The sequence below is a fragment of the Gambusia affinis genome, linkage group LG06 (genome assembly GCF_019740435.1).
Source record: "Gambusia affinis linkage group LG06, SWU_Gaff_1.0, whole genome shotgun sequence".
Lineage (NCBI taxonomy): Eukaryota > Metazoa > Chordata > Actinopteri > Cyprinodontiformes > Poeciliidae > Gambusia > Gambusia affinis.
Genome location: NC_057873.1, coordinates 3,327,636 through 3,589,045, shown reverse-complemented (window position 1 = coordinate 3,589,045; position 261,410 = coordinate 3,327,636). Strand labels below are relative to the sequence as shown.

The 261,410-nt window shown below is 38.0% G+C and overlaps 5 protein-coding genes, 4 long non-coding RNA genes and 1 pseudogene across 15 annotated transcripts; 5 read left to right on the top strand and 5 right to left on the bottom strand.

Moving 5' to 3' along the window:
- Window positions 1–6,736: 6,736 nt before the first annotated feature.
- On the top strand, window positions 6,737–43,925 carry gpr4 (G protein-coupled receptor 4). Of its 3 annotated transcripts, none has more exons than XM_044120103.1 (4): window positions 6,737–6,845; window positions 36,305–36,925; window positions 39,541–39,805; window positions 42,293–43,925. In XM_044120103.1, exons 2-4 carry the CDS (start codon window positions 36,764–36,766, stop codon window positions 43,012–43,014), a joined length of 1,149 nt encoding a protein of 382 aa, XP_043976038.1. In that variant the 5' UTR covers window positions 6,737–6,845; window positions 36,305–36,763; the 3' UTR covers window positions 43,015–43,925. The 3 variants fall into 3 exon arrangements, with proteins under 3 accessions (XP_043976038.1, XP_043976037.1, XP_043976039.1); XM_044120102.1 differs by lacking the exon at window positions 6,737–6,845 and adding an exon at window positions 9,931–10,243; XM_044120104.1 differs by lacking the exon at window positions 6,737–6,845 and adding an exon at window positions 13,569–13,859.
- Window positions 43,926–62,144: 18,219 nt separating this feature from the next.
- nova2 (NOVA alternative splicing regulator 2) lies at window positions 62,145–158,572 on the top strand. 3 transcript variants are annotated; one of them, XM_044120087.1, is made up of 6 exons: window positions 62,145–62,406; window positions 65,255–65,597; window positions 69,437–69,505; window positions 88,068–88,211; window positions 132,522–132,688; window positions 149,292–158,572. In XM_044120087.1, the coding sequence occupies exons 2-6, from the start codon at window positions 65,441–65,443 to the stop codon at window positions 150,312–150,314; spliced, it is 1,560 nt and encodes a 519-aa protein (XP_043976022.1). In that variant the 5' UTR covers window positions 62,145–62,406; window positions 65,255–65,440; the 3' UTR covers window positions 150,315–158,572. The 3 variants fall into 3 exon arrangements, with proteins under 3 accessions (XP_043976022.1, XP_043976024.1, XP_043976025.1); XM_044120089.1 differs by lacking the exons at window positions 62,145–62,406; window positions 69,437–69,505 and having other exon boundaries at window positions 63,467–65,597; XM_044120090.1 differs by lacking the exons at window positions 62,145–62,406; window positions 65,255–65,597; window positions 69,437–69,505 and adding an exon at window positions 82,630–82,733.
- Window positions 138,378–143,794, bottom strand: LOC122832931. Its single transcript, XR_006370900.1, has 2 exons — window positions 143,693–143,794; window positions 138,378–139,040 (listed from the first exon to the last, which is right to left on the bottom strand). It is a non-coding gene; the product is annotated as an uncharacterized LOC122832931 (long non-coding RNA).
- Window positions 158,573–167,144: 8,572 nt separating the features above from the next.
- Window positions 167,145–183,233, bottom strand: LOC122832920. 3 transcript variants are annotated; one of them, XR_006370889.1, is made up of 5 exons: window positions 179,001–179,108; window positions 176,565–176,666; window positions 171,897–172,004; window positions 171,703–171,811; window positions 167,145–167,359 (listed from the first exon to the last, which is right to left on the bottom strand). It is a non-coding gene; the product is annotated as an uncharacterized LOC122832920 (long non-coding RNA). The 3 variants fall into 3 exon arrangements; XR_006370888.1 differs by lacking the exons at window positions 171,897–172,004; window positions 179,001–179,108 and adding an exon at window positions 183,087–183,233; XR_006370887.1 differs by lacking the exon at window positions 171,897–172,004.
- Window positions 183,234–190,212: 6,979 nt separating this feature from the next.
- On the bottom strand, window positions 190,213–194,594 carry polr1g (RNA polymerase I subunit G). The gene is made up of 3 exons (XM_044120119.1): window positions 194,269–194,594; window positions 193,359–193,503; window positions 190,213–191,300 (listed from the first exon to the last, which is right to left on the bottom strand). The coding sequence occupies exons 1-3, from the start codon at window positions 194,351–194,353 to the stop codon at window positions 190,520–190,522; spliced, it is 1,011 nt and encodes a 336-aa protein (XP_043976054.1). The 5' UTR covers window positions 194,354–194,594; the 3' UTR covers window positions 190,213–190,519.
- On the top strand, window positions 194,595–201,310 carry irf2bp1 (interferon regulatory factor 2 binding protein 1). The gene is made up of 3 exons (XM_044120100.1): window positions 194,595–195,878; window positions 197,306–197,647; window positions 198,166–201,310. The coding sequence occupies exons 1-2, from the start codon at window positions 194,896–194,898 to the stop codon at window positions 197,616–197,618; spliced, it is 1,296 nt and encodes a 431-aa protein (XP_043976035.1). The 5' UTR covers window positions 194,595–194,895; the 3' UTR covers window positions 197,619–197,647; window positions 198,166–201,310.
- On the bottom strand, window positions 196,654–205,049 carry LOC122832924. Its single transcript, XR_006370893.1, has 2 exons — window positions 203,772–205,049; window positions 196,654–197,592 (listed from the first exon to the last, which is right to left on the bottom strand). It is a non-coding gene; the product is annotated as an uncharacterized LOC122832924 (long non-coding RNA).
- On the bottom strand, window positions 203,440–203,601 carry LOC122833345 (annotated as a pseudogene).
- Window positions 205,050–208,262: 3,213 nt separating the features above from the next.
- On the top strand, window positions 208,263–214,022 carry foxa3 (forkhead box A3). The gene is made up of 2 exons (XM_044120098.1): window positions 208,263–208,691; window positions 210,843–214,022. Exons 1-2 carry the CDS (start codon window positions 208,620–208,622, stop codon window positions 212,121–212,123), a joined length of 1,353 nt encoding a protein of 450 aa, XP_043976033.1. The 5' UTR covers window positions 208,263–208,619; the 3' UTR covers window positions 212,124–214,022.
- A 15,968-nt stretch (window positions 214,023–229,990) lies between these two features.
- Window positions 229,991–246,867, top strand: LOC122832930. The gene is made up of 3 exons (XR_006370899.1): window positions 229,991–230,073; window positions 230,426–230,467; window positions 246,791–246,867. It is a non-coding gene; the product is annotated as an uncharacterized LOC122832930 (long non-coding RNA).
- The last annotated feature ends 14,543 nt before the right edge of the window (window positions 246,868–261,410 follow it).

Sequence of the window (261,410 nt, the reverse complement as noted above, 5' to 3'; positions counted from 1 at the left end):
CTAAATATAAAGGTAAAAATTTAATGAAAAAGGAACTAAAGTTCGAGTCATGAGAAAAGAAAAAGGACAGAGTGGTTCTCATGTTCCCTAAGACATTTAATCCAATAAATCCGAACGGATGGACCCCGACAGTCTGAGGTCTTTTCCGTTGGAGTACAACCCCGAGGCTGACACACACACACACACACACACACACACACACACACACATTAAAAATAAAACTCAGAGACATTTAAACTGATTCCTGTTGATCTTCCCTGAGTCTCAATCCAAGGAAAACTTCTTATTCTGAAGATTATTTCACTTAAAAGTGAAGCAAACATTAATGAACTTTCAACGTTTTAGGCGTCGCTAAAAACATTTATCCTCTACGTTTATTTGACATATTGGAAAAATGTGACTATTACCAAAAACACTTTTTTCTTTAATGACTTTCAGATTTAAGTTTGAAATATAACGCCTGACCAATAAATAAATGCGCTAACCGTTTTCAAACTGAGGAAAATTGCTAAACTAAAAATTAACTTATCTATTAGCGCATTAGCCGTCCAGCATACCTACTACATAATGTTCCATTGTGCTGAATTCTGTTGTGTAATTACATTTTTTATTAATTGTGTACAAAATTTATTTGATTTTTGTCTCCATGTGTACGGGACAAAAGTGATCTAAACTTTTACAAACCTAGGAAAGTTGCTAGTGAAAAATTAGCTCCCATATTAGCAGAAGTGAGCGCAGCTCTGCTAAAACCGAAAGAAACTGGCTTGGATGTTCAGGCAACAATCCCCAGAAATTCACCCTGCCATCAATCTCTCTATCTACAGATTCACATCGTTATTGACTGAGAAAGAAGGAAGTCGCTGCTCCGACATCCAGACCTTCAAATTAAAATTTAATTAACAGAGAAAACACAAATGTCAAATAAGACTAAAAGATTTTGGACAGAAAGTGTGTTTGAAAGAGTGAAGCTTTTAAATCTGGGAAAACAGCAACGACTGACAGTGGCAGCATCATGCTGTGGGCTTGTTTTACAGCAACATTGATGGAAATATAAAACATTTTACATTTTTCAAATCTGCAGCTTTAAAATGTAATTTGTGTCTCATTTTATCAGCAAATGTGACTTTTTTTAGCAAAACTTCTTAATACGTACAAAAAAAAAAAAAAAAAAATCCCTTCTCACCCACCGCGGGTGGTGATTCTTCTTCCTCTTAGCTCGGGTCCTCTACCAGAGGCCTGGGAGCTTGAGGGTTCTGCGCAGTATCTTGGCTGTGCCTAGGACTGCACATTTCTGGACTGAGATGTCTGATGTTGTTCCTGGGATCTGTTGTAGCCACTGTTCCAGTTTGGGGGTGACTGCCCCGAGGGTCCCGATGACCACAGGCACCACTGTGGTCTTCACCTTCCAGGCCCTCTCCAGTTCCTCCCTTAGGCCCTGGTATTTCTCTAGTTTCTCATGCTCCTTTTTCCTGATGTTGCAGTCACTTGGTATTGCCACATCCACCACAACGGCTTTCCTCTGTTGTTTATCCACCACGACTATGTCTGGTTGGTTCGCCCTCACCATTTTGTCTGTCTGGATCTGGAAGTCCCACAGGATCTTAGCTCGGTCATTCTCCACTACCTTCGGGGGTGTTTCCCACTTTGATCTTGGGGGTTCCAGTCCATATTCTGCACAGATGTTTCTGTACACTATGCCTGCCACTTGGTTGTGTCGTTCCATGTATTCTTTCCCTGCCAGTATCTTGCACCCTGCTGTTATGTGTTGGACTGTCTCAGGGGCCTCCTTGCACAACCTACACCTTGGGTCTTGTCTGGTGTGGTAGATCTGGGCCTCAATTGCTCTGGTGTTTAGGGCCTGTTCCTGGGCGGCCATGATGAGGGCCTCTGTGCTGTCCTTCAGTCCAGCTTTTTCCAGCCATTGGTAGGATTTTCTGATGTCAGCCACTTCGGTTATTTGCCGGTGGTACATCCCATGCAGGGGCTTGTCCTCCCATGATGGTTCCTCCGGCACCTCAGCTTCTGTTCCCCATTGTTTGAGACATTCACTGAGCACATTGTCTGTTGAGGCTTTGTCCCTGATGTATCTATGGATCTTGGATGTCTCGTCTTGGATAGTTGTTCTCACGCTCACTAGTCCTCTGCCTCCTTCTTTGCGGTTCGTGTAGAGTCTCAGGGTGCTGGATTTGGGGTGGAACCCTCCATGCATTGTTAGTAGTTTCCGGGTCTTAACATCTGTGGCCTGTATCTCCTCCTTTGGCCAGCTAATTATTCCTGCAGGGTATCGGATTACTGGTAGGGCATAGCTGTTTATTGCACGGATCTTGTTCTTGCCATTGAGCTGGCTTCTCAGGACTTGTCTTATTCGTTGGAGGTATTTGGTTGTGGCTCTTTTTCTTGTGATCTCATCAAGGTTGCCATTTGCTTGTGATATTCCCAGATATTTGTAACCATCCTCTATGTCTGCTATTGTTCCTTCTGGGAGTGAGACCCCTTCTGTGCGGATGACCTTCCCTCTCTTTGTAACCATCCGACCACACTTCTCTAGTCCGAATGACATCCCAATGTCCGTGCTGTATATCCTGGTGGTGTGGATCAGTGAGTCGATGTCTCGCTCGCTCTTGGCATACAGCTTGATGTCATCCATGTAGAGGAGGTGGCTGATGTTGGCTCCATTCTTGAGTCGGTATCCGTAGCCAGTCTTGTTGATGATTTGGCTGAGGGGGTTCAGGCCTATGCAGAACAGTAGCGGGGAACATATATATGTATATATATATACATATATATATATATATATAAATATCAACACCTGACTTTTATTTATTTATTGTTTGGTTTATCAGGCAAGTATTAAATCTGGATAATTAATTTAGCTGCAGGAAAACGTCACAACGAGCCGCAGCTTAGTGAAAACGTCTCTGTCTGTCAAGACGCTGCTTGAAATAAAGCAAACAGCGATTAATACTTCCAACATGAATTCATAACAAAGACGATAAAAAGTAAATAACAAACATTAAAAATGGGCTAAAATCCAGACAGTTTCATACAATAAACCTACATGTTTCATAGAAGCTGTTTAATTATTAAAAGCCAAAAATAAATAAACATTTTATAGTGTAAATAAAATACTGAAATAAATATATTTTGCTTGCAGTATTCACTGAAACTAAAATGTTCTCTATCAATGTTAGAAAACATTTTATTTTTTCTCATCTCACAAAAAAACATAAACTTGGAAAAACAGCAACTTATTTATTGATAGTTTGACCTGAAAAAAAAAATCTAAAATTATATACAGCATCTGTAAAAAGTATCCAAGTCACTCCATGGATGTTTTACCCAAATGAATCACAATCAACAGCTTTTTATTAAATTAAGTATCTAATTAATTCAACAATTTATTATTGCATTAATTAAATAATATTAATTTAATAATAATAACTCTATAATGATTTAATTAATCAGAGAAGAGCTCCACATAAACTGTTTACTTGCAACTTTATAGATTGTTTGGAGTCACAAAGCCAAAGGTCAAGGAGCGCTGACCTCTAGGAGGCGCTAGACAACAAAACTAACTTTATTCTGGATAATTAATCAGAGAATCTGTCCTGAATATTTAGCTGACCTCTGACCCTATCTTCAGCTTAAAATAAAACAAAACACTTAGTAGAATATGAATTTGTGTTGACAGACCAAACATGGATTTTATTTTTCGCGTCAAATTAAAATTTATTCCTTTTCCTGCACAAACAAGCTGAGAGGAAACAGATCGTGATGCGAGACGTTTTGATTCATTTTAAAAACGGTCGCAGCAGGACGAGCGAGCGCCGCCCCGAACATCAACACGCCGCTCCGCAGGCAGAACACACACACACGCACACACACACACACACACGCACGCACGCACACACACACACACACACACACACACACCTCGCTGGCGCAGAGACGCCATGTTTCACACACTTCCTCACACACTGCTGATTCTGTTGCAGGGGGAAAAGTTTGCTCCATTTTCTCACCATCACTCAAGTTTTCTCTGTTGGACTTAATCTCAGAATTTAACCACAAACTATAATAACACATTTCTGGGTTTCAAAAGTTAAAAGTTTTCGACTTTTAAAACCCAGAAATTTCCTTGTTTTTTCAAGACGATATCTAAGATTCTTCTCAACGTTTCTGAGGGTTTTTCACGCAAATTTTTGACTTTTATAGCTCAGAAATTCAAAAAATAATTTAGAAAAATTTTCTGAGATCCATCTCAAAGTTTCAGTTTTTTGTTTTTTATTTTACTTCTGTTGGTTGTCAGAAATTTTCTTTCTTTCAACGAAATTTCTGAACGCAATCTAAAAATTTCAGAATTTTCTTTTCGCACTATTTGCAGCCTTTGGAGATCAAAAGTGTTCTTGTCTTTTCTGGAGAAACATCTTTATTATTTTTTCTCAGAAATTTCCTGATCTTTTCTTGAAAATTTTGAGATTAAGTTCAATTATTTCTGAGGTTTTCTTTTTGTTTTGTTTTTTTCTAATTTTTGCTTTTGGAGCTGAGAAATGTCTGGTTTGTTTTTTTTAATATCTGAATTAATCTCAAAATTTCAGAGTTATTTTTATCATGTGGAGCTCAGATATTTTTCAGTCTTTTCTAGAATATTTTCTTAAATTATAATAAAAGTTTTTAAGATTTTCTTTTGAGTTTTGAAGATTTGAAATTTCCTTCATTTTTCTCGAAAATCTGTGCGATTAATCTCAACGTTTCTTGAAATTTTTCAAACTTTTGGAGCTCAGAAAAAAAAATTGGCATAAACATACTCCTCTTTTTCTTTTACATCTGTAATTTTCACAATTCTGACATGATTCCTTCAGCAAATCACTTCCATTTGCTGAATTTACCTCATTTAGTGCAATTTGTCGAGTGAATCCAGGACAAAAAGGCAGATAGCCAAACAAAAACAGTAAAAACAAAAATAAAAGCAATCTCTTCTTCTCTGGTTTGGTAACAGATCCATGCTAAAGTTGCTCTGAGTGGCCATCAGGCCGCCTGGATGCATTTCTGACATTCCAGCTCCTTGCAGCTCTGCGTTGTTGTTCCTGCTCCCTCTCCTCCCATCGGAGCTGCAGAAAAGCCCGGCTGCAGGTTCTTTCATCTCTGCGTGGTTCTGACTCCGTGAGCGTTTCACACTGGCCTGGAGCCGCTCCGGCGTTCAGGAGGCTCCATCTGTCTCAACAGACTTGTCCTGAGATCCAGGCTCATGTGAGACCAGCGGAGAATGAAAACACACAGAATTAAATTCAACCTGAGGAAAAAACGCTGACGGTCGATTCAGAAACCGGCAGATTACTGGGAGCTGGGAAGGGATCCAAGTCCGATGTTTCAGTCAAATTAGATTTTTTTTTTTTTTTGGGTGTGGTCATCCACAGAAGTATGAAAATGACTCTCTCTCTACTGAAGTAGAGATACTTGTAAATATTCTAGTCAAACTCCTTTACATTTTGGGCCACATGAAGATCATGAACGACCTCAGAGGTCCACTGATGGCAGAATGTTTCGATACGACCCGGCAGCAAACTGATACAATATGAACAAGTAGTTCTTTCTATTTTCAGTAAATACGTCTTCAAGTTGAACATCTTTTCACATCCGTGTCATTTTGCAATGTGATTTTCGAACTGACAGAGGAAACAAGCGTTCAGCTCCTTCAGCCTGGAATCAGGTCCAGTCTGAACTCAAGACTTCAGAACCGGTGCTTAAAAACAGGCAGCGAGATTCTATTAAACAGTGTCACTGCTTTTAAATTGTTTTCTATTGTTTTACACGTGTGCATATGTATTAATTAGTTTTATTTTGTAACCGGGTTGCCGTGTGTTGCAGATTTCTGCCCAGGTCCCTCTTGAAGATGAGATCCAGATCTCAACGGGGTTTATTAAAAAAAATAAAAAAATAAAAAAAACTGATTCAATTTGAACAAAATGACTTTGGTTAATAAAATACTGAAAATGATTTGATGATTTTACCTCACAAGTAACTTTCCAGCAAGATATAGCAGCTTGTTTTAAGTCAATACTTCCTTAATATTGATGAAAAAGGTAACAGCACTGTTACCTAGCAACCCTGGCCAAGCCCAACCCGTTACTTAGCAACCGAGTTCTAGATCCTCTGGCAGACTATTTCACTAATAACAAAATATTTTTACCACGCTGCAAGTAAAATAATAGAATCTAAAACTCTCAAGTAAGAGCAGTGATACTATAATAATAAAATTACTATAGTAAAAGTTTAAAGTATTTGGTAAAAAGTTTACTGAAATACTGAGTAACTGATGAAATTATCAATCATTTAATATTTAAAAATGACATCATCAGACAGAACAAAATGTAAAGTTAAATGGAAAATGTAGTATTTTAAGAAATTGACAATAATTTATGTATGCAACAAAAAAACAACAAAATCAGGCAAAATAAAATGTTTCCAAATCAGTTTCTATAAATAAAAAAAAAATGTATGAAACTTTAACAGAAACTGCAGGTTTGTTTCTGTCCGGTGGATTTTTGGTTAAAACATTTTTGTTTTTCATTCAGGGTGAAGAAAATCCAGAGATTTTACTCAAGTAAGAGCAGAAATACTTCATGATAAAATTACTCAGAGAGAGAGAGAGAGAAAGAGAGAGAGAGAGAGAGAGAGAGAGAGAGAGAGAGAGAGACTGAACTCCTCCTCCTGACTCTGAGCGGAGAGCTGGAGGCTCAGTGCGCCGGTGGAGCCGCTGCGCTGCGCACCGAGGGGCGTTTTTACGACACTTTTATCTGGATACGCGCCGAAATAAGAGACATAAGAATTTAAAGCAGCAAAAAGTGAGTAGAAACATCTATCTATCTATCTATCTATCTATCTATCTATCTATCTATCTATCTATCTATCTATCTATCTATCTATCTATCTATCTATCTATCTATCTATCTATCTATCTATCTATCTATCTATCTATCTATCTATCTATCTATCTATCTATCTATCTATCTATCTATCTATCTATCTATCTATCTATCTATCTATCATTTTTACTCCTTTAACTTGTAAAAACTCAAACTGGCCGCAGCCTTGTATGTTCAGCAACTTTTGCCGTTATTGACTGCAGATAATTAATAATTGATAAGTGACTCCCGCGGTTCGCTGTGGCTTCGGACCGGTTCCGAACCGTTTGGACTCCAACGGCTCAGATTGAAGGAACCTGACACAGTTGAAGTCGAGGCGGCTGAAGTTGTTTCAAAGTTTTCAGCGTTTTTAGATTCGAGTTTTTGGTCCAGAAGAGGAAATTTAGAATAGTTTGTGCTTTAATGTGCCTTAAAATAATGAGGAAATTAAAGCTTTAAATGCGGGATGTTTTGTTTTAACCTCAGTTTTTACCGTAATGTCCTGTAAACTCGGCTGTAGGTGAAATCAGATGATAATTTGATTTAATCTGATGGATTATTCCGCATGTGCAAATTGTCAGGATCTTAAATTGGCTTTGTAAAATTATTTCTGATGGATCAGGAAAAATCTGTAATTAATTCAGATTCAAACATTTCTGGGAACTCTTACACTCACCTGGTTAAAAAGGAAAATAAAAATATAAACAGACATGAGTCAGAAGTTTACGTTTGTTTTATTATTAGAATCTTTAAATTCTAATAATAAATAAATAAATAAAAATAAAATTTATTTTCTTTAAAATTCATTGCAGCTGTATTACTTAATCAAAAAAAAAAGTTCGGACTTTTCATCAAAAGCCCCAAATTCATGTGAGGGTATGTAAACGTTTATAGCCACAGATAGCCACAATGGTTAACTGTGGCTATCTGTGGCTAGCAATGGTCAGCTGTGGCTATCTGTGGCTAGCAATGGTTAACTGTGGCTATCTGTGGCTAGCAATGGTCAGCTGTGGCTATCTGTGGCTAGCAATGGTTAACTGTGGCTATCTGTGGCTAGCTATGGTTAGCTCTGCTTAGCTATGGTTAGCTGTGGCTAGCTATGGTTAGCTGTGGCTAGCTATGGTTAGCTGTGGATATCTGTGGCTAGCAATGGTCAGCTGTGGCTATCTGTGGCTAGCAATGGTTAACTGTGGCTAGCTGTGGCTAGCTATGGTTAACTGTGGCTATCTGTGGCTAGCAATGGTCAGCTGTGGCTATCTGTGGCTAGCAATGGTTAACTGTGGCTATCTGTGACTAGCTATGGTTAGCTCTGCTTAGCTATGGTTAGCTGTGGCTAGCTATGGTTAACTGTGGCTATCTGTGGCTAGCAATGGTTAGCTGTGGTTATCTGTGGCCAGCTATGGTTAACTGTGGCTATCTGTGGCTAGCAATGGTCAGCTGTGGCTATCTGTGGCTAGCAATGGTTAGCTGTGGCTATCTGTGACTAGCTATGGTTAGCTCTGCTTAGCTATGGTTAGCTGTGGCTAGCTATGGTTAGCTGTGGATATCTGTGGCTAGCAATGGTCAGCTGTGGCTATCTGTGGCTAGCAATGGTTAACTGTGGCTATCTGTGACTAGCTATGGTTAGCTCTGCTTAGCTATGGTTAGCTGTGGCTTGCTATGGTTAACTGTGGCTATCTGTGGCTAGCAATGGTTATCTGTGGTTATCTGTGGATAGCTATGGTTAACTGTGGCTATCTGTGGCTAGCAATGGTCAGCTGTGGCTATCTGTGGCTAGCAATGGTTAGCTGTGGCTATTTGTGGCTAGCAATGGTTAGCTGTGGTTATCTGTGGCTAGCAATGGTTAGCTGTGGTTATCTGTGGCTAGCTATGGTTAGCTGTGGCTATCTGTGGTTAGCGATGGTTAGCTGTGGCTATCTGTGGCTAGCAATGGTTAGCTGTGGCTATCTGTGGCCAGCAATGGTTAGCTGTGGCTATCTGTGGTTAGCGATGGTTAGCTGTGGCTGACGATCTTTAGCTTGACTTACTTTTTGTCTACAAACCAGCAGACCAGGGTGTCCAAACCTTTTGGGATGGGGGGCAAAAATGTGTAGTTGAAAAAACTCCGAGGGTCACAAAACTTTAATAGCAAAAACTATTTTTACTTTATTTTTACCTACTAAATAAAAAATAAACCAAACACAAAGTAGTCGGATTTCTGTAGATGAGAGATGTCTAAATTGTAGATTTAAAATTAAAAAGATTTGCCAGATTAAAACAATAAAATAGACTGCAAAGTTTTCAACTTCTAGATTTTTTGTGGGGTTTTTTTTGACTCGGTTGCATGTTGTTGTTTTTTTTGTTTTGTTTTGTTTTGTTTTTTGTCTCTTAGTACTATCAAAAGAAACTAACGTCCAAACAGAAACCTGGATGAATGCTTTCTGTGGCGCCATGAGTGAAAACTTTCCCCAAATTTTGATTTCAAATCTCCATCGTCCGGCTGAACTGTGGCAGAGGGCCAGTCAGAAATGTTTTGAGGACTGCAGATGGCCCCTGAGCCACAGTTTGGACACCCCTTCAATAGACCTTCCCCCCTGTTTCCAATAACAGTGATTTTTAGAAAGAAGAGTGCAAAACTTTGACATTTGTTGACATGACACAAATGTCAAAAACACACAATGTTTTGGTTGTTGGGTTTCCATTAAATTAGAAACACAATTTAAAAAAGTTTGATCACACAAGTTATAAATAAGTATAGATAAGTAAATATAGATAAGTTATTAAAAACATCGTCCTCCTACCACTTCCTGCCTGCTTCCTCTTTTCCGCCTGTAGTAACTCATGACTAGTGTGATGCAAAAAAAGGTTTCTATAGTTTTGTGCTAAACACACTAAAACATCAAAATTAGCAGCTTTCCAATAAGCAAATTTATCTTCATGATCCCAACTTGCCTAATTTTAAGGTGAATGGAAAGTGTAACTCCTACTCAACATACAAATATGCAACCCAAAATTTTCTGCAGCTGCAGCTGATATATAATTTCTTCCCTTTTTTCTGCTCCTTGTGCTGCCCCCTTGTTTGTGACACTCTGAGAGGAGAGTCAAAACGAAAGGAAATGTTTGCTAACCAGGAGGTAGCAGGGTTAGCAGACCAAGTTGGACAGGCTGAGCTGATCCTGACACATTCAACAGTGGATAAACTGGACATGAACGCTGAATGCTGAGCAGAGGAAAGAGTCTCAGGGGTTCCTGATGTGATGAAGGACGATCTGCAGAGGAATGTGAGACAGACGATGGGATGGAGGTAGCTGATCGGCTGCATAAGGAGCAGCTGAAGGAAGAGGCGTCTTGCTTGCAGGGTGGGTGTCGTTAGCACATCCTGTTTGTGTTATTCCTCTCTGACTAGCTGTCAGCTCATGGCTGGTCTGGGGGGTTGGGGGTGGGGATTCAAGCAGGTGTCATTTCCAGGTAAAATATTGACTCCACAGAAACCCAAATAAGGTAATATTTTAACTGGTTTAGGCTTCAGACTGGTGACATTCTCACGGTTGTAGATCTGCGTTTGTCTCTTATCTGCTCTCATTTAATCCATGACTGTCACAGTTTTTCTGTTAACATATTCTAGATTTTTTTTCCCCCTTATTCTCTTTCATTTCTGTTCACTTTAGTTTGTTTACATCATTAGCTAACAGTGCAGTACTGCGCGAATAGCGGAGCTAATTATTTGTTCAGCGCTTCAGAATTTTTGCTATTTTAGAAAACATTTAGCACACTAAGCTTCCCCTAAATGAATCTTTCTGGATAAATCCTAAATTATTAACGTATCTACCTGTTTTTTAAACTTTCAGTTCAATAAAGTTTGACATTTCTGCTAGACATTTATATTCGCGCTCTTATTTTGACAGTTCATAATTTCGTTTCCTCTCCTCGTTTTTTTTAATTTTTTTTTAAAAGAATTTTATTAAGCAAACGCAGGTAGACATTCTCAACAAACAAGCAAATGAGGTACATGGCTAAAAATACAACACTAACATGTTGGGGTGTTGTATTTTTACAACACTAACAGCCAGAGAAATACAACATTTTTTGAAATTTTTGTATTTCAGAAATTTGAAATACAAATTTTTGTATTTGTATTTGTTGAAATACATTTCAACTAATTTAGCTTTATCATTTATCCTTTATCCTTCTGCTACATGCAATGTTGGGAAAAATAACACCAAAAAACCCAACTTTAAGCCACATTTTTTTCCTTCAGCTACGCTACACACAGACCTGTTGTCATAGCAACTGTTAACAATTCAACACAAATAAACACAAACATTTTCCCCACAAAGAACAGAACATTCAGTCTGCTACAATTTTACGTTTTTAGGTTTTGATGTTTATTTTGCAATTATTAATAAGTGATCTCTGGTAGATTAGCTACAGCTGTGTTTTTAGCTAAGCTAACACAGTGGTGGCTGACTAGCTAATTTAAACACCTGTCCTACTGATGACCTGTCAAAGTTGGTGTTTATGTTGCCTTTTTGAAAAATTTTTTACTGAACCAGAAAACACAGAATTCCACAGCACATCTACATGTTATGGTTGTCATAGTCAAGCTAGCATAGCATAGGGAGACTTCTCTCTAAATTGCTATTTTTTTCTTAACTAAAACTTTTTCCTGACCTTGTTATCTAGTTGTCAATTAGTAGCAAAGCACGGCATCCCTTTGTTGTTTTATATATCAGGTGTATATTTAAGATTTAGCGCATTATGTTGGCAACTTGACAGATAAGTCTAATGCTAGTCGTCGTTAGCGAGCAAAGAGTGACCTCACACTGCAAGCACTAGTTGGTATAAAGCGCTGTTTTTGACTTTTTTCAAATTTTGGTTTATCAAATTCTGTTTTATGCGAGTTATTCGTGAGTCATCCGCTGCTTCCTGTCTGATGACACAGAAATTCACCGCCGCTGTCCCACTCACACACATGGTGTAATATTCCAAAGATACCGAAGTAACTCCTGAACCATTTAAGAAACAGGAGTTGGTGAGTTTTAAGGCGGAAGCTGAGTAACATAAATGAAAGTGGGAGTAGAGGAAAACGATGACGACAGGACAAGAGGATAAATAGCAGCTACAGAGGAAGGTGGATGTAAAAGAGATAACGCAGAAGCTTTAATTGCCCTCAAGAGGAGTTCAGATAAGCAGCACTTAGGAGCCGCGTGGTCAGTAATCACTGTGGTTAGCAGCTGCACTGGAAAAAATGATGCTCAGCAGCTGCTCTGAAAGAAGGATAGACGCCCAGTGCGCTACTATACCATAATTTACCATAAAACAACATGGGAACCTTCCACTGAATGAGAAATTCCTCAGCTTGGACTTTCCTCAACTTCACTTGTAAAAAAATGCTTCTCATTATTCAGAGCAATTACATGAGTGGGCCATGCACAGGGAATGTAACTGCAAGAGGCAGTCATCTGGAAATGAATGCATCGTCGATGCTGTGTGAAAATGGCTCACTATCTTACATCTGCTAAAGATGTAAGATAGTGAGACCAGAGCGTTGAGAAATGCCTCTGTGGGTTTTAAAACAACCAGCGGATTAATCTCTGTCCATCTAGACCAGAAATACTCAACTCTGCAGTTGGTGTCCTGTAACTTTTCACTGCAAAAACACAAATCGTACCAAATATTTTTGGTCAAATACTAGTGCAAATATCTCAGTACACTTGAAATAAGACAAAAGTAACTTTTAGGTAATCTTTCGGCAAGATATAGGAAGTTGTTTTAAGTTAATAATTTATTCATATTGATTAAAAAAAATTCTAATTCCATTGGCAGATAATTTCAACTTATAACATGGGAAAATGTTTTTTTAGAAATTGATTGTTAAGATGCAGATAGTCAGCGTGGGGCGCAGCTCCTCGTCACCGGCATAGATCTGATGGTTTGTATTTTAATAATGTTCAAAAGCTAAAGTTTAACAACTCACCTGAGAAACTTTCCACCTGTACCTCCAGGCTTTCTTTAGTGACTGCGTCTGCAGCTAGTTTCCCATTAGTATTTCTAAACACAATGCTTTGCTAAGCTAACTGTAGTGTCACACTTTGAGCTCACCTCACGGTAAATAAATGGTTGTCAACATGCAATACTTCACGGACCAGCAGGGGGCGCCTAGGAACCACCAGTGGTCCAGGCACCGCAGTTTGAGAAAGACTGTAGGCAAACCCACTGGAAGGAAACAAACGCACCCAGTAAAACACTTTCATTCTATTGGCTGAGAGGTTGCCAGGCGACGGTAGTTTTGTGTTCCAAGCACTAGCAGAAAATGATTTGTCACAAGCGGAAGTTTGATCCGAGCAGAGACACGTTTCACAATATGTGAAAGAGAGCAGAAGTTTTGAGTAGAAGGATTACAAGTTTTGGGAAGGAAGACATGAAGTCCTGCTTTCAGATTTAAAATGAGAGCTCTCAAATCATGGCAGAAAAATTCCCCCATCGAGAGCCCAGCTGATTTCAGTGACTGACTGATTAACAGGGGTTTGGTGAACTGAAATCTTCTGAATCGGATGAATTAAAGCAGGAAAACAACTAAAACAGCCAGAGCATCGAGTTTTAAGGAGCAGCGTTTGGAAACAGTGGTCTACACAACCGGTATTTAACGCCAGTCCTCAGAGTCCTGCAGCTTTTAGAGTTACCTCCGCTGCAGCTCACCTGAGTCACTTAATCAGGTCGTTAGCAGGAATATGCCTGCAAACTGAGGAGGTTCACAGCCAAGTTTCTGAACTTTTTACCCTTTCCTAAGCATGACTCTGGGAAAGACGGACGATCAACTCCAGCCTTTGAGTGTTGGTGTCCTTCCAGGAAACACTCACAAACCTGAATAAAATGGCTGAGTTTCCTCCTCATCATAGTCCTGCTAACGATGTCATCATTCGAAGCAGAGACTCCTCTAAACAGATCGGACATTTGGCAGACCAATCCAATTTGGTGAGTCTTTTTGCAGATTGGTAAAGATTTGGGGGATTTTTTCTGGTTAGTCGTTTGTGGCTTGATCTTATTTTGTCTGGTGTGTTTCTGAGTTTTTTCATGGATGTTGTACTTAGAAATTTATGCTTAGGAAATTTCTGATTGATCTAGTCGCTCTCCTGCCCATCAGGCTTCAGTATCAATAGTCTGAAAACAGTTTCCTGTGTTTGTACATTTAATGTTTGAAATATGAAAATAAGCACCAATAAGGGTTGTCTCAAATATTTGTGGACTTCTGCTATTAGCAGGAGATAATTCCTTAAAGTTCTAGGTTCTCCTGAACTCAGTTTAAGGGGAAGAATCATGACCACACACATCAGATGAATCTATTTTTAACAACATTTGGATTTTAGCACCAAGGAGACGAAGACCCAAAGAGAAATTAGATGAGAAAATCTCTGGTCCTCAGTCAGGCCTTGCTGCATGTTTTCTGTTTCTTCTCTGTACTGGAAAGAACCAAAACAAGCCCGACACTCCTTCTTTTGTCCTTCACAAACCCGCTGTCCTCATTTCTAACCGTGCATCCAACAATACTCTGTAAGGGTCATGTGAGAACTTTAGATGCAAGAAAAGCAAAGAATGTCCAACAAAAGCTATAGATGGATAGGTGGGCAGAGCTTTGTACTCTGATTGTAGCATCAGATTTCAGGAGCTCCAATGAAGCAAGAGAAGCTCAGGAAGAAGAAAGTAAACGTCAGTTTGTGTCTCAGAGGGTTTGGACTGAAACTGTGAAGTGAGAGACGTCACCCTGCGTGATCACAGCTCGTCTAATCGGGTAATTGCTGTAAAGGCGACAAGTGTCAGCTCTGCTAGCTAGAGGGATGACTCAGCTACACACACACACACACACACACACACACACACACGCACGCGAGTGAGAGACAGCCAATCAGGTTGCAGGAATATGGTTAATTGGGAGTCCCTGAGCGGGGTGTTGATTTTGTTCCAGGTTGTTTCTTTTATATTTTGTGGCCGAGTGTTTTTATTCTCGCTCTCAGTCAGTAGCGGATTTGCATCAGAAACTTCGTCTCCTGCCAGCCAACGCTTTGTTCACTGCAAAAACACCAAATCCCACCAAGTGTTTCTGGTCTATTTCCAGGACAAATATCTGATTACAAGTGAAATAAGACAAAAGAAACTTTTCTGCAACATCTAAGAATTTTTTTTAAAGTAAATGATTCCTTAAAATTGATGAAAATGTTCCACTGGCAGATAAACCAGACAGTTTCCCATGTTTTTAGTGAAATAGATCAAGTATTTTTCATCAATGCCAAGGAATTATTTGCTAAAAACAAGCTCCTATATCTTGCTGAAAAGATTCTAGTAAGTTAGTTTTGTGTTATTTTAAGTGTAATAAGACATTTACTCTGGAAACTCGACATAAATCCTTGTTGACATTGTGTGGTTTTGCAGTGTTGGTCGTCATGCAGCTTTCTAAATATTGACCTGTTTTTTTCTGGTTTTTCTGTCTTGCATTCATTTTTTTATTATTATGTTTTGTTGCTGGGAGGTTTAGGATGTCAGTGACCTCACATCTGGGAAATCATCCTGTCCCGTCTCTTTATTGAGTTACGTTGCTGGAATAGAATCAGACGGTTGAGCTCTCATTACAAACCGAATGATGGATTGCTTGGCGACTTACCTACTTTAGGAAACTTATTTACTTGGAAATATCGATTTCCACCGAAAGCTTCCATGACCAAATATCAAATCAAACTTGCTAATTTGCTTTGCTTCATTCTGACCCACATTTAAACATCAGTTTATTTATATGCAACATTTCTATGTTCGTCTCAGCTCCATGAAATCAGATTGTTTCTGATTTCCTGACAGAAACAATCAGGTTCACTGTATTACTGGTTACTGGTTGCTAATTTAAAAGTTACTTGTAAGTTTTTTTAGACATTTAATTTCCCTTTGGGATCAATAAAGTATTTTCAATTTGCATTTTGTCTTATTTCAAGATAATATCTGCACTAGAAACTAGACCAAAAACAGTTGGTAAGATTTTGTGTTTTTGTTGTGTACAGTAAGGACATTTGATCACATTTATTAATATTTATTGATGCTTTCTTTGAAAAAGCAGAAAACATAGTAAAAATAAAAAGCTTTGGGGCTTTTCAAACATCATTAATTGGAATTTGTGATAATTTATTGTGATAAATCGCGATAATTGATAAACGATACAATAAATACCTGCTACCAGTACTTGTGCCGTGAAAAGGGAATAAGGTTGTCATTGAGAGAAGAGCTTGGCCTGTAAGTTTTCTGTATAAATAAGACTCCAGATGCAACTCTAAAATTTACAGGAAGCCATTGTGGAGAGGCTAAATCAGGAGAAACGTGATCCACCTGTGTGGAAACAGTCAATACTGTCACTGCTGGTGCCAGATCGACGCCAAGCAAAGGGGCTGCAGAAAACTAATCTGGAAGAAATTAATTTATTTATAGACTGAGAGGCTCAGAAATAAAACTATTTACTGTAAGAAAATACTAAAAGGTTTCCCTATAATAGTTTTCCTAACCCTTACTGAAGATAAAATACAGAAGAAACTTAAACCTGTCTGCAGAATTTAAATACAAGAGCTGGAACGATTAATCGTGAAATAATCGTCAACAAATTTAATAATCATTTAATTGTTAACTGAAGTATACAGACTCAAAAAAAGCTACTTATTTGAAAAAATAAAAAATGTTTATTTATTTAAGCCAAAACTACACAAAATATATATATTTAGCATTTAAGATAAAAACTCATTTGTTAATATTTTTCAATCTAAATTTCCTCAAGTGGCAGTTTTAACCAAAATCAAACTCATTTAAGGAATGCAATATCATTAAAATGTTTAATTTCTTATTTTAAAAAGGAATAAAATTATTTGTATATTAGCAGATTTTAATATTCTTCTAACATAAAGAAAACTGATTAAATAAAAAATCTGTTCCAATATTTTCATCTGATTGGTTAATCTCTAAAATAGTAGATCAAATACAAAGATATTTGCAGTAGAAACTAGACCAGAAATACTTGGTAATATTTTGTGTTTTTGAATAGTTTTGTCATTTTTTTCTCCTGACCTGCTTGAACGCGTCGGCAGCCGCAGTTTGATTTTTATTCAGTGGGTAGAAAATCCAGACATTTTACTCAAGAGTAGAAAGTACAGCACAGAAAAAATGCTTTTGTTTATCTTTTCAAATAAAGTAACTCAAATAAATGTAACTAGTTACCATCCAACACTGGGGAAAGACGAGGCACAGCTAAAGTTAAAGGACACCAGCAGTTGTTGTGCATATTTTTATGTTTGAAGCACAAAGAAGAGCATTGAGGTCAAAAGCTGGAATCACTGCTGTCTAAAGCAAAACCTGTTTCCATCAGTGTGAACCGAGGAGGGAAAAAACACCGCTGCAAAATAACAGAAGCAGCAACAAATCAAATACCTTCTGGAGAAAAATGCTATTTTACATAAAACAAAAATTTGAAACAGTTAAAAACACCAACAGCTTCACAAGATGGCCGAACATGCAGAAATAAACGTCTCATGTTCTGTGTTTTTCTGGGTATTTATTATGAGTTTCTGTTTCTGAGTCTCCGTCTTGTCCCGTCTCCCCTTGATTAGTTCCCAGGTGTGTCTCGTTTCCTTGATTACCCTCTGTGTATTTAACCCCACCTGTGTCCTTTGGTCCTCGTCGGGTCCTTGTCTAAACTGTCGTTGGTCCTTCATATGTCCTGTTGCTACCAGTCCTGAGCCTCTGTCCTCTGCTGTGCTGCCAGGATTTTGGACTGTTTTTGGATTTGTTTGTACCATCATTCTTTCTTAAACCATCACTATTCCTCTTACCTGGGTCTCTACCGTCTGTCTCTCCACCTCACACCCGCAATTCTTGACAAAACGACTTTAATTTGTTCAATCAGTGGAATTAGGAGTCAAACAGCCAATAAAAAATAAACTATAAACTGAAGTTGACTACATTGGTGAAACATAAAAATAAACAAACGTTCTTTCGAGTGTTTCAGAAAGTGAAGTTAGGAATTATAAATGGAAAGTAAATAAAAAGCTTGATGTACTAGAATTTTTTAAATATCAGGACAGAAACAGATTTTATTATCAGATTGTTGCGTCTCTCGTCATACAGAACGAACTTCAGGAAGCAAAGATGAACTCCTTTAGATTCTTTAACTTCTCGTTCACTGCAAAAACTCAAAATCTTAATTTTTGGTCTAGTTTCTACTGCAAATATACATTGAAATAAGACAAAACTAACTTACAAGAAACTCTTTAGAAAGATGAAGAGGCTCGTTTTAGTAAATAATTCCTTAATGTTGATGAAAAATGCATTATACATTATAACATGGGAAATATGTCTTATAAGTAAAACTATGGAACTAGAACTGGGTTGCTAGGTAACGGGCTGGGCGTGGCTGGGGTTGCTAGGTAACGACTCAGTGGAACTAGAACTTTTTCATCAACTTTAAGAAATTATTTACTTAAAACAAGCTCCTATATCTTGTTAAAAATTTACTCGTAAGTTAGTTTTGTCTTATTTCAAGTGCACTAGGAAGTTAATGTGACCAAAAATACTTGGTAGGGTTTTGTGTTTTTGTAGTGAAAACTGGACAGAGTTGGGTATTTCCAGCAGGACAAAGCTCCCAAGCAGAATTGGCTTTACTGGTTAAAGCCACCTTTCTTAAAGCTGCTGAAGGTCATGACCTCATCCTCATGGAAAATTTGTGGCCTTAAACCCAGAAAAAAAAAAGTGTTTAAGTTAACTTCATGAATTCTGGGTAGAACATTAAACTAAAGTTAGATTCTCTCCTGATGCATCGTCACTTACTAACAGCAACCTGGGCTTCTTGTGAAAGTGCCGCTGGTCGGGTTGAATGTAAACATGGAAAGTGGCGTGAATAAACAATGGGGCTGCAGGTTTTATTGCAGCTTTGCGGTGGAGCACGGCGCTGCATGTTGACGAAATGACAAACCTGATGGCCAGCTGCCCAGAACCAGAATCTAAACAAAGCAAATGGAAAAGGTGCAGATGAGAGGCATTTTTCTTTCCCTGCTTTGGTTTGGTTCATCATTTCCTGCTGATTTCTATCGTCACGTATCGATACCGAGTGGGTTTGGAATTTAGGCCAATAAATTCACACAGGCTGAAGACGAAAGGGGAAAGAGTTTAGATTTGCACACGCGTCACTTCACAGCGTTAACCAGAAGAGATCCGACCAATCAGAGAGAGTGAGAAACGACAGGAAGTGGCGACGGAAGCAGCTACATCCTGGCAGCATGCTACACTGATAAAAATATCCTGCCCGATCTAATTGCATAATTTGTTTATATTTATTATGCAGGATTGGTATTTGGTAAAGAACTTTTTTATTTCTTTATGTATGAAATAAGATTGTAATTTTGTCAAGTAGATTAAGCAAAACTGAACTTTGAATAACTTTTTCAACTTTTTTGATGAAAACTGACTGAAGCAATAACAAAAAACATTAACAATGTCTGTTCATTACAGCACATTTTATTTTAACATTTTTTTACCTTAAAGAAATAATGGAAACCACCAAACTTCTTTCCAAAAATCACAATATCATCGTCAAATATTATTTGGTTTATTCCTAAAATGTTTCACTGAACAAACATGTTTATGGCAACAACACAGAAACTTGGACTCCTGTTTTGTTATTATGTTTGTTTAAGTTAATATTAACCTCGTTTCGTTCTAAAAATCACAACATCGTCTGCAAACATCATCATTTGGTTTATTGTTAAAATGTTCCATTGAGCAAAAATAATGCTTTTAGTAAACTATACTAACCTTTACTCAGACCATGAGAGACAAATGTTCCTTTTCATTACTGTAAACTTCTGGCTTTAACTGTATTGGTTACTTGACATTTCATCAGATATCAGTTCCTGCGCTCTGCTGGCTGCCCGTGTGAGTCCGGCTGTGTCTGTCAGCAGCCTGAGACTCGCCGCTGCTGCAGCTTCTCCTCATAGCTTGTCCTGCAGCCCATCATTAAAGCTGCTGACAGCGTCGTCATTTCTCTGGGGTTCAGTGCCCGGTTGAGGACTCTGTGTGCAAATCACCGTGTTCCTCCAGCGCTGCTGTATTGCTGCAATGCACAAGTAGAAGCAAAGGGGAGGAGGAAGGATGGATTGAACCTGTTAAAGCAGGTGTGTAAATAATAACTGGTTCTCTGCAGCAGCAGAAAGCCAATCAGGCTTATGTACAGCAACATGCTAACCTGTATACCGGCGCACACGCCTCCAAATCCCCTGGTTGTACAGCAACAAGCTCTGCTGATCTGGTCAGAGTCAGAAGTAGCCAGTAAACATCAGAACCGTGGAAATCATTGCAGGTGGCATTTTTATTGAAGTCATTAATTTTCCCTGCAGGTCGTCCGGTGGAGCCGACCAGGCTCTGAATCCAAGACCGCTTCAGTCAACCAAGCATGAAATGAGTAACCACCATTAGCTGCTGTTAACCTTCACTTGTAGCTGGAATGCCTCTTTCCTCCTTTCAAACACACTTTTCACGTCTCTTCAGCGTAATGAGTGACCCCTCTTAAATCCGGTTTATGGGATTTTGTTTTGTTGTTGTAGAGCTTACAGGGAAGTATTTCTAAATCCTCTGTATGCGCGCACACACACACACACAGACACACACACACACTTCCGTTACTTTGTGTTAAGATCGCCATAATACAGACTGTAACATTTAAAACAGGAACTATGTGGACATAAATTGGAGTACACTGCAAAAAACACAATCTTACCAAGTATTTTAGGCCTAGTTTCTATTTTAATACACTTGAAAGAAACATTTCAAGTGTGATAATCTCTAATAAGAGATTATTTTAGGTAAATAATTCCTTAATGTTGATGAAAAAGTTCAAGTTCCATTGGCAGATTACTTCATTCCCCATGTTATAAGTGAAATAATCTGCCAGTGGATCTAGAATTTTGTTGCTAGGTTACGGGTTGGGTTTAGCTGGGGTTGCTAGGTAACAGTGCAGTGGAATATTCTACCAGTGGAACCAGAACGTTTTCATCACTATTAAGGCAATTATTTACTTAAAAAAGCTCTTGAATGTTGCTGAAAAGTTACTTGTAAGTTAGTTTTGTCTTATTTGAAGACAGTTGAAACTAGATATCTGCGGTACAAACTAGACTAAAAATACTTGGTAAGGTTTTGTGTTTTTGCAGTGAAAAAATAGACTCCTGGATGACTGATGAGGCAAACTGAGCCGAGAGAACAAATGGAGAAAAATCTAATTTGCTGTGTAAATAACCTGGTATGTTTCTATTTCAGTTCTAATAAAAAATATTCACGTTGCTAACAGAAACGCAACCCAAACTGGTTTAACCTTTTCTATTTTAAAATATTTCAACAAACAAACAATCTCCAAAGAAATCCAAACATCTAAATAGTCTGCATATCTTTACTGAACAATGCGGTCAGGAATCCGTTTAATCCCAGAAAGGAAGGAAGGGAAAGATTCCCGGAGAATGCGACGCTAATTATTTCACAAACCAGTCCAGACTACACAAAGGATCAAAGCCTCTGCTGACCTTTTAACCTCCAATAAATTTTCTTCTGTGATTTCTGTTGCTGTTTTTTCAGCGTAGTGACTGTAAATAGGCACGCTATAAAAATAAATAACCTTTTTTTGAACCAATGTGGTGCCCAATGAGGAAACAGGAAGTGATGTGCATGAACACGCAGCGCTGCGCTCTGAGTTGTTGTGATAAGAAGTCTGCAGTGAGTTATGCTGCTGCATTTTGTATCCTTAAATATTTCTGAGTGATTCATGTAACAAAGGAGGGAAGCTGGATTATTGCTTTATTCTATGAATCAGATGTTGGGGAATGTGAAGAAACTTCAAGGTTTGATCAGAAATTTTGGGTTTTTTTAATCGAAAAACCGAATGACCCAATTGGCAAACTGGACATTAAACTGCTCTGATTAACTTTTGTTTTGATTCAGGTGTTTTGGAGAGAAGAAACAATCAAAGTCACGGAAACGTGTTTGAGAAGTGGATTTAGAAAGCAGTGGTTCAGGATGTAATGCTAAATTCAATCTGGATAGACTCACACAGAGAAAGAGAAGCAGTTAGAGGATTTAATGATCCGAAATTTTTGGCGCTCGAACCCGGCGGAAGACTTGTGAGCTGAGGATCACCAGGCAGGTGATCGGTCCAGGTTTAGCTCAGGGTAGTCTTCCCCCCGGTCCGAATACTGGTGGTGGAACGGAGCCTTGAACGAAGGAGCAGAGAGGGAGCTAGGAAGATGTCCCTGGGATGATGGTGGAGATGGGGAGGAGGTGGGTCGAAGCACGGCTGACGAGCGAGAAGATCCGGGGAAGCTTGTCCTTTGAAGGGATCTGTGAACGACGATTGGCTGAAGCGGTGCGGCGCACCTGTCCCGATTGGCTGCAGCGGGGGCGTGTTGAGTGTCTGATGTGGGACGGCTGTGTTTTGTCTCCCAGCTTGAATTTTCGCCTAGGCTTCATGTCTCACAGGAGAACTGAAAAGTGTTTCTAAGCTAACTTCAGTCTGGAAAAACATTTTCTAAAATATTCCAAGAGCTGGGGAGTAACTAGTTACATTTACTTGAGTAACTTTTTGAGAAACAAAAAACTTTTGGGGGTATTTTTGCTTTGTTGTACTGTATGACCAAATTTCCAGTTAACTTTACATCAGCACACAGACCAAAATATAATCTTTAAATGTTAAACGATTGATCATTTGATCAGACTGTTTGCTAAACACATTTTTACTCTTACTTGAGCAATTTTCTTTTTACTTTTACTTGAGTAAATATCTGTTAAAGTAGTGCTACTTTTACTTGAGTACAGTTTTTCTACTCGCCTCTAATTGAGAGTGAGATAATCTGTGATTATCGCTAAGCCCCGCCCCCTGGCTCTGATTGGTGGTTTTTGGTGCATTTCTTCAGCTCAGGAAGGAAGTGGAGCAGATCAGCCTTCTCACAGATTATCTGCCTCCTAACAAACTGTCAATTTAACAAACATATTTTTCACATGATCGCAGTTAGAAAAAAAAAGTTTCCATCTGGTGTCCACACAGAATCAGTCAAGGGACTGCAAATGGCCCCCGCGCCGCACTTTGGGCAACGCTGGTCCAACAGAAAACCGACACAGAAATACTTCAAGTTTGAGTTATGATAAAATCAATACATATTTAAGCAAAGAAGTTGGAATACTGAGGTAAGAAAATAAAATCCAGCGCTACTCTTAGCTACTATTTTCTGCGTGATGAAGAGCCTTCCTCATCATCAGCTGTGGCGTTCTTCCAGCTTCATTTTTAAAAACGTGGAGGTGGAAAACATGAGCCTGCGTGACAATAAGTGGAAAGCTATTCCAGCGAACCGACGGCTCAACTCTGTCAGATGTTCACGATAAGATGATGACTCAGCAATAACAACTCGCTTTTCACTCTGCAGCAACAACTGGAGATAAATTACAACTAAAACTGCTGTGCAGCAACATTTAGGCAGCAACTAAATGTCCCATTCGTTCTCTTCTCTAGAGCCACAGAGATGATTATTTATTTAACAGCAGCTTTCAGCATTCCTGGAAAACCAAAACATCAAGTGGATTTGCTGGACGGGATGTTTAGTGGAAAGTTTATTCATCGACAAAACAAAAGTCACAAGGATACGTTAGGGAATTAGTGCCACTGAAAAAAAATACTTTTTTCCTCAGAATTCCAACTTAAATCTAAAAATTTGGATTTTAATCTTTCAAAATTCCAATTCTGTGTTAATCTATGTGGAGGTTTTCATTCAGTGAGTGGAAAATCCAGAAATTTTACTGAAAAGTAGAAATACTTCACATCTTTTTCACTAAAATGTGTATTTTTAGAGTGTTTGGTCTCAAAAGTTGTATCTTAAGTCTGATGTCACGGCGAAGCTTCACCAGGGACAGATCCTGAACCAACCACGATGCTCAGCGGTAGAGCAGAAGTGAACCAAATCCGATATTTTTAAGGTGACCTGGACCTGATCTTTTCATGACGGTCTGAACAACACAGGTCGGATACTTTTTGAATGCGACTCATATCCGATACGTATCCAATTCAAATGTGACCTATCGTCCAGGTCCCATTCATCCGACCTGAACGTCACTGATACTGGACAAAAGTCACTGTTCTGTATCCTGATACGCGCAAGGAGGAAGAGAAACAGCAACCATGACGGATGATAATGAGGATTAAGTTGTTACTATGCTGCTCTGGTTGCATAACAACTTGAAATGTGTAAACTAAGCTCCACTGTTAGCCTCCATGTTTACTTCCGTAAACACTGAGCACTTCTTCTTCTTCTTCTGCGGTTGGCAGAACACTGAGAATGCTGACGCTATAGCGCCCTCTACTGCGCATGCGGGACACTTTCGTCTCCCCTCTCGGTCATTACCCAGTTTCCTGACTAATTACTTTCAAGTAAAGGTCGCATGAGCCAAAAAAAAAAAAAAAAAAAAACTGATAAAAGATAGATATAATTTATTAGTTTCCTCCTTTTTTTAAGTAAACTAAATGATTTGAGTAAAACTGATTTAAATTTGTCATTTAAACACCATTAATAAATTCAATTAAAAAAAATCTTACTAAATTGAGCTGGATGAACTTAATGAATTGAGTTAGAAGATCATAATATATTGAGTTGGTTAAACTTCATAAATTAAGTTGGTTCAACTGGTTTCTTTTTACAGTGAATGACTAAAAACAGCACAAACTGACTGAGACGTTTAGCCCACGCTGCAGAGGACATAATGGACGCTAGAATAAAACCTCACAGATCATCGTGATGCTCACATGCGGGTTGGAGACTCGATCTGCAGACTGCAGGCTGAACACGCCGCGCGCCGCCGCGCACCCACGCGCGCTGCCGCGTTTCCTGCCACGGATTTAACAAAAACTGATTAGCTTGCAGTAGACTGGCAGTTTCTAATAATACAGTCTGGCTGGTCCAGATATACCCTCTCATCTTTGGTGTAATCCCATCTGCTGTGACTCACCTGCAGGATGGACTCGGCCACTCGGTGATGGATCGCTGTAATAACGGTGACCCTGCAGGTGACGGCGATCCGTCAGCGTTTCCACCGGCGCAGGATGTGAGGGAGGCGGTGAGAGATCACCGACCTGCAGACACACGGAGCTGAAAGAAACGCTCCGATAAATATCAGTTCTCTGAATCAGAATTTAAACTCACAGCCAGCGGTGAGAAAGTACCAGAAAGTACTCTAGTTAAAGAAAAAAAAAGTAAGAGTAAAGACTTGCTTTTATAAATAAAGTATTGAAAATTAAAGTACTTTCTGAATTTTTTAAAATAATGTAAATGTAGGAGTATTTTGACTACTTTTAGAGTCATTTTATTTTGAAGTCTCTCTGCTTTTACCTCTTTGAAATTTCTGGATTTTCCACCAAGTTTTAACCAAACAATTCACCAGACCCAGACACACACCTGTAGTTTCTGTTAAAGTTTCACAAGTTCTTTTATTGAGAAAAACTGATTTGGAAAAGATTTTGGAAAATGAGTAAAATAATAATATCATTATTACTCTATGGATGTTCAATTCGTTAGAAGAACTGACATTTTTAAACTGACGGTTTAAAAATAGTAGTAGCTAAATACAGACTCTTTTTCTTACATAAACCAGCTATAAATGACGCTGTATATGTCTGTCATGTGGACTTTTTGTGTTTTTACAGTGTATGACACAGAGTTAATGCTGCGGTTCAGTTTTTGCTGGAAAACAGTTGTTTCCTGACTTCAAATTGCTGCTTCCAGCCTCCTCTCTGTGTGCAGACATTGCGGCTCTAAAAACTACATCATGATAATTACGATGAAACCAAACAACAGGTTGTAACACGACGCTACAGCAAACGAGCCCAAAGTGGAGTCAGCCCGGTGTCAGCCCGGTACCAGCCCGGTGTCAGCCCGGTATCAGCCCAGAGTCAGCCCAGAGTCAGTCCGGATTTAGCCCAGAGTCAGCCCAGAGTCAGCCCAGAGTCAGCCCGGATTTAGCCCGGTGTCAGCCCGGTGTCAGTTGTTCATTTTTAAGCAGTTATGTTAGCAAAAGCTTAAACTGCCTCTGTGTTGCTCAGCAGGTCGTTGCTAGGTAACCAAAGAGTAGCTGAGTTGCTAGGTAACCAAAGAGTGAGAGAGTGAGTTGATTCCACCAACCTAGCATAGCTAGCTGTGAGAGGTTGAGAGGCTAACGTCTTTCCTCTGCCTACATCTCCCAGAATGCTGTGTGGTTCCAGATCGAATTATTGAATATTTTATTGGACATATTGATATTGATATTGATCTCTTAGTTTCATTTCATCAAGATATAATAGTTTGTTTTAGGCTAATAATTCCTTTATGTTGATTAAAGGTTCTGGTTCGACATTGGTAGAATATTCCACTCTGCCGTTACCTAGCAACCCCAGCCAAGCCCAGCCTGCTGCCTAGCAACCTAGTTCTAGTTCTGCTGGCTAATTATTTCACTTTTAACATGGGAAAAACGTTTTGTTCCAAGTGAAATAATCTGCCAATAGAATTAGTACTTTCTTTTAAATTAATGATTGAGCTAAAACAAGCTCATGTTTCTTGCTGAAAAGTTACTTGTAAGTTAGTTTTTTCTTATTTCAGGTACATTAAGATGTTTGCACTCGAACTAGACAAAAGTTCTTGGTAGGATTTTGTGTTTTTGCAGAGAGGAAGTGAAAATCTGATCACAGCAACTTATTTCACTTGTTTGCTGTTTCTCAAATGTGGTTTGAGTCAAACTGCAAGCTCGGCTTTCTTTCAACTACAGTTTTTTTTTTCTTCATTTTTCTTTGAAAAAATACAGATTAATTTTTGCTCTGTTCTTAAGATTAAAAAGATATAAAAATAATATGGAAGTTTGTCATTTTATGTTTCTTTCTCTTGGATTATTTTTCAGGACATTTTACAAAAATAATTCACTTTATCTGAGCTGAAACGTGTCCAGATGGCCTCTCTCTCCCTCCCTTCAGATTTGGAAATTAGATTTAAACGAATATGAAAACAAAGCAGAGCTATTATTTACCATTAACAGGGTTGCGTTCAGTAGTGCATGAAGTTATTTTTCTTTATTTTGAGCAACAGTGCACATGGGAATTACAGTGAGAGGTGTGTGGAGTCCCACACGCCCTGCAGCAAGAAGCCATCTGGAGGCTGCAGAGCGTGAACGAGCAGAACTCTCCACATTATGTTACTGCAAATGGTTTTGGATTATTTGGCTGCTTTCTCAGCCATATTTTTTTACTCTGATGGGATTGCAGAACTCTTAGAATAATGAAGGAATAATCAGAAGTAACTTTAAAGAAAACTTCTGAAGTGTTGTGGAAAAAAACGCTTCAGTGCCTTTGGAGCACAAACTCCTGCACGCTTATTTTCTTCATGTTTTGATGCTCTCAGGGATTTAAATGATAGTTTGAACACCGAGCGTGAAAATCGATTCACTTTGTGCAAACAGAACTGATATTTTCTTGTTGGCTGCTTTCAGGGGCAGATTTTATCTAAAGCAAACTCTGCCTGCCTTTCCGTGTTTTGTTTTGTTTTCTTCCTCCGTTTTGGTTCAGGTTTGTCTGTTTCCACTCTCTTTATCTTTATGTTTCTCTCTGAGGCGTTTCAGCTGATAAACAGCCCAAACAATAAAAAAAAATCTGGATTTAAAACTAAATCTGGTTAATTTTCCTGTTTGTAGGTGACATTTTTTGCTTCAAGCATAAATGCTTTATGAAAAATGTGAACTTTGCATGATGGAGTTGTCCAAAATGTTTTGGTCAGTTCTGGTTTATTGTGCTGAAAACTAACATTAATGCTTAAAATGTCAGAAATCCTGAAGCTTTTTCAGAAAGGTTCTGAGTTTACAGATTTAGAAATGATTGAAATAAATGGAATCGCTTCCCATTTTTTCAAATTTACTAATGCACAAATTTTGGATTCCTGAGGATGGTTTTTGTTTTGACTTTTAAGCAAAGCAGTGACCGGAGTCAGGGAGTTACATTTACCTGAGTAACTGTTTTGATAAATTTTACTTTTAGGAGTATTTTTACTGCACTGTACTTTGAGTAATTTCATTATGAAGCCTCTCTACTCTTGGACGTTTACTTTTTACTTTTAGTTGAGTATAAATATGTCAAAGTACTGCTGCTCTTACTTAAGTACAATTTTCAGGTCCTCTGCCCACATTTGGCGTTGACACAACACCAGGAAAAGTTCAGTATTTTCAAACTGAACGATGTGGGTGGAGAATCCAAAAATCTGCTGGGATTTGTCTCCATTCGTCGGATTATTACTCCTGAAAACTTTTTTTCTTCCATTTGGGTTGCTCCTGCTTCTGGAGAAGGTTTTTAGCAATAAGTTACTATTCTTTGGTGTCTGGAAAACAGGCCGTTTCAAAAACCATCTGAATGTAATGTCATAAATCACCATTCACTGCCCGTTACCTAGCAACCCCAGCACGGCCCCGTCTGTTACCTAGCAACCCAAGCTGAGTTCCAGCAGGTTTTTTCAGTTGGCTTTTTACGCTGCTGGTAAAGACCAGTATTTTCAGTGTTTAACTTCCAGAAACCACTCGCTGCATTCTTCTTGGTTGTGCAGGAGGCTCCACTTCTGCTTTTCAAAGATGCATGGTTGTATAATTGTTCATCTGTTTGCAGCCACTTTGACGTGACAAGGCCAGCAGCTTATTTGGATTCAAAGTGACAGACACCCTGGAAGGAGCTGAGAAAAGGCAGAAATCTTGTTATCCAAGAATAATTTTGAGCAAAAAATGGAATGAACATGTTTTGTTTGGACCATGGATCTATTCTGATCGGGTCATGGAAGCATAGTAGGTCCATTTGAAGAAATTCTTCATGGTTCTCTCTTTATGATAATCCCTCATCCAGACATGGTGCAGTTCGTGAGCACAACACAATTGGCTGCTCTGACGACAACAATGCTGAATGCTGTCAGCAGCTCTGCTGCATTGAAATTTTCAAAATAAATCAGCCTAATCATGCAAATCCTGTTGTCTTCTTTGTCGTTTCTGCCAGTAGTAACATCCGGTTATTGGTCATGTGACCTGTTTCCATTGGCCGAGAAATCCTAACGGCAAAAGTTTTTCACAAAAATCTTGAGTTTTTTTCAGAATTGGGGTGCGGATGTATTTCCATACTTTCAATTTGTACGGTTTTATGTTTAATGGAAACGCAGCCAGTGATGGTCTGAGTGGATGTAGCCAGAGGTGGGCAGCAACTGGTTACATTTGAGTAATGTTTTAGAAAAACTTTACTTTTTGGAGTACTCTTCCTCCTAAAAGTAAAAACACTTTTAAATACTTTGAGTAATTTTTATGAAGTATCTCTTACTTCAGTAAAACTCTTGTTTTTCTACCCTCTGAATGAAAACAAACATGTTTTAATAAAAAAACTCACCAGACAAACACCTGCAATTTTTCTAAAGTTTCTGAAGATTTTTATTGAAAGAAACTAACTTGGAAACATTTTCTTTATTTATTTTTTGTTTCTTACATGAATTATTGTAATTTTTTCATTAAAATACAAAAATTTCCACTTAACTTTATAGTTTGGTCCATCTGTTGATGTAATTTTTAAATATTGAATCATTGATAATTTGATCAGTAACTCTGTACTGGAGTAGACTTCTTTTTTTTTTAATAAATACTTTTTTATCTTGAGTATTTTCTTGCGACTCATTACTTTATTATATATTGAAATATTTCTACTCTTACTTCAGTGTAATATTGGGAATTTCTTTGAAAAGAACCAAAGGTCTTGTTGGTTTTTTTTTTCAGTTATTGTTTATAAAAAACAGGGAATTTTTTTCCAAAAAGGTTGTTTATATTCAAAGCTTCTTTAGTTGTTAATCCTCTAAATAAAACAAATGTGTTCAAAAACGTAAGTAGTTCAGATTAATTTTAATGAAAGTGTCCTCAGCTTGTCTCAACGTAAACAGACGCAGCGGTGGGAACGTTGCAGCGTCTGGGTCTCTGGTGTACAGAACATGTCAAGGTCAAAGTCAGTGACCTCTATTTAGATTCATTAGTTTCAGGAAGTGGTTTCCTCCAGATCTCATCAGATTAAAATATTAAAAATATGAAAACAGCCTCATGAAAGTTCAGAGGGTGAGGTGTTGGACATGGGAATCAGCAATGAATCGAAGACGTTTGACAAGACGTGCCAAAATAATCGTCCTGAAATCACTGCAAAGTGCAAAGATGCAAAGTCAGGAGAAAAAGAAGAATTATCTGAACATTTCTGCCACTCAGATGAAATGTTTTTGATTGGGAAAACAGCTGTGCTGATGTTTATTAAGTGTTACATTCCTTTAAAGTCCCTGGAGACGGCAGCGTCCACTCAACTGCAATCGTCCAAAGATGTAAACAATGTCTTCCAGTCAGAGGATCCACCAGCATGCGCTCTGGGCCAGATTGTGTTGCTTTGCTGGTTTTGTGCCTTTTGCTAATTAAGACCAGCGAAACGACCCCAGACTGGGTGTGTGTGGGGTGTGTGTGTGTGTGTGTGTGTGTGTTTGTTTCTACTACCTTGTGGGGACCATTTTCCTGACACATACCACGCTGTGGGGACCACTGCTTTTTGTGGGGACCGAAGCCTGGTCTCCACAAGGGGAAACGCTGCTTTTGGATCAGGGGTCAGATTTAGGACTAAAGTGTGAATTAAGTTTTGGTTAGGGTTAGGATAAGGATAAGGGTAAGGTTTAAGCTGTAGAAATGAATGGAAGTCAATGGAAAGTCCCTGCAAAGATAGCTTCACAAACGTGTGTGTGTGTGTGTGTTAGACTTTTGGTCACTATCTCAGCATTAGCAAACAAGCAAACTTTACAACAAAGCCCGTTATGTTTGGGAACGGTTATTTATTCTGCATTTTTGGGAAATTGAATTTGACGTTTTGCAGAAGAGCTGAGAATGACGAGATTTTGGAGCCACTATAGTTGGAAAAAAGGAGAAAATTTCCAACAGAAAAATGCAGAAATTTAAAGATCAATCTAAGAAATTTTCTAGAAAAAATAAGCAAATTTTTGAGTTTCATAAGTTGAAAATTTGCTTTTTTTTAAAACTCAGAAATTTTCCAAGTATTTTCTAGAATATTTCTGAGATTAAGCTAAAAATGTCCAGCATTTTTACAAGAGAGCTATGTACAACAACATATTATTGCTGATAGAAAATAGAGGAGCAGGTTTCTGCCAAAGAATCCAAAAATGTTGAAGTTAATCTCAGAAATTTTGTAGAACCGAACAGAAACACATTGTGTGTTACTTTATAGGGAAAAATCAGCAATTATGGGTTTGATGACGTGGAAGATAATTCATTATAGTAATAATATTGTGCCATATTAATAATCTAGCTAAAGAGCAACAGCAACAATAACACTAAAGGTTTTTCTCTTTTTCTGCAGGTGTAGAGGAAAACCTTCTCTCCTCTGCTCTGATCTTCTTTCCTTTTAAATCTTTTCCTCCCTTTTCTCCTTTTGTTTTCTCTTATATTTTCAAATATAACTTCAAATTGATCCCAAAGCAACTTCTAATAAACTTTATATATGTGTAACATAGTTAATGTTGTATAGAATTCCACTTGTCATTACTCCCAAGTTTGGGCTAATGTGTAATGGGCGAAACAGCACCCCCTTCTGGTGGTTGGTATCGTTAAATGTAGTGGATACAGACAGCTCGTTGCCAGTTCATGAGAAATGGGCGCGAGGTAGGTTCACTGAGTTAACGCTCTAGTGAAATGTTATGTTAGCTTGATGCTAACAAAATGCTATTCTTTGTAAGGTGCTGTACCCGCGGTGATTATCCTGATCCCTGATCAGTTCTTATCCTGTACCACACAGAGAGATAAACAGCATTTCATCTCATCCTGTCTCCTGGCTCATTATTAACACAACGCAGACCCGATTGAAGTATCCCATCGCAATTAGCAAGGTTACATATGTATATATACTAAGTGGAGCATCAGAGCAAAAGATTTTCTTTTATTGTTTTATAACTGGAGTGGTTTTACATTCCTTCCTGTTCTTCCCGTTTCATTTTCACCTTTGACCTTATAAAATCTAGTCAACATTAGTAGCTACAGTAATCCAGCTGTTTTTAAGAGTAGGAGCAGAAATTTGTTGTTATCCTGTCTAAGAAGAACAAGCACAAAATATTCCACCTCCATGCGCTGTAAAAACAGACTTGTTTGTTGGATATTAAGGCTGAGTGTCATTATGGTTATTATATGGTATTTTTGCACATGTTGGCTGTCTGTCTCATTACAGTAAAAGGTTTCATGTATCAGTTGTTTCCAAAAGTGGCAGGCAGTGATTAGTGCAGTCAGCAGGTCTGTTATTATCTTGTTTTGACTTGTGATTCGACCTGGAAGATTAAAGAAAAGCCAGATAACAAGAGAAAGTCATAAACATCTGAAAAAGGAAACTAGCCAAGCTATGCCTAATCAGCGGATTGCCTCTGTTATTGATCAGATCATTTACACCCACAACCACAAACAGCAGATCAAAACACAAAACACTTCAGGAACTGTTCATCTGCTCTCACTTTAGCAGTGCTTAATCACTTTTTTGTGCCACTTTTATGCAGTTATGAGGCCCACTGGTAAGACATGAAACTGTTGCTGCGCAAGTTTACTCAACAGGCTGTTGCTAGGTAACCAAAGAGGAAGCTGGCTTAGCTGCTTGTGATAGGAGAAGCTCAGCTAAAGCTGCAAAAATTATGATGGAGAAATACTTGTAATGTCTTTAAACTGTTTATGAGTTAGGAACGAAGTGAGGGCTCGTTTCTAAGCAAGCTTGTTTACTGTTGTCATAGCAACTGCATACCAAGATGGCTGTCAGTTACAAGGTTCATGGAACTGTGACGTCACATGAGAACGGCGTATTGAACATTCTATCGAACGCAGGGCCGGTCCAAGTTATATGCAAGTTACGTTGCTGTTACACCACAAGGAGCACCAAGTTAGCATCATAAAAAATATATTTATACGTAAAATAACAATGAGTAATGCAAACTAAGAGGCATTACACATGGAAAAACTGTTTATATGATTTTTATAGTTACACAAATAACAGGTTAATATCTCTCTCCACTCTTGGGGAAATACAAGATAAAAAAAATCATCTGGTGTTACTTTCAAATACTCAAAATAATTTGGCACATTTACATGCAACTTTGCATTTCAAAATCCAAATTTTGTTTATTTTTATTTCCTTGCTACTAGGAAAATGTGTTACATTTAAATACAAGCCAACCAGTTTTCTTAAAAAGAATCAAATGAGGTTTTTGATTTAAGTGTTGCAAACCTAAAATAATTTTTTGTTTAGTTGCACATAAACTAAATAGCAAAAACATCTTGACATTATAAGTTATATGTGAATATTTGGTCAAGACAAAACAATATTAAACTGAGAAAACATGAAGTTTATTTTTCAACACTGAAATATTTACAATCCAAAATCATCCTGAACTTTTAAATAGTTCACTTTTTGCATTGGCTCAACTTAAATAGATTAACTTATCAAGGATTTTTTTAATTCAAAAGTTTATGCCGCTTCTTTAAGATGAGGATAAACAACAAGTTGATGAGAATTTAATATTCCATTCATCAAAATGTCTGACAAATTTCTTATTTTTTCATGCGGCTGCAGATATTTAGTGTCGACCGAAAGAAAATCATAACCTAAAAATATAATTTTTTGTTGTTACCAAAGCATCAAAAAACAAAAACAAAAAAATCCTTTGGCTTCATTTTATACTTTTAAAACACACAGAGATTTTTTTTTTCCTGCTTATTAAACCTAAAACTTTAAACTAAAACTTTCCTCTAATCAAACTAGTTGTTTCCTCAGCAAAGACGTTTGAAGGTCAAGGTCGTTGTTGAAGCTCCTCGTTTCGTCGCCGATCTGTTTTGGCTCCACGTTTCACACCAGCAAACGTCTTTTTCTGTCCTCTGAAGCTGTTTTCTTCTCCCTGTGTTGGTGGCCGACGTCTCAGAGGGCTCAACCTGGACTTACGCCAAGAAATAAACGCTGACTCAGCGAGTCGGAGCACTTCTTAGGAAACTGCTGCTTCATGGTTATTTACCCAACACTGCAGAACTGGCTCAGTCCATTTAACAAGAAACACTCTGGACTCTTCCTCTGCTCCCAGACTGAATGCAAAATACAAACAGCTACAAATGAAATAAATGGCTTTTTTCCGACAATAACCATTTTCCCCAGTATTGGATTCACTACAAAGGACATTTTATGAAGTCATTATGAAAGGAGTGTTGTTTCACATCTGAAAGGAGAAAAGAAAACAGAAAACTGTTCAACAACTCTAATAAGACTGCAGATTGAAGAGAACAGGACAAAAACACAAAACATTACCAAGTGTCTTAGGTTTAATTTCTACTTCCAAAAACACAAAACTAACGTTCAAGTAATTGTTCAGCAAGACACAGAGCTTGTTCTAAGAAAATAAATCCTTAAAATTGAAAATAAAGTTCTAGTTCCAGTGGCAGATTGGATTCATAGCTAGTTACATTTACTGAATTACATTTACTTCAGTAACTTCTTCACTTTATATATTTTTTTACTTTTACTTTTGCTTGAGTAACTTTATTATGAAGTATTTCTGATCTCATTTCAGTAAAACTTCTGGATTTTCTTCCCACTGATTGAAAATCCAAAATGTTTTAACCAAACATTCACCAGACAGAGACACACCTGCAGTTTCTGTGAAAGTTTTTTATTGAAAGAAACTGATTTGGAAACATTTTCTTTCTTTCTTTCTTTGTTACTCATAAGAATCATTGTCATTTTCGTCTTTAAATTACCAAAATCTCCACTTAACGTTATATTTTGCTTCAAATGATGATGCAATTTTTAAATGTTAGTGATTGGTAGTTTAATCAGTTACTCGGTATTTGAGTAGTTTGTCTCTTAGTTGAGTAAATTTTTTGGATACTCTACTCACCTGTGATAAATGTTTTTAAAAAAATCTTATTAAATGTAATCAGTATGTTTTCTTTCTCATTTATTTAATGAAAACAATAAATCTGGACATGGAAACGACTCCTTTATGTCCAGATTCTCCACCGTGGCTCTGACTGCAGAGACAGATTTCGCCTTTTTTCTCGGTTTGTCGACCTGCATAACTTATCCTTCATCACTGAACATCCCACAGAGCACAGAGTCATGGGAGTAATTCAGTAAGAACAGCTGCTGGGTTCAAGGTGAATGATGGAGACTCAGAACCGATCTTTACTCTCTTCCTCTCTCTCCATACATTCGGTTACATAACTGCTCAATCCTCAAGGTTATTTTGCAGCTTTCCAAGCTCATGCAACAAGAAATGAGCCCAAAGCTGAGAAAAAAAGATCCTTTTTACACTGAAAAAACACAAAATCTTCCAGTGTTTTTTGTCTAGTTTCCAGTGCAAATATTGTAGTAACTTGAAATAAGACAAACTAACTTAGAAGTATCTTTTCAGCCAAATATAAGAGCTTGTTTTAAGTCAATCATTGCTTAATATTGATTACTTTTTACTATGCAAAACATCACAATAACATGTTTTGCTGGATGATAAATTGTTCCAGAAATTATTGTGATAAAAGATAAAACTGTTGTTTTAAAACCATTTAGTAGTAATAAAGGCATAATAATGCCTGAACACATTCTCAAAGACCAGTTAATGATTAATGAACGTTAAACACTGGAACTGGAAGACATTTTAAATTTCCATCATAAATAAACAGAACAACAAATAAAATGAATTATGAAGTCACTGCAAGCAAAATGCAAACTGAGACCAAAACACCAAACTGAAGACGTTTATAATCCGGTTTTTGGTAGAAAAGAGAGAAATAATAAACCATGAAAATGGAAATCCTTAACTTTATTTTAATTTGCCATGTGATTGTTATAATGCCTATAAATAATCTTTAATTAATTATAGAAATGCACAATTTATCAGCTGAAATCAGTTTGTTTGTTTTTTTTACATATTGGTATCGGCCCAATAATAAAAACCTTATGAATAACCGATATTTATTTTTATGTTTATGGTTGTGGTTTTTCCAAAGTTGTCGGAACGTTACTGAAATCATTTATCAGCCATAACAGAAATATTAATATCGTATATCGATATTGGCTCAAAAATCGGTTCATCTATAATATCTTGTTGGCTGTAGATCAAATTATTGATTTTTTTTTTTTGTGGAAAAGCTTTTACAAATGATGAAACTACACTTTTTCATGCAGAGATTAAAGATTTTAAACACCTCATCTATCATTTTATTTGGCGTTTCTGTCATTTTAAGCCAGTCCTCTGGTTTGTGGAGTAATTCTCCCGCCGTCTCTGTTGCAGGTTTGTTCCCGGGTGAATGGATGGCGCGTCAGGGTCAGAATGCTGATGGTCTGTAAAATCATCCCCGTCTTTTGATGAGGACCCTCCCTCTGGAGTTTCATGTGTCATCGGGACCAAACACACACCGACGTTACAGCAGAACCCGGCAAACCTCTCAGATCTAAAACATTGATGAGGTCTGGACGCCTGGCTCTGTGTCGATAAGGCAGCTTTCATCTTTCTTCTCCTCCGCGTTTATTTCCGAGTCCTGAAGAGGATCATGACAGGCGAAGGCCTTGCGTGGCCTTTCAGACGAGAGGAATCATGATTTTCCTCGGTTGTTCTGCCTCCGCTTCCTTCCGCTTCTCCTGGTTTAGCTGCAGTTTGGGAGCCGGGCAGGAAATCGGAGTCGGCATGCCGCTGTCGGGCCGCCGGAGCTGGAAACGGGTGAAAACGCAGAGGGAACAGAGCTGAACCCAGATGACCTCAGCAAACAGAGCTCCACACAGGACAATGTGCAACATCTCCTTCTGTAATGTGGACAGTAAGGTGGACCAGTTCTTCCAGCCCACTCTGTACATCATAGTCATCGTTCTGGGGCTTCCGACCAACTGCATGGCTCTGTGGGCCGCGTACATGCAGGTGAGGACAAAAAAACAGGCAAAACACTGCAAAAACACTAAATATTACCCAGTAATTCTGGTCTAGTTTCTACTGCAGATCACTTGGTTCACTTCAAATAAGAGAAAATTAACTAAAGTAACTTTTCAGAAATATATAGGAGCTTGTTTAAAGTAAATAATTCCTTGGGAAGCATTTCCTGATAGAAGTGGAATAATCTGCCAGTGGAACTGGAACTCGGTTGCTAGGTTACGGGTTGGTCTTGGCTGGCGTTGCTAGGCAACGGGGCCAGCGGAATTTCTACTTTTTCATCAATATTAAGGAATTACTGTCTTAAAACAAACTCCTACATCTCGCTGAAAAGTTACATGTGAGGTATAGTAAAATTACTCAAAGTACAGAGTAGTAAAATTCTCCTAAAAGTACATGTTTTCAAAAGAGTCACTTTTAGGGAGTATTTTTACTGTGTTGTACTTTGAGTAATTTTATCATGTATTTATTTTTACTTTTACTTCAGTAAAATCTCTGGATTTTCTACCCACTGGATGAAAAACAAACATGTTTTAACCAACAATTCACCAGACACAGTTTCTGTTAAAGTTTCATCCGTTTTTTATTGAAAGAAACTGATTCAGAAATATTTCTTTTTTTCCCCTGATTTTATTACTTATATGAATTATTGTCATTTTGGTCCCTAAAATCCCCAAATTTCCACATAATCCTATATTTTCTTCCGTCTGATAATATAATTTTTAAATATTAAATTATTGATAATTTGATTTGTACTTTTTTACTCCTATTTGAATACTTTTACTTGAATATAAATATGTTGGAGTAGTGCTACTCTTACCTGAGTTTAGTTTTTGGTTAGTCTGTCTGCCTCTGACAGACGGGGATCAGCAGCCCAACAGGAAGTTAGCACTGAAAACAGTAAGCAGTTCGGAAACAGACCAGCTGAACGCACCGCTGAACCTCAGACTCGCACGTGGTCTCACGCCGCCCGTTAGATCCGATCGGCGGCCCGGGGATATTTTCCCATACGCCATCAAACATACCCAGAGTTTTATTTCCCACAGACTGTCCGTTTGCTTTGGCAGCAGCCGGAACGACTCTTATTGACTTTTCATTCATTCAAATTGTTGTTTGTCTTCAATTTCAACATCTGGGATAAATTTTGAAGCTGATTGTTGAAGGCACAAACACGCTTACTTACAAACCTGCAGCCTTTATCGTTAGATAACTGAAATAATCTCCCCAGATTAAAGATAAAGCAGAAACTCTCATTGCCTGGAGAAAACACTTCAAACAAACTGCAACAGCGATGATTTAATGATGATGGCTTTGGAAAAGGAACAGTTTCTCCCAATCAATCTGGTCAAATGCTGTAAAGACATTTGAAAACAATTTAAAGTCCATCATTCTGCAGAGAAAAGACAAGAGGAAAACATTTAAAACAGCTTCCTGTTTTCACAGGGGAAGGCATCCCAACAAATTATGGCTCATTTCAGCAACAAGGCAGTTCAAAGTGCTTTAGAGAATAAAAACATCATGAACAAATCATATTGTCATTTGCACCACCAATTCTGACATTTTTGTGCATTCAGAGTTGGGTAATACCTAGCTACATTTACTTGAGTAACATTTTTGGAAAATGTATTTTTAGGAGTATTTTTATTACGCTGTACTTTGAATAATTTTATCATGAAGTATTTCTACTCTCACATGAGTAAAATTTGTGGATTTTCTACCGACTGAGAGAAAAGCAAACATGTTTTACCCAGAAATTCAGACAGACACACACCTGCAGTTCTTATTAAAGTTTCAGAAGCTTTTTATTAAAAGAAACAGATTAAATAAAAATAATTTCATGGGGAAAATGTCTTGTTATAAGTGAAATAATCAGCCGGTGGAATTAGAACTGGGTTGCTAGGTTACGGTTGGGGCTTGGCTTGGGTTGCTAGGTAACGGTGCAGCGGAATTAATACTTTTTCAACACTATGAAGGATTTATTGACTTAAAACAAGCTCTTATATCTTGATGAAAACGTACTTGTCAGTTATAATAAAATTACTCAAGTAAAAGTAAAAAGTACAGGATAGTTAAAAAAAAAACCCTCCTAAATGTACATTTTTCCAAAAAAGGTTACTCAAGTAAATTTACTTTTAGGAGTATTTTTATGGCGCTGAACTTTGAGTAATTTTTAAGTAAAATTTCTGGATTTTCTATCCACTGAATGAAAAACAAACATGTTTTAATCAAAAAATTCACCAGACAGACACACACCTGAGGATTCTGTTAAAGTTTCTAAAGTTTTTTTATTTTTAAAAAAAACAAAAACGTTTTGGAGACATTTTCTCTCTTTTTTGTTACTTATATAAATTATTGCAATTTTCGTCCTTAAAATACCCAAATTTCTACTTAACTTTACATTTTGCTCCATCTGATGATGTAATTTTTAAACATTATATGATTGATCATTTGATCAGTTACGTAGTTCTTGAGTAGGCTTTTTACCAAATACTTTTTACTCCAGTAATTTCTTCCTACTTTTTATTTTTACTTGAGTAAGTCATGCTGAAGTAGTGCTACTCTTACCTGGGTTAAGTTTCTGGTACTCTTCCTTCCCGTTCCTTCAGGTACGTCAGCGCAACGAACTCGGCATTTACCTGATCAATCTGTCGGTGGCTGACCTCCTCTACATTATCACTCTTCCTCTGTGGATCGACTACTTCCTGCACCACGACAACTGGATCCATGGGCAGGAGAGCTGCAAACTGTTCGGCTTCATCTTCTACACAAACATCTACGTCAGCATTGCCTTCCTGTGCTGCATATCACTGGACCGGTACCTGGCTGTGGCGTATCCGCTGCGCTTCGTTAAGGTCCGGAGAATCAAGACAGGTAGGTTTTCATAAGGCAACTGAGGGAAAATTAGGCTGTTACATTGTGGATAGAAGAATTTATTTTTAAGACAAAAAAGGACAGCTTTCTGTTATTTTGAAATTGTAAATATGAGTAAATACAGAGTGGGGTTTCTCAAGGCGCCATTTTAGTGCCACTTTTATTCAACTTTTACAGAATCTCCTCAGATTGTGTTGTACTATGTCTTAAGAAACTTATACAGGATCAGAGTCAGCAAAAGTGATAAATCAAAATATTAGCTCTGCTACTAGCACATTAGCAGAAGCATGAAACATTGCCAGACTGAGTGGCTTCTTGTCAAACAAGCACAAACTTTTAATTTTTTTAAGTTAGCTCAAAATGCTGATGGCAGGGAAACCAATCAACACCAGAGAAAGTGACCGCAAAATACCTGTCCTCAATTAACATTTGTGAAAGAGTAAAATTTAAGATCTCTTAGATGCTCTATAATGCCCAGAATGATTTCTGAGTTGCTGGTCAGATATGAACCATATAAACCACTGTGGTTATCTGAGTTCTGCTTAGTTATTGTTCCCTGGACCAGAACTAAACCAGGGAAAGCAGCACTTAGTTGATATAAGATACAGGAACTGATTTTAAGTCGATAATTCCTTCATATTGTTGAAGTAATTATTTCTGTTTATTTCAGGTTTTCCCATGTTATTAGTGAAATAATCTGCCAGTGGAACTAGAACTGGGTTGCTAGGTAACGGGCTAAACTTGGCTGGGGTTGCTAGGCAACGGCTCAGTGGAATATTCCAGCAGCGGAACTAGAACTTTTTCATCAATATTAAGGAATTATTGACTTAAAATAAGCTCACATTTCCTGCTGAAAAGTTACTTGTAAGTTGGTTTTGTCTGGTTTCAAGAATTCTACAATATTTGCACTACAAACTAGACCAGAACTACTTGGTAAGCTTTTGTGTTTTTGCAGTGTTGGTTGGCTGTTCTTCAGTGGGAGGAGTTACAGCGTCGCATCTGATAACAAGACACCTCTGTTTTGGATTGCTCAGCTGAAACACACAGTGAAAAAACAAAACAAAAACTTGTTTAAATAATATTTCCAGAAAAATAAATACCTGTTCCCGCTGTCAAAGTCGGAACGTTGTCTGTTCTGTGTACAAGGTAAACAAGAGGTTCCACTCTGTCCATAAACAAAGATGAAGCCAAAATAGAAACCTTGTTTGAAAAGAAAAGTACAAGCTTGCTTTCCTAAGGTTTAAGGAAAAGGATTTACAGTGTAGAGAAGTGTTATTGGATATTAGTGGTGTGTGCTAACACAAAGACAATAAGAAAATACAGCAGCATATGACAATTTCCAGTCTTACTAGAAGTGAACGTCAGAGTAAACTGACCCCCAGGTCATGCAATTCACAGAGAAAACAACAAGAGCTCAATCTCAGACGCAAAAGACATCGGTTGACAAGCAAAATGTTGAAGTTGGCAGCATCACCCAGATTTTGTGGTTCATCTAAATGAACCATTAAAAATTTTCATAACTATCAGAACCGTGTCATTAGCTTTGTTTCTCTTAACCATAGGAAGGCACAAATTAAAATCACAAAAATGAATTAGCTTAATTGAAAAAATGCCAGTTTTGCTTTAGTTCATGAGTGACATGATCATCAGCCAGATGTTACTACTGGTGGAAACACCAAAGAAGACGACAGGTAGTAGTAGCAGGATGATTTTTTTTTTTCTGGCTCCACTAGAGCTCTCACTGCTTCACAGTTCATAAATAGTTGTGTGTCATCCTAACGTGTTCAATCCATAACTATAAAGTAAAATGGATGACTAAAGTTTCCCCAAAAAGCAGCAAAAGTAGCCTCTCCCAAGTAGGCGGGGATTGAGGCTCCAAAACTTGAAAAAGACGCTGACGTCTCCTCTGATTGGCTGATAGCCATGTAACTCCATTGCTGACATGATTTTATCATTTGAACAAGATTATTCATATGTGATGTTAACGTTATTTATTATTTAATTGAAACACCGTAATTGTGAAATTGTGTTTTTTCGACATTAGCAGAATACTGACAAAGACTTGCGCATATTTGTAAAGGTATCATTTGCAAAAACCACATGCCACACAGATAATTACACAAATTCAACCTTGACTTCTACTTTTTTAAAAATATATATGTAAACATATAGAAAAGAAACTTTATTTTTTATTTCGCTACTTTATTTTGTTTATATTGAAGGTGAAACGTGGAAGTCAAAAGCGTTGTGGTGCATAATTCTGCAAAATAAACTGATCCTTAAGTTTCAACAAAAAACCTTAGCAATTAGCAATTATAATTATGAATTTGTAATGTTTTTGTGCACCTTCATCATTTTCATAATGGACTTGACACAGGATTTACAGTGTTCTTGAAATGATACATTGAATGAATGAATGAAGATTGTAAATTGGGTAAATCATGGTGGAGAACTGGAAGTCTAATTTCTCTTCTTGTCTTCCTGCAGCCGTTTGCGTCAGTGCCATCATCTGGATCATTGAGATTATCGCCAACTCTGCTCCTCTCTTCCACGACGAACTCTTCCAGGACCGCTTCAACCACACCTTCTGCTTCGAGAAGTACCCGATGCAGGACTGGGTGGCAGGAATGAACCTCTACAGGACTTTCCTTGGTTTCCTGGCGCCGTGGACAGCCATGCTGGTCGCCTACAGAGGGATACTAGCCGCAGTGCGATGCAACGTCTCCACAGAGCGCCAGGAGAAAGCCAAAATACAGCGGCTGGCCTTGAGTTTAATTCTCATCGTCCTACTGTGCTTCGGACCGTACCACATGCTGCTATTGGTGCGCAGCGTCATGTTTCTGAACAAACCGTGCGACTGTAACTCAGAGGAGACGCTGTTTGCTGCGTACCATGTAGCGCTAGCGCTAACAAGCCTGAACTGTGTAGCCGACCCCATTTTGTACTGCTTCGTCAACGAGGGTGCCAGGAACGACGTTAGCCGTGCCCTTTATGCCATAATGTCCTCGGCATGCCAGAGGCGCTCCTCGTCCTCGCCGTCGCATGCCGACATACTCAATGCTGGCTCCGTCACCATGGAGACGCCTCTTTCCACAAAGAAGCCGTCGTGCGTGTACGTTGATGGGAGAAAGCAGAGCAGCTACAAGACTGAGCTGCTAGCCATGAAGGAGGAATGTCTGCAGATGACCATCCTTGCAGTTAAAAAGTGAATTCTGGGAAACAGCAAACCGGTTCAAACCGTCAAGCGACGAAGGAACGCCGCGAGTCGAGGGAGCGATTTCTCCCACGACGACCGGGGCGAAGTCAGATGTGTTCGGTGGTGGTTGACGGGAGGAGACCAGGGTTCCTCTGAAACGCCACACTGAGATTCATAAGGACTGAAGAAACAGCGTTCAACATCTGCAACGGCTGCTGCTAGCCTGTTAGCCTGCTAGCCTGTTAGCCTGCTAGCATAGCAGGAACTCTGGGCAAAGTTTATTTGAAGGAGTGTGCATAAGACTGACATGAACATGAAGGAGTCTAAATGCTTATGACTGTTGTCATGAAGGGTCAGGTAGTAAATAATGACATTTAAATACAACTTTAAATGCAATTTTCTTTCAAGAGTCCTTATTTATCAAATAATGCAAAGTTGATACTTTTAATTGACTTTTAATTCGACTTTTAGTAACACTTTGCTTTAAAAGTGTTATTATTTTCTGAATAATGCAAAGGTGACACTTTCAATGCAAGTTCTAATGCAACTTTGCATTAAACTTTGGTTTATTTCCCAAAGAATGAAAAGCTGATTTAATTGACTTTTACTGCAAGTTCACAATGGCAACTCTAACTTTTAATGCAAGATTTTTGCCATTTTGCCTTAAAACTGCAATTATTTATATTGTATATTACAAAGTTGACACTGTTACTGGACTTTTTATGGAGGTTTTAATGCAAATTTGCTATAAAAGTGTCATTATTTTCTAAATAATGCAAAGTTAAGAGTTTTTAATGCACTTTTAATTCAACCTTTGGTAAAACTTTTCTTTAAAATGTCATTATTTACTGAATAATGCAAGGACACTTTCAATGCAAGTTTTAATGGAGCATTGTATTAAAACTGTCATTACTTTCTAAATAATGCAAAATTGACACTTTTAATTGACTTTTAATGCATGTTTGCATTAAAAATGTCCTCATTTTCATAAAAACAGTCTTACACAATTATGAAGACTCCTTCATGATATTACAGTTATTATGTGAGTCTTTTGCAGACCCTTCACAATAAAGCGTTGAGTTGGACCGGGAAGCGACAGCAGACGACGGCTCATGTTCGACATTAAGTGGGTTTTTGCTTCTTCAACCAGACTGACTTAGATTTTTTTATTTTTTTTATTCAGTTTGTAAGCTGAGTTTTAGGGATACCACTTTCTAATCAGTCCTTGGCCTGAGTGCCCAGGCTGCTCAGGCGGCTAGTTTTTCAAGCTGAAATCAATAATTTTGACATGTGAGCCATTAACATCGCAGCTTGTTTTAATGGTTATTAGTCTTTAGTCTGAATGTGCAGGGAGAACAGAACATGGTTGGCAAAGTTAAAATTATAAATACAAAGGGAATTTAGAAGTTCATCCTGTGGATTTTATACTAGAGTGGACCAAAACTTTAATTCAATTATTGATTTTTTTTATTTTTTTATTTTTTTTCTCACCTGGTCAGAAAACAGTTACGATACTTACAACACTCCTGTGAGTATTAAACCAAAATATCAAAACAGATCATCTTCTGCACCTGTGTGAATTACTTTGCTGCACAGCTTTTGCAAACTGATTAATTTATAATAATTTTGAAATCGACCTCCTGGCTATATTATTTTTAAAACATAAAAAAATCCTGGTAAAGTACTTCAGATTCAAAAAGGTTTTAGGGAGGATGCATTTATGTCTGGATCATAATTTAGATTTTAACCTGATTTGCATTAACTGATTTTTGAAGCGAGAGGACGCAGGGACCTAAATCACACAAACGCAGCAGCATTTTTACCACAAAGTGATGAAATTGTGCTTCTCTTGGGTCTGTAATCTGAGTTTCTTTGCCTTTAGTTGATGCATCCAATCGACTGCATGCAGCAGGATTTCTTGTAGTTTTCAACAAAACACACCTAGCAGCTTTTAAAATAAAATAAAAAACAGCAAACTGACTGGCTATAAAATAGTTTGCATTAAAACTCAGAGAATGTGATTAATTTCTATAATCTGATCGGCCCTCAGTTTTTCATAAAGTACAGTACTTTTATGCTAATACAACACTAGCTGCATTACAAAATTTTGTTGCTATTATCAAAAAACACAATTTTACAATTGTCGTATTTCCATTAAATTAAAAATTCAGTTAAAAATTACGTGAATAAATTTGTTCACACAATAAAAAGTTAAAAAACATTATCATGCTATCACTTCCTGTCATCGTCTTCTTTGTTGTTTCCACCAATAGTAACATCCTGTTGTTGATCACATGACACAAATGATGCAAAAAAAGTTTTTCCATTGCAGTTTTGTGAAATAAACTCATTTCAATACAAACAACCGACTCATCCTAACGCAACAACTTTTAATCAAAAGACATGAATTGATGTGTTTCCGTTAAGCAAATTTATTTTCAAAGTTCCAATATGGAAACGCAGTTATTGATAGATATTTTCCTGCTGTCACAATAAATAACAGAATTTTATCTGATAAAATAAAATGTAATTCAGTTCTAGGCTGAAAATGCAGAATTTTATTTTTAAAGCAAAGAATTTACAGAAACTAAACCATCTGTTTTACTTTGACAGTGCCTCGCAAGTTTCTATTTTAAGATATAACCAATCACAAATAGAAATCGCATATATCAAAGAGTGTAAGGCTGATTTTTCTCAAAAATAAAATAAGGGATGAAAGGGGTAATATTTAATACAATATTTCGCTCCTTATACCATAATATTTTCTACAATTTGTTTAAATTGTCTCTTTAACCTCATTCTGAGAGCATATTAATTATCTTCACATTTCAAACAAACATAAGACGTCATTTCTTTCTTTAATACAGTAAATGTCACTGCATAATAATTTTTTAAAATTATTGTAAGTGATAAAATAAAATAAATTGACTTACCAACAGAAATTATGGCTGTAGAAACCACAGAAGTAGAGGTGAAGATTACAAAATTAGCAAGAAAACAAAAATTAAAACAGTTTTTCCTAAAACATTTTAATATTATTTGTTGTTTTCCTTTACTCTGAGGTTTTTTTGTTCCATTTGATTCATTTGATGATGATTCAATTATTCATCTGTTTACATTGTTCCATGCATTGCCAATAAAAATAAAACAAAACAAAATAGATTTTTTTAGATGCTGTTTTTATGAAGGCAGCAAAATCATAAAAACAGTTTTATGGAAGCAAAAAGTTTCCAAAGTTTAACCTTTACCTACAATTTGTCAATAAATAAATAATAATAATAATAAAAATTCAGATCCCAACAATAATGCTGCTTCTTTTTGGCATGAGTTGTGTGAAATGTTAGATTATTATTTTTTTGGATAATGTTGTTGGTGCCATTAAAACAGAAGGTGACGACCTTTGTGATGTCACAGTTATTTAACTTTGTCCATGGGAGAAATAAATTATGGAAAAGAAACTCTGCAGTGATTTTCTTATTTTATTTATTTGTTAAAGTTCATGAGCTTTAATTAATGCAGTTTGTTTCATAATTTTTTGGTGCATCAATATTGATTCAGGTTTTGGTTATTTTTACAAATTGTTTTGTTTTTCTGATGTATTTACTGATATTTTAGTTGCTTCTTTTATGTTTTCTAATTCTACTTTTTCTATTTATTTTCTTCTTTTTATTTATCTGTGAATAAAAAATTTTGCTTTTAAGAATTTATTTATTTTTCTCTTAATATGTTTATTAAATTTATCTACAACTGTAATTTAGGACCATTGCAGAGAGTAGAACAAATTTTCTACTTTTGAAAGTTTTCTGAGTTTCAGTTGAACATTTTTGACTTTTGAAACAAAAATTTTCAGGGTTTTTTTTCTTATTGTTTCTGAGATTAATCTCAAATGTCCTGAGATTTTTTTTTTTTTTAAATTTACTAAATTTTTTCTATGTAATCCGCCGCCAAATCTACCCGCTTATTTATTATTTTTGATTATTTTTGCTTGTTCTTGCTCTTTCATTTAGTTCATTCCTTCATTCTGCTACACAGTAATGTAAACCTGATGACTTGATATTAAACTCAATGAATCTGGTGAAGGTTGGGACTTTGACAAAGCTACATCAGGATAACATCCACAGGTAAAATCTATTTTATTTTATCTATTGATGTATTTTTACATAATCGGCGTTCCTACTTAACTCAGTATAAAAAAAATAGTTTCCTAAACACAATCTGATTTAACTCAATGGTAAAATCTTGTGTTGAGTGTTTTCTTTGCTGATTTAGTGGTGAAATCAGCAAATTGTTACACCAACAGTTTTACATTTTCAATAATAAGGAAGATGTAGTTTTTCTGTTGTGGAAGCGAGATGCTGATTTAAACATTAAAAGATAAAAAAGGATGTATTGCAATTCAAATGTCAAATGTTTTGTGGACATTCAGTATGTTTTTATTATTTGGAATGTCTCTTTCTCATAAATGAGGGGAAATTTGACTTTTGCAGCTCATAGATGTCAGATTTTTTGCAGGTTTGAGATAAAAAATGTGGATTCAATTTCAAAATGAAGTTTTAGGATTTCTGATATTTCATGCTTGACTAAAATGATGTTAGAATTACAGCAGATGTGGAAATAAAGGCAGGAACGGCCTGAAGGAAACTCTGCTTTCTGAAAGATCCACAAAGTCACCTTTTCACTCCTCACATCGTTTCGACTCCCTCGGCTGCACAACTAATGAACTGCATTAGTGTGCATGTCTGCATGTGTGAGTGTGTGTGTGGGTGTGTGGGTGCGTGTGTGTGTGTGTGTGTGTTGCTGCATGTCTCACAATGAGGTTACTATGTCGGCCCAGGAATTTATGGTCTGTTTCTTCCACGGTTACCCAATAAAGGAATCAGTTTGTTTACGAATGTCCTCATGAGGAAGCATGCATCCACACTGTGAGAAAAGGGAAAAATAAGAGTATTATCTGGAAATCTGGGCTCTGAGGTATGTGTGTAAGCACACACACATTTGTGTGGCTATCTTTGTGGGGACTTTCCATTGACTTCCATTCATTTCTACAACCTTCTACACCTTAGGCTGTAGAAGGTTCAGCCTAACCCCAAACAAAACTCAATTCACACCTTAGTCCTAAATCTGACTCCTGACCAAAACATTGCCTTTTCACTTGTGGGAACCAGGCTTCGGTCCCCATAGGAGCAGTGGTCCCCACAACACTGTATGAGTCAGGAGAATGGTCCCCACAAGGTATTACAAACAAACACACAGACACACACACGCCCACACACACACACACACACACACACACACGCCCCCCTGATATGAGGGGACAAAGAGGCGAAAGCCGTGGAGTCTCCGAGGAAACATTGTTTCTCGTCCTCCAAGCTTCGCTGGTCTCCTCTGCTATAAATAGACGCTGACCAGAGGCCATTACCAGCAGCTCACCTGATTATGAAAATGATTTAGCTCCAGGTGAAAAAGAAATATTAATCACCGCCGGAAAAAGTGCTGGCCGCTCAGTTTTTGCAGAACGTTTGACGTTTCCTGAAAATCAAAGATGACTGATATTTTTTTCTTGTTGACGTAACAGAGAAAAGTAATAAATTTCTCTTTAATTTTCTTTTAATTTAGCCCTAAATTAAGATAAATTTCTCAACAATTTCTGAGGTTAATGTCAAAATTTTTGAATTTTTTTAAACAAATTTTCAACTTTGCAAAGTCAGAAATTTTCAGCTGTTTCTAAAAAAGTTCTGAGATTACTTCCAAAATGTTTATTTTTTCTAGTAAATTTTCAACTTTGCAAACTCAGAAATGTCCCTGTTTTTTTTCCAGAACATTTCTGAGATAAATCTAAAAATGTCAGATTTTTTCTCTTACAAATTTTCAGCTTTTCAAACTAAGAAATTTCCAAGTTTTTTTCTAGAAAATTTCAGTGATTCATTTCAAATTTCTGAGATTTTTCTAGTTGTTTTTTTTGTCATTTCAATCTCAGAAATGTTCTTGTTATCCTAAAAAATTTTGAGATTAATCTCAAAATTCCTGAGCTTATTTCTTGAAATTTGTTGATTTTTAAAAATCAAATATTTCCTTATTTTTTCTATGAATTCTTTTAGATTAATCTAAAAAATTAGAACAATTTTTTAGCAAATATTTGACTTTTAAGTTCAAACATTTCCTTGTTTTTTTTTCCTAAAACATTTCTGAGATTAATCTCAAATATTCAAGGGGTTTTTTGGCATAAATTTACTCCTCTCTTTACGCTGGTGAAGTTTCTGGAAACAGCTTTAAAGCGTTAAAGTGAGCCGTTGCATCCACCTACAACTGTGATCAATGTGACCCAGAATCCCTGTTTAAGATGCTCTATAATCTAATTAGTCCCTCATTCAGCTGGATTTCCATTCTGGCAGAGAAAGCAGGTCACCAATCACTGAACCGCCCAGATAAATACACAATCCGTTTAAAAAAACACCTACAATGTTTTGTTTTTGTAAGCGCAACATGCCTCAGGAGCTAAGAACAAGAGACTTTAATTTCTGACAGGCAGGCGTTTAGGATCCTAAATGTCAGTGTGCGTTTGGAAAAGCATTCAGCAATCTTAGCTGTTTTTTTAATTCATTTATTTAGGCTTGATTTATTAGAGTTCTATGTTTTTATTTCTGTTTTTAGTGCAGAACTTTTAATGTTTGTTGATTATTTTTGCTTAAGGGATTTTTAACAAATTGCCACAAATTTTGGGTAAACAAAGCACTAATTTAAACTGAGATTTCACTTTTTCTACAGGTAGTTGGTGCAGAAATATGCTAATTTGTGCTTAAATGAAGGGGATGATGTGCTGCTGTAATATTTCTACATTTCAGGCAGGATTTATTATATTATTCATAAATAATACATTAAGTTGATTCAACCCACTTTACAAAGGGGAACCAGCTTCTCAATAACCTGTTTCATATTTACTCAGATCATTATTCAGTTCCCCTGCATGCAGCTCAGAGAACTGGACTCGGCTGAAGGAGGACAGAGACTGAATTTAAAATGAAGATCCATAATTCATGTTCCCTGAAACCTGGTTTTCCTTCTCAGCATTTAAGAAAAAAAATATTTTTCAGTTGGTTTGTTCAGGATTTGGTTGATTTTAGACATTTTCCTTACAGTTTTTATATAAAAGCAGTGAAAAAATTCCTCAAATAACTGTAATTATATGTTCATATCACTTCCACAACGACAAATTTATACAAATCAGAAACAGACATTAAAAATTAATCAAAAGCAAATTCTAATAAAGTTTCATGTATAAAGTGGAGCATCATAGTGAAAGCTGTATTGCTTCACTTTTGCAAAATGGTGAATTAAAATGTAAAATCTTAGATATTCTAACATTTTGTGTGTTTCTGATTCTTAAAGGGGCGGTATCATTTTAAAGCACCATCAAGCTACTGTGTTGCCTTCACTTGTTAGAATCAATAAAGTTATGGACAATCCTGACCATCTTCTTCATGAAACTGTATTGGAAAAACATGGTATCTTCAGTCAGAGGCTTCTTCAGATTTGCTGTAACACAGACTGCTACAGGAGATCTTTCCCGCCAACAGCCTTCACCATCTACAAAAACTCTGAAGAATTTAAATGAATGATTTATTACATTTAATTTCCCTCTGGGGTCAATAAATTATTTCTGATTTGAATTTGAATAAAAATGTTGTCTATATCAAATGCAACTTAGAAGAGATTTTAATTTGTAATTTAACATCTTGAAATTGGGACTCTGTCTCTTTAAGAAACTCCTGCTCTGTCTGAAGCTCTGCCTCCAGGAAGTCATCCCAACATGGATCCTCTATTAACCCTTTAGAAACGTTTTTACCACCGTTTCACTAAGAAGTAGCGTGTTCAATTAGGTATTTGCTAATTGTTGCTGGCTAGTCTGAAGGAGCTGAGAGGGGGAGGAGCTTCGTGCTTGGAGGCAGGGCTAGATCCACCCAGGCGTTAGGGTTAGGGGGATGGTTGCCATGGAGATTAAAGGATTTCTCAAACATGCATGAAAGAATGAAATCAACTCTCCAGGTTTGTCTTAGATGAACGAATAACATAATAACCAGATTTAAAGCTTAAGAAAGAGTCGATTTTAGATTGTACTGTCCCTTTAGGCTGTGAAATACAGATGAAATGCTGGACGACTCACCATGAAAAGTCCGCAGGAAGCAGCTGGCGCCCACTTATGGCTCACTGACTTCACACCAACAAGGGCATGGCGTCCTCCGCAGACGTGAATCAGCTTTCCCCTTCAATGTGAGGAAGATTCAGGACCATTAGAAAAGCAAACTTTAATTGTTCTGCCGCCAGACTTCCCGCTAGCCGAAGAAGTTCTCACAAAATTAACAAACTATTGTTAACATGACTCTGTTAGTAATCAAGAATCAAGCAGCTGTTTGTTTTTATAGTAAATAACATTTAGCAACAAAATATCTTCAGGCAGGAAGTTTCAGAAAACATGAAATGTTCTGTATTTGTAGGAGAAAATGCAGTGAAGGTGTAAAGCTCAGTGCTGACTGCGGTGAAACAGAAAACCAATGTCCACACAGAGATGAGAACTGTTTTTGTGATTTATAGTTTCTCTCCTCAAACTGAAAGGTTAATGCGAGGGAGAGCTGAGTGTGCAGCCGTGTTTGACTCTCTGCCTTTGTTGGAAACAAAAGTTAGAAACAGCACTGGAAGGTTTACTATTAATCATTGATTATTTGTAATATTGGACTTTGTTCGTCATCATTATTATTATTATTATTATTATAGTCATTTTTTCCTTCTCAGGAAAGTTTCTGATCCTCCTCTGAGCTCAGTTTTGAAGTGGAGGGTTTAGAGCAGCCCTCTCCTTGCGACTCCTCCATCCAGCTCCTTCAGACTAGCCAACAGCAATTAGCAAACACCAGGTGGAACTGCTTAGCTCATTATGTGAAAACCTGACGCCAGGTCTTATGTTTTTAGTCGACAAAACGTTTTTCCTTTTATGCTGCGTTCGGACGATGTGTTCGGGCAAAATGTTTGAGAAACACTGAATATGTGACCCTGTTTCTGCTTTTTACAGATTTGAAAAGAAAGGAGCGAATGGGGAATAAAACAATGTCTGTTTGCTTTCACATCGTTGCATAACGTCCTCACTGACATCTGACAGCTCATGTATAAACCTCAACAGAAAACTGCCGACAGTTTCTGCCTTTCAATTGAGCACAAATTAATTATGATTAATTTGATAAATTTTTTGAAAATCGATTTAAAAAATCAAAATTTTTAATCCATTGATGGCTCTAAAAATACACAGAATACTTAAAATGATCATCCTCAGCGATTCTTTCGGCCCAGATACTTTACTGCATCGACCCACTAAAGTCATCTCTGAAATCCTCAAACTTTCTCTGCAGGCGTTTTGTAACTTTGACCTCAGATTTCTGTCATTTTAGTTAAATACTTTATTTTTTCCGCTGTCTTGCTTCTGATTTCTTGTGGCTCCATTCTCTCACCTGGTTTTGTTTTTCTGTTTTCTGAAAGAAATCTTTATTTTCTTATATTCTCTTCCTTTTTTCCACTGTTACTGGATTACAGCTGCTTTCATTCCTTAATAAACTGCATTTTTTCCCCCAGGTTAAATTTGGCAGGGTTTCCTTTGTTCCTCAGTCTGATTTTGTTTTCCAGAAACTTTTGTCTTTTTCTGTGGTTTAGTCGATCCTGCCTGAGTGTCCTTTGTCTTGTTTCTGTGTTTATTTATTTTTGCTCTGAGGACACCATCTGTCTTCCTCTGGGTCCTGCGTGGCTCCTTCTCCTCAGAACATCTGTTGTTAGCTTAAAACTATAAAAACACTGATTTGAAACACAAGAAAGGCTGAGACAGCAGGTGAATTAAGGTTATATGCTAATCGCTCAGCCATACTTACCAGAACTCGTTATGTTATTGTTTAATTTTAACCAAAGTTGGTGCTTTACAGAAATAATTAGGCTAAAAATGTCCAACTTTCTTTAGTATTTTTGTTTAAGTTATCATTTTTACCTGAAGCTAAACATGACAGCAGTCAGTTGTCTGTAGGCAAACCATCAATAAATGATTGCAGATTTAAAACATGAAAAAGGTTTTGCATCCTAATTTTCATCCTAATTTTTTAGATTATTCTACACTTTTTTGAGTTTTTACTTGCTTTATTTTTAAAAGTGAATTAAAGGGAAATGCCCAAGAGATTGTTTTTACAAATAAATTGAATCAATTAAAGGCAAAATCTTAAAATTTACATTTTAAGATTTTAAATTGTCTGTTTTTTGTAAGACTACACTGTAAATATTATTTTTTAAATCTATATTTACTGCCTGAACTAGCAAACCAGATTTAGGCTATTCTTGAATTCTGATCTACGGCCACCCAGAATCGTTTCAAGGGCCACAAACGGCCCACGGGCCGCACTTTGGACACCCCTGATTTGGCTCTGCCTTCATCTTTGAGGTTCAGTTAAACTTTGTTCAACATTTTTCCCCAGCAGATGTTTCCTGAAGGTTTGCTGAGTCTGTGTTTTGTTCTGCTAATGTTCTGATTGGCTTGGAGAGGAAATAATAAAACAGAAAGCGATAAGTTTTTACTTTTACTTGAGCAATTTCTTGGACGGATACTTTTAATAGGCAGCGAAATGGAACAATCCAGCGTAAGGACTGTAAGAGACTTGAATAATCTACAAACCAAAAGAGAAATATTTCCAATTGTAAAATAAGCAAAACACAAGCACAAACTAAGAAACTGAACCCAAAGAAATTAATTTATACGGCAAAACGCCAGTGGCAATAACAACAACATAGTATGGCAACACCTTTTGAGCAATAATAAACTTAGAAATAACACAAATACCTGTGGATCTTGACGCTATTCTCTTTTACCTTTTTAATATTGCCGAAATATTTAATCCGAGAAGAACAAAAAATTAAATGTAACATCACAAATCGGGAGGCGATGCCCCGTTACCTAGCAACCCCAGTAAAGTCCAGTCTGTTCCCTAGCAACCCAAGCAGAGCTTCGGTACGTTTGGTCAGCTAGTTTTACTGCCATATTCTACAAAAACACAAATCCTACCAATTATTTTTAGTCTATTTTGAGTTTGAATATCTTAGTTCAGTTGAAAAGAGACTAAACTAACTTAGAAGTAACTTTTCAGCAAAAAAAAAAAAGGTTATAATTAAATAACTTTTTAATATTGATGAAAAGTGCCAGTTCCACTAGCAGATTATTTCACTTGTGACATGAGAAAAATGTCTTGTCATAAGTGAAATAATCTACTAGTATCTGGTACTTGTCCATAGATATTAATGAATTATTTCTGTATTCTGCTGAAAAGTTACTTGTAATTTAATTTTATCTTATTTCAAGTGCACGAGGATATTTGCACTATAAACCAGGCCAAAAGTACTTGGTATGATTTGTGTTTTTGCAGTGAATGCAGCTGTCGGTTAATCTGTCCGTGTCGGGTCAGGACCTGTAACGGCGGGTTACAGGTCCTGACCTTTTACAGACTCAAGCCCGTAAGCCCGAGTTAGCGTAGCTTCTCCCACCTTTTCCCACTTTCCTTGCCGGTAATTCCCCGGCGTCGACCTCAGCTCTCCTTTTTTCGGGGATGACATTCCTAACCAGCATCGGGAACGCTCATCCCAGCTTATTGCAATTCACAGCTGGATGTCCTCAGGCGGGTCCGAGCGCCAAAGAACTTTAATTCATGTATGCCAATAAACCTTTTTAATGGCTGTCTTTCTCCGTCTGAGTCTCTCCACATTGAATTAAAACGACTTGATTATTTATTCATGTGATAATTCAGACACACGTTCAAACTGCCTGCTGAGCAGACTTTATTTAAAAAGCTGATAAAATCTTCTGCAATGTGTGCAATGACGCCACAAACCTAATTAATCTCTCAGCAGGACAGATTGAGGTTGTTCTACGTCAAACAGACATGAGATGTAGGACATCTGCAGATGCTTTACCCTGCGGAGCTGCAGTGGTTGTGTAGGAGCAGGAAGGTCATTTCCAAGGTCATCAGACTGGGACAGGACAGTGTAAACTGGTAGGCACAGAGGAGAACATCCAAAGTAAACAGCATGAGCTGGAGAAAACAAACACATCCCATCACATGTAAGGGAGACGGGCAAAAAAATCTCTCATTTATAAACAAATTTTCCCAATTTTGTCCTGAAAATATGTGCTGACCAGAATTTCTGCTTTGGTTTATTTTCAGATAAAAATGGTGCAACAGTAAAAGCAATAATTAATGCAGTGAGTGAAATAAATATAGTATTACACTCTGATTCTTCTCAGAGTAAAACACAAGGTCACACTTTGGTTGCTGTCACTCACCTCTTTCCCATCAGTCTGTTTATTACTAAGATCACTCCAAAAATACAACATTTAGGTTGACTTTCTAGTGAAATGATCTAGATTAAACTTGGAAGTACCTTTTTAGCAAGTTTTATTAGTTTGTTTTAAGTAGATAATTGCTTAACATTGATGATAAAATATTAGTTCCATTGGAAAACTATTTCACTTACAAGACATTTTTATAATGTTAAAGTTAATGTATCTACCAATGGAACTAGAACTTTCTCATCAATGTTAATAATTATTTATTTAAAAGAAGCCTCTATTTTACGCTTAGATAAGGTGAGATAAAGGAACCGGAACCCTGACACTGGGCAGGAAGCACAGGGTTTGAAATGTGAACAACACCGCCACCTGGTGGACAGAGAGCGAAAACACAAACCATCAATTTCTGGAAGCACAGGGTTTGAAATGTGAACAACACTGCCACCTGGTGGAAAGAGAGCGAAACAACAAACCATCAATTTCTGGAATCACTGAAAATCTCAACATGCTGAATAATAAACTGTAAAACGTGGCTGAGAAACATCGTATTAAAAACATCCACTATAAATTTACCTTATAGAGCCACTAATAGCAACTATCAACAATCTCTGTTTGTTTTAGATTAATTTTTGCTCTTCTTTACAATATTTTAATTCATTACTGGGGAATCATTATGTAATCTAGTTCTAGTTCATCTACTAGATTATTTCACTTGTGGCAAAACACTTTTTCCATGTTATAAGTGAAATAATCTGCCAGTTAAACTAGAACTTTTTCATCAATATTAAGGAATTAAATGTTTCATTTGTCTTATTTCAAATGTACTAAGATATTTACAATAGAAACTAGACAAAAATTCTTGGTAAGATTGTGTATTTTCACAGTGTTGCCTAGCAACGTTGCCTTGCTGTAAAACAAACTGTGACGGATTCCTCTGAGAATTGCTCCAAACATTGGTCAGTTACTTTGGTTTCATCTGTTATAAGTGGAGCAAAGTACCAAAAAATTATACACAAGTAAGAGTAAAAATACTTTATAATAAACGACTCAAAGAACAAAGCAGTACAAATTCTCCTAAAAGTTTTTTTCTAACCCTAACCCTAAACCCTAACCCTAACCCAATCCCTAACCCTATCCCTAACCCTACCCTTACTTAAGTAAATGTATTTGGGTAAATGTAACTAGTTACTACCAAACTAGATAGACATTGTTCAGTCAAGCTGCAAAATAATCTCTTTCTGCTGGATGAAGGATTATTTTTTGCCCGTTTCTTCTCAGATTGAGCAGCAGCTGCTTCTCTGAGGTCACTGCTGAACTCTCACCATCCCAGCATCGTGTTAACTCACACTTTTAAGGAACAAGCTGCCAAAACTCCTGCTTTTATAGAGTGATCAGTCTGGTTCTCGGCCAGATAAATACCTACCCCTGTCCTTTTTTCCCCTTCTACTCGCCCATAAACCTAAATGCTGTAATCATCCCTCCAGACGGTGGGCTGGCAGCCGTCCAGAGCGGCTAAGTGTGACAGCAGCATCAAACTTTGACTGGCTGTACGCAAACAGTTCCAGGTCAGTGGATAAAGTGTAAATCTGTGGAATGTGCAAATATGCAGGCAGGCCTGTAAAGCCGTTTCACACACAGAAAGTAAAACTTTATGTGAAAGCTCATAAAGCTCCGCCAGACGTCATGAGACGATGACCCCTCCGCCTCCACACGCCCACCGCCATCTGCCCAGCGTTAGCATAATGAACCCACCTATAGCTTCTTAATTTTATAAACGTCCTGCTTGTGTGTTGCTCAGTTATTTTTCACAAAATGGAAGCTCACCTGTGAATGAAATGACGACAAAACTTCTGTATTGATTCTGGTTTTACGTTGGATGAACAACGGCGCGTTGAATCATTTTCATTTTGGGCCAAATCAGAAATCTGAATGTTCTTCAAGGGCCGGTTGTGCCAGAATGTATTGATAAAACCCATTAAACTGTAAGATAAAATCATTAAATAGCTGTTTGTTTCAGCATTTAATAAGTGTTTCTTAAAGGTAAATAATATTGAACATCTTTTCACACTGATCAGTCCATCCAGGATTTTGTGGAGCTAATTTAGAAATACTTGTAAGGATGTTTCACAAATAGATGGGACTTTTTATTAATTGCTGCATCAATCACAGACTATAACTTGACATCAGGTAAGGCTGAGGCAGCAGTCACCTAAATGTTTTTTGGCCAATTTTGAGAAACAATTTGCAGTAAAAATCTGAAACAATTGTTGGCATCTGTTGATTTTGTGTGAGTTTTACATATTAAAGCTGGAAGGACTTGCTGATGTAATTTGGAGTATAAAGGCCACAAAAAAAGCTACAGTGAGGCAGCTTGGGCCCCTGGACTTCAAGTTTGATACGTGATGTAACATTTCTGGTTTATGCTAAGCTAATGTGTCACATCCTGAACAGGAAATAATTATTTCTGCTTTTGTTTGTTTCATCACAACAGAAACTAAAACTTTATGGCTGTTTTCACACCTGACAGTGCGATACGATTGGTTTCATTGGGGGTGATACACTGTGTCAAACAATCCAAGCTATTTGAAAAACCTGTTCTCCTCCTCGCCTGAGGTGGCGCTGCAACAAGAACCACCAATGGTCAGAAGAAGACACTGAGCGCATCTTTGTTCTTGACAAAATGTAAGCAAAAATGGAGTTAGCTGTTGTCTGGTTTGTCTTTTGCCTTTGGTAAAAAACCACGCGCCATTCCTCCTGCTAGCGCTATGCTAGCATGTTTGTTTTGGTTGCATTCATCCAGAATGCACTGCACTTACTTAAAATAAGCCCCAATTTCTTTCTAAAATATTACTTTTCAGATAGTTTTGCCTTATTTAAAGTGTACTAAGATATTTGCACTAAAAGCTAGACCAGAAATACTTGGCAAGATTTTGTGTTTTTGCAGTGTAAACTGATCTGTGTCAAGTCACAGAAACATTCGCTGTTTGGTGTTCTTTAAAAATATCTGACTCACCAATCGCAGTCTAAAAATAAAACGTTTGCCCACTCTAAAAGTAAAGTCTTGATAAAAAGCCTGAGCTGTAATCCATTTTGCCTCCTTGCTGTCAGGTCGTCTCAGTTTCACACACAGATCTTCAGTCAGGTGGCAGAACCCAAAATAAAGAGGAGAGCGTCACATCAGGCCGCTTACAATCTCACTGAGTGGCTCGGCCTCCTACTTCACATTGATTTTTTTCTATTGATTTTTTGCCATATAATTTAATAAGTTCCTGGCTGAGGGACAATTATGGAGAAGTTGAAGCTATAGAGAGAAAAGTTCTCACTTAAATACTTTTTAAAGGTGATTTTACTTTGTTTTTGTTTTGTTTTATTTTTAAGGTCATGTATTGTATGTAGAGTTGAATAGTAAGTAGTTACATTTACTTAAGTAACTTTAAAAAAATATATACTTCTAGGACTATTTTACTCCGCTGTACTTTGAGTAGTTCTAGTTCCACTGATAGAATGTTCCACTGCGCTGTTACCTAGCAACCCCGGCCCGTAACCTAGCAACCCAGTTCTAGTCCCACTGGCAGATTATTTCACTTATAACATGAGAAAAATGTCTTGTCTTAAGGCAGAGTTGGATAGTAACTAGTTACATTTACATAAGTCACTTTTTTGTAAAAATTTACTTTTAGGAGTATTTTTACTTTTATTATGATGTATTTCTGCTCTTACTTGAGTAAAATTTCTGGATTTTTCTTTCCACTGAACAGAAAACAAACATGTTTTAATCATAAATTCACCAGACACAGAAACACACCTCAGAAGTTGTTTTTTGGGGGGTTTTTTATGAAAGAAACTGATTTTAAAAATGTTTATTTAGCCTGATTTAGTTATTTTGCAATTGTGTTATTTATATAAATAATTTTGACCTTTAAAATACCAAACTTTCCACATAACTTTATATCACAAGTGTCAAATCTGTCCCACTGTAGTGTTTAATGTGACCCTCCAGACTCTTCAAATATTTCTCATAATTGTCCAGAAACATTGGGTTGAAGTGACTCCTGCCTCAGCTATACTTGAAAATCCGCAATCGATACGATAATTAACAAAAAGTCACATTTAACATCATACATTAGCATAACATGGTAAAAATTTCTTCCAAATATTTATAAATTAGAGTCACAAAATCTGATAGAAACACAAAAACAATCAAAAAATCCTGCATAGTCTAATCAATGTGAAAAGATAGTTAATATAAATTTTAAGAAACACTTGTTGAATGCTGAAACAAACAGCTATTTATTAATATTTTACTGGGTTTTGGCCCAACTAGTCCTTTAAGAACATTTAGATTTTTTTATTTGGCCCAAAATGAAAATGAGTTTTCATTTTGGGCCCTTGCTTTATATTTTGTCTGTCTGATTATGTAATTTTTAAATAATAAATGATTGATAATTTAATCAGTTAATCTGTACTTTTTACTTTCATTGGAGTAAAATTATGTTGAAGTAGTGCTACTCTTACTCGAGTGAAATTTTTGGGCTACAGAAAACAGAAACTAGAGTTTCCATCCCAGTGTTTGGCCACCAGATGGCGCCAGCAGCCCTCAGTTGTTCAGTCATAGCAGCTGATTTTTGTTTGCAGCCTGAATATCCGTCTAGCTGCTGCGGATTCCTCATGTTATCAAACTGCAGGGAACACAAGTTACCTCCGTTCAGGAGGATTTTTCTCCCAGCAGTTCCTACTGGAGAGGAACCTACAAACACAACCAGAAGGATTCTGGCACGAAGTGTTGGAAATGTTGAATCTCATCACTCTTTCAAATATTTTGGTGACTTGACTGGGAATTCCAGTGTCGGCTTCCAAAATGAAAGATCGATTACTTGGGGAGTGTCCTCTCGCTGATTATTTCCATGAGCAGGAAATTCATGTGAGACCCTGGAGAACATTTGCTGTTGGACAAACTGGAGCTCTGTGAAAGCAGATTACGGCATAGTGGGAAAACTGACTTGTTTCCCTCCAGTCAGCGGTGCCGCTATCGGGGCGCCATGCTACATGAGCGCCAAAATATGGTAGAATAATAATTATCTCTAGTCCTCATTTTCTGCATTTGACAGCTATGATGAGTCTGTATACACCTCAAAAAGTATTAGCTTTGTTACAGTTAAATAAAACGAACTAAATAAGGAAAACTGAACATAAGAAAACATTTTCAATAACTGAAATGTATAAAAATGGTAATTAATGGGGAAAAACTAAATCTAACTGAAATTGTGCGTTTATAAAACTAAAATATTTTTATTTTAGTTTTATATTTCTATTTATATATCTGTTTATTAGCCTCTTGAAATGATGTGATTTTTTTTCCCGCCACATAAGCAGTTTACGTCAGCTGGCAGCAGATTACGGCGCTCCCGACGCCCCCTGGTGGCTACGCTACGACAGTGTCAGTTGGTTGTTCAACAGAAAATGAATCTTTTTTTTGTATTCATTACCGAAAATTATGAAAAAACTAAAACTACTACTAAGAATTGGGTGGTAACTAGTTACATTTACTTGAACAACTTTTTTGAAAAAATTTACTTTTTACTATAACTTTGAGTAATTTTATTATGAAGTATTTCTCCTCTTACTTGAGTAAAATCTCTGGATTTTCTACCCACTGAATGAAAAACAAACATGTTTTAATCAGAAATTCACCAGACACAGAGTTTCATGTTTTTTTTTTTTTTTTTTTTTTTGTTTTTTTGTTTTTTTTTTGATTGAAAGAATTTTAATTTATTTTTTGTTACTTATTTGAATTATTGCCATTTTTGTCTTTAAAATACTAAAATTTCCACTTAACTTTATATTTTGGTCCATTTGATGATGTAAATTTTAAATATTAAATGATTGATAATTTGATCTCACTACTTGAGTAGACTTTTTACCAAATACTTTTTTTTACTCTTGCTTTAGTAAATTCTTGGACGGATACTTTACTTTTACTTCTTGAGTAAAAATATGTTGAAGTAATACTACTTAAACTTTAGTACAATTTTTGGCTACGCTTCTAATCTCTGCAACTGCTATAACTCATAAAAACTAATCTAAAGCAAAACCATTAATATTTAACTAATGAGACAAACTGAACTATAATGAAAACCAGGGAACTAGGCATAGGGGCGCCACTCTAGGGCGCCAAAACACGGCGGAATAATAATTTCTAGTCTGCATTTTCTGGATTTACAGCTGTTTGCGAGTATTATGTGTCAGAAAGTACTTGGTACTTCCAGTGTTTGCATATTGTGCGGGTCCCTAAACGCATCCTGTCGCCAAAAACGCAAATCTTTCCCTAACATCTGCTTGTAGCTGCAGCCTAATAAAAAAACAAAGAATGCTGCAGCTCTGTGCGCTTTACAGCTTGCTTCACTTTTTCCATGTGGATGAACCGGCCTTGTGGGACCCTCACAACTCCAGCAAAAGATTTGGCCCCGGCGCCAAATGCGTGAGTCAAAGTTGAGAGCGCAAACGGTCGGAAGTGTGCGGTGCGGTGGCGCAGCCAGGTAGCCGCGGCCTTCCGCCAGCTGCGCTGCGGCGTGGAATCCAGCTGCCTTGGATTTGCCACGTATTCCCAGAGCTGGAGAGACTCGGCAGTGTGCTTATCATGGCGATGCGAAATGGTGTGTGTGTGTGTTTGTGTGTGTGTTTGTGTGTGTGTGTGTGTGTGCGTGCGTGTGCGCGCGCGCGCGCGTGTGTGTGTGTGTGTGTGTAGGACAATGTCACCTTGATTGCAATGAACAGGAGGCATCACTGAGTGAGGAGCATCTGTAGAGCTGATCACCGACCGGACACAGACAGGGAAGAGCTGGGGGTATTTCTGAGTGTTTGCGTGTGTGTGTGTGTGTGTGAGAGAGAGAGAGAAAGCGAGAGGGGATATGTGAAATGTGTGTGTGAGAGAGAGAGAGGAAGGAAGAGAGGGAGAAACTCTGAGGCGGGTGTTGCTCTCTGAGAGCTCACAGCGCCGGAGGATCCTTCTGCAGAGCGACGCGGCGATGTCAGCAGCGGCGCACACAGGTGGGTCATACGGCAACCGGAAGCAGAGGGAAGGGGGAGAAGAAGGGGGGGGGGGGGGGGGGACGGAGAACAGGTGATGCACGAAACCCATCAAAACCACATCATTCATTTCCACGTCTTGGTGTTTCTGCATGGCGCCGCATTTAGTTTAGTTTTGTTTTGTTTTTTGACTCTGACATTGTATATGGGTCAATAAACACAAACTTTCTTATTTTTCCGTCTTTATTCATCATAAATTATTTACTGTTTTATTTTTCAACTTCAACAAACCTCTACGCAGCAAAGCGTAAAATCTCTCCTGTAAGTTTGTCTGAAGTTCCTCTGAGCCTTACCTCCTGTAATCGGGATTTTTTTTTTTTTTTTGTCGCGTTTCGGTCCCAAACTCTCAACCTCTCCGTCACGTGACCACGTGACCTCTGACTCCTCCAGGCCCCCTTCACCCTTTCCCCCCACAGAACGGATATATCCCTGCTCTGATATTCTCGTCGGAGAAACGAGGCTTCAGCCAATCGCGTCACGCTGGAGGCGTCGCTCTGTTCTCCTTGGGATGCGTTTACGTGTCGTCGGAATTCAGAAAGTTGAGAACAGACGCGCAAATTTCTATCTATCTATCTATCTATCTATCTATCTATCTATCTATCTATCTATCTATCTATCTATCTATCTATCTATCTATCTATCTATCTATCTATCTATCTATCTATCTATCTATCTATCTATCTATCTATCTATCTATCTATCTATCTATCTATCTATCTATCTATCTATCTATCTATCTATCTATCTATCGATTTAAAAAGTATTTTTAGTTTATTTTTAAACTGTTATTTACTTTTTCTTATTTCCTATTTGCATAAAATATTACATCAGAATATTACATCAGAAACTGCGTTTCCATTGGAAATATTCACAAACCTTTTCAATACTCTGCTAATGTCAAAGAACAAAAAGACAATTTCGCCATTTTGTTTTTTTCCATTAAATAAGAAACTCAATTAGAATCTCTCCTGAATAAGTTTGTTCAGGTAGTTTAAAAAAACGTGCAGCGTCATCGTTCTCCTTCCATTTCCTGTTGTCTTTTTCGGCATTTCCACAAGTAGCAACATCCGGTTGTTGCAAAGTTTTTCCTCTTTGTCACTGACTAGTCAGCAGTTTTCCTCATGATTGTGTAACTCTTAATGACGTAAAAAGTGTTTTAATATTAATTATTTTTATTGGTCTCTAACAAGTATAAAAACTTTCCTTTATAGAAAGAAAAAACACATTTTATAGAAAATTGCTTCATGATCCTGTAAATGCAGCAGTTATCCTTGTTTTTGTTTTGTACCACACGTTTTCCTTCCACTCAATTTTCCTCTTCCATTTGGAAACAATCTACATACAGTTATATAATGGCCTTTTCTGACTTGCCAACCTTTCACAGACATGTCAGCAGGTTTCTCCATGATTTTATAACTAGTCAGAAAATATTTTAATATTATTTTTATTGGTCTTTTCAAAGTTTTTATTCTTTACTTTCATAAATATACAATTGTTCTTTTATATAAGCAGAAGAAGCCATCTTTATAGGATTGTTCCACGATCTTCTAAAAGTGGCAGTCATCTTGGGGGTTTTTTTATAACATACTTTTTCCTTCCACTCAACTTTCCAATTTTATTTGGAAGCAATAATCTTCAAACAACTAAATTGTTTAATGACATTTTCTGACTTTCCATCTTGTCACTTGTCAGTTTTCCCTATGACTGTGTGACTCATAAAGACATAAGAAAATATTTTAATATTAATTGTTTTTATTTTTCTTAAGAACGTTTTTACAGTGTTATTAGTGTAGCAACTTTCTCTTATAAAAAAGAAAGTAAAAGACTCTCATGGGCTTGTTTCAAAATCCTATGAAAACTGCAGTTATTTTTTTTTCTACCACACTTTTTCCTTCCACTAAACTTTCCTCTTCCATTTGGGAAACATAGTCTATGGTAATCACCTTTTTCTGTCTTTCTGCCCTGTAAGTCAGCAAGTGATTTTCTTGTATTCTAAGTTATTCGAGATGTAACTTAGTGAATCGATTTCAACTTAAATTTCTGAAGTAAATAAACTTTTTCATGATCTTCTAATTAGTTATTTAAAAAGTCAATCTTTACCTAAAAACACCTCGTGTTTTGAGCTTCAACCCGACTGATGGCGTGTTTCTTATCAAAAAGTGGGAGCTTTAGAGGGGTGGGATTCGGGACTTCCGAGCCGCCGTGAACGCATCACCAGGCCCAGTGTCGTCAGCCGCTTCCCTGCGCCTCCTCCAGCAGCCAGTCAGAGGAGGGATGCTCTGAACGCGAGACTGCAGCATCTTCACCGAGTCAGCCGAACCGCACGCCTCTTTCTCCGCGTCTTCCTGCAGCTCCGGACCCGCGCCGCCCGCCGACACCCCGGGGTGTCTTCATCCGCGCCTCCTGGAGCCAGGACCGGACAACCGCACTGAGATTACGCTCGGATTTCCCTCCCTTGTTTTTTCATATTATCCTAACGACCCCGATTGTTTTTCTTTTTTGTTTGTTTTGTTTCTTCCTTTGTTTTTCTTGTTTTCTTCATTGTTCGCGGAGGAGCGCCACCATCCTGTCCTGCCGGACATGAGCGGAATGATACACATATCCTAGCCCGCGTCTCTGAAGGTTCTTGGAAAATAGAGTATTTTTTGTTATTATTTTTATTGTTATTGTTATAATTTTCCCGCAGGAAGCGGATCCGGTGGATTTTTGTTTCCATCTTTCCGTCGCTGCGCAGCATCTCTCAACCTGCGCCGTCCGTAAGAAAAAGGCGTATTTCCCCCATTCTTAAAGCGATCTCGCTTTCTCCCAGGACTCATCTGCACGGCTGCGCTGCGTAAAGACCAGCGGAGAAAGGAGGAAGAAGAAAAAAAAAAAACACACACACACACACACACACACACACACACACATACATACATACATACACACACACCACGCGCACGGACGGGGGATTTAAGCGCAGACGCAGCTTAAGCATCCAAGAGCGAGCTCGAAAATGATGGCCGGCGGAGCTGTGCAGCAAAACGGCATTTTCTCAAGTCCCCACCATCACAGTCAGCAGCCGCACATGGAGTCCGACCCCCCGGATTCGCGTAAAAGACCCCTGGAGACCCCGACGGAGGCCAGCAGCACCAAGCGCACAAACACGGGAGGTAAGAGCTGAGATGGGGATGCTGGCGGGAGAGCCGCGGCTGAACCTAAACGCAGGTTGATTCTAAGAAATGGATAAAAACTTAGCGGGAGGAAAAACGAAACGCTATAAATTGAGAGGGGACGTTTTTACCCGCGCCCTCATGAGCGGCGATCATTTCCCATCAGCAGTAAAATAATCACGGGTCGCCGCTTGTGATGGGAAGGAAACAATGAGGCGCGCAGGGATTTGGAGGGAAGCCTTCGTCTTTCTCCTCCTTCCTTCCTTCCTTCCTGCGCACGATTCAACCTCTATTTTTATTTATCTTTTTTGTCACGTTACATAAATTATCGCGTTTGGAGGAATCCGGCCGCCATGCTGGATCCGATGTGAAGGATGTAAACAAGTGAAAGCCAGCGGGCAGGCAGCCCGGTCAGGGTCTCATCCCGTCGCGGATGACCTTGTACTAATCTCCCGCATCAGCCTCCATCGCCGCGCCGTTTGCGCGGTTACACAAGCGGCTTGACGGGAGCCGCAGGCCTGTGAAAAACAAGCGGAGCCCGGCTCAGACTGCGACAGTCCGGGCTCTGCTGTCGCTCAGACTGCGGGACTGCTTGTGTTTTTTGTTATTTTTTATTTTTCGACTGCCGTTTTTAACATTCAGGTGATGTTTCTTCATTATCCTCCAAGCTAGATGATCACCACATTTGGTTTTTGTTTACATGCTGTCATGCGCCGAGCATCCCCATCACCATCAGTAGCATAAACTGGCCATGCACCCCCACCTACCCGCTCCATCAACAGACTCCTCCATTCAGCGCACAGGTGGAAGTGTTCCTTTAATATTCTGCCAACATGAAGGACAGTTAAAGGGGCAGTCATACTTTTACAAATAAAAAATGCGTAGATTATTTTCCTTCCAAACACGATTAAAATGTCCTGCAGGTTCTCAGGTAGAATTTGTAATCCTAAACGCAACAAAGAGTGAAGGAATAACAAGTTATGCTTCACTTTAGTCAAATTTTTTACAAATGGGTCAAAAGAATGCGAATAAAAAATACTGGAAGTTCTTGGTTTTGATCAGTTTCTTCTTTTGGTAAACAACATCTTACCTGTAGAGGATAACCACCATGATGTCTTTATTTAATAGAAATCCAGATAAGTTGATCTTTGGGGCTAAAGCTAATGCTTTGACCAAATCCTATTTCTCCTGTTTGAAATTAACTCCACTGTTGGAAACGTTTTATAAACGTTTAGGCTATCATGATGTTCATATTGGGTGGAAACTCAGGATTATTTTCATGTCAAACGTTAGTAGGAGGTTGTTTTATTACATTTGTCGTTTTCTGACTGGAATTGTCTTTACATCTTCCGTTCTAAATCCTTGTTCCTCCTGGGAAGAGAATTGGTGTTGCACCTCCTCCAACTTACAGTTTTGTAAATAATCTTTGTAAACATTTCTCTGTAAAGGTTAAAAACGTCTCAGGAGGATTAAAGTTTGCTTTGTTTTCCGTTCCTCAGTTTAGCCGTTAGCTTAGCATTAGCCTCTAAACACCAACAGATCTGGATTATATAATATAAATATAATAAAACCTGCTGGAGGTGAGATATTAACTGCTGGCAGATCTGCCTGGTCCAACATAAAAACATGAGTCATCCCTTTATTATGCTATCATAAATTTAAACTGTGAAAGGTACGCACAGTACCTGCTAAGCTAATTCAGACTTCATGTATTTTGCGCAGATTTCACCGTAAAGCCCTTCAGATTACAATCGATATAAAACCACCTGAGGATTCTGGGAAATTTATCGAATCTGTGCAAGACATTAAAAAGAAATGTTCCTGCAATGTCTATAAGAGCAATTTTATGTTAATTCAAGAAGTAAGGCATGAAAATTCAGACACCTGGAGTAAAAATACACTGCAAAAACACACAATCTTACCAAGTACGTTTGGTCTCGTTTCTAGTGCAAATATCTTGGTACACTTGAAATGAGACTAACTTAAGAGTTACTTTTCAGCAAGATATAGAGGTTTGATTTAACTACATAATTCCTTTATATTGATGAAAAAGCACTTAATCCACTGTTATAAGTAAAATAATTTCCCAATGGATAAAGAACGTTTCAGCAATATAAAGGAATTATTTATTTAAAACAAGCCTTTGTATCTTGATAAAAAGTTACTACTAAGCTAATTTGTCTTATTTCAAGTGTACTAAGATATTTGCACTCTAGAAACTAGATCAAAAATACTTGGTAAGGTTTTGTTTTTGCAGTGTAGTACATGTTTCATGATTATTATAGAAAAAAACATGAATGAAATGATCTTATGAACACAGCAAACAAGTTAATTATTCTTTCTGCTGCTAAAATATCACAACAAATTGATTATTACAGCAAAACACAATAAATTATGTAGCATTTTTCAAAGTGAGCTAGCTAACATAGCATCATTTGTTGCTCTTCTCTTTTTTATAGTGTAACTCTAGTACAAAAATATGAAGCAAACATTTCGAAAAGGCAAAGTCTGATGTTTTTGCCTAGTTTAAAGGACTTTGAAAATGTGGGGAAGAACAGTAACCGACCTACAACCCCCCACCGTCCGCCATCTTGGTTGACCTCAGTCCACCTGAAGAGGGCTGAGCGTCAGGTTAGCCGGCGGTGTTTAACTGCAGATCGATGCGGCACTCAGTGCAGCAGGCTGCATGTAAAAACCCACAGCCGGGGCCCTGGGGACGCTCCGGCTGCCTGCGCAACACTCCGCCGGCGTGTGCATTTAGACAAATGAAAAGCTTGGGATGATGATGACTTTTACTCAGGCAGAGAGGACGTCTGCACACAGCCAGACAACCACATGCTTAAGACTAGCAAGAAGCAGGAGGCGGAGCTTAAACCAGCAAAACACACAATTTTACCAAGTATTTTTGGTCCAGTTTCTAGTGAAAATACTTGAAATAAAACAAAAATAACTTAAAATTTAATTAAACTGTTAATTGTTGACTTAATTATTGACTTTAAACAAACTTATTTCACTTGCTGAGAAGTTGTTTTTAAGTCATTTTCGTGTAGCAGGACATTTGATGATGACTTTTACTCAGGCAGAAAGGACGCCTAAACCTCAGCCACACCTTTAAGGCTAGTAGGAGGCGGAGCTTAAACCAGCAAAACACAATTTTACCAAGTATTTTTTGGTCCAGTTTCTAAGGAAAACATGTCAATTCACTCCAATTAAGATAAATTTAACTCAAAATGAACTTTTGAGAAAAAATTTATCAGCTTGTTAAGGCAATAATTTTTGCTTATTGATAAAAAAAGCAGAAATTTTTTCCTTGTTAAGTGAAAAAATCTGCAATTGGAACTATTATTCAAAGTTTATCAACTTAAAACAAGCTTGTTTATTTTATAAATATCTTAGTACACTTTAACTAAGTCAAAATTACTAAAAGCTTATGTCAATAATTATTAAATTCTAATTCAACTGGCAGATTTTATCCTTTCAAAAAGGAAAAAGTTATTGTTATAAGCTTTTCTAAAAATCTATATGCAATAATTATTGGTTTAAAACAAACTTTTGAGTGATTTTTGTCTCATTTCTAGTGTAAGACAAAATGCTTGGTAATATTTAGTGTTTCTTTCCTGTGTTGTACAAATGTTTTGTGTCTCATTTCACTGCGATCAGCCCAGATCAGGGCTTAATGTGACACAAAGTGAGCTTCTGTTTCTGAGGGAATAGGTGGTTTTCCAGCGCTGGTTTTCCTGCCTCAGGCTGCAGATTTAAAGTTAGATGATTCTGGTTGTTTCTCTGAATGATTAGTTGACGCCACGCACTCCCCACCCCTGTGCTTCCTCTCTCTGTAGTGGCCTTCCTGCAGCCCCTATTTGAATCTGAAGGCATTGTTTACCCTCAACAAGAAACTGAGACTCCCGGTAAGACAGACTTTGATTTTGATCTTCTACCTTCTTCTTTTCTTTTGTTGTTTTTAATAGTCTCTACTGCTAACCCTGCAGCACGGCTAATGTTTCTCTTTTTCCTGAAGGCGAATTTCAAACAGAATTTAAACAATTAGGATCTTTTAACAGAGACATTTAAACAGGACCTTCATTCTTTTCATTGCTCAGAGTAATGCATGGTGATATTGTTTAAATTGTATGTTTTCAGTTCCATAACATCCATTGCCATGCTTTTTTTTTTAACGCAGATCCAGTGTTTGTTTTTATTTCATGATGTTCAACATAACTGCACAGGTGACTGCTGATGACCTTTGACCTCATGCTGGCCATATCATCTGCTGATGTGTTGTTGAAAAGTTTATCCTTGGTTCACTTTGCGGTCGGGATGAATATAAAAGTTGCGTTTTTAATTTGCAGAAGCAGAACTGAAACACGCACCGATCAGACTCAGACCGGCCAAAACCGATTTCTGGTTTTCTTTATGATCTAACACGTCTGATTGTGACCGATTATTTTAAGAAGGAAATGTGCTGCAGGTTTTCTCAAAGGCGGAAAAGAAGATTATTATTTCTCTTCCCTTCGTCTGATTTTTCTTAAACTAAAAAAAAAAAACATTAAAGTGTCTGGTGTATTTATGGATCACAAACTGTTAGGAATTTATTCTTATATTAACATTTTTAATTTGTTTTCCAATATTGTACTTGTATGTCAGTAGCTGTGTTTCCATTCAAATGTCCGCAAAACTTTGTCGTTATTCCATTAATGTAGAAAAAACACAATTTCACTACTGTGGTTGTAGCATATTAATGAAAAGGTAATATTATTTTTCTCAATAAATGTAAATGAATAGTAACCACCAAGATCAATGAGTTAATTTTAGAAATTCTGAGAATAGGTGCGACTCATGAAGGAGCAGACAGTAGAAAATTTGCAGTTTGCAGGTGTCTTGGATTTATATTGTGGAAATTTATACATATTTACAAGATCCAATTGGCCATAACAAAAGAAATGCACAAAAAGAAAAGGGGAAAACAAAATAATAACCAAAGAAAACAAGAATAATCAGTTCCACAGTTCCACATGAACCTCCACACTTTAGTTAATCTACCCCAGCTGGGTTTGGTTAGAGGTCCCAATCAATCGTTGAGGTGCTTGGTGCAGGTCCGTACTGACAAAAAGTCAGATCAAAATGGAATTTAAAATTGTTCATTTGCTGCAGGAGCCTCCTACCACCAGGCAGGAGAAGCAGAAGTCCTCCAGCACAAAGTGCAGTCTTTCATTCCAGACGTTCTAGCTCGCCATCCTTCTAGTGTGCACACAAATTCATCACATAGCACTCTTTGCACTACAAATAATTCTAAAAGTCAATATGCATTTTCATAAATATAAAATTCCAGACAAGTTACATTCAATAAATATCATGTAAATTTCTTAACATGAAATATGAAAACTCAAATCTAAACAAGTGCTCAAATAAATAATTTAAGACAGCTTATTGCTACTCAATTGGGTTACCGTCAGTAATTTAGTAGCTACACAACCAACTGATATGGGCTAATGCTAAGTCACGACAGAGACTCACCGATTCCACACTTTTACAGTGGACAGTTTCCACCCACAAAATGGGCTTTTTTCCCCCCACCTCCTTCTGGGTACATGTAGTTGGCCCCTATGGTTTAGTAGATTGTGTGAGCATAACACAGATTTGAAAATTGATTAATGACTGTGCTCAACTAACCTGCAGCTCTGCTCCTCCCAGCGCGTCCTAATCTCACTCTTCCCTGCTCCAACTAATATACCTAGCCGAATGGGCGGTGTTGGTACATGTGATACAGAGCCCAACAGCGATTGGCTATGGACAATCTCGCGAGAATCGCTGGTATTATATTAGCGGTATCGTGAGATTTAAAATGGGGGAAATGGAAGTCAAAATTTACACCCGGGTTACATGGTGTTTCCGTTAAATAAGAAACGCAGAAATCCCACGTGAATATGTTTCTTCACGCGATTTGTTAAAAATGACTTTCTGTCGTCTTCTTTGTCATTTCCGCCTGTAGTAACATCCTGCTGTTGATCATGTGAATCGTGTGACGGGGAAAAAAAGTGTTTCCATTGCAGTTTACATGCTACCAAAAAAGAAAAAAAAAACTCATATCAGCATCAAAACTTTTCATCAAAAAACTTTGGCGCGATTACATTAAGCAATTTCATTCTCAAAATGTCAAAATACGCAGTTTATAGATGGTCACAGCAAATCATGGGAAAATTGGTTGTTTCTGATCGAAGTTTTCAAACTTTCTAGTTGCAAAAGGGTAAAAATAAACAACATAGTAAAGATTTCTCTAAAAGATTCAAACAAGAAAATCCCATAAAATTCTGCAGGGACGGAATTTTTCTGTTTATTTCATTCAATGCTTTTTTGACAAAGACGAATGAGAACAAAAGGATGCATGTGTCAGGGTGGTGGAAGCTTGATCGAAAATGTGCAAACCTAACAAAAAGAAAAAAAGATTTTTAAAAAAGGCAGGTCAGCAGTCAGGGAGCAGAAACGACACGGGACCGCCGCAGCGACCATCCCATCAACCCCCCAGTTCCTCATAAATCCCAGTTGCTCACCAAACAGCAAAAGCTGAGGCTGATCTTATAGACGGAAAGGATCAGTGAGTTTGCTCCACATCCCCCACCCCACCGTCAGCCGGCTAATCCGCCGACCCTCCGCCGCTCTTACGTGTTCCCCCCCCCGCGCCCGGCAGCAGGCGCCCGCCCCCCGCCCCCCACGCTATTAAAGGAATTCATCATGGAGCGATCAGACCTTTAATCAGCTCACCGTTAATATTTCATCCAGTTTCTCTTGTTGGTACTGAAGGAGCGACAACTTCACTGCAAAAACACAAAACCCGACCGAGTATTTTCTACTGCAACTAGTGAAAAAAGACAAAGTTTACTCATAAGAATCTTTCAGCAATAAAAAGGAGTTTGTTTCAAGTAAATAATTCATTAGTATTAATGAAAATGTTCCAGTTCCACTGGTAGAATATTCTACTGCGCCGTTACCTAGCAACCCCAGCCAAGCCCAATCTGTCACCTAGCAACCAATTCCCTAAACATAAACAAAATATTTTAACCTTTTTGAATTTACGCATGAAAATGAACCAAAACTACTACTGTAACTAATAAACCATATTTAACTAATAAAAAGTAGCAAAACTAACTGAATCAGACCAACAAAAAAATAATAATAATGAGTAAAAGTGAACTACAAAGAAAAACCCAAAACTATTAGGAAGACAAGAAATTAAAAATACAAATTAAATATATTAACGAATGAAACAGACTTGATAATACGATGAGTTCATAATTTTCTAGATCCAGTAAATACCCAAGAGAAGATATTATTCTTTAAAACTCGTGTTCAGTTATTGTTGAACAACCAACTGACTCTGGCATTTTCTACCAACTTTTGTGGCTGCCATCTTGTGGACTAGCGTAGCGTAGCCGCTAGTAGCATAGCCACTGTCGGCAATTTGCTGACAGCTGATGTAAAAAAAATTATTTCACATCATTTCAAAAGGTTAAATAATAGATTCATAAGCATGAAAACAAAGGATATTATTATAAAAAATATTATATCAATAATTTCAATATGTTTTAGTTAGTTTTATAAACGCACAATGTTCTAGCTAGTCATCGTTTCACCCATTAATTACAGTTAACAAAAATGTTTTCTCAATTTCACTTTTTGTTACTTTGTTAGTTTTAGTTAACTGGAATAACCTCCGTCCTGACCTATTTTCCATCATGCTTAGGGCACGATCTCACCCAGAAGACTCTAAAAAGCTAGCAGAAAGCATTAGCATTAGCCTTTTAGCTGCAGAACCTTACAGTTCCCGTCGGCAGTCTGGAGCTTTAAAACAAATGTAGGTTTTAGGTAGAAAAAACAGCTTGCATAAGCCTTTAAAAACTCTTATGTAACTCAGAATGCTTCCTTTTTTTCATTTTAATTTCAGGAATTGAACATTTTATGTGACTGAATCCAAGTTTAACGTCTGAATTTTCAGGTTATTAAACTGATTGGGGATGAGTTTTTTGTACATATTCCCAGCCCTGCTCTTACTTTCATTATTTTATTTTTTCCGTCTGTACGTCTGCTCTCCGTCCTCTAAGATATAGTTCATTCATTTAGTAAATGGACGGGTTGGCTGTTGTTGGGAAGAAAGAGGCGGCGACCTTGAAACGCCCTTGCCAAGTGACAGACTGAAGGTTTCTGCATGTGTGTGTCTGTCGCTGTGTTTTATGTCCAACTACCTGCAAAAAGCAGAGCCCAGGTTTAATGAAAGAGATGAAGGAAGGCGTGGAAATGATGGATTAACAGCACACACACACACACACACACACACACACACACACACACACTCAACCGTGTTGAGTCCTGGCTGTATGACTTCAGGTCTTTGAAGATATTGATCTTAATTTAATTTTATTTTTTCCTGATGTTCTGCTCGCTCTTGCGCTGGACTTTGGGTTTTTTTGGCAGCCATTTTCACATTGATCCAACTTTTTAACATTAAGTAAATGTGTAATAATCAACATGATTAACACAATACAAGGCAACACATACACTGCAAAAGCCAAATCTTTCCAAGTATTTTTGGTCAAAATATCTTAGTTCACTTGAAAAGAGATAAAATTAACTTACAAGTAACTTTTTTTTATCAAGATGTAGGAGTTTTTTTGAGTAAATAATCCCTAGATATCAATGAAAAAGGTAAAGTATTGCTTGTAACAAGACATTTTTCCCTTGTTATTAGTGAAACAATCTGCCAGTGGAACCGGAACTTGGTTGCTAGGTTACGGGCTTGGCTTGGCTGGGGTTGCTAGGTAACGGCAGAGCGCACTACTCTACCAATGGAAGTTTAACTTTTTCACAAATATTCAGGAGTTACTTAAAATAAGCCTATATTTCTTGCTAAAAAGTTAATTGTAAGTTAATTTTGTCTTATTTCAAGTGTACTAAGATATTTGCACTTGGTAGGATTTTTTTTTGTTTTTTTTTGCAGTGTATACAGATTCGTAGACAGAAACATGGTAATGTGTCATATTTTGTCAGGAAATCCGGTTTTACAGTTAAATCATTGTGGCAGTAAGTATGAAATGCTTGGTAACAATTAGTCCAAAACAGTGACGTGCGGTGAGGTTCATAGCTGGTGAAGCACTGACGTCATCAGAATCAGATTTGCAAATAGATGCATAGATTGACAGCAGTTTACAGGTTATGTTTCACTTCTGCATCCTTACACATACAAACTGTAGCTCACAAAACACACATTTCCTTAAAAAACAAAACAAAATAAAATAATCCATGTCGAAAGTCGGGATAAGCGAGAGGAAAAAAATCACTATCTCTATTATAATCTATCGCTGCACTTGACTTGCTTCCCGAATCGTTTAGCCTAGCTCGCTGTCACTTACTCGGCAGTTGAGGAGAGAACAAGACGAACGTCTGGGATCTTGAGCGCCCCCTGCCATGAGGCAAGAGAACTGCCTGCCTCACCTCGAACCTGTTCTCTGCCGTTTATAATCGCTCATTACACGAAGCACGTTACACAAACACAGTTGGTGACAAAAAGCACTGTACATTATATACATAAGCTAAATTATTGGAAATAAGTTCACATATTAAATTTGTTTAAACCATTTTATTGACGCCGTACAGCAACATGCTCTCTCCGCTTAGCAGCCAGCGCAGAGCCAGGGGTTGCGCAATCCAAGGTGAGGCAGAGCTCGCTGCTGCCTCACCGGCATCGCTTCCAAGCATTTGAATGGGAAAATAAGAAAATTCAGCGATTTTGAACAAATAAAAATCGAAATTGGTGAAGCTACATGAAAAATAAATATTTTTTAGTACAAACCACCGGATGAATATAACAATTTAAATTACTTTATGATTATATATTTTCTTTCTTTCCATGATGGCTGGTGAGGCAGTGCCTCACCTGCCTCCCCTGACCGCACGTCACTGGTCCAAAAAACGTCTTAAAGACTTTGTAAAACTAATTTCAATCCTTGTGAACATTATTATAATGATCATAACTTGTAAATTAAGATTAAATTAAGATTTAACTAAATTATTTTTGATTTTTTTTCTCTTTTTCTATCAAAAACTGGATGGTAAAAGTCTCCAATCTGGTGTTCAACTGGCCATTTCTTGTTTACAAAAACTTCATAATTCATTTTATTTATTGTTTCTGTTTTGTTTTTTGTCTTTCAGTACCAATGGCAAATATTCATTAAAATTTTAAGTTTATCACTCAAAAATGGTCTCAAAATGACAATAATATCGTTTATCGCAATAACTTTTGGGCCAATTTATTGTCTGGCTAAATTTGTCATGACAGGCTGGTGGTCATGACATTACTTGTGAATACGTGGTAATTACGTGATAATTACATGTCTAACACTCGGATATATTGAATTAATTGCACAGTTCGGATCGTTTCGAGGCGTTTCTGTGAACACAAACGCTGCTTTTTCTCTGCGACACGCCTGTTTTCTTCACTCTCTCCTCTTAGTCCACGATAATCACGCCCTTCTTCCATCCTTTTGTCCGCGCCGCCGCTGTTGACGACGCTCGCTCGTCAACCGTTTCCTAGGCCGGTCGATGATAACGCCACCGTCGGCAGCAACATCTTCTCCCTCTCCCCCGTTACCTCCTCACCGTCTAGCTGTTTTTTAAGCCAATGCGTCAAATTGCAAAAATAAAAAAATAAAAAAAGAAGAAGAAGGGATTGAACAGGGTGGGGTGAACAGAGAGGTTGGCGATGTTCTCATGAAAGGAGGGACGCTATTGGCTGAGCAGGCGGTCGGTCAGAGCTAACGGCGGCTAACAGGCGAGGAGAGCGATGAGGGCGGCCATGAATATGGATGAGGCTGTGATGAAAGAGAGAGGGCGACTGGAAGGACCCCCCGCCTCCGAAACGCTCCCAACAATGCCGATTCTCACACTCACACAGAAACAAAGTGACCGCGTTAAGCTATTGTTGTTAGCCGCCATGTTTTCCCCCGATTGGCTCGTCCTGCGCCTTTGTTGCAAACTGAAATGATGCAGCAAGATGTTGCTGGGGTTTTTTTTAACTGTCGGGTTTCAAATAAAAAAAATACTTTATTGATCCCCAAGGGAAATTAAACGTTGTTCCAACTCATGAATTCAAAGAATTATTGCAGACAGTGTTAAATGCAGCTCAGTACGGTGGAAGTCAAATAAAACAAGCAACAATACTCAGTTAAAATTTGACTTTGGACTATCAAGTTTGTTTGGCCTTTCTGACAATAAGAAAGGTCAAACGATTTGAATCTTTTAAAACATAAAAAAGTAGAATAACTGAGTCAGCGACGGTAAATGTGAGAAAAGGATGAAGCAGAAACGTTTCCTGTGTTTGTTTCTGAGTGACGAAGGCCGTCTTTTAGAGCGCAGACAGCTGGTCAGAGCCTCACGGCTGGAGAGCTTTGGACTCGCTCGCTTGTGTGTGTGTGTGTGTGTGTGTGTGCTGCCTTCTAACAAAAGACCAGAGGGGTGTGTTAGACAAAGCCTGCACACCCCCTTAACTCTCCCTGCTTAAGGGAGATGAATATTTTCCGACTCCCCAGAGCTCCGAGCCGCCATTCCAGAACCAGAACCTCCTTTCATCAAACCGGATCAACGTTTTTTCCTTCTACCCCCAAAAACACGCTTTATTTATTTATTCTTTTACCTTTATCAAACTGATAACTGTTATTTTGTCCACTAAAATTCAGAGGTGGGTAGTAACTAGTTATATTTAGTCAATTGCATTTACTTGAGGAATTTATTTGAAAAAAATAACTTTTAGGAGTATTTTTATTTTCAGTTATTTTATTGTGAAGTATTTCTGCTCCTCCATGTGTAAAATTTCTGGATTTTTTACCCACTGAATGAAAAAGAAACATGTTTTAGTCAGAAATCCACCAGACACAGACACACACCTGCACTGTTTGTTAAAGTTTCTGATTTTTTTATTGAAAAAAACTGATTTTGAAAAACATGATTTTGCCTGATGTTGTTATTTTTTGTTACTTACATGAATTATTGTCATTTTGGTCCTTAAAATACAAAAAATTCCACTCAACCTTATATTTTGCTCCATCTGATGATGTAATTTTAAAATATTAAATGATTGATAATTTGATCAGTTACTCAGTACTTCAGTAAACTTTTTACCAACTATTTTTACTCTTACTTGCTACTTTTTATTATTACTTGTGTAAAAGTATGTTGAAGTAGTGCTACTCTTACTTGAGTAGTTTTTTGCTGCCCTACCCAGCTCTGCTCATACGTAGCTCTTTTTTTTTTTGCTGTTTTTATTTGTATCTCGCTCAGGAACTACTACAATTTAATAGTAAGAGCTGTATCAACTTCAGCACAACATATAAACATAATAAACAATAAGTAAATTAATCGCATAATAAAATAAAATGAGTTCAATAATTTCCATTTATGTGATTCATTGTTTTTCTCTCTTTCTACCAAAAACTGGATGATAAAAGTCTTAACTCCAGTGCTTTGGTCTCAACTCTTGTTGAAGAAGAATTTTTATTTCAGAAATTTGAATTCACATGTCATCTTTACACAAATTTATTTGCCAATCCTATACAAAACAACCAAAGCACCATCTGTGATATGTTCATTGAAGATAAACAGATTAAAATAAGATTAGTATTCTAACAAATTTATTCATTTTTAATAAGCCATGCATGTAAGTATTTGCTTATATCTGATAAAAACATACTAAATAAAAAATATGGCTTTGGCAAAGGCATACACCATAAAATGATATGCACTGCAAAAACATAAAACCTTACCAAGTAATTTTGGTTGAGTTTCTAGTGCAAATATTTTAGTACACTTGAAATAAAACAAGTTTAACTGCTTAAAAATGGAAAAAAAGACTGGCATGAAGTGAAGACTGTGGATAAAACAAGAAAGGTCTGGAAGTATTTCAGATAAACTGATCACTATCACCTGATATGAAATGCTTCAATATTGATGTTTTTCATCCGTATCGTTCTGCCCTCCTTCTATTTATGTTTTGCCAAATTGTGGAAAATAAATCTGAAAAGCTAGTTCTGCAGTGTGCTTGTTTAGTTAGCTGATACAAAATAACATTAATTCTGGAAAAACAAAAAATCTTTTTAGTCTGGTTTCTAGTGCAAATATCTTAGCACACTCCAAATAAGACAAAACTAACTTATAAGTAACTTTACAACAAGATAGAGAGGCTTGTTTTAAATCAGAAATGTCTTAATATTGAAGGTTCTGCTGGTAGAATATTCCACTGCGCCGTTACCTAGCAACCCAAGCCACGCCCAGCCCGTTACCTAGCAACCCAGTTGTAGTTCCACTGGCAGATTATTTCACTTTTAAAATGGAGAAAATGTCTTGTTATAAGTTAAATAATCTGCCAGAGGAACCAGAACTATTTTTTATCTGTATTAAGGAATTATTTACTTAAAACAAGCTTTAATTTCTTGCTGAAAAGTCTCTTGTAATTAAGTTTGCTCTTCTTTCCACACATTTTAACAGTTGTTCTGTATTTCTACTATAGGTTTAAATTTATTGAGATATACTTATTTATTTTATTCTATTATTCGTTTTGACTTTGAGAGTTGCTGTTTTTAAAAATTTTGTTGTGCTTTTTGTGAACAACAACAACAATAATTCTGATTCTGATATTTGTACTAGAAATTCAATCTAAATTGGTTTTGTGTTTTTGCAGTGTGGTGAAATATTTTTAAAAAGGAAATGATCTTCTGTTTTAAATGTCTCCTGCTGGTTTGCGTGAATGAGGATGAAGTGGAGAATCTGGTGTTGTCCGGCTGCGTTGCGTGGCCTCTGCAGGCCTGAGGACACCAGATCCCAGGATTTGAGCGTTCAATCCCCCCCGACGTTGGCGAGCCTATTCTGGGCCTGCTGGTTCTGCTGGGGGCCTTAGCAACAGATTGGACTGTTTACACATCCAGTTACGTCGTGGTGGAGAAGGATTTATTATTTATTGTAAACAAACGCTGCAGCTCCAGAACCTCATTTTGAATGAGTTTGTCTTTTTTCCGTGGATTTTGCATCTGCTTCGGTTTTGTCTAAACACACACAGTACGGTGGAGCGCAGTCTCTGCGGACTCGCTCTGAGACCATGCAGTAAGCTCCTTCCATTCATAACCAGCTGGTGGCCTTTTTCTTTTCTTTCTTTTTGTGTCTTCTCGTTAAAGGAAGTGTGGGGACTTCCTGCGTCTTGTGTGAGAGACGCTCAGAGGAGTGAAAACAAAGACCCTCGTCGCAGCAGCCGGCAGGGTTGCCAGGTTGGGCTGGAAAAAACCAGCTTTGGGCGGGTTGTTGAAAATTGGGCTGCGTTTCACAACATTTGGAGGGTTTTTAGAAAAGCTTAGAGGAAAATTCTTTCAAAGCACAAAACTGTTAATAAAATGCCGTGTTATTGACATTTTTAGCAGTAGGGGTGCACCGATTGCTGTTTTCTGGCCGACTGCTGATTACAATCTCTAAAAAGTCTGACCTGCCGATTCCAATTTTGGCTGATGCAATTTGTTTTGAGGACAGTGGCTGAGTTTTAGACCTCTGCTTCATATGTAAGTATCCGCCGATTGCCAATTTCCTAAAACTAAGGAAATCGGCGCCGATAAATCAGTCCGGCTAATCAGTAGGGCTGTCAAGATTAACGTGTTAACACAGGGTACTCACTTCTTCAGTGAGCACCTATAAAGTCAAAATGTTCTACCTACTACAAAAATACAAAACATGTATTTCTTTATAAATATATTGAGAATAAAGTGATATCTTCCTAGTTCAGCTCTCTCACTTATCTTTACATTTTTTCTTAACTCTAACAGAAAAATCGAGGCCTAAACATTTAAGCTAATTCCCTAACGAGCTACTTTTGCTGAACTTAGCTGTGTTGTTTGTGCATGTTAAGTGATACAAGTGTCAGAAAGAGTTGTTTCTTCTTTTTGTTATAACAAGTAAATGTAACATTACCAGCAGCTGTTAAGGCCGCTCCATATATCAATAAAGTGACTGGATAAATGATAGGCGGCTGTCATGCAATCTACTCACTCGACCTTTACGATCAACTGGGAGTTCACAAATGACACATTCAGCACGTGATTAATCCAAAAATGTTAATGTGTTAATGTTACATAGTGGAGATTAATCAAACTAATTTGTTTAGAAATCTCTAGAATGTCTCGAACGTGACATCATCAGTGATTAGTCATTGGTTAATCAAGTGTCATTATGTAGTGGTGTTGTAAAACCGAAATCCCAGGGCAACTTCATAATTTAAAAGGACAAAAAACTCAAGTCTCACTTTGTTAAAGTCCCAGTGGGATCTGGTTCTGGTCAGAATGTAATAAAGGACAACCAAAACTGCTTTGGCTTGTCTGTATCTATGATTATAATTGATTCTTTCACCATGAATTTCATTAGATTAAATGTTTCGGTTGTTTTTTTTAGGACACTGTCCGTCAGATCTGGCAACCCTGGCGGCGGTTTGGGAACCCACTGAACTACAGATCTACACAAACACACACTCTGCTCTGTTGCACACGGGTGCTTTAATGGTGTAGTTTCCAGAGCAAATGAGTAATAAGTTTATTTTTATAACCGTGTCACAGTGCATGTATCTGAGGTTCGATTTGGCCACAAGAAATCTGGCAGTTTGGAAAATCTAGTCACAAAGTCGAAGCAAAGTAGGACAGGGATGAAACAATACTGACATCGCCATGTGTTTCCAGGCAGGCGCCCCGGTTAACTGTGTTGTGCACAGTGTGCTGCGGCTTAAGGTGTTTTAAATTAAAGTTTTCGATGACCTAATGGTCGTTTTGACGCAGTCGCTGTTTTCAGCTATGTGGCATCTGTAGCTGTAAGCAAATTGTGGGTCTGAAAGTTTGATTTATTCTCTGGTGCTTGTTCAGCTTTGAGTGAATGTCTAACAAACAAAAAGCTGAAAACCAAAACCAGCTGCAATAATTGGTACATATCAAGATATACAAAACAACAGTGGAAGCTATGATTTGTTTCTTTTAGCTTCTGGTATCTCTCACTGTGAACGTCTTTAAGTGTAACACATTCATTCTTGTTTTCTTTAACAGTTTATTGTTTACTTTGAATGCGAGTGATTAGGCGACTAATACATTAATAAACAAGTTGTTAAAATGATGCCAAATGCTGAATAACAGGACAACAAATAACTGAAATCACAGTAGCTATTAGCAAAACTGAGTTATTAATAGCTAAAGACAGACACTTGAAGTAGTTTACTTAGAAAACTTAAATACGGTTTCATCTTAACTTGAGGGTTTCTGCATTGACACAAAAATGAAACTATTAGTAGTTACAATTTTAACTACTTTTCACCACACTCCATCATATTTATGCTAATCATGTCTGACTGAGCTAACAGTGTTAGCTTGTTTAAATTAGTTACTTGTTTAAATCATAACGTATCTTGGGTATTGTACAAAGTCACTTTTTTTATTTAATAATAATCAGAAAAGGCAATATTTTAGCTATGTAATGTGCTTTTCCTGCATTCGGTGTGTTAAAGTTCTGTTAAAAAAATGTTTAAAAAGGCGACATAAACACCAACATACCAGTAGAGCAAGTATTTAAATCAGCTAGTCAAGGGTGACCAGACGTCCTCTTTTTCCCGGACATGTCCTACTTTTCAGACCTAAAAAAATGTCCGGGGGGAATTTAAAAATCGTCCGGGATTTTGGTCAACTGCCTCAAAACACATTACATAGCTTACAGTGTATTGTGATTACATTGCCACTCTCCATTCCGCCGATTCTACCCCCCAGTTGGCGCATGTTTGTTCGCCGATTCTACCCCCCGCCAGCAAAAAAAGAAGTGTCCTACTTTTCAGAAACCTTCCTTTGCTGTGGCGATATGCGATGAATTCTCTACATCTCCAGATTTAGTTTAGTTAAAGTAATCGTTCTAGCGCGGCAGCGCGGCTACGGATGGCAAGTAAAAGAATCATCTCGTCCTCCAGCGTTGTGCGCATGCGCGAAACTTCCGGCTGTAAACATTAACGTGGAAGCCGTCCATAAGCGTTGCTAATCGATGCTAATATGTTTGCCCTAGATTACAAGCCTGCAAATTTACAACTCCAGAGCCGTAAGTGAGTCTTTTCACTGTGCCTCTTAATAACATCGCCTTAAAATACTTAATATAACAGCGTTTTAAAATGTAACGGTGATAAGGAAATGCTAGCCTTAGCAGTAGAAAAACCCTACCCTCTTTCGGGACTTTTTGACTTCCATTAAAAATGTAACATTTATTCTCTTTTAATCTATCAATCAATCAAGTTTATTTGTATAGGACATTTCAGCAAAAAGGCCGTTCAAAGTGCTTTATGTGATTTTTTACTAATGAAAGTTTATTATTTAGACTCTATAAATTTTTATTTTCAGCTTAATTGTTATTTAAGAGCAAGATATTTGTTACTCAATAAGCTGTGTGAATGTAGCTGGGTTATAATCGGATTTTTAATATTAGCTTAGCTTTGCAGTTATAGAATCCAGCTGGTTATTGTCAATCAATCAATCACGTCTATTTCAGCAGCAAGGTGGTTCAACGTGCTTTACATCATAAAAACACAAAATTACAAACTTATAAAGAAAGCATCTTACAGTCAACAGTGGAACAAATGTTACATTTTGATGTGTGCCATCAACAAAATCATTACCCACTTTGGTCAATGTTTCATTTATTATGGGTCAGGCGGGTTTTTAGTCTTTATTTGAAGGAACTCAGTGCTTCAGCTGTTTTCAGTTTTTTGGAAGTTTGTTATAGAAGCACCACAAAACTTTATTTGCTTCATTTTAATGAAGCATCCCATAAATAGTTTGGCTTTCTAAGCTCAATCAGAACTTAAAACATTCAACAAATCCTCTTCCTAAGTGACTTTTCATGGTCATAACTGCATATTTCTTGATGACATGTAACAGTGTTACCATGCAACTGAAGTGATGAACATGACTCATGTGTTACATCTTCTTATATATATGATGAGTCAGGATGCCGAGGTGTAGCAGGCCTGTTTATGATGTCGGAAACGATCTGTTTGCGGAGGAGGTGTTTCACAGAGTGTTTCTTTATCCGCTCGCTGTCGAACACGTGCTTTCTGCACAGATCGGAGCGCGCGTGCGTTTCGTATTTACCAATTCCCCTGCCGTATTAATACGAGCCTGTTATAATTAGCCAGCTCTCTATCTAAAGCAGGTCAGTCCGAGGCTCCTTACCCAAAGTGGGTCACTGCAGAGAGGAGATGGGACTGGGTGGAGGAAACCGTAGCAAGGGGACGAAAAACAAGAGCAGGAAGGGAGGAAAATAATTAACCAGACAAAACAACGTGACACTTCTTTAAGCTTCAAAGTGTTGCTTTGAGCATCCATGAAATGCTTTTGGCACAAAAACATTACATCACCGTTGCATCAGTCGGTGGTGAAGTGGGCCCGCTGATACAGAAATAAAAGCTCTTAGTGTGATGGGGATGAGACACGTTAAAAATGTGCAAATATTCCACAAAAATTCATGAAATCAGTCAAATATTGTTTATGATCTGTAAATAGCACGATCCCAATGTGCAAACATGCTAAAGGAGACACGATTTCTTTTTCCTTTTTTATGTCATTGTAATGGTAAAAATAGTGTCTGATTTAAAGTAGGGATCGATATTGATATTGTATGTCGGTTATGGCCGATAACCGATATTTACCGATATTGTATGTATTTCACTATCGTTTCGACACCTTTGGAAAAGAATACCCCACCACAAACAGAAAAACATAAATATCAGGCTGTTCATATCAGCCCAGGTTTATTTATCGTGCCGATACCAATATGTTAAAAAACGACCGATATCGGCCGATACTGATGTTTGTGCCAATATCTAACTGTAACTTTTCAAAAACCCTGAAGAACAATTATTCAAGATTAAAGAGCAATTTAACAGCTAAATCTCATGTTTTTTCAATGTGTCTCTCTGGATGAAGGAGAGAAAAGTGAGTTGAAGTGGAGGAAGAGGATGCAAAGTTTGGCCTTAAAATCAGAAACAAACTCTCTGACAGGAGTTAGCCTGGGTTCATCTTTTAAAAAAAGATGGAGGAAGGGATTCCCACAGGGTAAACTGAGGCCAGGCTCGTTATTCTTTCCTCTTGGTCTCCCTGCAGTTTGCATTTCATCACTAGGCGAGTTGAGGAAGGGCAGGGAGTGTCGGGTTTCCTGCTTTGGCTCGGCTCAACGCTCAGAGATGAGACTGAAGCCCACCCAGCCACTCCACTGTCATCCCTCACTAATCTGCACAGCTACCAACTGGACATCTCCCTGCTGTTATTTTCTATTTAAAGGGACCAAGTTTAAGAGTCTGGGTCAAAAAGAAGTCAGAAATCTACTTCATCAAGGAAACAAACCTTTAAAGTTAAACCTGGCAGATTTTTCTAATCAAATAAGAAATATGACTCTTTCTGCTTGCATTGATTATCACTTTTAAAATTCAGTAAATGTTAGCTTTTTAATTTCAACACTGTTTAGCAGTTTCTGACACTAACTCGGGATGCTCACAGCAGAGTTGGGTAGTAGCTAATTACGTTTATGAGTAACTTTTTTTTTTTTTAAATGCACATTTAGGAGTATTTTTACTACGTTGTAGTTTTGAATAATTTTATTTTGAAGTATTTCTACTCTCACTTGAGTAAAACTTCTGGATTTTCTTCCCTCTGAATGAAAAACAAACATGTTTTAACCAAAAATTTACCAGACACAGACACATACCTGCAAATTTTATTAAAGTTTTTGAAGTTTCTTATTGAAAGAAACTGATTTTGAAAAAAAATCCTTTGTCTGATTTTTAATATTTTTGTTACTTATATGAATTATTGCCATTTTCTTTCTTAAAATACCAAAATTTCCACTTAACTTTATATTTTTGTCCATCTGATGATGTAATTTTTAAATATTAAACCTCTTTAAGTTTCAGCGGTGAGAAAGTACGTCCTTTTCTATAATCCTATTTTCAATCTGTCCCCAGACGTTGTGTGTCCTGGATTATTAGACATATTAGATGATGCAAGGCTGAGAAACACAGAACCAGTTTCAGTTTCCGACTTCAAAATGTGTTTGTGGGAAACTTCTGTTTACAGATTTATTGATAAAGATCTTAGTAAACCATTTTTAATGAAGACATTTTGTTTTTGGTTATATTATAGCTTATTGCTTATGATGCAGAGTTTTTATGTTTGTATTAAATCAAATTTTGTTTAGCACCGTTGAGTAAAAGACAAGATTTAATTTCAAAGACATAAACAGTTTAAAACTAATTTTGCAGCCTTGAACAAAGCATCAAATAAAGTGGAACTGCATAAAGAGCTACAAAGCACAAATTAAATTTTAAAATATCAAATTAAATAGAAAAGCTCATATTTTCCCAAGTAAGAATGAGGAGAAACCTTGAAGATTTGCTGTAATGACCTGAGGAATTGACGTTTTTCCTTTTTCATTTTTTAAAAATAGGATTGAATCCATCAAGGTTTCTGTTTATGTATTTTTGTTTTATTCAGTTTCTGTTTTTCAGGTTTTTTTCAGTTTTCACAGAAATTTGAGGGACAAATTTTGCTCCTTTTTATCCAGAGCATCAGATGAATAATGCTCTGGATAAAATGCATTAAAACCTTGGAAATTAAAATGACGTGTCAACCACACAAAAAAAAAAAAAAAAAAAAAAAAAATTAACTGGTGGTGCTTTAGATAACAAATTATCTTTCAACCATTCCTACTTTCAATTGTACAGTAATATACAAACTACATATGAGTTTTATTGCTTGAGTTATGATAAATAATGATACATATTTGCATAAATGCTCAAATCTTGTGTATGATTTAATTTAGACAACATTTCCAATAGTTTTTGGAATATTTTTATTATTATGTGCTCTTTCCAATAATTTAGTGACGATTTATTTAAAATCTCGGCTTTCCCTGACTGATAGGGTTCATCTGGCTGTAATTAGATCTACACTGCAAAAATTTACCAAGTATTTTTTTGTCTAGTTCTAGTGCAAATATCCTAGTACATTTGAAATAATAAAAAAGTAACTTACAACAGATAACATTTAAGCAAGATATAGAAGTTTAAATCAATAATTCCTTAATATTTTTGAAAAAAAAAATATTATCACTGGCAGATTATTTTGCTTATAACAAGAAAGTTTTACCATGTCATAAGTGAAATAATTTGCCAGTGGAACTAGTACTGGGTTGCTAGGTAACGGGCTGGGCTTGGCTGGGGTTGCTAGGTAACGGCGGAGTGGAACATTCCACCAATGGAACAAGTACTTTATTCACTTAAAACAACCTTCTATTTCTTGCTGAAGAGTTACTTGGAAAAATTAGACCAAAAATACTTGGTAAGATTTTGTGTTTCTGCAGCGCAGTGTTGAGAACTGCTTACCCACACAAATGTCGATCTGTTGGCTCTGAAATCTATCTTTTCACCGCAAAAACACAAAATCATACCAAGTATTTTTGGTCTATTTTTAGTGTAACTACAAGTACAGTTGAAATAAGACAAAAAAAAAAAGACAAAACTAACTTATAAGTAACTTTTCAGCAAGATATGGGAGCTTGTTTTAAGTCAAAAATCTTTAATATTGATGGAAAACGTTCTAGTTACATTGGCTGATAGTTTCACTTATAACATAGGAAAAATATCATGTTATATGTCAATCAATCTGCCAGGGGATCTAGTATTTTTCCATCTATATTGAGGAATTATTGAATTAAAACAAGTTCCTGTATTTTGCTGAAAAGTTACTCATAAGTTAGTTTTGTCTTATTTCAAATTTACTGAGATATTTTCTCTAGAAACTAGACCAACTTGGTAAGATTTCGGTTTTAGCAGTAAAAACCGCCCAGGGTGAATGCAGCTCTCAGTAATTGAAATATCCATCCATAAAATAGTTCAATCTTTATAAAGAATGATTCACCATGTGCGTTGTGACAGGTCGGTGGGAGCGTCGTTTCCATCTGATTAGCGCTAATAGCAAAACCGCAGTGCAGCGTGTCTGTTGATGACGAGGACCAGATTCCTGAAACCCCACACTGAAATTAGATCAGACCAATCCGGAGGGAGCGTTTAGAGGTTTGCTCAAACGGCTGTGTGGAGAGAGAGAGGGGCGATAACGCCGGCGAAGAATCATCTGATTATGGAAATAATTAGCTGTCATGATAACAGTCGTCATTGGAAGTGACTGGGTAGATTTATGGAGCGTTGGAACAACGAGGTCGGCCGAAAAATGTTTGAAATCAGAAGGCATGCATGAGGACAAAGGTTGTAAAAGCATCTTGCTGCTGGGTTTTTGTTGTCGTTGTTTGTTTGTTTTCAGCTTTACTTGTAACAAAGTCGACATTTACTGCACTTTCTGACTTCCTGTTTCCTGTTTCCTGCAACAGAGGAAGGCGAGTACTTCCTGAAGGTTTTGATTCCCAGCTATGCTGCTGGTTCAATCATCGGGAAAGGAGGCCAGACCATCGTTCAGCTGCAGAAAGAGACTGGAGCCACCATCAAACTGTCAAAATCCAAAGACTTCTACCCTGGTAAGGTTCACAAACCCTGCGATCGATGGATGGGTGGATGGGTGGATGGATGGGTGGGTGGATGGGTGGATGGATGGATGGATGGATGGATGGTTGGATGGATGGATGGTAATACTTTAAACATCCATCCATACTTTAAACTGCTGTGGTTCATTTTCACACTGAGTTAAACAAACCAAGCACTTTGAAAAAGCTGTTCCCCTCCTCACCTGTGGGGGCGCTGCTCTGCGAACCACCAAAGAAAGAAACAAGAAAAAAAAACACCAGCTGCATTTCCATTGACTGAATGATTGCTCAATTTGACATTTAGAAAATAAATTTGCTTAAAAAACAAATTTGTTTTGTGAGAAAACGTTTTGATGCTAAGATGACGTGGCTTTTTTTAATGGCTGTATTAAAATAGTTTTTTTTTTCCATAAAACTACAATGGAAACGCATGTTTCTCATCACGAGTTTCATGATCCCCAACCAGATGTTACTACTGTCTTCTACAAAGAAGAAGACAGGATTTATTCAGAGGATGATGGCACGGCATGTTTCTTGTTCACGTGTGATTTAAATTTGTTTGGCATATAAAGCAACAACACAATTGTGAAATTGTGTATTTTTGTCATTAACAAACTGTTGATGAAATTTTGCTAGTGAGGACAACTGCCATCTTCACAACATGTGAACAAAACTGGAGTAGTGTCACATTTTACCTGTTGTACGATTTTTCTTCTGTCTTTGGCAAAAAGACCATGAACCATTTCTCCTGCTAGCGCTAGGCTAACGCTTTTGTTTTGCTTGTATTTACCCAGAATGCCCTGCTCTATAGCTCGCTTCCTGCTTTTGGAGCAGTTACTGGTTCGTTCAAATGCGAATTTGTACTGAACTTTCTAGGTGAAGAGGCTGCAGTTTGATTAAAGTGGACTAAACATGGCTGGTATGAACGCATCCTTTCAGTTTTTATCCGTTGCTGTTTTGACATGGAAGAGGAAACACGCTGACTGCTGCACACTCAGACGCTCTGCAGAACCACAAATCAGACAAATTTCAAACCATTTGGAGAATTTGTCCTGTCGGCACAGCTCAGCTGATTTGTAGTTTGGGAGTTATTAAGTCTTCTGGGACATTACCACACACACACACACACACACACACGCACACACCCACACACACCAGCAGAGAGAGATCAGGATTACAGGATCAGACGTTCTGTTTGTCTGAACTCCGATAGCTGGCCTGACGTGACCTGCAGCTGCATGAGTGATGCTAAATGTTTGCACCGTTTCTTTTAAATCTTCTGCTGAGCTGAAAGTTTCTTTTAACCCTGAAGCATCGTAAGAATGCTGCAAAACCAAGTCCGTGTGCTGCATGAAATGCTGAATAAGACAGGTGTTGATCAGTGTGTAAGTGTTGGGTTATTAATAGATCATTTAGGTAAAAAATGTGGACGTATTTAAAACTAGAAAGTCATAATTCGACTTTAGAGAGGAGGGATGCCTGAAGGCAGCTGCAACGAATTATTTCACAATCTGCAGCCAAAAGCAGACTTGTTGGAAAACAAGTGGGGAAAAAAGCGTTTAGCGATGCAGATTTCTGAGTTTTATTACATATGTGAACTTGTTTTCGAAGTTCCTTTAAAATATAAAAATCATTTATGTTTTGCTGGTTGTCAAAATGTTTATCCAGTAAAAAGCTGCTGTGTTTTCTCTCTTATAGAAGCTGGAGCTTCTGTTTTGGGTGGAATCACCTTTAGTTGAACTCGGAGCGGTTGTAATGTTTCTGCAGTTTCAGATCTTGAGTTTATGTTTTTTTTCCAACCTTTAATGTGTGTTTTGGGTCGGTGTGAGCTGCAGCTTTTGGCCGAAACCCTTCGGCTTTTAGAGACTTTAAAGTTTGGGATTTAGTCTCGGTTTCTGCTTTTTTTTATTGTGCATTTTTGGCAGAAACAAGAATTTAACTTAATGCATCATGAAAAAAAAGTTTGTGTGTGTGTGCGTGTGTGTGTGTGTGTGTGTGTACATTGTACATCTTCTCGCGCTCAGCCCAGCTGCACCGATGCTTCCTCTTTATCCTGCTGTCTCCCATAATTTATTGCGCTTTAAACCTGGCTCCTCTTTTATTTATTTATTTATTTATTTTTTTTTTTTTTTATTTGTGTGTTTAAGAGCGTTTGAATTTGTGCATCGGAGGTCTGCAAACAAGCAGCTATTGTTTGACATCAGTGCATGAGGCTCCTGGAAGCTCTGCCAGCCAGAGCAGATGCAGGGTTCAAGAGCCTCCAAGACCCACAAACACACACACACACGCACACACACACATGCACCCATGCAACTACTTCAGCTTGTGCATAGGGAAGAGAGAGGGAAAGGGAAAAACTTGCATAAATCCAAAGAATGTCTTCACACTTAAACATCGGATGTAAATCTGCGAAAATATTTGTATGCACACAGACGTGGCTCGTGATCTGTTGGGGTGAGAAAGACGGGAGGAAGGGAGACGAGCGGAGGAATGAAAAAGAAAGAGAGTGTTGTCTGGGACAGAAGGAGCAGTGTGTGTGTGTGTGTGTGTGTGTGTATGTGTGTGTCGTTAAACCCTTCCTCTGCGCTGAAGGGGGCATCTGTATGCAAATTAGTCTTGGTTCTTCCTGGGTAACAAATCAAAAGGCCCACCTGCTGCAGGAGTCCGTCTGGGTGTGTGTGTGTGTGTGTGTGCGTGCGTGTGTGTTGGGAGTAACGGAGGCCATCTGATGAAGAACGCAGAGTTACTGCAGTGTGTTGCCTGAAGCGCCTCATCCTCCTCATCCTCCTCATCCTCCTCATCCTCCTCATCCTCCTCATCGTCGCTCTCACACCTTCAGCAGTTCAGAAGTTACTTCTGTTTCTAAAAACTTGTTAGTGTCTTCAAATTCATCAACATTTTTCCAACTTTGAGTGAAACGAAGTATTAAGTAGAAACATGACTGGGTGAAGAAGCTGGAGTTTCCCCAGCAGAATTTCCCAAATGTTTCATTTTAGTAACTTGTTTAGCTAAAACTTCCTATAAATGAATGTTTCCAGATAAATACTAATGCGCTGATTTATCTGGCTGTTTTATAAAGTTTGACATCAACTGATGTCAGTGCAGTATCTAAGATATTATAGAACATGTAAATTATAATGCAAGTTAATTTTGAAGTTAGCATTTAGCATTAGCTTCTGGTATCTAGCAGAAGCTAACTTTGAAAGTGCTTCAGCGTTAGCAGAGCTGTTTATGATTAGCACAATTATCTCTTTTAATTGGTGCTTTTAAATGGTGCTTTCATGTGTACATTTTATGCTGAATGTACAATTATTACTGTAATCTGACAACCTGCAGCTCTTTTTTTTCTTTCAGCCTCAAAACTATGAAAGATTTTAGAAAAAAAAATCACAATCAGCAAGTTGGTCCTCAAAGAAAACAGACATTTTACTAAAGGAAATCACTCAATTTTAGCCCATAAACAAGCAAACAGGAGCCCTTCTGCAAAACTCAGATAATCAGATATTTGTAGCCTTAACATTCTCCTCTTCTATACCAGGAAGTTGAATTGTTCTCAGAAATGAGGGCAAATCAAAATAAATTTTTTAATAGACATTAAAAAAACTGCAGAATATTGAATTTGTTACATATGTTGGTTTTTATATGTTTCATTTGAATTACAGGGAGAATATCTTGTTCAGCTCACATCCCTTCACTCGTTTATTCCACCCTTCGTCCTTCCTTCCTGGTTTTTTATTCATCCTTTCGATGCAGCTTCTTTCTATCCTCCGCCATCAATCTTCCTCCGTTTCTCCCTCCATCCCATCTGGAGAATAGTGCAGCAGCAGCACTTAAGGAGACGACCAATTAGCTGAGAGCCGCAGCATCGGTGATGAGACAGGCCACCATTCATCCTTAAAACACGCACACACACACACACACGCACACACACGCCCACACACGCACGCACACACACACACACACACACACACACACACACACACAGTGACCACTATTATGGCACAACAGATTTATTACACACCCATACAGTACAAGGCAGTGCCGCCTCTAAATATAGCCTCTATCTGTCTGGCTGCTGCTCTCTGGAGCGAAGTGGAAACCAGAAGGATGTCGCAGTCGCTCCGACCTGAGCTGCATCCAAACCGCCGTTGATAAGTCATCCAATCAAAACCATCCTGCTAAATGTGCATTTATTTATTTTAAAAAATGTCTCGTTGCTAACTGGGATCATCGGCTAACTCCCTCCAGGAAGCTAATTCAATCTTTTTATTCACTCATTATTTGCAAATTTTGTTTTTGCTAACTACCTCTAACTAGAACTACGTATAACTATTTGAGCTCCACAAAGCTGTAGTGTTGCCCTAATTGTTTCATGCATGTTTTGAGAAATCCTTCAGACTAGCCAGCAGCAATTAGCAGCATCTACTTAACTCATTATAGGAGCTACTTCTCAGTGCAACTCTGGTAAAAGCGTTGTCAGAGTTAATAGAGGAGCCATGTTGTGACGACTTCCTGAAGAGACAGAGACCCAATTTCAAGGCGTTAAATTACAAATCAAAATTTCTGTGGAGCTAAATTCATCCTAAATTCATCAATATTTAGGAATTATTTACTTAAATAATTTTATTTTAAAATTTATTTTATTAAAAAAAATACTTGCAAGTTGATTTTGTCTTATTTAAAATCTTGTGTTTTTTTTTTTGGGGGGGGGGGGTAAGTTGTGTGCAGCTTTTAACTGTTTAACTGTGTAAAATATTTTTTAAAATAGTCAAAGGCAAAAAATATTTGGTTAATGGGTCCGCTTTTAAACCAAATTAGCACAGTTAAAGTAAGGCTGTGGATGTATTGTCATGGAAACATCAGTGTGCTTTATTCAGAAATGTCAGTGATTGTTGGCTAATATATTCCAAATGTTATGAACTTGCATTTTTTATGCTAATGTAATATTTAGCCAGAGTCTCAGGGCAGCAGATGCTCAGGCTGGATACAGTGAAACCCAAAATGCTGGAGGTCACAGAGTGATGGAAGAACAGATGAGGCGTTTTACAATCATCCCTAAAATCTGGTGAAAAGTCCAAACGGACAGCAGCGACTCGTGACCAGTACATCCTTCTGAGCAGAAAACCAATAGAGTCGCCGTCACTTTGCATCAAATATTCATTTGCTACACTGGTTTTATAATTACATTCGACCTCTTCTCCTCCTTTCTGCTGAGGTGCTGGAACGTGGCGTCGAATCCATTATGGCGAATTTAGAGCTTGAAGATGAGCTGATAAACCAAATAATCTGTCCTCACCTCGCTGCAGCTTCACATCTGCCTCCTGAAAAATCAGCAGAAACCAGAAAGATAGGAGAGCAATCAGAGGAAAGTCTGGCATCTTTTTTGTTTGTATTGATTGCTTTGAAGTTTAGTAGGGCTGAAACAATTAATCGTGATTAATCGTGATTAATCCATTTTTGAAATAATGGTCTTCTAATTTAGCAATCGATTAATCATTAACTTGAGAATATGGACTAAAACTGCTTAATTGCTGAAAGTAGAACACAGAGCTGTAATTAAGCCAAACTGTACAAAAATATGTACATATTTTGGATTTAAGAAAAAAAAAAAAAAACTTCTTTGATTGCATGCTACAAATGATCTGCACACACTGAAAAAATACCTTTTAGTCAATAAAATGTTTATTTTGTCATTGAAAAAGTAAAATTAATGTTTTATTGACATTTTATTAATGTATTTCTAATATTCTATTTATAAAAAAGCTTAAATGAAAATCTGCAGAATCTGATTAATCGATTAATCATCGGAATAATTGATTACTAAACTAATCGTCAGTTGCAGCCCTAAACTTTCGGGCTTCCTAATTACATTTCATTCTGCATTTCAAGTGACTGGAAATATTATTTAGAAGCCTGAAAAAGTTGTTTTGTGTTTATTTTGATAAGAAATCCCTTTATTTTTCTCAATAAGCTTTAGTTCTGCATTTTAATCGGTCAGTTTCCAGCTTTATTCAGCTTTAAAATAACCAAATCAGTTTCCATTGATACGTCTTTAAAATGTCTCAAAGTATTTCTAATACTGTACTAATTAAAGCTCCAATAGTTGAATGAAAAATCTGCAGAATGTGCCTCTTTTTCAATCTGATTAATCATCATCTGAGTTGTGTATACTTCAATAAGAAATGGCTTTCTTTGCCACACGCTTTATTCATGCAGTTAAATCTTTCCATTTCCAGTTTTAAAATCTCTGACCCAGTGTGCAATGATTGCTTGTGAAAAAGTAAAAGTGGATCCAGTAAAAGTGTTTTTGCTGGTAGAAAATAAAGCAGCTCCCGCTCTGCAGGATCACAGAAGACATTCCTGCTGCGGCGGCTGCATCACCACGGATAAAGCCACTTTAATGAGCCTGATGTGAACCGAAAACGACGCCTAATGAGACACCGCGAAGGACGGCGACCGCGCGGTCTGATTCCAGTCCCGTTCGCACAGCTGCAGAGGAGACAGAGCCGATTACGTCCTAATTAAAGCCCAGATAAACCTGCAACCCGGCAGAATCACCCATGAAAGTAGCGACACCCTGAGTCGCCACATCGCCGATGATTATTTTTTCTTTGCATTTTGCTTTTTAGGCAGCCACACCACTTTGTAGCATCTTTAAAGTCAAACTTTTCCATCAATTTGGTCTTCAGAAATCCTTATTCAGGACCCAATAAACCATTAAAAAACAATTTAATGGAAGAATATATATTCTGTTAGTATTTAAAAACAACTTTAAATTCAAACTCTCACTCTAAAAACAAAATCTTACCAAGTATTTTGTTCAAATATCTTATCACACTTGAAATAAAACAAATCTAATTTACAAGTAAGCTTTTAGCATAATACAGGAGCGCATTTTAAGTCAATAATTCTTTAATATTGTTGAAAAATACGAGTTTAACTGGCAGATTATTTCACTGAAAAAATGTCTCATTATATGTGAAGTAATCTGCCAGTGGAATAAGGACTTTTTCATCAATATTTACTGAAAACGAGCTCCTAGATTGCGCTGAAAAGTTACTTTTGTCTCATTTCATGTGTAATAATAGACCAAAAATACTTAGTAAGATTTTGTGTTTTTAAAGTGTAATGTCAAATTTATTCTTCACAAATCCTGGAACCCAATAGACGATTAAAAGACAATTTAATAGCAGAATATGAAGAAATAAGGTTAAAAGTTTCACAACGTTAGCTTTTAAAAACACGAGGAACTTTAGATTCAACCTCTGGATCTCCTGTCTGTCGTCTGCCACCATTTCAGAGCTCAGTCTTTAATCCCGCGCCATGATTGCAGTTTTCAGTATTTAATATCCCCTCTGCACACACACACACACACACACACACACCAAAAACCTGCACACATCTGTCGCAAAAGGCCACACAAGCTAACCAAACACCTGACACACTTCCAGGCCCTCCATCGACATTACTCGTTTCAGCACTCAAAGCCTCTTATGCAGCTCTAAGCTCTCAGAGTCAGAGATGGAAAACTGCAATATTACAAATCACACACACACACACGCACACCCACACACACACACACACATCTGCGTCAGTAATGAATTTCCTGTTTGTTAGCCGCTTCCCTTCTTCATTAAAAGACTTATTCATTCCCGTTGTCTGTTGTTTATCAGTTGTGGAGGGGATGATTTCCTCTAAATCAAATTGCTGCTTTGAATCTGTCCAAATTTGTCAACTTAACAGTGAAAAATGGAGGCGGGGCTGAAGGGCCGCAGCGTCATGGCGGATCAGAGCTCTGGCTGGCCTGCAACAGTTTTTGAGCTTTTTCTGAGTTGCCTTTTCATTTTGAAATTCCCAGATGTGTTTGTGTTTGTTTATGAGATTTTACAATCATCTGAAGTTGTTTGTTTGGATCTGAGTCTGTCTTGCATCGCAGACTCACTGGCTGAGACAAAGCTGCAGCTGAACATCGAAATCTTTAGTGGAATTTATAAAATACCTTTTTACATCTTGTTGAAGTGGACATATTTTTTGCTAAATGTAAATTTTGCACATTTTTGTCTTTCTATTTGGGATTGTACTGCTTCTAAAAAACAATCTAAGCATAAAAAATAAAATAAAAACACCCTACTGTTTTTGGCAGTAAGTTTATGACATTTGGTGTCTGGAAAATGAATAGTTTCAAAACCTTCTGGAATGTAGAGTCACAAATCATCCGGTTACCTAGCAACCCCAGCAGATTTCTGCCCGTTACCTAGCAACACAAGCTGAGATCCAGCACGTTTGGTCAGCCAGTTTTACCACGGTATGCACTGCACAATGGCTGCTGGAAAATCAAACCACTTGCTGCATTCTTAGTCAGTTGTACAGGAAGCCCTACTAATGCTTTTCAGAGCTGTATATTTGTGTAATTGCACGTCACCATTTTTACGAGCCATAAAACAGCTCAAAGAGGCAGAACTGAGCAGACTGAAATCTCATTGTCTCAGAAGGATTTTGTTCAGAAAATGTAATGAACATGTTTTGTATAGGCCACAGACCCACTCCAAACCTTTCAAAGAAGGTCACCTTTAAATCAGATTGGAGCCCCACAAAGTAAAAAATCTTTTGAGTTTCAAAATTATCTGAATTTAACCTGAACTCTACAGACACCAAACAGACTCCACGTTGTTGTTTTTGTTTGGGAAAAGTTCTCAATTTTTCCAGCAAAAATCCTTCTGGTTGATCTGAAACGAAACAAGAATGAATATTTTAAAAGCGTCTCTGCTAAATACAGAGGAGGGTCTGTGATGCTGTGGGCCTGTTTCTCTTCTATTGACTCAAGAAACTTTGTAATAAATCTGCAGTATTAAATTGTGTATGAACGTAATGCCAAGGTAAAAATACACCAGCAAGGACAATTTAAAGTCTATAAGTCATCAATAAAAAAACATTATTAGCAACTGGAGAACATTTAGAAAACATTTAAATTTTTCAAGGACAAAAACAAGAAAGTGTAAAATAAACTCCAATTCTCTTTCTCAGCTTCTGCAAACCTGCAAGAGACGGAAATGTTAAAATCATTACTGGACATTTGGGAAAAAGACAGAAAGTATTTAATTTGTTTGGAAAGGCATCTTCATTTTTCAAAAAAACACAGCAACTTCAGTTAAGTTTGGAAAAAATTTAAGTCAAGTTCATTCAGGAAAAATTCCCCTGAATCAACCAGAAATCATCTGAAATCGATCTTCACACCTGGAGGGCGAAGGATAAAAATATGGTTCGGATTTGCTGAATAAATGTGATGCCATCTGTCCTAATAAAAGACAAAAGGGGCCAATTTATGAATCTAAAACAATCTTAGCCTGTATTAAATATTCTTAGTTTAAAATGATAGAGTTGATGACATGGTGTAAACTAAAAATGTGACAAAATTCTCATTATCTGCACTAAATTGAAGCTAATTTAGTGCAGATAAATCCAGAGGATAAACAGTTTTCTACTGCAAAACCGCACAATTTTTTCCAGTTTGTAGGATTAACCTTTAAGTATTTGTCTTTTAAAACTCAGAAATATTACAAGTCAGTCTTCAGTTGTGTGTTTGGTTTGTTTCTGTTGCTGCAAAGGTCAAATTAAAAGTGACAGAAGCTCATTGCTTCCCTGCTAAGTGCCTTCCTGAGTGTGTTTCTGTGTTCGAAGCCTCTGCCGGGATTTGAACCCTGAACTCTGGCAGGTTGAGCACCAACTCAAGCGGAACGAGACGCGTCTGCCGGCGCGGCGTTAATACCGCCGCAGACACACAGACACCTCAGAGTCAGCTTTCGCTTCATATGTGGCGGCTAACAGGCGTTAGCCGTTAGCTTCGGTCATAAATGTTTGACCTGGAAGAGGGGAAGAAGGTCACGGATCCAAGAGGAATGATGTACTGAACTTTGGAACGAAGGAAGCGTTAAATTCTGCTCTTCCAGTTAGGGCTGGGCGATATGGACTTAAAATATTCTGATAAAAAAAAAAGAATATTTTTAAATTACTTAAAAATATTATTTTAGTTATTAAACCAGTCGGTTCTATAGAGGGATTATTTGTTTGGAAACAAAGCGGATGCACGCAACCTGACTGCAGAAAGACCCTGCTGGCCTTTTAACGCTCACTGGTTGTCATGGTTACCAGCATTTCTCTCGCTGTTGTAGCGACAGCTAGCATGTTGTCAGTTATTGCACTTCAACTGTTTATCAGAGTGATCAAATAAGTTATGCTGCCTAGTTGACATTAATGAATCACAAAACGTGATGTTGATTGATCATTTGTCTGCAGAGAACCACGATTCCTAATCCTGGTGATTCTGAATCGGTTCAAGAGGCTCAAATATTGATTTTAATCTGCTCTGTGTTTTGTAAAAATTTACATTGAATTACTCTTTGATAGTTTTTTTTATTTAATTTTATACATTTTATTTGTTTTACGATAGTTTTTTCACAATAAATGATAAACAATGTGATAAAAGTGCACAGGTGTGCACAAAAGATACATTTTGTCCATAATTTATCTTTTGATAAATAGACAAAATACAAATTTTCTGTAACTTTTCATACTGAGGCTTTAATGCTGAACGTTTCATATCATTCGGTATTGATAATTATTGATTATATTCTTATTTTAATAAAATACCTTCCCTGATTTACCAACAGTTTTCACTCCATGTTCATAGATATTTTTTTGTTTGTTTTTAGGCAGTTATGGAAGTTACTCAGCAGACTGTTGCTAGGCAACCATAGTTGGAGGGAACTGGAAAGGCTTCTTAGCCAGCAGGTTGTTGCTAGGCAACCAAAGAGAGAACAAGTTAGTTGATTCCACCAAGTTAGCTTAGCTAAAGCCTTTTCTCTCCCACTGAATGTTCTGTATATTGAATATGCTATCAGAGGTATTGATCTATCGTAATATATTTGGTTATTGATTTATTGCCCAGCACCAAGACGCCTTAAATCTCCATTCTGTACGTCCTGTTTGTTTTGTTGTTTGACTGAAACTGATCATTAAAGACGAAGCAGTCGAGGATCGATGTCGTCGCTTTCTCCGCTCTTGTGTTCAGACTTTTAATAAGGCAGAGCTCAGGGAGCCGTAAACAGAACGGCAGGAATATGGCCGACTAACCCGCAGATCAATGCCGAGCTGAGTGAGCGTTTGTGTGGTTATTTATTTATCTCCGCTCCGACGGCGGCGCTCCGTAACTGTGACGGATCTCAGCCGGAGTGTGTGTGGCGGGCGATGCGTGCCCTTGGGAAGCGCTGCTTTAATGCTGCCTGTCAGTGAAATATGACGGTCATAAAGCCTTTCAAACACTTTCGCTAACTCTCATTACTGCAGAGTGCACACACACACACACACACACACACACACACACACACACGCACACACACACACGTCCTTGAGATGATCACTGCAGATAAACGGCGCAGATCGGTGAGCATCTGTTTACGTGCGTTTTGGTTTTTAACGTCTCGTTTTATGCGACTTTGTCCTTCATGATTTTCACTTCAGTCCAGTTTGAAACAAGCAGATGAGTAAAAATATTCACACAATTCTTACTGGTCCCACTGGTGAAGATGCATAAAAAACAGAAATAAATTCCTCCGATTACAGCGGCTGCATCTCCTTCCTAAAAATGATTTAAATATAAAATTATCCTGTATTTGGATCAAGATTCTTTTGTTTTAAATTTCTATTTTTAATTCTTTTTTTTTTACATTTTGTTCCTTCAAACCAAATCAAACCAATGTTTCCAGAAATAAACCATTTAATCGCATGATAAATTAAAACTCAATATTTTTGTTATTGTTTTTCTCTTTTCTGTCTTTCTACCAAAAGCCGGACGATAAAATCTTCAGTCTGGTGATTTGTTCTCCGCTACTGGACCCACTGGATGAGAGACTTCATAATTCATTTTATTTGATGTTTTGTTTATTTATTTTGGATATTTAAAATAACTCCCAGTTGTGTTCTTGTTATATTTTCTGAAAATTGTATAAAAACAATAACATCGTTTATCGCGATAACTTCTCTGACAATTTATCGTCCAGAAAACTGTTATCCTGACATTCCTACTAATTTTTTAGTAAATGTTAAATTCGTGTCTTCTAGTTTTGAATCTGATTCATTACGTTTAGCACAAAGCTGGTTAAATTTCACGTATTTTAACCTTTTCAAATCCGTTGACCGTCCCACATCCTCAGATTTTGACTCACTTGGTTGAATATTTTTGATATTATGGTTCCTCCTGCCTCCATCCTAAATGCTGCAAAACAAGATTTTCCTGAGAAGTCGGACATTCTCATTTTGCCGCCGCTGCTTGTGCGATAAATCCGGCGACCTTGACAGAAATCTCATTTCACCTCCAGAGACGATTTTTAAAAATGACCTACAGCCGCTTACGAGTGCCGTTTCAACCAGAATAAAAACGATTTTCTAATAAAAATCAGATATTACAAGATTAAGGACTTGCACTGGAGCGTTTTTGCAGATAAAAATAAAGCATCGGATTTATTGTCTCTTCTTCTTGCTTCATGTATCAAAGCCACACCTCCAGCCTCCAGCTGCTGTGATGAACGGGAATCACTTGGAGTCGGCCCGATTCTTTCATGTTGGACACAAACGGAGGGAGGACAGCTGAACTGCAGGGTGCAGCTCACAGTCAAACCTGTTTATGTTTCACAAAATAAACTCCAAAAGAAATATAGTTTTATCTCGGTAAACAAAGAGACACTTTGCTCGTTAACACGTTGGTGATTTTTACAGTGTTTTGGCTGCAGAGGTTGTTTATTTGTTGCTCGTTATTTTTCCGACTTGCAGCCAAACAGACAATAAAAACACTGATGGTCATCTGGGTTTTCATTATAGTTTGGTTTTGACTTTTTATTTGTCCAATTCAGTAGTTGTAATACATTTTTAGAACGTGTTTGACAGTTTTCATGAGTTATTACTAGTTAAATATTTCTCAGTTTTAGTTTTTTCATACTTTTGTTTAATTTTTAGGTTCAGGATTCAAAAGAAGGTCAAAATATTGAGATTATTTACACCAACTGGGTAATAAATACTCAACAGAAGCTTCAATTTTCAAAAAATTAAGTCAATTATTCCTGAAACAACCAATTAACTCTGGCGTTTTCTCCCAGTTTTGCTGCCGCCATTTTCTGGACTAGCGTAGCCGCTAGTATCATAATTTACTGTCAGCTGATTTTAGCTGCTTGTGTGAGAAAGAAAAACAAATCAATTTCACATCAGTTTGAAGGTGTAATAAATAGATTCAGAAACACATAAACAGGATATGATGTTTATAATTTCAGTATGTTTTATAAACATAAGATATAGTTCCAGTTAGTCACAGTTTGCCCTTTTTTATTTGTTTCTGTTATTGAAAATGTTTTCTCAGTTTCAGTTTTTGTATTTTAGTTAGTTTTAGTTGATTATAATAACATTACTGAGGACACCTCATGTTATTACAGCTGGAAACTGGAGATTAGGGATTAAATCTGGGTCTGCACTTACAGAGACGCATAAAGACGGTTACAAAGTCGGCCTTCTGTCACCTGAACAAGGTTTCCAGGATTAAAGGGCCATCTAGAGAAACTCATCCAGTCACATTGATTACTGCAACAATTTCTTCATAAATCTGATAAAAAGTCAATCAGATCCAGAACGCTGCTGCTGACGTTCTGACTAAATCCAGGAAGATGGAGAACATCACCCAGTTCTAACCTCCTTCCACTGAGAGAACAGAGTTTAAGATGTTGGTCTATAAATCACTGCTGTTGTTGGATCAGCCTTCCAGAACCTCTAGGGTCTCAAACCCAAACATGAAGAAGAAGCATTCAGTTTTTATGCACCACAAATCTGGAACAAACTTCTAGAAAACAAAAAAAACTACTTCAATAAAGACTTGAGATGCTTTTTAACCATAATAAATGGAATAATAACCACCATATAGCTCTGGAAAAAAAAATTAATGATCAGTTTCTCTGATTTTCCTTTTTCTATGTTTGAGTAAAATGAACATTGTTCTTTTATTCTATGAACTACTGACATGTTATATGTTATAAATTTAGTATTTATTGGCAGAAAATGGTGCAAACAACATAAAAGATGCAGTTCTTTCAGACATCAAATAATGCAAAGGAAACAAGATCCTATTGATTTAGAAACCATAATACTGACTGTTTAACTCAGAAATCCGTATTTGGTGGAATAACCAGCAGGTTTCCAACGGGGTTCAGTGCAGTGGACTCCTCAGGTTTTCTAGAGCTTTCTGTGACGTTTTGATTTTGATGCTGCACGTGACAAAATGTAGTATTTGTTGTTGGTTTCTCAGCTGGTGAATATCATACGGATGTTTCTATGACGTAAACCGCTTTAATCCGCCTTGCTGCAGAATGCGCTTTATAAATAAACTTGATTGATTGATTAAATCGATGCAGGCGAAGGAATGCGTAGAGGTTTCGCCTGCCTGCCGCCGTCGGCATCATGGCGCCCAGCAACCGCTCAAACTGCAGCGTCACCGTGGAGCGTTGCCGTGGGCGACGGCGTCCCCGCCGCCCCCGGGCTTCGCTCCGGCCTGCAGTCTGAGGAAACTGTGCTGGGAGGCAGCTGGACTCCAGGTTTAAGTCGCTAAATGCGTTCTGCAGCTCTTGATTCCCATCCAGATCTGTTCTAAGACGTGGAAAAGTCATTTCCGATACGGGAATGTGACGGCTAATCCTCACGGTTCATCGCTGCGCTTGTTTCCATCATGTCTCCATGTGATCTTTTAGTTGCTTTAAAGTCCAGCAGAATGTAATTTATAGATAATCAGATTAGAGATTAAAAGATTTTACATAAATATTTGGATTTGTTCGGCCATTAATGTGAATCAGCAAGCTGTGCAGGTTGGGAGACGGGAAAATGTACTGCATATGAGTAAACAAAGCAATGCTGGCCATTCTGTTTGTGCTGATCCAGCTGTGTCAGTGTGTGTGTGTGTGTGTGTGTGTGTGTGTGTGTGTGTGTGTGTGTGTGTGACAGATATAAATCCAGTCAGCAGATAAAGGAGGCTGGAGGGGGAAGGAGAAACCCAAAGGGAGAGTAAAAGAAAGGAGGAAGAGTTCGCCATGCAGAGGTTTGCAGGAGCTCTAAAGGTTTCCAACTGTGGCAGACAATAGGCGAAGCTAGGCGCTCTGTGCGACAATAGGGTCTTTGACCCCGGTCAGGCTAGCAGGAGGGCGAGCGGGGGGGCAGAGGGCACTGAGGGCGTCCCCATCTGTCTCACCACAGAGCCTGAATACATCTGGACTCTGAGCGCGACGGAAGGGCGACCTCGTTCTGGGTTTCTGCTCAAAGTTACTGAAACCCTGCTAATGGACAGCGCTAGCTACGTTAGCATGTTTGGACGAATGCTTGTGTTTGTGATTTATCTCAGAGTGTGACTAAACACCACACTGTGTTTCTGATTATTAATCATGATGTCGTATAGTGTGGCTGTGACTTACTGGTGGAAATTTATACTTATACTTATCTTTAAACCTTTAAAAGCTAGCATAGCTAAATGCTAAGAATTCATAAAAGTAGCATTGTGTTTGTGACAGAAGTTTCTCCTCTGACCTCTGTGTTTATGATTATAATTCACAATCTATGTAGTGGTATTGTGAGGATTTGGCTGTTCTTTCCTGTGAGCTTCTGGCCATTTTTCCTCTTACAAGGTAGAGAAAGTTGATCACTGATTTGATCATTCAACAGCTTTACTAAACATTTAATAGTCTTAGTGTGCATTATTAATTAAACTTTGTTTCCAAATGAACAGCATTAGCTACGTTAGCATGCAGCTAACAATAAAGCTACTTTGTCGAATGTTTATATTTGTGCATCAAATCAGGGTTTGATTAACTTCACATGTGTCTGTGTTATAAATCATGATCTGTGCCGTAATATTGTGACACTTTGGCTGAGATTTACTGGCAAAAATGTACAAATTTTTAACTTGGTTTTAAAACTTAATGCCTAGTTTCTCGTGCAAATATCTTTGTACACTTGAAATAAGACAAAACTAATTTAAAACTAACTTTTCAGCAAGATGCAGGAGCTTGTTTTAAATCCTTAATATTGATGAAAATGTTCAAGTTCCACTGGCAGATTATTTCACCCATAAAAAGACATTTTTCACATGTTGCAAGTGAAATAATCTACCGATGAAAGTTGAACTTTTTCATTAATATTAAGGATTTATTAACTTATAATAAGCTCCTGTATCTTGTTGAAAAGCTGCTTATTATTTAGTGTTGTTTTATTTCAAGCGTGCTGAAAAGTTGGAATTAGAAACGAGACCCAAAGTTCTGGATAAGATTTGGTGATTTCTCAGAGTATGCACCACAAAACTGACACAAGCTTCCAGAAAACTGCAAATCAGCTGAAACAATGATTTCCTTTGAGTCCAAGCTAATAGAGTTGCCTTTTATTGAAGTAAATTGAATATTGGCCAACATATTTCATGTGTATTGATGATTTTTAACTCGACAAAATGTCTGTGTATGTTTTCCATGCCTTCATGCTGTTCAAATAAAATGTCAAACAAGGTCTATTTTTCAACAAAACAAAGCGAATTCCTAATGAATTATCTTGTGTTTTGTATCTCAAAGTCTTAAATAAAGGTAAATAATGGCGTTTTGAGAATCAAAGCTGCTTGATTCTGTTTTTTTTCATGAACCGTTTCCAACCGCAGGACATCGTGTAAGCGAACGCGTGCTGGTTCTGCGACCTGGTCGTCAGAAAGCGACGCCCGCGGCTGCATCTCAGTCAGCAGACATTAACTGACGGACGTCTCTTTCATTTTACCTCCCTGTCATCCTGACTGTCAGCTCTTATGACAAAGCTTCTCTCAGCGAGACAGCGAGGAGCTTGGCTAAGCATCGCGGCTCTTCAGGAAAACATCTTTATCATGTGGAGAGACAACACACACACACACTCACTGATCCAAACAGTGCGATTTCAGCTGATTTGGCTGCAGAATTTTGCCCCGTTTTCCCATAAATAGCAGACATAGCTGGATTTGTCTCCGTGTCGCCATGGGGATTTCTCTTTCACCGGCTGCCGTGGCGACGGCTGGCGCCGGGTCTTAAGTGTTTGTCCGTTTTAATGCAGGTTTGCAGAGGTAGAGCAAAGCGGTGCACAAACACCCCCGACCCAACCCCCCGTCGCACAAAGCAGAGGATTGTGGGACTGTACACCCGTTGCCGTGGTGACGAGAATCAAAGTGACAGCTCTCCTTTAGGAGGAGCGCCCCCGCCTCCGCCCACCGCCTCTCCTCCCTTAGCAGGTGTAAGAGAGACGTCTTTCTTCCTCCCGTTGTTGTTTTGGTCGGCGTCCAGATCCTCTCGCCTTCTGTCCTTCAGAGTGGCTGAAATAAGCGGATCCAGGCGGTTCTGGTTTGTGTGTCGGCTTTTAGTAACGTCATAAACTCGCCGGGACGCAGAGGGGCGTTATTTAAGACGTTACGTCAGAAAGAGACTCGTTTAGCGAAATCACCGGCCGCTTCACGTCAAAGCAGACAGTCAGAAACAAGTGGGGAGCAAAACGTGCTGCGACCTGATTGGACAATGACGCTTTGCATCGGCGGGGTCAAAGGGGTCGGATCTAAAGGCTCAAAAATTGCTGCTCTGTAAATTGTGACTGAAAAAAATGACTGAATGTAATTTAAAACTGGTCGCGGTTTTGCTAACATTCAAACGAAACCCAGCAAATTATAATGTTGACTTTAATTGAATAAATACAGTAGATTCAACTTATTTTTATGTAGTCAAAATAACCATTTCATTTAAATAAGTGGAGTGTGTTTTGAACTAAAGAAAAAAAAAAGCTCTGATTTTCGAGCACAGAAAATTAAATCAAAATTAAAAGATTAAAGTCAGAATTCTGAGAACTAGTCACAGTGGTCCTGATTGTCTTCTGATAATGTTACTCAATCAGTTAATGTAAAGAAAACTAAACAATATATAATAACGAGTCTGCAAACATTGTTGAAGCAAGCGCAGCTGATTAGGTTTTACAGTGCTCTGCCTCAAGGTGAGCTGCAGACAAAGAAGCTCATAAATGCCGGTGAAAACCAGTTGTGAATTGCTTTTTGTTTTTTTTACAGACCCCCAATCTGTAGCAGAGGGACAAAGGTAGCCCTTTGGGACCCCTTCGCCTCTCTGCTACACACACACACACACACACACACACACACACACGCACACACACCCATCCGCATCCCTCCGTTATAAAGGGCTGGTTCCACAGCTGCCTCCCCATCCCTCCCCACTTCCATTATTTTTAATCCCTCCAGTGAAAGCTGCCTCAGTTTCTGCCCCTTCCTTTAACCCTCCAGCCTCCCCCAACACTCGTACCCTCCACATCACACCCGTCGCCCCCACAAGGCCGTCAGCTGTCATATCTTCTCTCTGACACATGGGCTGGACTTTAATCATGAAGATCTCAGCCTGGCGAGCGAGCGGCGCCGCCTGCCCAGAGTCCGCTGGGTGTAATTACACGAGCGCTACAGATGTGATGGTTGTTTCTCCTGATCAAGGGTTGGACAGCCAGACAGGATTCAGCGTTGGTCACATGACAGGTCGGTTCTTAACCTGTCGTCTGGTTCAGGTGGTTCAGCAGAGATAAAGCACCTTGATGTGTCAAAGTCATTTTCATTTTGGGCCTCATCGAGATCATGAAGGTTCTTGTGCCAGAATGTACGGACAATTTTGAAACTGTTAAAATACTAGTAACTTTCTGCAACTTTCCTGCTCCACAAAATCACAAATACTTAAAAATATTTGCAAGAAATGTTTAGATATTTAAGATTATGTAACTCTGACTTTGTTTTTTACTGAACATGTTGAACACAGTCAACGTGACTTCCTCGGCCTTACTGGATATAAAGTTAGACGAAAGTTTACTGAAGAAATTCTGCCACCTGCAGGTGGGAGTCGGTTAGTTGAACTCAATGTTTTTCTAACATTTTTGCAGAAAATTTGCAGTAGGATGGTTGTTTCTCCTGATCAGGGGCTGGACAGCCAGACAGGATTCGGCGTTGGTCACATGACAGGTCGGTTCTTAACAACCTGTCAACTGGTTCAGGTGGTTCAGCAGATGGGTCAAACTGATTTTCATTTTGGGCCTCATCAAGATCATGAAGGTTCTTGTTTTAAGAACCTTCATGATCTTGATGATCATGAAGAAAATTACCAAAATGTGTTGGTAATTTTCATAAAAACCCATTAGAACTGTTAGAACTTTATTGAGTAACTGTGTCTGCATCTGATACGAGTTTTTCTTAAAATTAAATAATAGTGAATGTATTTTCACATTGATCCCCATATTTTCTTTTAGTGTTTTTAGTGATTTTCTTTCAATCAGAATCTCTGATTTTGTGGTGCTAATGTAGGAAATTTGCAGTCAGAATAACTTCCTCGCCCTTTTTTGACATCAAGTTGGTCGGAAGCTTACTGGAGAAATACTGCCACCTGCAGGTGGGAGTTAGTCATTTAAATCCAACGTTTTGAACTTTGTTGTGGAAAATTTGAGTTTCCAGACGGCCCAGTTACCAGTCAAAGGCGATCAAATTGGCCAAACCCAGTCGATTTGTTTTGGGTTCGTCTCTTGTTGTGGATTTGATGCCGTGGAGCAAAGAAAGGACAAATTTTGCCTCCTAAATCCCCGTTTTGTGTTGTTTTCACCTCCAGTAACTCCACTGTGCTGCTCTGGTCCCCCATCAGAGATCAGTTATCCCTTGTGATTCATCTCATCAATGAACTCGAGCTCCTCTCTCCGTCCAACTCTCAGCTTTCATCTGCCTCCAGCCTGCAGCCGTCTGTTGCCGTAAATCTTACAACCGTTCTGCATGTGGTTGTCGTTAATGCAGATGAGGTCACACTTCCAGTCAGGCCCCGTCCTCTGCGCTCACATGCATGTCCACAGCGACACGCGGATCGCACAGAGACACTCAGAACCAGGTAAACATCCAGCTGATCTGCGCTCCAGGTCTGACTCACTGCCGAGGGAGGCATGCAGATACAGGAAGTCACCGAGTTAATTGGTGTTTTAGCTGATTGCTAATTGCCCCTTTCTTCCATTAGTTGTTTATCTGAAGGGGAAACATTCAGATAGACGACCAGTTTGCTCCTCTTGTCTCGTGGAAACTTGTTTCTCGTCCTCCTAATGAGTCCATCTTTTTTGTTTTCACCACATCTGAACCCTTGCGAACGTTCGGAGACACGGTTCTGACGTCCAGCCAGCAGCAAGATGGATCTGGATCCGTTTTACTGGGAACATATTTACTTTCTCTGGATGAAATGTGATGTTATCTGAGTTAGAAAACAGACAATACCTGAAACTCTTCACAGTGACTTACCTTTTCTCTTTTACAGTACAGATCACAGAGCCAGCACTTCCACTACACTGCAAAAACACTAAGTCTTATCAAGTACTTTTGGTCTAATTTCTACTGTAAGTATCTTAACACACTTTAAAAAATCCTTGAGACTTTTTGCTTAAAGGTTACTTTGAAGTTATTTTTGTCTCATTTAAAGTGAAGTAAGATATTTCAATTTCAATCTAGTCCAAAAGTGTTTGGTAAGACTTTATGTTTTTGCAGTGTAATCCGCTAAATCACTAAGTTTTTATTTGGCGCTTTAGCATTTCTGCTAACATTGAAAACGTTTAGCGCAATTATGAATTTATTAATCATCTGGCTAAATTCTACAGCGCTTATTTATTTGGCTGCTTTGTAAACTTTCAGTTGATTAAAGTTTGTGTTGAGGTTTTTGTCACCTGATGTTAAGAATTAATCCAGCAGTTAGACATTTCTATTTATGCTCTTATTTTGAAGTGAAGGAAGTTCCATTTCCTCTCCTCTCGTTGAATGACTGTACAGACGAATACATTTACATGAACAACAGTTCTAATGTCTGAAGTTGCTAAAGTCCCTTTATTGCTAATTAAGCTAGCTCAAACAAAAAAAATCACGTGGCTTATTTTTGGAGCCTCATTCCATCCTTATGGTTCAATTTAGCATTAGCTTTTGCAAAATGTATCATTTTAGCGTTAACTAATGTGCATGGTTAGGGTTTTTGGGCTAGCAAAGCTAACTTTTTAGCTAATGGTGTCTACCACTGGATAGAGCTCATCAAACCACGAGTCAGGTAATAGTTAGGAACAACTACCAACAAGAAAAAGATGTAAAAGTAAAACCAAAACAACCTGGGATGTTAACAGAGGAAGCTTTCAGGACGGCTCGACTCAACCACCGAATGTTTCTCTGCTTGCATTCGAACCTTTCAGTTGATGCAAGTGTTTTTAAAGCCTTTTAGGTTCTTGTGTTTTGCATGTGGTTTGGTTGGTTTGCTAAAAAGCCACAGTGGAGTTTACAATTCCAAACTTTGGAGAGCAGTCAGAGGGCGCAGGCCGTTCCCAGGCGGTGTGAGGTTTTGTTTGGCTTCAGTCTAAATTATCTCATAGGGAGGAAGACGGATACGAGCAGAAATGCAGAAGAAAACTTTGATTCTGTCAAGTTCCTGGTGGGAAGAAAATGATTTCTCTGGTTGCTTGTCATGTTTCATGCCGGTATCTTGATTTGGCAAATTCATAAAATGGAAACGTGAGTTGTTGTTTTTTTTGTTTTTTTATTGCAGCATGTAAAACTGCAGTTTTATTTTGACTATTTTTACAGTTGCTGGTGATCTAATCTGTCCTCAAGCCTTCTCTTGGACGGCGCTCACATGCTGGATTACAAAGAAGCAACATGACCTCTGGCTGTTTGCAGATCCCATCTCCAACTGTCGGACTCTCAACGTTTAGTTTGAGTTACAGTAACAAGCGTCTTCTGGAGCCAGAGTTTTATGTCTTTGCTGTGTTGATTTACGTGACGTTGGGGGAGAATCTCGGGCGGTTTCGCTGTCAGTGCATGCGGGAATGAGCTGCAGTCAGGAGTTTAGCAACGACTCGGCCCGATTTTTACGCTGCGCAGTTCTCAGTTTTTCATGCTGTGCTTCTTCACGGCGAAGCCAAGCTCACATAAGTCTGGACAAACATGATCTCAGACGTGCTAAAAAGTCAAAAAACATGCCCTTATACACCCCCCCCCCACACACACACACCCCCACACACACACACACACACTGCAGTCCCAGCTGTAACAAATGGAGAGCAGATTTTGGATGATGATGATGATTATGATGATGTAAAAGACCAGGCATGCTGGTCTCCATGGATGACCAGTTTTGTTGAGTAAATGTTCAGAGTGTGTCATCGTGTGTGTGCGTGTGTGTGTGTGTGTGTGCGTGTGTGTGTGTGCGTGTGTGTTTGGGGTCATTCTCTGGTATATGAGCCACAACAGCTCTTATTGGTTCCCTGCAGGACTGATTTTATTGTGCCAGTCGCACGCAGCAGAATGCACTCTGTAATTTTGGTGGTTTTGGGACGTTTGGTCAATTTTGAAATCTTTAGACTTTAGCCGAGATGGTGGTTGGAAATAGCTGGGAATCTTCTGGGTTATTTTGCAAAAGTTTGCAGCAAACTTTCCTCTTTTTTCCAGCCTCAATTTGCACGTATTCTAAACAGTCACAGTCACTGATGGGTAATTTATGCAGCCCTGAACTTTTCCTCTCTGCAAACTGGAAGTTTAAGACAAGCATCAGCACCACAAAGTTTAATCGGTTTGGAAATGAAAAGCAGGTGTGTGTTGCTGCAGCAGCAGCAGCAGGTAGGTTCCTCCGTTGGTTGTTTAGAAGCTGAGTGAAGCTGTGGCAGAGCGTGGCGGTAACGCTGCAGGTTTCCTGGCATGATGTCATGAGGTGAGCGCTCGGCGTTAAGGGGAGAAAGGATCGCGCTGTGCTCCACTTCACACACGCCGCGCTTTGGAAAGTTGTGAAAACGCCCATAAAGTGAGGCAGGTCATCTCATAACAGGCTTCACAGACGGCGGGAGGAATCGCCGCGGCTCGGCGTTTCTGAGTGAGTCACGGGGGAAAGGGCGTGTCGGAGAGAGAGGAGGGAAATGAGAGAAAGCAAAAGGAATGCAAACTGATAAAGTCGACAGAAATGCGTTCCGTCTTTTATGGGTGTATTTATTGTTCTGTGTTTATTGGTTTGGGATTTTTTTGTTTATGGCTTTTTGTTTTTTTTTCATGGTCAAAAGAAACTTCCTTCCCCAGAACTTTCCGTATTGGTGGATCTGTAAACATGTTCTACCTGAAACTCTCCAGCTGCTGCAGTGTTGGTGTCGTCTGGTGCAGATTAACAGGTTAATGCACCTTTTTCTACTCTACAACTACAACAGCTTATTTGGGCCTCTGTAGACAGAAAAAGAAAAAGTAAAGTTCTGCCAAAAAACTCAAAGATTTTGGGGTTAATCTCAGACGTTTTTGAGAAGAAAAACAAATGGAAATTTCAGTTTCAAAAGTTAAAAAAGTCTGACATTTGAACTCCACTGCAGTTCCTCAAGATGTTTAATATTAAACTATATAAACATTTTGAATTTAAAATAAAAAACTGTCTATAAATATGTTCTACCCAAAACTCCCCAAGTTACATAGTTTTAGTGTTGCCTGATTTAACCAACCAGAGAAAACCTCAAACGGTGGTGGCAGCATGATGATACGGGATCTGGGCTCCTTAACATCTAATATCTATTTTTTTACGACGGCAGCGTGTTTGAGCAGATCTGATTTGTTCTTTTTCTAGACTTTTATTTCAATCGTTGCATTTTTGGACATGTTTTTTTTTTTTTTCAGGTTTTGCTATGATGTGTAACCATGGTAACAGGGTGTTGTCTATACAACTGGGAGCGGCTGATTATATTTCAAAAGCTCAAAAAATGGCGAATCCCCAAAGGGGACGTTCAAATTTTCACCTCTGACTGAAACGGTGTGGCAAAAGCAAATGAGGCTGTTTAGCTGCGCTTGTCGTCGTCACTGTGGAGTATTGTCTCCACTGCCTGGAAATTAAGCTGTTAGCACGTCATGGTGTGACCGTAATACAGCCAGAGACGGTTTTTGATATGGGCGGTTGCCCAGGGCGGCATCAGAGAAGGGGCGCCGGTTGTTCCCTCAACAAGTATGCTACTACTAGTACTGCTACTACTCTATGCATGCGTAGTGGAGTAAGTTCCCCTTAGGAGCTGTTTTTGTAGCTTTCTACTATAAAGAAAACAAACAAACAGATGTTTTCTTGCATTTGGGTAAAATATTTTGGATTAAATTGAAGTGGACCATGACGTCCTACTAGAGCTAAAGCTCGCCTCAAACCGGGTCATCAAGAGGACAACTAACAGATGAGCCACAAGATGATGTTTAAACTTAGTCCCTCATCTCCTCTTTATGAAGTCTGCTTCATAAAACCTCATTATGTGACCAACAAGTGGTTTATGGGTGAAAAGTCGTCGAGTGTGAAAGACGAAATGATCTCAGAGGGACAGAAAGACGACGAAGGGAACAGAAAGTGCTTCCATTTTTCCCTCCTTCTGCCTTAACACCTACTCTGTTAGATCCATCCGTCTTCCTTGTTGGGATCACAATGTGAATTTAAATGAGGTTCAAGTTTGGTTTAAGTAGTTCATGTTGAATGGAGGTCAACGCAATGTCCCAGAAAGTGTTTACTGTGTGTGAGGGAAAAACAGACAAACAGTCGGATAGAGAGAGATGCTGACAGCAGAAATGGGGCAGCTGACGGGGTAACAGGACGGCTGGAGGCACCCGGGGGAGCAGAGTTGGATTTGGGGGGGATTTAAGGCTGTAGCGAGGGGGACAAGGAGGCTTAGACCAGCTGACTCTGTTCTCATAACACACACACCCACACACACCCACTCACACACACACACACACACACAAACACACAAGCCAAAGATGGAGAAACACAGCAAGACTCAAAAACATGAAATTAGATAAGTAATAAAATATTTTTTAAAAACAGCAAAGCTGAAACGATTAATCGTTGTGAATTGATTATTGAAACAATTTTTCACTAATTTACTAATTAATTAATCATTAGTTGGATAAATGCAAAAAGAAGACTCAAAAACATAAAATTAAAAGACTGAAGTGGAGAAGTCTACACATAAAAGCATTAAAAACCACAAAAGGGCTGAAACGATTAATCGTGATTAATTGATTACTAAATTAGTTGATTATTTCTATAATTGATTAATTGTTAAGTGTAGAGAAAGCAGTAAGAAGATGCAAAAAATTTACTTAGGAGTACATTTACTAATTGAATAATGGTTAACTCAAAAAAAATCTATACATAAAATTAGAAGAGTAAAGTGAAGACATCTTTGCAAAAAAAACATTTAAAAGCACAATGGGGCTAAAACAATTAAACGTGACTAATCAGTTATTTAAATAATCATCAACTCATTTAGTTATCAGATAAATAACTGGATTCTTAAGAACATGCTGTACATAAAAATATTAAAAACCACTCAGGGCTGAAACGATTAATCACGATTATTCGATTATTTTAATAATAATAGATTTTGGATCTCAGAAATGTCAGATTTGTTTTCCTGAAATTAATCTGAAAATTTCAAACTTTATTGCCAGAAATTTACTTTTGATATAAAAGTGCAGCCTAAGTCTATTAGGTTGCACTTTTAACCTAGGCCAACAGGTAATTACTAATTGGTGATAGCCCACATACAAATGGTAGCATTTAGCTAACATTAGCTTTATAGCTAATTTTGCCTTAATAGCTACAATAGAGATTGGAGAGAAAATGTTAGTCATGTTAGTGATGCTACTCATAGCATTTTAGCTAAGTTTAGCTTTTTTAGGTAATTTTTTTGTATGTCATTGTATTGCATGTCAGGTATTCTTGCAGGTCAACATGCTATTGATAGCCAACATGCTATCGTTAAATAGCTTTAGCTGTGAAGCTCGTTTTAGCTTTAACATGGATTTGTACATAATGAATGAAGTATGTTATTCTGGCTCACCATGCTAATGATAGCCGACATGCTACTATCAGTGTTTTAGCTTTGTGGCTACATCCAACTTTAGCCTGGGATTGTACAAATAGAAAGGATTATCACCATGCTAATGATAGCATATATGTTATCATTAGCATTTTGGCTAACATTAGCTGTCCATCTCTTAAATAGCTGTTTGCACACCAGGTGGAGTAACTTAAAGTTATAAAACATAATATTTAGTGACCCACAGCCTTTGGCATGTTAGCTAAAAACACCGGCTAACTGTAGCACGCGCTAAGAATTTTAACTGATTACTCTCTTCAACATTTGATCTTTCAGTTTAGCCTTATAAACAATGTTTTTCACACATTTCTGATACTCCTTAGCTGGGATTCTTTAGATTGACTCAAACGTTTTCAATAAAACTGTTTTACGTATTTCCTACATTTCTGCAAGTCGTCTGCAATTTTCACCAAAAACATTTCGTCTACAGCGCGCAAAATGAACTTTTTTCTAGTGCAGTTAAAAGATGAGGTGATGCATGAAGGAAGAAGAGATAAGAAATGAAACCAAATGAGATGAAGGTCAGGGGTCAAAGGCGGGAATGTGCCTTCCTTCTTCTCTGTGCCACGTCATCATGTCACTGCTGTCACTGCGGGTGCGTTGGAGAAAGATGTCTGCCTTCGTGGCGACCACATCACAGCGTGTGCGAGGCTGTTAGGAAAACCAGGACAGCGCTGAACACGTTCGGCTTGAGCAGGAATTCACACGAGGTCCGGTTTCTTTCGCCAGTTCTCAGAGGACACAGAAACGCCGTGTGTGTAAGACAGATGAGCATGACAGTGATTAGGTGTGCGTATATATAGTTGTCTGTGGTGACATGGTGAGATCCGCAACTTTCTAGAGAGCCGGATGGCCGAGTGTGTGAGTGTATCTGCATTCTTTCCATAAGTGTGTGAGTGTTTAAAAGGGTTCCTGCAATGTCGCCGTTTAATGGCATGAGATGAGAATATGTGTGTGAAACCCCCAGGGAAGACCTGAGTGGGCCACATTAGTCCAGCTGTTGCTCATTCCCGTCTCTTCCAGAGGAGTTTTGAACCTCTTCGGTGACACCTGTTCACCTGTGGATGTGGACACACCATGTTTTCAGTGAAACTGATATCCTCAGACGTACGTTGGTGTTTTGTCACCCTGGGAAACCAAGGAGTGTGCTCGTGTGTTCATGCACATCAAACACCGGAGATAAAGTGGCTTCATACTCCTGCTAACTCATGCTAACCTTTTTGTGATGGAACAGAAATAATTTCATAACTTTCTTTACGTATAATTTAAATTTTAACTAGTACAATAAAAGGGAAAATGTGAAAAGAAGAAAGTAGCACAATATGCTAATGGGCTTGTAGCAGAGCTAACTTTTCTTTTTAGCGGTTAGCATTTTGGCTAATTTTGAAAATGTTTGACAACCTCGGTTTTCCCTACAGTAATTGTCACGGATAAATTCAAAAGTAGTGATTTATTTGGCTGTTTTGTAAACTGCCGTTGGTGGGAAGCGAAGGGGTGTGCTCCGGTGTTCATTCAGGTTTAGTGCGCTCCTGCTAGCATGCTAACATGCTAGCTTTTTCTGGTAAAACAACATAAGATTGTGATAAATTACTTTTAAACTTTCCTCCCATTTAATGTATATTTTGTCTAGAACGGCGGTTTTCAAAGTGTGAGGCGCGCCTCCCCTGGGGGGCGCCAGAGCACCTTAGGGGAGGCGCGGTGCGAGGGAAAAAGTAAACCGGAAAAGCTATCTGCTTGCTGTCTACTGATGTGAGAGAAACGTCTTTTACGCACACGATCAACTCTGTGGATTTAGGAGAAAGTTGGTACTGTGGAGTGCGCGTGTGGAGTGGGGATCAGTGGAAATGTTTCCCACCTTAGAGGATGTTTTGGCCAGTGATGTCAGTAACGTTACTGACGTCGGACCACTTTTTTCTGTAACGAGTAATCTAACGCGTTGCTATTTCAAATCCAGTAGTCAGACTACAGTTACTTATCAAAATAATTTTTGTGTTACTGTGTTACTATCTTCTTTTGTTATTTAATCGTATTTCCTCTACGTGTCTTGTCGAGTGACCGACGTCTCTATGCAACAGAAATGTAAACAATGGAGGGAGATGCGCATTTTGTTGGTGGAAAAACTGGAACTATTTTCAGTTTCTGTCGCCAAGTCCGATTATTATAAGCGGCTTTGGGCTTCATCTTTTAAAAGTCGCTTGCAAGTTTAATGAGCGGCGGGTTGCGCCTTTTTGGGCTCGTTTTTGAACGTGAAGTTACTCATTTGGGCTTGGAAATAAGCAGACTCAATAAATCCCAGAATTTGTCCGTCATTAAGGTAGTTTTACTCAGTCTCTCCCTGTTCATCATTTCCCGGATGATCCGTCCCGCTGTGTCTTTGTTAATGTCAAGTTAATATATTACCTCTGAATGACGTCGAGCTTCGCGTTGCGCTCCAGAAAACTGCAAACATCGAGACTAATATGAACAGCGCAATAAATGTGAAAACAGCCACGAATAAACGTGTCCGTAGTTGGCAATAGTTATAATGGCAAGTTAGCACCGTTATAATTATTAATATTACGGTAAGTGTCGCAGCCATCTGAGCTGTGGAGCTGCAGGAGGAGCTCTGTGCGCTGCGACATCAAACTCAGGGGCGTAACGCAGAATCTGGAGGCTGGGGGGAGGGGGGCTTTAAAATCCTTCTTTGAGTTTTCCAGACAACAGTGGACCACACAAATTACTCATGTTTTTTATTTTTGTACTGTTTTTTGTACAATCTCCTCTTCAGTTCAACCTTATCAGTGGAGACACATTGTTAATGTTATCATTATAAAATAACTTCCAATTAAGTATTAGCAAAGATCAATGTGATTTTCACAGGAGGCAGAGCGTTGTTGTTAGCAGCTGCTGAAAGTAACTAAAAAGTTACTTTTAGTGTAACTTAGTTACTTTCCAAGTCAAGTAGTCAGTAATATAACTAAGTTACTTTTTCAAGGAGTAATCAGTAGTCCGATTAAAGTTACTTTTTCAAAGTAACTATGCCATCACTGGTTTTGGCCAGAGCGGGGGCTGAAGGCGGAGTTTTTACAACTCCACCCCCCCTCCGCGGGGGGGGGGGGGAGGCGCAGCAGGCATTGGGCTCCTTGGAGGGGGGCTCACCCTTTCATACTTTGAAAACCCCTGGTCTAGAACATGAAAAAGGAAAAATAGCAACGCTAATAGCAGAGCTAATTTTAAGTTTAGCGATTAGCGTTTTGGCTAACTTTTAAAACGTTTCGCACTCTCAGCTTTCCCTACAGTAATTTTCACGGATGAGTTCTCATTAATTTGGCTGCTTTATAAACCTTCGATTGGTAAACTTTTGGTTGTGGACTGTTAACAACGTTTATATTCATGCTCTTATTTTGAAGTGGATGAAAACAGTTTAGGGAGCAGTTCAGTTTCCTGAAAATATTTTTTATTTTTTAGAAATAAATAAAACAACAAGCAAACTGAATTATGAAATAAACTGACTTAATGAAGCTACAGCAACAATATAGAAATAGACATAAAAATGAGTTTAGCCGTTTCTGTTCTTCTTTGTGGAAACATAAAGTAGGAATTCACAAACATCTGCAGCAACGTTTTCTTCTCCTAAATTATGAAAAATTTGTTTTTAGCAATTTTTTTTTTTTATGTGAGCTAAAATCTTTATTTTTTAACCTAATTTTGAGTCATTTTAAATCTTTTTTATTAGTTACTATATTGGGTGAATTTCTTTCTTTGGGAGATGAAAGATGAGCTTTCTTCATGTTCAGCCACATGCTTCATTTGAATGCTTCCTCACAGATTTCCATTTAATTCACTCTTTGATGAGGAAGAGAGAAAGAAAATGAGGAGAGACTGAGATTAGCAAAGCGGTGAGAGGAAGAGGAGGCCGAAGGAGGGGGAAGAAATGTGAGGAGAACCAGAGGAGAGGCCGGCCGTGGCGTCTCTTCAGCTGTTTGCTCGCCGTGGGCCGGGTCACTTGGGCAACCAGGACTCTGCTGCCAGGGAGCGAAGACAGGAAGGGAGGGAGGAGAGGAAGAGGAGGAGAGGAAGAGGAGGAGAGGCGAGCATGTTGGAGAGAAAAGGCTAGAAAAGTGCATTTGCTTTAAACGTTAACGCATGTAGTAAATCTGAACATTTTGACACGTTGCTGTTTTGCCCTAAAAGCTTCTCGCTATGGAACGACAACAAAAACATTTTTTTATTTTTTTTCCCCCCACCAGGGGGTCTTTAGTGGCTCTAGTGTCCCTTATATGACATTAGGCTGACAGGAAACGGAGGAAGACATGCGGCAAACGTCGCCGGGTCCGGGAATCGAACCCGCGACGGCCGCGTCGAGGACGGAAGGCCTCCAAATGTGGGTCGCGCTGTCCCCTACGCCACCGCAGCACGCCCAACTAAAACATTTTTAACTTTTTTGCGTCGCGTCGCTAAACCGAAGCTCAAGATTTGAACGAATAACGCCGTTCGCTCGGCTCGTTAACGAAAATCGACTGTCGGAAAAGTTCAACAGGAAATGAGCAGAAAGAGACGTTTCTGAGTTAACATTTAAAACAAAATGGCGTCCTTTAAACCACTTGTGTCAAACTCAAGGCTAAGCTAAAGCATAACTGTATGTTTAGTACAGATTCCTGTAAAAATGTTCAGAAACGTTTTAGTATATTTTACTGTAATGACACTGATGTCCATATGGCGAGTCACAGTTAACATGAGTTTATGACGTCATTTAACATTCAAGTATTCATGATCTTCATGAAAGTAATTTAAACCTCCCTGAATATAAAAATCTGGAAAACTGAGAGTCTTCACACACGATTAAATGTTTTCTGAAAACTTTCATACAGTGGAGATTTTTAAAAAAACCTGTTGACTACTTTAAACCCAACGATATTGATCACAATCAGATAATTGAGATGATTTAAATACTGTAATAATGATTCAGTTTTGATTCTAAATAACTCCAAATGTTCCTGTAGCTGCTCAAACAATCTTCAAACTTTTTTTATTCAGTGGTAAAGTTTCAGTTTTATGCCTTAGTGTCCAGATGAAAGTGTCTCCTAGTTGCAGAAACGTAAACAGAGAAAGTGTTTGCAGAGAACATGGAGGGAAAACGCAGCTCTTCCCAGTCAGAGGGGTTACATCAGTCCACAGGAATTCCTGCCTTTTCTTCCAGATCCTTTTGTTATTCTTTAAAGCGGGTCGCCTTATTCTTCCCGCGTCTCGGCCGCTCCGTCACTGCCGGACCTCTGGCCAGAGAAAAGACCGGAGGGGCCTGAGAGGAAACTGGGTTTTCTCTGTTTTATTCTGCTGCGAATGTAAGAAAGATTTAATGCAACGAAAAGAAGAAAGTTTCAGCACTGATTGGTGCTTTGGTATGCAAATTTACATTTTGGATTTCTTTTGGTTCTTCCATTTTGGTTTCTACTGCTTCTAAACTGCAAGAACACAAAATTTACAAATTATTTTTATTCTAGGTTCTAGTGCAGCCATATTAATGCACTTTAAATATTGTGTATTAGAATATAACAAATAACCTTTCAGCAAAAGAGAGGAGCTTGTTTTATGTCAAAAATCCTTTAGTATTGATGAAAAAATTCTTGTTCCACTGGCCGAATATTCTACTGCTCTGTTACCTAGCAACCCCAGCTGAACTCCACAGGTTACCTAGCAACCCCAGTTGAACTCCACAGGTTACCTGGCAACCCCAGTTGAACTCCACAGGTTACCTTGGAGCCCAAGCTGTGTATGCAGCAGCTCTGTACAATGGCTGCTGGAAAAGACGAGTGTTTTGTTGTTTATTTAGAGGTGGGTCATACTTCACATTTTGGTATCGGCTCAGTCCAGGAGCGGTATTCGTTTTTCTTGGTGCTGATTGTCTGAACCCCCAAAGATAGGAGATAAGGAGTAACGTGGGTGTTAGCTTTTGCGGTAGTGCTAAGAGGGTTTCCATTATGCTTTTTCATGCTAATTTTTTTTCTTTTACACAAATTTCACATTTTGCATGTTTTTTTGGGGCTTTTATTTGGGTCTCTACTGCTTCTAAAAGCAGATCAAGATATAAATATTTAAACCACTAAGTTAATTTGATGTTTTTTGGTGTCTGGAAAAAGAGCCTTCTAGTTGTCGAGTCTGAGTCAACGGGCACTGCCTCGTTACCTAGCAACCTAAACTGAGCTCCAGCACGTTTGGTCAGCTGGTTCTCCCACTGTATCCGCTATACAATGGCTGCTGGAAAGGACAACTGTTTTGTTGTTGGCTTTCCATCCAGAAACCACTTGCTGCTTTCTTGTTGGCTGTGCAGTAGGCTCCACTTTTGCCTTTCAAAGTCGTCTGGTTGTATAGTTTAGCATATTACACTATACAGTTTTAGCATTCAGATGCTAAAAATCAATGTTTTAGCATCTGTTTGCTATGAAACATTCAGTTGGGGGCGTGGCCAGCAGCATCTTATCAGGATTTAAAGCGACAAGACGCCCTAAAACAGCTCATTCTGAACCAAGCAGATTTAAATCTTTATATTTGGGGGGGATTTTTTTGATCATTTTTTATTTTTTTTGAGGGCAGTAAAGCCCAACTGTCCACGTTAACTCCTGATTTGAATGTTTTTTCCAAGTTGACCAAAGGTTTCTGCAGGTTCTCTTGGGACGGATAATAAACTCACATTTACATCAACCTTTACCATGGCAGATTCCTCATTTTGTTCCAGTTCCTCGCTCTTCGACGTCCCGTCATTGAACTGACCTTTCCAACCTTCCTTCCCCCTGTCCGTCTGTAATTTCCACTTTATTCCTCCTCTTCCTCTTCCTCCTCTTCTCTGTGTCCTGTTCTCTCCTTAATGACGACTTGGTCGACTGCAGCAGAGAACAGGTCCAAGTTTCCTTACTGTGCCTGATTACATCAGCACATGCAGTCCTGCACACACACACACACACACACACACACACACTTCATTCACTTCACGCTCTTCATTTTCTGGAAGAGCTTCTCATGACATCACCAACATCTGCCCAGCTGCCTGAAACAGTGTGTGCTTGGTGGCCGTTCACCACCATGTTGATCTGATCGTTCTGGTCCATATCTGACCCGGATCGAACGCTGATGAAGAATATACATCAGAATGACACTGGGAGGATTGCTGGAAACGGATCAGAACTTTTATTTTTTATCACGCTGCTGGTTTGGATTAGAACGAATTGGTAGCATCTGGATTTTCTGTGTGATAACCTTAATTTATTGTTTATTATGATGCTATAAAGTGTAACTAAACCCGTGTAGCTCCGCCCCCTCAGAGAAACAATGAAAGATTTATTTGTGGGCGTGGTCTTGACGCAAAGAGGGGCGGAGCCAAAACTCTGTGAGGGGCGGGGCCAGGTTTGGGAACAGGCAAACAGGGCAAATATTACAAAATGAAGCAAATTTACCTGAAAATATCAAATATCAACAGTTTGAGCAGAAATAATTTTTATTTTTGTGAACTTTCAACTTTATTCTTCTAATATTATGACATTATTCTCGTATCATTGCAACTTTTTTCTCGTAGTTCTCTGCTTATTTTAGTCTTGAATCGTTTCGACTCTATTCCTGTCTGACCTCTCATGAGTTTAATTTCTTAGCGTGACCCTGTCAGTATCATCGTATTTTTCTGTAACCAGTTGGACTCTTGATTAAAACTGCATCTCCATGATAAACTCCAGTCAGCTTGCAGTGTGCGCGCCGTCCTGCCTCCGTCCACTGGGTTTGTTCGGTTGCTCACCTCTGCTTTCCTTCCAGCTGACTAATAAAACCTCGCTCAGGTCTGCGCGGTCGTTTCCTCCGGGTTATTAACATGTCAGCCGATGAATTCATCCTTCTGCTCGTCTGTTTGTCTCATTGTCAGAGCTTCTTTTTCTTTCGCGCCGTTTGTAAACATTTTGCCAGAAGCCGAGGGGGAATTGAAACGCAGTTAATACATCCTGAGATTTAAGACGAGTCTCTGGAGGAAAACAGAAGAAACTGCAGAGATAAACAGTTTTTCTGCTGCCATTATGATTTGTTTGAGTTTTAAATGTACATTTGGATTTTTTTTCTTATTTTCTGGGGAGTTTATTTTGTTGTTTGTTGTGTCTAAAACAGGGATGTCCAAAGTGTGGTCCAGGGGCCATTTGTGGCCCTTTGGAGGATTTTGTTTGGCCCCTCAGAGAAACTTTTAAAGACACATTAAACCTTCTTGAAAATGTTTGTTTTCATTGATTACATTTGCTAAAAAAACAGCAAGAACTGCCCAATGTAAAAAAAAGAAAGATTTTATTAATAAATAATAATAATAATTTAATATAAATAAGGACAATAAACTGAAAACAGATTTGGAAAATATTTATCCATCATTTATTACAGCAACTGTTCAAAACTTTGTTTAGATTTCTGCCAACAATGTCATTTTGTACCAAAATAAGGCGACAATTTTAAATAAAAATATTGTGAATTTATTTCAGATATGAAAAATAAATGTCTTAAGAAAAAACTGTTCCAATCTCAATTAATAAAAAAACCCATTGTGGACCTGGAGGGCCCTCAGCTTCACCATCTTGGCCCTAATTGGTGTCAGGAATCTGAAAGGTTGGAAGAAAGTATTATAAAAGTAATTATAAAAAATGTCACTACTTGTGAGACGGCAGTAAGTTTGGACAGAACCGAAACTGTTCTGGCTCAGGAGTCCTGATGATCCGTTTCCTTTTCCTTTCTGTGGCGACGCGGTTCGGAGCGACACTTCTCTGCTAATCCAGACGATCTGATCAAAGGTGGCCGTTAACCCGAGATAATCCGCAGACTGAGGAGATCCGCTTAACGAGATTTATGTTGAAGCTTTCACATCTCGCTTCGCGTCCGCTGAGAAACCCAAACATTGTGATCAGTAAGAGCAGAAATACTTCAACATATCGGGACTCAGGTACGAGGAAAAAAGTATTTGGTAAAAAGTTTAAGAGATCAGATTATCAATCATGTCACGTTTAAACATGACATCATCAGACGGCGCAAAATATAAAGTTAGTCGGAAATTTTGGTATTTTGGTTATTGTCAAAATGACAATAATTTATATCAATAAAAAATAACAAAATCAGCCAAATAACATTTTTCCAGTTTATTTCAACAGAAAACTGATGAAACTTTAACAGAAACTGCAGCTGAGTTTCTCTGTCTGGTGAATTTCTGGTTAAAACTTGTTTTTTTCATTCAGTGGGTAGAAAATCCAGAACTTTTACTCAAGTAAGAGCAGAAATACTTCATGATAAAGTTACTCAGAGTGCAGCGTAGTAAAAATACTCCTAAAAGTACTTTTTTAAGAAAAAGTTACTTCAGTAAATGTAACTAATTATTACCCGACTCTGGAAGTTACTTTGTTTCACTGCAAAGTAAGAAAAATGTTGAGATTAATTTAAAGATGCTGCAGAGATTTTCTAAACAAAAGCAGAAAGTGGAAAAAAAAACAAAACATGACTTTCCACTGACGTATAAAAACGTTTAAAGAAAAATAAAACTACCAATAAACTGAGTAAATGTAAGAAGTTACAGCTGGATGTTCTACATGCAGCTTTTCTCTCTTCGTTGTTTTATCTGGAAATGAAGGAAGCTGTGAAAACGACGAATGAAAACCCGATTGAAGAGTCGGCTCAGCTGACGCCGTGTTTGTTTCTGCGTCTCGGTTTCTCTCTGCCGTCTCGGTTTTTCTGACGTTGCTCTGTTGTGACAAGTTTCAGAAAGGTTTCCCGTTCAGCGCGGCGGTCTGTCCGTCTCCGTTTGCCTCCGTCTGTCGCTGCTGTCACTCCGTTTTGACATCTCCGTGGCGTTTCTCCAGGTTTCCCCTCCTGTGCGCCGCCGGTTCTTCTCCAGTTGTTTGTGCCTCTCAGCCCAGCAGGGATGAACATCATGTACCTGTGAACACCTGCGGTGTTTCAGTCACGTCTCCTTCCCTCATGCAGATCTCTGCAGATATGGTTGAAATATTCATGTTGGCTTTTAGAGCCAGAATGTGTTCCTGAAGAAACCTTAAAAAACAAGAACTAAATCTGATTTTATTCTACAGTAAGGAGGAGAATAAAGAAATTTAATTTTTTTCTCAGAATTCTGACTTTAATATTTCAGAATTTTGAGCTAAAAGTCAAAATTCTGAGAAAAAAGTCAGAATTGTGAAAAAACAACTGAATTCTTAGGAAGAGAGTCAAAAAAAAATCTGAGATATTTTAAAATTGAAACTTCCAAAAATAGTTTTAAGTCAGAATTCTGAGACTAAAGTCAAAATTATGAGAAGAAAAGTCATAAAAAATCTAATTTCTGAGGGAAAAAAACGTATTCTGGGGGGGAAAAAAAAGTCAGAATTGTGAGATTAAAACTATAATAAAAAGGTAAATTCGGAGGTTGAGTTTTTTCTAACCCTCTTCCGTTTTTGTAATAATTTCTAATCATTTTTAAAACAGTAGAATCTGCATGAGTTGCACAGAAACTGCATGTTTTTCTGTGTTCCTGGTTTCCACGGACGCCGGGGATTCCCCAGGATGTTTACAGTCGGCTCTGGGTGAACATTTGTTCTCCGTTAGCAGCACAGATGTCGGTTTGCAAGAGCGTTTTTATGACTCAGAGGTAGTCGAGGATGTTTCTGCTGCTTATGTGCTACTTACACTCACCAAGATACAAACATGGTGAAGTAAGTTACTTAATAGACACTAATTAGTTTCCTAGATGTGTAATTTAAAATGTTTTCAAAAGAAATATTGGTAAAAATCTGAAACATTACCCGTACATTCAACAGAAGAAACATGGAAGTTCTGGAAAATTCTGTTGTAATTTATAGAAAGCAACATTTAAGATCCGGAAAGGAAATCGGTACGTTTCACAAAAAGTAACCTGCAAGTTCTGGAAAGTAATTGAAAAAAATAACTTCCAAGTTTTAGAAAGTAACCTGCATGTTCCCAAATTACAAGCAGGTATCCTGCAGGTTTTCAGGAAGTTGTTTGCAAGTTTATGCAAGTAAAAGGCAATCTGTAACAACCAAACCAAACCCTGTAAATCTCAGGGAGACAACATTCAAGTTCTAATTCAGAAAAAAGTAATGTTTAACGTTCAATAAAAGTAAAAGAAAGTACCAGGGAAGCTCTGGGAAAGTTGGCTCCAAATTTTTGAAAGTAAGGAAGTAAAGTTAGGAAGTAATCATAAGGAGTCAGAAAAGTAAAAATGAAGAAAGTACTCTGGACAGCAAGGTGCAAGTTATAGGAAAGTAAAAAGTAACTTCACTGCTAAGACAGAAACATATGATTTAGAAAAGTAATCAGTAATCTGTAAGTAAATGAAAATGCCAAAAATATCTGGGAAAGTTCCTGAAAGTTATCTAGAAAATTTAAAATAAAGTCTTCTGCAAGTTTCCAGAAAGTAATCCAAAGATTTCAAGGAAGTAATCTGTAATTACCAAAATGTATCCTCTAAACTCAAGAAAGCAACATGTAAGTTCCAGGAAAGTTAGTCATAATTCAGAAAACGTAACTTGGAAAGTAATCTGAACATTCTGGAAAAATAACTTGTAAATTTCATGAAAAGTAATCTGTACGTTTCAAAAGTACCAGGAAAGTATTGGAAAAGTAACACAAGTTCTGGAAAGTAACCTGCAAAAACAATAAAGTGTCCTGTAAGTTTCCAGAAGATAATCTGAAGGTTTAAGAAAAGAAATATGTGATTACCAGAAAGTAACGCAAGTTCTGGAAAGTAACCCACATGGTGTAAAACATACAAAAAGGCATCCTGTTGTGTCAGTTTCAGATTTGGGCCATAAAGTTTTGAACAAACTTTAGCTCCAAGTTTTCAGAAAGTATTCCAGAAAGAACCCCGTAAAGTCAAGAAAGTACCCTGTAAGTTCTCCAATTCTGGACGGATTACTAAAAAAATCAAAATGTCCGCTCACTGTCTCCAGGATCACGCATGTACAGTCTAATCACAAATTGGACTAACGCTTGTCAGTTGCCCTGATTGTCATCTACAGAAGCCCAGAGAGGCCAAGTCTTCCCGCCTCTTGCTGGATGAAGCTGGAAACTGAATCACGGCTGTTAATTGTGGTTTGACTAAAGCAATTAACAGACAGCAGGAGCGCGTCATCTCCACCAGCCGCTGTAGGAACAGGACTGGGCTCAGAAAGGCAGATTTACATCCGTTCGCTGTTTGTCAGATCAGAGACTGTGAAACTTTTGGTTTTAAATCTGAAGACGACTTTTGGTTTTTAAGGCCATAAAAACCAAAGGAAACGTTTGAATCAGACATATTTGAGCCGAGTCCTGCCTTTATGATGTCATTTATGAAATCATGTTTTTTTGTTTTTTGTTTTCTTTTAAAGGCGTTTTCAGACTTGAAAACTGAGTCCGGTAGACTCGGTTTGATTTGGGACCAAAACTGAAACATTTGTTACATTTTCAGTTGCTTAGTTCTCTTTCACGTTGCACTGAATCAAACCAACCAAACAAATCCTTTGAAAATCCTGTTCCCCTCCTCGCCTGTTGGGGCGCTGCACCAAGAACCACTGAAGGAAATGACAAAACCTCTGAAAAAAGACAATGAGCGCAACTTTCTGTTTTACGAAACATAAATAAAAATGGAGTGGGGTCAGATTTAGTTGTTGTAGGATTTTTCTTTTGTCTTTGCTAAAAAGCAACGAGCCATTTCTCCAGCTAGCACTAGCCCAGCGCCTTTATTTGATTATATTTACCCAGAATGCCATGCGCTGTAGTCCACTTCCTGCTTTTGGATCAGTCTGGTTAGTAATGAACTTTATTTTGAAAGGGACAAGTCAAACATAAATGTAATCATTTGTACCAGATTGTAGCATTTAAGCTAATTCGCATCTACAGTCCTTTGATGGGTTATAAAAATGAAATAAAACAGAACACATAAAATATATTTTAAATAACTTGGTTTCCACAGTTTCACTTCTCTTCGAGGTTTGTAGGCGAACCATTCCCTCTTTCCCAAACAAACTGAACTGGACTGGAGTTTTACTAAAGCAAGCAGCTCAACAATAACTCAAGTCTTTTAAATCGAGTGTTTCAACAGTTATTACCTAAGAAACCAGACCCATGGCTTAAAGGGTGCTTTTCAGAAGAATTGGACCTTTGAGTGGAGAAAGAAAAACCCTAATTTATCCCTTTTGTGGTCAGAATGGGCTCGACTACTTTCATTTCTTCCAGCGTAATGACTCTCCTCTTCTTCTCTGTTTCTAAAAAACACAAATGTTTGATGTCCAGCACGTGGCTGGCTTTGCTCAGTTTGAGCCGCAGAGTGGCGTTCCAGCAGAGTCCAAACATGCGTTGCCGTACCAGGGCCGCTTTTTCTGCTGTGAGTCACAAGTCAGAGAAACAGCTCAGTGTGTCTGTTACCACTGATCATCAGGAGGAGGAAGGAGTGAGTCATGTTAGCTAGACCTTAATAAAAACAAGCGCCGGGTCCGCAGCCTGGCTCACGACCGTGACGAGTGTGCTGGTGTGGAGCGAAAAGGTGCCGGGTCACTTTGTCACCGTGGAAACCGTGAGCTGAAAGTTCACGTCTGGCTCTACGTCTTCATCTTCAGGGGGATCCACCGGACCTCAGGGGAGGTTTAAAACGAACGAAGGGTGCAGCATTCACAAAGGCCCGGTTCAGTCCGATTCAATCAAAGTCCGGTTCGTTTGGGGAGGTGTGAGCGCGTACCGAACTCTGGTCCGCCTACAAACCTCAGCCTACAAACCTCAGTCTACATCAGAGTTTGGTTGTAACTCGTTACATTCACTTGAGTAACTTTTTTTCTTTTATTACTTTCAGGAGTATTTCTGCTCTTACTTGAGTAAAATTTCTGGATTTTCTACCCACTGAATGAAAGACAAACATGTTTAAACCAAAAAATTCATCAGATTCAGACACACCTGCAGTTTCTGTTAAAGTTTTCTAAGTTTTGTGGCGTGCTGTGGTGGCGTAGTGAACAGCGCGACCCACATTTGTAGGCCTTGAGTCTTCAACGCGGCCGTCGCGGGTTCGATTCCCGGACCCGACCGACATTTGCCGCTTGTCTTCCCCCCTTTTCCTGTCAGCCTGCTGTCATATAAGGGACACTAGAGCCACAAAAGATCTCCTGGTGGGAAAAGAAAAAAAGTTTTATGTTGAAAGAAACTGATTTGGATATATATTTTTACTTGATTTTGTAATATTATATAATTAATATGAATCATTTTCATCCTTAAGATACCAAAATGTCCACTTCTACTTGATTCATTTTTACTAACTTCTCACACCTTTTTACATTTTCTTCAGTATAAACATGTTGAAGTCGAAGTTACTCGAGTTTAATTTTTGGACACTCTGCCCGCCTCTCGTCTCGGTTCTTCCCATCTTCCGGACCTGAACCTTACAGTCTTTTCTGTTTTTCCTGGGGGGTTTTTTCAGTGCCGGTATTAAATCACTCATGTCGGATTATTATCGGCCGCGTCTAAGAAAACGTTCCACAACAGCAAGACAGCATGAATGTCACAATCAGGTCTTTTGTAAACGCAGCAATCAGAGTAAAATTGAGGAGATTTTCATCTGAAACCTCAAAAAAAAAGAAAAGAAAAAAGAAATCTCCAACTGTTGAAATGATCCAAGTTGACATTCTGTTTTACAAGAGCGAAAGCTAAAATGCACTTACAGACTCACACTTACGCACTCGCTGGACAGGCTGCCAGCTGAGCTCACTTTAAATCACTGAGGGACGTTTAAATTCTGCTGCGTCGGCGCTGCTTTGGCATTTATACGTCTACGGATGGAAGATTGTGAGGGGAATTATTTCACTTTCAATGAGACGAAATAATCAACCCCAGCAGAGCTTAATGAAATAACTTAACTTTTGACTTAATTAGAGATGTGAGGCTGTTTTGGCTCTGAATATTTGGGTTTGTGTGTCATTTTATATCATTTAAAAGCCAGTAGAGAAATACAGTCTCGGTTCCTGGAGGGGATCCATTTGGTTATTTCAGCTCGGCGGTAAAGATTTACAGCTACACCAGAAAACGGCTTAAATTATGGAGGCTGGAACTCCAATCGCACCAAAAACGTATCTGAAGATCAAGTAAAGAGAAAGATCCTTTTCACTAAAATGGAAAAGGAGGAGAGTTTTCTGAGTGCGAGGCTTTTTAAAGATGGCCGCACTGCAAAAACACAAAATATTACCTCATTTTTTGGTCCAGTTTCTGGTGCAAATATCTTAGTACGCTTGAAATATGGCAAATTAACTTAGAAGTAACTTTTGATCAAGATACAGCAGCTTGTTTTGAGTCAATAAGTCTTTAATATTGATAAAAGTTCTTGTGGAACATTCCACTGCACCGTTACCTAGCAACCACAGCCAAGCACCGACCCGTTACCTAGCAACTCAGTTCTAGTTCCACTGGCAGATTATTTCACTAACATGGAAAAAATGCCTTATTATAAGTGAAATAACAAAATATCCCCAATATTGACAAATTATTTACTTTAAAAAAAAAAACACTTTTATTTCTTGCTAAAAAGTTATTTTTAACTTTGTTTTGCTGTGACCAAAAACACTGATAAATAAAATTCAACAACTTCACTTACCTGCTGTGACCATTTCCAAGTAATATAGTGATTATAACATAATACAAGTTAACTCTCAAAGATCAAAAAACTTTAATTTCTAATGAACATTTAACACTGGAACTGGAAGTCATTTTGAATATTCAAAATAAATAAAGAACACAAATAAAATGGGAAATGAAGTCTGTAAACAAAAAAGCTGCAGATTGAGACCAAAGAACCAAAGGAGAGAGAGACGAGAAAACCAATCAATCAGTCGTGAAAATGGAAATGATTGACTTTGTTTCAGTTTATCAAGCCTCGGTCTCAGTCTGTTGTTTTTTTCTGGTGAATTATTGGTTTGTAAAATAACGTTTTATTTTGGTTTCTTTCTCTGTATTGTTGTAAAATTGCCAAAAATAAAGCAAATCTGAATAAAGTAGCTATAAGTTAACAGACGATGGTGGTGAATATCTGGTGAAACTGGTTTCTGTTGCCAAAGCACAGCTGTACCGCAGGCCCAGTGTGATCCTTAGTGACAGAGTGGCCTTTCCAACCACACACACACACACACACACACACACACACACACACACACACACACACACACACACACACACACACACTCACTTTCTCATGCCAAGACAATGGCCTGTTAATCCTGGCCTCTGATTGGACGACTGGAGATTACCCAGAGGGCACCAGCTGTCAGGGAGAGGCGAGGCCCAGTTTCCTCACAATCAACAATCTCTCTCTCTCTCTCTCTCTCTCTCACACACACACACACACACACACACACACACTTCAATGGTCAGTGTGTGTTTCCAAAAGAAAAGAAAAGAAAAGTTGAATAAAATAAAGAAACAACAAATGGCTTCGCTGGACTCCTGATGTCCATGTTCAGCCAGCGTGATTTTAAGACCAGATAGTTCCTGTTTGTCACCAGGCTGTAACAACAGGAATGCACGGTAGTGACGGTGTAATGCTAACTGGTTTTATAAAAAGAACCAGCAGCAGCTCAAACGCTCGTTTATTTTTAGTCTTTTGGTGTCACAAATCTTCTCCGCTCAGCTTGTTTTGTTTCTCCATTAGCATCGGTAGCCATTTTGCTACAGATTCCTCCCCCCTCTCTGGTACAAACACAGATGTTTTTGGCTGAACCGGGCCAAGCCAAGCGGGTCCAATGGTGCCAGGGCGGGGGGAAGTGCCAACCAACCCGCTGCTGGGCTGTGACAAGACCAGAAACCTCTGGAGAGTCCAGGCACGGAGAAAAGAGGACGGAGAGGAACAGAAATAATACAGGAGAGAATGAAAAGAGGAAAGAAGAGAACATTTGTTACTGATGAGATGGACTGCTTCGGTTCCCCGCCTGTTTGTGGATTATTTCTGAAATATTCTGCAGAAAATGCAGCTTGGGAAGCTGGAATACCCAAGTGCAGTGGTGCTTGACTTCCTATTGGCTGGCAAAGCAGCCAATCAAGGAGGGCCTTTCATTTTCCTTCATGCTCCTGGATTATCTGAACCCCCAAGAGGGCCAACTAGGAAGACTTTCTGTTTCTACAGTAAAGTCAAGACGGTTTCCATGTGGATTGATGCATACTGAGGTATATTTGGAGTTTAACTATCAAAATAGGCAGTTAGAAGCATTTTTAAAAAAGGACTCAAGTATTCGCAGGTGGATGTGCTCCAATGTACTCCCATACATTTTTGTCTACAGTTTTCTCCATAGTAAAGAGGAAACTGTACCTTTCCTGACCCAGAAGTAAAAAAAAAGTTGCACATTAGTTTTACTTCCATTTTGGTTTCTTCTTTAAAAAAGGCAGAGCACTAAAAAACAAAACACTCATCCAGTTTTTGACAATAAATTCTTGTTTTTTTGTCTGCCTAGAAAGTGAGCCGTTCCAAACAACTGGACTGTAACAAATCAGCAGGCACCGCACGTTACCTAGCAACCCCAGCAGAGTTCCGCACGTTACCTAGCAACCCCAGCAGAGTTCCGCACGTTACCTAGCAACCCCGGCAGAGTACCGCACGTTACCTAGCAACCTCGGCAGAATTCCACCCATTACCTAGCAACCGCGGCAGAACACCGTCTCCTTTGGTCAGTTGGTTTTATTGCTGTATGTGCTGTACAATGGCTGCTGGAAAAGACAAAAGTTTTGTTGTTGACTTACAATCTAGAAACCAATTGCTGCGTTCTTGTTGGTTGTGCAGGAGGCTCCACTAATGCTTGTCAGTGTTGTATTGTATGTATGTATGGTTGTGAATCTGTTTGCAGCCATTTTCACATTTGGATGTAAATGTTGAGTTGGGGGGCGTGGCCAGCAGCAGCTTCTTTGAATTTAAAGTAACAGAAGCCTAAAAAAAGCTCAAAATGGGCAGAACTGATCAAAGTAAAATCTCATTATGTAAAGATCAATATATGTGATAGAAATTGATGATTTTGATGGTGACGCTTGACAAAATGGAATGTTACTGGTTTCTCAGTTTGGTGTTTTTATTACTTTATTTTTGAGCTGCCTTGTTGCTGAAATGTGCTACAGAATAAACTTGATAAGAGTTTTTTGCTTAGACCATCTGTCTCATATTGTCACAACATGGCGACAGCTTTAACAAATATGGAAAAAACGTTTTAGTAAAAGTTAGACTGCAGCTTTAAATTGATAAGTTGATGTTTCCTAAGTTTTGAAATGTTCCTTTAGGTCTTTCCTGACCCAGTTGTGTGTGTCTGTGTGTGTTTTCAGGCACAACAGAGCGGGTGTGTCTGATCCAGGGGACGGTGGAGGCGTTGAACGGCGTCCATGACTTCATCGCTGAGAAGGTGAGGGAGATGCCTCAGAGCACCCAGAAGACAGAACCAGTCAGCATCCTGCAGCCGCAGACCACCGTCAACCCGGACCGCGTCAAACAGGTCCGTCTGTGTGTGTGGCAACAGAACCACGGGGGCTGGTTGGTTGGTTGGTGCTTTTATTGTGAAAAGCTATGAGGTGACGCCTCATACTGCGAGTATGTCTGGAGATTTTAGGGCCAATATGAAATTATGCTTTTATCTAAAATGTGTTATTTAGCAATAAAGAAGAGATTTGCTCCTGTAATGTTTGCTGACCTTTAACCTTTGAAAAATCACCTCATACTAGTGCAACAACTCAATATTTCTTTAAAAGTGGCCAGTTTCCAGCTTTTTACATTCATTTTTGCACCATTACAAATAAAAAAGGAAGGTAACGTTTCTGCCAAAACACTTTTTCAGAAAAATAAGTAAATTTCTGAGTTTGAAAAGTTCAAGATTTTCTAGGAAAAAACATAAAATTTTCCGAAATCAAAAACTTGAAACATTTCTGGGATTAATCTCAAAACTTTTAAAGTTTTAGAAGAATTTTTTGACTTTTCAAAATCTGAAGTTTCCTTGTTTTTTCTGGTAAATTTCTCTAAAGAGTTATTGACCTAAACAAACTCTTTTTTTTCAGGTTTTTGAATCCAGCAGTGACCAAACAAGGTGCATAAAATCAGCAGAAAACCCTTTTTCTGGCCCAGGCCTCATTTTTTAGGAAGCTTTAAGCATCCCTGTTGAAATGAACAACTTTTAATTTAAGAACGATATTCTCCCAGTTTTACGAGGAGCTTTTAGGAGCCCTCTTAAACGTTTTACCATAAACCCCGAGAGGCAACTCAGGAACAGTGACGTAGGTGTGCTAGCTCTAACAAAAAAAAAAAAAAAAACACAAGAAAAAATGTTCCGTCACTTAATGAGGAACAAATTAGGAGGAAAATCCATGATTGCAAGCAGATTTGTTGGAATATAAATCCAGAAAAGATGCTGGAGGGGGAAAAGAAAGGAGATGGACTGGGAGGAGGGAGATGGGATGAGATGGAGTCGGACAGGATGTTGCGTCGGAGGTGTGAACATGTAAACTGCACGTGTCACATGAACTGCAGGCTGACACGCACGGCCAGAAAGCTGGACATCCTGCAGGAAACGCCGTTTGGATCACTCTGCTCCACACATGCACTGCAAAAACACAAAATCTTACAGAGTAAATTTGATCTAGTTTCTAGTGTAAGTATCTGAAATAAGACAAAACTAAATCACAACCTTAGCATTTTCGTACATGCTAGGCTACACTATGGCGGGTCGTTTTCTTGATGTTTACTAATAATTACACGCGTACCTTCAACATAATGCAACATTCAGTCACATCTTGCCAATCTTACGTATTTAAAAACGTTAATTTTCTTTCCTTATAAGAGGACTGTCATCCATCAACGTCTTCTTTTCACAACAAAAGCAGCGTTGCCAGATTGGACGGGTTTCCACCTAATTGAGCTGCTTTAGTTGTTAAAATTTAGGCTGTTTTTCACAACATTTAGTGAGTTTTTAGAAAGGTTTTTTTTTTTTTTTAAATAGCTGTCATTGTGTGGGACAAATATACAAAACATTTAATAAGAAGCCACGTTATTACATTTATTTTGAAATCTCTTGAATCTGCCAAACATGAATTAGAAAGCCACAAAAAACCACGTGTTATTGTGACAGTAAATTTCATCAGAGGTTGAGATCTGGGCTGATTTTTTCATTTATGGGGGTTTTATGTTGTTTTGGGACTTGGAACCGTCAAACCTGGCAACACGAATCAAACGTTTACTATGAAATAATAAGTTTGGTTTGCATTTTTGTCCTTTTTGTGCATCAATTACCATTTTTACAGTGAAGTCAACTGAATAAAAGCGATGTTGCGCCTCTATTTTCATAGAAGTTAAAAGTTTGTTTTGATGTTTATGTTTTAAACACAATAAATTTAACGTTAAAGAAACTTTCTGTAATTAATTAGCCAGAAACAGAAACTGTTAAGATCTTTTTTTTATGGTATTTCCGAGCAGTGGATGAACTGATTCCTTGTAACATTTACAGTCATATTTAGATTACATAATGTTTATTATAATTACCTTTCCATTTGGTTGCAGAGGAATTTAGCAGTAAAATGATTTATTATGGTTCTGCACGACGATGCAGCTGTGAGCAGAAAATAGGTCAGGAGTTTGTTTCCTTCCTTCCAAAACCATGACTGCTGGTTACCTGGGGCTCTGACTCTGTAGGTGTGTGTGTGTGTGTGTGTGTGTGTGTGTGTGTGCGTGTGCGTGTGTGTGTCCTGGGTTTTTACCCTGCCTCTCGTTCATTAACCTCTGGCCCGCTGCCCTCCAGCCCTGACAGGGACTAAGTGAAGCACAGATAGATAATTCATCATGTTTGTGCAACTTATTCCCTTATGTTTAATTTGAGGTCTGAAAAAAAAAAACTTTAAAGATTAACTTTTCATCAGCAGAAATATGAAAGATTTTTCCAGGAAAATAATCGCTTAGGGGACAGTTTCTGTTAAAATTGTTGCATAAAAAAAATCCTCCATAGATCAAATAGATATTAAAGTTGGATAAAACTGACGATAAAAATTAACTACATCTTTTTAAAGTAACTCTATGAATCTGACTGTGTGTCACAGCAATTATGGCCCCACACTGCAAAAACAGGAAACCTTGCAAAGTGTTTTCTGTTAATTTCTTGGTCAAACATCTCGGTGCTCTTGAAACAAGACGAAACAAACTTACAAGTAACTTTTTCAGTAAGAAACAGGAGCTTGTTTTAAACCAATAATCCCTTAATATTGATTAAAACAGATTATTTTACATTTTTTCCCATGTTCTAAGTGAAAAAAATCTGCCAGTGGAACTAGAAGCGGGTTGCTAGGTAACGGGCTGGGCGTGGCTGGGGGTTGCTAGGTAACGGCGCAGCGGAATAATCTACCAGTGGAACTAGAACTTTTTCATCAATATCAAGGAATTACTGACTTAAAACCATCTGCTGTATCTTGCTGAAAAGTTATTTGTAAATTAGTTTTGTCTTATTTCAGGTGTAATAAGAAAGGTTTACTAAAAGCTAGGCCAAAAATACTTGGTAAGATTTGGTGTTTTTGCAGTGCATGCATAAATCAAACAGAAGCGCTGCATCCTGATTTCTGAGCTCTGGAGACGACGTAGCGTCTTTTCTCCTCTGATCATGTGATTTCCTGTTTGGATGCATCAGCAGATTGATGCAAAGGTGTGAAAGAAAACATCATGGCTCTATGATGCAAAAACTCGCATTATAAAAAAATCAACTGTGAGGAGAAAGACGATGTTGACGGTTTCATTTTGCAGCAGTAATCTGTTCATTACTCTTTAAAATTAGACTTTATACACGTAAAGGAAAGTTCTTTTAGGGTGCAACACTAAATGATGTGAAGTTCATAAGAATGAAACAAAATGAGATTTTACGACATCAAAGATCAAATCTGTGCTCCAAAAAGGTTGTTTTTTTTTAAACTTTTTTTCCAAAAAGACTTTTATTCTGCATTTTTATAGATTCAAACTCCAACTGATGTTTTTTTTTCCTGCTTTCATTTTAAGACACGCTCTTCAACTAATCATAGTCTGCAGCGCTGATCGTTTCCCAACTGCTATCGATCAGGTTCAGTATGATGTCACTCAACAACCCTTAGATGTCCAGCTACTGGTTGCTATGGTGATGCTTCCTGCCTCTTTCTGAACAACTTGGGTTGCTTATTGTTTGTTTTGACTTTCATTTATTGTTCCTGCTGGAAACCCAAAAAGGAAAAAGTCGGTTTATGTGTTTTCTATCAGAATTTCATCAGATGAAGCCATGCTAGTAGCAACTAGCTAGCAGGAACGTCAACAGGAAACGTTGGGGCCTTTTTTATATCGCGGGATCTTCTGACAGCCCCGCCGGTCCTGGTTCTGGTTCTGGTTTCTCACTGCTGAGAAACTTTCTGGAAGTTGATGCTGTGGAAAATAAAACTTTAATCTCGTTATATTTAAATGTTTTTCTCATACCATTAAAGATTTTTTTTTGTAATATTACAACCTTTTCTCTGAATATTATGACTTTATTCTGTTACTAATATTTTTATTTTTCATTTTTTTCCTACCATGGCCCTTTTACGCTCCGTTGTAGAACATCAGTCTAGTTTCTGACCGGTTCTGTTGCCTGGCTGTGATTCATCCTCTCTAAATGGAAGAAATTCAGAAATATGGATAAATATTTACAGATAAATGCATCTGCCGGTGGATCTCGTCTCCAGCAGCATGTGAGGTTCCTAAAAGGCCGTCAGAGTGTGTGAGATGTTACGTTTGTGCCGCTTTTACGAGCAATTATGAAATGAGAGTGAAGTCGGAGGTCAAAGGTCAGGGCTCCGCGGGGGTCTTTTCCAACCCAGAGCTCTGCTTCCTGTTTCCAAGCAACAGCTCACAGGAAACCTGCGTCCTGACATGAGAACGTCGGCGTTCACGATTCGACACCATCTGCTAATTGGCGCCTTTCGTTACCTGCGGTTCAAAGCTTCCTGCGTTCAACTCCAGTTGTTCTAAAGTATTTAGTTTTTTATTTTTACTGAAAGTGTAAACAGTATTTTTATGTTGAGCTCTGCAGCCGGAGGCCGACTGGCATCCGAGTAATCCGGTTCTGGATGATTTGAGAAGCCGCAGGGAGACAGGCGGCTAATAGCTGCTGATATTTAGACTCTTATAATAGAGGGCGAATCCCCCTGTTGCTCTTCAGGCTATTTATACCAAGTCAGAGCAGCAACTAAATGGGTTTGTGCTGCATCTGATGACACACAGAGAAACTCCCGCTCCAAAATGACCTCCCAAACGCCGCCGGACTCCGAAGTTTTCCAGAAGAACCTGCAGCGTTAAAACAAACAAACGTTGAGTAATACGGAGATTTTCCTGCAGAGTGTTTTTCTAACTTCTGCTGGATTAAAAACGGTGCATGGATGAGTAACTCACACTTCCCCAGACGCCTCTTTAAACTTTTCATCAGTCGGGCCAAAATCGTTACATGAGGGAAAAAAAAACTTCTTAAAAAAAAGCAAATAAAGCAGCACTTTTTATTTATTTTTTTCTGTAGGATCCAAATATTTAAAAGTAATTTTCACATTTAATTTATGAAAAGTGAAAATTTCTAGCTTTAAAAGTATTTTAGGCTTTGAAAACATTTGCTGTATTTAACTGAGCTGAATGAATTGAATAAGTTGATTTTTCAGTAAATCTTGGTTGTAAAAAGGCAGATAATTTTGTTGTACTTCACATTTTCCACTGTAAGAAAATTATACCAGTAATAATTTTACCCTGATAAAAGCTGCAGTAAGTGACTTTTATTAAAAATAATCTTTACATATTTGTTAAAACTGTCTAGGATGAGACGGATAATGTGTGAAAAAATGTTTGTTCTCCATCTTCTCCCGGTTCAGAATGATAAACAAAACAACAAATCGAATGAATCATGAAGTTTCTGTACACAAAATTGTCCTTCAAAAAAAATGGCTAGTTGAGACCAAAACACTGAAAAAGACTGAAAACTTTTATCATCCAGTTTTTTGTAGAAAGAGGAAAATAATTAATAATGCAAATGAAAATCACTGAACTAATTTTAATTTATTTTTGGATATTTAAAATGTCTTCCAGTTCCAGTGTTAAATGTTCATTAGAAGTTAAAGTTTATTGATTTTTCAGAATGTGTTCTTGTTATAATACTTAAATGACGACAAACCAACGATATTATTGTTTATTGCAAAAACTTCTGGGACAATTTATCGTCCTGCAAAAATTATTGCGAGAGGAATTCTCCCAGTGCTAACCAGAAACAACCAATCAGAGCCAGGAGGCGGGTCTTAGCGCTGACAGTCATCCTCCGCGCTGCTTCAGCTAGTTTAGCCTGTTTTGAATGCTAATTCTAGTTAGCATAGTCACTATAAATGGTGGATAAACAGTTTTCTTGTAATGATGAGTTGTTTCTCTGACGTTAGCGCATTTAGCAGGATGATTGGCAGCGCTAAGACCCGCCTCCTGGATCTAATTGGTTGATCAAACTTTTCACAGATTGAAAAGCTTGACCTAAAAAAAAAAAAGCATATTGTTTATGACAGTCACATAATGCAGCTTAAGAAATAATTACATAAAAAAAAGTCAAGTACATAAATTAGTGTCATTCTTGAGCTGCACTAAAAGAAATAAATTGCTCCATGGCCATAAATGTCCCGCGGGCCACACTTTGGACCCTGCTGACAACAGCTTGACTTTGATCCAACATGTTCGCCTCTGAAAGATGAATCTGTGTGAACCGCGGCGCCTCTACGGTTTCAGCCGTGGATAAAATGTCGTCTTCGCCGCTCTGCGCGTGCGGCTCGCGGACGGCTGCTGCGGCGCCAGGATCTCTGGTCCAGTCAGAGGAGGCCAGGGGGAAGACAAAAGATAAAAGAGGGAAAAAAAGGAACAATGGGTCGGGAATAAAAAGTGTTGCAGACGATGACATAAACATAGATGGGCGGAGAGCCGAGATGGACGCTTGTTAGCCGACAGCTGCGGAGTGACGGCGGCCTGCAGCTTGAGAAGCAGCTGCAGGCAGACAGAAACACAGGGCAGCAACGACACCAACAGTCGACTCGGCACGCTTCAAGGACGCGAAACGGGACAGGAGACGATTTATGGGCCGAGCAGATTCCTCTGGAGGCCGGGGTGAAATTATGAGGAGACGAAGTCAAATAAGAAACAATAACTGGTAATGTTTAAAGTTTGAACTTCCATAAAACAAGACCATCACACCCTGTTATGCGTCTTTGAACAGGTTACAGTTATGGCCTATACAAAACCTGTTCATGACATTTTATTCTTAGGTAATGAGATTCAAGCTGTTTTAGGGCGTTTTAAATCCAAATACTCTGTTTCTGGACCCCCCAACACATTGTTTACACTCGCACGTGAAAATGGCTGCAAACACAATTATACAAGCTAATAGCTTTGAAAAGCATTAGTGGAGCCTCCTGCACAACCAACAAGGATGCAGCAAGTGGTTTCTGGATGGCAAATGAACAGCAAAACACTTTTCTTTTCAGCCAATGTACAGCAGTAAATCCAGCTGAACAATGAGTTACAAATGTGCTGGAACTGCACTGGGGTTGCTAGGTAATGTGCGGAACTCTGCTGGGGTTGCTAGGTAACGGGCGGAACTCTGCTGGGGTTGCTAGGTAACGGGCGGAACTCCGCTGGGGTTGCTAGGTAACGGGCGGAACTCTGCTGGGGTTGCTACATAATGTCAGTTATGACTCAACATTCTGAAGGTTTTTGAAGCGGCTCGTTCACTTATTGCCAAAAAACAGCTGGATGGGTTTTTTTTTTTTTTTTTTTTTTTTTAAGTACTTGGATTGTTTATATTTGGAAGCACTAGAAACCAAACTATAAGCACAAAAATGTGCAAAACCTAAATTTTGTATGATAACTTCCCTTTAAATTTTCATATAGCCATGATACAAATGATTTAGCTCCGAAGTAATTCCTTGTAAATTCTTCTGTGTGTTACATTTCAACGTTCATGTTCTGCAAATACAAGAATATTATCATTTTTAAAGTGTCTACAGAGGCGAATGCTTTACAGCGCGTCAAACATGAGGTTCAAGGGCCAAATCTGGGCCGCCAGAGTTTTTTATGTGAATGTTTTATCTGTATAATTGCATACTGTATTCATTTCCAAAAATTGCATAAAACAGTCCACCCACATTTTTGAGAAAGTGCACAAGAAACCTGCAAAAAAGGAAAAAAACTTTTTTTATTCTTATTCTTATATGGACAAGGACTACATGCTAACGCGAAGTTTAAGTTTAAATTTGACAATTTAAAACATTTTTTTTAAAATACATAAAGACGCAATGTGAGGAAAGATATCTCAAACCTTTTTAAAAAATCAGTTGTAAAGTTTTATCATGTCTTTTAAGCAGATATTAACTCAGACGGTTTATTAAACGCTGTTGACTCAGACTTTGAACGTTACCTGATCTGGAGTTTTGTTTTCTGTTATTCCAGGGATTTTTTTTAGCCTCTCTAGTCTTTTGTTCAGACGATTGTTTTTAACTTTAATAGCTGACCATTTACCCAAATGCAGCCACGTCCTGTAACCTTTCACCTCCTGTGTCAACACCTGTTTCCTGCTTCCTGTTGTTGCTCCTCTACACAGGAAGTTTGACATTCATGTCAGGAAAAGGGAGTCGGACTCCTTTTCAGTGAAATGTCAGAAGACTAGTCTGATATTTAATGTTGAACTTCACTAGTGAAACTTTGTTGATTTACTTGTTATTGATCAATGACAGATTAATGCTTAATTTTTTTTAAAGAAAAAAAGTGACTGTTTTGGAAATGCCTGCATTCTTCCTAATGGCCAACAGGGGGCGAAGATGTAAATTTAGTTTTCTAATCAACCAAATTCTCACATTTAAAAAAAAAGAAGCTTTTTTTCATCTTGCTGCAACTTGTTGAATTTTTTAAGGCACGTTCATAAATAAAACTCATAATTTGCCTAAAAAAACAGTAAAAATGGGAAAGATTTAGTTGAAGTAACCTGAGTCTGACCGGTGGGAGTTTCAGTGATTATTACTCCTCCTTTCAAAGACACAACCATGGAGGCCAAGGCAATAAATCCAAGAACATACGAGCAACGATATGATGTCAACATATTTCCATCCATCTTCCCTTGTGATGGCCAGAAAACGTTAATGTTTAAGGAAACGACGTGAAAACATATTTATGTTTAAGTTTCAAGTTTTCTTTTGTAATCCTCTTACTCATTGTGAAGTATTAGTAGCTGTAATTTGTAGTATTAGCACAGCTAGTGTTTCTTTGCACAGTTAGCTTTAAACATTAGCGCAGCTATCATGTAGCATCTTTCAACAGAATTCCTCATTTGTAGTGTTAGTTTGTTGTGTTAGCTTGTAGTATTAGCACAAATAGCATGCTGGATCATTCAGCATTTCCTTACACATATATTAAGTTTGTAGAATTAGCTTGCAGCATTATCACAAAACGCATTGCACAATTAGCATGTGGCATCTTTTATCATTTTCCTAATGTAGCGTTAGCTTGTAGCATGAGCACAGTTAGCATGTTTATTCATAAATAAAACTCATAATTTGCCTAAAAAATCAGTAAAAATGGGACAGATTTAGTTGAAGTAACCTGAGTCTGACCGGTGGGAGTTTCAGTAATTATTACTCCTGCTGTCAAAGACACAACCATGGAGGCCAAGGCAATAAACATATGAGCAACGATATGATGTCAACATGTTTCCATCCATTTTCCACAACTTGCCGTTGCCAGAAAATGTTCATGTTCAAGGAAAAGACATGAAAACATGTCCGCTTAAGTTTTCTGTTGTTTTGTGCTCACTCATAAATATTGAACATGCTGTTTTGCTTCCCCCGCTTCCTGGTTACATCATATTTCATAACTTTTTATTCATCTTTTTTCTTTTATCACTCATGAAATGTACAGCCTCGGCATAAATGCTCAGTCGGCAAAACGGCAGTCACTCTCGATCTCTGCTCATCTTCAGCAGCAGAGGATACTGAGTTTCTGCATTTTATGACAGGATCTGTAATTCATTTTTTATTTTTTTAGCTGACATGAAACTCAGACAGACATTTTGTTTCCTCTCAGAAAGGTGAACCAAAGATTTATCAGGTTCAGTGATGGAAAAACGAAATGTACTCCTGCTGCTTCCTCAGCAGTCGCCAGCAATCGCCTTTTAAAGTCCAGTTGATTATCTGATTGTCTATAAATCTGGTGTTTTAAAAGTTTGTTGGAATCAAGAGTAAACCAACAGGATAACACAACGGCTCGTCAACATCTGGAAAAGTTGTTTATTCTGAATCATTCACTGAAAGGGTTTCTAATTTGGTAGCTTAAAACATTGTAAAGTTCTTTTATAACGATTAAAAATGTATAAACTTACAGTGGCCCCCATATTTAATGGCACTCTGGGTCATAATTTGTAAAAAAATAACTAAAAAATAAATTAAAATTTTCTTGCAGTATTGATAACTTTTAAACTAATATTGTTAGCTAATCAGTTTTACTACTTCACTGTTGCAGTGAACAAAAGTTTTACGGGCCTTTTTAAGTTGCTCCCAAACATGCTGTGAAACATAGCATTAGCTTGTACTGTTAGCTTGCAGCTTATGGCAGCTAGCATGTGGCCTCTTTCAGCATTTTCTTTCTTGTAGTGTTAGCTTATGGTGTTAGCTTGTAGCTTATAGCAGCTAGCATGTGGCCTCTTTTGTTAGCTTGTAGCTTATGGCAGCTAGCATGTGGCCTCTTTCAGCATTTTCTTTCTTGTAGTGTTAGCTTATGGTGTTAGCTTGCAGCTTATGGCAGCTAGCATGTGGCCTCTTTCAGCATTTTCTTTCTTGTGGTGTTAGCTTATGGTGTTAGCTTGTAGCTTATAGCAGCTAGCATGTGGCCTCTTTTGTTAGCTTGTAGTTTATGGCAGCTAGCATGTAGCCTCTTTTATCTAATTGTAATGTTTGTAGCATTAGATTGAAGTTAGCATAAATAGCATGAAGTGTCTTTCAACATTTCCTGACACAGAGTGTTAGTTTACAGCATTAGCTTGCAGCTTAAAGCAGCTAGCATGTTTAATTTTTCATCATTTCTTTACTTGTAATGTTAGCTTCTGGTGATAGCTTTCAGCTTTAGCATAACTAGCGTGTGATGTCTCTCAACACTTTGCCTTACTCGTAGTGTTAGCTTGCATCATTAGCGCTGTTAGCATGTGCCATCTTTCAACATTTACCTAGAAATGCAACAATTTGGGCAAATGAGAATGGATCAGTTTAAATCAATTTAGGTTCAAAAAAAGAATCTGAATGATTTTTGCAGTATCAATTATATCAAAATATTGATTATTCTTTTGCTAGACGTTCTCACTAAACGATAAAAATCAACCAGAGGAACCAGAAATGAATTGTTGGTTTCAGGGGAACAAACGCTGAGTTTACAAATGTGTAAACATATTTATGTGTGTGTGTTTGTTTATTCTCACAGCTCTGTCGCTCGTCTCTTCTGTCATCCTCTTATTTTTAGTTTTGTTTTGGGGGTGGAGGGTTTTCTCTCCTCCTGGATGATGGAAATGAAGGACAGCACAGAGAAGAGGGGGGGAAAGGTAAACAAGACGTGGGGAGAGAGAGAGCAAGACGGCTAAGCCTGCGGATCAGTGGGAGGCAGATTAAGCTAAAGTCACCTGCTTAAGACTTCAAAGTTGAACCTCCAAGAGACTCAACAGTTGTTCTGCCGTCCTCCAGCCGCTCTCCGTGTTCACACAACATGCAGACATTGTTTGGTTTGTACAAAGGTGGAAATAAAGCCACAGTTCGTTTGTGTGCGTTTTGGTTGTGTGTGTGTGTGTGTGTGTGTGTTAGCGTTAGCGACATGCGGAGCCGTGTGACCTGGACGGAACGCGACACAAAGCTGTGATGAGAATACGGATCATCATTATCAACATGACAGGTCTAAAAATGACTAATCCACAGTCTATTCCGGAGCAGGTTACCGATATCAGGTTCACAGCGAAACGCTGCCATCTATTTCAGAAAGCGGCCACAATGGTAGAGCAAGCAGAAAAACATCTTTAGTCACTCAAACGACACTTTTATTACCATATTTTCATGTCACAGCAGCATCATCTCACCATGAAAACTTAAGAAAAATCCAAATTTATTGATTATTATTCATTATTATTCATTATTATTGATTTCCTAGTACCTTGTAAAATGTATTTCTTACTAGTTTTCTCAGAAAAGGAATTAAATTTTTTTTTATCGCAGAATTTTTAATTTAATCTCAGAATTCTAACTTTAATCTGGATTTTCTGATATATTTTATCTCAGAATTGTAACTTTCTTCCTCAGTTTTCAGATATTTTTCTCAGAATTTTGAATTCAATATTCTAATTCACAGATTAAAGTGTTTTCAGTAAACTTTGGGATTCTGTTTGTAAATTAAGATCCCAGGATCCAGAGGAAGAGAAGAGCGATCCAGAGTCCAGATCCAAGTTTCCAGTCGGTGCTGGTTTGGGTTGCCAGGTCCTGCGCTGGTTCTGGTCCTCCGGGTTTAAAAAGTCCTCAGTGGCAAAAACATCGCACAGAAAGTCACTGGTCACTAATTAGATAGTTCCTAATCTCCAGTGCCTTGTATTTATTAAAATCTAGTTCATCTGTGTGATAGAAATAATCTGGACCGATATTTAATCCGTTTGACCTTCATAAACGTCCAGCAGCTCCAAATCTGAACCCGTTCCAAGCTGCGGACTCCCATCATCCCCGCGCTGCCGTCCTGATCGATTCGGATTTATCCGTTAAGCCCACATCCCTGCTGAAGTCGACACTTCCCTTCCCGCTTTCGCAGCGAGTGAATTCATGCTCAGGAGATTGAGTTTGACCTTCGACCTCAGTCCAGCAGCTGCAGCAGCAGGACGTTCTCGTCAGCAGCTGGATGGAAGCCAAAAACCCGCCGGCTAACCTCTGCAGAAACTTTCCACCAACAAACGTAAACAAGCAGCAAAAAATTAAACCTGAGCAGAAAAAAAGCAGGAAAGAGACGTTTGGATTCTGCCTACACTGTAAAAACACAAAATCCTACCACGCATTTTTGTTCTAGTATCTACAGAAAATATCTTTGTTCTTTTGAAATAAGACAAAACTAACTTACTATTACCAAATTATTTACTTAAAATAATCTAAAATGTTAGCTGTAAGTTACTTTTGTCTCATTTCTGCTGCAGTACTAACAGTTAAAATTAGACCAAAATACTTTAAGATTTTGTGTTTTTCAGTGCAAACAACCCAGAGGGTATTTAAGGTTAAACTTCTCATTGTGTTACGAAACCAAATACGAAGATTTATTTCTCTCTTTATAAAAGTAAATCCACTTTTAAATGTCAAAAATGAAACAAAAATCAGAATCTTGTTCTGGAATTTAAGACAAATGTTTGGATTTACTTTAAAAGAAAGTTTTTCAGAAACTTCTTCAGTGGGTCATTTCAAACCTGAAGGACTTTCTTACAAATGCACTGTAAAAACACAAAATCCTACCAAGTATTTTGGTCGAGCAGATATCTAAGTACACTTGAAACCAGACAAAACCTACTTCAAGTTATTTTAAAGCTAAATAGCTTGTTTTGTTTTAAGACAATAATTCCTTCATATTGATGAAAACAAACTAGGTCCACTTGTAACCTAAAACTGGGTTGCTAGGTAACGGGCCAGGCTTGACTGGGGTTGCTAGGTAACGGCACAGTGGAATATTCTACCAGCCAAACTAGAACTTTTTCATCTTTTTTTATTTTTAATTATTTAAATAGTTTAGCTCTTTTTTTTCAGTGTATTGGTATGAAAATCTTTCAGGTTTGAAATGACGTGATGAAAATGTTTCAGAAAGTTTTTCCTTTAAAGTAACTCCATAGCTTTATCTGAAATTCCAGAACAAAACTCTGTATTTTGTTTCATTTCTGACATTTTAGAGCAGATTTATTTTTATAAAGAGGAAAACAAATCCAAAAGGAAAGAAACTGTTTTAGTTCCTCTGGCAGATTATTTTACTTTATCATGAGAAAAAAAACTATCTAACCAGTGGATCAAATATTTCTTTATTAATATTAGTGAATTATTTACTTAAAACAAGCTCCTATATTTTTCTGAAAATTTACTTGTAGGTCCGTTTTCTTATATTTCAGATGTAATAAAATATTTGCATTAGAAACAGATTTTAGATTTTGTGCTTTTTTTTTAGTGTGCTGTCCTCTAATCTTCACTGCCAGTCATCAGAGCGAACTGAAGCAACAGTGTTGGTGAAATAAAAGCTGGATTAGGAGGATAATTTCTAGAGAAAACGCCCTTCATGCTGGGAACATGCTGTGTGAGGTCTGAGGAAATAATTAACTGTTGTAAATCCACCGGAAAATTACAGCCGTAAAAGTTAACGAGAGGAAGACACTTCGAGACGTCTGAACGCTGGAATGCAATTTTTTATTTATATATTAAAAAAAAAAAAAACAGTGAAAAGGTTGACAGGAGGAATGAAAACGGGAACATGGAAAGACAAAAAAAAAGGAAAGCAGAGCTTCATTAGCGTGGATCAGTTGGATGGAGAGTGAAGATGGGTTCATTAGCAGCGAGCGGGACTGAGACGCGCCGCTGCTTATCCTCCCACCGACGTCTGAAAAAACATCTGAAACTTCCCCGCCTTCAATCGGGCCGTTTTACCACCAGAATCACTCAACAACGACACAAATGTCTGTTGTAAGGGAGGAAAAGTTGTAGAGTTTGAGCTGCATAAACCTCCAGCAGAACGGTTAGATTTAATGTTTTTGCAGTGTAACGACAGCAGTGACTCCACTAAACGCTAATGGGCTCAGTTTAAGGTTTGGTGACCAGCAGGAAGTGGAGTTCTCACTGTGTTAGTCTCCTTCATGTGCGCAGCAGATTGTCGCCGAGCCGAGAGTCGACCAGAAACAAAACCGGCTCCCGTTCGTGCCTTCAGAGGAAAGGAAAACCAACAAACTGAACTGCTAATCCCAGCAGAGGAGCGGCCCAAACAAACGGCCCCCGGAGGAGGAGACCGTATTCCAGCCGCTGCAGCAGAAGTGCGACGAGTTTAAATCTGCGCCGCCTTCGCTAATTTTCTATTTCTATGTAAATTCAGCCGCTGCCTGGGAGAAAGAAAGCTGCACTGCAGATAATGAGACATACGAGTCAAAAAAAACAAAAAGAAATGCAGCAAACAAGGAGCAAAACACAAATCAAGCGCTAATTTAAGCAGGCTAACTGGTTAATGTTTTATAATTTATCTTCACGCTTTATTTTTACTCATTATTACTCAAAACTCTCAGGAATTCACAACATGCACCTGTTTAAAGGTGAAATGTGATTTTTTGTTTTGTTTGTGACTCTGGAAGCAGAAAGAGCTTCTTTTCCTCGGCTGCGAGGTCGGAGCTGCAGCAGACATGCGTCATTCTCTGCAGGCGTCAGTGGAGACGCGTGTCACAGCCGCCTTTCTGCACAATTCACAGCAAAACACAAACACACACAAACACACACAAAACCTCACCGAGTATTTCTGTCTGCTCTACGGGGCAAATATGTCAATACACTAAAAACAACTTCTCATCAAAATGTAGGAGCTGGTTTTAAATCAATAATTCCTTAATATTGATTTTTTATTTTTTTTTAATTCAAGTTTCACTGGTTGAATATTCTGCCGTTGCCTAGCAACCCCAGCCAAGCCCAGCCCGTTACCTAGCAACCCTCTTCTAGATCCACTGACAGATTATTTCACTAATAACAAGGAAAAAAATTTCTTTTTACAAGTGAAATAATTTGCTAACAGAACCGACTTTCCTACTTTTGAAACTCTGAAATTTCCAAGATTTTTCTAGAAAATTTCTGAGATTAATCTCAAAATTTCCACAAGATTGATTGGTGGAAATTTCCTTGTTATTTATCTGCATTGGCTCTAATAAAACCATGTAGATTTATGAAGGTTGTTGATCAAAGGTGAAAAGGGATCTGGGAAGAAGTGTTCAGTTAATCTCACAGCATGATGCTGCCACCACCATGTTTCACTGTGGATGCTTTTATTATTCTTTTCAATAGAAATTCAAAAAACAATGTTATATTTTTGCCCCTCCTTCGGTGCTTCTACCAACTTGTAAGCCTTTTATTTTGAAGGAATGTCCAGTTATTGTAATGCCGTTCATAAGTTATCATCTTCATTGTTCATGGTGTCTAAATAACAGTAAAATATGTTGTTTTTTCTGGACTCTCATGGTTTCTGCTGCGATCGCTTTTCCACCTCAGCTGATCTCAGTGTTGCATCTGGATGAGGAATTAAAATTAAAATAAAATCAAAAGTTTCTTTGTGTAAATTTTAGATTTGCAGCTCAGAATCTCAGGTTTTCTGGGCGCTTCGTCGGCCCCGCTCTCTTTTTCTCTACCCTTTGAATGCCGGAGCTGTGTTTCCATGGCAACACTGACCCCTGGGAGCCGGTGTTACTCATTTTTTTATTTTTTTCTCTCCACAGAAGTATCCTCTTTAGCATTCCTCTTTCTACTCTCTCTCTCTCTCTGTCATCCATCCATCCCTCCCACTCTGTTTACCTCCACCTGCCTCTCCTCCGCTGCCTCACTCTGGTATTCAGCAAAACCATAAAAATACTAAAAAATAATAAATGCTGCAGATGGTTTGTAATCTTCCACGTCAGGCTCCAGTGACACTTTGAATGTCCTTTTCTTTTCATCACCTCTCAGACATCGTTCATCTTTTCTCATTTCTCCCTCTCTTTTTTTTTCGCTTCCTCTCCTTCTCATAGTCAAGCTAGCATAACCGAGCTACTTCCCTCTTCCTGGATATTATTTTTCTTAATTAAAGCTTTTTCCTGACTTGTTATCTAGTTGTGGTAATGTTGACAATCAGTAGAAAAGCACATTTAATAATTAGCGCATTATGTTGACAGCTAAAACCAATGCTAGTCATCGTTAGCGAGTTGTCTGCGGGATCTTGCGCGTTGCGCTGAAACGTCTCTTGGACTTGCGGTTAAAATATTTTCCTGTTCCAACTCTTCTTCTGTCTTCTTGTCCTCCCAACAGGCCAAGCTGATTGTCCCCAACAGCACAGCCGGCCTCATCATCGGCAAAGGCGGCGCTACGGTCAAGGCGGTGATGGAGCAGTCTGGGGCTTGGGTCCAGCTATCCCAGAAGCCCGAGGGCATCAACCTGCAGGAGCGTGTGGTCACCATCAGTGGCGAGCCGGAGCAGAACCGCAAAGCCGTGGAGATTATCATCCAGAAGATCCAGGAAGACCCTCAGAGCTCCTCCTGCCTCAACATCTCCTACTCCAACATCACCGGGCCGGTGGCCAACTCCAACCCCACCGGCTCCCCGTACGCCAACTCCACCGAGGTGATGCCGGCGGCGGCGGCCGCTGCAGCCGCCACCGCCTCCTCTCTGCTGGGCCAGGCGGGCCTGGCGGGAGTCGGCGCGTTCCCGACCACCATGTCCAGCTTCTCAGGCAACGACTTGCTCGCCATCACCTCCGCGCTCAACACCCTGGCCAGCTACGGCTACAACACCAACTCTCTGGGGCTGGGGCTCAATCCCGCCGCCGCTTCCGGAGTGCTAGCCGCCGTAGCGGCTAACGCCAACCCAGCAGCGGCCGCGGCGGCTAATTTGTTAGCGTCGTATGCCAGCGATGCGTCTACCAGCGCGGCGCACCCCGTGGGGAGCCTGGGAGGCCTCTCTCTGGGGTCACTGGCGGCCGCCACCGGCGCCACCAACGGCTACCTGAGCGCGGCGTCGCCTCTGGTGGCGTCGTCCCTCCTGGCGACGGAGAAGCTAGCAGAGGGAGCCAAGGAAGTGGTCGAGATCGCCGTGCCGGAGAACCTCGTCGGCGCCATCTTGGGGAAAGGCGGGAAGACGCTAGTGGAGTACCAGGAGCTGACCGGCGCCAGGATCCAGATCTCGAAGAAAGGCGAGTTCATCCCGGGAACTCGGAACAGGAAGGTGACCATCACGGGGTCGCAGGCCGCCACGCAGGCCGCGCAGTACCTGATCAGTCAGCGGATCACCTACGAGCAGGGCGTCCGCGCCACCAACCCACAGAAAGTGGGCTAAACCTGACAGCCGCCCGGAAATGAGGAGGAAAAGTGAAAAAGGAATGAGGGCTTCGGGGGAGGAGAGCAAAGAAAAAGGGAGAATGGAAAAAAGGAGAGGAGAGAAAGAATATCGGAAGGAATCGTTTGCGCCGTTTTCTTCTGTGTTTTCAGTATTCTATATTAAAAAAGAGGAAGTTTTTTGACTCCAAGCAAAAATGTGCTGAGAAGGCGAGGAGGGGAGGGGGAGCGAGTTATTACGCTGAAAAACCAAGAAAAAAATGTGTAAAATGTAAATAAGGTTTTATTACTTAACGTCTTGACCTTTGGGATTTTTTTATTGTTTTATTTTTTGTTCAGTAAATTAAGCTGTCTGTGTATTGTGTGGACAGAGCTCAATTCCATTTAGACTGGGAGGCTACAGAGTGCGGCGGCGGGGGTCAAGGGTCACCAGGGTCAGGGTGAGGCGGAGGGTTGGTGTTTACAGGGTGCAACGCTCCAAAATCCCATCCCGGCCGCCGGCCCCTCCAGCCCACACGCCGCATCCTCAAACTGATTTTACTTTGATTTTATTTACGTTTTTAATTCGACCCCCTTTCGCTTCAGCCCCTCCCCTTTTTAACGGTTTAAAAAAAAAAAGAGAAATATTGCAAACTTTAGCTTAATGTGTGTAAGCTAAGAAACGTCCTCAACTCTCGGTGAGGAGCGTGCGGGCGTTTCTTCATTCGCGCGCGCGCACACACTTACACACACACACACACTTACACACACACACACGCAGGCGCGACCGGTGCAGCGCTGCAGAACCGTCTCTGCAGTATAACAACAACAATAATGATTATAACACTAATGATGACAGTAGCTGCGTTTCCGCCACAAATGTGCGCAAACATTTTGTCGCCAGTTTCACAGTTAAATAAGAAACGTGATGAGTCATTAAAAAACTACTTCCTGTTTTTGAGAATCAGCATCCGGTTGCTGGTCATGTGACTCGTGATTCGTAAAAAATTTGCAGTTTTTATTGGAAAAAAAAATACTTTTTTTTTTTTTAAATGAAAATTTATTTTCAAAACGTCAAACTGCGCCGTCGTATGTTGACTGGAAACGCAGCTACTGTCGTTTTGCTACAGGAAATCTCCACCACTGTCGCTATTTATTAATAACATCGCCCGTTCAAAGCGCAGTCTAATTTTTTTAAATCTGAATTCAGGTTGACATGAATGTAAATGAGACTTTTTGTTCTGGGTTTTGTTTTCATGTAAGAGGAATAGTAATGTCAAATAGTGTAATATATGTCTTATTTATGTCCAGTGAGGGAGCCGAGAGTGAGAAAACATTTACACACGAGAGTGAGAAATATCCAGTCAAAGAGCAGAACAGGGAACACACACACACACACACAGACGAGCGCTGAAAGGAAACGTCACAGCACCAAATCTGGTGCCACTGAAGGAGAATCCATCATATCTGCTGTCTGTAGCTGAAGAGAAACGTCCAGTTTTCATCCGCTGCAACTAAAAATCACCGTTTAGACGAAACCTGGAAACTCATCAGTTTGAAAAGCTGAAGTTTTGCTGGAAAACTCAAATATTTTGAGATTAATGTCAGAAATTTGGTAGAAAACAAACATGGAAATGTCTGAGTCGAATATTTGCTAAAAAAAAAAACTGAAATTTTGAGATTTAGCCAAGATATTTAAAAAAACGTATACATTTCTGAGTTTGAAAAGATGAACATTTTTGACTTTTCTAATTTTAAAGAGTCAAAGAAAAAATGTACTCAAACTCAAATTTCTAGCTTTTTTATAGAAAATTTGAGATCTCAAAATTTCTACCAAATTTTTGACTTTTGAGATTAATCTTGAGAAATCTAAAGATTAATCTGAGAAATTTTTGAGAAGAAAACATGAAAATTTCTAAGTTTCAGATGTCAAAACTTTCTGACTTTAGAATCTTTACCAAATTTCAAGATTTTTCTAGAAATTTCTGCGATCTTAAAATTTTTATATCAAATTTTCAACTTTTAAAAATTTGGAGGTGAATCTCAGAAAATTGCTGGGGAAAAAAATCTAAAGACTTGAATATTTTCTAGAAAAATCTCAGGAATTTTGAGGAAGAAAACACGGACAAAGACGGAAATGTTTGACATTTCAAGAAGTCCAAAGCTGAAAAGTTTTGATTTTTGAAACTTAGAAATTTACAAGATTTTTCTAGAAATCTTCAGGTCTCAGAATTTGAGGTTTTCTACCAAATCTTTGACCTTTCCAAGTTTTTTTTTCTAGAAAATTTTAGAGATTAAGCTCAAAATTGCCAAATTTTCCTACCAAATTTCCACACACACATTCGCTCGCTGAAGGAAATCCGTCACACGTTCGGCGCAGCCTGCAGTTACATTTGTAATCCAGCAGGGGGCTTATCGGCGCTGTGGTGCAGCTGCATTATCCCGCCCCGCTGCAGCTGAAACTGCGTCGTTTAGACGAGCCGATGTCGGCCCTGTGGTCTTCCAAACCCGCCTCCCCTGTTTCAGTTTAACTGGATCCAGCCAGAGCACTTCGGACCGACTACTGAGGAGACGCGGAAACAAAAACTAAATTAAAACACTGAAACGTCGTTCGTCTGGGGGCCGCCGATAAATCTGCGCGCAGATTTGTTCTTCAAAAGGCAGCATGCATATCAGTGAAAGGAGATAAACTCGCCCGTCCGACTGCCACGAGGTCAGAGGTTAAAGGGCAGACGTCCAACACGCACCCGGGGAGCAGAGCTCCCGTTCGTTTACTGCCCGCTGTAGGCTGCTGAAGATGCTGTTGTTTATTGTGTTGAATATATTTTGTGTTGTGTTTTTTTTTAAGCAAATCGGAGTACACTGAATTATTCTTATTATTTTGTTATTTTGTCTTAATGCACTGTGAAGCTAGAGAGCCGCTGTCCCGACCTGCTGGAGGTCAGGGATGCGTGCTGCAGACGGCAACATGATGGCAGGGAAACGAAACGAAACAAACCCACGTATCTGAAACGTCAGGAGAAGTCGTCATATCCGAGTCCTGAGGGAGAAACCGGGTCGGAAACCGGATCAAATCAAACCAGTTCTTCAACGCAGCTCAGAGTTTTAAAGTCCAAACGCTAAAACTGAGGAGGGGGTGTGTTTTTTTTATTTTATTTTATTTTTTTTTACTAAGCTAAAACAACAACAACAATCTGAGCCCAGATCAGATTTGCTAGCGAACGTGTCGTTCTCAGTTGGAGCGCCAGTGAGGGTTTAATCTCCACGACTTGGTAAGGAGGCTTCTTTACTCCCATCTAACTCCATCCACACTCCGCTCACCTCCTCTTTCCCAGTGCACTCCCATTCTGACACCCTTCTCCTCCTAACACATCGCTCCATGGGTGACTATGTCTGCTGTTTGCCCCGATCGATGCATGTCTGCTGCTTTGCCCCGGCAAACGCCTCAGATTGAGTCTGCAGAGAGCCACGCCTACGGAGAGCTGCAGGAGGAAACGCTGGTGCAGCTCAGAGCAGCGGCTGGTCAGCTGGAGGCCCATTTGCACAAACTGCGGCGGCGTGTTGGAGGCCATGTGGACCAGAAAACAGGACAAAAAAAAAAAACCCTGGAAAATCTGGGACTGATTTCAGAAATTTTCTGGGAAAAACGAGGAAGTTTCTGAGTTTGAAAAGTTGAACATTTGTTTGAAAATCTGAGAAATGTTTCAGGAAAAACAAGTTGGAAATTTGATTAAAAAAACTCATTTTGAGGTTAATCTAACAAAGTTTAAACTTTGCCAGAAAAAAAAATAGTGATTAATTTTAGAAATTTTCAAGAAAAAAAATATTGAAGTCTGAATTTGAGAAGTTTAAAACTTGATTGAAAAAAGCTAAAATTTTGAGATGAATTTAAGAAATTTTCTAGAATTTTTTTATTTATTTAAATTTCACTTTTATCAGCTTGAGTCAAACATTTGCTAGAAAAATCTCAGAAGTTTTCAGATTAATCAGATTTTCGAGAAAAGTTTCAAAATTAAAAAATGTTTGACTTTTGAAATCTCCAAATTACTTTTCTTAATTTCAAAGCTTCTGAGATTCTTCTTGCAAATTGGTGATTTTTCAAACTCAATATCTGCAAACGTTTTATTTCTATGTAAAATTTCAGGGGGTTTTTTCTAGAAAATTTTTGATTTCTCAGTCAGAAGTTTTAGAAAACTTCAGAGATTAAACTTGAATTTGTTTTTCTTGCAATCATTTTACTTTTCAGACCCGTAAATGTTCTTATTTTTTCCAGAAAAGTTTTTTTGTGGGGAATGCAGCCCTCCTTTTGGCCCGACACGCCGCCGGACACAAACACATATCACCAGGGAGAATCTTGACTCGGGTTTGACTGGATGTCTTTGGTAGATTTTGCTCCTGTTCTTCAGTGAACAGATACTGTGCTGCATGCGTTTCATACGCAAAATAATCAGAACATTTAAAAAATGTCAAACTCACTGGAATTTGTGATTTTAAACGGTTTATTTATAGACTGAACGTGCAATATGCAGAAAACATGCATGCAGTGCAGCATCTTTTAGCGGGAGACGTGCTTAGATTGTTATTATTAATGAAGAGAGGATTTATATTTCATCTCACTGGTTAAACCTTAGAATAATCTTTAAGTTTTCTCAACGTTAGGCGACTGAAATAAAAATGTGACAAGTACTGGAAGCAATACTGGCGTCGGCATATCGTGTTGTCCCGTCTTTTATCCTCTGTCTGCCGCATTGGAGCGTTAAACCGTAGATGTTGGATAGGTTTACAGAAGTACATCTTTTTCTTTTTGTTTTCTTTTTTTTTTTTTATTGCGGAAATGCTGCTATTTAATAATTGATGTACTAAGACGAAAACATATCGGAGCCTGTCCTTCAGCTGGAGCAGCGAGATTGAAGCGACGGTGTAAAAATAAATGTTAGACGCTGACAATAAGTTAATTTTGTGCCAAACATGTCTTGAAGGAGCTAAAACTCTAAACGTGTTGACTCAAAAACATTAGGTAATAAGAGACCTCCTTTTATATTAAGAAAATGTGAAAAGTGCCAAATGAAACTTATTTATAGTAAGGGTGAAGTCCCCATATCTGTTTTTAAGAACTAGCTAGGCTAACAGACGACACACCTCACTATAACTTTCATTTTTTTGTCCTTCCTGCTAAAGAAGGAACCGCCATCTTAGTGTTAGGTGACCCTCTGGGAACTCAACCTCCCAGAATGCAACAGCACTACTACAACTCTGGGGCTAGACTGATCAACATAGCGATAGCTTAGCATCGTCATGCTAAAGAAAATGTGACTAAGATAGCATTCTTAAATACAACCTTTTATAGCTACGACAAAAAAATAAATAAACAAAATGTATTTTGTGGAAATAGATGTTATCTTTTTTGCACGTCTATATTGCATGAATTCAAAGTGAAGCGTGGACAAAAAAAGAAGAAAAAAAACACAAAAGAAAAACAAATAATAAAAAAAATAGGCAGTGTGTGTTGTTGATTTTCTGAAACAAATCTCTGCATGTCGATAAGGGTAGAGCATTTTGATATTGTTTTACGTTCAAACTGTTGTTGTTATTCCATGCAGCTGCTTTAAAACAAACATGTTTGCTACAACAGGAAGAGGAAATCTTTAGAGTTTAAATTGACTTCCTTGAACAAAGCTTTTGAACAAACTTTCTTTTCTTACCTCCTGAGCGAGCTTGGATTAAACATTTTGAAACGCACATAAAAATCTATATATTTCTTAGGATTTAGCTACAAATCTAGACAGAGATTGTCCACGAATGTTCTCATCATTTCATGAGTTTCACTTTTCTCACAACTGCTGCAGGAGCTCTCATGTGTTTTTCTGTGTGGTTTCGTACTCTAACATTACTAACCTGTTGACGCGTCATGTCTGGAGTCTTTTTATTCACCTTTTCCCTCAATTTCTGGCTTATCTTGGCATTAATTCATCAGTTTATGCAGTTAGTTGGTTATGCAGGAGGAATCCAGGTCCGGCGTGAGAGAAGGAAGTAAAAACTCCCTTCATGCGTCGGCGTTTTTCCTCTGGTTTTAATCGGGATGCACCGATCCGGTCATCAGAACCGGACAATATTTTCCCGTTATTTTAATAAATCGAAACAGAAAAGTGAAATTTCTTCATGCTGTAAACACTGACATGAAATGTTTAGAGTTTAAATAAAGGTTCAGGAGTCTTGCAGTATAATAATACAGTATTTATTTACTGTTTTTTATATACTTAGACCTAAACAATGATATATTGCACAGATTATTACACTTTATTGATTATCAGTTGTCTTATTATAGTGTAATACAATAGTTTCCATGATGTGATTTGTGCTGCAGAAATATTTCCGTTCAGCAGAATCTCTTTTGTAAACAATGCTAAGCTAATGATGCAACTCTGACATTTTACTAGAATATGTATCGCGATAGACAGGTAATCAAAATCGATAGGAAATACATCTGATAAAACGTTCGATATTTCTTAAACTCTGATCCAGAACCGCAAAGCATTCTGGGAGATAAAGGCAAAGGAAACACGCTAGCCGCTAAAACTCTCATGGCTAGCTCAGCTAGGTTGGTGGAATCACCCGACTCGCTCGCTCTTTGGTTGCCTAGCAACTGGGTGAGAAGCAGTTACAAGTCCCCCTGCGCCCCTCCCACACCTTTGGTTACCTAGCAACAACCTGCTGAGTAACTGGCAGTTTAAAGTTGTTTGGAAAATAAACTGGAAAACAGGAAAGGTTAAACAAGAAACTAATCAATAATTGTTCAATTTGTTTTTCAGCCGTTTCGTCCTGTTTTAACAGTATTACAACGTTTTAAAAATCGATTTTTATGTAATCAGCCACCTTCAGGAAAACCTGCAGCAGGTTTTTTTCTCGGGTTTTCTGTCCTTGAAGAAAGGAACCCAGACGTGATCGGTGTCGGCTGAGATCGGTGCATCTCTGGTAAACGCCTTCCTGACTTCCAGATAAAAGAAGTATTTTGAGTCCCGGCGCCTCCTGTGTTCACTCTGTTGGCTTCAGCATGGCCGTCTTACCGTCCCGTCAGAAAGTATTGCCATGAGGTTTTAAATGTTTGCACTAAACTCTGCTGACTCTGCATGACGGGCCAGGCTGAGCGTGAGAACACTGTAGATGTTTAGCATTAATCCGTGTTCTGTGTGTTTAGATGTGCATGCTCCTCATGTCCGTCTCTGTTGAAAGCCGATGAATCATAATTTCCCAAATGTGTAGCCAGTTTAACTCCTAACCTGCTCAACAGGTCATAACTTGTTCTGATTTTTTTTTTGCCCTTTTCACTCCACCTACCTCCAGAAACCTGCTTTCCACGGTGTGTTACAGGAAACTCGGTCCCCATTGAAACACCAGCAGCAACTGTAGACTGCATTTGTCACATCACTGTTTTTCAGTTTCTTCTTCTTCTGTTGGTCTCTTTACCTTCCTGGTTTTTGGTTTGTACTGTATGCTCTAACCCGACTCTGTTTTAACAAAAAGAAAAAAGAAAAAAAAATGCCATTTTCTGTCTGTAGCTTGTTTACCCTTTTTTTTCCAAACATACACACATAAACACAAACAAAACACTCCATGCTCTCCTTTTTGTGCACTTTCACTGCCCACTCCTTCCGCCTCCTCCTCCTCTTCGTCCAAACATACACTCACACTTTTCTTCTCCTCCGTCGCCTCCCACGAATCTCTTCTCTCGAGTGCCAAAATAGAAAAAAGAGAGGAAAACAAACAAAAAAAACAAACAGTGACTACTACTCCTCCTACTACTACTACTACCATTCCAAGCGTTTTTTGAGTTGTATTGTCTTGGACATCCATCTTGGAAGCACCCATGAAGCCAGCATGCTCCGCCCCTCATAACATGATGTCGCTCATGACGCCTCAACTGAACGGCACCTTTTGCCCCACCTACCACCACCTGTCTCCTCCTCCTCCTCACCTCCCCCCACCCTCCACCCTCCACAAAGCTAAACCCGGCCAGGATTAACCCCTCTGCAGGTCGGCTACCTTCCTACTCCAAAAACCAAACAGAAACGGCGCTACTACCGCTCATGCCAGCTGCTTTTTCTTTTCTTTTTTTTCCTCCTAATTCTGTCATTTCTTCAGCCTGTTGGACTCCATTTTGATTGTGTGCCATTTCCCCCTTTCCTTCCTTCCTTCCTTCCTTCTTTCCTTCCTTCTTCCTTTCTCTGTGATCGCTCTCGCTCCATTTGATTTTTGTTTTTTCTCAATGGGGAAAGATTTTTTTTTTAAAATCTCCATTTTGTTTCTTTCTAATGATGATTTTTATTTTTATTTTTCTTTGTTTCCGTTTGTCGTTTAACATCCAGATCACACACCGTGGTGTGTGTGTGGGGGAGTGTTTACGCACCGTCAGCTGCGCAGCCCATCCTCTGTCTTCTCGAACTATTTTTGAACTTTCACCCCACCCCTTCCTCCTCTCCCCCTTCCTCATGAACTTTGACCTTCCTTCCCCACTTCTGTGTTCATCCAACTGTTTGGACGATAACTCTCCATTCCATCCCCAAAACCTCTCTTGAGACTGTGCAATGCTAGCTGATATGATTGGATTATTATTATTTTTTTGTTTGTTTGTTTGTTTGTTGCTCATCATTGGGGGACATTTCTCTGAGATACAAGTAAAAAAAAAAAGAAAGCAAGAAAAAGATCCTTAAAGAAAAAAACGCATAAAAAGCAACTGTTTCTCCACGTTTTTCTCTCTCTCTCTCTCTCATTGTAAATATTTTTGTCAGAGTTTTTTGCCAAGCTGTAAAGAGAGAACGTGTTAAGCAGAAAGGGGCCGGCAGCATAAAGAGAGAAACTCCTGAACGCCCGTAGTGTAATCTTTAATCGGCTCTGCTAGTGTTGCCCTGTGCCGTTGTTATTAGTGTTGATTTACCTCCTGTGTGCACTGTTAGCTTCCCTGTTAGCTTCAGATAGCAACCGCTAACCTTGACGGCTAGCTAAACGCCATTCTCGATGTGCATTTGTTGATGTGTTTCCTACCAGTGAGTTGTAGTGGCGTTAGTGTGTTTTTATTAGCGTTAGCTACATATATCATCATTACAAAAAAATTAAAACACCGCCATTAGTGGGAAAAAAAAAAAAAAGAAGAAGAAAATGTCAGATCATATCTCCATGTTGCATTTTTTTCTGGAAATAAATTCGACTCCCGCCATTTCATTGCATTGCTCTCAGCTCCACTCTTGATTTATGCTGCCTGCCCCATCGCCGTGACAACACCACATGAGCTATTTATTTCTCAGACTATTATTGATATACTATTAATAAATAACGTCGCAACAAGAAAAAGGGAATGACTGGAAAAAAAAAAGGTGAATTAATACTATTGTTTTGTTTTTATTTTTTAGTATCTTAGTGGTTGCTTTTAACAACATTCATTAACTGACTTAAAGATTATTGAATATTTAATGTAATTGTAGCATTGTGTTTGTAAAGCGAAAAAAAAAAAAAACCTAGTGAGTTGTGTTTCTTGACTTGTGGATTACCAGTGAAGTGGGCAAACTAGTGCTAATATATATATGAGGTCTTTTTTTAAGGATTCTTATTTTGCGACAGCAACAGCAGTCATTATAAATGTTCATTTTAGCATCACCTGTCTTCCGTTGTCTTATTCTTCACCTTCCACCACACTCTGCATCATCACAGTAACACATCGCAAGTCCGGGGTGGGACCGAGTGCTAGCTGGTGTGAGCTAAAAACATTCACACCAACCCGAGGGACGTCGGCCCCGCCCACTTTCCTCAAATTAAACTAAATCTGTGTCAGATGTTTGTGCTGCAACAACTTTCATTTGTGCTGCTATTGCTTTAAAGATTTTTGATAAATGTTTCCGATCAACCAGCCAATCCACATTTACGAAATTAACCAGTCGCTACGTTGTCCTACACAATGTCACAACTGCGCTACGTTGATTGATGTGCTTCGTTTGTGCAGCACAATTTTTGTTTGTCCCTTTTTTTTTTTTTAAGATGTTAATAAATGTTTCCAGAGGCCATCAAAGGTCAACCAGCCAGTCCACATTTATGAAGTTAAATGAAATATGGTGTCAATCGACTTCGCAGTGTTTGTGCAGCACAATTTTTTGTGCCATTAAAATTAAGATAAAAAGAAATAGAGTTCACCAAAGATCAAAATCAAACAAAATTGATTGTGCTACATTTGTACAACTAAAATGTTGTCCTGTTATGACAAGAAAATTTAGTATTAAAGCACAAGAAAGTTGAAAAGAAGCTCCCAGTAAAGCCGGGGTTCTCAAAGTGTGGGTCATGGGCCTGAGGAGGGACACAAGATGCCAAGTGGGAGGTCGTGAAATGTTAGCCTTTTGTTTTGTATGTTATTTGTTGGGACTTTTAGCACAGTAAATTGAACAGGCATATGAATACCATTTTTTTAAAATACTAATTTCTGATAATTAGCAGCACAAACAAAAAATTATGTTGCACAACTATAGCACAGTTGATCGACACCATATTTTATTTGATTTAATAAGTATGGATGGGCTTGTTTATTTGTGGTGACCTCTGGAAACATTTATGAATAAATTTAAAATGGCAGCGACACAAAATTTAATTTGTGCTGCACAAATGTAGCAGCATAAATTTTGGTGCTGCACAAACCTATCACAGTTTATTCACATCAATTAATTTGATTTTATAAATGTGAACTAATGACTACTGGGTTTAAAACTTGCCCTCAAGTTTATGCTGCTTTTAAAACAAAAATTTGTGCTGCAGAAACGCAGCATAGTTAACACCAGATTTTATTTGATTTTGTAAATGTGGATGGCTAGTTGAGCTTTGATTACCTCTGGCACAGGCATAAATGTGTGCTGCACAAGCATAGCAGCACAAATTTTGGTGCTGCACAAAGGTAGTCCTGTTGATTCGACATATTTCTTTTGATTTTTGTAAACGTGGACAATCTGGTTGACCTTTGATGACCTCCAGAAACATTTGTGTCTTTAAAATGACAGCAGCACAATCAAAATGTTTTGCAGCACAAAATGTGACACCAATTTCATTTAATTTGAAGAAGGTGGGCAAGGCCGACTTCACTCAAGTGAGCGTGCATGAGTTGCTTCTAACTTTCCTTTGGATGCATGCATGTGTGGGTGTGTGTGTGTGTGTGTGTGTGTGTGTGTGTGTGTGTGTGTGTCTGGGGATCGGGGTGGGTGTTTCGTCCAGTGTCCACCAAAAAGCTAAAACCTGTCAGGCTTCCATGCTCCCTGATGGAACCGCCTGACGTTATAGCTGCAAACCCTCATCATGTGATCTGACTCAACTCGACTGTCCATAACCCCCTTCAGTCACCTGACCAACCAAATCAACCAATCACTGTCCACCACTACCGCCTACCCCTGCGCCATCCTTTTGCTGCACACCACGTCAGCCCCATGTGATGTTCTCCATCGATAACATACTACTGTCACAATCTATACTGACAGATCTGGGGATAAAAGTGTGTTTTGTTTTGTTTTTTTTACCTTTTAGATTCCTGAGGGTTGAAATCCAAACAAAACCGAATTCAGTTGCTTGATTCATTAAAGGTTCAACTAATTTGGGTTTAGTTTGCTTTAACACGTCTGTTCCTTGGACTTCTGCCTTCAAAGACTCAGAGGGGAAAGAAATTTAGCACTAAAGTACAAAAGGAAGCATGCAGTAAAGGAGGGGTTCTCAAAGCGAGGGTCGTGGGCCTGAAAGGGGCGCAAGACGCCTATTGAGGGGGTCACTAAGTCATTTTTAGAATTATAATAATGTAGCTCCTAACGTGCATGCAGGGCTAAATAATTAAATATATCATGAAATAAATAATGCACATATAGGTTTAACATTTTTCAGAATTGAAAAAAATAGAACGTGTCGAAATTGTGATTAAATTTAGTTTTTGTAAAGAGCTTTGAGACGACGTTTGTTAGGAACTGGCACTTTATAAATAAAATGAAACTGAAATAAACCCAGGGAAGTGATGCTTTTTTTTAAAGGGTTGCATTTGAGGTTATTACAATTAACTAACTAAAACTAACAAAATAAAAAAAACTGAAATTGGGAAAACATTTTTAACTAAAATAAAAACGGTAATTTGAGGGGAAAGCTAACTTGAGCTACATTGTGTGTTTATAAAACTAACTAAGACATAATGAAATTATAGATATGACATCCTTCGTTTTGTATTTATTAATTTATTTATTAGCCTTTTGAACTGATGTGAAGTTTAGTTTCAAGTTTACGTTAGTTGACTGAAAATTGCGGCGTAAATTCATAAAAGTATGAAAAAACTAAAACTACTGCTATAACTAATAAAAACAAACTATTTAACTAATAATTAATAAAAACTAACTGAATCAGACAAACAAAAAGTCACAATGAAATAAAATGATCACATATCGCGCAAGTCTCTGGTGCTCTTATTTTGGCGGTCCCAGGCTGAAAATACTTTTTGCTGTCCGAAGCAGATGTAGTCGTTGTGCAACAAAAAATAAAATAAAATAAACGTTTTGGGGACAGAAATTCATGTGACAGACGTTTGTTAGTGTTTATTTCAACATTTAGGGATTAAATCTGAAGGAGGTGCGCTTACTTTCTACACCATTTCACTCATTTAAAAAAAAAAAAAATTACTTAATTCCTTTAATCTTCGAACCAAAACTTGTTCTTTTCCCCCAGAGCTGCATCCTGCATCCTCTTGTTCATACTACTGTACGTGCCACATCCTACCTTTACCAGGCCAGAATCCACCTTAACCCGTTTCCATGACAACCCGCAGGGGGGGTGGGGGGAGTGGGGGGGCAGTTGCCCGGCAACTGGCTTCCAGCACAACAAAACCAAGCTACCGACCAAGCGACCCAACTGATGAGGCCACGCCCACCTGGCAATGATTTGATCTTAGAGGAAGAAGCAGAGGAATGAAAAAAAAAAGAAAAAAGAAACATAAAAAGGAGAGAGAGGACAGGAAGAGGGAAACGTAGTTGTGATTCTCAGGGTGTCTTACACAAATTTGCTGTTTAGTCTGTTCTCCAGTCTCTCGCTGGTGTCTTGTTGCCCCAAAGAACGGTTTGTATTTCCCCCAACCCAATTCTTCCCCATCAGCCGATTGATAGCAACCGATCGATCGACCAATTCTCTCTGAGCGACGGTACGCGGCCGGCCGGCTGTAACTTTATGTTTACAACCCAAACGAGACCAACAACGCTGTTGACAGAATGTGTAGGACTTTAAAAAACATAAAAATAAAAAAAAAGACACAAAAAGAGACGAATCTCTGAAGAAAACTTATTTCTAAATACTGGAACTTTTCGCTTACTTTCTATGTGACATGAGGTAATGTAAATTTTTTTCCAATCATTGCATGTGAATATTTTATTTGCAATGAAACTGTCAGAATGGATGGTACATTTGTGACGTCAGTGCAACGCCGAGACGTCAGTCGGTGTCGAGGTTTTTCTGTCGCCGTCAGGAGTGAATTTTGGACCAATGAATGCTAAATGTGTGACCATACAAAGCTGTAAAGGTTTTGTTTATTTGTACATGGTTATGGGTAAAATAAATCATTGAAGCAAAGTAACATCTTTAGTGTTAAGCAGTAAATCCTCACGTTTGCTTTGAAGAGTCAGAAACAGGATTTGGATTTTTATTTTTTTTTTCATTTTGATTTTTGGATAATGCTAGATCAGGGGTGTCCAAACTCCAACGATAAACAATGCTTTAATTAAACTAAATGTGTTGTTGGGAAGGGATGTGTAAATTATTACAATTTTGCAAAAAAAAATGACCAAATGTTCTGGAATTTTCCAACCAATAGAATGAAGACGCTGGCTGTGTGTAGCCAAGTTTAAGAAATATTAAATTAAAAGCAGAACTTGGTCATACTTTGAGGAAAGGTTGGTCAGATATGTTGTTGGGAAGGAATTTGTACATTTTCTAGAAAAATAAAATAAAATGTAGTCAATTCTGATCAATAAAATGTAGCTGCAGCTCTATGTAGCAAAGTTCAATGAATATTAAATCAAACTTTGAGTAAAAGTCAGGTATGTTTTTGGGAAAAGATGTGTAAATTATTACAATTTTGCAACAAAAAAAAGTATTAATCAAATATAGTCAATTCTGAGCAATAAAATAAGGATTAGCTGCTCTATGTAGCAAAGTTTAATAAATATTTAATCAGATTTTGAGCAAAACTTAGTCAGATATGTAGGGAAGGAATTTGTTAATTTTCTAGAATATTTTATCAAACTTTTGCCAATTCTGAGCAATAAAATGTAGCTGCAGCTATATATGGCAGAGTTTAATAAAACTTAAATCAGATGTTGAGTAAAAGTCACAGGATGGAAGAAAACAAAAAATGGGATTATTGAAAATAACTGGTGTTGCTGCCGACATTTTCTACTGTAGGGAGATTTTACTTTGTAATAATAAAAAAACCCAGAAAGTCAGGGGCCACAAACAATCAGTCCAGGGGCCACAAACGGCCCCCGGGCCACAGTTTGGACACCCCTGTGCTAGGTGAACTAATCCGAGGTAAGTGAAGAGTGGATTAGAGCAGAAATAAAGTTTCAGGGGTTCAACTCTATGACATATCCATCTACCCACAATCCTCCTGTGCACCAGCGTCATCCGACCAACACCTGCACCTCTCTGCATCCACCATGATTCCACCGTCAGACTCTGTGACCTCCGGCCAATCCGACTCTCTCCATGCCATCGGCTCCCACCACAGGAAATGGAGTCACAGTTCACAGCATGGTACGAACCGCCCGCCACTCGTCACTCTCCTTCCACATAACTTTCTCCATAAGCCACCTAAAGAAGTTCCTCCAGCTTCCAGCCAGAAGATCACGCTGAATCCGCTTCGGGTTTTAGGTCATTTCAGATCAAAACACGTTCAGGTCGGTTTTTACAGGACGCCGAGTTTGGGGTTATCAGAGGACATTTCTGCCAAAAACATCAGAACATTTCAGATTCATCTCAGAAATTTTCTAAGAAAAACATTTTCTTGGAAAAATTTTCGAGAAAATTTTCAGAAAGTTTGAGATAAATCTCAGTAATTTTCTAGAAAAAAACTTTTACATTTTCAAACTCAGTGTCCGTGGGATTTTTTTTTCTTCTGTTAGTTTTTGATTTCAGAACATTTTGAGATTGATCCCAGGAAATTTCTAGAAAAGAAAACAAAATATCTGGTTGAAAAGTTGAAAATTTGTGAGAAAAGAAGATTGAAATTTTAAGATTACTCCCACAAAATTTCTGTAAAAAATTAAAAAAATGTCCAAGTTAGAAAACTCAAAAATTTGCAAAAACAAACTTCTAAAATTATATGAAAAAAAAATAAACATTTATGAGTTTAAAAAGTTGCAAGAAATTTCCAGAAATTGAGATTATTCACAGAATTTAAAAAAAAAACTGTTTCTGAGTTTGAAAACACACAATTGCACAAAATTTTTTCTTTTTTAAATCTTTGACATTGCTGGGTTTGAAAAGTTGAAAATTTGCAAGAAAGAAACTGAAACTTTTAGATAAATTTCAAAAATTTTATGAAAAAAACCCCCACTTATTCCATAAGTCGAATAATTCTGACTGTTGAAACTCAAAACTATTTTCCAGCAGATTTTCAACATTTGGAGCTCTTAAATTTAGATTTTTTTTTCTAAAAAGTGTCAGAAATTAATTTCAAAACTTCTGAGTTTTTGGTGGAATGTTGTCTCTTTTTTTTTCATATCTACAATGGCCGTAATATGCCCTTGTAGTTTTGTCCAATTTTATTGATGCTTAGCATTTATGATCAACTTGAACATTTATTAATTCTCCTCAATTGAATTAATTTATTTTTTGAGAGGCTGAACTGCTGGGAGCAAAAATGCAAAGCCAGAAAAATCAACATTTTGTGGAGATGAAGTTCAACCGAGGCTCAGAGAAACCAGAAGCTCTAATGAATGAGAATAAGTGTTGATACACTGCAAAAAACAATACATTTACCAATTAATTTTACTCCAGTTTTTAGTTAAAATATCTTACAATAAGGTAAAACTCATTTAAAAGTAACTTTTTTGATTTAAATACATAAATCATTACTGATGAAAAATTACTAGTTCTTTTGAACACATTTTGATGAATTTAATGTGTTTGAAAGCGTCACATCTTAACTATAACTGGGGAATTTGTGTTGTAAGCAGAATTAATTTTTTTTCTGATTTACCGTTCAGTAAGTTTTTAATCAGGCGGCATTGTCAAAGTGAAACTAACAGACGCATTTTGATCTTTAAATAAGCTGCAAAGAATCAAACTACAAGATCGAACTGCAGGTATTCAACAGTACGGAGGAAAAATGGTTGCCTTAAGAGCTAAAAATGAAATTAGCATTAAAACAGAGCTAACTGAGCTTAGCATCTCTGGTGTTTAAGTTAAATGTGGGAATCTCTCAGAAAATGTTAAATGTTCATTAACTTAGAAGAAACTGTTCATCATTTGATTTTTTTTTTTTTTTTGATTTTAGATTGAAACCTTCATTCAATTTATATAAAATGAACTGTGAAAATAATAGGAGTCAACTTAACACTGGAACTAAAAGGTAAACAAATAAAACAGAAACAACAAAAAAAATAAATTATGAAGTTTTTGTAAACAGTTGAGACCAAAAACTCCAGACTGAAAACTTTTAGCATCCAGGAAAGAGAGAAAAGAGAAAAATGATAAATAATGCAAACTGAAATTATTGAGTTTATTTTAATGTATCACGCGATTTATAGCAACTTTAATGTTTTTATAGACCAGAAGATTTCTGGCAGTGAACTCCACACTGGAAAAAAACCTTTTTAAATTGTTTATTTGTTTCATGTCATCAAATTACGTTACTTTTGTTCAATAAACTTAATTTGACTTCTTGCAACATATTAGCTGAAGTTTTTAAAGTTGGATCAACCGTTTTCTTTTTTCAGTGCACAGCAGTTCTTCCTCCAGCTGTTTGTCCGTCTGTAGCAGAAGAAATGTTCTTTCTTTTCTCCGGTCAGAAGTGAGCAGCTCCTGGGTTGAAGTGTGAATAAGAATGAAACAAACATGAAGGAGACTTTATAAAACGTTTATAACTGTTGTCATTAAATGTCATTTGGTAAATAATGACACTTTTCATGAAACTTTATATGCAACTTTGCATTAAAAGTGTAATTATTTACCAATACAAAGCTGACTTTTAATGCAAGTTTTAGTGCTAATTTGCATTTAAAATATTAACAGTGTCATTCTGTAAATAATGACACTTTTAATACAAAGTTGACACTTTCAATGTAATTTTAATGCAACCTTGTTTAAAAATATCATTTAAAATTAAGGCAAAGTTTAAACTTTTAATGAACCTTTTCACACAACTTTCCATTAAAAGTTTAATTATTTACCAAATGACAGTCATAAATGTTTATATTTATTGTCATGAAATGTCATTCAGTAAATAATGACACTGTTAGTTCAGAGTTGACACTTTTCAGACCAATTTGCATTAAAAGTGTCTTTATTTGCATAATAATATTTATGTCTGTTGCTAACAAGTGTTATTTGGTAAGTAATTAAACTTTTAATTCAAAATTGACACTTTTAATGGATTCTTAATGCTTTAAAAGTGTAATTATTTAAAGCAACAGTCAAACATTTATGAAGACTCCTTTGTGTTTATAGCCGTTATTTATGTCAGTCTTATGCTCACTTCAAATAAGGAGTTGCTGAAGTGTGTTGCGCCTCAGATTGACTCCCTGAGGTGTTTTAGGTTTTTTCTTTGAGGATGCCAGAGGTAAGTTACTCACCGCACTTAGAAAGGTTAAACTCACAATGATCCCTATCTTTGTATTTCCTGCTACATGCCAAATAACTCTTAAAGTTTCCAGTTTTTTAGGAGGGAGGAAGGGAAGTGCTTCGGCATATTTTTGTCCCAGCTGCCCTACTTAGGAAGTTTGCACAGATAAAGCGGCTGTGCGCCCCAGAAGAGCGAGGCAGACAGCTTCTTTGATTAACTATGTGCTTCCTCAGGCCTGCAACTGGCACAGCCTGGGAGCTGGAAACTGGGGCACTGGGATGCCATTTCTGCAGCTGCATGTACTCTGAAGTTTTAGAGTAAAACAAGAAGAAAATGGGACCTAATTGCCACTATAACAAAAGTCCTTCAATTAATCACACTTAGCCAAAGAAAAGCCTTTGCTTCTTAACTGTAACTCTTTATCTCCCCCTTGCTAATGCTAGCAGATTTTCCGTCTTTGTCATTGTTAACAAAGCAGCTACCGGCGCTAATAGCTCACCGCTATGCTAACAGCAGAGCATTGATTTGCTTCCCACTTCTTCTGCCCTTCCTACATTTTCCCCCCATGTCCCCTCATTCATTTAAGCTCTAAAAATAAATGCCAGCGCCTCCCAGAGGAGCCGCACACCCCAAACTCCCAGGCTGGTTCCTCTGAAGATAAATTAGCATCTGGAGTGACTGCAGCCTGAATCTCTGCCGCTTCGAGTTTTCCACAGAGAAAGGCTTGTTTTAGAAACCAAAGCTAAGAAACTGTTTTACAAAATACAGAGAGCAGGAATAATTAGGTTTTATTTACGTTTTATTTTTAAAACATTTGTTAAACTGTATTTATGCCTACCTCAATAACCAATGGGAACATATTTACTAGCATTGCAGCTAAAGGTTTCCACCCCCTGTTGTCACCCGAATCGTTCAGAACTCAAAAACATTAACGTCGCTTCCACAAACAAAATTAAAACAAAAACAATTATTTTGAAGTTAAAAATGCGTCAGTACGTGATTCACGATGTAAGCAAAGTTACCAGGTAGAAATCAGGATTTAGCAGAAAGTTCAGGAAAAACTCATTTTGGAGGATTTGTATCCCCACAAATGCACTAAAAAAAAACTTTAAATTCAACTGGTGGTAGGCACACGTCGGCTAATATGCTAATGTGCTAACAGAGCAAATTTTTCCATTTAGCGCTTCAGCAGCTTCTGCTAACTGAGAACAGCGCATTTAGCTTCCCCTAAATTAGTTAGTTTGGATTATCAGCTAGAGAATTCATCAAGTAATTAACAGCAGAGCTAATTTTTCACAAAATACTTTTGCTAACTTTAGCATACTTTGTTTACTGCAACTTACTTATTTTCCAAATAAGTCTTAAAGCGCTAATTTACTTGGCTGTTCACATATGAATTATTTTGAGAGGCTTCTCTCATTTTCACCAGCAAATTAGGTGTATTTTGTACCCAGAATGCATTGCAGTAGATCTAGAGGCTGTAGTAAACATTTTAAATATATTGATGTGAATATTCAATAACTATAAAACTGAAACCAAGGAAACACTTCCTGAAACTCAACTGTATTTAATAACAAATTTGACCCTATAAAGGGTGATAAATCACTTTTTTACATGTTTTCTGTCATGGTGGCTAGCGCTTTAGCATTAGCTTCTGCTAAATACCATGTTGGAATAGCATTTCAGCATTAGCAGTGGTGCCTACCACCGGTTTTAATTCCAGCCTATAGACAGATTTCTACCATTGTCACACAAATTAACCAGTTAATGCTTCTGTTTAATCAATCCTTGGTTTCTATGAACGTATGTGGCAGTCGACCATTACTCTCACCTAAAGCCTTATGTTTTTAATAAAGAAAGACTCAAAACCTTCAGTTCACACACTGGAGATCACTGTGACTAAATCTGCATTAGTACAAATTTTATTGAGAAGCTTTATTTTGTATTTAGATTTCAGAGTGGCAGTGTTAAAAGAATTAAAAATGCAGCTCAATGTTTGGGAAATGCTGCAGTTGCTTTAAAAACAGACTTTTGGTTACAGACGTCAGTTTATCTGGAGGAAAATAAACTTTTAAAATTAAACCAGCAAGTCATGTATATATGCATATAGATATACATTTTTATGTGTTTTATGAGCTTTTAAGGCATATATAATCTATTTCTACCTTGAATAAATAACAGAATAAATTAAAATTAACATTTTAGTACTAAAACCTGTCATTTTGAGAAGTTAAATCTGGTCTATGAACAGGATTTAAATATTAGCTGTGATTTTTAATAAGAACATCTCAAAGTCGTGTAGCTTGAAAACTAACCTACATGTCTGTCTTTTAATTAACAACCCGTACAGATGCGCTTCGGTTTAATAAGTTAGAGCAACAAATATGAACTTTTGTAATAAATCCACAGCTCATTTATAATTTAAAGAGCACCAATACGCAGAACTAATCCATTATTAATGCTGTTTGTAGCGTTTCCAGTTCAAACTGACTCGTTTTTTGTTTTTTTGTTTTTGTTTTTTTTCTTGTTTTTTTTTTTTCAGTGCTTTGGTTTTAACAGATTTTGGAGATTTACCAAATGTTTTTTGTTTTTTCTGACATGTGCCACAGCTGCAGTGCAAACACTATGATTCCCGATAGATTACTGCAGTGTGTACAGAAAGTTGTTTATCAATTTTATGGTACAGAATATGTTCTGCAATCTTGCAGTTGCTGTTGTTCCTTTTTTGTGACGCCTGAATGCTTTAATAAATATATTTTCTACTGTAAAAAAAAAAAAAAGGGAGTCCTACACAGTGTGACGTCTAACAGGACACAAATAAATACTGTGTGTTTTCTTTTCTGTAAACAGCATAAAAAAGGAAATGTTTCTGCTTTCTTCTTTTATCCTTTTCGTATAAAAACACTATTTTAAGACTCCACAGCATTTTTTATTTTTGTCTCTTCTTGGACGGATTGCAGGTAAAGTACGTTTTGACTGAAGGCGAAACTTCTTTTTTTTTTTACACATAAAATAACTGAAAAGATTTAACTGCACCAAACCAAAACTGAGCTTCTGAAATTCCAATTAGTGGAAAAAACAAAATGTTGGATTTCTGTGAAAAAACAACATTTTACCAAGTGTTTTTGATTCTTGTATTAGTTTCAGTGGAAATATTTTAAACACTTGAAATAAGACAAAACTAACTTACAAGTAAATTTTCTCCAAGATACAGGAGCTTGTCTTAAGTCATTAATTTCCTAATTTTAATAAGAATTATGTCAAGTAATCTCCTAGTGGAAGTAGCATTTTTAATCAATATTAATCCATTAGTGACTTAAAACAAGCTTGTATTTTTTGTTTTAAAGTTACTTGTAAGTTAGTTTTGTCTTATTTTAAGTGAACTAAGATATTTGCCAAAGAAACTAAACAGAAATACTTGGTAAAGTGTTTTTGCAGTGTAAATGCCAGAGACAAAAGAGGTTTATTATGCACAGTTTGCAGCAGGCTGGTTTCCGTCTCCCGTATTCCATCTAATTTCACAGAACTCCTCCAGAGCAGCTGTGCAGGATGAAGTCTGATAAAACCGGGAATAAGAAGTCACCTTCCAGAGCTGCAGAAACATCCAGAGCTGCAGATTCACTCAGAGAGCGCGCAGGCAGCATCTCTTCATGAGGCAGAGGAGGCAGAATAATTGGTCGTGCTTTCAAAAACTGCAAACAAACAAACAGATTTATTCACTTCTGATAGTTCAGTACATTTGGTTCGATTAGGGACCAAAGTTGCAACATCTGTTACATTTTCAGCTGCTGCGGTTCCCTTTCACGATGCAGCATGTCCAACAAGCCAAACCCTTTGAGCAACCTGTTCCCCTCCTCGCCTGTGGGGGCGCTGCACCAAGAACCACTGAAGGAAACGACAGAGAAATCATTGAGCACAACTTCTTTCTTTACAAAACCGAGAATTCGGCTAGCGTCAGATTTTAGCAGTTGTAGGATTTCTCTTTTGATTAAAAAACTACGAGCCATTTCTCCCAGCAGCGCTAAATTAGCATGTTGGCTAACTTTAACGCACTTAGCTTAGACCTCGTCTAAAACTAATTTTTCCAAATAATTTCTAAAGCGCTAATTTACTTCACTGTTTTGTCATCTTTCTGTTTAGTAAGGGTTGACATCTGTGCTAAAGTTTTGATTATCAACTGTTGAGACGTAAGTTGCTAACACAGCTAATTTTTCATTTAGCACATTAGCATTTTGGCTAACTGGAAGCATTTAGCACACTTATCTTCCCCTAAATTAATTGAAGTTTTGGTTATCGATTGTTACAAATTATTCAAGCAGTTAACTTTTAATATTCATGCTCTTATTTTGAAGTGGGTGAAGACTGTTTATGCAGCAGTTCCACTTCCTGTCCTCGTGTTCCTTCCCCCCACCCAAGAAACTTTATTGATCAAATGCCAAGTGTGCAACAAATTAACAAATGATGTACACAGAGGAAAATAACACTTCCATAAACAACCAACCAGGAAGGTTAATTAAACAAATACACACAAAATATTCACATATGAATTAGCGTGTTTGTTTTGTTTGCATTTACACAAAATTTCCAGGTCACTGTTGTTGTTTTTTTTTTGTACTAAACCTTTTTTACTTATGCATCTTTATTGCCTGCTATGGTGTTATAATGAACTTTTGTTTTCACAAAAAGTGGGTTAAAAACAAATAAAGATATCTAGAAATTTGTGCAGGCATCCATTTCCTGGTTTTCTAAAAATATTTACAAAAACATCCCATATTTGGTAAAATGGCAAAGAACCGATAATAAATCCTGGTGTATATTTGGCAGTAGGCGATGTTGTAGTTTTGAAAACATGCTTGGAGACAGTTAGTTATTTTAGCTGTAGTTCTATTTTTACTGTAATGACCTTTCTTCACCTCCTGGTCCTGCAATTCACACAAATCCACCAGGACACATTTGTCTCTCCACAGTTCCAGAGAAGCCGGCGGCCCTTTGCTCCCACATGAACGCAAAACGATTCAAAACGGGAACAATTCAACAGCAGGCGTCGTAAATACACCGTCTAAATACTGAAATAAATCAGAAAAATAATGTAATTCAGTGGGACAGAAGAAACCAAACAAGATGGCCGTCCATTTATGAATGAATTACTTTTAATAATTAAATTATGAAAGAGTATAAGAGCAATACTGAAGCAAAATTAAAAAGTGAGAACAAAGTCATAATATTACCAAAATAAAGTCAGAATATTTTAAGATTAAAGTCAGAGTCTTACAACTTTATACATGTACTTTTATGTTTTTTTAAGCATGGCTCCAATACTCCATCGCATTAAGCAACTACTTTTTTATTATTTGAAAAATCTTAGTGTCTATGTAGATATCATTGTCAAACATCTTCTATTCTAAATCCTTAAAATGAAATAAAATATCAAATGTTTCATGTAGTCTTTAGTTTTTGCAAGGCAACTTCAAAAGCATAAGTTATAAACCATACAGGGGATACTTTAATTTATTTATTATATACAACTATTTTAATTACCAATTTGTCCTGAAAATGTGTAGAAAAAAATATTAAAGAGTCAAAAAGAATTTTTTTAAAGCATCAATTTGGTCAAATACAAATCAGATCTTTCTTGCAGAAAGTCTTGCATAATTAGTCATTTTGTTCTCGGTTTATGCGAGTGCAGACAAAACAGGAAGTTGTGAGTGAAAACGTCGTGGTGTTGGAGTCTGCAGGGCAGCGCAGACTCCTCACCACAGGAAGTCTGAGCTGCCCTGCAGGCAGCAGACAGAGGCGTTTTTAATCACATTGTTCCCGAACGTCGAGACGCCCTGAGGGTTCAACCATCCACCTGTTAGAGGCCCAATCACCTAAAAACTAAATCATGAACCCCGACGGGAAACAGCCGCCTGCCGCTGATGCCTGGAAGAGGAAACCCACACAAGGCTGGCGGCTCGGAGCGCCTCGGGTTGACGCACAAATGAAGCGGACTTTGTAGATAAACGGACTGGAGTTCGGTTCTGTGGAATAAACAGAATTTATGGAACCAACAGGTTTGACATAATTTCTCCCAAAAATACCCTGATAATGTCACACCACTCCAAAGCAGGAAGTGGACTACTGCGCAAGGCATTCTGGGTAAATACAATCAACCCCAACATGCTAGCTTAGCATTAATGGGAGAAACGGGTTGTGGTCTTTTACCAGAGACAAAAGAGGAATCCTACAAAATCTGACTCCACTTCATCCTCATTTACATTTTGTGAAGAAGGAAGCTATGCACAGAGCCTTCTGTGGATGTTTTCATGCTGTTTCCTTCAGTGGTTCTTGGTGCAGCGCCCCCACAGGTGAGGAGGGGAACAGGTTTTTCAAAGGGTTTGGTCAGTTTGACTCAATGCAGTAAGAAAAAGAACTGGAGCAACTGAAAATGTAACAACTGTTGTCACAGCAGCAAATTAAGGTAACTGAAATATATATATTCACACATAAGTTAAAAATATATGAAAAAAAAGGTATATACAGTGACAATTCTTTAAGATAAACATAAACACGTTTTCTAACATCTCTTCACTTATTCCTTTCCTTTCTTTCATTTTCTGACATCCACTTCTTTGTTTTCTATTTTAGTTTTCCTGCTTTCCCTCTCCTTCTTCCATTCCTCTATTTTTCCCTCTTCTAATTTCCTTTCCTCATTACAACAATGCAGAACAAAGAACAGCAGCAGGAAGCTAATAAACGTCGGGACTAAGTGAGACTGAAGGCAGACTTAGTGGTTTGGTGAACTTGAACTAACCTTGATTCTCTGCATTCCTCTGCAAAGTCATCATAATCTCTGCTCATTTTATAAGTGAATGCTAATCTGATCAGGCTAAGTGCTCAGAAATAACCGAGATGAGATGAAGCTGTCCTTAGACATCCAGGCCAGATGGATGTGATGTAAAGAGTTCAGGCTAAAAATGCAGTAAAACTGGAAAAATTAGACTAAAACCTGGAGCCAGTACAGAGCCCAATCAGGAAAAACAGGAAAAAGTTTCAACCCTATATTGAGGGAGAATAGAAATGCATTAATATTCCATATATTCCTGTTAAAGGGGCGGTGTTATGTATTTTCCAGGCACATTCACTGCAAAAAAAAATTAAATAACTTACCAAGATTTTTTGGTCTAGTTTCTACTGCAAATATCTTAGAACACTTGAAATGAGACAAGATAACTTACAATTAACTTTTCTTCAAGATATAACAGCTTGTTTCATCCTTAATATTGATGAAAAAGTTCTTGTTTGCATCGTTACCTAGCAACCCCGGCCAAGCCCAGCCCGTTACCTAGCAACCCAGTTCTAGTTCCCCTGGTAGATCATTTCCCTCATAACATGGGGAAAATGTTTTGCCAAAACGTAAACGCCAAAATGTACCGTTTTTGGTACGATTATTTCTATAACAAAGTATTTTCCTAAAAAAATCTGCTGCAATAAATAAACATTTATGTATAAAAATATTTAACATACTCCTCAATGTGAGGAATGTAATAAAAGCTTTTTAAAAATGTACAATATAGATCTTAGCATCAAACAAAAACTAAACCCCTGATGTGTTAATTATGCTACAAACTAGGAAACAAGTGATGAGTTAAAAATGGTTTCTTTTGTCCAACGAAACACATTCAACCAATTTAATCTTTTTGTTTTTAATTGACCATTTTCCGATAATATTTCATATTATCAGGCTTTAAAGGGTTAAGATCTCCTCCTCTTCCTCCATGAGCTGCTATAGCCGTCTGAAGAAATGCACCAACCAAAAACAACCAATCAGAGCTGAGAAGAGGGGCTTAGTGCTGTCAATCAACCTCATGTGCAACATGCTAAATGTGCTAATGGCGGAGAAGCAACTCAGTGTTGCAGGAAAACTACTTTTTCAAAATCATCGATGGTTATGCTAACCAGCCTGAGCATCACAACAACGCTGCACAACACAGCTAAGCTAGCAGTGAACCAGAGAGCGGAGGGTGATTGACAGCGCTAAGAACTTCATTATGAAGTATTTCTGCTCTTACTTGAGTAAAATTTCTGGATTTTCTTCCCACTGAATGAAAAACAAACATGTTTTAATCAAACATTCACCAGACAGAAACACAGTTTCTGTTAAAGTTTATAAAGTTTTTTATTGAAAGAAACTGATTAGGAACAATTTTATTTGTTATTTTTTGTTACTTGTATGAATTATTGTCATTTTCATCCTTAAAACACCCAAATTTCCACTTTTCTTTACATTTTGGTCCACCTGATGATACCATTTTAAAATATTAAATGATTGATAACTTGATCAGTACTTGTACTTGACTTTTTGTACTTGAGTAATTTCTGGATACTTTTTACTTTTACTTGAGTAAAACTATGCTGAAGTAGTGATACTCTGTTTTGGGTGGAGGTTTTAGGTACTCTACTCACCTCTGACCGACGCCGCTGCCAAGTGTTAGAAATTTTCCTGTCACCTTTAGCCTGGTCCCAGGTGGTTCTGGGAAACGGAGTCCAGAAGTAGCAGACGGTTTTCTGTCAGGACAGTCGAGGCACAGAGGGTCAGTTATGCAACAATTTCAGCCTCAGCTAAAACCTATTTACATAAGTCAGCTTACGGAGCAGCAGACTTTCTGAAAAATCACTGTTGTTATCACTGATAACCAAATTAAAGTATGCTGCAATTACTCAAGTATTAAACAAAATTAAAACATTTTTTATGAAGCACTTAGATGTGTAAATGTTTCACATATCTGTGTGGAAAGCAGTAAGTTGCACTATAAGGAGAGAAAGCGACACTCCTGCCATCATGCTGACCCGTTTTGGTTACGCAACATCCAGAGCAGAGTTTCAAATGTCTGAACAGCAGGATTTCATAAAGACAGCTGGAGGTCAGAAAAACCCTGAGAATTCATTTAAAGAGTTTTATTAACACGCCTGTTCAATAAAACTGAACATTTACGCTCATTTTCAATATCTTATTTAGGAATGGACCTGGGGGTTTATTGTTAATATTTAATATTGCAATCAATGCACTTCTATAACGTGACAGAATTACGTTTCCAAATTTGACAACTTTTCCAGCTGCTTTTAACGTTTAATTAGCTTTCTATATGTGATCAACTTTGATAAGAATCACAAATGATTCTGTGAAAATGAAACATTTGTTTAATAATTCAAGAATAATTCATAAAATTAAAGGTCATGTTATTTTTTTGGGTGTGTGAGGTTAAGCTTTACTTTTAATCATTTGACACAAGTCATAAAAAAAACTGATAGGAGAGAGTACTCCCTTCAGAAATGTACGCCATTAGCATAAATTTTAAATATTGCTCTTCTTTGTTTACAAACTAAATATTTTGCTACAAATTAAACATTTATTTTTCTCAGTATGTATGTAGTTCCAAACTTTTTATTAAAAAAAGAAACAATTTCCAAACTAAACATTTAATTGTCCTCTCTATAACACACACACACACACACACACACACACACACACACACACACAAAAGGACTAGTTTCCATAGCAACTGACAGCAATGCCACTGTGTATTTCAGGATTTGATACCACAAAACACACAAACATTTCCCACACACAAACAGAACTTTCAGTCCATTACTTATTAATAAGTGATTGTTGTTGTAGATTAGCTACCGCTGCTGTTAGCCAAGCTAACTGGGGTGGGAGCTCACACACCTGACGTCATACTTTGGTGTGTATTTTTTTGGTTAAAGCATCCAGAGGTTCGTTCAGCCACTGATGTTTGATATATATTCTGTTACCAACCTGGAAACTTATCACATGCGTCGTCTTTTGTCTCTGCTGATGTCAATACTGGTTTGCAAGTCTAATGTCGTGTTAATGTAAATGTTGGACTTTACACCCGGAGGTCACAGACAGATGAAGGTGGAACACAAGCCATGCAGATATTCCTGCAGCGTCAGCAGTACGGGAGCAGCTGAAGGGCCCTGAAGGTGAAGCGTTTGTTTCAGTGATTGATCTCCAGATCTTCAGTAATGATCTGGGGTTAATCACTGAAGGAACGGGATCACAGAGTTCCTCTGAGACAAGGTGAGACACCCAGGAGAAGCTGCGATCTGGAGCTTCGGAGGATTTCTTCTTAGTTCAATTTTATCAGTAAGTAAAAAAACATTTAATTTTTAAATAAATATTTAGCTAAACTAAATATTAGCTTTTGAACTTGATTCTTAGTTTGGAAAATCGATATTTAGTTTGGAATTAAAATAGTTAGCAATATAAATATTTTATTTTATTTTAGCTCAGACTTAAACATTTAGATGGTAACTAAATATTTAGCTGACTAGCCACTTAGCTAAGTGGATAGAACCAATAATATAGACAAATATTTGTAAATGGTTTAGCCCCTTAGCTACATGCTAGCTTGTTGGCTAGCATTTATCTAGTAAAGGAAATATTTAGGTTGTGAATTAATATCTAGTCTGGAACTCTGATATTTATAAATGTGAAATAACATGGTAAAAATTTGACTTTTATCTCAATAAGTAAAACAGTATTTTGAAATAAACCTTTATTTATAGACACGTTGCAACATCATGCATGCAAGATTCCGTACTCGATTTCCCAACCAAGGACAAAAAACTGCTAACTAGCGATGACCGTCATTGGGTTTTGCTGTCCAGTTGTCAAAATAAGGCTAAATCTGAAATTTACGTAATACAGGAAATTCGGTGTGTTTCCGTTCAGTTTCGCCAATTTTCTGATCAGAGCAGGTGTTTAAATTAGGTAATCAACCACTGTGTTCAGTCGATCAATTATTAAACCTTTAACTTCACTTTCATTAATCTGTACACGTCTACAAATATTTTAAACGTCATAAAGTAACATACCTTGTTTCTGATGTCAGTCAGACGATTAAAATTACTTTAAACTCAGCAAATGTAACGTTTGACAAACGGAGAAGTTGGATGTACTTCCGCTAAATGTAATACTGCCAAAATAAAGGCTTGAATTTCAAAATAAAACACGAGGTATGTAACGGTGGCAAACAATCAAAAGAGAGATGAAGATTGAGTCTGCAACATTTTAATTTAATGATTGTTACAAAGTAACTTCGTTACAAAACAGTATCAATTTACCTCGACTATTCCATCAAAATGGCCTGTGTGCCACAGGTACTTCAAAATTTTACAATTAAATTACCAAGCATGAAACAACCATGTAAATATTTTTTTCAATATTATCGGTTCTTTACACTCATACTAACTGTTGTACAAAGATAACCAACAAAAACTGAAATTAATTATATAAAAAATGTCAGAAAACAAATAGACCAGCACCATAAGACCAAATAAATACTCCTGAAAATCTTCAAAACATGTGGAAAGCAACTGGTCAGGACCGCTTTAATATGAAACAAGATAGTCTGAATGCTTGGAAGGTAAATATAAAAAATAAAGGATGAAGTAAAATATTTTCACAACACTACGGATTCCTAAATTGCACTTTTAATCTGTTTCGAATGTTGTTGAAGGAAGCATCTGTGGCGTTAAAATATTGCTTCTGAGCAAAAATGTAAAAATTAACTTTCAAACATTGATTTTCATGTCTTCGTTAAAAGTAAATGTAATTATAGAGGAGCTCAAAATTGCAAAACCCATCTTTAGGCTGCAACTGAACATGATGCAGGATGTGTGTGTTTTTTTAAAGAAAAATTAAAGTAATGAAAGCTAAAAATACGCTTTTTATTATTTGAAACATTTTCTAAATGTCATAAAAATGTAAAGTGTTTTTGAAATACTAATTAGAATTTTTTTTTTTTTTTTACATTTCATCTGTTTTCAATTAAATAAATAATATTTTGGCCCACCGTCGCCGTTTCCAGGTTCTCTGTGATCACAGAGCATCATCTCTGTCTGCACCCGCCATGAAGGTCAAGCCAAGGAGCTTCACACATTCACAAAAAAGATAAATAAGATGAATAAATCAGTCATATGAAACACACTCGCATTGTTGCAGGAATCCATGCAGGAACCGCGATTCTGCAAAACACCAACAACCTGCACCAATCCGCCTCTTACCGCAGCTTTAATACACCAAGACCCAGTTAAATTAAAAAATAAAAAATAAAAAAACAGCTTTCAGGGTATGAAGCGATCCAAACAATAGGGGAAACTGGCATTGGGGTTTCCATGGCAACTGCAGCAAGCTGCTAAGAGGGCTGCTTTGATAACATATGTCAGACTTGACTGCTTTGTTCACAGTGAGCCTAGCAACAGATTCTGAGTCTGAAATGCAAAGAAAACTCCAATAACTCACAAAAAGGAAGCAACCAGATTATTCCTTTGGTGTTCATGATGCTACAAAATATAATTTAATCTCTAGCAATCAGAGCAGTGTCTGTACATTAGGGATTGCCAAATACAATGAAAAATTTAAAAACTCCTCATTCCTGTAAATGCAGCTGCAGGTTTATGTCTTTTTTCCTGCTCGTCTTCATGTCTGTAGTGACTGAACTGCTGTTTGTCTCTGCAGCATCAGCGACGGCGGCGGCGTTGGGTTGGGTTGGGTGGGCGGCTTATACTGCAGCGGCTCAGCGCCGTATCACTGCCACATGCGACACGAGGAGCGGGGACAAACACGGAGGCAGACAGATGAAAATAATTGGGAGAAAAGCGAGGATGGGAAGATGTTTCTTAGGGAGGGAGACGGATGCGTCAGGCAGAAACATTAGTATGCAACCAAGTTGTTGGTTCAGTTGCAGGAATGAGGCTGACACACAAGAACCAGCAACAAAAACGCCCCAAACATCCAGTTATTGCTCAACTTATTGACATATCTGGCAACATAGACAGGTGGCTGCACTTCAGTTACACTCCAGGCCTTGACAGCAGCTGTGCTGCAACTTTTAGTTGATTACACTGAAAAAACATAAAGTCTTACCAAGTATTTTTAGTGCAAATAATTTAGTCAATCAAACAGCTGCAGCTGATCCAGAATGCTGCTGCTGCCGTTCTCACTAAAACCAGGAAGATAGAGCACATAACACCAGTTTTAAAGTCTCTCCACTGGCTCCCTGTCGCTCAAAGAATAGACTTTAAAATACTGTTGTTAGTTTATAAATCACTGAATGGTTTTTCACCACAATACATTAAAGATCTGCTGCTGTTGTATCAACCTTCCAGAACCTCTCAGGTCTTCTGGTTCTGCTCTGCATCCCCAGAACCAGAACCAAACGAGGAGAAGCGGCATTCAGCATCTATGCACCACAAATCTGGAACAAACTTCCAGAAAACTGTAAAACAGCTGAAACACTGACTTCCTTTAAATCTCAACTAAAAACCCACTTGTTTAGGATTGCATGCCTTGCTGCTGAAATGTGCTATACAAATAAAATTTGACTGATTGATTGATTGATTGATTGACAGTAAACTTAAAAAGCGACTAAACAAAATTCAAAGTTTTAAGCAAGACATAGAAGCTTGTTTTAATCCATTTACCAGTTATTTCTATTTTATTGGAATAACCTTAAAAATGATGTGACTTTTTTTAGAGTTCTGATAAATATCTGCATATTTTATTGTTGTTCTATTGAATCTTTTATTATTTTTACCATTGTCTGTTGGTTTGGACTTCTGAAATTCATCAAATTTTGCTGGAGTAAACATAAAGATTCACTATACACTGTGTAAAATGGTCTGATTTTAATTTGAAGAAACGTATGAAAAACAAAAAATCAAATCTAAAACAAGAAAACTTTATTTTTATTTAAGAGTCTGCCTGTTTTCAGCTGCAAAATACAAAAACTGCTTTACAACAAAAAGTCTGCGTTGTATCACTTTTATTAAAAGTTTTAATTACAAATATCTGTCCAAAAGTCTTTATATATCTCGTATTTCTTTATATTTCTCTGCCAAAGAACCAGAGTTTTTCCTAATCTGTAAAGTGGTCCAGATAAATTGTTCTCCAGAGTTTCTGAAGGTCTTTCAAAGGACTTTGGCTCCATTTCAGCCCAGAGTCTGACCCGTTTCAATTTGTCTTGAGCCACTTTACTTTCACCACTAAATCTTTTAAGAACCCACAACCCCTGAACGTCTCCACATTTTCTACTTTAATGCAAACCTATCAAACTCAAACCTTGCCATTATGGAAGAAAATGCGAGAAGAAAGTTATTGTTGAAAGAAAGACGTCAGTTTCTTTTACAGTAGACTAATCTGTGAGGGAAAACTGGGAGGAACCCCTCTCAACTCCGCGATTCAAAATGGCCGCTCCTCGCATCAACATTTGAAATACTGTATTTTTGAGTATTTTACACTTATTACGTACATAATTTTGTATTCTTGAAGGTGAAAGTTATTTTTTGTACTCAAGTACATTCCAAAAATTGTACTTTTACTTTTACTACAATATTTTTTCATACACAAGTATCTGTATTAGGGCTGTTGTGAAATAATATTCTAGTAATCGAGTACTCTATCGATTATTGTTATGATTAATCGAGTAACTAAAAGAATCGAATCACATCAAGCAATTGAAGGATGCTTATTGGTCCCCCAACATATAATAAAATCCCGGAAAATTGGATGTTTTGCTACTAGCACTTAGCAACAACTCATAGGCGGAAGTGAGAGCGCTGCCCAACACAAATAATGACCCAACCGGAACACAGTGCACTAAATAATAAAACATAATTTAACAAAGCTTCAAGGCAGATTAATTTTCCTAGAGAAATTTTAATAATTGAAGTAGGCTACTCGAATCATACGAGGAATCGCTACAGCCCTAATCTACTTCTACTTAAGTACAGAACTACTTTTGACACATGTGAACGTCACATGTGTATTATATATGTACTTATGTACTTATATAGCACTAAGGTAGATATCAGAGATATTTACTGTAGTACTTACTGCCAAACTAACAAAATTAGCTTAGCTAATGTAGCTTTTATCTGCTAGCTAAGACGGACACTTACCAAGATGGCGGTTCTTGTGGGAAACGAGTTTCAGTTCCTCTGCTGCAGATTTTCAATTCTTTTTGTTTTGTTTAATTTTTTTGTTGTTGTTGTTATTTCTTCTGAAGAGTGCGGTTTTGTGTTTATGTGTCTATTGGTTTGATTTGAAGTGTGTGTGTGTGTGTGTGTGGGGGGGGGGTCTCTTTAAAGACATGGATGATCTGCCCCCCCGTCCCCCAGCCCCCTTCTCTCCCTCTCTCCCTCTGCGGTCCTCGGCACGTCTCGGTTGCCATGGCAGCGCTCGCATTGCAGCAGGCTGGCTGTAGCGCGGCGCGCGGGTTGAAAAAGGAAAAGCGAAGAGGGAGACGGATCACTGCGGAGGGAGGGGCGGAACGGGCGAGAATATGTTTTCCAATTCATTACCCCTACACCAACCCCCCCCCCCCCCCCCCCCCCCAAAGAACACTCCAAAAGAAATAAATAAATAAAAATAAAAACAGGAACCATCCCCCCTCAGACCTGGCAGGGCGGCAGAAAGGCCTCGGCGCTGCTCAGTAGTCCACACACGTTGGATCTAAACTTCAGACTGCATTTATTATTCATCCCCGCCTTCTTCCAGGGCAGACAGCTCTGCAGCCGAGCACACACACACACACACACCTACACACCCACGCATACACACACACACACACACACACACACACACACACACACACACACACACACACACACACTGAGACATAAATTACATCAGTCTACTGCCTTTAGATATAATGTATTACAGTGCAGAATCAGCCTGCAGATGATTGCCATTGGAAACACCTCAGTTCACCCAAATGTGGACTTTCATCTTGTCTTCTGTCAAATTCAGACAAATTTTGTTTTTTTAAAATTTTATTTTATTTTTTTGCTATTATTTCTCCCCAACATCATCACTGTGTTCAGATGCAGATCTGGTGCTCTACACTGCAAAAACACAAAATCCTACCAAGTACTTTGGGTTCAGTTTCTAGTGTAAATATTTTAGTACGCTACACTAATTTACAAGTAACTTTTCAGCAAGACACAGGAGAACGCTTAAAGTCAATAATTTCTTAATATTGATGAAAAAGTTCTGGTTCCACTTGCAGATTATTTCAGTTATAACAAAACATTTTCCCCATGTTGTAACTGAAATAATCTGCAAGTGGAACCAGAATTTTTTCATCAATATTAAGGAATTATTTACATAAAACAAGCTCACATTGTCCTGAAACGTTACGTGTAAGTTAGTTTACCGTCTTAAGATATGAGCACTGAAAACTGTCAAAAATCCAAAAAACTCAAGAAGATTTTCTGTTTTTTTAGTGTTTCAAACGTGGTTGAAGAACGTGTTTTTGTGCACACATATTTTCCATGTAGGTTTTGATCCCAAAACTGGATAAATGTTTCTATAAAATGTTTTAGAATTATTTTAACATTTATTTAAGAATAATTTGTTATATTAAAAAAATGAATACTTTGATCAAAATTTGGGTCTTTTATGCTTGAAATTACTTCAGTACACTGGAAAAAACACAATCTTACCAAGTATTTTTATTTATGTTTGATCTAGTTTTAGTGGAAATATTTTAGTATATTTGGAATAAAACAAAATGAACTTGTAAGTAACTTTAGCAAGAAAAAGGAGCTTGTTTCAAATCCATAGTTTCTTAATATTGAGGAAAAGTTCTATTTCCAGTGGCAGATTATTTCATTTTTCCCATGTTAAAAGTGACATAATTGGTATATTTTGCATAACTCCAATGGAAACAATTTTTGCGTATCACGAGTCACATGATCAAAGACAGGATGTTACCACCGTTAGAAACCACGAAGAAGAAGACGACAGGAAGTCGCAGAAGAATCCATGTTTTTAAGAATTTATGAACAAACTTATTCACCTGTGATTTTAATTGTTTCTTAGTTAATGGCAACAAACTTGTGGGGGTTTTTACATTAGCGGAAAAAAAACACAATTTTATGCCTTTATTGACCATAAAATAATATCTTGATTTTTTTTAACACAAAGATTTTGCACTATGTGAAGACGTTTTTGAAGCTATTTCAAAAAGAGTTTATTTGACAAATGGAAACATTTTGTTTCACATCACACAAGTCACATGATCACACATTGGATGTTGCTACTGGAGGAAACCTCAAATAAGATGACAGGAAGTAGCTTAAGGATGATGTTTTTTAATTGCTTATCACGTAAATTGCGTTCCTTAGTTAATTGAAACACAATTGCGAAATTATGTTTTTTTCAACATTCGTGGAATGCTACCTCCATTAATTTGATCAATTAAAATCAAATTAGCTTATTGGAAACGTGTCAGTTTTGAAAAAAAACAACAACTCGGTTTTCAATAAAAAGTTTTGCCAGTAGCATGCGGTGGTTTTGTTGTCCATATCAGAATTGGTTTATTTTGCAAAATTGCATTGGAAACACTTAATTTGCATCAAACGAGTCACATGATCACCAACCGGATGCCACCATTGGCGCAAACCACCAAAAAGACAACGACAGGAAGTGGTAGGAGAATGACGGCACGGCATGTTTTTAATGATTTATTTTGTGAACAAAGTTATTCACATGTGTCTTTAATTTAATTTCTTATTTTATGGAAACGCTGCAATTGCGAGATTTTGTTTTTCCAACACGGCAGACTGTTTAGACAGCTTTGCACACGTTTGTAATGGAAACGCAGCTACTTGTAGTGAATGCAGAATAAAACTGGCTGTTGGCGACACATTTAAGCGGTTAAATCTTGTCTTTCTGTGCAGCACAGACAGATAAACACACACAGAGTCACCGACGGCTGCATGAACAGAATCCTGAGTTCTGGGGCTCCAGTCGGATGTTGGTTTCATCCGATGATCTGCTGACAGCAGAATAAATATGGCGGAAATGAGATACGGATCTGACACATCTTCTTCATCACATTGCTGCACACACACATGCAGACACACAGATTTCTACTGATGCAACAACAATGACAGAAAAAGTTACCAAATCATCTTTTTCCCATGGAGTGAGATCCAGTTTTATTCAGTTCACCTGTACTTTACTGAGGCTGTTTGTGCTCAGAGTGAATTTATTCATTCTAATAAATGTCAGTGAAAATATGTGGCTTGAGATTTTAAAGGAACATAATCGTAAAATGTATTTACTATGCTCCTACAAGTTACTTAAAACTCAGACATTAACATTTAGAGACACAAAAGACAATTACAAAGCCAGTCTTTTATCACCTGGAGAATATTTCCAGGATTAAAGGACTAATGTCACTGCAAGACTCTTCAGTCACATTGGTTACTGCAACAGTAGCTGTGTTTCCATTGACCTTAAAAGTGCACAAATTGGATTTTTGAAAATAAATTTGCTTAATAGAAATGCAGCAATTCCTAACAAAATAGTATTTTTTGATTAAAAAAGAAGTTGTGCTGAGATGAGGTGGTTTTTTTGGCTGCATAAAAATTTGCGTATTTTGTAAAATGGAAGCACTTTTTTGCATCACAACAGTCACATGATCAACAACCGGATGTTACTACCATAAAGAAGACAACAGGAAGTGGTAGGAGGAGGATGGTGTAGCCTGTTTTTAAAGACACGTGAACAAACATATTCAACTTTTAATTGTGTTTCTCATTTAATCAAAACACCACAAATGTGAAATTGTGTTTTTTAGACAATAGCAGAATGTCAATACTTTTCATTTCTGTGTTGAAAGTATGTTTTGATTTTGGACTCATGCAATTTTCTAATATTAGTTGTGTTTTTATTCAACTGTAAACAAAAAATCATCATAATTAGCAAAAATAAAGGCTTGAAAACATCCATCCTATTGAGTCAATATGTTTCACTTAGTTACTGTAGTTAATTGGATTAAACTGTTTTTACTTTGATTTATTGAAGATGACACAGAGGTGTTACTGACCAATTTAAAAAGTGCTCAGAAACCAAAAAGAGTTTTATTTAAAGTTAAAATTGTTTTCTTAAAGACACTCTGCTCAACTCAACCTTTTTGATGCAAATTAAAATTATTTCACCTATTTTTCATCAGGTTCTACAGAGTCCTGCTAATGACCCAGTTACTCCAGGTGTTCTGCATCTCCTCCTTTTTAAACTGAACCTATAAATAAATTCAACAAGAACAGATCGCACCGTTTCATAAAGATGAGCCACAATTAAACCTGAGGACATTTATGTTTTCTCCGTTGAATTAAACAGATTTACCTCTCAGCAGAGAAAAGTACCGACTTCCAACTTCAGGCACAAGGTTTGTTATTTGGTTGTGGTTTTTTTCTTGTCAAAGAATTTTAAAAATCAGGTTTTTATTCTAACTTTATGAAATTATGAGTGAATAATTAACAATTAAAAAAATACATTCATAAGAGCATATGTGGCTGGCAGAATAAGAAGAGTGTCAAAAAGATTATTTTTTCTTAAAAGTGTCTAGAGCTAAGCTTGGGTTGCTAGGTGACGGGCAGAGTTCCGCTGGGGTTGCTAGGTGACGGGCGGGGCGTTGCTGGGGTCAGTAGGTGAAGGGGCAGCGCCTGCTGATTTGTGACGTTACATTCTGGAGGTTTTTGAAATGATTTGTTTTCCAGACACCAAAAAATATTAATTTACTGCCAAAACCCATCTGGTTGTTTTGTATAAACACTTGGGTTGTTTTTAGAAACAGTAGAAACCCAAATTAAAGTATAAAAATGTGGAAAATGTGAATTTTGCATAATTCGCCACATTTAGATGGGAGCTCTTGCCATTACACAACATCCATCTGAAGCAGAGGGAAAGAAATATCTCACACACCTTCAACATACCTGCGAGGAAACACACATCACTCACAGAGAGACTCTTCACCCAGACCATGACATTTCTGGCTTTCCGCTTTACTGGCTGGCAGCTAAACCAACAAAATCTGCAGCAAGGGTGAATTTCTGCCAAAAGATTTACCCTTAATCTCTGAAATATTCTAGTAAAGAAAAGGAAATTTATGAGTTTGAAAAGTCAGAAATTTTGCTACAAGAAAAAAGGAAACTTGGAGATTGATTTCAGAAAATTTTATGAAAATACTTGGAAATTTCTGAGTTTGAAAAATCCAAAATAATCTTAAAAACACAATTTTTCTAAGATTAAAATTAGGAAATCTTTGAAGTCAACATTTTTTGACTTTTGGAAAGTTTTTGTAGCAAATTTTAACTTTTCAAACTCAGAAATTTCCTGGTTGTTTTTTCCGAGGTTATTACTGGAAATGTACTTTTTTGTGAAAACAGTGGCCCTAAACGCCATCTTAGAGCTGCAAGGTGCTGCAAAATCTGGTCAGATGGACATGCATCCCAGGCTGGGAGCATGAATGTGTGTGTGTGTGTGTGTGTGTGTGTGTGTGTGTGTGTGTGTGTGTGTGTGTGTGTGTGTGTACCACAGATGGTGAGGCTGTGAAAGCACCAGAGGTGCCTGAGCTCATTAGGAAGCAGGACCATACTCTGGTGCAGAGCGGAGAGAAGCAGGGTGGGGGTGATGCAGAGCCGAGCTGAAATGTTTCACCTCAGACTCAAAGATCCGATGATTCTCCGTCAGCCGCCTCAGAAACCAACATTTACAAATCCTTCCTCTGCGTTCAGGCACCAGGAGGACATCCATCACATCTGTCGGGAGAAATAAGTGTTTAAAAGGTGAGAGGTTGTTCTGAGGCTGCAGGCTGAGCTGTGTGGCCCACAGGCCGGACTCTGGCGCCACCTGCCGGCCACAGCAAGAAAGGCGGAAGTTTTTGGAAAAAATGTCAAAGTTGATCAGGAAGTTGAAGTTTTCTATTGAATTAAATGCAGGGTCGGGTAGTAATTAGATACATTTACTAACTTTTTAGAAAAAAATAACTAGTAGGGGTATTTTTACTACGGTGTGATTTTGAGTAATTTTATCATGAAGTATTTCTACTCGACTCAAATTTCTGGATTTTTTGTCCTTTGAATGAAAAACTAAAATATTTTAATCAGAAATTCACCAAACACCCACCTGCAGTTTCTGTTAAAGTTTTAAATTGAAAGATTTGGAAAAATTATGTTTTGCCTGATTTTATTTTTGTTACTTATTGTCATTTTAACCCCTAAAACACCAAATTTTCCACTTGACTTTATATTTTGGTCCAAACCTTCATATTTATTTTAATACTAAATTGAATTAAAAAAGGTTTGTTGCAGAGTATTTCATTGAGAGGAGTCAGAGTAATGAAAACTGAATTTAAAACATTATTTAGCTGTTACGTATTTAGGATTTTGACTTTTCAGTCCATTTTTAGTCTTCAGTTCCACATTTGTTTTAACCTGACTTTTAATTTGCTGTATTATTTTTCTTATGCACTTACTGTACAGCGTCAATTATTTTCCTGTTTCTGTATTTATTTTTAAACTATAGTTTGAATCTACATTCTGCTGCTGGTGCTCAGGAATATCCTCAATCTGGGACAATAAAGGATATTTATTTATCCTATTTAATGTTCATTTTGTTGGGAATAAACCCACATTTCAGCTGCTATCTCAGCATCCTGCATCACTCGGATGGAAAAGCTCTTTAATCTTCTTTCATCCATTTTATTGTTGGTTTTCATTCCTCCAGGATGAAATCACGTCTTTAAGGAAACTGCTGGTCTGAACTCAAAACTGCAGGATAAAAAAACCACCCAACACTTTTTCCCCTCGTTAAAAGTTTCTTTAATTTCTTTTTAGAGTTTTGTGAACCAAATCAGTCCTGAAAGCTTCGGCTGAAAAGCCAACAGTAAATCTGTGGTTGTGTAAACAAACACACCGCCACAGAGCGAATCTAAGGCCATGAAAAATCCACCAGGAGGCGACAGGAACTGGACCAAAACGAGGAGATGCTTCCCGGTTTCCCATCCGGCCGCCTCGTCCAGCTCCTGGGAGGGAAACTGGCCTTAAAGAGACAGTACGTAATCTTCACAAGAAATGTTTACAAAGTATTTATGGCTTAAGACAGATAACATGTGAAAAACCTGAGCTCTTCTGCCTTCTCCCAGTGCTAACTAGAAACAACCAATCAGAGCCAGGAGGCGGGTCTGAGCGCTGTCAATCACCTTCCATTGTCGAATGCTAAGGCTAGTTAGCGTAGCCATATCCGATAATGGTGGATAAACAGTTTTCCAGTAACAGTGAGTTGTTTGTCCGCCTCTAGCACTTTTAGCAGGATAAACGATAAATGAGATTGATTGACAGCGCTAAGCCCCGCCTCCAGGCTCTGATTGGTTGCTTTTGGTCATTTCTTCAGATGTCAATAGCAGCTCAGGGATGAGGTGCAGGAGATCAATCTTTTCAGAGATGATTTGTCTCATAAACGTGAAAGAATCCTTTTTTATGAACGTTACATGCTGCAGCTTTCAGCGTTTATGTCTGAAGACTTTCAAAGATGGAGGGAATCAGGAGTGAACGTCCTCCTCCGTTCTGCTTTTCTTCTTCTTCTTCTTCCTCTTCCCTGAACTCTCTGCTGCGTCGCCATATAAAACGTCCAGCGGCTCACATTTCACAGAAACTGGTTCCACCTTAACGTTCACGCTGGGCTCAAGTCCCTCCTCCACCTCCTCCCGCTCCCTGTCCTCCTCCTTCTTCTTCTTCTTCTTCTTCATTGTCTTCCCTGCCACCGCCGCTGTCATCGCTTCGTCTACATTTTCATCGGGTGGTTCCCGTTTCATCTGCAGCAACACTTCCGCTTCTTCCGACTTTATCCGCTTCTCTTTCTTCTTCTTCTTTTTTCTCTTCCTGCCTTCCTCCTCCTCGTCATCATCACCCACCCGGCCTCCATCTTCTACGAACTGCTTCATCACCAGCGGCCGCAGCGTCGTTGTCGACGGCCCGAACGCGGCTCCGTCCGCCTCGTTCTCCGCCACGTAGGTGAGCTTTGGAGTCTTGCTGCCGAACGGGTGGAACCGCTGCTTGAGGCCGGACGGGACGGCGGGCGCCGGGGCGGCCGGCACGACGCGTGGCGCCCGCTCGCCGCCAGCGTCCCCGTAGCTCTCGCAGATGTTCAGCAGGCCGGAAAAGGCCGGAGCGAAGACGAAGCCGTCCGACGTCCGGCTGTCGCTGGTGAGCAGGTGAAGGTCGTTGGGGCGGGACGACGCCAGGACGCTGTAGCTCTGCTGGACCGGACCCGGAACCTTCAGGGTCTGGAGACCCGACAGGGGGACCTGGACGCCGCTGAAGCTGCAGGACAAACAAGTGGAGAGTTGGAATACACTGCAAAAACACTAAATCTTACCACATCATTTTTGTCTAATGTCAAATACCCTGGTGTAGATCAATTCAGAAAACATTTTCAGCAAAATACAGCAGCTTGTTTTAAGTCAATAATTCCTTAATATTGATGAAAAAGTTCTAGTTGGTTCCACTGGTAGAACATTTCACTTATAACAAGACATTTTTCCCAAGTTATAAGGGAAATTATCTGCCAGTGGAACTAAAACTGGGTTGCTAAGTAACGGGCGGTGCTTGGCTGGGGTTGCTAGGTAACGGCGCAGTGCCCATCTAGTACTTTATCAACATTAAGAAATTATTGACTTAAAACAAGCTGCTATATTTTTCTGAAAGGTTATTTGTAAGTTTGTTTGTCTTATTTTGAGCGTAACAAATATTTACACAAGAAACCAGAGGAGAAATACTTGGTAAGATTTCAAAGAACATGGACATTTGTGTGGGTGGGTTGTTCTCCAACACTACACTGCAAAAACAAAATCATATCAAATTCAGTGTATATAATACAGACTGAGACAAGAGATCTTTCCTGCCAACAGCCATTAAAATATACAATAACTCTTTGAAGAGTTACAACATTTAATTTCCATTTAGGATTAATAAAGTATTTCTGAATTTTTAATTTTCTTTGAAATATTTCCTGTTCGCTGCAAACAACACAAAATCTTTGGTCTAGTTTCTTCTGAGAATATCTTAGTACACTTTAAATAAGACAAAACTAACTTACGAGTAACTTCTTGGCAAAACAGGAGCTTGTTTTAAGTCACTAATTAATTAACATTGATGAAAAAGTTCTAGTTGGTTCCACTGGTAGAACATTTAACTTATAACAAGACATTTTCCCATGTTATAAGTGAAATAATCAGCGTTCTGACTGATTTTTAGGCAGACCTGTTAATCAATGCAGAAACACATGGATGAGTTCCTCTAATGCTGAGATATTAGTCCTCTAATCCTAGAAATGTTCTCCAGGTGTTAGAAGGCCGACTTTGTAACCGTCTTTATGTGTCTCTGACTGTTCAGGTCAGAGTTCATCCTGATCTCTAGTTTCTATCTGTAGTAACTGAAGCTGTGTGTTTTATCTACATCGTTCCTCTTTAGGTCCAAAGATAATAACTTCAGTTTTGTTTTGAAAAATACAAATTAAATGCCATTACATATGGGAAAATTAGTTCCATATTATTTTTATAGATGGTACACATATAATCTTAATGTTGGTATCTTCCTCCTGTCACATTTATATTAAACTTCTTGTTTACTGTAAATTAAAATAATTAAAATAATATGTGACACTTTAAATACCACTCTGCATTTCAAAATCCAAATGACTAGTTTATTGTTTGCTACTTCTGTAAGGTTAAAATCAATAGGCATGATAACACCAGAATGATGTAAGCTAGTTACAAATGACGCTAAAGTTAACCAGTATGCTACATATATGCCAGTAGAGTCACTTAGGATCGATGAAGCATCTGGTGTTGACATGTTGGTATAAAGGGCCTCAAAAATGACAACATGCTAAAAGCATTGGGCTAGCTCTGCCTGAGCTAACAGGAGCATTAGATTTATATTAAACTTCTTGTTTACTGTAAATTAAAATAATTAAAATAATATGTGACACTTTAAATACCACTCTGCATTTCAAAATCCAAATGACTAGTTTATTGTTTGCTACTTCTGTAAGGTTAAAATCAATAGGCATGATAACACCAGAATGGTGTAAGCTAGTTACAAATGACGCTAAAGTCTTTGTGGACTAGATTGAACCAAGATCTCCTCACCCTCACCAGCTGCTATTGTTCTATAAAATCTAAAATTGGCCAGTAAACTACAGCAGAAAAACTGAAAATCATCCCTGACTGAGTTCTGAGAGGATTTTCAACCTCACGTTCCCGCTGAAATGGAACAACAGCGAGAGAAAACCGCGAGGACAACGCTTAATTTCCATTTAAGTTCTTGTAAAGATCGGAATGCAAAATAACAGACGCAAGGAGCACAGGCTGTACCTACCAGAGGGGGTCGAAGCTGGCAGGAGCTTTAATGAGCCACAACTCGTTCTCGTTGTTCCTCAGATTGTCTGCCAGCGTGCTGCGGCAGGGAACGTGGCAGAAAGACACAAAGTCCTCAGGACACTCCAACCGCGCGGTCTTCCTCGCTGCAGAAACAAACAAGCAATTCCTCATTAAATAAGAATTAGGAAGCGGAGGATCTGTTGGCTTAGCACTATGTGGGAAAACACTTCCACGTGTTTTTGTTTTGTTTTTATTGGGATGTTTTGTGATGGAGAAACACAAATAAAAAAATCTGAAAAGTGAGGTAATTTTATTCAATTATGGTGTCAAAACGCACAAAAACTTCATTGTAAAAACATAAAATCTAGTATTACAGGAAAGCTAAAATGTCATAATAAAACATTTTATAGATTTTTATTTTCATTTTTAGGAAAAAAGTCTACATAAAATGTATTTGGTTATAAAAAAGACGTTTCACGGCAAAAACACTAAATTTCACCAAATAGTATTGGTCTTGTTTCCAGTTCAAACAACTGAATTAAGACAAACTTGTAAGTAACTTTTCTGCAACATGTAAGAGCTTGTGGTAAGTCATTAATTTCTTAATGATGATGAAAAAGTGCTAGTTCCACTTGGTAAGAAATGTATGGAATGCATTACCGCCATCTACTGGCATGGAGTGTGTCTGAAACTGCATTATTTTATACATAAATGATCAGTATTCGTATTTAATTACACAACTTTGTTGATTAACTACACACATATACAAAATAGTTATTTCTAATTCATATTAAAAGTGTAGCACACACTTTTAATATGACCAAATATTAAGTTTTTGGTCTGAGATAACATTTTAAAGCCCATTTCTTTTTGCATCAACTTAGCTTATATTACATCCGTATGCTTACCGGGTTCTTTCTGCCGTTTTGTTGTTTCCGTGGCAACATTATCCGTTTCATCTTCGCTCGAAGACGAAGAAACGTCTTTTGGCATGTTTTATAGTTCAAAAATAACTGCTAACGATATAACTCACAACGTTTTTTAGCTCAACACACATGGCTCTGAGGTGGGAATGAACATGTGTTGACACAAAGTGAACCCAGACTTGGAGTACTTCCGGTTCACGCTGGATTGTAGTTCCACCTCCCGGTTTGATGGTAGTGTCCGAGTTGGTAGAGCCGATCAAAACGACTCAAGCACCCACAATCCCCCTCGAACTATTACGTAACGTACCAGCGTCTGTCGGGGGAAAACAGTTGACAGGAGCGAGAAGTAGGCCGAGCAGGATAAACAAAGCAAATATATGAAAAATAGCTTAGACGGCTTTAATATTTGTCATTATTTTTAATGTTTAAAATAAGTAGTGTTTTTCTTAAGTTGTGTTGGGTCTGTTAAGGCGGAAAGTTTGTCGAAAAGAGAGGGCGTACACCTGTCGAACCGAAATAGGTTAACGAAGCTAACCTGCGTTAGCACGTTAGCGTGCTAGCTGGCTGTTTGAACCCGAACAGGTGTGCCAGGTGGCCCGCCAGGCAGCCATGTCCTCCCCTTCTTCGTCGTCCAGGCGCCAGTGGTGCTACTTGTGCGACCTGCCGAAGATGCCATGGACCGTGGTGTGGGACTTCAGCGAGGTGGTCTGCCGCGGTTGCGTTAACTACGAGGGGGCTAACCAGATCGAGTTCCTGATAGCAAGCGCCCGCCAGCTGAAGCGGAGTCACGGCATGCAGGACGGCAACGTGAGGTCGCCCGGCCCCTCTCCCAACAAACACGGCTCCTTAGCAAGAGCAGAGCCGGGGCCGGACGGCGGAAGGCAGCACGCGGAGCGCTATGAGCGGGGAGGGAGAGGGGACGGCGGCGGGACGGCCATACGCGTGCCGCCCAATGGGCTCCACCGCGACGGACAGCCACCCCAAGAGGTGAACCGCCAGAGCCCCAGCAGCCGGAGACCCATGATCGGAGCCGCCATCCCGCCCAATCTGGTGTCTCAAAGCATTGCGGGAATGCCTGGGCTGCTTGCGGGCATGCCAGCGGGTCTGACCGCCAGGACAGCACCGATGACCAGCCCGATGATCTTCCCGGCGCCGGTGCTGGCTGAGATGAGCCGCAGACAGCTGGGGATCGGGATCTCCTCCTTCATCACTCCGGAGCTGGAGCGGGAGCTCATTTCCTCCCAGGCCAAGTCCCAGACTCAGACTCAGGCTGGCACCAGCGGTAGCAAGAGCACAAGCTTGTCTTCTTCGTCTTTTTCCATGGCTGGAGGCGTGAGCCAGACGAGCCCGAAGCCCGCTTCATCCCCGGCCAGGCAGCAACGCCCCCCGACGGCCCGCTCCGGAGCCGAGCCTCTGGGATCCGCGGAGGCAGCCACGACTGCTGCGGCTTTACCCAACAACGGTGCCTCCGAGCTGGGGTCGGCATCTGTCAGCAACACCCATCCGACCGGAAACACGCTGTCCTGCACGCTGTGCCATGAGCGGCTGGAGGACACACACTTTGTCCAGTGTCCATCAGTGCCTGGGCACAGGTTTGCTTTCTGTTGTGTATCTGGATTTACTGCTTCTTTAATTGGTGCTGCAGCTAACGGTTAATTTAGTAATCGACGATTAATCGATACAGAAATTGTCGCATGACACAATAGAATGTTAAATTTCAAAATGCCAGGAAACTCAATTCTGTTTTTAAATTAAGAAAATAAAAGACAATTCAATAATGTTTCTTTAGTGCTTAATTAATCGGAGATTTCAAGCTTATTTTACAAAATATCAAAAAGATGAAAAGAAATTTTTAAAATAAGAAATCATTGATAAAATGGCACAATATAGCATTCATTTAGCCTATGCTTGATCATTTGTAGCTAAATAATTGATTAATCAATTATTTCAATTGGTGCTGAAACAATTACTTCCATTAATCACGATTAACCGATTGAAATAATTATCAAATAATTTAGCAATTGATTAATCATTAAGTTCAATACACAAATCTTAAAAAAAAAATGCAATTTCCAGGAAAAAACAATCACAGCAGTAATTAAGCCAAATATGTATAAATGTACATTTGCATTCAGGATAAAAAAAAAAAAACTGTAAAGATGTTTCAGCCAAAACTGTTGAAGTTGTTTTTGCTTCTCCTGGTTCAAATTCACTAGATAAACAAAATGTTGATGCATTTTAGGTAATAAAATGTTTGTTTTCTTATTTAAAAAAGAACTTTAATTATTTGTTTGTTTTGCATTTTTATTTATTTATTATATTTTCTAAAAAAAAAGTCTTAAATGGTCAAATAAAAAATTTGTAGAATATGCCAAACCTTTTTATTCGATAAGTCAATAGAACAATTAGTAACTAAAACAATAATTAGTAGGCCTGTCACAATACCAAGTTTTACTGGATAATAAATTGTCCCAGAAATCATTGCGATAAACAATAATATTGTCATTTTAAGATCATTTTAAACAAAAACTAATAATGGCTTAGTATTGTAAGTATCCACATTTAAACTTTAAACTCTAAGAACATTTAACACAGCGGTGGTAGATTAGCTGATTTAAATATCTGCTCTTATGACCTGTCAGAGAGTAGTTTAGGTCGCATATTTTTTATTTTTTAACTGAATTGAAACACCAAATTCCACAGCACAGTTCCATGCTAAAGTTGTCAAAGTCAAGCTAGTATTGCCGAACTACTTTCCTCTCCCTTCCTATTTTTTCTTTTTTTAAAACTTTTTCCTGACCTTGTTATCTAGTTTATGTGGTGTTGGCAATTAGTAGCAAAGCACTGCACCTTTTTGTCTTTTATATATCAAGCATACATTTAATATAAAGAGCTAAAACCAATGCTAAACCTCAGCTAGCAGTAGCTCTTTTGCCCTTCAGAAGGGAGATGGAAATTGTAACGGCTCTATACTAGTTGTATTCTCATAAGTGTTTCCTGTCTCTCATTTCAAATGCAGGTTCTGCTTCCCCTGCACCAGAGTGTACATCCAGAGCCGGCGGGGCGACGGCGAGGTGTACTGCCCCAGCGGAGAGCGCTGCCCGCTGGATAACTCCCCCAACAGCCCGCCCTGGGCCTTCATGCAGGGAGAGGTCTCCACCATCCTGGGCGTCGTTCCGGCTCCAGCGGGATCCGCGTCGGCATCCGGAGCCAGTTCGGGGTCAGGAGCTGCTCCGGCGTCTGGATCAGGGAGCGGAGCAGCAGGCAGCACAGGTGGAGGTGGATCAGGAGGAGGAGGAGACGTCACTGTTAAGAAAGAGAGAGAGACGTGATGGTGACGCGGACCGAACAGCAGCAGCAGGCGGGTTCATTTCACATCTTAAAGCTCTGCAGAATAAAGCATTTAGGTTTCAGACCCACAGCTTCAACTACAGATGTTACATTTATTAAAGGAGCAGTAATGTGTAAAATCCTCATTTTTCCAGCCTTATATAATTGTTCCCTCATCTAAAATATACCTGAAGTATTGCTTTGATTCTTTTATGCTTGTTTGAACAATCCTTTAATCTCCATGGTAACCATTCAGCTGTAAAACATCTGGGTGGACCTAGCTCCGCCTTCAAGGACAAAGCTCCTCCCACACTTTGCTCCTTCAGACTATCTAGCAGCAATTAGCAAACACCTGGTGGAGCTAATCATCTGCTGAGCTCATTATAGATATAAAAATATATCGACGAAGTCGCTAAGTTGTTAACAGTGAGGGTGACTATTGTTAACCACGCAAAGGGAAACGTCATAATATTGCTGGATAAAATTGGTTTCACCTGTAATTATTGTTGTTTTTATGTCATAATTATGGTTTTCTTTTTGCTTCTACAGATTTGGATTCAGTACAATAAGAGATGTCTACACTGGACTGCTGAAGGACCCAGAAAAGAAACACAACAACCAACAAAACCAGAAATCCTCCACTACACAGGTTCCAACTCCTTCTAACTTCAGTTTAAACATCACCGTAACAGTTCAGAAGCTTCTGTTTTTCTTCATAATTTCCCTTTAAAGATCATTTTTCTCACCTGAAAAAGACTCGATATATTAGTTGTCCTCATTTAAAACGAATGTAAATTACATTTCTACTCACCGAGTCAACAGGTCAACATCTAAATATTGGTTATAATTTAATTTTTGCTGCATCCTCAGTGATACAAAGGTGCTAAACATCATATTAGAAAAGCACGACAACATGTGATTTATGTCTCCATGGCCTCATGCAAAACAATCCAAGTGCTTGGCTTTGTTTCTGTTTGATAAACTCAACTAAAAAAGGCTCATCTGATCACACCAACACAGCAGCTGACATCCAGATTTCTAGTTCCTCTCTGGCCGAAAATAAATTAGTTCAGTAATGTTTAGTTAGATAAAACTCTTCGCCTTCTAACCCAACCGTTTTTCTTCTCTACACAACTGAATTTTATAACTGAATGTCCCCTAGAAACAAAAATTAGTTCACAGAAACACAACAAAGCTAAAAATAATTGTGCATTTCAGAGAAATGTATCAATTTTCATAGTTTTGCAGTAGAAAACAGGACAGAAAAATGGATGAAGCTTAACGTTTTAATCTTTGATTAATCTCCAAATGATAAAAACCATGAAAACAAATTACTCTTACTGCTTTGAAGGTGGAAGAAACAACTATTTCTGAATTAACTTTTAATATTTGTGTCAGAGAGACCAGAAACGTCAACTTTATCTTGCCCTACGGTTCTAGCATGTCGCTACTCATGCAGAGGAAATTTAATATTTTTCTTAATCTCTTGAGCAAAACAAAGTTAAATGCTAATTAAAACACCAACAGCTCACATTGTCCTTCAACGGTAATTAAACAGAAATGCTTTTGCACCAAGACGCAGCAATATATTGTCTAAAAGAGGCTCAAAATTCCCTTTTCTGATCAGTTAGTGATCAGAAATACCACGTGGTTGTGCTGACAACACTCTTCAGTGTGGAAGTTATCATAGCAGGAAACCCAGAGAGCTGGACTTTGGTATTTTGTTTCCCGTCTTTGAAACATTTCATTGCATTGAAGAAGAAGAAGCAGAAACTCCAGAGGCTAAATTCATAAATTATCAAACAGGTTGATTATATTGGAGCGAAGTTGCTCTGTTTTATACATTAAAACTGCCTTTTGTCTGATTTCAAAAGGGCTGGAAGCCTTTTGGAAATGTAGCTATAAACGTTTTGTAGGGAATCCTACATGCTAATAGCTAAAGTAAAAATAATTTAAAATGGCAGAAATCAAACGACTAAAACAGTGTTTTACAGTGACCGCTCTCTCCTGCACTCTGTCGGATGTTACCTTTGCTCCATTTTTTAACGCTGTTAACTGAAGTCGGTGTAATACGGAGCCCCATACAGGACATGGGGGGAGTTTTGGGATTTTTTTATGTTCTCCCGCAATAAATTGGCTGAGAAATCTGAAACTGATGCCACATTGGCAGGTAACCAGCCACATTTTTGTTTTTATTTTCTTTACGCCAGCTTTACGTTAGCGCTCTGCTGAAAAAACCTGAGTGAAGTCCCCCCGCCCCCACCTTCTTCAAATTTGACAAAATTGGTGTCAAACATTTGTGCAGCAAACATTTTCATTTGTGCCGTTATTATTTCAGATGATAAAAATAAGTTTCCTGAGGTCGTCATCAATATCCTCAAAGCAAAAGCAGCACAAACAAAACATTTTACTGAGCTGTTTGACACCAAATTTGTTTGATTTTGTAAATGTAGTGAATAACAGCGGCCCAAACAAAACATTTTTGTTACACAAAGGCAGCACAAACATATAACACAAATTTTGATAGATTTGGGAAACGTGGTTGACCTTTTGACCTTTAAACTTTCATTTAAAAAAGCAGCACAAATAAAAAGGTTTGCTGCACTAACATTAGACACTAATTTTGCTATTGTTTAAAAAAGTTAGTGGGTGGCTGGTTGTCCTTTCACAACTTATCACAACTTGTCCTTAAAATGACAGCGGCACAAAGTAACATTTTTGCTGCACAACATAGCTGAGTTGATTGGTAAAAAAATTATTTGATTTGTAAATGTAATATCTTTAAATTACAAGCAGCACAAATAAAAATTTTTACTCCACAAACATTTGACACAAATTTTGTTATATTTTTGTAATTGATGTTTTGTAAACAAAAGCAGCACAAACTAATTTTTTGCTGCACAAATGTAGTCGAGTTGATTGACACCAATTTTTTTGAAGAAGTTGCGGCAGCTGTTTGACCTTTAATGACCTCTGAAAACATTTGTTAATATCTTTAAGATGATTGGCAGGTAACCGGCTGCCACATTTTCCCAGTTTTTTTTTCTCTTTACGTCAGCTTTACGTGACTCTTCGTGAAACCGGAAAAGGAGACCGTTGGTGCGGCAAACTCGACTTTAACGTTGCTTTATGTTCACATCCAGCCCAGCCTACGCTTTACCCCGAATGTATATTTTAAAAGATATCTATTGATAGGCCTAGGATTATATTTTATACTAGAATGTTAAATGTTATATACGGTAAAGACCTGTTATAGTATGTATGTGCAATCCCTTAGTCTTAGTATATGCAACAGTTTGAAATATGGTATGAAATATAATTGCGTATCTTTTTTTTTACTTTTTTTTTTTAAGGGAGAATCCACCTGAAAAAATTGATTCATAAAGTTTTGTTTTCCCACATATGATGAATGTATTTGTTCATTTGCCAGATTTAATTTTATGAATTAAAATGTTTGAAACGAAAGTGGGCAGGGCGAACGTTGGAACTGAGTTTGTGTTTTGGGTCGATTCTCCCTTCCTGTGCACGATGCACGCACAAACCAAAGGTCGTGTTCAGCCCAACTTGATGTTTCTGGATGTAAATGTTTAATAAAAAAATATATTTGGTTGTTTGTTGATCAGGATTCCCCTGTGATGGAGTGTTAGGGTCATTTTAGGTGACAGAAAACAATAAATCTTGGTTAAAAAAAAAACAAACACAAAAACTCTACATTTATTTGATGGACTTAGAAGAAAAATTATCAGCCATAAATTTGCAAGAAAAAAAATGCTAATTTTTCATGATTTAAATAAATTTTCAAATTCCTAGTAAATCTAAAATTACAGTCATAAATTTGACGATAAATGACAAGAAAATTATATTTTTTAATAAAAAAAAGCTCAAATGTTTTCTAAAAATGTAGTCAAAATTTGACGATGACAAGAAAAAAAAAAAAGCTCAAATGTCATTTCAAGACATAAATTTACAATATCAAAACTAAGACTTTCTCTGACAGAAAGTAATAAATTTTTGACCAAAATCTTCTCAAATTGAAGTGGTAGATTTCAAGATCAAATTTTAGAATATCAAAACAAGATTTCTCTGATCAGTAAAGTAATAAATTCTTTTGACCAAAAGTCTTCTAAATTGAATGCTAACTTTTCACAATTTAAAGACATAAATTTTTAGAATATCAACATCTGGAAATTAAATGATTTCAGCAAAATTTCTAGATCAGTAACACGCACTTATAAGATTCTTTTTTGATTGAAAAGTCATAAATTTGCAAGAAAAAAATGCTAACTTTTCACAATTTAAAGACATAAATCTACAATATTAAAACTTAAGCTGTTTTCTGACATAAAGTCATAAATAAATAAATTGTGGAAAATGTCAAAAGGTTTTCATAAATTTAAGGGCTTTTTCGTCCAAATTTCTGAATTTTACAATGTTAGACAAAATCTTAGCTTTAACATTGTAAGTATGGAAAATATCAAACTTTTCAGATGCATGTTTTTGATAAATTGGAGTTTTACTCATTGAAATTTCTGAATTTTTTTAAACCTTTGCTTTGATATTGTAAATTTATGCTTGAGTCATGGAAAATTATCATTTTTATCGTAACATTAGAGACCTTTTTTTTTCTTGCAAATATGTGAAATTTGACAAACTTCTATTTTTTATGAAGTTCAATCTAGAACAGCCTTAATACTCTGTCATAGGATTCAAACGGATGCTTTTCTTCAGTTTTATCTCTCCTGTTATACAATGGGATGTGATTATTAATCGTGTTAAACATGTAATATCCCTCAGATTGGCTCTGTTTTGAGAGAAATGTCTTCAGAGAATTTGATATCAAGTACAATATGCACTGATATGTAATGCAATCCCTCGGTAAGTGCCTTTTTAAAAACGTTTACCATCTGTCTGTGTGTGGGAACCTCAGGGGAAGCAGGAGTGCAATGGACTCTTTGTGATGTCGCTGGAAAAACCTGAATCAGTTTCCCTCCGATCGCCATCACAACGCTTTTCCTTTTTATCTGAAGCTTTTGTAAAGTCAGCTGGCATTTTGTTTTGCCGTTTCGTCCCCCTTTGTGTTTGGAGTTTGTTTTTATCAATGTTCTTGTTTTTGTAGAGCTTTTGGTTTTACTGCAGCTTCATGTACAAAATAGAAACCATCAATAAACGGGATGGAAACTTTTATGTTTGTCTTTTTATTTTTGACATTTTGAATCAAAAGACTTTGTTATTGAGAATAAATAAAATCCTAATAACTAAACGTTAAATATAGAAAAACAACATATTCCACATTGTGGAGCTCAATACACACGTCTGTTTTAGCTAACAGCTAAAAGCCACATTAGCTAAGCTAATTTTGCTAGTTCAGCTGTAAGTACTACAGTAAATATCATTATTTATTTTAGTATTACACAGAGATGGGTAGAGCACTCAAAAACTGTAACTGGTTAATAGTTGTAATTCTATTGTTCATAAGTTAGATAGGAACGAGGGCAATGCTAGTTCTAAGCTTGAGTCTTGTTTATTGTTGTCATAACAACTGCCTGCCAAGAGTTCCTAGACTTGTGACGTCACATGACAACTATTCATAACAAGTGTGTTGGAAAGCTGATAATATATATTTTATCTCTTGTTTATATATTCTAAACACTAAAGTGTTACAAACTTTGACAAATAATTGGTTAAAGAACAAGCTAGTAAAATGAAGTGTAGATAGTACATTAAAGCTTAATTTACCTATTCTGTCTTTTGACTAAATAATTAGTCTTAAGTTTATGTGAGGTTTTTTGTATTTAATAATATTCCTATTATTTAACAGCATAATGGAGGAGCACTGTTCCTGGAGATTCTGCAATACGAGGCCAATGCATGGAGTGGACGAGGCAAGCCCCAATTCCAGCTCCTTGTTCCAAAAATCAATTTAATATAGGGAACTATCAGATATTAAACTGATAAGAACAGAATTTTATTTTATTTTAAAAATATTTTATTCCTACTTGGGACATTTTTAAAAACATGGCATTGTATATTTATACAGAAAAAGTTTCACTTTTCTTTTAATAAATACAACTCTTTTATTAAATTAAGCTAAAAGAAGATGAGAACAAGGATATTAAAAAACAAAACCTGTCTGTTAAAAGTTGAACAGGACTTACAAACTTCGGATCCGTCCCGTTCTTCCAAGCAGCGCCGGTCCTCAGAGGGGATCCCGGTCCTGCAGCTCCTTCCCTCCTGCCTCACCCGGAGAGCCGGGCCGCCGCTGCCGGTTTCCTCCGTCCGTCCGTGGAGCGCCGGCTCCTTCTCCACAGGCGATTCTTCTCTGTGGCTGTGTCCTTAGAGCGCCACCTGCAGCTCTGGATGTTTCTCTTCTTGGATTAGATCCCCCAACACTCGGCGCATCCGGGCTGCTAAAAGTTTACTAAAACTGTTACAATCTACGTTTAAAAAGGTGATGGGTCTCCAGTTTTAAGGTCTCTTTTGTCTTTATATAAAAGTGCAACTATTCCTGGAATTTGTCTAGTTTGGTAAAATCAGTAAAAACGATGATTAAATCAGAAAATTCTTAGGGGAGTCAATCTGAGCCCGGAGATTTTCCTCTTTTAAAACTTTTCAGACTGTAAAACCTCTAAAAGGGTAAAATCCTCTAAAAAAACTCGTTTATTTGATACCTTTTTCAATTAAATCTAAGGTTTCTCTTATATTTTCTTCACTGACAGTTTTTTCTGTATATAATTCACTGTAAAACTTTTTGATCACTTTTTTACTTTTCTTCTATGTTTGATACAATGTTTCCATTTTATTTCTTTAATTCAGAAATAAAACTTGGATAATTGGGTTTTTTAACGTATCTTGTACATTTTTCTCATTTTATTTCTCTCTCTCTCTCTACTTCTTAAAATCAGCCCTGACAGTCTCATTGAACATCCTGACAGTCTCCGTTTTCAGGGAGTTGTCAGTCAGTTTCTCAACGTCAAAAGCTGAAAACTGGGGCTTTGCATTTTCAAAACGTGTCCCACATTTTTTCAGTAACGCACCGGAACCAAAGCTTACGTCGTATCCTCTGTTGGAAGGCAGGGTGAGAATACAAATCAGGTCATCAGGCCGAAACTTTAACGTTCGCTGGATCAGTACCACGTAATCGGGGAGGAAACCATTTCTTCCAGGTCCAGCTCAGTTTAACTCCCGGTTCGGAAACTTTAAAATTGATTTAAAGCTTTAGCAGAAACAGAGACGGTGGCACTGTACATTTATTTTATCATGACCCGGCAGTTTTAGTGTTAGTATGTTACGAAAACTAAACAAAATCCAAAATGTCCGCATTTCTATGGAACGTCGTGCGCTTTCGTCCAATAGGAAGCCGAGAAGCGAATACGAATGGCAATAAATTTTTTCACATAAAACAATTGGTAGCTTAAATAAAGTTTACCGGAAGAGAGAAATTCAGGTTCTAACACTTTACCTCACTGACATATAAGGAGTAACTCCATTTAGTTGTCATGAAATGTTTTTAGCAAACATTTATCTGTTAATATTTTAATTGAGGAACCTTTTTGATAAATTATAATTACCTTTTTCTGTTTTGCTGTGAATATGTACTGCTGCCGCTGTAAAATGGATTTTTAATCTCAACTGGATTTTTCTGTGAAGTAAAGGTTAATAAATTAATTATTTCAGTTCGACTGACTTGGATTTTAACTGAGTTTATTGTCTAAAGTCTTTCAAATTCATCTCACATTTTGGTGGATTTGGTTTGCGGAATTTCAAAAAGTGCAGAGCTTAATGTTTTGCATTTGCCACAAGATGGCGCTGTATTTCAGGTGGTGCTCGGAGGAGCAGCTACAACCCTAATTTGTCTCTTTAAGAGCCTTTTTAGATGACAGGAACTCTGATGCGTCCCTCGGTTTATCCATATTAATCCGCCTGAATGCTGATCTGGTTCTGTCTTTCCCAACTGCCACTGACTGGTTGATGTGTCTTTTCCTCCATTAGTGTCAGCTCATTACTGCGATTGTTAAGCCAATTGGAGAGGTGATAATGGACGGCATGGAGCCCCTATTGACATGAAAAACACCCCGCTGAGACACAAAGCGAAAGAAAATATAGAGAAGTCAGATAGAAACTGAGATATTTAAATATAAACAATAAAAAAAAAACTCTGATGCCCAAAACCTATTGGAATAGCGATGATAAGTGATAAGTTGTGAAAATTTTGACCATTTATAGCGAATAAGCCACCATGAAAATGCTTGACTTTTATTAGCACTTAAAGTAAACATGCAAAAACTCAAAAGCTTATCAAGTCATTTGGTCTAGTTTCTAATAACTTATTTAGTACGCAAGAAGTAAAACAAAACTGACCTTCAAGTAACTTTTCAGCAATGTAGGAGCTTGTTTTAAGTCAACAATTCATTAATGTAATTTTTAAAGTACTAGTTTGCCTGGCAGATTATTTTACTTATGGGAAACATGTCTTGGTGAAATAATCTGCCAGTGGAACTAGAGCCCGGTTGCTAGGTAACGGACTGGGGTTGCTAGGTAATTGAATAATCTACTAGTGGAACTATAACTTTTTAATCAATATTAATACTTATTTATTTAATATCTTGCTGGTAATCTATTTTTAAGAGCGTTTAGTCTCATTTCAAGTGTGATGACATTTGCTATATAGAAATCACTTGGTAAGATTTTGTGTTTTCGTGGTAAAATGTCTATTTTTTAAAATATATATTACACACTGATTTTTGGTTCTAATCATAAAAGCAAAAAGATTTTTGCTCATTGAAATTGTAAGAGTCACATTTTAAAAATGTTTAAATCAACAGACTTTCAGATGAATCCGTTTCGTTCCTGACAAACGTCGGTACGAAAATGCCTGACAGCAAAAAGTACAAAATGGCGAACGAGTGAAGCGATCAGAATCGAATTAAAAAGGCGTGGAAGTCTTTCATTTCCGCGGCTGCCACTTTGCGGTTTTCAAGCGTTTCACACTTTGCATTAGCCCCGAAATATCAGTTTGAGATCCTCCGTCCAGATAGTCAAATATTCCAAAGATTATCAGATTTCACTATCTGGTAAATATTTGACCATACAATTAAAATGTCAACACCTGATGTCAATAACAAAAGATTATTTACTCGCTGTTGGTTTGTGCGTAAAAACAACGATAACGCTCCACGTTTCTCGGCTGATGTGCGTATTGGACGTCGACCTCTTCTTCTTATTCTTCTTCTCCTCTTCCTTTTTTGTTGTGTTTTGTTCCGCTCTCGCAACCAGCTGCAGCAGGGAGGCGGATATGAAGGAAACCCCGGCGTAAAGCAGACTCGGAATACACATCAGGCCTGGGAGCAGACGGAGGCCCGTGAATGTCAATGCCTCAAGCCTTAATGGGGACTGAATGGAGATGGAGCTGATGCGCATGCGGGAGGCCAACGGGATTAGAGTGTGAGGAAACAATCAGCATAACCAAAGTGTTTATGCCTGTTGATGACAGAAAGACTCTGGGTTTTTTGTGGGAAGATTTTTGCAACCACGGAGAAAAGAGAAAACACGCGTTCAAGGTGGAGAATATTGGAGTATTTTGATTTTTAGTCGCTTTCTTGAGTCTGCAGAGCCACAACATAAGAAAATCTAAACTCAAGAGTAACACAACTCCAACTTAGTTTTACTAAATTAAAAGTAGTCGTCCAAGACATTACTCATGTTAGAGTAAAAAAGTATTTGGTAAAACGTTTACTCAGGTACTGAGTAACTGATCAAATTATCAATAGTTTAATATGTAAATGTGATTTTGAAGCAACAGTATGATACTTTGAAAATGATTACACAAAGGAAAAGTTATTGTCTAATGTCATGATTTTACAATGTGGAGAATTTGTAATAAAGACAGAGTTTGGGGAAGAAGACGGCGGTCGCTCTCTCATTCACTGGAGCTGTTCTTGTTACAGGCTTCTCACGTGGAAGAAAGGAGAAGCAGAGACAAGAATATAAAACATCATTTGTTACAGCAGTTTCATTTCACCTGAGACGTGTAACATAAAAATAACATCATCAGCAGGACCAAAATATAAAGTTACGTGGAAATTTCCGTATATTAAGGGAAAAAATTCATATAATAAAAAAATAATAAAACCAGGCAAAAGAAAATGTTTCCAAATAAGTTTCTTTTAATAAAAAAACATCAACAGAAACTGCAAGTGTGTGTGTGTGTGTGTGTGTGTGTGTGCGTGCGTGTGTGTGTGTGTGTGTGTGTGTGTGTGTGTGTGTCTCAGTCAGTGGGTAGAAAATCCACAAATTTACTCGAGTTGAAATACTTCATAGTAATATTTCTTAAAGTACAGTGTAGTAAAAATACTCCTAAAAGTAAATTTGTCCCCCCAAAAAAGTTACTCAAGTAAATGTAACTAGTTAGTATCCAACTCTGCAAACAGGCAATATTTCACTTTATTTATCTGTAAGTTAACTTTTAGTTTTCAGGTTCCCCTGCTGACATCTCGCCCTGCCGGGCGGCCGCTGCAGCCGGCGGGCCAATAAACAGCACACCAGGGGGCCACATCGGCCTTTACGCGCGGCCCTTCCTGGATCCCGACGCGGCGTTGGGATCGGGGCGGAACCTGCAGGCGCCTTTTATAAGCGCAGGAGGAGACGCGCAGTTCCTCACTGTATTTGCGCGCTGCGCCTCCGTCCCATCCAGAGCTGCGTCCCAACCGGCTCCCCGGCGGGAAGCGAAGACAAACGGGCCAGAAGAAGAACCCAACGTCCCTCTGTAATTCATTAACACGATTTTGAAACAATGGATGAGTGAAAAAAATCAGACGAATCCACTGAATTCCTCAGAGGAACATCGCCGGCGCACCGAGGAAACGTTCTGCCCGGATTTTCCATTTGCTGAGGATTGTATTTTTCTTCTATTTAAAAAAAAAAATCAAATAGATATTTCTCACTTTTTTTAAAACATAAACTACGGTTTTAGATATTTTTCTGCTTTCTGAAGACTTGTGTTGGGGATGTTGAGCTCTGTGAAGATGGAAGCGCACGATTTACCAGAGTGGAATACCTTTTACAGCGAGGCCAGCGAGGTAAAAAGAAACTGAAGTCACTCTTACATTTTCATCACGTTACTCATAAATTGTTCTTACTTTATTGTTATTTCTTCGTTTTTATAAAAGGTGGAGCAGTTCGGAGCCCTTTTAGGGTGGCAGATGTTGAAAGAGGGACAAATTTTGTTTGCGCAACAGGAGTTCGACTAAAAAACGTATTTCGATTTAAATTTAAAAAAAAACTTATGTGGAAAAAACCCTAATTTGAATGTGTTTTAAATAATGCTTTAACAAAGTGCATTATTTCAGATGAAAGTCAAGATAAATGTGTTAAACGGTCAAATTTATTCTAATATCTCCCTAAAAGTAACAATTAACCCACTTTTAAAAACGTGGTATTTACAGAGATGTTTTTTAATTCAAATTTAAGGTCAAATGTTTAATTTGGAGCATAAATTTGCGCTTCAAAAGCTCGCCTTCTTTTGTGTTTCCGATGCGCCTGAAAGGTCGCGACCGTTCAGGTGTTAATGACGCATCTTTCCCCTCTTCTTCGCTAATTTAATTATTGCTAATCCCATCAGCAGCTTCGGCTCTCACCTCAGCCCCATGATGAAATTACCAAGAAAGAAAGAACCTGCTAATATTTAACCAATAATCAGTAAGCGGGGCTGCGATATCGTTCCTTCCCGGCGGCAGATTTACGCACTTTACGTCTCCAAAAACACCGTCAACTTCCATTAAAGCAACCAGAATCATCAGTTTAAGTTAAGTTTACTGTGTTTTTGTTATGTTTTGAGGTGTTTTTAGTTTTCTCTTTATTTGATTTGTTTTTCCATGGCGACAGAGGAGGAGGCCGTCTGAGCGGAGAGGCACCATGACGCGTCTTTTTACGCATTTTCAGGTTAACACGGCGGTGTGAAATCCAAGCACTGAGAGACTCATTGTGCATTGATAAGAGAGACTTTTCAGTTTCAAATTGCTGCTTCTGTCCAGTTTGCTTCTGATTAATGTTAAAATTCTGACACTTTTAGATTAATTTATTCATAAAATCAAATTTAATCAATCAATAAATCAAGTTTATTTGTATAATTTCAGCAAAAAGGCAGGACAAAGTGAATAAACATTTATAAAAACAATATATACTTAGAAATAATACATTTTATTGATTGCCATCGTCAATACACGTGGAACATGTTGGTCAATATTCCAGTTATTATGTTTTAGAAGCAACAGGTGGATTTTAAAGAAAGTCAGTGTTTCGGTTGTTTTACTGTTTTCTGGAAGTTTGAACGATTTTACAGAAGCAACATTTTCAGATTTGCTTCTGAAAACTGTGAAAGTCTTGATAATTGTAGGTAATTTTATAAATATAACCAACAACAAGGCAGTTCACGGCTTCAAATCATAAAAAACACAAAAAGTCATGAAAACAAGAATCAGTCACCAGATTGGAAACCAGTAACAAACGTTACATATTCCAGTTGTTATGGTTTAAAAATAACTCTAAACAGGTGGTTTTAAAGAAAGTCAGTGTTTTGGCAGCTGTGCAGTTTTCTGGACAGTTGAAGCAAACTTTTGACATTTGCTTCAGACAAATGTGAAAGTCTTGATAATTTTAGGTAATTTTCTAAATAAAACCAGCAGTTCAAATTGATTTTCCTCATAAAAACACAAAAACGAAAAGTCATAAAAGCAAAAGCAGAAACAAGTTACAAATGTTTCATTTTGTCGACTGCCATCATCAATATACGAATATCTCTGGACGTTTTCCAGAAGCAAAATTTTCACATTTGTCGATTGCCATCATTGATTATTTTGGTCAATATTCCAGTTCGTTTGGTTTCGGCTGTGTTGCAGTTTTCAGGAAGTTTGAATGTTTTATGGAGGCAAAATTTTCACATTTTCTTCTAATAAATGTGAAAATCTTGATAATTTTAGGTAATTTTGATAAATAAGCTCAGCAGTGAGCCTATTCAAAGTGCTTTACATCATAAAACACGCAACAATAAACAGTCACCAATTGAGAAACGAGTGATAAATGTTGCGTATTGTCGATTGCCATTGTTGGTTATGTTGGCTGATATTTTAGTTAGCAACCCAAACAGCCCATTTGGGTTGGAATTGCCGGTGAAAACCGGGTTTAGATGAACTTTTTGACGCTAACCAGATGCTTCCCCCTCCCATATTCAGATGTATTCCTCTCCCAGCACCATGAACCCTGGGCTGGGCTCCATGAGCTCCATGAGCTACATCAACCTGAACCCGGCCACGGCCTCCCCGGCGGGCATGAACATGGCGTACCCCAACTCCAGCCTCAGCAGCTCCTCCCTGGCCTCCATGGGAACCGGGCCCAGTCACATGTCTCTGTCCCCGGTGGCGTCCTCCCTGTCCTCCAGCAGCCTCACCCCGCTGGGCTCCACCGCCCCGGCCTCCCTGGGCTCCCTGTCCCACTACCAAAACATGAGCCAGTCCATGAGCCAGCTGGGGTATTCCTCCGCCGGCTCCCTAAGCCGGGCCGGACCCAAGGAGATCCCGCCGAAGCCGTACCGGCGCTCCCTGACCCACGCCAAGCCGCCATACTCCTACATCTCCCTCATCACCATGGCGATCCAGCAAAGCAGCAGCAAGATGCTCACCCTGAACGAGATCTACCAGTGGATCATGGACTTGTTCCCCTACTATCGCGAGAACCAGCAGCGCTGGCAGAACTCCATCCGCCACTCGCTGTCCTTCAACGACTGCTTCGTGAAGGTGGCGCGCTCGCCGGACAAGCCGGGCAAAGGCTCCTACTGGACTCTGCACCCGCAGTCCGGCAACATGTTCGAGAACGGCTGCTACCTGCGGCGCCAGAAGCGCTTCAAGATCGAGGACAAGGCGGCCAAGAAGGGAGCCAAGAACCAGGAGGGGGCGTCGGGGAAGGGAGACCGCCTGGGGGAGGATCGGAGTCCGACCGGCGGCTCGGAGGGAGCGGAGTCCGCCCACTCAGATAACTCCCACCCCAGCTCCTCTGACGACCAGCCACACCAGAGGAACACCCTGGTCTCCCTGGACTGCCCCCCACTGTCCTCCTCTCACCTCCACAGCCCGCCGGCCTCCTCCGCCTCCTCCTCCATGTCCCTCTCTGGATCCTCCCCGACCTCCAACTCTCTCCTCCACTCCCAAACTTTGGCCCTCGGCTCCCACCTGCTGCCCAGTGCCATGCAGCCGCACATGGACCTACAAAGCGACCCACTCAAGTCGCTGGATCCCCACTACAACTTCAACCACCCGTTCTCCATCACCAACCTCATGTCCAACGAGCAGAAGATGGACCTCAAGTCCTACCAGGACCAGTTCATGGCCTACAACAGCTACGCCAGCAGCTCGCCGGTGGGAGTCAAGCAGATCTACGACAGCTCCAGCCCGGCCGCCATGGACTCCGGAGCGTACTACCAAACGCTGTGCAGCCGCTCGGTGCTCAACGCCTCCTAATAAGGACAACACACATACATATTTACACAAACACACACACACACACACACACACACACACCCACACAGACACCTTTCTGCAAATGGTGAACCAAGATGGAGGCCTCTCTTTCTAAAATGGACACTGAAGCTCTTCGAGGAACTGAAAACAAACTGTTTGCTTTTCTCAAAGAAGGAAACTGTGTAGTTACACGAGAAGCGATGAAGAAGATGCAGCTAACTACTTTCATTATGGGCAGAGTTATTTGTGGCGCCCGCTCTAGGGTGGCACCCCCACACTGCAAAAACACAAAATCTTACTACCTACTACTTAGTTGTTGTTTTTTCTAGTTTATAGTGCAAATATGTAAAATATGTCTTATTTCAATATACTTGAAATAAGACAAAACTAACTTACAAATAAATTTTAAGCATGAAATAGGAGCTTATATTTAGTCAACAATTTTTTAACAATTAGTAAAAAGTTCTGGTTCCACTGGTGGAATATTCCACTGCATCGTTACCTAGCAACCCCAGTCAAACCCAGACCGTTACCTAGCAACCTAGTTCTAGTTCCAGATTATTTCACTTATTACATGAGAAAAATGTCTCTTTATATGTGAAATAATCTGCCAGTTGAACTAGAACGGCGTTGCGTTGCTAGGTTACGAGTTGGGTTTAGCTGGGGTTGCTAGGTGACGGTGCGGTGGAATACTCTGCTTTTTCATAAAATTACTGAATTACTGAATTAAAACAAGTGCCTATATCTTGCTGAAAATTTGCTTGTAAGTTAGTTTTGTCTTGTTTCAAATGATGTTTGCGCTATGAAAATACTTGGTAAGATTTTGTGTTACTGCATCAGATTCTGTGTCCGCAGGGCGAAAATTAAACCTGTATACAGTGTAAATAAAGGGAACATGCAGGGGGGAGAGGATGAGATTTGTGTCTATTTATGAAGGGAATAAATTTTAATATATCTTGCACTGACAAAAGAAAGCGGGTTATCCAACTTTTAAAAAATGAGTTAATTTGCTACAAGTAATCAAATTAAGTTTATCCAAGTAAATATATTGAGTTCATTAAGTTGTCAAATGTAAATAAAGTAGGCTTATTTCGATGTGAAACAAATTAACTCAGTTTTTTTGAGCTGGAGCGCCGTTCTCTTTTTTTTCAGTGAAGTCGCGCCGGTTACAACCCAAAGCTCAATTTTCAGGTTACTGCTTCAGTAATTTCAGCGTTACAGCAATTTATTTTTTATTTTATTTTTTTTTTTGCAAAACTTAAAGTCCTGATAGAATAAAACAAAGCAACTGTGGTAAGAAAAAGAAAAAGACTTTTAAAATATGTATAAAAGGTTGTTTTCATGGCCCAAGATGTTCGTGTTGTTCCGTAAATATGGTGGCGAACAGACAGTTACCGAAAAACGGAGGGAGAGATGCACTAAGAGGAGGATTTACATACAGTACTTTGCACTCTGGAGCTCCCACAGGCCAGGTGAGCTGATAGCGTGAGTGTTGGTGTGTGTGTGTGTGTGTGTGTGTGTGTTACATCAACGCCTTCCTTGTGTCGGAACGGGGGCTGGGGGTGTCAAGTGACCCTCCGACGTCCAAAACGTGCCTTTTCTTCAAACGCCTGCTGATCTGACAAGAGATCAATCTGCTGAAGGATTTTTTTTTTTGTTTTTGTTTTTTTTTTTGCAGGAGTTTCAGGTCACATGATGTTTAAGTTTCAAACAGAAATGTCTTCTATTTAAGCTATGTTGCTTTACGAACTCTGAAAGTGTGCTGATATAATATATATTTTTGTTTTTCTGTTCTGTTTTTGTTGATGTTGTTGGTGGTTTTACATGTGATTAAAATGATTCATTTTTCTTATTAAAAAAGGCAAAAATGTGGGGAAGAAATTGTGCATTTTTTAAATTTCTTTTTTAAAATGAAAACTTTTTATGTGCAGGATTTCTTTTTTTTTTTTTTTTTGCGTCCAGTCAATCAGTCTGGCTGCGTTTAGCAGCAGCTTGTTGAAACCAAATGACTGTGGAGTGCGACATGTCAGACTAAACACGCTCAGATCCCGCTGAGAGACTCAAAGCTCTTCGCTTCCGAGTCAGACCGGAGTTTTCCGAAAAATGACGACCTTTCCTGCTGACCCTGCACAAATAAAACTAACAGAAGAAACTACAAAAACAAAGAGGGAAAGGAAAAATGAGGCAGATGATGTTAAAACCGAGCAGAAATCTACAAAAAAAAATTTTAAATGTTGCAGTTTTGCATTTTGAAACTGGTTTTTAAATGAATCTCTTAACAGTATCAAACGTAGCAGGAGCAATTTGAAAATTAAAATTCAGCTACAAGCTTTTATTTATGTTAACGCGGGGCACTAAAAAAGGAAACAAATTTTATTTGTAATCAAATTAATTTTACTCAAATACATTTATTAAGTTGTCAGTGTAATTTATTTACATTGGAACATAAATAAATTAGGTTTGACCAGCTTAATTTGATTACTAACAGCAAATTAAACTGGAGCTCCACTCTGGTTTGTTCAGTGTGGATAATTGACAAAAATTCACATGCACACTCATCTACCCTGAATGCAACATTTCAAGGAAACGGAAAAAAAATCAAAGTTTCAACAGAAGCACAAATTTTTGTTTTAACAAGATTTTAAAATTACTTTATTCCTTATTAAAACCAGACTAAATTCTGTAAGGTTGTAACTGTAAAACATCAACAGCTATTGGGATTTTTAGATGTCGTTTAAAAGAAATAGGAGACGACAGAGTCAGAGCACTGAAAAACACAAAATCTTACCAAATATTTTTAGTCTAGTTTCTAGTGCAAATACATTAGTACACATGGAGTTAGGCAAAAATCATTTACAAGTAACATTTCATCAAGAAATATGAGCTTTTTTAAGTAAATAATATATAAGTGTTGATTATAAAGTTCTAGTTCCACTGCCAGATTACATTATAATAAGACCATTTTCCCATGAACTAATCAGCCAGTGGAAAGAGTATTTTCATCAATATTAAGGAATAATTGACTAAAATCAAATCAAGCTCCTATTTCTTGATTAATGAGATTCTCTGTAATAAAAGAGATGTCTTGTTTACGTTAAAATCCTGCCTGATTCTTTTTCTGTCTTGTTAAAATACAGTTTAAATCCCCCCCAATTATTAAAGCATCGCCGTCTGAAAATAAGAAAAGTTTAACTCTTCTTTCTGCCCTCCCCTCTTCTTCACTCTTTTTAATCACACCGAAATTATTATTTGTGAGTTTCCTACAGGCTTTTATGTCAAAAATGTAAGTTTTTCAGAAATATCTGGATGCATTTTCGCATTTTAAACAACAAATCCCCAAATTACATCACATATTTATACTGAGGCAGAGATGGATGGAAACAAAGATTTATATATGGATGGATTAAAACAGAGAAAATGGATGGATGGATGGACAAACAATCTTTTTATACTCCATCATTTCTTCAATATTCATGCACAAAAATACTTTAAACTGGGTAAATCATCCCTGGAAAACTCATAAACCCGAAATTTTTTCAGCGTTTTCCTTCACTTAATTTTCAAACTAACAACCAAATAGCATTAAAACGTCTTAAACTTCAGTAAATACCAATCCAATTTAAAAGTTACTGTAAGGTCTCCCTGGAAGCAAAGCATAACAATATTTTCGTAAAAATGTAACTTATACCTCAGGAAATGGTGACTTGTCTTCAGTTACCATGGTGACGCAGTTCGTCACCTAGCTTCCACAGCTAGCTTCCGCACAGCTAGCTTTAGCGCGGTTAGCTCGATAAGATAAACCAGCGCCTTACCTGTTATGTTCCTCACACACACCGGAGGTCGGCCCAGGTGTGACCGACGTGACCGACTCCGTCCTCGGGGAGAAAGGAGATTAAACTATTTACACGGAATAACTCGGTGTGGGGTTTGAAACGGCAACAGTTTCAACCGCCTCTCCTGTAATCTGTAACCCACGGTTGACCCACTTTCTGAACGTGAGAATCTGGCAAAACAGATACGAGCCACCGATAAACGTCTGGATGGCCACAATAAAGATATGATTTAGCTTCTAGTTTGTGGGGAAACCCGTGTTTATCGCACTTTTCTATTACTGACTGTTTACATCATAAAATAAATCCACTCTCTTAGAAATCTGTTTGGGTTTTTTTCACCCTTCTTGTCACATTTGTTTAGATGTTTTGAAACACAAACTAGTCCACTACTGGAGAGTGGAAGGAAAATCATTAAATTTTTAGGTTAATTTAGTTTTTACAAAAATAAAAGCTTCTGTATTTAGTTTACTTTATTCTTTTTCCAATAAATCAAATGAAACTGCATGCAAAAGCTAAGACAAAATTAGCTTGTAAAACACAACACATTGCAAAAACACAGAATCTTACCAAGTGTTTTGTTTAGTCTATTGTACAAATATGTTAACACACTTGAATTAAGACAAAACTAACTTACAAATGACTTCTCATCAAGATATGGGAGCTTGTTTTAAGTCAATAATAATAATGATGCTTATTTCACTAATAATATAAAATGGAAAAAATGTCTCGATAAGTGAAATAATGAAACCAGCACTTTTTCACCAATATTAAGGAAAGGAAACCATAAGCTCTCCTCATTACATAACCTTGTCTATTTTGATAATGATATTTCCCATTTCTGTTATACTTTTTGGTCAAATTAACAAATATATTTCAGATCTATGACTATTTTTTTGCTCTTTGTTGCTACAAAATTAAATGGCTGAGTGACTGACTGGCTTTGGAGGCTGCTTTGCTTTCATATTCAGAAATTGAAATTTCCAACTCATAAGTAGAAAAACCTCAGGCTTGGAAAATAAAAAGGTCTCTTAGGCTTTTTCACACCTGCTAGTCCGATACACTCGGTTCGATTGAGGACCAAAACTGAAGCATTTGTTACGTTTTCAGCTGCTGCGGTTCTCTTCCTCACTGAACCGAGTCAAAAATACCAAACACTTTGAAAAACCTGTTCTCCTCTTTGCCTGTGGGGGCGCTGCACCAAGAACCACTGACAGAAATGACACAAAAACATCTGAAGAAGACACCAAACACAACTTCCTTCTTCAATTAATGACTGATTAACAGGCGTTTGTTGAACTGCAATCAGTTGAATCAGGCACATTAAAGCAGGGAAACCTCTAAAACATGTAGGACAGTGTGCCTTGAGGACCGGGGTTGGGAAACACTGGGCTAAGGCATTTGCTTTGGTTGTATTTACCCAGAAGGCTCTGTGCTGTAGTCCAGTTCCTGCTTTTGTAGCTGTCTCCGGTCTGCTTGGCGTTCACATATGCATTCAATATGCACCAGAGTTCACTTCGACCAAACCCAGACCGAGGTTTGTAGGCGGACCAGAGATAATTGTTTTTGTCCAATTGTGAATTCACAACTCCCCAAATAAACTGGATTTTCTAGACAACCAGAGTGGATTAAAGTGGATTGAAGAAAGCTTTAAACAAACTCAGAGTTCAATATGGCTGCCATGTGAGTATGAGACAAATCGATAGATGCAGAATTTAACCTTCTAAAGGATTGTATCTCATTCAAGTACCTCAACATGCAAAGTTCTTTGTTGCTGCTTTGTCTGCATGTATAAAATGGAGAAAAATACGTCAGCATGCTAGCAACAGTGCGTGGCTGGTCACAGAGTCCAACAGTTTGCAAATCCAACTACTTTTTGCAACATCTGAAAGGTACAAACAGCAAATACACGAATGATGCAAACGCCAAAACATGAAAACAAAGGCAACAGAAAAATGCTGCACTTGCAGGAAATAGAAGCAAAAAAGAAAATGCCAAAAACAGCGAAAAGTTTAAACACTGCTAACACAAAACGGAAGTCCTCCTGACCTCTAGGGGGCGTCTGGGTTTGGTAATGTTACAGACGTAAATGTACCGCTGCTCTAAAATACTGTTTGAAAAAGACATGACGTTTTCTTACTTCCTCCAACTATGACATCTCGTCTTGTTCATAAGATTTGGTGATCGACTCCCCCTAGACCCCCTGCAGTTTTGTGGCGCCAAGTTTGCAACTTGCTGTTGTTTTTGCTATTTGCAACATTGTTCCTTTTGCATTTTACCATTTTTCTGCAGTTGCAGCAGTTTTCTTTTTCTTTTTTGAGTGCGTTTTGGATTTTCATGTCTAATTTCTTGCGCAAAATTCTTAGTACACTTGAAATAAGACAAAATCGACTTTCAAGTAACTTTTCAGCTAGATATAAGAGCTTGTTTTAAGTCAATAATACCTTAAAATTGCTGAAATGTTTTAGTTTCACTGGCAGATTATTTCTCTTTATAACATCAAGAAAAATGTCTTGTTAAAAGTGAAATAATTGATCAATTGGAACACAATCTTCCATAAATACCAAGGAATTATTTACTTAAAAGAAGCTTCTCAATCTCACTAAAAAGTTACTTTTAAGTTAGTTTTGTCTTATTTCAAGAGTACTAAGTTATTTGCCCTAGAATAGACAAAAAGATACATTGTAAGATTTCTATCACTTGGTTGGATGTTCTTGGATAAATTTAGCTTTAATTCATGCAAACAAATACGATTGGAAACAAATTACAGTTTGTGAGGATTAAAACGATGTTTGTCTGATTAGTATGTCATCATCAAGGAGGATTTGAAGCGTGTTAAATGAGTGTGTGTGCTCTGTTAAAGACACGTTAACAGCTCTGTTAAAGGCCTTTCTATGGAGGACAGATACCAGAAATCCAGCATGCAGACCTGAAGATGCAAAAAACTGGACTTTACTGCAAAATGAAGAACAGTTTCATTCTGCAGGAGTTCCAGTTGCTGCTTTGATGAATTAATTTCTCCAAAAAACATAAATAAAGGAGGAAAACTAAGGAACAAAGAGAGAAAGGGTGGCGTGCTTTAAGGAGTGCAATGCAAATGAGGCACTGCATCCTGGATCCTGTTAGCGGGACAAACTGTTTATACTTGTCATAGCCTGAGGAAAGAGAGAGCGAAGGGAGGGAGAGAAGGAGAGGCTTTCAGTTTAGCCCTCAGGACAAACTCTCTGTTTCTTGTGAAAAATAAATAGATTAAATGAGAAAGCGATAGGTAAGTCAGCCATCGAGTCAGGCCGGTAATCTGAGTCTCATCTTACAACCACATCACACGGATGAGCTGTTCGTTGTGAACCAGCAAATATGCACCACTTTTGGCACAAAAGTCATGAATTTTAAATTAGCTTCAGTTAAGATGCACTTTATTTATGGTTTTAACATTAAAAACAGGATTTCTATTTAAACAACCCGAGTCGATGCTCTGCAGAAACACATGTGGTTGCAGTTTCTACCAAGTTTGAACATTTAGATGCTGAAAAACTGCCTCAAAATCAGCGAGAGCAACTGTAATCAGCAACATTTAGATTTTACCACAAATTACTCTACTACACTGTAAAAAACACAAAATATTACCAAGTATTTTAATGTGGTTTATAGCGCAACTCTCTTAGTACACTATAAATAAGTCAAAACTAACTTAGAAGTAATTTTTTTCCAAGATATGGGAGCAGGATTAATAAAGTTTAACCTAACCTTCTTTTAAGTGAATAATTCCTTAATATTGATAAAAATGTTCAAGCTCCACCTGCAGATTATTTAATCTATATCAAGGCATTTTCCCGTGTTATACGTGAAATAATCTGGAATTACTGACTTGAAACAAGCTCCTATATTTTGTTGAAAAGTTGCTTATATGTCAGTTTTGTCTTATTTATGTCTGTTAAGTTTTTTCTTCTAGAAAATAGACCAAAAATCAAAAGCAGTTGGTAGGATTTTTATGTTTTTGCAGTGTAGTAATATGAAATATCCAACATGTTTAAGTAAGTATTCATTTTAATAACAAAGTAGTCAAAAATGTCAGAGTCAAACACTTTATAGGATCATTTTTCCAGTTTTGGGTACAAAAAGATATTCAACTACGTTTAAACTTTAAATAATGCAAAAACACAAAATCTCACCAAGTATTTTTGATTTTTGGTTTACTGCAAATATCTCAGTACACTTGAATTAAGACAAAATTAACATTTCAGCAAAATATAGAAGACAAGACAATTTCCCCGTGTTATAAAATAATCTGCCGGTGCAACTAAAACTTTTTCATCAATATTAAGGAATTAATGATATAAAACAAGCTCCTATATATTTTTGAAAAGTTACCTAAAAGTTAGTTTTGTCTGATTTTAGTGAGCTAAGATATTTGCACTAGAAAATAGACCTAAAGTACTTGGTAAGAACTCTGGCTCTTTCTCTATGTGACTTCTCATATAATTAAAACACAGTTTATCCTAAACATGCTAATGCTAGCAGAGCTGCGGATGGGATAAAACCAGGCGAGTTGTTCTTGTTGTGGATAAGGCTGCAGGTTATGAGGAGAAACGGATCGGGAGGTTGGTTTGGATTCAGAGCAGCTCAGAGAGGATTCGTCCAGTCAGTCTGACGGAGGCTCCGATAAGCGGCTGGACTTTGCTCCGGCAGCCGTGGGTGTTGCAAAGAGGCCCGAGATAAACTGCTGGCCTGGGAGACGAACGCAGTAGAGGAGGCTGATTACGTTTAACCTGCTGCTGGGTTTGTGTGTCTGTGTGTGTGCACGTGTATGTTTGTGTGCGTTAGTGGAGGGTATCGATCTAAACGCCACCATTGGCTCAAAAAATAAATAAAAGGAAATAAAGAAGACTAAATCCTCCTTGATATTAGGCAAAGTTGTTCAAGTTTATGTTATGTTTAATTCTGAGTATCATTAGCTGGTTTCCATTGCTAATTTGCACAAAAAATATGTCAATATTCTGCTAAGGTTGAAAAGAAACAACAAAACAATTTTGTAATTGTGGCATTCCCGATAAATAAGAAACACAATTAAAGTAACACATGATAACAGTTTTTACACGATGTCATTAAAAAACACGCAGCGCCGTCATGCTCCACCTACTTCCTGTTCTCGTCTTATTTGTCGTTTCTGTCAGTAGTAGCATCGTGTTGTTGATCATGTGACTCGTGTGAGGCAAAAATAAAAGTGTTTCCATTGCAGTTTTGTGAAATAAACCAAATTCAATATGGCCAAAAATTATCTGACTCTACGAACACAAACTTTTTATTGAAAAACATGTTTTTTTTATTGCTGTATTTCCATTAAGCAAACGTATTTTCGGAAGTTCAATTTGCGCAATTTTTATGGTTATTGGAAACACAGCTAATGACCATATAATTGAGCAATTGAAATTTCAAAAAATAATTTCGCTCCATAGAAATGTCAGTTAAAAAAAATGATTTTTCCATAAAAAGGTTTTGGCAGTAAAGTGAGGTGGTGTTTTTGGCCATATGAACATTGTTTTAGTTCAAAAACTGCAATGGAAACACTTTGTTTGCATCCCACAAGTCACATGATCATGAACAGGATGTTACTACAGGCAGAAATGACAAAGAAGACATCAGAAAGCAGTTGGAAGAAATTGTTTTTAATGACACATTAATGGGTTTTTTTAATATTAATGGATTTTCACATAATAAAAGGTCTTTGTGTTGCAATATAAACCAATTTTGATAAAGGCAAAAAAAAAAAAAAAACTAAAAAAACCTACCACATCATCCTAGCGCCAAACCTTTTTAGCAAGAAAAGTTTTTGTTTCAAAATTGCTGTTTCCATTAAAAGAATTTATTTTCCTATATCAAACTGCGCAATTATATGGTCAATATAGAAATACAGCTACTGGCGGAAGCCACAAAGAAGATGACAGGAAGTAGTTGGAGGTTGATGGCGCTGCATATTTTTAATGCCTTGTCACGTGAACAAACTTACTCACCTGTGATTGTAATTTCGTTTCTTGTTTAATGAAAGCACAGCAATTGCCGAAATTGTGTTTTCCCAACATTCGAATATGACAAACTCTTTGCGCACATTTGTAACAGAAACGCAGCCGTTGCGACAAAACACCAGCTGGTTTTGTCACGCAACATGGTCTTCCTTTCTCCTGAAAATAAAAATTCATGTCATCCAAGAAGGTGTGACTTGTTGCCAAGAACGAACGGAGATACGGATCTAACTGTCATGTCGCAGATTAATATGCAACACCTGCGTCTCCTGTTTCAGGATGACTGGACGTGCGCAGGAGGAAACGCAGGGCGTGATATCCTGAAGATCTGCGACGGCCGCCTCCTGTCCCGCTGATGGCCTCAGGTTGTATTTATGAAGCGCTTGGAGAGGGAACCGAAACGAAGGGGAACCCCCCAGTGTGCGCGGCTGTTTGTTTCATCAAATAAACCAGGAGATCAGCTCCTCTTCCTGCATCTCCACCGTAAACTCACTCAATCATTCAAAAGCAAACAACCGCTGTACTTCACCTCAGGCCAAACAAGCTCCCAGAGTCCTTTTGCTACACACAGTTTACTGTAAATTATCAGAATTATCAAAGAGATCATCTCTAACCGCTCCACTACTATTATAATGGCAAACATGGAGTCATAAATAAGCAAATAACAGGTCTGGTTGACGGTGTTCAGTTGATAAACGGTTTGTCTATTACGGCTGAAAGGAGAAATCGGATTAATTCATTTAGAAAGTAATCAACTAATTTAGCAACGGATTAATCAAACACGTCCTTTTTCCAAAATAACATACCAAGAGTACCAATTAAGCCAAAACTGTACAACAAATATCAAAATTTGGCATTTCAAATGACTAATTAGATTAATCGGGATTACTTCATTTAAAAAAATTATCAACTAATTTAGTAATTTAATTAATCAAAAAAGGCAATTTTCTAAAATAACATTTTTACAGCACCAATTAAGCCAAAATTGTACAAAAATATACACATTTTGCATTTGAAATTATTAATCCAACTAATTATGATTAATTTATTATGAAAATAATCATCAACTAATTTAATAATCATTTCCTATAGAGAAGGTAATTTAGCCAAAATTATACAGAAATAACAACATTTTGCATTTGAAATGATTAATCAAATAAATTGTGATTGAACAATTATTGAAATGATTATCGATTGATTTAATAATTGGTTAATCGTTAACTAAAAAACGGTCATTTGGAGAAAGAACAAAGAAAGAAAGAAAAAAATCTACATTTTGCATTTAAGTTATAAGGAAAAACTTGTATATAAACTTGTTCTTCCCAAAACTCATCAAGTGACAGTTTTAGCTTCATCTGGTTCAAATTCTGTAAAATTGCTGTAATTTGTTTTCTATGTAATGGCGTCTCCAAGTACTAAACAGCAGCTACACATGCATACAAGTATTAACAAACTTGCTCTTAGGACAACTGATTCATAAGATATATTTTATTTTCTTGTTTTTAGGTGACCCGCCCCTTTCTGATGCCGCCCTGGGCAACTGCCCATATCAAAAACCGCCAATGTAAAAATGTTTTAATGCCCAAACCAAATAAGTCTGAAGTTTCTCAGTTTTCCGAGGTTTTGTATTCAGGAAGGCTAAAAGGAAGCCATTTTGTTTAAAGTTTGAAAAGTCCCCCTCCACTCATTTCCTATGGAGCTGCCGTTTGTCCTCGCCCCCTTTCTGATGCCGCCCTGGGCAACTGCCCTCATAAAAACCGCCACAATTTCAGATCAGAAAACACAGAGGTCAAAGGTGTCACATTTCTCCATCGCTGCTGTAAATTAGCCGACCAACAAGTGGACCGTGACGGTACCAGGAGGGTGTGAGGAGGCATAAAAGGCCCAGAAGTGTGAAGAGACCTTCAGGAATGCTGGCCAACATCTGGAAGGCATGTGTTGGGTCGGACTGCCTGTGTGTGCTACCGGCTAGACTTTAGGACAACAGCAGTTGAATTGAAGTGACAGCCTGCTGTAAATCTCAGACCGTACAACACATAATCTGGACACATAAACAGAGACACACAGGGCATGTCCAAGGCTTAAGACAAGCTCCTATGACTTGCTGAAGAGCTACTTTTAAGTTAGTTTGTCTTATTTCAAGTGTACTAAGACATTTGCACTAGATATTAGAGCAAAATTATTTGGTAAAATGTTGTGTTTTTGCAGTGTAAGTTGAAACAATCCTGTATTGTACATATTAAACCAGCCTTTTTGTTAGAAATACATTGCTAATTTGTGGTTGGACACCTTTTAACATTACAATGGGTGTAAACTGTAAAATTAACATTTTGTACACTGCAAAAACAAAATCTCGTCAAGTAATTTTGGTCTAGTTTTTAGTGGGAACATCTTGAATTAAGGCAAAGCTACCTTACAAGTAACTTTTTTGGTTAGCTATAGGAGCTTGTTTTAAGTCAATAATTCCTTAATATCAATAAAAAAGTTCTAGTCCCACCGGTAGAACATTCCAAGAGCCGTTACCTAGCAACCCCAGCTAAACCTAGCTCGTAACCTAGCAACATAGTTCTAGTTCCACTGGTAGATTCTTTCAGTTACAACAAGGAAAAAATGTCTATAAGTGGAATGATGCACCAACTGAGCTAGAACTTTTTCATCAACATAAAGAAATAATTGATTTAAAACAAACTCCTATTTTTTGCTGAATAGTCACTTTTTTACAAATTTTGTCTTACTTGAATTGTACTAAGAAATTTGCAATTGAATCTGGACAAAAAAATTTACTTAGGAAGATTATGTGTTTTTACAGCACTTTAGCATTAGCTTTTGCTAAACACCATGTTGGTATCCCTTAGCGTTAGCAGGACTAATACTTATGATTTGGGCTCGAGGGTTGACAGAGCTAACTTTATAGCTAGCAGTGTGTATCCCTGTTTATACTTGTTTTCCCTCTTTTTCTTTCAAGCTCTTTGTCTTTACAATTGTTATATAAAATTTGCTCTGTTTTTTTGCCTGTATCAATGTCAACATTTACTCTCATCAACCTAGCTAATGTTCAAGCAGGACCATGAATCAGACTTTGGAAACTTATGAGTTTGCTTTGATTTACTGCCAGTTCGAATGAGGAAAAATAGGAAATATTTATTTTCAATTTACTCTAATGTGCAAAAAATAAACACCTTTAAAGCCACCAGGTTCATTTTAAATTACTTTTAAATGATCAGGCAACAATTGAAAACCAGAGAATTTATGAACCATTAATCTTGGTAATACAGAACCTTTGCTACTCTGCTACTACTTTAATGACTTGCTTTCATGAAGGTTTACCTTCATAAACAATTATCCCATTAAGTGCAAATGAAAACACCTCTTTGTGGGTGGCTGCATGTCATAAATCCAATGTTTGAAAAGTAGTTTGTTGGAAGAATAGACTAAAGTAGCCAATCGGAGGAACAATATGCCTTCGCAGAAGCTATGTCCTTTTGGCATGATTGAACAGTTGAGGGGAACAACCAATTGATTATTTTATTCCAGGGGTCGGTTGTGAGTCAGGAGGCACCGACTGGAATGTGAAAGGTTTGATTCTTCAGTCTGCATGTCAGAACGCCGTCAGGAACAGATACGGAGCCCACGTTGTCCACAACGTGCTCATTGGTATTCCTCTCCGTGTGTGTGATGTAGAAATACATTCAGTTTGTAAAGTCAATGAAACGCTTGTGAATGGGTGAAATCGACAGGACTTTAATAGTTCTGCTTCTAAAGATGTGTTGAAAAACTTCAGATAAATTCAAAAATAAAATTCTACATTAAAGCAAAGTATGTAGCTTTTATGAAGAACATATTTTAGATACTTGTTGGTGCTGTCTCTATAAGACCTGAAACAACCAATCTGAGGTAGGAGGCGGGTTTTGGAGCTGTCAATCAACTTGTGCTCTCTGATACCCTGTCATGAATGCTAATGCTAGTTAGCACGACTGCCAACGACGGCTGCTAAACTGTTTTCCTGTACAGTAAGTTGTTTCTTCGTCATTAGCACACTTAGCAGGACGTACATGAGATTCATTGACAGCTCTAAGCCCCGCCTCCGGACTCTGATTGGTTGTTTTTGGTGCATTTCTTCAGATGACAATAGTGGCTCAGGAAGAAGGTGGAGGAGATAGATCATTTCAACAAATATTTTAAAAATATATATTGTAATAAATGTTACATTCTGCAGCTTTTAGAAAATCAGTATAAAGCTCATTTCTCTACCAAAACAACAAAAAAGTTGTGAAAGTTCATCTGGACATTTTAAATGTTCTCTAAGAAAATTGAAAATCATTGCTTCATCTCTATTATTATTATTATTATTATTATTATTATTATTATTATTATTATTATTATTATTATTATTATTATTATTATTATTATTATTATTATAAAAGATTAAATTAACAGAAATGTTTCCACAAATGCAAATTAACCTTTTTTAATGACCAACTTAGTTTATCAAGGGAGCAATGATTCTTTGGATTTTATGTTTATTGGCTAAAATAATTAATATTTAATTATACTCTAGATTTATTAAACAATTCCACATATGTTGGCAGCAGAAATGACTTTTCCTTTTATCTAATGGTTATAAAATGTCCCCCACTTTTGTTTAAATATATGCATTTTTTGCAAGTGATTTTAAAATTAGACCCCAAAGAATCCTGAGAAATTTGGATATTTGCTGTTAAATGAACAAAAGAACTGTAAACAAAACCTTTCCAGAACAAATTTTTTTTTTTTAAATCAGGTTTGCAAAAATGTTGAACCAAATTTGAAGCAAACATAAAATGATGAAGAATCGTGCAAGAACAGCTAAGTAACGGCGTCTTTGGAGAGAGAAGTGAAAACTAAATAATCCCCCAAAATAACATCAAATATTAATACAGCGATTAGGTTCACAGAGGAAAAGAAACGTCTTTAAATATCCTCATCACTCTGACTATTTGCTGCAAATATTTACACCAAATCAGATCTGATCTTCGTGTGCAGCAGAGTAGTTTGCTGCACACAGCAAGATTTCAATCTCCGTTTGAAATCTTGCTGTGTTTTGTCAAGAAATCTGAATTTCATAAAATGCAAATTAGCCGATTTAAAAACAAGCTTAAGTTCATTTAACATGACAAAACAAAGCCAGAACAAAGAGGAGTGATGAAAAGTCTAGACTTAATAAATGTTCCAGTTATTATTAATCAAAAAGCAGCTCTAGGCGGGTTAGCCTTGATTTAAAGGAACTCGGTGTTTCGGATGTTTTTTAGTCTGGAAGTTTGTTTATGGTGCATAAAAACTGAATTCTGCTTCTCCATGTTTGGTTCTGGTTATGTTGGTGCAGATCAGACCAGAACCAGAAGACCTGACAGGTCTGGAAGGTTGATAGAAGAGTAGCAGACCTTTACGCCGCTCAGTGATCGATAAAATACCAGCAGCATTTTAAGTGTCTGATTGATTTGTTAGGCAGACCTGTGAAGTAATCAGTGCGGCTAAAGATAAACGTTTCTCTAGATCTTTCTGACATTAGTCCTCGAATCCTGGAGATGTTCTTCAGGTGATAGAAAGCCGACTTTGTAACCGTCTTTATGTAGCTCTGAATGTTCAGGTCTGAGTCCAGATTTCAGCACAAACACATATTTCAGTCTTTCTGTTTAATGTAAGACATCAGGTATTTTAAGTTCATATCTCTGTAAGATACTACTACTCTACACAATCCCATCTCTGAGAAGCTGAACTCTTTTCAAATCTCCAATTTTTAAATTTTTATTCTGGTGCCATGAAGCCAGAACTCAGCTGGATAAACTGCACTAAAAGTTTTATCTTGCTGCTATTTCAGTCCAAAATTACAAAATCTTACCGAGTATTTTTGTCGTGTTTTCAGTGTAAATATCTTTGTACATTTGGATTAAGACGAAACTAACTTACAAGTAACTCTTCAGCAAGATATAGGCGCTTGTTTAAGTCAGTAATTCCTTAATATTAATGAAAAATTCTAGTTCCACTGCGCTGTTACCTAGCAACCCCAGCCGAGCGCAACCTGTAACCTAGCAACGCAGTCCTAGTTCCACTGCAGATTATTTCACTAAAAATAATTCCACATTATAAGTGAAATAATCTGGATCTAGAACTGGATTGTCAGTTGTTTTAATTAAATAATTATTGAATATTGATTAAAAAAAGTTGTGCTTCTGATTATTTTACATAAAAATATCTTGTTATAAATTAAATAATCTGGCAGTGGAACTACAACTTTTTCATAAATGTTAAGGAATTATTACAGAAAAGTTACTTGTTAGTTAATTATGTCTTATTTCAAGAGAACTAAAATATTTGCATCAGAAACTAGCCTAAAAATACTTAGTAAGGTTTTGTGTTTTTGCAATATAACTTACAAGTAACTTTTCAGCAAAATTTCCAACAATTCTTGAAAAGAAAAAATTAGTTTTCACTTAGAACCTTAACTTATTTCTTCCTATAAATGAAAAGAAAATGGCAGTAATGCTTTTCTAAATTAATATCGAAGACTTGTTTGATATCTTGCAGAAAAGTTATCTAGTTTTGACTTCAGGTGTGGTAAGATATTTGCACTAAAAACTAGACAGATATATTTTTGTTTTTTTAATGTCATACCCGGTTGACATTTGTATTTGTTTATTTCCTGACCAGGTGGAAACTATAACTGTAACTATAAGATTTAAAAATGTAGTAACTTTTCTTTGCAGCTTCAAATCAGGATGTAGTAAAACCGAATCCATCGCCCAGAGTCTCAGAGACTGTCACACCACCGTGAAAACTGCATCCAGGAACTTAGTTCATTAGCTGTGTGTGTACAGCTGGATCCACAAACACACACACGCACACACACATGTAAGCAGCGGCAGTATAACAGCTGCAGTCGTGGCCTGCAATAGAGAGGAGATAAAATTAACAGAGAGGCAAAAGCAGGAGGTTTGAGTCTGCAGATACGCTGTGAGAAAAGGATTTCCACAGCAACTGCTGCAACTAATTGATAAAACTGAGTCACAAAAAAACATTATTTAGCAACAGAAGGCTGTGAATTTAACTATTTGTACAGAATTAAGGTCTTGAATGCGACAAAAACAAAAGAAAAGTCAACAATTGAATGTGAAGCTGGTGTCTGTACAGGTGTGGAGCCCCTTATGCACCTGTCTGTGGGCGGGAACAGGTGGACAGGTAATTTAAGATGACTGCTCTCAGTGTCAGGGTGTGCAAATATAATATGTGATCTGAATACTTCTCATGTCATAACATAACGGATGGAAAATATCAAACAGATGGGACTGGACCAAGACAACAAAAGCAAATGGCCGCTCTGTTATTGTTGGATGAAGAAAACTCAAGACGTCCCATCATGCATCTGCTTATATGTTTTTTGTGTAAAGCGAATTTAGTGACACGATAACTTGGAACATCAGGATTACGTTAGCTTTGTTTCCATTCACAATATGATGGCGCAATTTGACATTTGACATCAAAAATAAACTTTCTGAGTAGTCCCTCATATTGAACATCCATGTGGCAACAGTGGAGAGGAAAAACTCCCTTTTAACAGGAAGAAACCTCTAGCAGAACCAGAACAAACAGAACACCAGACCAGGTGTGGCTTCTGAGCATTTTACTTCTTTTTATGTCCATATACTTAGATTTTAAAATGATCTTTTTGTCTTTGATTGCATTGCTCATATATTTTCTTACTTGTTTAAGGAATATTGAATTATGAGCAAATTGTATTTGTCTTGTGTACAGTTTTACATTAACAGCATTCCATAAATTAACAAAAATCAGTATAATTGGAATAAATAGAATTATCTCCATAATAATGAAGGATTGCTGTCTGAACACATTACTATTGTTGGTAACTAATCTTATTATATCAGTTTAAATTAAACTTAAAGCAAAGCGAACCAAACAAAAAGGAGCAGATTTTAAACTAAAAACAATAATATTTTTTTATACTCTGTGTCAAAAGTGTTTGAAGAAAAACTCCTGCCTCATTGTTAGCAAGGAGGAATCAGACACGTAGCCGTTCCTGGATTTTATCGGAGGCTTTAACTACAGGTAATCGTTATTTTCTATTGTTTTGTTTGAAGTCGATCATTTATGTCTAATAGAGTCCGTGTAATTATTTAATACACGAGAATAGCTCATAAAAGCTAAGTAAACATGCTAACTCTAGAGCAGCTAACTGTTAGCTGCTAGCAGGCGCAAGCTAATCCGTTCGGTTAGCTTGTGCTTGTTAGCTACATTATTACGTTTTTGATTTATAGCACAAACATTTACAAAATGCATTTCAAAGATGGACATTTATGGTAAAAAGTGCTTGTTATAAACAAACACGTGTCTGTTAAGTTTACATCATTATGCCCGTGAAAGTGTGTATGTGTTTTTTTAATAACGTATTTTTCTGTAGGTTTGACAGGGAGAAAGCTACACATTTTGCTACCAAAAACAGGTCAGTAGTTGTTTCTGCTTGTTTTTAAAAGTTTTATCATTTCATTCTTGTTTTTGTTTTGAAATTCTGGTTCACAGTGAAATGTTTACATTATTTTTTGGGTATTAAATTGCATGCAAACATGCTTTAATTGCTTTACTTTTCATGATTCATATTAAAATGTTGGACAAGTTAATTTAACATTTAAAAAATCTATTGGTGAGAATAGTTATCTTGTAAATTTATGGCGCAAATTCTACAACAAAATTGGTTGTATTTACAGAAGGAATCAAAAAGAGTAAGCAGCCAGGATCTTATTAGTAAACAAAAACTTTATAACCTGTATTTTGTGTATTTTAAAAATAAGGCTGCACACCCTTGAAGTGAAGTGTGTTGTATCAAAAAAGTGATAAAATGTGCCACCCACAGAGAAAATAAAAATGCTTCAAGTATTTAAAGGACATGTCTAGAAGGAATACTAATATTATTAAGATTTATTTACTACAATAAAACTACTTATTCTGCCTTAAGTAATATAAGTTATTACATTAAATTTGAAAGTAGCTAAACTTAACTTGTAAAATCAAGTAAATTAAAGTAATTAAGTGTGTAGTCATCGTTTTAAAATTTGTTGGTTTTACTTGAACAGAAATAAAATCTATACTTCAAGGATCTACATAAAGAGATCCTGTGTATTAAAAGCAGAATCAGTATATTTCTCTTTAACATTCATTTAGCAGCAGAGACTGCATAGACATCTAAAATGACAGCCAGCCCCTTCGCAATCAGCTTCCTAAGACAATGGATGACTGATGACCTTTGGTTAACATGCTACAGAGGAATGAAGGTCCTACTCACTTTCACTGACTTGTTACTGTAGCTCATTTGTTTTTCCACAGCCTCCAATCGCAGCCACCCCCCAGCCAGGACCAATTAACAGCAACAAACACTCACATCCAGTAAAACACCTCAGCAGCATCCAGCTGGGCCAGATTAGTGGCCCTCCACCTACCCATTGTGCTACCGGGACTTTAAATTAACAGCCACACATGAGAAAAGACCACCCCCATCGCAGTTTCAGATGTGACTGAAAACTTTTGTTTTCCTGGAGACATGGAAATTGATTTGGTTTTAATAACGACAATAAACATAAATTCAACCTGAATTTGCTTCAGGGCAATAATAAATTCAGTTATATGAACCATGAAGTGAAAGGGAAACATGGAAAAATTTTGAATGCCAAGCGTCAAACAAACAGTGGCACCACTTCCGCAGGGAAATCCTTGGTTTTGCTTAAAGGAGTCAGCAGTTTAAATAATAGAGTCACTTCATTTTTAAAAGACATACAGTATTGTAAAAAAAAAGAAAAAAAAAAGGACAACTCATTAAAGAGTTAGTTTGGTGAATAAAGACGTTGTGGAAATTTCACACATGCTCAAAATGCTGGAGGGCAAAAAGACACTTTTCTATTAACAGTTATGTTAACGTAAAACCTAGAGATGTGGCTGTTATTAATTTAGAGAGATGCTCCACAGCAAAGGGAAAAATAACGCAAAAAAACTGTCAAAGATTAGCTCAAAACTGCACAAATTTCTCCTTTTTTTCTCTTTCTTGGCTGCGCTACTTACAGATTTGTTGCGCCACTAATGTTTCAGAAATCAACACCAAAAAACACGCAAACAAATTTCCCACACAAATAGCAGAACATTCAGCCTGTTAAAGTTTTATGTTTACAAGCTTGATGTTTATTTTGCGATTATTAATAAGTGATAAGTCTGAACACTAGTGGTGGTTCTGATCCGTCAGAGTTGGTTTGTCTTTATTTAATTTTTTAAGTGAACCGAATTCCACAGCACATCCACATGTTAAGATAGTCAAAGTCAAGCTAGCATAACTGACCTCCTTCCCTCCCTCCTGCTGTCTTTTTTTAATAAAAACTTTTTCCTAGTCTTGTTATCCAGTTGTCAAACTAGATACAAGATACAAACACTAAGTGTTTTAGGATGATTGACACGACCATGCATATGTAATCTTACTCTTTTAAGCCACTGTGTTACAGAAAATTAACAAAAGGTGTTTTAGGGTGTTTTCACTGAGATCAATTAGAAACCAAAATTGAAACATTTGTCACATTTTCAACTAGTGCAGTTCACTTTCATACTGTGCTGTGCCAACCAGTCTAAACTAAATGAAAAAGTTGTTCACCCCCTCACCTGTGGGGGCGCTGCACCAAAACCCACTGATAGAAATGACACGAAATTCTCTAAAGACACGACATGAACATCCTTCTTCACAAAATGTAAACAAAATTGGAGTGACTTCAGATTTTAGCGGTTGTAGGATTTCTCTTTCGTCTTTCGTAAAAGACCACGAGTCATTTCTACCACTAGTGCTAACCTAGCGAGTTTGTTTTGGTTGTATTTACCCAGAATGCCCTGTGCTTTGGAGCAGTGTCTGGTTTGCTTGGTGCTCATGTATATTTGAACCGCGCTAGAGTTCACTTCAACCAAGCCGAGATCGAGATTTGTATGTGGACTAGAGTTCATGTTTTTGGTTCAAATCAGAGTTCAAGTGCATGTTCACACCTCCCATCTTTCTGGACAAACAAGAGTTGGATTGCAGCCGACTTAAGGCAGATAAGGAGACAAATCAAAGCAAGGAGAAACAGTCAAAACAGTGAAAGTGATTGGGTTGCAGTAGACCAAACTCTGACAACACGATGCATCTTCATCACTGTTTGGTGAGGTGCAGGAATGTGTCCTTCCAGCTGGAAACTAGAAAGTCACCAGGGTAGTTCTGTGGCGACAGATTGGACACAGATTACGAGGGTTTGGCTTGTGCTTGTGTGTCTCTGGGCAAATTGGTGTTATGAGACCACATCCAACTCGACTGTTCATCCAAAAGACTGTTTTTGTACCTTCCCAGAACCTAAAATGGACACGTGGGAAGGTGGAGGGATGAAAAAGGCTTGACGACCAGCGGTAGAAGGATGGAGGGGGAGGCAGCTGCAGCCAGAGGATGAATGAGTGCTACTATGTCCTCTGGCTCCAGACTCTGTTCACATGTGTGTGTGTATGTGTGTGTGTGTGTGTGTGTGTGTGGTTGAACGGGGCTCCTTGAGGAGAGGCTGACAACCTCTCACGCTCATGCGGACAAGCAGCGATTATTTTTGCGCAAGTCTGAAAAAACACACTGCTGCTCAGTTTGGTCCATTGCAGACACCGTAGGAAATCAGAAAAAGGCTGTGAAGAGTTCAATCTGTTGGTTTGAAAGAGTTTATCATCACAAAGAGACACTTGTGATCCTTGATGTATTGTTCCTGTACATCCTAACGAGTTTCTTTTCATTTTGTACGGCACATTTCAGATCTTATTTGTTATGTTTCAGTGAGAAAGTCACCTTGCTCTTGAATTAACCAGAATGAAGACATTTGGAGTAATGTCCAATGGATAGTTGGAGAAAATGGAGGGTGCAATGTTTGGATAAAACCAAACTTTCCAAACCAACTGTTGGCACCTAGCAGTTGTGCTGGAGTCTAATTTTTGGAAGTAGGTATGCTGTGACCACTTCCTACTCTGGTTGCAGCCATGACATATACCATATATTTGCATTCGCACAGTGCGCTGTATTTATTTCTGGAGTTCAATGGAGCCTTTTTCATTCATAAGACCAGTCAGAACATAGTTTGTGGGAATTCAGGAACATTAAGGCTGAGCAGTATGGCTGAAAAACGTATCATAATATAAGCATTTTTATCAATCAATGTAGCTCATGATGCTATTATGCGGCACGATTTATCATTATGCTAAAGAAACCTGTGTCTTGAGTCATATCCCTGGTTATTTTAAGTAGTTTTATGTAAATCTCATGTATCACATAGACTACACCACTGCCTTATAGGAAGTATTCAAGAATCAAACATGAATCCATTTGTCCAATAGACTGGTGAGTAACATGACATTGATAGTAAACATATCAGAAGGCCCAGTGGCCCAGTCAAAGTCCAAACCCTTATTGAAATGGCACGCTAAGAAGCAAACAAACCAGAGTAAATGTGATTGCTAAGAGTCATTGGTGTAATAGATGGTTGTACAAGCAGCTGAATCAGGAGTTGCACCATCTCCAGGTTTCACCTTTGTTTTATTACGACAGTATCAATTTATCTGTTAAGTGTTTTTGAATGTAGAACCCGAAAATTGAAAAGAGGTGTACCCTCTACTTCCTGCCAGAAATGCATTTAGGGTTGTATTCACACCAACCCTGTGTGACTGACTTCAATCCAACTCTGGTTCGTTTGCGTAGAGAATCCAGTTTGTTTTTGGAGGTTTGAATGTATAATAAACTTGGATGCGGATCAATAAATAAAGTGATCTCTGGTCCGCCTACAAATCTTGTCCTTGGCATATGTGAATACCAATCGAATCGGAGACCATTCCAAAGGCAGGAAGTGAACTGTGATGCAGGGAATTCTGGGTAAATACAACCAAAACAAGTGGAAGATTCTAGCGCTAGCGGGAGAAATGGTTCATGGTCTTTTACCAAAGACAAAAGACAAATCCTACAACATCTAAAATCTGATGCCTCTCTACCTTGGTTTGCCTTTTGTGAACAAGAAAGTTGTGCTCAGTGTCTTCTTCAGAAGTTTTTGTGTCGTTTTCTTCCAGTAGTTCTTGGTGCAGTGCCCCCACAGGCAAGGAGGGGAACAAGTTTCTCAAATGGTTTGGTTGATATGACTCAGTGCAATGTGAAACCAAGTCATGGCAGCTGAAATTGTAACAAATATTGCAACTTTTGGTCCCTAATCCAACCGAATCTACAGGACAATCAGGTTTGAAAGCACCCAAAATGTACAGTGGTATTCTTAATTAGATAAATATTAGACCTGTTCATCAAACCTTCTCCTTTCAGTCTGCATATTGAAAACACATTGGTTGTTTTTTATTAAGGTTTAGGATAGTAAAACAATAAAACTTTGGAACAAATGTTAAAATGTTGGTCGCCAATCGAACCGAGTCTACCAGCCTATCAGGTCTGAATATATCCATCAGTCCTCTGTCTCTACCTGCTGGTCCTTGCAGTGCACGGTCTCAGGGAAACTGGTGCCGATCTTTGGCGTTCACTGAACTGATTACATCTTGGATATGTCACCTAACCATTTGTCATGGGACAAATGACCATGCGGACAGTCAATCACACACCTTTCGGTAATTTAGAGATACCAATTAATACAACAGTCGTCTTTGAGCTCACTGTTGGTTATTTTTTATGCTTGGATTTTGATAGCTATTAATGTCGTCCATCTTCTCTAAAATCATCAACTCATGAACCCAAAGCCAGAGGAGTCTGAATTTGTACTTCTCATCCTGGCCGGTTCAAGTCTCCTGAAAAACACAGAGAAGGGAAAAGCAATTTGTCAGGCCAGACTGGCACTTTGTTTTTGAACGTGGAGGAATGTCTGAATCTAAAATATCTTCTCCTCTCGGGGTCTTTCTTCCTTTCCTTCTCATTTCTTCATTTCTGTGTCCCTCTGTAGACTTATCGCCCCTCCCACTTCGCTCCCCTCTGTCAAAATAAACACGCTGAGAGCTGGCCTTCTTTTCATTCAGACACTCCAGGTCCACAAGGCTAATTTCAGGCTCCACTGTCCTCCAATATGTGTGTGTGTGTGTTTGACTGTACCTTTGTAGTATTTATAACGCTCATTGAAAAGCCACTTTTTTACATCCCGCCATTGCTCTTCCTCCTCCTCGTTCGGTACCACGATGGTATCTGACATACCCGCTGGCTTTCTCTCCGTTCCTGGCAGATAGAGGGGCCGTCGACCGCTGCTGGGGGAACTTTCCTGGCTCGTGGAAACTGTCGGACAATCACACCTTTCATGGGCCAGAGAGAACGCCGCCCATCCGCCGGCATACAGGCCCAGGCCAGGGAATTTCTCTCCTTTCAAAGACCCTCTCTTGCTCCATTTTCAGTCTCTTTTGCAACTTGTTGAATTCTTAAATCATGTCAGGATTTTCAAAGATATCCCTGGCAGCAAAGAAAGATGTCTTGAAGGATCTCAAACGAGGCAGACTAAAATTAGATTCAGATGAAAGTAGATTTTTAGAAGCTGATTCAGGAATCTCTTTTCTTTTAAGAGTATTTTCACACCTGATAGTCCGGTAGACTCGGTTTGATTCAGCAACAATTGTTAAATTTTCACTGCCACTGTGTCAAACAATTCAAACCACTTGAGAAACATGTTCCCTTCCTTGCACAGAAAAGGAAGGGAACACTTCCTTGCACAGGAAAGAATTGGTGTAGAAGAACCACTTCTTCTTGGTGTAGAAGTGGTTCTTCTACCCCAAGAACCACTGAAGAAAATGACACGAGTGCAACTTTCTTCTTCACAAAATGGAAACAAAATTGGAATAGTGTCAGATTTTAGCGGTTGTAGGATTTCTCCTTTGTCTCTGTAAAAGACTACAAGCCATTTCTTCTGCCAGAGTGTTTGTTTTGAATGTATTTACTCAGAATGCTTTGAGCTGTAGTCCACTTCCTGCTTTTGGAGGGTTCTCCTGTCCACTTGCATTCACATCTCGGTTCAAACTGCATCAGAGTTCCCTTGAACTGAACCAAGACCGAGGTTTTTAGGAAGACCAGAGTTTGCTTTTTTGGTCAATTACACGTCAACACCTTCCCAAATTAACTGGACGTGTTATCATTCAATCAATCATATTTGTTTGGATCACAAATTTTTCTGTGACACGGCAGTTCAAAGTGCTTTACATCGTTTAGACAAACGGACTAGAGTTTGATTAACGTGGACCAATAATGGCTGGTGTGATTGCACCCTTAATGTTTTATAGGTTCAAAAGGTTTGGTTGTGGTAATTTAGCAAACACAACCTAATTTCTTAATAATATTTCTTTGTTTTCCTTTCCTTTCTCCTCCACAAATTTCCTCCCCACATCTTTCTCCTCAAGATCTAACTCCCTGTGGGTCAACAAAGCCACTTTTCACGGTTTAAAATTAGCATCACCTTCGTTGGACCGCGGCTTGTAGCAGAGGCCATCGGGAGGAGAGAGCGAGAGAGAGAGATTTTCTAAACTTGACCCTGAATTAGAAGGTTCTGTGAGGACCGATTTGGAAAGGCTCGGTTTGGAGGCATGAGAGGTGCAGTTGTGATGTTGAGTTGTGTGCTTCCCGTAAGGGTGGTGAGTAGATTTATTCAAAGAGCAGCTGTAAAAAGGCCAAAAAAAGATCAAATCAGCATGGAGGAAGCTCAGAGGGACGACAGCAGCGGTAAGGGCAACCTGGGACGTGGAAAACATTAAACACCTTTTCAAACATTTGGAGAATTTATGGGCATCCTGGGAGAACATCACAGAGCAAGTCTTCAAAGTGCAAACCGAATGAAAATGGGTAAAAAGCAAACAAGTTTGATTCCAACTTGTCAAGCTGCAGGAATGCCAAGCAGACACAATTTAATGACTCAAAGACACTTTTGTGCCTGAACATGATCAACCCGTCCTCAGTTTTTTGACGTAGATACAGTAAATCAGGCTTCAAGGCGAAAGTAACGGACAATCATCGGATCCAAGACGTGGATAGAGATGGAGACAGGATGTCATCTGTGCAATAAGTCCGTTCTCGCTCCAGAATATTCCACGATCAGCTGTTAGGAAAGTGGAAAGGGAACAACTGCAATTCAGCTAATAAGTGGTAGGCTTGTTAAATCACAGAGTGGGAACACCGAATGCTGAGGAAGACGAAGTCAGCAACTTTCTGCAGTTATTGGATCTTAAGGTCAGGGTTAGCGAGAAACCCTATGACTTTCCTACTTCCCCTCCTGGCTTCGGAAAACCTTTCTGTTTATCTTTTTAACTTTGAAATAAGAAATTTATCTCCGTAGTACAAACTGAACATGTAGTTTTACCAAATACTCAGTGGCAATTGTGTTCCTTATTTGCCTATTTAGATTATTTGTTCTTTACAACCAATCACAAACAATTAAGATAATCCTAGTTTAAAATGCTATAAATTTAAAGTGGTAGTGTAATAAAACATTCCACAACAACCACCTGAAAGTCATTTAGTCTTCTTTCAATTCAGAGTGAATGTAACTGAAAAGGTTCAATAAAAAGCTCCACAGCTTGATTTCAGGAGGATGCTGCTATGTGTAAATTAAAGTGTCATCAGCGTAAACATGTTATAATGTCTGCTGCTGGTTGCTGTGGCAACTCACTTATAAAAAACTGAATAAATCCTTCAGTCCAATCAGCGTGTTTACATTTAGTGCTCTACAATGAGATATTCAAATGTCAAAGTATAAAAATTTCTCAAGGAGGGAGCGTCAGTGGATTAGACTGGATTTTTACTGATTGTTTTTATTATAATCAATTTTATTTGAATGTTAGTAACATAAAGTATGTAGTTGATAGACTAAATTCAGGGTGGACACACTTTCGCTAATTGCAGAGCTATTTTTCTTTATTAGCGCTTTAGCATTGAAATATTGAAAATGTTTAGCACACTTAACTTCCCTTAAATTAGTTTTGATGAATTCTAAAGCACTAAATTACTTGGCTGTCTTGTAAAATTTTGACTCCTGGGTTAAAGTTTTGAATATCGACTGTTAAGAATATTTTAATTAGATAGCCATTTGCTCATGCTCTTATTTTGGAGTGACTGTGCAGAAGTTCTGTTTCCTCTCCTCACCTCCTCCATATGTGATGCGGTGAAGTTAATGTTTATTCTTACCCAGAATGCATCAGTAAACAGTTTAAAAGCTACTGATGTCCTTTGTGTCTTCTGACCAAAACTCTGTTTTGCTAACCGAGTTAGCAAAACTCAACAACTGTAACAGTGAAGCGGTGAGTGGAAGTGAATCACTTTCAGAAGCACCACTTCTCAGATTGGTTGTGCAATAAAAATATGAGACATGGTTGAATTGTTAGCACAGCTTGTTTTTAGTTAGCGGTGCCCAGGTTTGTCATTCACACGTGATGTCAATGACAACATGGTTGAATTTAGTATGTTAGCAATAGCTTCCACTAAATACCTTGACATCAGAGAAGCTAATGTTTAAGACTATGACTTTAGCGTTAGCGCTGCCAACTGTTTAGTTAGCCATGCCCACCAATGGCTAAAAGACAAAAACATTGTCAGAAAGTGCATGAATTTTTATTCCAATCTCTTGCAGGTAAAATAGGAGACTTTCCTCCATGTTGAGGCAGTCCTTAAGACATGCTGCGGGTAAAAACACACTGACCTGGGGAACCATTTGGGTGGGGCCAGCCCTGCAGGGCAGTCTTGCATCCTGGTTTCACGTCAGCCTCTTTAATTCCTTCCAGGAACTTGTGAGGATTTTCATGGTGTTCGCAAGGTGTGCTTATGCATGACTCATACAAACATTAACCTCATATAACTTCTTTTTCCCTTTCCCATCTTTTTGCCTCTTTTGCTGTCTTATATGGCAGACTCAAAATTTCTCCTTCCCTTTTTAAAGGAAATCCATATGTTTGTTTTGTGGATTGATATTCGTGCAGAGTGTTTATGTACCTGTTCTCCATGGAAGGATGCAGATCTTGTCTCTTTAGCACGGTCTGCTGGGATTTTAGTTTCCTCACCTGGTTTATACCAGAACATTCAACCAAACTGAAATGTTTCCTGCTTTCTGTGTAAACCTCATAGTTTACACCAATCAGACGAAAAAGTGTTTCTGTCATGAAAGATGCTTTTTGCTGAATCCTACTTGCTTCTGAATCTCAGTTTGGATCAGTAATCTCATTCAGGATGAAGTTTCTAGTCAACGAGCATATAACCAAGATAAAATCAGGCATTTCCAGGCCTTTCAGTGTCAACACTTGAAAGATAAACAAGATGTATCTTGACAGAAACTAAATATCATCACACAAGGCTTTAGACTAACCTTTTGCACTACAGGGTTTTGTTTTCTTTATTCACTGTCCAATTAAGGTAATATTGACCTGTAAATCATAAATTAAGCTGATCCTTTTTACCGCTCAGAGACAAGTGTTTTGTTGTTGGCTTACCATCCAGAAACCACGTGTTGCATCTTTGGTGGTTGTGCAGGAGGCCCCACTTCTGCTTTTCAAAGATATACGGTTGTATAATTGCGCATCTGTTTTGCAGTTATTTTCACGTATGAGTGTAAAGCGTTGAGTTGGGAGGACGTGACAAATATCTTAGTAAATTTTAAATAAGACAATTTTTCCTTAGAATTAATGAAAAAGTATTATTTCATTAAGACAGATAAATGTACAAGACATTTTTCCAATGGTTTAAATCTGCCAATGGAACTTGAACTTTTTCATCAATTCTAAGAAATTATTTACTAAAAACAAAACAAAGTTACTTTTAAGTTAATTTCAAGTATTCTAAGATATTTTCACGAGAAACTAGACCAAAATTACTTTGGTGAGATTTTGTGTTTTTGCAGTTTTTGCCCTTTTCTCTGCAGATAGTGTCATGTTGATGTGAATGATTGAACCTTGTGATGTAGTCGTGCCGTTTGAGCTGGAGTTAAATCCAACGACTGCGGCGTTTGGCCCGGTTAAAGCAGCAGCGAGCAGAACGCCGGTTCAGAACAAACAGAGCAGAGCTGGGAAATAACTGGTCCAACTGGTTTCCCTTCAAAGATCGGTGATGCTCCAGGCAACACCGAGATGCAACTGGAGGTTTTATTTCTATGAGTTTGTGTTTTCATCCACGATAGAGAGCAACATCTTGTTTTTACATAAAAACCAAGATGTTTTGTAAATTCACTTTTGTAAAGTAAAGCCAACAGGTATTGTTAGTCTTTGTGTCCTCATGTGACCAATCTTCAATAATAAAATGTTACATTTACTCTTACAAAGAGAAGACAACAGTGACCATCATTCAGCCGTTTTCAAATTAACAGTTTATGACTTTAATAGCAGCTGCCTTTTTTTCCCTCCTTCTGGATTTTGTTTGAAGTTGAATGAGGCCAGCAAATCTAAATGAAACCCTTTGTTTGCTTGTGAAGATGGTTAATTAAAACTTATTAAAGTATGGAATTTTTATTTTAAAAAATCTGACCTCTATTGAAGCTGTCGCCATGTTGTGACATTTTGTTTTGAGACGGATAATCTGATAAAAACAATCTCTTGTTCCTCCCACTGCTACTATTGGTAAGAAATGCACGGCTCCTGATGAAAAAATAAAAACCCAACCAATCAGAGCCAGGAGGCGGGTCTTAATGCTGTCAATCAACCTCCTGTAAATTTCAAGGTTATTACAGTGAACTAAAACTAACAAAGTAACAAAAATTTAAATTGAGAAAACATTTTCATTACCTGAAATAAAAAAAATTATTACTAATGAGGAAAATGATAACTAACTGAAACTGTAATACAACTAAAACAAACTGAAATTACAGATATTTTTATTTTTTGTGTTTTATAAATCTATTTATAAGCGTTTTGAATTGATGTGAAATGGATTTTTTTTTATGTCAGATTTTGTTAAGTTACAGCACTCCATAGTCCTCATGGCGGCTACGCTACGCTAGTCCACAAAATGGCAGCACCAAAAGTTAGGAGAAAATGCCCAAGTCATTCGGTTGATCAACAATAACCGAATTATTATTTTTTATATTTTATCTTCTGTTGAATATTCATTTCCATTTGATGTATACATAATCATAATATTTTTGAATTCTCTTAATTTTTATTTTTATTTTTTTAAACTACTACTATTGCTAATAAAATCTAGCAAACACGCGCTAGCAACTAATTAAAACTAACTGATGGAAACATCATTCAAGGTTATTAAAGTTAACTAACCAAAATAACAAAAACTGAAATTGAGAAAACATTTTTGTTAAGTGAAATAAATAAAAACAGTAATTAGTGGAGGACAAACTATAACTTAATCTGTATAGTGCATTTATAAAACTTAGTAAAACAAATTTATATTCTTCATTTCCTGTTTTTTAATCTATTAATTAGCCTAAATTAAAAAAAGTTGAACAAAAGTTGCTGTTCAACAATAATTGAATAAATTGTTTGAAAATGGTTGTGTTGACTGTTCATTACCAATCGATAATCCCAATAGTTTCACCTATTTTTATAAAAACTAAAACCACTACTATAACTAAGAACTACACAAAAACTAAACAATATTTAACTAATAATCACTGATTAAAACACACTCTAAGAACATATTAAAATTAACTGAATTAGACAAACAAAAAGTCACAACGAAATGAAACTAAGCCACATTGAAACTATTGTAATCCTACCACGGGCTGCACAGTGGTGCAGTTGGTAGAGCTGTTGCCTTGCAGCAAGAAGGTCCTGGGTTCGATTCCCGGCCCGGGGTCTTTCTGCATGGAGTTTGCATGTTCTCTCTGTGCATGGTGGGTTCTCTCCAGGTTCTCCAGCTTCCTCCCACAGTCCAAAAACATGACTGTCAGGTTAATTGGGCTCTCTAAATTCTCCCTTGGTGTGAGTGTGTGTGTGAATGGTTGTGTGTCCTGTATGTCTCTGTGTTGCCCTGCGACAGACTGGCGACCTGTCCAGGGTGACCCCGCCTCTCACCCAGAACGTAGCTGGAGAGGAACCAGCAACCCTCCTGACCCCATTAGGGACAATCCATTATTATCCATCCATCCATTAGACAATGGATGGATGGATGTAATCCTACAACATAATGCCAGTAACTTTTTCTGCGCCTAAATTTCATCTACTGTATTTAAAAATATAAAGACTTTTCTTGAGCCATTTTAGAGTGCAGCTGCTCCGCTCGTAGAGTTCCGCTCGTGGCTGCTGAAATTCTGCTACACACACAATTTCCCACAAACATGCCATAAATAGATAATACGCATAAATCAGTCATTTACACAAGGTTTCTTACACTTTTCACACACACACACACACACACACACTCTCCCTGTTGGGGTCTGCTGCTCAGACGGGACAAAATTAGCGACATGGTGGGTAATTTTTCAGTCAACCAAACCAAATAAATAACACCGCCATTCATTCACTTTTCTTTCCGCAGCTAGTTTCCCTTCTCCTGCTGAGAAATCAGAGAAAACACGCGACTCAAAAGCAACTCCAGAAGCGCTGAGATCCGGGTTTTGATCCAACGCTTGTTAAATAATAATAGTTTTTCCGTGCTATCTTCTAAATGTCCTTATATTGTTGCTTCCTTCCTTCAGGTCCTTAATAAGTAGATAATAACCAATAAATGAACTAATCACCATCTAAATTAATCTAGCAACATTTATCATAGCTAACCTATTTGCATATTTCCATCAGTCTTTGCTACTTCCTTCCTTTCCTCAGCCATGTTTTTTGTTTTTTTTAAATTACTTTCCATATCAGCGTCCTTCCTTTAGTTATACTGACACTAGGGTGACCAGATTTGGGTTTCTGAAAAGGAGGACACTTTTTTTTGTTGTTGGCGGGGGAATACTTTATAATTGGCAAATTGAAATGGCAAATTTTCCAGACATTTTCTTATTTTTGAATTTCAAGCTACTATTTTTAGTGTTACTGCCCCTAGTGGCAGGTAAAGGGTAATTTGAGGGTTTTTTTATTGAGAATTTTAATATTCTTGACTGGAAAAGTTACATTTGTGAACCTAGACATTTTGTTATTTTTGAATTTTGAACAATTTTTAGTGTTATCACCTCTCCCGGCCAGTCACTAGTAATTCGGCATTTCTTATTGAATATTTCAATATTTCTGGTTGAACAATTTACATTCTTGTGGTTTGTAAAATCAGACATTTTCTTATTTTGAATTTTGAAGTTTATGTTTAGTGTTACTGCCTCCTAGTGGCCGATAAAGGGTAGTTTGAAATTTTTTATTGAGCATTTTAATATTCTTGGCTGAAAAAGTTACACTCGTGAAACTAGGCATTTTATAATTTTTTTTATTTTGAGCTATGTTTTTAGTGTTACTGCCCCCTAGTGGCAAGGCAGAGGTAGTTTGGAATTTTTTTATTGAGAATTTTAATATCCTTCCCTCAGAAAGCCAAGGAATATTTTCATCAAATTGAGGTAAAAATAAACCATATCTGGATTGGTGTCATTATGTCTTTAATGTGACAGAATTTTGCGCTGCTAACATCCAAACAGATTTAAGCGGTTCCTCGTCTTTTCAGTGATATTTTGTGTAAACAGAAACAAAAATGTCTCGGCGGCTCTGGGAGAGCGCTGGTGCGTGTTGGATGCAGAGAAAGATGTAAAATGAAGTGCATCAATGGAGGAAGTGTCCTGCTCCAGATGCAGTGAGGGTCCAGTGCAAGGCAAACAGAACGGGTCCAGTTCGGTTCATTCCTCCCCTGAAAACAGAGAGGGAAAAGACCCAAAGTTAGTGCCGCTACATCCTCAGGTCTGTTTCCTTCAAAACATCCGCTGCATGAATCAAACGTCTTATTTACCGAGCGCGCTCCCTCCACTCGTCGACGTCTCGCCTCTCCCACGCCTCCCCTTCGTACGCGAGCAGGTCAGGATCTCCGAAGGGTTCTGGTTACCGTGGCGGGTCACTACCAAACCGCCGTAACTCTAAAAGCTCTCTGATTGCTCAATGCGGAAAAACTACAGGGCAGAACAAATAAACAACCAGGGTTCATAAGGAGCTATTTTTAGTTTGACTGACTGAAAGAACTTAGTGTGAAAAAAATTAATATATTCATCAACAACCCGACGGCTCACCGACAACGAGGCTCAAAATTTATCTGAAGGCGGGTGCCCTTACAAAATATTCACAAGTGAAAGTCACATGTGAAAACCATTAAAACTGCACATGTGGTTCAGACAAATTTTCACATGTAAAATCACAGTTATACTTGATACTTTGGAACATTTTGTGGTAAAAACATGTGAACCCTATGTATGCACATGTGTGTCACATATAGAATATGTGAAACGCATGTAAAAGCACATGTAGAAGTGTGATTTTGGAACATTTTATGGTAAAAACCCATGTGATTGCCATGTTTTCACATGGATTTCACATGTGTTACCCATGTGAAGGAGTAGTGGTACTCCTTCTCATGTTGTACCCATGTTTCACATATTATGTGTATCACATGTATGTGATACATATGTAAAATATGTGTATCACATATTAGATATGCGATACGCGTGATACTCATGTGAAAACTTGGGAATCACATGGGTTTTTACCTTTAAACGTTTCAAAATCACTCTCATACATGTGCTTTTACATATGTTCCACATCGTTTACATGTGAAAATTTGTGTGGACCACATTTTTCATGATGTGCAACACATGTAAAAACACGTGTGATTTTGGAATGCTTCTTGGTTAAACCCCATGTGATTCCCAAGTTTTTACACGTTTTCACATGTGTGTCACACAAAATATGTGAAACACAATGTGGTACACGTGTGAAAACATGTGAATCACATGGGGTTTTACCACGAAACATTCCAAAATCACACATGTGCTTTGATGTGTTTCACATTGTTCACATGTAAAGATTTGTGTGAACCACGTGAATATTTCATGGGGTACTTGATGTTCACATGTGATTTACAGAAATGTTACCAGCTAGTAAATTTTACACATCATGGGTATACTAAAAATATTTTAATTCCATCTAAAATTTAAAGTCAAACCACAAAAAAAAATATAATTACTGATCTTTCTAGACACTGTTTAGAAATTTAGCTAGCTACAGATGCTACTAGCCAGAAGAGTGTAAATTTTACAAATTAAATGTATATTAAGGGTATATTTTAATTTGATTTGAAATTTTCAAAACAAACCACAGAAAAAAATGCTTCTTCAAGCCTATTACTGATCTTATTAGACATTTTAGCTAGAAATTTAGTGAGCTATTAATGCTACTTGCTGGTAGTGTGTATATTTTCCATGTTATAGGTATGTTTTAATTTAGTCTAAACTTATCCTACAAAATATTAGAAGACTTTTTGAGTCAAACCATAATAAATGACTTTATTTCTCAATCCTATTACTGATCTTATTGTAGCTAGAAATTTAGCTAGCTACAAATGCCACCAGCTAGTGGTGGGTAAATCTTCCATGTTAAAGGTATATTTTAATTTAATACAAAAATTTCCTCCAAATTTTTAGAAGACTAACCGAAAAATGTTCTTCCTCAATTGATCTTTTTGGTCAGAAATTGAGATTTTGTGCCGCAGAAAGCGTCCATGTTTATAGAAAACGTTGCTCTAACTTAGACTGAAGTGAGCTGCTATACCCAGAGTTAACTTTTCCACAGCATTCCTGAATGGGTTCAAATAATAAGATAAAGCATTTTCTTTCCCTCTATCCTCCATCTCCCTTCTCCCTGTTCCGTGTTTCTGCCCATTGTTCAGGTTCAGGTGCTGCGGCGGCTGGTTAATGGATAACCTTGGGCTCGGCGCTGGCGGGGACCAAGGGGAGGAGGCGGCCGCCATGAAGAAACGGTGACATTTCACTGCCATTATTCATCCGTGCTTTGTTCCCGCAGCGCAGAGAAGTGTTTGCACTGGGATGGAGCGTAGGGCGGAGGGATGAATGGGGCAGGGTGTGGAAGTGAAGGGGTTGATTGGGGGGGATTGAGAGGTGAAGAAGTCATGGGGTTAAAATGTGAGACACTTATGAGGAGAGGATAAGGCAGACAAAGGCCTCTGTGTCTCTTCCCTGCTATCTCTGCCTGTAAATCCTGACTTTTTCTTTCCCTGTTTTTTGTTGCCGTGATGCTTTTTCTCTTGAATTCACACACATGCGCATGCGCCGCTCAGCTGTTTACCTGGTGTGTTTGAACAATATGTTGGATGGGAGGAGGGAGAACGGCTAAGGAGGAGCAAGGATGTTCGCCTTGTCTGCTTAGACGGCTACAAACAAGACAAAAACCTGTCCGTCGCAAAAAGTTTTATTGTTTTATTACCCCAAACCTTAAAAAAACACCAGATGTGTTTTCAACATGCAGATCAGAAGGATAAGGTTTGGTGAGCAGGTCTAATATCTATCTAATTAAGAATCATACTGTATATTTAGCCTGTTTTCACTCCTGATAGTCCAGTAGATTCATTTTGATTGGGGACAAAAGTTGCAACATTTGTTACATTTTCACCTGCCATGGTTTCGTTTCACACTGCACCATATCAAACCAACCAAACAATTTTAAAAACCTGTTCCCTTTCTCGCCTGTGGGGGCGCTGCACCAAGAACTACTGAACAAAATGACACAAAAACGTCTGAAGAAGACACTAAACACAACTTTGTTCTTCATGAAATGTAAACAAAAATGGAGTAGCACCAGATTTTAGCGGATGTAGGATTTCACTGGTTTCTTCCTTTTGTTTCTTTTGCTCTTTCATTCTTTCCTCCTCTCTCTCTCGTTCTGTTTCCCTTTTCCTTTTCTGTTTTCATTTTTTATCTTTGCTTCCTTTTCTTTTACTCTGTCTTTTCTTTTTTGTGTCATTTCTTTTTCTATATATTTTCTTTTTCTTAACTTTTTTTTCTCTTTTTATATATTTCTGAAAAATACCTACGTTTTGAATCCAAATACTTTTCTTTTTTTCTTTATCTTTAAAAAAGCTGTGAAAAAAATTGATAATATTCAGAACATTTAAAAAATTGAATCTGTAGTCCTAATATTCAATCATAGTCAAAATACATTTTAAAATCCATCCAATCTTAAAGTGGCATAAATGTTCACCTTGATGTCAACTGTACACTTCAGATAAAAATGCAAACAACCAAGAACAGATTTAATTCCATCCATTTTCTTCCGTTTACCCGGGGTCGGGTCGCGGGGTAGCAGCTTCAGAAGGGAGGCCCAGACTTCCCTCTCCCCAGCCACTTCTTCCAGCTCCTCCGGAGGAATCCCAAGGCGTTCCCAGACCAGCCGAGAGACATAGTCCCTCCAGCGTGTCCTGGGTTTTCTCCGGGGTCTCCTCCCGGTGGGACGTGCCCGGAACACCTCACCAGGGAGGCTGACCAGATGCCCGAGCCACCTCAACTGGCCCCTCTCTATGTGAAGGAGCAGCGGCTCTACTCTGAGTCCCTCCCGGATGACTGAGCTTCTCTCTCTAAGGGAGAGCCCAGCCACCCTACGGAGAAAACCCATTTCGGCCGCTTGTATCCGCGATCTCTTTCTTTTGGTCATGACCCAAAGCTCATGACCATAGATGAGGGTGGGAACATAGATGGACCGGTAAATCGAGAGCCTCGCTTTTTGGCTCAGCTCTCTCTTCATCACGACGGTCCGGTACAGCACCCGTATCAAAGGGCCCGGTACCCCATACTCCCGGAGAACCCCCCACAGGGCTCTCCTCGACAATGGAGGCACGGAACACGGTCCACTCAGACTCCATGTCCCTCACCTCCCCCTGGACGTGTTCGAAGTTCTGCCGGAGATGTGAGTTAAAGCTCCGTCTCACAGGGGATTCTGCCAGACGTTCCCAGCAGACACTCACAACCCGTTTGGGCCTGCCAGGTCTGACCGGCATCCTCCCCCACCAGCAGAGCCAACTCACCACCAGGTAGTGGTCAGTGCAGAGCTCCGCACCTCTCTTCACCCGAGTGTCCAAGACATACGGCCGCAGATCTGATGAAACGATGACAAAGTCGATCATCGAACTGCGGCCTAGCGTGTCCTGATGCCAAGTGCACATATGGACACCCTTATGCTTGAACATGGTGTTTGTTATGGACAATCCATGACGAGCACAGAAGTCCAACAACAGAACACCACTTGAGTTCAGATCGGGGGGGCCGTTCCTCCCAACCACGCCCCTCCTAGTCCCCCAGCAGAACAAGGGAGTCCCCAGGAGGAGCACTCTCCAGTACCCCCTCTAAGGACTCCAAAAAGGGTCGGTAATCTGAGCTGTCGTTTGGCCCGTAAGCACAAACGACAGTCAGGACCCGTCCCCCCACCCGTAGGCAGAGGGAGGCTACCCTCTCGTTCACGGGGTAAACCCCAACGCACAGGCGCCGAGATGGGGAGCAACAAGTATGCCCACTCCTGCCTGACGCCTCTCACCCTGGGCAACTCCAGAGTGGATGTCCAGTCCCTCTCAAGGAGGTTTAATGCATTTAATTTAAATATTTAATGTGTAAAAATCAGAAGAAAAAGCTGACAAATTTTGGCTCTGTTTTTGGAAAGGTTGCCAGGAGAAACCACAATGCTGCAGCGATATTGAGACAAAAGCTGGAGAACCTGTCTGCAAGCTGAAGTATTGCTCAGTTAAATGCTTCTGTGTCTGAAAGGTAAAACTTAAACTAAACTGGACTCCACAGTGGTGCATTTATCTCAAATGTAGCAGCAAATCTACAACAGAATGGCCAAAAAAACACAGCGATAATAAGATGTTGCAATGGGCCAAAGTCCAGAACTCAACCCGAAATACTGTGCTGGGATCCGTACGTAAAGTTAGAGTTTGTGTCACAGCAGAGGTGTGTTGCATTTTGCAGGTGATCTTAGTCATTGCATTTATTATGATTATGGGATGGTTCTGACTGTGGTTATCAGTCAGAACCTCCCACAGGTGTAAATTTTGGATTTAGGTCAGAGCTTTAATTGCACTGTGTGGTGAATATTTGCTTATCTTCACAGCCTGGGTAAAATGACAGACTAATGTGATAATAAATCATAATTTACATCATAAATTGATACATCATTTAAAAAGTGTTTTTGACATTAAATCTGACATATAAATAAAATAGTTAATATCTAATAAGTGCAGGGTATGTAAAATATGAAAAGCTGTGATAACCTGGTTGCCCAAGTTTAACTAAAACGTTAGGGTCACTAAAGTTACATATGCTAACACTACAGAACTAATTATAAACATTAGTTCTGCTAATGCTAACCGCTAAAGCCACAGTATTTAGCAGAAGCTAATGGTAACTTTAATGCAAATTATATCTGCCCTTGTAAGACTACAGTCCTTGAGAACCAATTTAATTTTAATATTATAATCTTTATATTCTATAAGGATTGTATTTATGTTTATATTTTGTTCGCTACTGTTTTATTTTGTTCCTTTATGTTTCCTGTTTGAAATCATAATAGTGAAAAAAGAGAGAGACAGAGAGAGAAGGAAGGTGAGGAGAGGAAACAGAACTGCTGCATAAACAGACTTCAAAATAAGAGCATGAATATAAATGTGTACTTGAAGAATTTTTAATGGGGCAGTATTATGTAAAATCACCTTTTTTTCAGCTTTCCATCATGTTATGTTATTATAGTTATTAGTTATTTAGTTATTCCCACAACTGAAACATACCTGGAGTGTTGCTTTGATTCTTTCATGCATGTTTGAGAAATAATTTAATCTCCGCAGCAACCATTCAGCTGTGAAACGCCTTGGTGGACGTAGCTCTGCCCTCGAGATAGAAGGACTTAAGAAATAACCTAAAGGAAGATATACATAGACTCAGACATGGAAGAATAACTGAACCTACGGTGATGAAATTAAGAAATAAACATTACTAGAAACACCGCAGGGAGGCTGAAATAAGAAAAACCTAAGGTAACTAAAGAATAAACCTAACTAGAACCACTATAAAGGTCTGAAAATAAGGAAAGCAATAAGACAATTCTAATTACACTAAATACCTCAAATAATAATGTCAAAAGGACTAAACTAAAGTGAACTAAAACATAAAGCTAAATAAAATGAAAACCAAAGCCAACCCGAAAACCCAGAGTCCTGACGAGTTATATTTGTTATATGCAGCATTTTTATAATAACTGAAGGTAACATAGTTACTTGATGGGGCCATAGTGGCACTGTGATCCTGGAAAACACGCAGTACTGCCCCTTTAAGAGTCAATAACCAAAACTTCAAATCATGTCAAACTTAATTTAAATGAAAGCTTACAAATCAGCGCTTTAGGATTTATCTAGCTAAGTCTGCTAAATGTTTTCAAAAGTTAGCAAAAACTACTAAAAGTATTCTCACCACTGATGACATTCAAAAATTATTCACTTAAATAATGCTAAACAGCATATGAGTCCATATGAGTCAGTGGATGTGTTGATGTGCTACCTGTACACAGTGGGGGTATCTCCTCAGTGTGTAACACACACACACACGCACACGCACACACGTGCATGCATGCATGCAGATTGTGTGAGCAGAACAATGGGTGTCTTTGAGTGCGCTGGGCTAACAGGAGGAGATGGGCTGCAGCTATTGTTCGCTGTGTTTGTTCACAGACTCACCTGGCACTGAGCTAACATCAGCGGCTCTATATGTCACTGCCGAGGATCTCGGCCCACACACACACACACACACACACACACACACACACACACATGCAAAGAACAGGACTCTAAAGTCTCCAAACTGTTCGTTTTGGATGCCTTGTTCTATATTTTTTAAAGTCTCAGCTGGGAGATTGTGCGTAAAACAGGGCGGGTTTACGGTGGAGAGTAAGCTGCTGGGGGTGGGGCTCTCTTAGGGTTTACTACTGAGCAAACAGACAGAGACACCGGCCACAGTTGATGGGTTTTGGTGGGATCAGTTAGAAGCCTCATGGTAACCCTCCCAGACCCTCCCATGTTTGATCGACGGCGTTAGAAGAAGAAGAAGAAGAGGAGGAAGAAGAAGAGGAGGGGTCGGAGTTTATTTAATGCCGTGTTGCTGAAAAGGCCTCAAGTGTGATGGGACAGGTTATACACAGGTGTCCGTCACTAAAGCCTTTTCATAATTATCCACTTCTCATCTGGGATACAACAACTCCCAATTTACACTGAGGAATTTAAGTAAAAGTAGTGCTGCAATTCAAATCAAAAATGTAATCCGATTAATCGCCACTAGGCTTCTAACAAGAACAAATTGCCTCAGAAGTTATAAACAATAATATTGTTGTTCTGAGACCATTTTCAACTAACAGTAATGGAATAATGCCAGAACACATTCACAATATCAATAAACTTTAAGGTCTTATCAGCATTTAACACTGGAGCTGGAAGACATTTTAAATATCAAAAATAAATAAACAAAACCAAATATAATTAACTATGAAGTCTCTGTAAACAAAATTGTTCTTCAAAAATGCTCCAGACTGAAAATGTTTATTATCCAGTTTTTGGTAGAAAGAGAGAAAACGATAAATTTCGCAAATGGAAATGATTGAGTTTGGTTCAGTTTATGTGGTGATTAATTCATTTGTTGGTTTATTGCATCAGACCAAACATGAGAAAATATCTTGTTGCAAGTGAATTTATCTTCCAATAGATTTAGTGCTTTTTTAAAATAAATATCAAGGAATTACTGACTTAAAACAAGCTCATATTTATTCACCTGAAAAGTTACTTATAGGTTAATTTCATCTTATTTAAAGTGTACTAAGAAATCTGCAATAGAAACTAAGTCAAAAACAAGTTTTTGCAGTGTAAGCTATGCTACGCTAAACAGGCTAATCATCTAACAAACATATCTACTGAACAGCTTTTGTGCTAAACTTATAAATGTGTTTTCTTTGGGTAAACAAATAGTTTTCAATTGTTTATTTAGTGAATTCAATGAATTTCGATGAACTTGCAGTTTTAGTGCTTGGCCCCCTTAAGCCACGCATAGAGCCGCCCCTGTCGGGATCTGGTTACATTAATGATTGGTTAGAAACACCTTCTGGCTTCAGTCAGCTTCTGAAATGTTTCATATTTCTTCATCATCGCTTACAGACTGAAACACAACGAGAAGTCTGAAGCAGAGTTGCGTGCAGCTGGAGCAGGAGGAGGAAGTGATGTTTGCTTTTCCTTCCTTTAGTGAATCAGTTGAAATTGTGAAGGTAGCAGAATCAGATGGCGTGTGCAGCCATACCTGCGTGACCTCATTAAGATCAAACGGGAGTTCACTGGACAGTGGCAGCGGCCGGCAGTAATGGAGGAAAGGCCTTTTATCCTGGGCGGCGTGTTGCGCGTCGCTGCACAGCTAACTGCGCCGCATGTGGGCTTTCATGTGGCGCGGCGCGGCGCACGCCGCCTCCGCTGCAGCCGACCTCATCATGTCTCTGACTCAGCGGCCGCCATTACCAAAAAGTTCAATTTGTTCAGTGTACTTGAGTTTAGTTTCAGCAAGGACACTGTTCACAGTGTACTTGTAGCTAGATAGTGCACTAAGTTAATGCTATTTTGGACTAAATTGGCACATAGAAAGGAAATGGTTGTAAGGTTTACCAAATTATGCACTCAAGGGTGGACCTATAGCTTTATAACAAGAAGATAAAACATTTTGAGAATAAAATCAAGATAATAAAAGAGTCATAATATTTCAACTTTATTCACGTACAACTTCTGGCGATATTGTGACCTTAGTGTCAAAATATTCTGACTTTTTCTCTTATTATTTCAACTTTATTCTCAGATTATTTCGACTTTGATCTCCAAATATTGACTTTCTTCTCATGCAATTTAAGATTTATTAAAGTAGGATAAATTTATTCTTGTACGGGTTTATTCTCCTAATATTATGACTTTAATCTCAAAATATTCTGACTCATTTTGTTATTCATTTTGACTTATATTTTCTATTCTCCTTTAATCTCAAAATATTCTGACTCATTTTGTTATTATTTTGGCTTTATTCTCATCTTATTACGACATTTTCCCGTGTTATTTCAAATTTATTTACATATGACTTCTCATAATATCATGACTTTGTCGTACAAGTTTATTCTTAATATTCTGAACTATTCTCATATTATTTTGACGTTAATCTTGTAATTTTATGATTTTATTTTTGTAATTTTATGATTTTATTTTTGTAATTTTCTTTCTAATTTTTCTCTTAATTTGGTCGTGATACGCTGTCCTACTTTGTGATATCGATATATATATATATATATATATATATATATATATATATATATATATATATATATATCTACCTAGATAGATATAGATATTTTTTTTCAAATATATCCTTGCATTATTTTGACTTTATACTGGTACGACTTTATTTTCATAATAATGATTTAAATCTCAAAATATTATGACTTTATTCCTGTATTGTTACTTTTTTCTCGTGTTATTTCAACTTCATTCTAATACAGCTCCTCGTAAAATAAATTTAGAATCATAATTTTGACTTTATTTTTTTAGTTCTAACACATTAACCTCAAAATGTCATGACTTTAATCTTATTCTTATAATATTGTGAATTTAATCTTGTATAATTATGATATTAAACAGCAGCAGACACTTTAGTCTCACACGGTGCAGTAAAAACAAAAAATACTAAAACTAGTAAATTAGTGTCATTGAATTAAGATTGTTTTTATTTTTTAGAAAAGAGCGTTTTTTGTGGCCATCGCCATCAGGTCGGCGGCGGCGCTGCGCCTGAAGCCGAGCGCTGTGGGTCGGGCAGTGACCTCGGGGGCGTCTGGCCTGGATAAAAGGAAGTCCTGGTTAATCAGTAACCGTGGCGATGTGGCCTGGCGCTACAGGTGGTGTGGGTGGGGGTTGGCAGGAGCGCACACTGATAAGGGAAGGTGAGTTTCAGTGGGTGGGGGCAGCAAGAACACAGAGGCTGGAGCTTTGTTTTATACACTTTCAAGCATGTGGAGTATTTCATCTGAAGCAGAGGAATCAGTGAGAGTGGGCATGAATAACTCTACCAGCATCACAGCTGCAGGTTCCCTCCTTCCTTACTGGATAAATAAAACACCTACTTTGGGTTTTTAGTCCAGATTCACACACCAGTTTGACGTTTTTGGATAAAACCAAGGAAAAAGTGAAGTTCTGCGTTTAGGCCGGGAAAAATGCTACGGAAAACAACATGCTAGTGGCGTAGCATCCCAGCCAGCATTCCTAGGTGGGCCCCATATAGGATAAATGAGGGCAAAACAATATGGATTTGCCCAGATATCTCAGTAAACCCACCCTGCACTGCAAAAACACAAAATCCTACCCAGGATTGCTGGTCTAGTTTCTAGTTCAAATATCTTAAAATAAGACAAAACTAACTTACAGGTCACTTTTTTAGTCAAATATAGGAGCTTGTTTTAAGTAAATAATTCCTTAATGTTGAAAAGTACTAGTTCCACTGGCAGAATATTCCACTGAGCTGTTACCTAGCAACCCCAGGCAAGCCCAGCCCGTAACCTAGCAACCCGATTCTAGTTCCATTGGCAGGTTATTTCATTTATAACGTGACATTTTTTCCATGTTGTAAGTTAACTTTTCTGCCGATGAAACTAGAACTTTTTCATCAAGATTAAGGAATTATTTACCTCCATTTATTGGTAAAAAATTACTTATGAGTTAGTTTGTCTTATTTCAAGTGTACTGACATAGTTACACTAGACAGTAGGCTAAAAATACTTGGTAAGTATTTTAGCAATTTGTGGAAAAACACAGATTTCCCCACTGTGTTTTTGCAGTGTGGAAATCGGGGACAAAACCCTTTGGGACCCATAATGTTTGCCCTTATTTATACCATATAGGTCCCACCAAGGAATGCTGGCTAAGACTGGGCTTATCTCTACAAATCAAATATAAAACTATTAGAGATTACATAAACCACGTTTCCATTACAAAAGTGTGTAAAACTTTTGTCCATAAATGAATCGCTGACTAACATATTTAACGTGTATTGATGGTTTTGATGATAATTGTCAAAATGCAATGTCTGTCTCCGGTTTCTCAGTAGTTGATTGTATGTTATTTTTTTGATGTAAAGCTTGCCTCTATAGTTGCTGAAATGTACTACACAAATACACTCGGTTGATTAAATGATAAGCTGCGCTTCTATTACAAATCTGCGCAAAGCATTTGTTGATGTCATTCCGCTAATGTGAAAAAAAAACACAATTTTGTCATTTTGGTGTTTCCATTGAATAAGAAACTAAAATCAAACATGAATAAGTTTGTTCACGTAATAAGTAATTAAAACCATGCTGTGCCATCGTCCTCCTTCCACTTCCTGTTGTTGTCTTCGTCGTTTCCAGCAGTAGCAACATCTTGTTGTTAATCATGGAACTTGTATGATGTGAAGTACAAAAAGTAAAAGTATTTGTGTGCTTAACCACATATTCTTAGGCTACAAAATTGAACTATGTCAAACTTTTGTTTCTTAAATCTTAACATTGGTAATTTCTGCTACTTGTTTCCATGTTGATTTGCTGGTTGGGATTACTACGTTCAAAATAATGAATAGATTAGATGAAAAACAACTGTTGTGTTTGCACATTAAAATACTTACTTTGTGTGTGAAAGACACTTGAAATGTTTTGTGTTTTTTGGCCCTCCTGGCTTTCCATACAAGCGCAGGACAGCCAGAGTTGAGCGCCAGAATACGTACTGAGTGAACGTGTGTGAGATTATTTCAATAATCGATTCAAAATAATCGTTTTCTATTAAATGAAATAACCGATTTTGATGAAATAATAGATTTATTTAATAATAGATTAATTACAATTAATTTGTTTAATCATTTCAGCCAGAATTTTATATTCTGTTTCTTGGGCGCCCTCTATGTTCTACCGCCCTGGGCATCTGCCCATATGACCCATATCAAACTGTGTGAAACTGAAACTTTTCTAAACTGCGGTGTGTAAATTCAAGCAGTTGCAAAGCTTGCTTATGCTTTGGGTCAGCTCTGACTGCAGGGTTTAATAACGAGGAACGAGGCAGAAGGAAGTATTTTGTGTTTTATGACCTGCAGCAGAAGTAGTGAGGTTGTATTCGCAAGCGCAGCCCCAGCTGTAGCGCTACAAGCTGCCGTGGTTGTCAGGTTGGGTTTTATTGATCTGAAAACGGGAAATTCCTTGCCGTGCTGAAATGCACAACAGACACGGCACAGACAGCAGCTGAAGCTCGGATCATCCCGGATCCGCCAGGGAACGGACTCAACCGGCCAAACGACGGTTTCTCTCCGTTTTCTGGTGTTTCAACCGGAGACCTGAACGAACAGACAGAGCTGGAATGTGAAGTTGATTCGCATTGATCTCTTTCAGGCAGAAAGAAGTTTAGCGAGCGCTGATAAGACCCCCTGATACTGACCTAAAAGAGGTTGCCATGACAACAAAGGTCACCTTTAACCTCAGTACTTTAGTCTCACTTCCTCATTCTAGGCCGCTTGATGCTAACTCGGAGGGCGGTGGGGCTGGAAACAGGAATTTAGAGATTAATAGCTCTCTCTGCTTTATCAGAGCTTAACGACGGATTTTAGCTAATTTTACTCCAGAAAATTTGCATCCTAATCTTAATTTACTTTGTCTTCTTAAGTGGCCATTTCTAGTTGTTTGCATCTAAATCAAAGGGTTGAATTAACATCTTATTTTGCCCTGACATTTTATCAAGTAAAATGCTGGTCTAGTATCTAGTGCAAACACATTAGCTCACTTGAATTAAGACAAAACTAACTTATGAGTAACTTTTCAGTAAGATATACGATCTGGTTTACAGTTAATAAATCCTTAACATTCATAAGTAAAAGTGCTAGTTTCACTGGCAGATTATTTCACTCATAACAAGACATTTTTCTCATTTCAAAAGTGAAATAATCTGTAAGTGGAGCTAAAACCTTTTCATCAATATTAAGGAATTATTGACTTAAAACTTGCTGAAAAGGTATTTGTAAGTTAGTTTTGTTGTATTTAAAGTGCACTAAGATATTTCCACTAAAACGAGACCAAAAATAAGAATTTGTATTTTTGTAGTTTACCAAAGTAATTTGTAGCATGAAAGACAGAAAATTTTGAAGTATTAATTTTATTAAAAAAATAGTCTTAAACAAAAGAAAAAAATCCCACAATTAAACACTGTGTAGAAAGTTTTTCCATTTTAAAAACAAAATATACATGAAAAATGTCTGAGTACGAAAAGACTATTTATTAATGAAAAAAACACAAAATCTTCCCTAGTATCTTTAATTTTTAGTCTAGTTTCTAGTGGAAATATCTTAGGACACTAAACTAACTTATAAGTTTAGCTCAGTAATTGCATAATAAAACATTTCAGTAGTAGAATATTCCACTGTGCGGTTACCTAGCAACCCCAGCCCAGCCCAGGCCGTTACCTGGCAACCCAGTTCTAGTTCCACTGGCAGATTATTTCACTAATGACATGGGAAAAATGTCTTGTTATAAGTGAAACTAGAACTTTTTCATCAATATTAATGAAATACTGACTTAAAATAAGCTGCTATATCTTGCTGAAAAGTTACTTTTAAGTTAGTTTTGTCTTAATTCAAGAAAATAAACAAAAATACTTGGTCAGATTTTGCGTTTTTGCAGTGAGTTTGCTGTTATTTGAAACCTCTTGTCGTCCTAAGTGCAGAATATTCCCCCTCTTAAGGAAGCCTGTTTGTTTTTCTTGAGTCTTAGCGGGAACAAAAGGCGGCTCTGGGTGCAACAATGCGTCGTCAAATCCCTGGCATTCACGGTCAGGGTGTAAAGTTTGGGGATGAACGCTTCGGGGAGTCGGACTAATGAGGATAGAGAGCTGCTCCTCCCCGGCGCCGTCCCCTCCTCTTCCCGCACGCAGACCCGGTTCGACCGGACTGGGTAATCAGTTACCTGCTCTGTCTGACCTGCGCTGCCCACAGAGCGTACTCACAAACACCAACAAGCCAAATCAAGGCCACAGGGCTTCACCGCTTTTCTACGCTGAGATTATAATCCTCACTGCAAAAACACAAATTATTACTTTTGTCTAGTTTCTACTGCATGTTTTTTAGTACTTTTGAAGAAGCACAAAACTAACTTACAAGTAGCATTTCAGCACGATACACAAGCTTGTTTAAAGTAATAATTCAAAAATATTTGTAAAGAGTAGTAGTAGTTGCACTTTTAGATTGCTTCACTTATAATGCGGGAAAAATGTATCGTTGTAAGTAAAATAATCTAAAAGTGGAACTAGAACTTTTTCATAAATATTAAGGAATTATTGACTGCTACACAAAACATTTTGCATGTAGATTTTGCTCCTAAAAGTGGAAATGCTGCTATAAAGTGTTTGATTTTCAGATTTTAGCTTTTATTTCAGACTAAAATAAATACTTACTTCAAAACTTTGGCTCTTTCATGCTACAAATTATTTCAATACACTGCAAAAACACAAACTCTTACCAAGTGTTTTTGGTCTAGTTTCTACTGAAAATACTTTAGTTCACATGAAATAAGACAAAACTAACTTGCAGGTAACCTTTCAGCAAGATACAGGCAATTGTTTTCAGTCAATAATTCTCTAATATTGATGAAAATGTTCTGGCAAATTATTTCAATTTTATGTCATAGGTGAAATAATCTAAAAGTGAAACTAGAACTTTTTCATCGATAATAGGGAATTATTGACTTAAAACAATCTCCTCTGTCTTGCAGAACAGTTACTTGTAAGTTAGTTTTGTCTTATTTCATGTAAACTAAAGTATTTTCAGTAAAAACTAGACCAAAACTTCTTGGTAAAATATTATGTTTTTGGAGTTTTATTGATATTAGCTTTCATTTCTGTATTTTTTGGTGAAAATCCTGGTTAGTTTGTGTTATTTTTGCATTGGAATGTGTTTTATAGATACTAGATATTAACCAGCATTTTTCCTTCTGCTGTAAAAACCTTTAAACAAATACAACTGGCTGCTAACACTGCATGCAAATTTCTGTGGTTTACACTGTTTTGTTCTTTTTCTTTCTACTTTGTCTGTGATTAGGTCACATCCCACAACTAAAGGACCAGATGTGTTTCCTTATTCAAATGTTACGTCATGTTGACTTGGTTTCTCACTTTTCTGCAGCAGCAGCTGTGTGACTCATGATTAATGTTTTCTTTTAAATGTGATTCTGGTTTTACTCAGTAGGGTTTCTTAACAAACTCCTTATCAGCAAGATTTAACATTAATTTTATTTACAATTATTCTGACGATTAATCGATTAATCATCAGATTAACATAGCCAGATTTTTCATTAAACCACTTAAACTTATTTTGTAGAATGCTATGAATACATTAACCTTACTTTTTATTTACCTTAATTGATGTAAGGCTGCAGCTATTAAGTATTTGTATATTAGTAATTGATTATTCTGACGATTATCAATTAATCAGATAAAACATTAACATGTTCTGCAGATTTTTCATTTAACCACTTAAGCTTATTTTATATGAGAAATATGATCATCTTGATTTTATTTACCTTAATTAATGTAATTTTCGTAATCCATTATTCAATTAATCAATTAATTGGGTAAAAGAATTGCCACATTTACCAGATTCTTCATTTCTATCTTAAATGCAGACAAGATGTTTTGAGAACAAATGTTTTGCTGTTGACTTGCCACTTAGAATCTATTTCCTGCATTCTTGTTAGTTGTGCAGGAGTCTCCACTTCTGCTTTTCCAGAAGTGGAAACGTATAATTGCGTATCTGTTTGCAGAGAGTGTGAATGTTGAGTTAGGGGGCGTGGCCAGCATCGGGTAATTTAGATTTAAAGAGACAAGACGCCCCAAAAAAACAACACAAAATAGCCAGGAATAAGCAGGACTCTCATTTTGTAAGAATGATTTTGTGCAAAAAGTGTAATGAACATGTTTCGTATCGCCACTCACTTGTTGAAGGAAGCATATTAGGTCACCCTAAATTGTTTTCTAATCCTACGTTGGTCGATTCAGGCTTAAATTATTTATGAAGAACTTTTAAACGTGCCACCTTACAGTTCACCCAGTCTGTGGTTCAGCAGTTCTTCTCTGGGCAAACAGCTTGTTCTTCTGCCCTTTTCAACCTCCACATCCACACTCTGACCAGGATCGCCCACACCTGGTCATGCAGTCCAGCCCAGGCAGACGTGGGCTGAAGGGGAACAGAACGAACTGGCCCTCTGTCAAAATCAATTTGTTGTCATCATTTCTGAGCTCTAATTTATCGGCTGTGTTGCAGAGTCCGACCCCTGTACATTACAGCTCCAGCTTGCTCACTGTTTAGGCTTTTACCTGCTTTTGTCCAGGTGAGTCAAAGGACAAACAGCAACTTTTACACCTTAAACCTGATAATATCGTCACACCT

Coding starts and splice junctions, on each gene's coding strand:
- irf2bp1 (XM_044120100.1), top strand. CDS start 194,896: ATGTCCTCCCCTTCTTCGTCGTCCAGGCGCCAGTGGTGCTACTTGTGC. Junction 195,879..197,305: donor CCATCAGTGCCTGGGCACAG/GTTTGCTTTCTG, acceptor TTTCAAATGCAG/GTTCTGCTTCCCCTGCACCA.
- gpr4 (XM_044120103.1), top strand. CDS start 36,764: ATGACCTCAGCAAACAGAGCTCCACACAGGACAATGTGCAACATCTCC. Junction 36,926..39,540: donor TGTGGGCCGCGTACATGCAG/GTGAGGACAAAA, acceptor CCGTTCCTTCAG/GTACGTCAGCGCAACGAACT. Junction 39,806..42,292: donor GGTCCGGAGAATCAAGACAG/GTAGGTTTTCAT, acceptor GTCTTCCTGCAG/CCGTTTGCGTCAGTGCCATC.
- polr1g (XM_044120119.1), bottom strand. CDS start 194,353: ATGCCAAAAGACGTTTCTTCGTCTTCGAGCGAAGATGAAACGGATAAT. Junction 193,504..194,268: donor AAAACGGCAGAAAGAACCCG/GTAAGCATACGG, acceptor TTGTTTCTGCAG/CGAGGAAGACCGCGCGGTTG. Junction 191,301..193,358: donor GCCAGCTTCGACCCCCTCTG/GTAGGTACAGCC, acceptor TTTGTCCTGCAG/CTTCAGCGGCGTCCAGGTCC.
- nova2 (XM_044120087.1), top strand. CDS start 65,441: ATGATGGCCGGCGGAGCTGTGCAGCAAAACGGCATTTTCTCAAGTCCC. Junction 65,598..69,436: donor CAAGCGCACAAACACGGGAG/GTAAGAGCTGAG, acceptor CTCTCTCTGTAG/TGGCCTTCCTGCAGCCCCTA. Junction 132,689..149,291: donor ACCCGGACCGCGTCAAACAG/GTCCGTCTGTGT, acceptor TCCTCCCAACAG/GCCAAGCTGATTGTCCCCAA.
- foxa3 (XM_044120098.1), top strand. CDS start 208,620: ATGTTGAGCTCTGTGAAGATGGAAGCGCACGATTTACCAGAGTGGAAT. Junction 208,692..210,842: donor TTTACAGCGAGGCCAGCGAG/GTAAAAAGAAAC, acceptor TCCCATATTCAG/ATGTATTCCTCTCCCAGCAC.